Source organism: Typopeltis vanoorti, chromosome 22 (genome assembly GCF_054136105.1).
Source record: "Typopeltis vanoorti isolate ZY-2024b chromosome 22, IOZ_Tvanoo_1.0, whole genome shotgun sequence".
NCBI classification, from domain to species: domain Eukaryota; kingdom Metazoa; phylum Arthropoda; class Arachnida; order Uropygi; family Thelyphonidae; genus Typopeltis; species Typopeltis vanoorti.
Window position 1 is genome coordinate 98,636,434 of NC_143570.1, and position 218,369 is coordinate 98,854,802.

At 36.8% G+C, this 218,369-nt stretch overlaps 1 protein-coding gene across 1 annotated transcript; it reads right to left on the reverse strand.

Moving 5' to 3' along the window:
• Positions 1 to 25,494: 25,494 nt before the first annotated feature.
• Positions 25,495 to 193,014, reverse strand: LOC150094585 (zinc finger CCHC-type and RNA-binding motif-containing protein 1-like). The gene is made up of 5 exons (XM_090412108.1): positions 192,552 to 193,014; positions 159,529 to 159,748; positions 128,878 to 129,011; positions 57,064 to 57,142; positions 25,495 to 25,798 (listed from the first exon to the last, which is right to left on the reverse strand). The coding sequence occupies exons 1-5, from the start codon at positions 192,662 to 192,664 to the stop codon at positions 25,652 to 25,654; spliced, it is 693 nt and encodes a 230-aa protein (XP_090268234.1). The 5' UTR covers positions 192,665 to 193,014; the 3' UTR covers positions 25,495 to 25,651.
• Positions 193,015 to 218,369: the final 25,355 nt, after the last annotated feature.

The window sequence follows — 218,369 nt, forward strand, 5'->3', positions numbered from 1 at the left end:
TTATCTGACTTATTTTTAAATGTTCATCTGAAGATATCGAGAGTGCGCTTTGATTCGATTGCCAGGACAACTTCCTCCCGCCTTGTTTCTCTCATGCACGGATTCTACTCTCGTATCCGTCTGTAAATCTTGGTCTTTTCAGTCTAAAAAAAGTGCGGTTTGTTTCTTCTCTGCACGTGGTTGGTCCCTTAAACTACTATTAAAAACGCGTACACAAATAAAGTAGATTTTCGGTTTCTTGCGCCTGCCCTTTCTAAAGATAATTCTGCGAATATTATTCCGCCGAAGGTGCAACTACAGCGGAACTCGTTGGAGGACAACAAGCACTCGTTGCAAATACCGACCATCCCTTCTCTGACCGATTATTTCTTCCGTTCCTTACTTGCGAGCTCATCTTTTCATCGCGCGTGCGGCTCAAAAATTATCTTCATAAATTCGAATCCAACGCTAGCAAGTAATATTTTTGGTATTAATTCTTCTCTCTCTCTGTTCAAAGTGTAAGTACTGCGAGTTCACTAACCTTTCTTTCTTGTTTCCAATTACCGTACAAATGCGCACGAGACTCTTTACACTGCGCCTCATTATTTATTGTACACAACAGCAGAAAAGTCACCTTCTGTCTGCATGCGCTTGTTCGTAGTTGGAGAGTGGAAACTCGCATTTTGGCCATCTGAGAGTACTTTCCAGGATGTCGACCATCCGAATGAGGACCTCGTTGCTCGTGTTGCAAAAATAATCGACTGCTTTCTAGCAATCGATCGACTAACGCTGACTGCTGTTCGTTCTTTTCAGGGATTTCGTTAGCGAATTAACAAATTGCCAGTTTGATGCTTTTCAGATGCCCCCGTTATGATTCCTGGCGCCCCAGGACCCAACTGAAGCAGACGTGTAAAACTGCAGTTGCGTGTGGGTCGACCCGTTTTTAACTGCTTTGATGAGGAAGAATCCTGCAGCGTGACAAGATCGGGAGTGCCCGAGGAAGTGTTTTACTAATTCTCATCTGCGCGCTGCTGCTTTCTCCTCCGATTTTTGTGGATCGAATCACTTTCGCTCACACTTCGGTAGTTAGCGCTACCAAGTGTTATATGACGGATAAGTCGAAGACTGCGGAGAGGTGGGAAGAGGAGTAAAACCTCGAGTGCACGAGGTATACTCGGCCAATGAATGCAATTACCTGAAGATCAAATGCGGACGATGAATGCAATCTCTCAAGGTTGAAGCTCTGTGACGGGGAAAGTACTTGGTTGTTGCAGCGAACACGCGTATGAAAAATCACAGGACAATCTGCGGGGTCGGTTTAATTCCTTTCTGTTTTTTTTTTTATAATTATCATTTCGCTGTGTTTGCAGACAACTTTAGTTAATCCCAAGATTATTTGTCAGGAAAAGTTCAGAAACATTTTTCTCTAGATCCCCGTCATATTGCCTTTCACCAAATGGTCGCCTGATGACCTGGAGGTTGATAATCTTCCTCCGGAGATTTTCTTTTATTTTGAGCGCATAAAAGAAAATCTTCAGTCCATGTAACCGTTCGTCGGAGTGCGTCCGGAAAGAGAAAACTGTTCAGCCAACCCACCTAAGCCTTATTTCTGTTTGCTTTTTCCCCCCCGTAGCGGCTAATGTTTTAATGACCTTGTTAGCGAAATAAAAAAGAACAGAAAACTGGCGAGTTTCTAACGAAGGGCAAAATGAAAACATTTTTTTTTTTGTGGAAGGAATTTCGAAGTTGTGTTATGACGAATCCCTTTGCGATTCTCGTTACAGAAAAAGACTTCCCGTAAGCGGAACCGAATAAATAAATAAAAAAGCGACCGCCTTTTCCCAGTTGTGCGATGTTTGAACGGACAGGACGGCATAAAAGTGAACTCGGAATAAAAATCCCCTTCAAGTTTTGTATCGCATTAATCTTAATTCGCCCTCTCTTCCGGCTCCAAATAAACTATTACGGCGAATTATCCCCCAAGAAAAGTACCGCAAGTGCTCTTCGGGGAGGAAAAAATTCTTGTTGAAACTTTGCGTGTGCACGAGTTTAATAAAATGAACGAACTGGGCAGGGGATGACGTCACGAAGCTGCCGACTTTGTTTCTTCCTTATTTGACTTTATTCGCGTTTCTCTCGTGAATTTTTGCTGCTGTTGGAGCAGACCGGGGCCCCTGGGAGCCGCCGTCATTTCTGGCACCAACAGTAATTGCGATTGTAGAATTAGCGTTGTATTTTTTTTTTCGTTGAATGTATTTGCGCCACCAACTTCGAAATCAGACGTACACTCCGTCGCCAGAAAATTACAAATCGGAATCTCCGCATTGCGAACGACTTTCGCTCATGAACAACTTTTTGTGTCAGTTTTTTTGCGTGTGTGACTGTTCTGTCACGTTCTCTCATGCAAAAAGGAGGAATATCCTCCTCCTTGCGGGACGTTTTAATATTAACACCTTTTTGTGGGTTTCTCGTCAAGGCGGCAGAACTGCACTGTCGGTTTGCTAGCCGGAGTCGAGAAGCTTCGAGTATTAAAAGACGGAGAAAACTTCGCCGCTGCTGCTGTCAGAGACTGCCGCCAGATTGTAATTTTTATCGACGCTTGTCTGTTAAGACAGACGATGACTTGATCGGATTATCTTCCCGTGAGAAAATAATTGTCAAGCATTTCAAATTCCTTTTTTATCCATTTTCCTTAAAGGAAGTCCGAAATTTCTTTTGACGCACTCAAAAGAGAATTTCGTTGTCGACAGAATCTTTATTAAAACATTTTAAGTATGCTTGGTGGAACGCCCTGCGTTCAAATAATCTTCTCACTTTTCAGCTGCTTGCATGTTTTCGCAGCGCCGTCGTTCAAATATTGCACCGAGCAGAAGCGATAACAAGCCAGCGGTCGCCTTCGCAATGTTGCATCTGCTGTTTGAAAGAGAAGAATAACTTTCCATATTCGCTCATTCGAAGTCTTTTGGGCGCCCCCTAGTGTTGCTCTTTAGCTTGGTTTTTCTAAAGAATTCCATCCAGCACAATTGAACTAATGGGATCATCTTCTTCGATTAATTACGAAAGAGCTTCACACGGTCGCTGAACTCTTATTGATATTGCCGTACAGAATCGAATAGGTTCACGCAATTTATACCCGGAGGGTGAAGAACGCACAGAGAGCGAACGATAATGAAACAGGGCTATCCTCTGAGGTGAAGTCATTCGAGAAGCGTCGTCTTTGCACGAGCGTACTGCAGTCACTCGACGAAAACCGAAAGATGGAGATGACTAACTATGGCGAGTATTGATTCGGCCGCTGAGCGCCATTTTCGCAGAAAGTTCGATCAATCCCGGCTTCGCAGCATCCTGCTTATCACTAATAACCACTCGTTACACCGAAGGGTGAATTTCAGGAAGTGCAGCACACGGCTCCGGGAAATCGAGGAATCCCTCCGAAGCAGAGCGTGTCTGCACGAAAGGGATTCTACAAATGACGAGGCTGCGTCCTTCCTCGACGATTTTTATTTTTGGTTTTTGATGCGGCTGACTGCGCTGAATTCAAAAGAACCTCGCAAATGAGGAACGAAAACGCTGCCGCGATTGCGTTGAATCTTTTCAGTTGAGCTGATCATCGTTAGAATTAGCGGCGTGGTTGTTTTGAGAGGAGAATCGGGCAAGTTGATGTTTTCGCGGAATCTGTGTCGATCATCGAAGGGCTGACATTTCAACACGGGCATCTGATCGGTGCGAATGTGCTGAGAGGGTTCGTTCGGAAAAGTGTGGACCGAAAGGAACTTTTCGTTCAGTTTTTGCGAGGTCCTTTTAGCTCGCGAGCGAGGCTTCATTCATCACGCATGGAATTCATGGAGGGCAGCGATTATTCATCCGCCTTGTAACGAACCGTCTTTGCATGCACCTCTGCATGTCCGTGCAGTTTTCGGTTAAGTTCATGCGACTGTTATTCGTGACTGGCAAATGCAAAGAAGAAAAAAAACGAACTTTTGATCCTGCACGAAATGCATCTGTCGTGACATTTTAATGATGTAACATTGTTTATTAAAGTGGCCTCTCGTACTGGGTGTGTGTGTGTGAGCGCGAAAGGCATGCGTGGCTCGAATGTTTGGTACGTGATTGTACCAGTGCCTCGCAGCAGGCTTACACTCCCTGGTTTTTTTTTTCTTCTCTTAGCAGCATATTAGTAATGGGAACTTAACTATTCACAGCCATTCTTCGCAACAGGAATGTGCGTGGCGTTTTTACGCCCATGAAAACTTTGCAAACAAAATCTGGCTCAGATCAAACTTAAAGGTTGAATTACAGCCAGACGGTGTTATAAATCGACGAAAAGAAACGGAGGAATTCAACTCGTTTGAAGCTCAAAATGAATTTGTATTTCGTTCGCTTTCTTTTTTTTTGTCGCTTGAATTCCAGATCTTCCAGTGTGCGGTGCTGATTGGAACTGAATTTCTGTGTCTATCACGTGACGTCCAGGAGCCCAAAAAATAACCACAGTTCAGGGTACTCTTCGGATGCGTCAACGATTTTTAATCTGCCTGATTAAGACTGTCGCATGCACAACATCATCACCCTATCGGTGTTTCATCGATATAACTTTGGTCTGCGTCACGGTTCCAGTGAACACCAGAGAAAGATGGTGAGAATATCGGGCGACGACATCCTTTGAGCTGGAGAATTTAAATGCAAATCCTGGAGCTTGATGTTTATCCGAAGTGTCTTCTTCCTCGATTCAAAAGCGACACCCGTAAAAGACGAACTAGAAAAATGTCGTCTTGTTTGCTGCGTCACTTCAATGAAAACTGCGTTATCCACTGGAAATGTTTCATCAGGAAAACAGATTTTTTTTTTCTTTTCCTGTTATTGGAAACGTGAAAATGACCTGCACTTTTGGTTAGTCATGGCGTCAAACAGCGCTTGCCTTTTCTGTTCGGTAACGTGGTGCGGAAACTTATGAATGGTGGCAAACTTTTTTTCCCTTTTCTAGATGCGAACGTGTCCATCCCCTTTCAGCGTTCATCGCCGAAATATGGTCATCCAGTCGACTAACCGACCGCTTTACTCGAAATAGAGCCGTCTGGAAAGCAGGAGGTTTGTCGAATTTGGTCTTCTAGGTGAAAAGCCTCGCCATGGCTACCGAACTCCACCTCCGTAACGAAAAAAATTCCAATGTTGCTGCCATCTGGATTCAGCTCGGCAAGTCGTGTTGTCCATTGTAAACACGCGTTTGCAGGGTGCTCCTCTGTACGGCGTTTCTGTCCATCTCATGTAGTCGCCTATTGTATTGTAGTTTCTTCGATGAACGGTCCCTTCGGTGTTTCCTCTGCACATCGTCTGTGTCCGCCACTTCGTTTTTTCTTGGCGGCAATGGAATCGCTTTGCTAATCAGTGAAACACGTAAAGAAACGCAACGCACTTTTAAGCAGTGGTCGCGATGTCGTCGTCCTACTACAACACGAGCACCTTGAAGATGTAATATCACATGCGTTGCATGCAGTCATGTGTTATTACATCACAATTATAAATGATGTTGTGATGAGGCATCTTTTGGAATATATTTGTTCTCATTAAAATCAAAGCTAACTTTTCCTAGATGTTCCTTTCTAATAATACCCATATTGTCGCAAAACAGCACGAAAATGTAAGGTTTTTCATTCTTGCGTAGCTTGAAAATGAGGTTGTTGATGTGGATTATGCATTCCCATCCTTCGTCGATTCCAAAGCTCGTCGTCAAAAATGTTCTGAGATCAACATTTAATCATAACGTATTCAAAGGCACCGTTTCGAAACTGGATACAAGGACATATGTTTCGAATGACTGAAATTGGATTTTTTTTTTTTTTTTTTTACAAAATTCCAAACGGGGAGAGTTTGATTTTTCATTGGATTTTATACGAAGATCACGAGTCTCATCCAATCCGGTTGATGACATTTTTCTACTATTTCAGATTTGTGACTTCCTTCTTCTAAATCTGCGATTGGTGTGGCTTCGAGATTCCAGCAGATTTGAAATTAAATCCGCCTTTCGTTCAGGAACTCCAGACGAAACTCGGAAATGTTAATTTTAAACTCGTATGGAAGTTCTCGATATTTTGAAACTGTCTTCTTCAGTTTTAAACCAAAGACTACTTCGGATTCAATCCAAAGTAGTCTTTGGTTTCGTGGTCCTATCGTGACATTCAGGCTGTTCGATCCACACCTCGCATGAAAAGCAGTTTGCGCGAGGGATGAAGACCCGGCCCCTTTCCTGTTTGCTACTAATGATTATCCCGCTTTAAAAAGAACTCCGTAGCGCAAGTGTTCTCGGCGATTTTCGAGAACATTGTGGGTTCGAATCCCGTATAATACACGAAAAATCTTGTAAGAATGTTTTTGACCTACAAAACGGACCATAAGAACACGTGTAGTTGACGAACACAACACAGATACTGGCTTGGTACATCTAAGTCTTACTTGCGAAGGACAGTTGTAATTCCGAATGACATCAACAGCAAGAATTTGACTTGCATCATTCCGCAATTTGCAGACGAGGAAGGAACAAACTGAGGAAGTGCTGTTCTAGTGTTGGGCACGACATCGATTCGGTTTGGTTTGGATGAACGCTCGGAAACTTTTAAATTTTGTTTCTGCGCATTATGGAATATTCCAACGGTTATCTTTGAGCGTCAGCTTAGCTTGGGCGCTCGAGCGACTGGTTTTCTGTGTGCTGAGCTTCGAAATTAGCTTTAGCACGTGAATCTTAAGGAAAAGACAGTTCGTCTGTACTAATAGCCCGTGGGCGAGTTGGAGAGAGGAAAGGTTGTATTTAAACGTCCCCTAAGCAGTGGCTTTTCTTCTGCTAACTCAATTGATTTAAATTTCTCATCTTAGTCGTTCGTACAAGCTGCTTGTTGTTGTTTCTAATTCCTCCCTTCACTTTTTTTCGTCGCACCTGAAATGAATTTTCTGAAAAGCAAACCCTTCATCCCACGAGAGCGTTCTTTCTACCAAAGGAAGTTAAATAACCGAGCGAGTTGCTCTCATCGACCCTCTCACTTGAATCGCGATTTTCACATTTCTTTTCAGTCGCACTGAATTCCTGTTTGGAAATATTTGTTTCCTTCAGTGCAGCCAGTCAAGCGAGAGAATTTTCTTAAGTATCTGCATGCGTCGAGAGAACCTGATTAACAGCATCTCTTCATTCAGATGAATATTCCACCAGAATTTCTTTCTTTGGCTTCTTGCAACGGACAAACCGACCTTTAAAACGCACAAGTAAGAGACATCGGCGTCTTTCGATGGTCGCCATGTAACACGTGTGTAGAATGTTGTCCAATTAGCAAACAAAGGGCTGTCAGAGATTTCATTTAAAGTAATTAATTCTTTGGATAATTTAATCTGCATAACATGACATTGCACGCGCAGTTCTGTCTTAAAAATCAGAACAACGATTTTCAAAAAAATGTAATCTCGACCTTTTTCTGACAAGATGAAACAAGCGAACTCCGAAAACAACTACGGGATCATCCTGTTGCGTCGCATTTATTTGTCGTGTTCCGACGAATAAAAGTGCAAATAACACGAGATTAATTTACCCCCCCCCCGTGTTGTCCACATTTTAATCTGCCTGTTTTAGCGGAGGAGGAGGTTAAACATCTGTGCTGATATATTTCGGTGTCGTGGCGGTTTAAGTAATTCCGCCGTGCACTCATTTTTCTGCTAAATGAATCTTTCCCAAAATGACCATTTTGCTGAAGTGTAATCACCAGTGACATGCGGATAATTGCTTCTTTCTTTATCCGACCTTCCCCCGATGTCACCTGTACGTACCGTTCCATTGTCTTCATTAAGGGGATTAACGGCGACAAAGAGTGCCCCGTAATTGTGCCTTGAGTGCACCATCTGCGGACAGCCTTAACTCTCGTGATGTCAACAACATTTGATTGCGCCCCTGCAAAGAGTGGGTCGTTTTCTCTGCAAACACAACGTGATGTGCGGGGAAGGAGATTACAAGGGGCAGGCTAGCCTCGCTAATAGCCATTTCGCGTGTTGGAGTTGCCTCGCATCTATCACGCGGATCAGGTAAGATGAAGGCTTGGCATGCCGACCCGTTCTTTTGTAATAGCTCCAAATGCAAATCAAATTATCGAATCAAGCTAAAATTTAGCTCTCTCTCTCTCTCTCTCGGTCTTATTCTTACTTTCGTTGTGAGAGGAAGATTTTGTTTGAAGGTATCGTCTGCAAATGAGAAGAGTTCGTTCGTTTTTCATCATCCTCTTTGGGAGAGATCGCTTTAATTACGTCATAAATATTACAGCCGTAAAGAGAAGAGGTCATCAAGGTTAAGGGAAGAGTATTAATTTCTTGATTTCCCAGAGATAATGCGCACTCTTGCTGCTCTGAAATTAACAGCCAGTTAAAGTTAAGTACTTTGCTTTTGGATGATGTTAACCTCGCTCAAAAAATTTGGCTGCAATCCTAAGCTTTAGGAAAGGGAATTCTATCAACCTCTCTAACGCAAGATTTTCAAACCCCACACGAACCGATCTTTATGTGCCTGCGTGCGTCTTATCTCTTCACTGTTTTAAATAATCTGCAGTAAATTTTCTCCTTTCTGATAGGATCCAATACTGTTTTGCTGTCTGTAAACCAATCTCAGGAGGGTCAGATTTTTCCCCTCAAAATAAACGCAAGAAAACGCACAATTAACCGAGTAAACATGCGGTTCATTCCATCCGGATTCCGCTGGAACCAATTTCCTACTTTGATTTTTATAAGACTACATCACTGAGTATTAAGAATTCTCATTGTGTAACACAAGGTGGCGCTTTGCGATTCTCCTCTTCGAAGATTTCTTTTCTTTTTTTTGGGGGGGGGAGGTGATTTTTTTTTTATAATAAAATCTGATTTTATGTTATTTGGCGTTTTTGCTCTTCCTCAATTCTGTACTCGACTTTATTAGCTCAAGAATTGTTCTGATTCTCGAGTGGCAGAATTTAGTGAAAACATCCTTCCTCGCCTCGTGCTGCGCTACAAATAGGAGAGGAGAAAATGTTTCTTGACTTATTGTCAGTCAATCCAAAATTATCTTAAAACGTGACCGCACTTTCAGACAATTATGTGCCGTCGCCGTCACGTGTTCATTGTGGATCGGCATTTTTTACGACAGCTACGCAAACACGGTGTATTCTCGGTTCTATTTTGAGAAAATTATTCGTCGTTTTTATGTGAATTCGAAACAGCATTAATAGTAAAAATAGTAAGTTCAGATTTTTATTTTTAATCAGAAACTCGCGGCTGAGAGAAGTGCGAAAGCGCAAAACTCTCCTAACCAATCCTGCAGAATAATTTCTTAGGGCAGTCGAAGCCCATCTAAGTTTTGACGCGAAATTCTGAGTGGGGGTATTTTATGCGAAGCCCTGCGAATTTCTCTCGGAGATGCACTCTTAGAGCAGCTTCAACAAACACGAGAAGGTTCTTTCTCGCTTCATCTGGGTTGCAGAAAATAAAATCCGTGGCTTTCAATTTCCGAATCTTTTCCCAGTTGCATCCTTTAACAGACTTCACTGATAGATTTTAGTGCCGCCGCTGGGGGTTGGATAATTGCCGTAAAGACCGAACATGGAACCTTTTTTAATCCGCTTCAAGCTTGCAATAAACTTGAAGGTTGTCTTAGCAGCAAAATAATTTTTATTTTCTGTTTACAGATATTCACACCTGAATCGAACTCGCAGGCTGATAATTGAAGGCGGAGGCATATTCCGACTGGCGATCCATTTATTTCCGTCAGATTGTGTGGCAGAAAAGGATCTGCTGCTGATCTTCGTTATGATCGACTCCGTATAGTCAGGCCAGGGAAGATGCTCAATATGGTTTCGAATCTTGTCTAAGCAAGGCTGAAAAGTTTTTTCTTCCTGATTTTCCACCCCGTAAAACCGACAAAATTATCTTAAAAATTATGAATGCAACGCTGATGCTCAAGGTCATCAGCGGGCTGCGCGATTCCAAATGAATCGGTTAACCTCGTTGCAGGATGTGCAACACCTCTCCGTTAGCGCAGTTAGAAGAGCGAGATGGTGTTGCCCTTCTGTTCGGAGCCGATTGGCCTCGGTTGGTGAATTCCTTTTACACGGAGGTGAGAATTTTTCCTCCCGCTAATTTATTCACCAAGAACACGTGGTGCGATCAAAATTTAGTCGCCGTCGGAATTCAAACCGAAGTCACTCCGTCAGAAATGCGACCTATTGCAACTTGGGCGTCTTGGGCAACTTGGACCTATTGCAACAAGTCCTTTCGGCCCAGTCGGGATTTGTGTACGTTTAATGAGCAGTCTCAGTAAGGACAACATTGCATTGCCCAAAGTTTTTTTGGATGCGATGTTAGTGGAGCTCCACTAGCTGAATCAAAATTCCACCCATCCACTCCCTTTCCCCTTAACGCCACCTCAGCAATTTGATGTTCCCCCTTCGGAACATTGCCAAGTTAATGGAGTCTCACTTCTTCCCCGCTTGTTGAGGGCCTGAAGTGGCTTGAAATAGTTCCATGTTTGGTCTCTAAGGGGAGATTGGGGTTCCGGAGCAGGTAAACATTAAAAAAATACAAAAACAAAATTTTTAAAAAATAATAATAAAATCCTAAAAATCTCCTTGGCCCATTCACAGTACTACATGTACTGTGACTACACGTGCTTAACTTTCATGGGTAAAGTCACTTAAGACAGAATTATTTAATCGTTTTTTGTTGTTGTTGGGGAAATTTTAATAATCATTCGAACTTCCTAGTTTGATTTACTTCGTGAACGGCGTCGACTGTACTTCCTTTTTCACTCGTTTAATGTGAAATACGAAAGATGCGTCTCTCAAGGGGAACTCAGTTTATTTGGGGAGAATTTCGGTTCACGTTCTCTCTGATGAGAAGCCAAAAAGCATAGAAATGGGGGGGAAAGAAGGTTTATTTCTGTATTTAATTTTCGGATCAGATTATGTGAGATTTATTTCGTTCATGCAAACTATGAACGTGGCAAAATAGGCTTCGCATCACCACACGTGATCTTCGCCTTCCTCTCAACTTGCAAAATCGGGAGCAGCAGCTGCCTAACATCTTCAGACCCGCCGAAGAAGCTTTCTCTGCTTTCTTATTCGTTGCATCTTCCCCTGTTCCCTGGAACTCTTCCTCGCGAAGGAAGGGTTTCCCCAAGGGATCCAACCCCCAGCTTTTCAAGAAAAAGTTCAAGGATACTTTCTCTTCTTAACTGTTTAGCGAACACATCTGCACCAGTGTGTGACAGGCGTATGGTTTAAATAAAATGCAGGGGGGGGGGGGGGCAAGAGTCTGCCTTGTTTTAATTCGACACCCCAAGGATTCTCTTCCGTGTCCCTTTTGGCCACGCTACCGAAACAAGACGTGCGTGCAAACAGACTCTGTTATACGGAAAATTGGTCCCCCCTCCCTCACAGATTATGCGGGTGAGGGAAGGGGGAGGGACTAATTTAAGCAGATTCGGCACCAACTGTTTGATCCTTTCGCTGAAAAAGTTAAAATCGGCCACGATGATTCGTTCTTCTTTGTAAACGAATCCGATTTGATGCTCCTCGATCACAGAATCCTCATTTTTAATAAGAACGAGTCAATCGAGGAATTTTTTTCTTCCTGGTTCAGGGCAGTCGCTAGCAAATGAAGCGCTAAAAAAGCCAAGAGGATGTTAAAACATGGAGGGGGGGGGGTAAAAACGTTCATGATTTATGATACTTGGGAGATCGTTTGTTTTCCAAGACGTGGCTTCCACCGGAGAAAATAAACGATTAGCACCGAGGACTCTCACGTGGATATGAGTCCTTCCTGATGGCTGCTTTATTGTAATTCGTCATCAGATGCTTCTATTAATTATGGACCGTTTTTCTTTTTCCGACTAAAACTGCCGCTGCGTTGCTGCTTTGGCCTGTTGTCGCATTCGTGGGTTAATGCAGAGAGCTTTGTAGCATGGGGTGAAGAAGGTTAATTAAAGTTCGGAAGTACACGCGCTGCTTATCTGTCTGAAATATACTTTGACCTTCGCCTTATCGCTCAAAACTCCAAGAAAACAGAAACGTCACTTAAAACGCCTCACAAGAAAGGTTAATAAAACCGCACGACATCTGAAAAGTCGTTCTTTTGTGGTGGTTTTCGTGAAGTGCTTTCTCTCATGATCGTGCGGTTATCTCTCATTCCAGCTAGTTTTAACGACGGCGACTCCGCTATCGAACACTCAGGAACAAAAAAAAAAAAAAAAAAAAAAAAAAAAAAAAAAAAAAGAAACGAAGCAATAAAAGGATTTATCAAATAGCAGAAATGGTTTGCTGCGGTAAGGAAATATTTCCCCAAGTCAAGTTATGCGCGGGGACGGAAGAACGCATAAGAAACTTTCATAATAGCCACAACGCAGGCTGATCTTTTGATCCCACGACGCATCGTTCAGTTTTGCCGAGTGTCGGAAGAAGTTATTGCAAGTTAATCGTGAGTGACGCCGATTTCAATCTGGCCCACAGAACGCGAACTGACACTCATTAGTTTTGGCATTCGCTTGGAAACGACGGTGTCATTATAGATGGCTTCCGTGTGCGTGCATGCGCGCGCACAGTAGAAAAGTTATTTTCCCTTTCCCATTTAGAATGTTTCGGCCAATTGAATTTGTTGTTAATTATTGATAACAAATCGTTTTTAAATGCAACATAATTGCTGGTCTGGTCTGCAAGTGGATGGCGTATCCTTCTTTCCCCCAACGAACAGCTCCGGGTCCAATCCCGCCGTGGACGAGGATGTTTGTGATTGGCTTTAGGTGGGAGATGAACGTGATCGTCCGGTGGGACAACAACACCCTCTCCGTTTAGTGAGAGACCTTGAAATGTTCGCTCTTCTAAAGCAGGACTTTCGGATTACGTAAGTGAATCCAGAGCCCTCCCAAGTAAACCGATGACGGTTCACTTGGGTGGGAGTAATAAAAGTTACGGAAAACACCTCGTAAAGTTGAAAAGGAGCAGAGTGCGCAAGAGGGCTTTCGCACAAAATGTCTCGATGCCCAAATGATGTGCTCTTTCTGAGAAGCATCGGAGAGAATTGCGAAAATATCATCAGTAAGCGGAGATCATCTGATACACGCATCTGAATGATGATACCAGAGTGCGCGAAAAAAATATTCCCCGATAAGCGTTCCCTGTGTCTTCTCCGTTTATTTTGCTTCGCATGTGCGTTGTGGGATATCATACTATGGTGAAGTCTCGCGGTGAGAAGAGAGAGAAAGCGTGGGAAAATCTCCCGCCTGCTCCTACTTCTGATCAAATGCAGAAAATCTGCTCATTTCCCAAAATCAGCGCAATTGCACGTGGGCGGGAGAAAACGTTTAACAGCAGATTTGGAAAGCAATTTAATCCGAAACAGGCCAAATGATACACCGTTGATCCCAATTGGGTATCAACGGTGTAGCACTTGTGTGTATATTACGATCACGTGTGTGTATTTTAATCAAACTGGTTATTCCATTAAAGAACGCGAACCTGCATGATTTGGTGAATCTCACGCGTCTAGTCTTGCTCAACATGATTTCAGGCAGATCTCAGAGTGTTCTTATGTCACTCTCTAAGTTGATCGCAAGCATGGTTATCCAGGACCCAAGGTGCGTGGAATTCTGTCTTCAGAAGCGTTGATTTTACTTCTTAAGGTCATTTCAGTCCACCACTCGAGAGGATTCGAACAGTGGGGCACGCACCAGCACTTACTTTGAACAGCAGCTGCGCTCGTTCATACTTTGTTTCGAAGTAGCTGTTTTAGTTTCCGTGGCAACGATGAGAATCGTAAGAAATATTCGACCTCTTCGGGTTCGGCCGTGGACGATGCTGCATCCGAAAGTTATCACGGCTGCTTTGGCGTATCTGAGCTGAACAGCAGAACAGTTTTTCTTCAAGAAAGCAGACAAATCGGTTAGAGAACGAGTGCGTCGCGAGACGCAAGCGGACCGTGAAGTTGGATTAACAGCCTTATCATCATCACCAGCAGGTGTGTAAGAAATCGCGCTACTCGAACATAAGAGGCAACTGAAAGCAAGAAATGAAAATTAGATGGAGTCACGTAAACAAAAATGGATTAGCTATTGAATGACGAAATAAAAGTGACGATCTCCGCAAGGCAGCGCGTGCCTGTTTTATAGTTCAGTGGGATGACAGGAGTCACTATTAGTCTTCAATCCTTGCTGTTTCCCCAAAGAAAACGCATGAGAAGATTCCTTCTTCGTTTCTGTAATCACTACCCCCCCTAACCACGGTTCCCCCCTCTCCTGCGCCACAGCCTTTCTTGTGTGAAGGAAAAGCGAGGAGAGTGATGGGAAGAAATAAACCGTTTATTGTTCTTTGTCCCCTAAGACGGAAATGTGACATACGCCGTCCATTAGTTTCGCGGAGGCAAGTTAATTAGGCGTTGCTTAGCTTAAAACGTGCTCGAATGACATGCGGAAGTTCTTGAACAGAATTGAAAACCGTCGGTGCCAAAAACGCGTTCAACTTCATTTTAATTTTTTGATTTTGCAAGTTTCTGATAAAAGCGCATCGAACAAGCAGCTCGTTTTTATCACATTTAACCTCTTTCGACTGTTTTCCATTTACAAGGTGACTGAAGGGGGGGGGGGTCAACAACAGTAAATCTCCGATCAAGAATGTCCAGTGCTCGAGTCGATGGGTGTTTGTTTTGGTCGGCGGTTTGTTCAAAGCGCAGCCACTAGAGTTATCTTGCGAATATTACAGCATAGTTATTGCGCGAGGAAGCATGTACTGTATCACGTGATCATAGTTCGGCTATACTTGCATTTAATTCCGGCGATCTGTGATATTGGGAATCTACCGTTTTTGCGAACTCCGTATCCGTACGCAACAAGCTTTTATTGACTCTGCTCGACTCTACTAGAAGAGCACAACTTGAAAATTTTATTTATTATTTTTTGCCATGCTGTTTGATGTTCAGATGTTAAATTGTTGATATTGAGAGAATCAAAGCCGTTCAAGCTGAGAGTTTCCGAGCAGTTTTCTAAAGTACAGTACTGTTGTGTATCATTGTTGTTCTGTGATGGTTCACTTCTAGCATTCAAATTAGAGAAGCTCCACACAGTAAATCAGAAGAGATTCTTGCTGTTCTTCCAGCATCAGTTTCAAAAATCATAGAGAATTAGACCGTCCAGAACAGCAACGACTTTAGTGTTCAATGGAATCAACACTTAATCCACAATAAATGAAAAGCTCAATAAGTTCTCCATTATAAGTTTTCTCTGCTTCCCACTCAATATTCGTATAATTTAAGTCGCTCATAATAATTACTTGTTTACCACCCATCAGCGTAATTTGGCGATGCAGTTTACCCTCCTCACCAACTGAACCTTCAAGTATGTAGAATTAAACTGTTTGTACCATCTGGAGCAACCCCCCCCCCCACACACACACACATTATTTTCATCCTGTTACCCCACTTTGCCCTAGATGACCTCCAACTCACTGCTGCGTGGGAGATTATTGCTTTCATGCATTCTTGTCCTAACAACTCAAATCAGATATGATTAGTGCACACCTCCCACTTTCCTCTCGAATGTGTCCTGTCATTCCTAAAAACATTATACTCATGAGGGTAAAGTATTTGTATGAAGGTCCAGAAGATAATCCAATGTCGATCCATCCATAAGTTCATTGGACATCATCAGATGCTTATGGTCACTCCGCTCCCGGATGTGCCACACCAGTTCTCACAAGATGGTCTTGTGTGCTTTTCTGGAGACTAAAACTCTCCAGGGACTTTACCCCCTCTATTACTGTTTTGAGATGTCCTTGTTCCATTCTTTCAATGTGTCTGAAGTGTTTCAGCTTTCTTCTGTCTATACCATACCCTTAGGGAGGCTATCAATCCTTCCTAGCAACCGTCTATTTGTCCTGCTTTCAGTCTATGATATCCTCAACAGCCTTCTGCAACACCACATCGCAAAAACAGCCATCCTTTTCCTATCAGACATTTTTAGGTTCCAAGGCTCACATCCATAAGTCGCTGTTGGAAAAACAACTGCATCCAAAATCCTCAACTTTGTTCCTGTGATATAGGTCCATCGTTTCTTCATAGCTGATGCGTAACAGCCTTTCAGATCTATATAGCGCAGGATTTCATTGAATCTTGCAAAGGAACGTTCAGAGCATAGTCTGCCAGTCGTGTTTTGCCATATAATTAACCGATCTACCAGTGTGGCCAAAGTATCCTTAACATCAGGCAGAAGGAACTTTATACACTCCTGGATGTTCAAGAGGATGAAGTTGATCCTTAGGTAAATAGATGAAGGTAGCTTAGCTGAATGAGGGGATTGAATGTAGCAATGATATTATATTTGTAAAGAACTATATTTTCTGATGTACCTTGAATATAAGGAATGGAAATGATTTTGCTATCATCCTGTGCAGGGAGGAGTGGGGATTCATGCAGTATTTTATTGATTTTATAAAAAGGTTGCTGCCATCGGCTTACGAGTATTCAAGGGTTGTGTGATTTAAACAAGTATCCAGCTCTCTGTGAGTTTTGAGGATATCACCGTGTTGGGATTGCTTAGGTAAATACCTTCCCGTTTGTGTGGGTTTTCTATAAATAGAAAAGGATAATGAGCCATCAGGTAGTTGTCAATAGTGTGCCTAGGAAGGGGAGACCACTGTTACTTTTTCTATTGCGATATGTATTTTTGCAAGTTGGCTGTTTAAATGCACTAAAATGTATCTATATGTATGCCATAAGGACAAATTGCAAACGTATCACCCACACAGCACAGCCAAATTATTGGTTGATGTGTAGCTGTGTCGAGTACTTGGTTTTCAGAATGTTCCATGTAGAAATCTGGCTGTTTATATATTTCACTTTTCTACAAAAAATAGCCAGAATAAATAATGAATCTAATTCAAATACGTCAAAGGGGAAAATGTGGCTTAATAAGGTCAAAAGGATCCCTTGTCAGTGGTACTTTGATAAACAATGAAATATATCAAAGCAGATCGCGATGTCTCAATCTGTCAGGATTAGATTTATCAATGTTTTAAAGTGAAAAGGTTTTAATAAATGAGAAAGTGATTTCTCCCAATCCCATACTGCAAAGCGCGCACTCTTTCAAACGTGTATAATGCTGTGCATCATGGGAAGGGCCACTACCCAGACCAGTTTCAACCTTTAAGGAGGTGTCATCAATGAAGGTCAAAACTGGTATTAGGAAGGAATGACTGGGTAGTGGCAATTTCCATAATGCATATCATTATAAAGGATGCGTGCTTTGCATTATGGGATACTAAGGCAATTGATGTGAAGTTATTAGCCTCTATATACAAGTAGGAGAAAGGATTAAACCAAGAATATAATTTCTTGGCATCTTTAATTTATAGTATAACCAAGTAAGAAAAAAACTTTCAGTGGTTTGACTAATTTCTCTCTTATTCTATATATTCAGTTGATTACTAACTTGGCTTATTCTGTTGTCTTTCTATATTTAATTTCTCATCTTCATCAAGAGGAAAAACTTAAAGAACAATGCCTCCTCTGGGATACATAGACATTTTCATGTTTTTTTATTGCCGAATTTCATACCAAACTGGTTACAGCAATTATTCAGTTTAAGGAATCCTGCAGATTCTGCTATCATCAAATTCCTGCCATGTACCCTCAAGGGGTGTCCAGGATATGACAGTACTACATGAAAAAATTACATCATTACAAACTTCCTATCTACAATTTTCCTCCAAATCAGTCTGTTACTTGTCAAGACTCCAACATTATCAGATCTTATATTTCTATCGTCTAAGGCACTTTTTACTATATCAATCCAAATATACAGCAATCCCTCGATTAATGCTCATAATGCGTTCTTTAAAACAGGCGCATTAATCGAAAACGCACTAATCGAATATAATAACCTATGGAAAATGTATAATTCGTTCCCCAAATTTCTTTTTTGACCCTTAATTTTTTTATAAACGAATTAGGGTATGTCTCAGGGCCTAGTTAAAGGAAAACCATGAAGCTGAAAGACAATAAAGCATATTCAGAATATAAAAATATTATTCTACTTAACATAGAATTCAGCTAAGGTAGTTTGGTGGGCATTCTGTTTCTTTTTCTCATACAACTGACAGTATTGCCCTATTGCCTCTTCTTCAAATTTTACTGTTTCTCTCCTAATCAAGGTCAGTCTCTAAGTATTGCTGCTTAAGAACTTCGGTTGCACGAAAAATATTTCAATTTGTTTCTGCCAAATCTCTTTGGACTTGTCGGTGATTAAATTTTCTTCATATTCTTTGGGATCTTCCTACTGTGCATCTAAATTTAGCAGGTCGGAATCACTCAATTTCTCAGAATGAGATTTAATTGACTTAGATTCATTTGAAAAGCCTCTAAAATCATTTGCACAATGTGGAAGAATGTGCTTCCAAACTTCTCGCATATTGCTCGCAGTAATTTCATTCGACATTGCGACTTTATAACCAGGCTGAGATTTCTCTGATTTGGCCAGAAAATTCTTGGAAGGAGTTCACTTCCGAAAAGGCCTATTTCATCGACATTAAATATTTATTGGTCAAAATAGCCAGCCCCCTTCGCCCACAATTTTCTTCAAAGTCTCTGGATAACTTGCGGCCACTTCCTTATTCTGCACTTGCAGCTTCGCCTGTGATTAGAACATTATGTAAGCTACTTCTCTTTATGAAACGTTCAAACCACCCAGCACTAGAGTGGAATTCTTTTCTATCATTGATAGCTCCTTCTTTCTAGGATGCAAAGAGATATAATGCTTTTGATTTAATAAGGTAAGTGGGTCCGATTTTGGTTACAATCTTCGATCCATGTAGAAAGACGTCTCTCTAATTCAATCATTATTACTATTATTACGGGCAACTCCAATTATGATACTTTCATTTCGAGTGGTCTGCATGCATGATGAACTTGAAGCAACCTTACCTTTCTCTATGTATTCAGCAGTTTTGCTTAAAATTGCTCTTATAGTTGATTCCCCCATTTTTGTGTTCTTGTCCTATGTTTGCTCTGGACTCTCCTTGTTCATTTTTCTTTATTATTTCAAGTTCTTCTTCCAATCAGATTACTTTTCGGATCATTTTCACACTTCCACATTTTTGCTCACTAATTCTTTTACTCATGATGAAAGATTGGGAAAATACTTTAAAATAAAAAAAAGTAACGAAAACAATTGCAATGGAGGCACGAGATATGATCATCAAAATGCTATGTAATTAGCAGACGACATTAAGCGTTAAATTTGGAACATAGTGTAGATAGAAATAATGTAGTATTACATAAAAAATAACTTTGTAAAATGTTTTAAATCGGTAGCTAAATTATTTCATTCTGGTGAGTGATTTTTTGAAATAGTTAGCCATAAAAATGTATAGATAGAAAAATTTTAAAATCGGTAACATTTATTTTAAGATGTATATAGGCGCATTAATCGAATTTGGGTATAGAAAAAAAAAATACGCACTAATCGGGGGCGCCATTAATCGAGGGATTGCTGTATCTTGGTCTTCCTCTGGGTCTTTTTCCTGGCAACCTAGTAGAGAACACTTGTTTTGTTAGTCTTTCCTCGCCCATTCTGTTTAAATGATCATACCACCTGAGACTAGCTCTGCTAACAATGTCAAGTTCTTTCCTAATATACTCACTTTTTCTAATATGTGATTCTTTCTGCCATTGATGTCATGTGTTTAGTCCTCTAATCTTTCTCAGGACTCTCATATCTGCGGTCTCTAGTCTTTGGTCAAGTGTTTTACTTCTGACCCAGCTCTCAAATCCATAAGCTAAAACTGGTTTGAACCTCTTGTATACAGCTAATTTAGTGTTTTGACTAATTTCTCTCTTATTCCATAAATTTATTCAGTTGACTTCCTACCATACCAGCTTTGTTGATTCTGTTGTCTATTTCAATATTTAATTTACCATCTTCACTAAAAATCGCGCCTAAGTAGTTGAAATGGTTTACTTGTTCTATAGGTTCTCCATTCACAATGCAGTTGATATTTCAATGCTTCTGCCTATTTTGTTGTACCAAAATATAAAATGATGGTACAATATAGCAGAAAAAGGCATTTGACAAGTCTTTTCACGTCTTTAAACTATCTTCCTCTACCTCCTTCAATTCAAACAGCTGACTTGCAACTTAAATAGGCTATGTATTTCTTCATAGAATACCCTGTTCACGCTGCATAATTGTAGCATTTTGACCAGTTCTTCTCGTGACACCTTGTGATACCTTTTCCAGATGTCCAAAACTTAAACATAGACCCTTTTTGTATTCCCATGATTTGTCAGTCCCTGTTTGGCCGAGTCTAGCTTGTTCTTCTCAAGTTTCTCTGAATTAATTTTTCTTAGCCTGTTCACAAGTATCCTCGCATAAATCTTACCAGAAAAACATTTACAAGGGAAAACTTCCTCTGTAATTCTCATTGCTTTTTTTTCTCTTTTTCTGAATAGGTACTATGGCAGCTCTAGCCCAATTATCTGGAATTCAACCTTCTGACTAGGCCTTTAGAATTACACGGTGCAGCCACGAAAAACTTCTATACCTCCATGTTTGAGCATTTCTCGTTGATTATCACCTATTCCAGCTGCCTTTCCACATTTGGCTTGTTGATTCTCAAGTATTGATATGTCTACCTGACTGCATTCTTCTATATTTCTGCTACTGTTGAGTCACTTGTTTCATCTAGCAGTCTTTTAAAGTAATTACTGCAGATATCTAACATTTCTTTATGTTGAGTTTTTATGTTTCACCATCTCTAATATTCCTTTTGCTGTACTTGTTTCCAAGCTTTCTCAATAGTCTGATAATTATCTTCAATATTCTTAATCCAATGACTTTTGTTTTAGCTGTTTTTTTTCTACACATTACTTCTTCATTTTCTCACATTCATCACTGTATTCTCTCAGAATATGTAATGAATTGCTAGCTAGGAACTTTTGATATGCTTTTCCAGGACTTCTTTTTATTTCTTGCATCCATCTTGGAGTGTTGATTTTTATATCCTTGCAAACATTGTCATGCGCCTCTCTAGCTGAATTGATGTTTACTTCCACGTGTGTCACTCAGTCTCCAAGTTTTTGTTATATATATATAGTATTCAAACTACTACTTCTTGAATAATATTCGCATATTTGAGTATAAATTTACCTCTAGAAGATGCTTATCTTTAATTCTTCTTAACTTTTTTTACATACTCCTCCAGTATTGATATTCATTTTTATCCTGCTTGTAACTCATAAGTCATTATAAGAATATCTATGCTAGTCTTTGCCAGATTTCATGTTCTACATCTGCTGGCAGATTTTATGAAGTACACTAACAATAGGCTCCCCTCTCCAAGCAACAATAATTCGGATATTGTCATTTCCTGTTGTTGTTTTTTTCTATCTTAAAATAGATCTTTCTACTTGTGTGTGTGTGTGTGTATGTATATATATATATATATATATATATATATATATATATATATATATATATATATATATATCTATATAAACTGCTGAGAACAGTTAGCAAACCAATTTATCAATAATACAGAAATATAAGATGAGTAGAAAGGTTTATATGTTGAGGTTTTAAATCATGATTTAATTCATAGCACAAAATGGATCTTCACAGTAAGTTAACAGTGGAAATCGGTTGTCATTGTGTTGTCTGCTGTAATTTCAAACTGTTTTGCTCTGAAGCTGCTGATTAAAAACTAAGTAATTAAATATATTATTTATTTTCATTATTATTGCCTTATGTTGCAAATTAGACTGTGATTTAAAAAAAAAAAAAACTTGGCAAGAAATCTAAGTAAGAATATTATATTATACAGATACCTCTAGGAATTAGAGTACTTATCAGAGGAAGCTCATCTGCACCACGCCTTCCAGCAATCATCTCTTTGTATTCTCTTCCCCAACACCCTACTTATGGTTTCTAATTGTTGAATGCCACTCTAACATACTGATTAGCCTAATGTTTTGTGACAATTTTTTCCTTATGAGATAGGAAAACTACATTTTCTTCAGTAAACTCATTCTGGTGCCACCACCAATTTCTTAAAAATAAAATGGTAGGATTGAATAAAGAAATATATGAGTATTCTTCTTATGAGAATTTCAATTTTAGATTGACAAAGTTGAAAGAGAATATTCTAATCAACAAGCCATCTTTTACCTGGCTGTCATTTTCAAGTTGAGCACTTAATCAGAATGCAAAGTGCTACTATATCATCCTAACCAGAATGACTGCTGTTTCCTTCCCAAAATTTTGGGAAAGTCTAATCCTTTAGTAATTATAAACAATAACTTTTTTCATCATTTATATTTACTGTACTCTACCAAGTGGCTCATCTGTTTTGAAAGAACAGCTCACTGAAGATAACCTGTGGTTTCATATCAAAATATTTGATTATATACTTTATTAATAAACTTTGCTGTTGTATGTGTGTGTATACATATATAGATTAAGTGAGTTCAAAATTTATCCTCCCTAGTTTATTTTTCTTTAAAATAGTATTGTCACTAAATGATGTTAACAAAATCCACATACAGTAAACCACTGACCCTTCAATTATCTTGCCATACTAATAACTGAAGGAGTGGTTTTTTGAGGGTCAGATGAATGGTAATTTATATATATAAATTCTTAAAAGGGATCCAACTTGTGAACTTCAAAATTGTACTAACAATCTCCTGAGAACCACTATGGAATTTCCTAGAAACTTAAGCTTATTTATGGCTTGCATCAAATACATAAGGAAAACACTCACTCCACTAAGACCCTTGCAGATGGCATTGATTCTCCCACATACAAGCTTTCAAAACATTTGGCCAAGGTTTTAAAAAGTTTAACAGGCTCAATCATCTCTTCTCCTAAGAATTTGGAACACTTTGTTGCGATTGTTAAAGACATGCAATCTTCAAAAAGATGAAATTATGGCAAGTTTCAATGTTATTTCCCTCTTTACTAATGTGCCTACAGAAGAGGTTTTAATTATTTTAAAAGATATCAAAAAAAAAGTTTTCACTCTTGATGCACTGCATAAATTCTGGTTACTTTCTTGTTAAATATACTATTTAAAAACAGAACTTTAAAAAATTTCAGTTTGGCCATGGGCAACCCATTTTCTCTTATATCAGCAAATTTATATTTAGAAAACTGAGGAAAAAGCAATCAATTCCTTCCCATTAAAGCCAAGGTTATAGAAAAGGTATGTTGATATTTTCTTAATTTGGGGTCATGGACCAGTTTCTGAATCATCTCAACAATCGACATCCAAGAATACTCTGGATGTAAAACTCACTTGTGTGTCAGAAAAACTGAAGATCTCTATTTATAGAAAATCCTCACATACCAATAAATACCTTCATGTGCAGTCACATCATTATCTGCCCAAAAGTGTGGCACCATTTCTACTTCAAGTAAATGTGCTTGCTCCCTCCTCAGTGAAAAGATCACAGTTTCTTTTTACAACCTTTTAGAAAAACAGCTATCCTAAACACTGTTCATAAGCTACTTTTTAATCCACCTGCTCACCATACTGATGTAAAAGGCTTGGTATCTCTACTGAATATCAACTCTGTTTCATCAAAGTTAGCTAAAATTTTCAAAAAAATTAAAATCTACACTTCTTTTTACCTCCTCTGTCCACCAACCAAAACATGACAGCTCAAAGAATTCAGGAGCTTGTCTCTGGTGTAACTGCAACGTGCCCTATTTTGGTCAGACAGAGAAATCTATTGAGTTGTGCAAAGAGACTGTGTTGGCTCTAGTTCTACCATGTATAATCACATTCTGTTGTTCATCCAGTGATCTAGAACAAATCGGAAAACATTTTTAGATGCTACGATGAACTAGAGAGAAGAATTGTGGAATCAACAGAAATTGTCCTTAATCCTGTCCATCTTAATACTAACCTTAACTATAACCTATCTGATTATCCAACTTTGGCATACACAAGAACATGCCCAACAATACTATGGCATTTAGAATGGCTTCAAATGTCAGCAACATGTTTAAAAAATAATTTATAGCTGCCTCTTGTAATGTTTATTTTTGTATTTCTCTTTTCATGTTAGGCAGCCAATGAAGTTTTCTAAGATAACAGCTAGTGGTGCAATCAAATAATATAATAAATAGTATTTTTTTTTAATTTTGGTATCTCTCAGCTTCTAGTCATTAAATTCATTTAAACACACACACACAGGGTGATCTAAAAGTCATACACATGAAAGTTGAAGCTGAGATGCATCGAAGTGTTTCAATTCTAATCATTCATTTCACCTATAGAAGGCAACTTAGGACTACTAGCCACTAACAGCCATGTGTCAAATACTGGGCATCCGTTGCATAGTTTTGTTTATGAGGAAAGCAAAATGGTACTTTCCCAGGAGCAACGAATTATTCTGGAATGGCCTGTCAGTCTTATGCAAATATTGTGGAGGAGTTTTGTCAAAGTTGTTAAAAGTATCCTGACTGTTGTTCCTTAAAATTCGATGGGGAAATTATGCCAATTATGGGGAAACTAGATCAATTGCAACACTGTACCATAGTCACTTTAGCGTCAATCAAAATGGAAGGTCTTCCATTTTGATTGACGCTAAAGTGACTATGGTACAGTGTTGCAACATTCACCTTCAAACAGTCTTAGAAAACTCTTCGCACAGCAGTACTTGGAGAGCCACCAAACAAAGCTTTGTCCATATTGTGTTTACTAAGTTAAGGAATCGAAGCCAGTGGATAAGGAGAAAACGTGTGTGTACTGTAGATGGTTTCAGTCATTTCTTGAAGAAAACGAAGTTCCTGAGCTGGACAATGTTCTCTTCAGTGACGAAGTGTGGTTCCACTTAAGTGGATATGTCAAAATCTAAAATAACAGAATTTGGTCATTGGAAAATCCTTGTGTTTTCCATGAAACGATCTTGCATTCTCTGAAAATCTGAGTGTGGTGTGCAGTATTACAGCATCGCACTGTTGTACCCATTTTCTTTGAGATGGCATTGAACAATGCGCTGTACCAAGACATCACTCAGTTCATGGTTATCTTCGAGATTGAAGAACATGATTGCTATTTTCACCAGGACAGTACCACTTGCCATACATCAAATGAAATAATGCAATTTTTGCACATTTTTTGGTGACAGACTGATTTCTAAAGTACTTTGGCAAAGGTCGCCAGATTTGTCTTTACAGGGTTACCTGAAAGATAAGGTGTATAAAAATAATCCTCGTACAATTGGTGAACTGAGACAAACATCACTGAAGTAATCAGAGCAGCCAGTAATTCCATGCTTTGAAGAGTTGCCTCCAATTTGGTAAAAAGATCACTTGCCTGTGTTTAAGAACATTTGCTTTAGTAATATTTATTTCTGCCTTTGTCGCTACTGTTGTAAAATTTGAGTTTATTTTATGATATGGTTATATTTTAAGTCAGAGTTCAAAAGTAAAACAATTTTTGTATTCTTTAGATTTCTAGGGGAAAAAAAACACTTACAGCAAGAAAACAAGAGTTTTATTTTTTCCTTTACAAAAGATGTTTCACACTGTAGCTGGTATATCAATTCATTTAAACGGGGGAAAAAAAAAAATTCAGACAAAGTAATCAGGAAGAAATATTGACTGTACACATATATACAAATCTTACAAGACCTCTCAGTCATCATCCTCTATTTCCTCATCACTAAAGTATGAACTCTGTTTGATCTTGCGTTTCTTTGCAGCTGAGGCACTAGAAGTTGGATCATTATAGTCACCAGTAGCCACTTTAAATCTATATTCTTCTTCTTCCATTTTCTGTTGCTACAAATGTCATAACAAATGAAATATCAGAAATAGGCATTAAAAGGGTGAAAGATTGATGTGGCAAATAAAATTTGTACATTGATAGCAGAGATGCTATCCACTTTATATATATCAGATCCCACAAAAAGTTGCAAAACCTATAGAATATTAGTGTCATGGACAAGACAGTGAGGGAAGTTCTCAAAATAACAGAGGTGAAAGGATAGTATGGCATTTATATTGGCATTCATATTAATGCCAATCATAGAAAATAATTTCTATGATTGGCATTAATCAGAATGCCTTTGAAAAAGGCATTCTGATCAGTTGCTAATCCGCATATTGGTGCCACACTTTGGTGTGGCACCAATATGCGGATTAGCAACTGATCAGAATGCCTTTACACATTCTTTGCACCAATATGCCACACATATTGGTGCCACACATATTGGTGCTACCAATACTCTGGAAATTTCAAATTTCCAGCACTAGCAATCTACAGGTATCTTGAACAGAAAGGAGGGTGTTTTGGCAATGCTGAAGATAGCAAGATTTAATCTTCTCTGACTGAAGCATGAAGATCAGAGTTTAGATCTTAAATTCTAATGATTGTGCACAACAAGGTTTGTCAAATGACAAAGAGGAATAGAGCATATTGTCATCAGGAGGATAAGACTCGACTGTTCATCTTCTTCATGATAGTTTTTTTTTTGAAATGAGATGCTGGTCAAGTAGGAAAGATGATACAGGATAGGTGTTAATTCCAAAGCATAGTTGTTTTTATTTAAATACAAAGAGCCAACAGGCTTCATTTCGGGGATATTAGATCCCACATTGTTTTAAAACTGAATAAGAAACTCAAAGATTGGAATCGGAGAGTTTCATGCTGAATATAGTATAAAAAACTAGAAAAGTATCGGCGAATACTAGCATGAGCTGAATGTAAGTAGTTGAATCTTTGAATTGAACAAATGATTCCAATCTTTGAGTTTCTTATTTGGTTTTAAAACAATGTGGGATCTAATATCCCCTTAATTTAATTAATGTTTATATCGCCGAAATGAAGCCTGTTGGCCCTTTATATTTAAGTAACTTAATGGGTACACCTTTTGGACAACTCGTATAGCAGAATATATAAGTTCTTTTTGCATTAATAATTTGGTCTAGCTACTCACTGATGAAGCCTCAATAAAGGCTGAAACTGGTCTGGATAGTGACCTCCCTACCATAATGTAATAACAAAGAATAATGGTCAGAACTTTCCCCACCTTTGCAACGAGTTGCCCGTGTTTGTACTACGTTCTAGGACTACTTGCATTCAGCTCACGCTAGTATTCGCCGATACTTTTCTAGTTTTTTATACTATATTCAGCATGAAACTCTCTGATTCCAATCTTTGAGTTTCTTATTCGGTTTTAAAACAATGTGGGATCTAATATCCCCTTAATTTAATTAATAGTTGTTTTTATTTTTTAGCAAACACCTCAATTAGTTGTTGATGTTTAAACTATTCAAGATGAGGGATGTGCAGCAAGAAGTTCTTGGTAAAATGAGGGGTACTTTGTATTGAATGATGAAGAATGATAATGTCAGTGGGTCAGCCCTGGTGATGCCACTCTAAAATATTAACTGGATGTGAGAGGCTGAAACATGGATGGATAAAAACTAAACCCAATGGCCTTGACAAGGGACCAGAACGCTTGATTACTGTTTGAACAGAGATTTTCTTCAATTTTCTAGTTCAGATTTGGATGGACTAATGATTTTATGCTGCACTGTGGGTTTAGTATGATCCTGGAGTTTTGTTCTTGAACCACTTAATATGCAGAATTTTTTGGAGGAAGGCCATCATTTCAGTAACTTACTTCTGTTATTCAGTTTGAGCAGTTGGCTGGATTATAATACCCAAACTCACACCATAGTCCAATCATGGAAAGGAGTATCAGTTGTAAAAGTCAACCCATTCGGCATCTTCATAATGCTAAAGGATATGAGACTAAGGAAACCTGAATGAAGTTATGGTCTAAGTTACCAAGTAGTGAACTGGGAGGGAGAGGTTTAAGAAAAGGTAGCTGTAGCAAGTCTTTTTCACCAGACAGTTCATTAGATAATACTACATCATTATGAACTTCCTGTAAACAATTTTCATCTGCAAGATCACATATTTTGGTCTTCTAAAGTAGTGCTTCACAAACTTATGGATGTAAAGGCCTCCTTTGGAAAAATTAAAATATTTCATGGTCCCCATCGAAAAAAAAAAATCTAAATACAGACATGTGTTATTATAATATTTATATTCAATACAAAATATACACAGCAAATATTATTTTTGACATGGCACACTTTGTGTTAAAACATTTTAAATTTGTTTTCGTTATTTCACGGCTGTTCTAAAGCACTACTTACATTTCTTTTCCTACTATCGGGAAGGGGGAGACTTTGTTGCTGATTCTGCCACTGATGCCATCAGTTCATTCCCCTAATTATGATCAGAAATTTCATATCCATGGTTTCTCATCTTATTTCTATCCCTACTCTTAAGTGTATAAGTTAAAATCAGTTTGAATATTGTCTTGTATACAGTTAGTTTAGTGTGTGAATAATTTCTCTTATTCCATAAAAACATACTTGTTTGGAAAGAAGTCAACAGCCATCCCCATGGGCAAAGTGCATCATGTCATGTAACGAGTCACATGTTTGTAGCCAGTATAAATTAGAGGAATATAATCCTCCAAAGTCGGTGAAATGGTGGCAAGAAAGGAACTGACGGAGTCTGAAAGAAGTGTTGTGATAGAATGCCATGCTAAAGGCCTAGTGTTTGGCAAATTGGTCAAAAATTAGATCATCCCAGGTCAATAATCAGTGATACCATACTGAAATGGAAGTGCAAGGAGTCGACTGCAAGTACTCCCTGCAGCAGATGATCCACAAGCGCACTCAATGAACGTTACGATAGAGTGCTACAAAGAATGATATGCAAAAATGGCCATTCATTGGCTGACACATTGAATGCAGAGTTCTGGACATGGACTGGAACACAAATCTGCACAAAAATATTCAGTGCCTGAGGCTCACAACATGAGTTTCCATGGTAGAACCAACATGCAAAATTGTCTTCAGCAGTGCAAAGAGCATGTACAGTGGGATATAGAAACTTGAAAAGTTATGTTATGGAGCAATAAATCATGTTACAGTATGGTTCTGTTTTTCCTGGTTTGGCTTCAGACATCTGTTTGTGGTGCCATAAACACTCAACTCCAAGAGGTAACTGAACATTCTGACAATGCAATGCCTCCTACTTTGTGGTGTTTCTACAGAACTGATCACTATCTTTTTCAGCAGCACACTGTGCCATAAGGCTGCTGCTGTAACTGCTTGGTTTGTGGACATGAATGTCACCACACTTGACTGGCTTCTACAGAGCCCTGATCATCTGTGGGATGAACTGGAGCATTACCCCATTACATGGAAACTAGAAGAATGGTCCAAAATTCCTATTGATCGCTATCATATGCCTCACAGGATTGCTGCAGTCATTGCAGTGAAAGGAGGCACTACATCTTATTAAGCTAGATGCTGTGGCTGTTTGTTCCTCACACTATGGTATCTGTTGACTTCTTTCCAAGTAGTGTATTAATTTGACTACCTACCATACCAGTTTTCTATCTCTATTATTTGCCATCTTCAATAAAAATTGTGCCCAAGTAGCTAATTCATTTTATTTGTTCTAGAACTTCAGTTCGTGTTTTCAATGCTGATCTTCATATCAAATTTATAACACCAGTTATTCAATTTAATTATTAACATCTGACACTATGGAGTCAAAGGATGCATTGTGAGAAGTCCATGCAAAAAGAACGACAAACCATGCCTTAAGCCCATTCATAATTTCTGCTCAAACTACACTTTCAGGCATTCCACTCACAAATCGCTCTCCATGCAAAGAACCTACTTCTCACTCACCTGCTTAGACCCTCCTTATAGTTTCCAGGGGTGGCCTCTTGTTTTACTTCTGTTTCCCACTACTCTCTCAATAATTTCCTCCACATTAATATGGTAACAATCGCTCACTCACTTGCATGTCTCAATTATATCCTCTTTCCTTCTTCTATTCCCAAGGCTCTGCAAGTTGCATTCCCTCAATCTCTCCTCACATAAATCTGACATTGACTTAGCCTTCTCTGGATCCACTCATATATATCCTCATTCCCTTGAAAACCAGGCAACCAAATCTACCCAGACATGAAGGAACCATAACCTCTTTGCTTCTCTGTATGCCAAGATCCTCCTCATTATTGCCATAATTCATTGCGATGTTCTTCCAATTTTAGTAATGTTATCCATAAACTTCAAGTCCTTTATTATTGTGTGACTCCTCTAAAGAGTTCAAAGACTCATCGAGGGAGGGCATCCATACCATAACTTTCTGCCTTCACCACTCACAGTCCACCAGTCTCTTAATTATATATTCAGCATCCCACTCTTGCCTACCAAATTTCAAGCTGTTACACTTCACAACATTGAACTAATAGCTCCATTCACATAATCTACTGAGATACTCTTGTAAGGCTACATGTGTTCCTTCTTACAGTTCTTTCCAACTTTGCATCATTGGCAAACAGCTGCATAGCTCCAGTTAAGTCATTAACATACAAGTTAAAAAATAATTGCCTCAAAACAAAACCCTGTGGCACTCCACTACCGACACCACTCCTCCATGCATTTAGTTACAAAAATCCTGCCGATTTGCAATGGATTTACTTAACTGTATAACATCATCAGCCACTTTCTTTCATAATGTAATCCACAGAGATAAATAACAGTAGTATGGTATGCACTCTTTTCTCATAACTGATTTAGCATCAAACCTCCTGTACCTCCTTCAATTCAAACTGCTGACTTATGTGTATACTGCTCAATACAATGTCCCATTTACAGCATTTTGAAACAGCTTTTCTCTAAGTACCTTCTCATATGCCTCTACCCAAGCTACAAAACTTAAGTAGATATCCTGTTATATTCTCATGATTTTTCAACAATTTATCTTAAAGTGAAAACTTGATCATAACTTCTTGGTTTGGCAAGAACCCAGGCATCCAATGTGTAAATCTTACCTGGAACACTTAATAAGAAAATTCCTCTAATTCTTACATCGTTTTATTTTTCTTTCTACACATGGATACCACGAGAGCTCTACTCTAATCACATGGAATTCAACCTTCTGACCATGATTTTTAGATTATGCCATGAGCAACTGTAAAATTACCTCATATTTGAACATTTCTCATAGAATACCATCTACTCCAACTGCCTTTCCACATTTGAGATTTTTGATAGTTTTTCTACCTCTACTATTGATATGAACTCTTAACTATTTTCAGTCACTTCTTGTTTCATTTAGCAATCTTTCAAATCTCGATTCCTCTTCCAGTAGTCTTTCCTAAATTTCTAAGCTTTTTCAATCTTCCCATGACTTTTATTTAGATACTTTTACACACTGCTTTGATTCCTCCCCTCTATTCTCTTAAGAGCACATACTGATTCTTTACCTTTACTTTGCGTCCATTATGAAGTTCTGATTTTTCTATCCTATAACTTCACCACATGTCTCCCTTGATGAATCAAAACAAGTATGCTATGTTTTATTGATTTCTTACATGCTTTCATTTCAATTTTATCATGGTGATCACTTCCTATTTCCAATCCCTAGTACAGTTAGTAGTGGCAGCCAGTGAAAATTTTAAGTGGGGGTGTTGCATATATACAAAAAAAAAAAACATTTTTTTCCCTAATCAGTAACGAATTTATTACTAAACAAATTTACATATTAAAAATTGCTTTATTAAAAATATTTCATCCTCACCAATAATAAAAGTTTTGTATCAATAGCAATGACAAGTGCAAATGAATATCGCATTAGATCGCAGTGCATTTGTTTTGTGTAATGATAATTGAAAAAATATTCTTTTCGTATTTTCAACAGTGACACTTGTCATAATTCAGCCTTGTATCTATAATAAATATGTTATTTTAACAAAATAAAATAAGATTTACAAAAAATAGTTCACCAGGCACCAATAATAAACGTTTCATATCTCACAGAAATAAGGCGCGCAAGCATACTAAAAATACCCTTTGAGCAGTTACAGTTGGGAATGACGTAACGTGCAATGACAAGAGCAAACAAATCATGGCATTAGAAAATAGTATTGGTTTAGTTGTTTTTTCTTTGTTCAATAATTTCTAGATTGTAACTGAAAATAAATAAACCATCGTGTATTTATTTGCAGTGTTTTCTTTAAGTTTTATCACATTTTAGTGCATACTAGTAATGAATGTATCTCTCAGATACAAGCGACCTACACTGTAATTTTTTTGACTGCGACCTCCGTAGGGTTAATAAACCTCCTAGATGAGGTTTATTCAACAGTTGATGTAGAATCAACAAGAAATTGATGACATACAAAGTGTGAAAAGGAAATTCCCAGAATGCCCATATAAAAACTATATTTGCTTACCTGTAGACTAGTGGCTATCACCTTCAAAGTAATCCCCCCTGTGCAGCAATGTGGCTAGATGATGTTGCCATTGTTAAAAATTTTCTGGAATGCTTTTTATTACTGTCACCACATGACACTGGATGTCAGAGACTATGCAGCCATTCTTCAGTTTTGGGAACAGCCAAAAGTTGCAAGGGACTGTCCAGTGAATCCAATTTTGTGATCAATTTTCTAGCCAGAAATGTGCAGCGACATTGTTGTGATGGATGATCCAATGGATCAACAAAAGTTCAGGTCTCTTCTTATGAATGGCTTCATGTAAACCTTGCAGTACTTCTAAATAACAATGCGGAGGCTCACTCCTGTCATATCAAACTAATAGCTGCACTCTTTCTTAATTTTCATGTAGTCATTTAGTTCTTTTGTTGTCTCTCCCATCCCTCTTTACACCTCTTAGGTCACTCAAATATATGAGGGAAGTCCAGACAGTAAGTTCTGTTTTTAAATATTTTCACTGCAGTGCTGTGATCGCAATGGTGCGTATGGATGTTGAGTTTGTTGATTCCTTAGCAAGGTGTTGGTGCCATTTTCAGACATTCGCATCGTGTGTATACACTTCTTGGTGTGTGTTTATAATATCTAAGAAAATCGAATCGCTCGCCGCATGTGAAATTAGGTCAGTTATCCATTTCTTGAATGCGAGGAACGTTAAAGTAGCTGAAATTCATCAGCAAATTATTGAGGTTTATGGAGAACATGCAATGAGTGATTCAATGGTACGAAGATGAGTAAGACTTTTTAAAGAAGGAAGGACAGGTGTGCACGATGATGAACGGAGCAGGCAACCATCTTTAGTAACTGACAATTTGGTGCATTAATAAGAGTGGCCTTTAAACCTACAGAAATGATTAGACAATTCTTAAGATCTCCAAAAGATAACCATCCTTTCTTCAAATATGCTGGAGTTTACAACATACCCTGCTCGTGCGGCTTGAATTATATCATCCAGACTTCAAGGAGCCTTGAAATTAGGCAAAAAGAACACATTGGTGACATCGATAATAACAGATAAGAAAAATCGAGGTTAGCTTTTCACTTCTTAAGAATGACCATGTCATAGAGTGGGATAGAAGCACAATTCCTTATAGAGAGGAGGACTTCCGCTCCTGATTTATTAAAGAAGCCATAGCAGTTGCCCACTGTACACAAAACCTTAACAGGAACCAAGGACTAATCTTGCCTGTGATCTGGAAGACCCTTATTAGATCTCTTAACTCACCAGAACTGAATTACAGTGCCAACCATAGAACGTTCCTAAATAACAAGTGAGATCAGCACGCTCAATGCATGTTTTGTACATACTGTTCTTTTGTCTAATATAATTTGAATTGGTTGATTATAGTTTGTAACAGTTTTTTACTTTTTAGTGCCTTACATCAGTTATGTACCCTGAAGATGCCAACAGCCTTAGTTGGTTATTATATGTACTTGATCAATATAGTCCCATTAGAAGTCTTTTTATATAACTGTTATGGTCAAGAAAATTAACATTTTTTAACATAATACATCTCCTTTTTAGAAAATCTTATGCTTCATCAGAAAACTTCAGTTTTAGGGAAGATTCTCACCTCCTCCATCGCATTGTTAATTAGATGGAGAAGGTGAGAGAAGACGCACCTTGGATAATGTTGTATGTGGATGACATCGTACTGTGTGCAGAATCAAGAGAAGTGGCAGCTAAACTGGAAATATGGAGGAGAGTACGAGGCTGAGCAGAAGTAAGACAGAGTATATGTGTTGTAAAGTGGATGGCAGCCAAGAGACAGATCTCGAGCTGGAAGAAAATGTCATTAAGAAGGTTAGGGACTTTAGATACCTTCGATTCAACAGTGAAAGAGGATGGAGAGGCTGAGAAGGAAGTGGAATGCAGGATACAAGTGGATGAAGTGCTATGTGATAAGTAGGTGCTGATCAATCTAAAAGGCAAAATCTACAAGACAGTAGTGAGACCAGCTATGACATATGCTATGGAAACTGTGGCCCTGAGGAAAAATAACATCAGCAGGATGGAGGTAGCAGAGATGAGAATGCTTAGGTGGATGTGTGTGATGTAACTAGATAGGATCGTCTGAGAGATAACTATGTGAGGGGAATGGTGAAAGTTACGAACTTAGGAGTGAAGACACAGAAAGCAAGGTTGAGATGGTTTGGTCATGCGATGAGGAGGGAGGACGAGTATGTAGGAAGAAAGATCATGCAGATGGATGTGCAGGGGAGGAGGAAGAGTGAGTGACAAAAGAAGAGATATAAGGAGCTGGTGGAGGAGGATTTGAGGATGAAGAACTTGGATGTGGATACAGTCCAAGACAGTAAGATGTGGAAGAGACTCATTGAAAACAGCAACCCTACTTAAGTGGTATAAGCTGCAGAAGAAAGAATACTTTGCTGCAACAAGAGAAAAACAAAATAAAATTACTCTTTTAATACTTTCATCAAAGGCCATAAACATAAAGATATTCCAGCTTCAATTCTCAAGATTGTCTGTCCATCCCTTATGTTTCAGCAATCAATAAGCATATTGCTATGATACTTGGATCTCTTGAACTTCAGGGTCACATTCTGTCCTATTCAGCAACTTTCTTAATTTTGCTTTCTATCAAATACAAACTTTCCTCAATGGTATTCCTGATCCTTTATCTTACTTTGGCCAAACTGGTAAATATCTGAAGCTGCTCATCATAAGGACTAAAAAAAAATACATCGACATAATGAAATATAACAGTTTATATTAATATAAAAATTTGGACTTGTGCCTTCATAGAGAAAGTTCCGTGAACAAACACAAGTCATGCAAAAGAACAGGTGCTTATAGAACGAGTGTATCACTGGCTTCACATGCCCATTTAGGTTGGGTGTGCTGTCATGTGGCTTATGCAACCTGCCTACAAAATTCAAGTCAATTTGACCATATGATTACATTTTTATCAATGCATGAGTTTTGAGAGTGCTTAGCACATTGGTGCTCATCTTAACTTGTCCGATGCAATTAATTGTATGATAACTTTGAATACTTTAAATTATCAATTAATATAGTTTTAAAAAAAGGATAAAGGGTTCACAAGTTCTAATCTCCTTCAACTACAATCATATAATCCGTGAAAGCTCTAGCAGAAAATGGGGCATTCAGTAGATTGCCAACCCTGTTTCCCATTTAAATATGGGCAAAAAAAAGTTCTAAATTATTTATAGAAAATTACTTTGTACATCAGTTCACACTTCAGGCATGCAAAATAGATGAAACTCTGAAAACAAAAACAGTAACTCATGACAACGTTCAATTGGATTGGTTGATACAATAACCAATCACAGGCACTGATTTCTGGATGCTATTGTCTCAGCGTTCACCCTACCTCGCCATCTGGGTGGTTTAACATTCTACTGGAATGCTAAGAATTTGACCCTACACTGTCTGTTCAAAGGTGTATGTATTTGTGACCACACACCCAGACTATTAATGCGAATGTGATGTAATGTTTACATGTCGAAAAGTGTCCTCTTCATGAAGCATTATTATATTTTGTTTAATTTTTGGAATCATGTGAAGCCAAGAAACAATTAGGGGAGTCTTTTAACAGGAATAAATGCAAAAGTATAATATCGGCGATATTGCTATTTCATGGATGTGCACTGCACATCTAGCATATCCTGAATATTCACCCGTGATATACATTTTTACAAACCATGTTAGGACTTCAATATAATTTGCAATATCTAGTTGAACTGATAAATCTTTTGTCACTGTCCCATCTTTTTTTGTGCGAGTAATTTATACTGAATTTTTAATATTTCACATAGTGACATAAACGGGGAAAAGGACAGAGCATGCAGCAATAAAGAAATTGGATTACTTGAGAGAGAGAGCGAACCGTCTTAGGTAGCATGTGGTGAAGGGAACACAAGGATCAAGAGTTTTGAATTTGATCAGAGGATCTGATTGTGAATAAGATGTTATACTTGCTCCAGTGTGCTGGCAAGAGCGACTATGTAGTCCTGATTTGGAGGATGAATAGGCATGTAGAAGTATCAAAACAGAGAATTTATGAGGAATTATAAGTGTGAAACTATCATAGAATTAAAAACCAGCTTGCAACAGTGCGATGGAATGAAAGAATTTGAAGAAAGAGAGGTTGTTAATGAATGGAAGATACTTAAGAAAAGGTTTTTGACAGCAATGGTAGATTGTATACCTTGAACAAAGAAGATAAAGTAATTTGAAGTCGAATGATAAGAGAAATAAAAGGGGAATTGCAGAAGAAAAAGAGATTATGGAAGACATATAAAGAGAGAAGTGGAGAACAATTTCACGAGGAATATTGGGACCAGCTTGGTTGGCCGAGTGGTTAGCATATCCACTCTCCAGCCAAAAGGCGTTCGAATCCTGCCATGGGCATGGATGTTTGTGATTGTCTGTGGAAATACTAGTGGTGGTGGTAGATGGCATGGTGTAGTTGCAGTTAGTTGTAGATGGTGAAGAGTTGTTGAGTAGGTGCCCTCCCTTGATAAGTCTTTGGACTCCCTGCAGGTGTTACGTAATAATAATAAAATAATATAGGGCTCAGGCTAGGAAAGTGATCAGAATATGAGAATACTGCCAATGCAATCCAAGAGTTTTTTTGCTATGTGGTGAGTTGGAGGAAAAATGATAGTGGATGGAGACGAGAATCAGCTGACCAAATGATGTAGTTGAACTATTTAATGATCATTTTGGGTTAAAGCTGTATAACCGAGAAGAGACCTCCACATAGCCTTTCAAGGAATGCAGAGAATCGACCAGGGCTAAGGACCTAATGTCCAATCCTCACCTTTTCGTGGTGCACCCTGCTGGGTATCTACCTAGATACTGAATGAACGAGGATGGGCTGGCAATTTGGGATTTAGCCAACTAAATTGTATTCTTATTGGCTTAAACCAAAATTTCAAATGATAGTACAACATGACAGAATTTCATGCTGACTGGGGGCGTCACCCAGTTGAACAAGGCCCCCGTTGTTTTCACCAAGGAACGGGGGCAAACAGCGAAAAGTCAGCTACTATAACAAATCTGAAAACACACCCCAACTCTACATCACCAGAGTTAAAGATCAGTACTATCAACATAAGAAGCCTGAATGGCAAAGAAATGGAGCTAATTGAGTGCCAGATCAACATAATAGGGGTGACTGAAACAAAAACTGGTGAGATCTTTCTGAGCAATAAATACAAAATATTATATTCAGACAAGGAAAATAAGGAGTAGCCATAGTACTGAACACTAAATACAAGGCTAATCTTCTTGGATGGCAAGCAGTCTCAAGTAGAGTGATGTGGGCAAATATCAGAATGGGGAACTGGAAAATGAGACTTATTTGTGCGTATGGTCCCACAGAAAGTTCTACTAAGGTAGAAGTGGAGGAATTTTTTTAGGCTTTAGAGAAGGCAACTGACACAATGAAAAAGGAAAAGGTGATACTTGTTGGGGATCTAAATAGCAGAGTAGGAAATGATTGTCAAACATACAAAAATATTTTGGGAAAATTTGGAGAAAAGACCAAAGCTAATAATAATAATCGCAAATACCTGTTGGATTTCTGCTCAGGACATGGACTGGTTATTATTAACACCATGTTCCAACATAAAAATGTGCACAAATTCACATGGAGAGAAGAGGCAAGGAATAAGAAAAAGTCTCATTGACTATGTTATTGTTGATAGTGATGTTTTCTCCCTGGTGCAGGACATCAGAGTGTACAGGGGATTTGAAATTGGAAGTGATCACTATTTAGTCTTGAGCAGGATAAAATTGAATTTCATATTGAAAAGAATGACATGTAAGAAAGTTTTAAAGCTAATAAAAGTTGAGCGGCTCTGAGATGTGAACTGTAGACTAAATACACAAAGATTATTGAAGGAATAATGAAAGAGTTTGAGAACAGGAACCAAACCTTGGAGATTCAGTGGCAAGCCTTGAAGAAAACCCTGATTGATTCAGCCAGAGAGGCATGTGGTGAGGTTATCTGCAAGGGTAGAAAAATCAGAACTCCATGGTGGACACAGGAAATTAAAGAGGTAGTGAAGTAAAAGAAGAAAGCATATCAAAAATTCCTGGCAAATAAGTCAGCTTGAGCTCTTAGAGAATACAGAGACAAATGTAAGAAAGCTAAACACTGGGTAAAACAAGCTAAACAAAAGTAATGGGAGGACTTTCGAAAGAACATAGAAAATAAATATCAAGAAGGTGGTAAGATATTCTGGAGGTTGTTGAAGAAGCTTAGAAATGGAGGAAAGAGTGCTGTAAAAAGAGTTAGAGATGATAAAGGTGATATGAAAACGGGAGAAAAAGATATCCTTGAAGTATGGAGTAATTACTTCAAAAAATTGCTAAATGAAACAAGCAGTGATAGCATAGTGGTAAAAAAAACTCAACAAGAATACATATCCATACTTGAAGTAGAAAAAGCCATTAAAGGATTGACATGTTGAAAGGCAACAGGAATAGTAGATAATATTTGACCAGAAATGCTGAAGTATGGTGGTATAAAAGTTCACAGTGGCTGCACCGCTTAGTTCAGAAGGCCTGGACAGAGGGACAAATTCCCGATGATTGGAGTGGAGCTCTCATAGTACCCATATATAAAAAGGGGAATAAAACTGAATGTGAGAATTACAGAAGTATTTCCCTACTGAGTGTTCCTGGTAAGATTTATGCAAGTATACTTCAGAAGAATTGTGGAAGAAATGCTTGGTGAAGAACAACCTGGCCAAATAGAGTGTCAGGATCAGATCTTCACTTTACGACAAATAGTTGAAAAATCACGGGAATATAACAAAGATCTGTATTTAAGTTTTGTCGATCTGGAAAATCATATGGCAAGGTGCCAAGAGAGAAGCTATTCAATACGCTACAGTTATATGGTGTTAATGGGGCATTATATCATGCAATACTTAGTCTTTATTTGAGTTGTAAGTCAGCAGTTAGAATTAAAGAAAATACAGGGAGATGGTTTAATGTTAAATCTGGTGTGAGACAAGGATGTGCATTATCCCCTCTGTTATTCATTATCTATATGGATCACATTATGAAGGAAAGTGGTATTAAACATGATATCAAAATTGGAGATGTTAATCTTTATGCAGACGATGTTATACTTCTAAATAAATCTGCTACAAGTCTGCAAGATTCCCTGACTAAATTGAATAACTGTTGTAATAGATATGGTATGAAGGTCAGCATTAAGAAGACAAAGAGAATGAAAATATTAACTGTTTTGAAGAGAGAACTGGTGGAACAAGTAAAACATTTCAGCTACTTAAGCACGATTTTTAGTGAAGATGGTAAATTAAATATGGAAATAGACAACAGAATCAACATAGCTGGTACAGTAGGGAGTCAACTAAATAAATTTATATGGAATAAGAAAGAAATTAGTCAAAACACTAAATTAGTTGTATATAAGACCGTGTTCAAACCAGTTTTGACTTATGGATCTGAGAGCTGGGTCAGAAGTAAAACACTTGACCAAAGACTAGAGACTGCAGATATGAGAGGCGTGAACAGATGTAATCAATGGCAATACCATATTAAAAATAAGGAAATTAGGAAAGAACTTGACATTTTCAGCATCCAGGAATGCATTAACAGAGCCTATCTCGGGTGGCATGGTCACTCATCTGGGATAATAAGCATGTAGTTATTCCTTAATATACATCTTAACTTAATTACTTAATTCCTTCCATTATATGTACAAATTTGCAATGAATTTATTTTGTAACTGTAACTCATTATTTAACATTTCACAAACAAATACCTGTAAGCACCCTCCTTACACATACTAATTCCAATTGTACCTTTCCAAAACATTAACAAAATGTTCTTACATACAGTAGCCTTTTACCTACACCGTTCAATCAATTGCACAAAACTTCATATACGTCCTCATCATGGGTTATGATCGTTCCTTAGAAAATGTGGCAGGTCTCGCTCTGGGAATTGCAGACAAGGTCGGAGTTATTCTTCTGTCGGTACTGCTGCTGCGATTTCCCATCCGTAACTGGAAAGAAACTGCCAAAGTCTCCATTATGACTGCAAGTAGTAGCTCTCCTACATGTCCCTATATTCAAACAGAAGTTCCATTGATAAAGGAATGGGCAAGGAAAGATTAGCAAAACGAGTGTTCTCTGCCAGGTTTGCAGGAAAACGATCTAGAGGAAGACCAAGATATAGGTGGATTGGTACGGTACATAGTGCCTTAGATGATAGAAATATAAGATCTGATAATGTTGGGGTCTTGACAAGTAACAGACTGATTTGGAGGAAAATTGTAGATAGGAAGTTAGTAATGATGTAAATTTTTCATGTAGTACTATCATATCCTGTACACCCCCCTTGAGGGTACATGGCAGTAATTTGTTGATGATTTATTAGTGTTTCATCTTGGTACAGCAAGCTATATTCCTAAAGGATAATTAATTGTAAAATCTCTTGCAATTTGTTCAATTATTTAACTCATCGAGTTTGATTTTACAGAGGTTTCCAAACATACCAAAAATTTTTGTGTTAATTAAATAAATGTAATACATTTTCTGTAAAATCCATAAAATAGTTTCCATTAAGTTGTATGTAAAATGGAAAAGAGGGGATTAACAGATATTAGAAGGATGATTAAGCAAAAACAAACGTTTGCACAGTCGAGATCATAAAAATACGCACCCACAATAGAGACTCACAAGCGGAGGGAGCCGAAGTGACGTGGTCATGCTGGCAGGTAATCCTGGAAACTATAACCGAGTAACAAAGGATTAGAGAAGATATAAAAGAGGATTGAGATGGACCAGCAAGGCTCTCGATTTTTAGGACTTTTTGTTTGTTGCCTTTTGGAAACTTTTGGCAGAGTTCCAGGTGTGTAAAGGTGAGGCCGTTATCAATGGAACTTCTGCTTGAATACATGGACATGTAGGAGAGCTACTACTTGCAGTCATAATGGAGATTTTGGCGGTTTCTTTCCAGTTACGGATGGGAAATCGCAGCAGCAGTACCGACGGAAGAATCACTCCAACCTTGTCTGCAATTCCCAGAGCGAGACCTGCCACATTGTCTAAGCAACGATCGTAACCCATGATGTTTTGTGCAATCGATTGAATGGTGTAGGTAAAAGGCTACTGTATGTAAGCGCATTTTGTTAATGTTTTGGAAAGGTACAATTGGAATTAGTATGTGTAATGAGGGTGCTTACAGGTATTTGTTTGTGAAATGTTAAATAATGGGTTATGGTTACAAAAGGGTAAATTCATTGCAAATTTGTACATATAATGGAAGGAATTAAGTAATTAAGTTAAGATGTATATTAGGGAATAACTACATGCTTATTATCCCAGATGAGTCTTTGACTCCATGGTCTTGGGTAATAATAATAATTATAGATAGGTTAGCATTGTAATGGGAATATGTAATTGTTATGTGTAAAGTTACTAAATTGTATGTTACTTGTGTACTTGAATAAGCTGAGAGAGACTTCTTCTCCCCTTAGTGTGTATTGTACTTTTTTTTTACTAACCTAAAATAAAATGTTTTGTTTAACTACCTTGCCTGATCAATTGACAATGCACTATCGCTAAAAAAAAACTAGCAAACCTGCATGCATGCCTGTATTCCTTACCTTAATTCTCAAACTACATAAAATTCAATTAGAATGGCACAGTCATTAATGAAAATAAATTTTTCTGATTGATTAGTGCGAGAATTGGTAACCCGTATATCGTAGATAGACTGATAACTTAAAGTCTGTTTACTAGCAGTGGGAACAGGGAGATATATGTTAAGCAGCATAAAGTTAGGTGCTGGGAGCACAGCACATATAAGGTTAATAAAGGGCAGTTGAATTTAAGATACAAGACAATATCAGAATTAAAAATATAACGAAGGCACAGACAAAACAAATAAATTTTACAGAATGATAAAGTGTTAGAAGTGAAGGAAGAGGATGTATTCCAAATACTGCATACACTAAATGTTAATAAAAGCGGGCCTAGATGAAATTTCACCAATGTTTTATGGGAATGTTCTATGGAACTAACTGTGCCATTGACTGTTTAATGAAAGTATTGCAAGTGAAAAGAGAGTAAGATAATACCATTGCATAAGGGTGACAGTAGAATGGAGGTATCAAACTATAGGCCTGTTTGTATTTCTTCTGTTGCTAAGAGCTTGTATATATAATTGGGTAGATGAGAGCAATATTATTTATGCAGGCCAGCATAGATTTGTTAATAGATCACTAAAACAAGAGTGCCCTTTAACCATTTACAACAGAGTAACAAGAGCAATGGATGAGGGGGGTAAGGCATACACTGTCATTTTTCGGATTTTTCAAAGGCATGATAAGTTGATTTTAAAGTTGCAACATATGGGTTTTGATATCAGGTTAGTGGATTGAATTGGCTCTTTGGTAGATATATGGGGGAGCAGTATCAGGGAGCAGGAAGGTTACAATTGGAGTTCCACAGGATCCAGTACTGGGACCATTGCTACTTAATCTTTATGTCAATGATATTGTCACAGGACTACAGGGCAATGTTCAGTTCTTTGCAGATGATGTGAAGCATGAGAGGGTTATTAGTAATAGTGCTCATGTTTTGGCTCTTCAAGAGGATTTGAATAAGATAAAGAGGTAGGCAAATGAATGGGGATGTCAATTTAATGCAAGGTTTTAAAATTTGAGATTCACAGATGAGATGCTTCATACTCACTTTGTGAGATTATACTGGAAGAAATGGACGAAGCAAGGGATCTCATAGTGATTGTGGATAGAGATTTGAAGTTGTGAGGTCATGTTGCAAAGGTTGTGAAGATGTTTCAAAGAATTGCTGCAATGTTGAGGAAGACACTGACTGCACAAGATGTGTGGTGGTCCCATTGTATAAAGCTTTGATCACACCACATCTGGATTTCTGTGCTCAGATCTGGTCACTGGGATTTGAAGGAGATGATGTAACCTTGGAGAGGGTGCAGAGTTGGATAACAAAAATGATATCAGGACAGTACAATATTCATTATGAGGACAGAGAGGGTAGGATTGAGACATTTAAGCTACTAAAGAGTTATCAACATGTTAACACTGAGGAGATTTTTCATATGGCAGAATAAGGGAAGGAGCAAGGACAAGGTGACATCTCTGGAAGTTGCAAAATGGGGTGGTGAGTAAAAGGGTAAGTTTATTGCATGGAATGCATTGACTGAGAGGGTGGTGAATGTGCAGACAGTGGATGAGTTTAAAGAGTGGTATGATACACTTTGTGTGGATCTCCTATGAGGAGTGATTCTATGGAGGTCAGGGAAATAAAAACGATAATTTAAAGTTGATAGCAGTGTGGAAATTTCAGGAGAGAGCACTTAATAGAATCAAGAAGCTATAACGGTATATTAAAGATTATGAAAATATTATTATTAGAAGAGATCTTCAAGGAGTCAGGGACTCCATATATTACTCACACCACCTGTCATACCTTCTTTTGAATTTATTCACATTAGAGCCTCTGTGGCTCAGTCGGTTTCTGTGATGCCTTTTTGAACCCAGGCAAGACCTGTGTTAGAACCATAAGAACACAAGCTATTAACAGACATAATATACTGGCCTGATAGTGTCCGAGTTGCTTCAGCCAAAAATCCAAAACAACCAACAGAACCATTCACACTATCTCCAATCTCCTCTTATGATCTCCAAAGACATGCCATGCCAGTCCAGCACTGCTCTATGAGAAAGAAATCCAGCTCTCACCCCTTTCTTGACTGTATTCATTCTCATCTTCCATGGAAGTCCTCCCTCCATCTACTGGTATCCTGTATGACCCTTTGTCTCTATCAATGATCATATCATGTATCACCACTCGTTCTTCTGTTTACTGGCATCTGCAATCCATAAACTCTAATCTCTCTTTATATCCTAATATCATCTTTAACAACCTTATTTGTTCTCTCTCTCTCAACTGTATCTAGATAGATATCATCTTTAACAACCTTATTTGCTCTCTCTCTCAACTGTATCTAGATAGATAACTTAAGTAACCAGGAGACCGAATAACTTCCTTATTATTTGTCAGTTGTCATTTCAGCCAGTTGCATTACTGGCTTTTCATGGGCCCTGTGCAAGATATTATTCCCCCCTCCTTTTTGTTTCGAAAAAAAATAAAAAAACAAATACAATAAAAATAGACTGGTTAATTTAATCGGCTAACCAAAAACGGAATCGGCCCTCCATGGCAGCCAAATTTGAAAATGAAAATATAATACTGATTATTTTTTAATACCCCATTTCAGGACTCCCTTCATCCTTGGTACTGTGCCTGTGCACTCATTGCACCTGCCTAGGTATGGCACTGATTTCAGGATTGCAATTATCTTCTGAGTTTTATTTGCAATTTTTGCTATGACCATGGAATTTCAACTCCTTATCTACTAAAACTCCAAGATTCCTAGGCCAGTTTCTTTTAGCATAATCCTGCCAATATAATATGGCACTGGATATCTTATTATACTGAAGTACATTTCTTTACATTTACTAATAGTAAACTGACAGCCATTTTCATATGCCCACAATTCCAACCTATTAATGTAAAGATTGAATAACTATGGACAAGGACTAATCCTTGGGGTACACCAATGGTCATCTTATTATTATTATTATTAATCTTTGTACTGATTATGGGCAGTACTACCCTTATATCACATCCAGACATATCGTCCAAAGCCTTTACAAGTGTTTTATCCTATGCCTGTTCTAGTTATCATTGTAGTCATTCTCTGCTGGCAATGCTATGCTACCAGTGTGCCTTGTAGAGCCCTCAAGGAAAGAACCTTTATATCCTTCTGCATAAGCCCAAGCTGTTTTAAGTCCTTATAGCTATCTGCACTCCATATGCCATGTAAAGAGATGGTGGCGCTGGTAAACCTCGGAGTTGCCCCATGCTCTTCCCGTATCTTGATTATTCTTATAATAGTTTACCTTATTATTATGGCTATAGGATGCCCTGTTCCCACTACCTGGGCATCAACTACGGAAACATCACCATCTCTTTTAATCATTAAGTCTGGCTTACACAAACCCGCGGAGGTCCAATAATGTGGTTCCACTGCGGTCTTCCAACCTTTGTTCAGAATGGAGACCACGACGTCATGCCTCTGCATGTGGACCCCATTGGAAGCAACACTGGGCTATATGAGACAATGTCTCAATGTAGTGGCAGCCAGCCAGCCCTACAGTTTGAGTCGTCACTACCCCCATCAAGCTGTGCGGGCTTGAGTGGGCAGGGAATAGATCCTTGTCCTGATAAGGTCAAGATACTCAAACCCAGCGAGGAGTCTAGTGCTGTCCCTTACCCAATCATGCTAGGAAGGCACCAGATATGACTCTTTTAAAGGCGTACCATCTACAGAACAGTGCAGCAGAGATGCCCCTCTCTTGTGTTCTGCGGGTGCTGACTCAATTAAGATACCTTAATAATGTGACCAGCCTTTAGCCCGCCTAAAGTCTTCTTGTATTAATGGGCTATAGAAAGCCTCTCTGCAGATAGGGGAAGAAGATAGGTCTAACTTGGTGATTCTGGACAGCCATCTAAGTGATGGAACCCCGAGCCTGCTGTTCTTCACCCTCATGTGAAAATATGCAGTAGGGGTTCATAAGAAAGATTCCAGTAATTGGACCACATGTTTATTAAGATAAATAACAATAAAAAACCCAACAAGTTTCATAAGTCATTTGACTTGCATCTTCAGGGGTCAAAGGTGACTCAAAGTTTAAACACAAGAAATGAGAAATTACTCAAAATAGTTCATTCTATGCAGTTGTGGCCGTTCATTAAATTAAATATCCAAATGCAGATTCAGTGCAATGCTAAGTTTGAACAATGCTGGATGCTGTCGCAGACTGACTTAGGTATATTTTTTTTATCAGTGCTGACCAAACTTGGTGTAGAAGTTTAAATTTTCTTATGTAACAATTTTTTTCAATGTAAGACATGTTTGTTTTTTGCCAGAGTACATTTATGGTCGGTGGAAGTTGTATGGTATGCTAGGCCTGATTTGCATTCTCTTCTTTTTTGCACGTCTTTTTGATCTTCCTGTCTGGCCTACGTAGCAAATGCCACAGGAACAATGAATTTCATAAACACCTGGTTTTTTTAAAGGATGATGTGGAGGCTTTGGGGGATGTAGAAATCTTGAAATTTTTTCCAGAGGTAGAAAAGCAACTTTGATGTTATGTTTGTTTAGTAGTTGGCCATTTTGTCTGTAACATTCTTGATGTATGGAAGCGTGATTGCGTTCTTGAAATCTTGCTTTTGTGAGATGCTTGTAGGGGTGTGTTGAGGATTCTTTTTATTGTCTTGGGTTCATAACCATTTTTTTTGAGGATCTGTGTTAAATATTGAAATTCTTCACTTCTCTGCTGGAAATATTATAAGCTCTGTCCCTCAAGGTTTTAATTAAACTTATTTTTTGTGAGGAGGTGGTGGTGTGAGGCCACATTAAGAAATCTTCCTGTGTTGGTGGGTTTTCAATAGATGGAGAAGGATAATTTATTATCTTTGTCATTGACTTCTATTAGGATATCAAGAAAGGGAAGTTTTTTATGTTCTTCTTGTTCCAAAGTAAATTTTATGTTGTTGTGTTATATTATTCAGGTAATCTTTGAAAGCAGTTAGTTCTGTTGTTCCTGGCCATATGATGAAAATATCATCTACATAGTGTAGCCAAATTTTCTTGATATCCTAATAGAAGTCAATGAAAAAGATAATAAATTATCCTTCTCCATCTATAGAAAACCAACCAACACAGGAAAATTTCTTAATGCAGCCTCACACCACCACCCCTCACAAAAAAATAAGTTTCATTAAAACCTTGAGGGACAGAGCTTATAATATTTCTAGCACAGAAAAACAGGGAAGTGAAGAATTTCAATATTTAACACAGATCCTTAAAAAAAATGGTTATGAACCTAAGACAATAAAAAGAATTCTCAACATACCTCCTACAAGCAAGATTTCAAGAACGCAATCACGCTTCCATACATCAAGAATGTTACAGACAAAATGGCCAACTACTAAACAAACATAACATCAAAGTTGCTCTTCTACCTCTGGAAAATATTTCAAGATTTCTACATCCCCCAAACCTCCACATCATCCATTAAAAAACCAGGTGTTTATAAAATTCATTGTTCCTGTGGCATCTGCTATGTAGGCCAGACGGGGAAGATCAGGGGAAATTTGCATGAATGAACACCAAAAAAACATGCAAAAAAGAAGAGAACACAAATCAGGCCTAGCATACCATATAACTTCCACTGGCCATAATGTACTCTAGCAAAAAACAAACATGTCTTACATTGAAAGAAATTGTTACATAAGAAAATTTAAAGAAGCTGCAAACATGCTTAGAATTCCAATGCAATGAAACAAAAACCAGGGCCTAATTCTACACCAAATTTGATCAGCACTGATAAAAAATACACCCAAGTCAGACGTTGGACAACGTGAACAACAGAACGTGACAACATCCAGTTCAAACTTAGCATTGCATTGAATCTACATTTGGATATTTAATTTAATGAATGGCCACAACTGCATACAATGAACTATTTTGAGTAATTTCTCATTTCTTGTGTTTAAACTTTTAGTCACCCTTGACCCCTGAAGATGTAAGTCAAACGACTTACGAAACTTGTCGGTTTTATTATTATTTATCTTAATAAACATGTGGTCCAATTACCGGAATCTTTCTTATGAGCTGCTAAACCGCAGGAACCTACGCCTACAACTAAAATGCAATAGGGATGTCAGGTGGCAGTCAGAGCCATGATCTCATGGCTGAACGGATAGCCCTGTCCATTTAGGACAGTACTAAGATATATGTCCTGCCAAGCACCAATCTGTGGTAAAAGCGTGCTAAGAGATAGTGGGAAAGGAGAAACAGTCTTTGCTGGGGCTTGAGAGGAGCTTTCCTCAAAGAAGTGATCCCAGATTCTAGGATAGAAGGGACAGAAGACCTTCCCTTTGGGGTGAACATGATACCGAGGTATCTGCACTCTTCCAATGTGGTCAAAGAATGCAAAGGCCTCCCATGCAGGGAAAACTCTATAGTCTCGACCAGAGGGGACAAGAGCTAAAGAGCAGGACTTCTCTACATTAATAGAAAGGCCTCAAATAGAGAAAAAGTCAACTGTCCGGTCAAACAGTTCCTGCAAGCCTAACTTAGTAGAGGCTATGAGAATAAGATTGTCCACAAAGGCCATAGCATTAAAGGAAGCAGCGCCTAGAGAGTAGCCTATATGGCTAGGAAGAGAATGAATAAACTCATCTATGACACAGTTAAAGAAAAGGGAAGATAGATGATCACCCTGGTGAACACCCCGCACTGCGGGAATAGAAGTTGCACGGGACCCTGTAGTGATAGTGATGGAGCTACCCAAGTATAGCTCCATAACATAGGAAAGAGAGGGTTCTGGACATCCAGCAATAGGCAGCACTTGAAGGTCCACCGATGCCATATATAGAGGCTTAAGGCAGCATCGGGAATCAGAGGGAAGATATATATTCTCAGCATAGCCGTCCAAAGGGACAAAAGCTCTCTGTCTATAATCATGCTATATATATGTTTCTGAATTCGTTTAACTAAGATTTTATGATAGAGTCTAAGTATCACGGGGGGGAGATGGTAATAGGTCTAAAGTCTGGTGCATGGTTTGAAGTTTCTTTCTTCGGAATGAAGATAGCTCTTGAAGCACATAGGTATGGTGGTATTGCTTTACTGGAAAGAAGAATATAAGACTTATTATTGTTTATGTGACCATAGGTTTTTTAATTACTATATATGTTCATATAATAAAGCCTATCAGTTTCTTTTGGAAAGAAGAATGTCCAATAAGTCGAAGAATCTTCAGCGCACTTTCCGAAGCCTAGCCACAGGAAAGCCATCAGGTCCGGAGGCAGAGAAATTGGATAGAAGAGCTGCTTTGATCTCCTGGATGGAGACTGGCTGGTATATTTGAAGGGCAGGAATGGACCTCAATATCGTAGGTTGGTCATCATCAGGGAAGTGTGGAGGTGGAGCAGAAAAGCCCGTAACCAGGAGACCAAATAACTTCCTTATTATTTGTCAGTTGTCATTTCAGCCAGCGGCATTACTAGCTTTTCATGGGCCCTGTACAGCAAGATATTATTCCCCCTCCCCCCCCATTTTGGAAATAAAAATAATCGGTTAATTTTTAACTTTAACCAAAAACGGAATCAGCCCTCCAAGGCAGCCAAATTTGAAAATGAAAATATAATACTGATTATTTTTTAATACCTCATTTCAGGACCCCCCTCCATCCTTGGTCCTGTGCCTGTGCACTCATTGCACCTGCCTAGTTATGGCTGATTTCAGGATTGCAGTTATCTTTGCAATCTAGAATTTAACAAAATCATCATGCAAGTCTGCTAGAGGTAGAGGGGAAGCACCATCAAGGATGGTCTTGGCACATTGTCCTCTTCTTTTTATAGCGGGCCTGCATAGCTGCATAGGCCCTCTTCCTCTGCTTCCTATTTGACAAAGTCATTGTAGAATGAGACGTGGGCTGATGCTGATGAAGCATCAAGTGGTCGGAGAATTCAGCATGGAGGTAGTCATTTAACTGATCTGTGATATCCATTCCCAGAAGGTGAGTCTGGATGAGAAAGATCATCTAGAGATTCAGTCTGAGAATCAAAGCCTCTTCTTCAACAGCTGGATGGTGGTTGGAAGATGGAGAGGCAGGGACAGGAGATACAGAGATATTACCTGTCCTTACCTGTGGCAGATGAGATGCAAATTCTTGAACTAAGGCTTTATAACTGGCTTTCTATCTATGACACTTGATGGCATCCAAAGATCTTAATGGGAACACCCTAAATAAAGCCTCATTGATGTCCTTTATCCCTCGAGCTGTCAACTCGAGAAAGGATTAAGGATCGTTTCTTCTTCGGCAGCCAACGTGCTTTGATGCACTCAGCTCTTATTGCAGCGTTGGCTTCTGCTGGATGTTTTGAGGTACGATGCACGCCAAGGTCAACTGCATGCAGACTCATATCCCCCATATGTCAGTCAGCCATGCTCTTATCAAAACTAGAAGTTTATAATATCCTCCAATTTATGCAACAGCTTTCCATGATGAATCCTGTCAAAAGTTTCAGCAAAGTCCAAAAGTATCATGGAATATCCATTCTCCTCATCTAACTGAACCATCACCTTATTATAAAATGTGAGCAAGTTACTCAAGCATCACTCTCCCTTAGTAAACCTGACGGTTCATATTGTTCATACTGTTCATTGCAAAGTATAGATTTGTCACCCCGTTTCTGTATGCAATCTCTTATCAACTTCTCTAAAATCTTCAAAACCACTCCAGAGATACTGATAAGTTGATAGTTAGACATATCAGTCTTTGCACTACCCTTGTGGAATGTATATTCTACAAGGATTATTGTACATTCTTTCCACTTGATTCTTCCCTGTGCTGAGATTCAAAGCAGCTGGCTGAAGTCCTTATTACTGAATTCATAACCAGTTTATGCAATAGCTCTAGTATCTGCACCTCATACATCTGAGTTTTTTCCTCCAGTATAGTAGTTATTCTTGATGAGAGGCTTATACGCTGGTTAAACATGATAACTAATATTTAAGGAATTGACAGCGTATACTAGAAATATAAATTAAATAAACTTTAATATATACTTTCCGATATTTCGGCAAACGTCACGTTGCCATCTTCTTGGGAACTTACTACAAAGACACGTGCACACAAGTACTAATAACAGCAAATGAGACTGAAGCTAGGAAGCTAAACTTTTCCTAAAGTCCTGATGGTGCCCTCTGGCGGGCTATATTGGTAGTTCTTGGCCTTTGGGCTGAAGTTCTTCTGATAAAAGTTTCCCAAATTTGGGGCAGTCTCATGCATCCAAATTTGTTGAGGTTTGGCATGTTCCTAAGGGCCGAGGCTGATTCCATGAATAGTCTTTCATACTTGAACTTGCTGCGGTGTATTACTGTGGCTTTCTTCCATCTTATTCTGTGGCGAGTATCCAGAGCGTGGTCTGCAAGCCCAGAGTGGCTGTACTGGTGAAATTGGATGTAATCCTTGTGTTCTGAGATTCTGATATTTGCTGTCCTGCCTGTTTGGCCAAAGTAGGACAATTTACAGCTGCAAGGGACCTGGTATACACCAGGTAGGTCTTTAGTGGAGCGGATAAGGGATGCCAGTTTTCTATGTGGTCTGTAACAAGTGGCCAAGTCATGTTTTTTTAAGATTTTATTGATTTTTTCCGAGGTGCCTCGGATGTAGAGTAATCTTTTTTGTGAGGGGGGAGGGGGTGGTGGGTTGTGGATAACTGGGTTAAGTATTTTTTGGAGGGGGTAGCCATTGGCTGAGAAAGTGTCACGGATGTAATTTAGTTCAGTGGTTAGGGCTTGATCATTTGAACAGATTATTTTTGCCCTGTTGAATAATATCTTAATAACACCATATTGTTGTGAGGGGGGGTGATGGGATTGTTGGTGAATGTATCTGCCTGTTATCCACAGTTAGTTATCCACAACCAACCACCCCCTCCCCCTCACAAAAAAGATTACTCTATATCCATCACCATTCCCTACATCCGAGGCACCTTGGGAAAAATTAATAAAATCTTAAAAAAACATGACTTGGCCACTTGTTACAGAACACATAGAAAACTGGCATCCCTTATCCACTCCACTAAAGACCTACCTGGTGTATACCAGGTCCCTTGCAGCTGTAAATTGTCCTACTTAGCCAAACAGGCAGGACAGCAAATATCAGAATCTCGGAACACAAGGATTACATCCGATTTCACCAGTACAGCCACTCTGGGCTTGCAGACCATGCTCTGGATACTCGCCACAGAATAAGATGGAAGAAAGCCGCAGCAAGTTCAAGTATGAAAGACTATTCATGGAATCAGCCTCGGCCCTTAGGAACATGCCAAACCTCAACAAATTTGGATGCATGAGACTGCCCCAAATTTGGGAAACTTTTATCAGAAGAACTTCAGCCCAAAGGCTAAGAACTACCAATATAGCCTGCCAGGGGGCACCATCAGGACTTTAGGAAAACGTTAGCTTCCTAGCTTCAATCTCATTTGCTGTTATTAGTACTTGTGTGCACGTGTCTTTGTAGTAAGTTCCCAAGAAGATGGCAATGTGACGTTTGCCGAAATATCGGAAAGTATATATTAAAGTTTATTTAATTTATATTTCTAGTATACGCTGTCAATTCCTTAAATATTAGTTATCAGTATAGTAGTAGCATTTAGTAAAACCTGGTGTATGAGCTCAAGTCTTTCAGCAAAATGGGAACTTGTTAGATGAACCTGCATCTGCCACTCGCATATAGAAGAGTTAATTTTTTCTTTATTTACAACATGACAGAATTCTTTTGGGTTATCATTAGCTTGCAGAGCTAGTTTCTTTTCATATTCAAACTTAGCTTTCCATATGATAATTTCGTAACTGCTATCATCCTTATGCACATGGTATTCCTTTCACATCATCTTTTTCTGAAGAATCTCTGGCTTAATAAGATTGCACATTCATTTCACTCTCACTCTGAACTCTAGAAATATATTCTGATATTGCATCATTGATTTTCTTTCTAAATACTTCCCATGCACTGCTGATACCCTTTTCATCCAGCAATTGATACCATGGGATTGAAGCTAGAATTCTCCTCAGCTGGTCATAATCACCTGCTTTGTAGTTTAGCATATAGCCTTTTCTAAATGGAATATCCATATACTTAGCCACTTCCCAGGTCAGTACAGCATAATCACCGTCACCAACTGGAAACAAATTGTCACGTATTTTAATGAAATCCTCTCTGATACTATAATCAGAGAGGATTATAGTATCAGAGATATAACCTTCTAATACTCTTTAACCTCAAGTGCTTTCTGTCAAACAGTGCTTAAGGAAGTTATCTCATGACATTTCAATAAATTCGGCTTCATTCTTCTCATTGGATTTCACTGTACCCAATCAATGGTCAGATATCAGTCACCAATAATGATTAATCATTTAATAACCATCAGGTTTATTTGGCGATGTATTTCATCATCACCAGCAGATAATTCACTATATCTGTAGCAGGATGTTCCCATATATTTGATCTTGTTAGCCTCTGCCTCACAGCTTCAAACTTAATATTACATGGAAAACGATTACTAATAATATAATCATAGCTTTCTATCCTAAATGGACTCAAACATCTAATATCATTAGCATCACATCTCCTCCTCTCCTATCCTGTCTATTCCTCTTAAAAATACTGTGCCTTTTACACTATAACATATACATTAGCATTATATACATACATAGGAGTATACAAAGTTTGCCAAAAAAATGTATACACACTTTAACAGATGTCATCTATGGACTTTATTTGAAGTTGGATCGAATTACTGTAGCAATGTGTAGTATGTTCTCTCAAAAGATGTCATTACTCGCATGAATACTAGCATCAACACGTGACCGGTAGGACAGTCAAACAAAATGGCCAAGGCATGATTGTCGTTCAAGGAATGCAAGACCATTTTAAAGTGGTATTTCAAATTTGAGAATATTGTTGAAATTCAACGACAATGGAGGCATGAGTTTGCAACACAAACTCCAATACACCTGACAATTGCACGTATTGTTCGAGACCCATGGTACCGCGTGTGATGTGCACAAGAGAAGATCCGGGAGGCCTTGCACGGCAACAAGTCCGGCTTCCTCGGCTATGGTGTTGGAACAGTTTACATGCTCACCACAGAAATCTACCACACAATGTGCACGTGAGACAGGGGTTAGCAGTGCAAGCATACGGTGCATTCTTAAAGCAGCTAAATGGAAAGTTTACATCCCAAGATTATTACATGCAATGAATGAAGACGATCCTGATCAAAGAATGCAGTAATGTGAGTGGTTTCAACACATGGTTGATGAAGAGTTTGTAAGGAAGATGGTTTGGTCTGATGAACAATTTAAGCTTAATGGAACAGTGAATTGGCATAATTGTGTTTAGTGGGCTCTAGAAAATCCGGGCATTAATGTGGACAAGGCAGTCAATTTACTGGGGCTCAATGTCTGGTGTGGACTGTCATCTAGGGGATTTAATAGGACCATTCTTCTTTAAAGGTATTGTTACTGATCAAGTGTACCTAGACATGCTACACACATCCATTTTACCTGCCATTCCTGCACTTTATGGGAATGATCAATTTCTCTTCCAATAAGGTGGCACACTACCACTGAGATCTATGGAAAAGCCTAAATAGGATATGCACAGGACATGGTATCTGCGCAGACAGCTTACACAAGTGGGGAAGATCACCTACACCCCAATGCGACTGTGTGGCCATAAACCAAACCATCCGGCACATTGTAGAGGACTGCAGCATAAGAGCCTATCCTGGTGACCTGAGAGACTTTTTTGAGGCAGATCCTTCAGCTCTTGATTGGATCTGAACTAGACTTAAACTTTTATACTTTTTTAACCTGATATTTGTATATGTGCATTACTTGTATCATTTTTATTGTCTGCACAAATATGTATTTATATATTCTGATGGCATGTATCTTTATTATGCCATACGCTAAATAAATAAAACCACTGAGATGTGAGAGCTTACCTTGATGAGAGTTTGCAGATAATGGATAGGATGAAGAGGTGCAGCTGAGTTTCCCCGATATTCTCCTGATTTAACATCTTGGACTTCTACCTGTGTGGGAGTCTAAAGGATGTAGTGTATCACAGAAGACCAGTTACACTGGTGGCCCTTCAGAAAGAAATTGAAATGGAATGAGCAACAATCCCACTGGACACTTTGGCCAACATTGCACCCAAGCAGTAGTTTGGCGTAATAAGTGTCTGGGCACTAATGTAACCACTTTTAGCACCTCATGTAATTGTAGAAGTCAAAGGTAACTTGTATTCATCCCTTGATGTCTGTATAAATTTAGCTACAATTTTTATATAGGTTTTTCTTTTGCTGAAGTGTATATACATTTTTTTGGCAGACTCTGTATATTGCAATGAACTTCTACAATCATTGAGATCAGCATCCTCTCACTTGGTTAAGGATGAATCATTTATTCACTTCAAATATGACCACCACTATTCATGCAACATTTGTTATGTTAGTTAAATGAGGCATTCTGGAGAAATCTGCATGTTAGATATGAAAAAGTAAAAAAACTTGGATCTAGTTTAGTTTTTCACACAACCGATGAGGACTATCTGATATTTTGGAAAAAAAAAAAAAAAAATGTTATATACTGGGTAGCTTCCAAAATGCTACGCATTCCCACTCAATATAATAAAAACCAAGCATTATCTTTCGCCAAGTTCGGTCTTCATCCATCACAAATCTCACATTTACAGACCTTGGCTGCGATATATATCACATTGTAGAATGTGACAATACCATTAGTATATCCACTTTTGTATGTTAATTATTTTTTTTCTTCTATGGTATTCTTTACTGTAATAAACTTTATATCTGTAGTTGTTTACTCCTATGTAAAATAAACATGCTCTAGACAAAGTCATGTGGTCATTAATAACTTTGAAGATAATCTTTATGAAGATTATCTTCATAAAGAAGAAATTGAAGAATTCAATTTCTTGGTTATTTGAAGATAACCAAGAAATCTAAAAATTTCGAAAAAATTATTCAAATACAAACTGGAAAAATGAAATTCCTAACATCAGTGAAAGGAAAAATAAACAAAATGAGATCACATCAGAAATGAAATGAAGATATTAAAAAAAAGAGTTCAACGTATATACCCTAACTGATAAAACAGATTAATAGTGGAAAGGTGGAAAGAATGATTACAAAAGAAGTTCTAGTTTTACCATCCTAGAGGAAAGCATGCTTTGGTGGGGGAAGGGGGGGTTAACTGCTTATTCATGAATGGAGATGATTTAAAAGCAGTTCTATTTATTGAATTAAACTCACTACATTGCTTACACATACTGCCATTTCTAGATGTTATCTATTTGAGCTGGTCACACAATAAACATTCATACCTAATAAGTTCATTCGTTGGTAGTCATATCACTGCAATATGATCTAGTTTCAAAAACTAAATGTTAACTGTATTTCAAATAAATGAACTAAATAGTACATAAAAAAGCTTGTCATTTAAACATATTCACTAAGGTAGCATATGAATTTCATCATTATCACTAGTGTGAAACCACCACCCTGGTTACTGGCGGGCTAAAGCTGACTAGAATAATACAACAAGGTTTTTGAATTATATAACTTGTTGGCTAGCACTGGGTTGGTCAAAAAATAGCTTTGATACTAAATTTGAATAGTCTGAAATATTTTATTTTTTATGATTTTCAGGAATAAAAGCATAAATATATGCACAGTTATGACTCTTGCTACAAAAAACATTATAATGAACTCTTCTCATAAACCTACTGAAAAATCCTCAACAAGATCCTCTAATACATGATTAAAGAAAATTCCTTCACTATAACAAAGTATTTTTGTGATCCCTACAAGTGTGCAATAAGAACTGACTGTATTGTTTTTAATTTATCCTTTCACAATAAATGAGATATGCTAAAGTAGCACTAGCAAATCCATCAACCAAAATAAACTTATAAAAAATTATAAGGTTAATGACTCTGTGAAGACCTGAAAATAATGATACAATTAAAAACAAACCTGATATTTTATTGCAGCACTGAGACTTTCTAGAGAAGGATCCTCCTCCTCTTCAGCTGATTCGGCACTACTCTCATATCTGTATAAATGCAAGCATACTAAATTTTAATAAATTATAAGATACTACTCATTATGCATTTGTTTAAATGTAATTTAAAAAAAATAAAGTGTGCAGTTTAATATTTTAGGATCTAGTTTAGTCTGTATACAATAAGTACTCTCTGATATTAAGCATGAAAATAAGAATTTTCTAAATCAAACACATCCAGGCAAACTTTTATTGTCATTCAATTTTCTGTATATCTAATATCAAAAAATAAAATTGCAATACAGCAAAAACCTACACACACAATGGACAAAGGCAAATGCATGTATGTGAACTTTTGTCCTTAACAATGCTACTGCAAATTTATTCAGTCTTTCAGCACAAATTATACTAAAACAGGAAATAAATATGCAGTGTACCAAGAAACAGAAGTAAACACTGAATTATACATGTTTGTTCCCCAAAGCCAACATACAAGTTTTTGACTAAAGTAAAATTTTACATTAATATATTCATATATACAATTCAAAAGGGTCTTATGAAATGTTTATATTCAATGAAAAGCTATGCCATAAAATTTAAGAACACCTGCTCTGGTAAACTTTTTTTTTTTTTAATATCTATAACTTATGTTCTTGTTTTTTATAAAAAAATCTACAAAAGATACAAACTTGTATGGGGAAAAAAGAAAATCATTCCATATTTATGACTGCAAAAGCCATTAAAAAACAGTATCCATGCCTGATGTATTTATAATCAGTACTGAATATAAAATTATTCATTTAATATTAATATTATCTGCATATCAGAAAATGTAACGTTTAGATTATGCATGAGAGAATGATGTACATGGAATGCATTTCCGAAGAAGTGGTAAGAGCAGACCGTGAATGAATTGGTGTGACATGATAAATCATTATGGCAATTTTCACAATGATTCTTGTGATGATGAAAGCAATGCTTTGTTTTAATAACTGTGGCATACAAATCTAAAAAACTGCCATAACAATGCGAAGCACACAAACATGAAAATTTCTGGCAAATGTAAATACTATTTCAGAGAGAAGAAAATTGAAGAAATGATTAGCCATTTAGTAGACAGAAACACACTGCTAATAACAGTTCACTTTTGTCTTAAATTTATGTAGTATGATATGGATTTGGCACAGTGGTTGTCAACCAATGGTATAAGAATTCTCAAACCCTGTATATGCCTTTTACATGCAAAGTTTGAGAATTCTTAAAAATGATTAAAAGGGAGTTTATGTAAAAAAAAAAAAAGTTTTACATCTTAAATATTTTGGTAAAAAGAAATGAAATAAAATAAAATGAACAGAAATGAGTAAATTCAAGGCCTGTCTCTCTCTCAAGTATACATTCCAGGCTTAACACCATTAAAAAATGTAACAATATAAGAAATGTAGCACAACAGTACAGGATTAAGTCAAATACACCAAGATCCACTTCCCTTTAAGGCTCCCTACTTTTATGACCGGTATCATTTTTTTTTTCTTATGATGACAAAAAAAAGCCAAGATAACCCCAAAATTTCCTCCCATAAAAACTTCCACATCCATTTCATCAATACCAGTACATCAATTAAAACAATGATATGTACCATCAAACCTTGATCTGCTATTCCTAACTAAACCACTACCTCAGCTATCCCAACTACATCTTGCATGAAACCTTCCATACAAAGGTGAGAATTTGTGCTTTTGTCAAATCAGACATTCCTTGTGAAAAAGGTTATCAAACCTGGAATCTTTGTTTCTGACCTGCTCTGGCTGGTCAGAAACAATATTTGCTTACCTCAATTTATTGCTTGCATTCACTACTTTTACCACTCTCCTAATTCTGACAACCATGCTTCCCTCTTTGACCTTATCTCCAAAAGCTGATTTCATATAGTCTAATTAACCAAACTGCAAAATTATCTTCCTAGGTCATACACAAACTGGCTCTCCCACTCCTCTAACTTCAGAGATCAAGTAGGAAGTACAGACAAATCATTTGCTTTCAGTTATCATCTAATACAAATAGTTAACCTACAACAAGAATACCAAATAATTCTCATTATTCTTCCAATAGCCTCTCCAAATATACTGTAAACATCTGCTTTCCTCTTCTAAGCTCTGATCACAATTTTATCCATATCTCCTTTTCTACAGATCAATCTCCTCCCAGCTAATCTCAGCCTCATACCTGACAGGTACTTGAATGTTGCCAACTGGATGACCACCAGGATTTATTATTATTACGTGACACCTCCAGGGAGTCCAAAGACTCATCAAGGGAGGGCACCTACTCTACAACTCTGTCTTCACCAACTATACTAACGCCATCTACCGCCCACCACTTCCACAGACAATCAAAACATCCATGCCCACGGTGGGATTTGAACCCGCAGCCTTTTGGCTGCAGAGCAGATACGCTAACCACTAGGCTGGCATGATTTTTTTCTTTTTTATTCTCTTTTATTTCCATGCCTCTTTTCTGCGATCAGATAAAACACCTGCTCTGACCAACTCAATGAAATAATCCTTAGTGGAATGAGTATCGTCATTCCCACTCCACTACGAATAGCCAATTTTCTAAACAATGTGCCGTTGCAGTCCATGATAAAAATACAACATATATTTAATGGCTCCAGTCAAAAACTTCAGCTTTTCACTCAGACTACAGCCCAAAACAAGTGCAAACAAATCCAAAGCAGACTTTGTAAGGGCTCAAAAAAGCAATAAACTTGCCTCCTATTTAGCTGGCAGTCAAGCCTTCTGTTCCAAATCCACACTAAGGCTTTTGGCATAATGTCTGCTCTTCCTTGTTTCCATCTCTCTCAGATCCTCATGGTATCATAGTAACATCAACCAAAGATAAGGCAGACCTGGCATAGCTTTTCCTCTGACTTTTGAATAGATGAGCAAGGCAAATCACCTGCTATAATACCATGAACTGTTCAATGCATGTCCTTCTGATTTTTCACCAGAAGGACATCAGAAATAACCTCATTAATAATGATACAAGTTTTTAGTCTGAATGGTATCATATCCTTCCAGTGTGCTCAATTAGATTCTAACATTCTCATTCTATAGCAAACTCCCTTTTGCTAACCTTACCCACCTTTGGACACAGATCATGGAAAGATTTGGATAAATTACATGTGGTCAATCATGATATTTCCAAGGCACTTGAGGCAAATGTCTTGCATTGAGGGCTTCTGAATAAGCTACCATTTTATGGTCTTCCTCCTGCCCTTTGTGAATAGATTGCCAGCTTCTCCTCTCTGATAATTTATTTCATGTCATGGTGGATGCCTCTCTCTCATCACATTTTTTTTTAACAATGCTAGAGTATCTCAAGGTTTCTGTACTCTCACCCACACTCTTCTTGCTGCACATCAATAACCTCCTTTCCTTAACTTCAAATCTTATTTGTAGTTTTGCTGATGATGCTTACTCATTCCAGAAACTTTGCAGTACTCAAATGATTCAATCAATGAATGCATGATTCTCTTACATTTTGATAATGTTCAGATTTCCGTTCAAGATCGGTTTATCTCTTCTAAAGCATCTGAGCATAAACATATTACATCCACAGCATATTCAGCATCTAAAAACGTTTTTTGTTTTTTTTTTTCACTTAAAAACGCTATTAAAAGTGAAAAACACTATTTCGACTTTGCTCTTTCTTGACTCCTAATACTTCTCACATCTGATACACCCAAAACTTCCCTAAGATTTCTTGAGGGAAATTAAGCAATTTGCCTTATAGATAACCCCCCCCTCTCTCTCCCTGACTCCTTCCAGTACTTTCAACATAAGTGCTCTGTTTTCTTTCTCTGTTCTTTGGAAAAGTCTTCCCCATTAGCCGTGTGTTGGCATCCAATGCTTATGTTAAAGGTCTCAAGGCCTTTTGTGTGTGGTGGGTCAATATAAAAAAAAATTTTAAGACTTCCAGGCTCTATAAGTCTCTACTAAAGATGTAAATGAATTACTTGCATGAAAAGAAACCTATGATTAAGGAATTGATGGAAAGGATATGTAATCATCAGAGAAGAACAAAGTGAAAAACCTAATCTACCCCTACCCCTTTACATTATTATAACAACTTAGAGAGGCTTTTGGGAAGAGTAAAAAAAAAACAATTTTGAACTGAAATCAGAGGGCAACCATGGTCAGGAAAGGATAATCCAGATAAGATACCCTGAGATTCTTGAGCTAGTTTAGTCCTCAATATAATATTTTAAGAAAATAAAAAATTTCAAAGCAAAACTTCTAGGACTCGACACATGTATTATTTAACAATTGGTGATAAATCAAAAAACCAGTCATTTCAAACTAAGTTTCTGAATGGAATTAAAAGGTGACTGATATCATTCTTATAAGATAAACCTCTTGAACTGATTAAACAGGTTGGTTTTTTCATGTACTTCATAACATTATGATGTGTTCAAGAACCAATAGTAGGCAAATTGCAAACTAATGATTACAGCATGAATTAATGTGAAAGTGTGGAAATTTTAAAAACTATGAAAAGTAAGTCACTTTCTTCATGAACACTGATTAAAACAGGTTATGAAACAATCACTCTAGTTGAAATGCTCTTGTGAGCCACTTATAACAAAAAAAAAAAAAAAAAAAAAATACATCAAGATTCTTTAAAAGTATACCAGATATTTAAAGCAACAGATAGTGAAGTCATCATTATTAATATGGAAGCACTTTTATGAATTTAGCTTCATACACAAATGGATATTTCATTTAGTCTGGTGTTCAATAAATTACAAAGAAAAATCTTTGTTGGATTTATCTTGTTGGTGAATGTAAAAGGAACTAGGTGTTATTCTGCAAGTGAACAGTCAGATTTTTTTTTAAAAAATTTCGCATTAAACATTAAAAACCCATCTTTTTATCTTTAACATCAAAGCATCCTTTGCATTAAAACTTGTTAACCTTTTATGACACCCCCCCCTAGTAAATTTGTTTTAAAAATTGACAAATTGACTTCGATTTGAACAATGATTTGATCAACTTTTTCTGTCCCCATTACCAACTCAGGGATTTTCTGCACATGAAAGAATAAAGGAGTGATGTGATGAGAACTTTAAGAAAGCTGGTTTTGTGCCTGCATTTAGAAGCTGTCTTAGAAATTATGATAGCACTTACTGAAAACAACGGCATTGCTGAATGAATCAAAAATATTGGTTTTTTGCTAATTCAAAGGACCACATCATTATTATTATTGTTCCGGGAAACTCCAAGGAGTCGACAGACTCATCGAGGGAGGCCCTAACATCATGTCTAATCATGAAAGATGCTCAATTTTATCATCCTACACAAAGAAGATTTTTAATGAACATAAAGAAATATCATAAATATACTTTTATACAAATATAAAGATGCACTTCATTGTAATTCTGGTTTAAATTGTTGAAATTAAACTGAAATGGCTAGACAAATTTTACTAAGGTTTTCAAAATCCACTCACAGAGGAATTTATATGGACACAAACAGATAGGAAGTGACACTGATATTTATTCAATAAAACACATTTTTTTAATGACAAAATTAAATGACAAATTGTCCATAATGTATCAAAGAAAACCAGAATAGATTGCCTTTCTATTTTTATTTATAATAATGATAACAGCAAACTGCTGAAAGTAGCGATGAGAGAGAAACGAAGTGCTTAAGGTCACCAAAAAGTGACAACTAAGATAACATTAAAAAATAAGTAAATAAATAAATAAAAATAGCAAATATACAAAAGTTAAAGATTAGGTTTTGTATTAATCATTCATTCAGAGAGTACAGAAGATGCAAAAATTACAGTACAACTAGATACATCTTACAATGAAAATCTTGAGCTGTGTGAAAAATGTCTTATTTACACATAATGAAAGATATGAATATGGCTACTGTATAGAAGACATAAAACAGCAGAGAATTAATGACATTTTATCCAACCTGAGACAGAGGTAGGTCACTATGCAACCTACCTCTGTCCCAAGGTAACCACTACCTATAATAACTAAAACTTTCAGTTATGGTTATAACCAGTGGCGGCTGGTGACAATAGAAACAGTTGGGACCAGGGGCCAAAAACAACTTATTTTTTTTTTATATTTATATAGTGGGTTCTATTATTGATTTATAGTTATTATTTCTATTACAATAATGTTTAGTCAGAATCAACTGATGCACTGAGCTGTTCATTTTTTAAAATTGTTAGAACATAACATACGGGTTCAACGTATTAATAACACGAAAACTCAAAAGATTTACTGTGGGCATAGCTCAACGGACTAGAGCAAAAAAAAAAAAAAAAAAGAAGCTCAACAGACTAGAGCAATAACCCAGAAGACACTGGTTCAACTCCAGCTGACAGCCCTGCAAAATGTTTTCATTTTTCAAGTGTTAAAACAAAAAAGTTATTATTTCTATTATTTATTTTATAAATCAATGTCAAAACTTCCGAGAAATAACGAGAAACGTTTTTCCAATAAACTATCGATTTTGTTAATAGTTAAAATGTATTGTTTATGGATGTAATAAAAATTTAAACTTTAAAATAAATTATAACAAAAACGACAACAATAATTAAACATACTAAAAACAATAAAACAGATCAACGAGAATAAATAATAAGACAATGAAAGAATCGCCCGCTATTTATGTACAAACGCAGTGACGGGGCCAGACTAAACTGGCCCCTAAGATAAGCATTGCACCCGGTAAACAAACACGATCGCTAGTGCACTTGCCTCATACATGCCCTGTGTTCTACACGTATAAAATAGGGCCAGCCGTGGCTGGTCCCAGAGACTGTACTAAGTCGCATTATACAATATTGCCACAAAATACTACAGTAATTTTTTTATTAAACAATAAAACGTGTTGGAAATAGATAAAAATAATAATAATTACAACAAACATATTTTTTAAAACTACAATTATTGGGCTAGTTATACAAATATAGGTGGGGCCCGGCCCCTATAGATGAGCCGCCCCTGGTTTTAACTTATACCTAAAAAAATTGAATAAATGTGTGCGCGCGCATACACACACACACGTGATTTATACTGATTTTGCTCACTTCTGAAATAATTTATGCTTATAAGTAATAATTTCCATAACATAATTGGAAAAATGACAGGACACTGCACCCATGGACTGTACAAGACATGAGTTTGATTCTCATTGTAACAAGAGGAATCTTTATTTGGGATTTTCAGTCAAAAGTGAGTTAGTGGATATCATATGGAAGTACATGGACTTTTCTCAAAGAAACTCAAGTTTTTCATCCTACATGCAGGCAAACTGGGACACAGACTCCACACAATTTAGAGACAAAAAAATACTATTGGTCGGTAGTAGATGGTGCTATGCGTGTTGATGATAGTTAATGCTGGTGTGCATAGATGGAAGATTAAGTAGTGGAAATGGCAGGGTTTTGTGGAATGCCCTCCCATGATAAACTCATTGGAGGTGTTACATAATAATAAATCTTATCATATACGCAGATTAAAATAATATGCTCACACATTATCAAAATAATGCTTAAAAACTGACCACTAAATCAAGAAATCAAAAGACTAAGTGATGTTTTTCACAATAGATGGTGCAAGTAATCACTGAACAGTAAATAATTATTGTAAACACATCTAGTGAAGTTATTTTCATTATATTTTCATCATAAAGTGATTACCTTTATAACAAAACAATAAAAAATATTTCTGTATGGCTTCTAAATAACCAACAAATGCAAGAAAAGCCTTCCTACAAAGTGAAAACTAAAATTTGTGAAAGATATGAGTCAGGTCAGAGCACCAGCACAATTAAGCGTGCTCTTAACTTTAGTGAAAGCACATGGTGTATAGTTCACAATTAACATAGAATACACAAAATAATTCAATTTTGCATTCTGGATAATGCAAAATTGTATGACAATTCTGCATCATCCAGAATCCTAAGCTAAAAAATCTGGTATAGATGCTTAAAACATTATCACTCAATGTGTGGTATTCTTTCTTGACTATTATGTATATAAACTATTACACTTTTTTATAATGTTAGTCAAGTGGCTTTTAATTTATAGTCCTACATGTTTTGCCGATTTTTCTATCTGCATCTTCAGGGAATACAAATTAGTAAGCTATATGAAGGTAACAGACTAGGTTATAACTGATGGTTCTAATTCATACAAAAATTGGTATTGCGCGAGACAATGCGCGTCTCAGGAACGTGATTTATTTGTTATGACACATGATGTAATTGGCGTGAAAGTTCATTTCCTTGATGTTCAATGATCTGATTAAAGCTTTCCAAATTTCTGGTAGAGTTAGACCTTGATTCCTGTTTAGGTTTCCAGTTGTGCGGGCGACTGTAGCCGTTTCCTTGAAGGTTCTTGAATGGTAGTTATCTTCTATATAGGGCATAAGGCTCTTATCCCACTCAATGAGATGGTTGGTAGAGGCAAAGTGGCAAGAAAGGCCTGAAATGTCTTGTCTGTTGTTTCTGACATACCCTGTGTGTTCTTTCTTTCTCGTTTCGAAGCTTCTAGAGGTCTGACCAACGTAACTAATACCACATGAGCAAGGTATATTATATACTGCAGAGTACTTATAGAATGGATGAGGGTCTTTCGGTGATCTTAAAAATTTTCGAATAGTGTTGACCGGCTTGAATGCTACTCTGATATTATGTGGTTTTAGAAGGTTAGCCAATTTTTTGGAAATGCTGCTGACAAATGGAATAGTAATAGTACTGATGTATTGGAAGTCATCACGTTGTCTTTGTGGTATATCAGTAAAGAGAATGTTGTTGCAGAGTCTTTTTGGATAACCATTTAAAAATAGCTCTCTGGATATCGTAGTTAATTCCTTTTGTAGGTCATCTTGGTCTGTTGTGTATTGTATAGCTCTTTTCTTGAGTATATGGATAATACTAAGTTTCTGGGATATATGATGAGACGAGTTGAAATGGAGGTAACGTCTAGTATTCGTAGGTTTTCTATACACAGATAGGTTGATACCGTTATTGGTTTGTTTTTTTATTAGGATGTCTAGGAATGGCAGTTTTCCATCTTTTTCAATTTCTAATGTGAATTTGATGGTATGGTGGAAACTATTGATTTGGTTGAGGTAATCCATTAGTTCTTCTTTCGTATGATTCCAAATGAGAAAGATGTCATCAACATATCTGTACCAAGTTTTCAGTTTTGGGATGATTTGGGATAAGATTTTATCATCTAGATCTTCCATGAATAAGTCAGCACAAGGAGGAGAGAGGGGGGCTACCCATGGCTAATCCGGTGAGTTGTTTGTAAACAGTTTTTTGCCAAATGAAATAGTTAGAAGTTAAACAGTGATTGAACAAAGTCGTGATGTTTCTTGGGAACAAGTTGTCTAAGATGTTGATGACTTCAACAACTGGAATGTTTGTAAACAGAGATGTAATGTCTAGGCTTGCTGGTATATCATCTTCATAGATAGGGATGTTTTTTAATTTTTCTATAAAATGTTGTGAGTTTTTAATATAAGTATCCGAGATGTGAATGTGTTGTTGTAAAATCTTAGCAAGGTACTTGGACAGTTGGTAAGTAGGAGAATAGATTCCATCAACTATTGGACGTAATGGTATACCTTCTTTGTGGATTTTAGGAACGCCATACAATCTAAGAGTTAGTGGGTGCATTGACTTTAGCTTTCTTATTACTTCTATAGGCCAATTAGTCATTCCACGCAATAGTTCATTGGTGTCGTTATGGTTTTTTAGGGTAGAATCAGTACTGAGAACGTCATAGACAGACATGTCAGATAATAGATTTTTAATTTTTTCTTCATAATCTTTAGTATTTATGATGTTGTTTATTATGATGTTTTATGATGTTGTAATTGTAATAAAACAGAATGCACAATAATTCAATCTTGCATTCTGGATAATACAGAATTGTATGATAATTCTGCATTATCCAGAATGCAGAACAGAGAAAACACATCTAAAAATAATGATTATAAGCCAATATTTTGCCTTTGTCACAAAGGTATTCATGGACACAAAGAAAGACTAAGCATGTACATGCAGACACACCAGTTGGAAGACAAACACACTATTTCAAAGGGCCAGTTCCTACAGTCCTGTGTTGGTCTTCCTACTGGTGTGCTTACATGCATGTGCTTAGTATTTCTTTGTGTCCATGAAGATGCCTTGGTGAACAAGACAAAATATTGGCATATAATCTAATTAGCTAAATAAATTTAGTTGGTAACCATTACTTTTAGACATGTGTGTTTTCTCCATGAAACATCAACATGACTAAGCTGAAAAATTTTACATTGGTGACTACTTATGCATTCTCCCATATTTAATGTATTTATATCTGATAAAAATGGTAAGAATAGAAGAAAGCATGAATGACAAAGAAAAGCACGAGTGATTGTGAGAACAAAAGCAAGCGTGATCTCTGGTACAAAAGGTCTGGATAAGACTGGATGTTCAGTGGATACAAACAGAAGTGTGCAAAAGAATAAAATGAAAGATGGAAATGAAATGAGAAAAAGAGGCAAAAAGACACTCCATATATAGTGGCAAAAGTGGCACTCCATAATATATAGTGCCACTCAAAAGTGGCACTATACCATTATTAAAGGTGTGGTGGAAGAGAGGATACTCAAGATCTATTTTGCAGGAGGGAGGATAAATAGGGTGACTGATGCTTTGGATATGAGAAGTAAATGTGCAAGGGAGTTAGTAGTAGCTGTGAGTGGAAACAAATGATCAGATATCAGAAGATTATTGAGGTGAGTTAAGTGTTAGGAAGGATATTAGTGTGTTACATAGTATCACAATGATGAGTCGAGACGACAGGCAAAAATTGAATGCAGAGCTGCATGAAGAGAAAGGGTGTAGTTTGCCGATGTGTGAAATGCATTTGAGGATGGATGAAATTCTATATGAAATTCTATGAAAATGATGGATGCATTTAAATGGATTCTGCATGAATTGACTGGAGAGACTGTTACTAGAAGAAAGTGTAATGAATGATGTGAATACAGGATCAGAGAGAACATCAGAGGCGATATGAAAGAGCAGGATAGCAGAACAGGTGAAATGAACAGGTGAAATTGGGAATGAAAAGAAAAACAGTGTCAGAACAGGAATGAAGCTATAGGGAAATGGGGAGGGGGTGGATTGGTTAGTTTATTGATACAAAGACAGCAAAGGTTACAACAATATACAAGGTATTAATAAATAATCAGGAATAAATTAGTAAATAATACATATGAACAAAAATTAAGTTAAGCAATGCAGCATTAATGGTCCCCATTCCTCTTCTGAATCCTTTCTGTTGCTCACTCAATTCACCACTTATGGCTCTTTCAATTTGTTTGTTAACAATGGTTAAAATAATTTTAGATGCATGGGATATTTAATATCTATAGTGAGACAGTGATGAAAAAGATTGAAAAACAAAAAATAGGAATTAGTATCAATGGTATAAAATACAACAATCTTAGATATGCTGATGATACCATTCTAATAGCAGAAAACAGAAACAAATTAATCAAATTACTGCAGCTACTAATTGAAGAAGGTAAAGAATTTGGATTAAATATAAATGCAAAAAAGACCAAATTTATGAAAATCTTAAAAGATAGCAGATCCGAGCCAGAAATATTCATAAACAATATGAAAATTGAACATACAACAGAATGCAAATATTTAAGCACCTACTTTACTGCAGATGGAAAGCAAGATAAAGAAATAAAAATAAGAACAGCGATAGCTAAAGATGCATTCTGGAAAAATAAAGATCTACTCAGAAGTTCTGTGAGTATCGAGACAATAAGAACATTGGTGTGGCCAATTTTCACATATGGAAGTGAGACCTGGATATTCAAGAAGAGAGTAAGGTAACAGATAATGGCCTTTGAAATGTGGTGCTATAGGAGAGCTCTGAAAATCCCATGGACAGAACATGTGACTAATACAGATGTCCTACAGAGAAAGAGAACACAGAGATCTTTATTACAGGAAATGATCCAGAGAAAGATGAGATTGGCAGGACAAGTAGTGAGAAGTTCAGCAGGACAGAGGATACTAACAGTTTTAGAAGGAAAAATTATGGGAAAAGGATCAAGAGGCAAAAAACGAAGGACATGGCTTGAAGAGATATAAGATCATTGACAGGATCACATGGCTATGCAGAAACAAAAAGGAAAGCCACCAACAGAGAGAACTGGAAGGACATGGTGCAGCACCCTCTCACTGAGGAAGCTACATGAAGAAGAATACAGTATTTATATATAAATAAAATTTATAATCAGATATGTTTGTACAAATTAATTCTTTATAAAAAAAAATACAAAAAAGCATGATATTAACATAGTCATGGGTGATTTCAATGCTAAAGTTGGGAAAGGTAGAAGTGGAGATGTAGTTGGCGAACATAGACTAGGCACAAGAAATGAGAGAGGTGACCGTCTTTTTCAATTCTGCCAGGAAGAGGAGCTAATAATCACAAACACATGGTTTAAGCTACCACCTTGAAGAGTGTATACTTGGCGATCACCACAGGATAATAATGGGAATATAGTCAGAAACCAAATTGATTACTTACTAATTAATCAACGATTTCGAAGTTCTATAAAGAGTACAAAAACCTATCCTAGTGCAGATATTGCTTCTGATCATAACCTACTGGTGGCAGAGTTACAACTTAGACTGAAAACTATGCTTAAGAAACATCAACAAAAAAGGTTTGAATTGGGAAAATTAAAAAAACACAGAGATAAGAAGCAAATCGAGTCAAGATCTGAATCAAGAGCTAGCACTTATCAAGAATGATGACATCATGAGGGTTGATGAATCGTGGGACAAATTGAAATCTGTCTTCATAGAGAAATGTACCAATACCTTATGTCCTAATAGAGCAGTAAAAAAGAAAGAGTGGATGACTGATGAAATTCTTTCTCTCATGGATCAACTCAGATCATACCATTCAATCATAATCCAACAAAATATACAGAGGTTCAGAAAATTATTAAACACAAGATCAAAAAAGCAAAAGAAATCTGGATGAATGAAAAATGTAAAGAAATATTCTACAGGAAAAACATGACAATTTTAATCTACATAAAAAGATGAAAGAGACCTCAGGTATATATAAGAAAAAACAATTCTGTATCCTTTGAAACAAAAAGGGAGAAATTATATCCAAAAAGGATGACAAAATACAAGAATGGGTGAAATATATAGAAGAACTCTTTACTGATGACAGACAGAACCCAGAAAATACTTATGAACATATGGAAGGTCCATGCATTCTAAAATCAGAGGTAGAATGTGCATTGAACTCAGCTAAAAATGGTAAAGCCCTAGGACCAGATAGAATACCGGCAGAAATAGTAAAGTTATTAGAAGGTGACAACATTAACATATTAGTAAAGCTATTTAATAAGATCTACAATACAGGCATAATCCCTCAAGACTGGTTACAGCCGACCTTCATCATGCTACCTAAAAAAGTAAATGCGAAAACTTGTAATGACTATAGAATGATCAGCTTAATGAGTCACATTCTCAAAATGTTTCTGAAAATAATTCAAAAAAGAATATACAGAAAATGTGAAGACACCATCAGTGATACCCAATTCGGCTTTAGAAACGGCTTGGGAACAAGAGAGGCCCTTTTCTGTTCTCAGATCTTATTTCAAAAATGTATTGACCAAAACAAGGTAATATTCATTTGCTTCATCAACTTCGAGAAAGCATTTGATAAAGTCCAACATGCTAAAATGATTGTACTATTAAAAAGAATTGGATTAGATGGTAAAGACATCAGGATCATTGAAAACTTATATTGGAACCAAAAGGCATCTGTTCAAGTTGATGACATTATTACAGACTCCGTTAACATCAAACGAGGAGTAAGGCAAGGATGTGTGCTGTCACCTCTTCTTTTTAACATCTACTCAGAAGCCATATTTCAAAAAGTGGAAGGAAGAAAGGAAGGGATTAGTGTAAATGGTGAAATCATCAGTAACATCCGATATGATACAGCTCTTCTGGCTGACAATATTCAGGATCTTCAAAATCTTTTGGAGTTAATAAATGCAGAGAGTGAAAAAATGGGATTAAAAATAAATATCACCAAAACTAAATTCATGGTCATAAGTAAAAAAACCAATTCTTAATTTAGCACTTTCTTTAAATAGGAAACAAATAGAAAGGGTGGCAAAGTTTAAATATTTCGGATGCTGGTTAAATGAAGATTGCAATCCAGAAATGGAAATAAAAGTTAGAATTGAAATGGCAAGAAAAAATTTTCTCTTGATGAAATCAACACTGTGTAACCGCAGTTTAAACTTAGAGCACGCGTGGTTAAATGCTATGTATGGTCTGTACTGCTGTACGGTGCAGAAACTTGGACTTGAAGACAACATCAATAAAAAGACTTGAAGCCTTTGAGATGTGGTTATGCAGACGAATGTTAAAAATCCCATGGACAGCAAAAACGTCCAATCAGGAAGTACTGAAACAAATGGGGAAATCACGTGAACTTTTAGATACCATAAAAAGAAGGAAAACTGCATATCTTGGTCACCTACTTCGTAATGAAAAATATAAGATACTTCAATTGATTATAAAAGGGAAGATAAATGGAAGAAGAGGACAAGGAAGATGAAGAAAATCTTGGCTGGCAGATATCAGACAGTGGACTGGTATGAACTCTGAGAGACTGCTCAGAATAGCTGAGAATCGCTCAAAATTTTCCAAGGTGGTCGCAAACCTCCGATAGGAGATGGCACTCAAAGAAGAAGAAAAAAAAATTAAAAACATCATACAATTTGTCTGAGTCTGATAACATCTCCCTGAGTAGCTATATATGGCTTGGCTAGCTAGGTAAAAAATTTCATTTCTCTCTCATGGTAAGATGCATGTTGCTTTTCACACATAGGTGGGTTATCAGTCCTCAGTAAATAAGAATGTGTGAGATGACTGTGACCTATGCGGAACCTAGCAAGAGCAACTTCCTCTCTCCTGTTTCTGTGCTAGACCACCAATGCTTAATATTATGTAATTTGTTTGTAGTGCTTCCTGCCATTGATGACTGCAAATGGGCAATTAGCTTTGATCTCATAAACTGTCTGTAGTCTGTATATGGTACTGTGAAACAGTATGTGGAGAAAGCATGAGCTGATCTAGCAGCTGCAGTCTCATTTCCCTTAATTTCAATGCGGCTGGGAATCCAGCACAACTGAACATCTCAGAAAGCACTGGATGTGGATTATACACAGGAGAGGATATATAGCCTGTAAAGCACTCAATGAGTCTGTATAAATTACACATTTTCAGTAGTAGTTTTCTTTTATGTGCACAAGTGCAAGCTGAATGGCATGCAGCTCTGCTTATAATTACTGCAATCAAGAGGGATCTGGTTGGAGATACTAATGTCAGGAAACATAGAAGCACAGGTGTCAGTTCTTGAACCATCAGTATAGATCGACAAGAAATCAGTGTGGGCTGCTCTGTGTGCATTAAACAATTGCAGATAGACAGATGAAGTATGACACTTCTGTAGCTGACAAAGTGAGAGGTTGCAGGATTGAGTGCAAACCTGTCATTGAAGGATGCTATTATGATTATTGCAGGCAATGTTGTCAACATTCATGCCCACAGCTTGCATAGTCTCTTCAACATGCATACCAAAAGGATGTATGATATTCCGATTGTTGATATTGGGCTTCTCAACACAGAGAAAAGAGACTAGGCCACATAGGATGCCCTGGAAGAGATTTTATTTTTAGGGCATAATTAAGAGACAACTGTTTCTAAATAATAGAGATGGTTCATTTGCTACAACATAAAGACTTTGAGTGGACGATGTGCAAAAAAGCACTAATAGCTATCCATACATCCTGATGATGAATTGCAGGTTATTCTACCTTGCAAAACCATAATCCAGCTTTGAACATATATAAGTGCATGATAAAGATGAAGCAATGAAGATCGATCCACACCCCATTCAGTAGAGAACAGATTGCAAAGGAGATTCAAGCTCTCTTGCACTTTTCTGTCAAAGATAAATCCCAAGAAGTTGGCTTCGGTTGCTACAGGAACAGTTTGTCCCATTCTTAATTCAGGTTTTGGGTGAAGAGTGCATTTTCAACAGAAGTATACTAAGACACTTTTTTCCTACTGAAAACATGGACCCATTACTAAGAGCCCATAAAGAGATCCAATCAGTTGCTTGCTGAAGTTCACTTTCAATTACCCTCATGTTACAACAGTGACAGTAAATTGTGAAGTCATCAACATATAGAGCACCTGCTTACAGTGGGAGGAAGCTGTTCAGTGACTGAGTTAACTTTGTTAGCAAACAGTGTCATGCTTGATGATATAGCTGAGCTAGTTCACTTCCCACTCTGACTAGGAAGGTTTGCCTGGGCAGAAAGTTTTTAATAAATACCGGAAGGTGTCCTCTGAGACCTAGATTACAGAATATTTTAATATACCATATCCCCAGGCTATGTCATAAGCTTGTTCCATGTCAAAGAACACGGAAACCAGATGTTCTTGTTTCAGGAATGCATCTCTTATACAAGTTTCTAAATGGACCAAATGGTCTAAAGTTGAATGATGTCTACGAAAGCTAAACTGTGTATTGGAAAGAAGATCATTGCTTTCTAAACACCAGAGAAGTCTGGCATTACCATTTTCTAAAGGAGAGACAGAAGTATGGTGTAAGCAGTAATAAATGCATGCATGTGGGTGGCTTGGGAAGCATGAGTAGTAGTTCAGTCTGGGAAGATATATTGGGATAATGGATATAAGATAACTATACAGGTGTGAAGAAGTCACAGATGAGAGGTGGCATGGGTAAGAGGACTAGTTATTATTATTATTATTATTTCGGGCGACTCCAGGAGTCCTTAGACTCATCGAGGGAGGCCCTAAACATCATGTCCACACAACTATGCGATTACATTCTCACAGTATCTATCATACCTTGTCTTGAACTCGTTCACCGTCAGAGCACCCACAACAGACTCTGGCAGCTTATTCCACTCATTTACCACTTTAAAAGTAAAGAACCCAGCTCTAACACCCCTGCTAACCACACTCTTGCCCAGCTTCCATAGGTGTCCCCTAGTTCTCCCACCACCAGTCCTGATCTCAAAAATGTCCTCTGAATTAATCCTATAGAATCCCTTTAGCAATTTGAATGTCTCAATCATATCTCCCCTCCTCCGCCTATCAACTAGTTTCTGCAACCCACAAATCTTCAACCTGTTCTCATATGGTTCATTCCATAGACCTGTTATCATCTTAGTCACTCGCCTCTGGATCCTCTCCACCTCCTCCCCATCAAGAAGGAACCGAGGTGACCAAATCTGGGCACAGTAGTCGAGATGAGGTCTTATCAAGGCTCGGTACAGAGGTACAATAACTTGCTTGTCTCTGCTCGTCAAGGTATTTTTCAACAACCAAGTGAGTTGATGAGCTGATTTAGCTACTTTTGCAGTGTGCCCCCTAAACTTCATCTCCCTATTCACCAACACTCCCAAGTCCCTGGCCTCATCAATCTCTTGGAGTACAGTTCCACCAATGTGGTATACTGCTGCTAATCTTTTCACCCCAAAATGCATAACCTTACATTTTGTCACATTAAATTGACATCCATTCTCCTTAGCCCAGAACTCCAATCTATCTAAGTCATCCTGCAAGACTTTGACATCTTCTGCATTCACTATTGCCCTACCCAACTTTGCATCATCAGCGAACAAATGAATTGTTCCACTTAGATCCTTCCCTATATCGTTAATGAACAGATTATAGACCCAAGAAAGGAACTGCTATGCTTATTTATGAATGACAGAAATCTCAAAAATAAGGGAGAAGAAATTGTTGCATTGAATGAGTTTATCTGCCTCGAAACAGCTGGAATAAGTGAAACATGGTTGGATGAGAAAAATATCCTGACGGAAATAGAAATAGGATATGATATTCTTTTTGTGAGGAGAGGAAGAATAAGAAGGGTTGGAAATAATGTTGATAATAGTGTCTGCACAAACGTAACTTGTTTTTGATGACCTTCAAAACCACTGCCACTATTTTCACAAAGGGTTAGTGGACAGTAGAGTGTAAGTGGAGGTTGATAGGATGAGATATTTAGTTAGATGCTGACATAGTGAATGGTGGAGATAACGACTATACAGGCATATTACCATAGTGAGCAAGAGAAAGGAAATTGTTATGTGTTACTTTAATTAAGGTAATACTGATCGGAATGAAGAGATAGAATTAGGGAATAAGAAGAATAAATGTCTACATTCTTTCTTGAGAAACAACTAGGAAAACTATAGCATGCAAATAAGTTGAGTGGAAAGGAGATATATGCTGCTTGTATACTGAGATATTTAACAGCAGCAATGTCTGAATATATTCCAAGGATGGAAATGCTAAATAAGATGGGAGGAATGAAGATATTAAGCATGCACTCCCAAAAGTATGAGGGTGTGCTGAAAAGTTGTAATAATCATCATGAAGGAATCAAGGTAGAGCCATGTAACTTACACATTATTCTACATGTTCTCACAAAGTGTTATATGCTTGTTACAATGCTGATGCATTGTAACATGGATTGCAAAAGAAAAAGTCTTTCCCCTTGTTGCACAAACCAGTTCTCAGCTGCAGATATGACTTTATCATCTATGGTAAATTTTGTTCCTTTCAAGTGTTTCTTTAAATCTGGGAACAGGAAATAAGGCAGATGAGACTAGGATGGGTGAGGCAGACATTGAAAGTCCAACTCGTGTATTGTCTATTGGGTTTCATGAGTAGTGTGAGCAGCAACGCTCCTCCGCTCAGTTTCCCATGCCGTTTTTCCTTCAGTACCGCCTTCAATTCCTTCAGAGCTGTTGAATAAACAACTGCTGCTGTAACAGTTTCACCTTTTTTTGAGGTATTTAGTATAAGAATTACATCATCCATATCCCAAAAGACAATGGCAAGAATCCTCCCTGCTGAATTTTGGGTTCAGAACTTCTTTGGCAGTGGAGAACCTTTGTGTCTCGGCTCGATTGACTGTTGTTTGTTCTCTGGGTCATAGTGATGAAGCCATGTTTCATCAACAGTCACAATGTGAGCTAAATTTGCAACTGATTCTTAAAATTCTAGTAGCGAGGCTTATACGTTGGTCATACATAACTGGTAATTAGTTTACGAAATTAACAACGCATATAAAGTATATTAATTAAAGGTATTAATGAATAACTTCTATATTTCGGCAACGTCACGTTGCCATCTTCAGATTGGCAGTTGGGCTGAAGTTCTCATAATGTAAGTCTCCCAAATTTGGGGTAGTTTCATGCACCCAAATTCTCAGTGAATTCACCCGTTCCTAACCTCAACAAATTTGAGTGCATGAAACTACCCCAAATTTGGGAGACTTACATTATGAGAACTTCAGCCCAACTGCCAAGACAACCAAATTAGCCTGCCAGAGGACACCATTAGGACTTTAGGAACAATATTAGTTTCTTGCTTTCATCCTCATTTGCTTTAGTTAGTGCCTGCGTGCACATACCATATCTTTATGTTCCTGAAGATGGCAACGTGACATTGCCGAAATATAGAAGTTATTCATTAAAGTTACCTTTAATTAATATACTTTATATGCGTTGTTAATTCTGTAAACTAATTACCAGATTCTTAAAATTACCCAAAATCTCCTGAGATTATTATTATTATGTGACACCTTCAGGGAGTCCAAAGACTCATCGAGGGAGAGTGTACCAACAGCATCGAACGATTGAATCCCTTCCAACTACTAACCGTGCTCAAACTTGCTTAACTTTTTGCGAGCCACTAGTAGCAGAGGTTCTACCAATCAACCAACCTTTGCTGGCGATAATATCACACATTCTCTCTTTTGGTCGACACTCAAACATTTGGGGACCCACTTCACTGAGAGTTTCTGCATGTCCAGATGTTGGTGGATAATGACCCCAACTTGTTCCCTGGATATCCCCAGAGTCTTTGCAATGTTTTTGGCTAGTATTCGACTATCATCAAGGATCATGGCACAGAGTGCATCAATGCTTTCAGGTGTGATCACTGTGGTAGGTCTTCCTGACCTGGGGGCATCTGTTGTCTCAGGATGCCCAGTTTTAAACTTGGACACCCATCCAGCAACTGTTGGATATGCTGAGGCACATTCCCCTAAAGTCTCACACAAAGTTTGGTGAATCTCAGTTGCAGACTTTCTTGCAGCATAAAAAAGATGAGGGCCCATGCCTCTGTGTCTTCGAATTTCTTCAAAACCTCTGACATGTCTTCGTATATATCCTAAAAGAAAATAACAAATTAATTACAATTTGATGATACAAGGGAGTTAAAGGGTTTTAAGATATGTTCTTTCTTGTGGTTATATCAGTTGCTTTAATGTCATTTTTGTTCCAGGTGTTTATCAGAACTTTTCAGCCCCTATCTGTAATAATCATTTGCATGAGCAATACAAAGAGCAGCCAGTAAGGTATTTTGGTTGATAAAAACAGCAAAAGTGTAGTATGAGCAGAAATTAGCCAATCAAACCAAGAAAAATCCAAAAGAGTTCTTTTGATATGTGATAAATAGAACAAACGATAATTATGAGAGGATGTTAGTGAATGAAAATGGTAGACTGCTAACTACTGCAAAGGATACTGTTAATGTAATCAATGAGCAATTTATCAGGGTATTTCATTCTCATGAGTGCACACAGATTGAGGAGCTTCAGTGTAGAGGGGGCTGATAGTGAGCAAGAAGGAGATACATGGAGAATTAAGTAAACTTGTTAACTTCCCTACTGGCCAATGTGGATGAAATAGTGACACCAAATTGCACTTCTTATCCATGTTATTCAATGGGTTTGAGAGCTTCATATCCATATTTAGCTCGACGTCTATAGACGTCATGGCCGATTGGGGGGTTAATAAGGCAGTAGAACTTGATAATGTATCACCATAGGTCTTGAAGAAATGTTCAGACGAGTTAATAGCATTCCTGACATACCTGTTTAACACATATCTTGTAACAAAGGAAGTCACAAATGAGCAGAAAAAAGGTAAAACTGTTCCATTTCACAAGGTGACGAGGGGGAGGATTAGACAATCTACACATTACAAACTGATCTATGTGTCTGAGGATGTGGTGAGAGTATTGGAGAAGTTGGTGAGGGCTAGGATTTAGAGTTGGTTGATAAAAGCAGTATTCTCTGTGGTGATCAGCATGGGTTTAGTAAAGGTAGATCATGTTTTAGCAATCTACTTATGCACTACAACAAGAATATGATGATATACATGGATTTTTCAGTGCCCCTGGATAGATTGTGCACACACATGACAGTAACTAGTAACTAAACTGGAAAAGATTGGATTAGATAATAGATTTATTAGTTGGATAAGTGACTGGCTGTCAGACAGGTATTAGAGAGTTGTGTTTAAAGGGGGGGGGGGGGGGGTAGTATGCCAAAAGAGGAAGGGTACTAGCTATGTGCTGCAGAGATTTGTTTTTAAACCATTACTGTTTAACTTGTATGTTAATAATAATGGGACAAACTTGATGAGATATGCAGCTGTTTCCAGATGATGCAGAACTATAAGGAGTAAAGGAGATGTTGAGGCACTACAGAAGTATCTCAATAGACAACGCGAGTGAGCAAGTGAGCGGAGCTATCAGTATAATATTCCAGAGAAAAATCCTGGAATTTGGTAGGCAAGGATAGGATGCAGAATTATACAATTAAAGGAGGTGGAAGAGATGGGAGGTCTGGTAGTGGTCATAGACAAAGACTTGAAGTTTAAGGATTACATTGCTAAAATTGTGAGAACACCTCAATGGATGATTCAGAATTATCTTGATAACCTTTTATACTCATCATACAGAATGAAAGCAAGCCTATATATTTAGCCCATGCCAAAAGAAAGAGAGAGAAGTCAGCTGTCAAACAATTACAGGGCTTCACACATTCACCTATGCTCTTCCACTCATATATTCTCAATTTTGACAACAAGTCATGTCTATGTAAATCCTGTCATGTACATATTCTATTCATCTCCTATACTTTTTTCATAGCAAGACAGAGCCTATTTTCATAAACTGTCTGTTGAACAAGCTTCCATCATCCACTTTCCTATAAATATAAAATCATGAGTAGTTGTGGGGTACCATAAATTCACAGTCCAGTTCAAACCTAAAGAACCAACTTTTCATCACCTCCTTTCATTCCTTGTGTATTTTAAAACAGTTAATCTTACATTGTGTACCTCAAGGACAATTCTTCAGCTGTTCAAGTAAAACATCAACAGGTTCCACCTTAACTACTTGCTTGCACACAGCACTGACATGCTACAAGTTTTGCAACTTCTCATGTGTTTGGTTTAACACACACACACACACACACAGGCTGCTTTTTTACACAATTATAGCATCTTAATTACCATTTCCATGTTCAAATTTCTGTAGCTGCTGCTGATTCATGCTGAAGTTTCTGGGACAAAAAAAAAAAAAAAAAAAAAAAAAAAAAAAAAAACTACATGACAGTGGAATGCAAATAAATAATTTGCTGACTAAAATTAATTATTTATAAGCTGACATTTTGCCAATTCTAGCTACAATTATCAGAGGCACTACAACAATACATAGTCAGTGAAGACATCAAATGAAATAACCTCATGAACAAGGACAGTCACATGCATGGAGGACAACAGTGATGCACTTCATAATTCATAATTTCTTTTATTAATGCTGACAGGATGATAGGGTGGTGCACCAAAATCTATGCCAGATCACACACTCAGTTCTGTAGAATTTGTACTGCTTCCAAGAACAGTCTCTCTGATTTAAACTAACGTGTGATCTGATCTGTAGTCTGCTTTTGGTTGTCTGTACTGGATGCATTTTTGATGTTCCTTTTTTTCTGACCAGTGGCTAAGATAGTCCCAGTTTATCAGTTGAATACCAAAGAACCCATGATAGACTGGCAGTTTGGGGTTTAGCAGATCAAATTGTATTCTGTATTGGCTTAAATCAAAAGACAATGAAGATACAACAAGATGAAAAGCCATGCAAGCTGATGAATTGCCAGGTTAAAATAGGCCCATTGCTGTTTTTGTCAGGGAACTAGGTTGAACAGTGAAAAGTCAACTACCAGAACAAACTCCATCTCAACACCACCAGAATTCAATAAACATCAATTGAAAAGAAGTAGAACTGACAAAAGAATTAGAGAAGCACCACATTAACATAACTGGTGTTACTAAAACAAAAAAGACAAACAGGTGAGAATGTTCAAAATAACAACTCGAGGTGGTATATTCAGGCAATGAATCTTGTTCAATGACAGGGAAATTCAGATGTGTTTGTATACATATTATTCCAGTAAACGTTGTGAATTCCTTAAGTTATTTAGTAATCATGTGCAACCAACGTATAAGCCTTTCTACGAGAGATGTGTTTGTGTGCGGGGGGAAGGAGAGTCTAACAGAGGGTTCTACTAAGGAAGAAGTGGAGGAATTTTTCAAGTCATCAGAAAAGGCAGCTGATGTAACAAAACAGCTAAGCTTTGTTGAAGATCTGAATAGCAGAGTAATAAAAGAAACATGTAGAAATGTCAGGGGACATTCAGAGAAAAGGTCAAAGCTAACAATAATGGTAAATACCTACTGGATCTCTGTTCAAGACACAGACTATCATGTTTGGACTTAATGGATTTTTTACAACACTCAAAAAGAATTAAAATAGACTTTAATACTTCCTATATTTCATCCTAGTCACTAGGACATCTACGGGGATTACAAAAACAATTAATGTAACATATACACAAATAACAAACAATACTAAGCCCAACCACGTGGGTGACACTAAAGTCCTTATCTAGGTAGAGCGCCCTCTAAGGGCAGTAGTAGGTGGCCTGGAATGTAAGGTGGGAACTCTGGTGATGAGTGTTTCCCAAATCTTCGGAAGCTTAATGCAACCGTATTTATTGAGATTTGGTTGGTTTTTGAGAGCTGCTGCTGCTTCTAAGAAAAGTCTCTCTTTCTTGAATTTGCTGTGGTGGAGCATAGTGGTTTTCTTCCATCATACCCTGTGGGTGATGTCCAAAACATGGTCAGCCAAGCCTGAATGGCCATAGTTGTGTTTGAAGATGTAAGACTTGTGTTCCTCTAGACGGATGGATGCTGATCTGCTTGTCTGTCCAAAGTACACCAGCTTACAGGAACAGGGTACTTTGTAAACTCCAGGCAGAGAGAGAGGAGGGAGCTGATCTTTCGTAGAATGGATAAGGGTAGCAAGTTTGCGGTGGGGCTTATATGCTGTGTGTAGGTTGCACTGTTTTAGTATCTTGGCTATTTTTTCGGATGTGCCACGGATGTAGGGTATGGTGATGGCATTTTTAAAATCTTGTTGATGAGAAGGACGTGGAATGGGGGAGGAGTTGATTATTTTTTTGATACTGTGATTGCTGTAGCCATTGGAGAGGAAAGTGCTGTGTATGTGGTTAAGCTCAGTAGTGAGAACGGTTCCACTGGAACAAAGATTGTGGGCTCTCTTGGTAAGAGTTTTAATAATGCCATATTGTTGAGAGGGGTGGTGGTGGGAGAGTATGAATGTATCTACCTGTGTGTGTGGGTTTTCTGTATACAGTGAAGGTAAGTGTATCATTAGGCAGGCGTGTGACTAAGGTGTCTAGGAAGGGTAAACAATTGTTCTTTTCCTTTTCCATAGTGAACTGGATTCTTGGATGTAGACTATTGAGATGACTGAGGAAGGAGTCTAACGTGTCTGGGCCATGAGGCCAAATAGAGAACACATCATCTACATATCTTAGCCAGATAGAAGGTTTGAGTGGGGCTGAGTCTATGGCTCATTTTTCGAAATCTTCCATATAGAAATTGGCAAGGGGGGGTGAGAGAGGGGAACCCATGGCAGTTCCCTCTATCTGCTTGTAGATTTTGTTGTTCCAAGAGAAATACCCAGAGTTAATGGCAAAGGAAAAGAGATCTAAGATGTCAGAGGGAAAAACGTTTTCTAAGCGAGATAAGGTGTCAATTAAGGGAATATTGGTAAACAAAGAGGAGATATCAAAGCTTACCAATATGTCTGTCTTATTCAAGGTTAAATTTTCTGTGAGGGCTTTAAAGTGGGTAGAGTTTTTTATATAGGAAGGGGACCTTCCGGTGAGGGGGATCAGAGAGTTGGCCAGCTGTTTTGATAGTCTATAGCAAGGTGCATTGGTGGCATCTACTATAGGCCTGAGTGGGAATTGGATTGGTGGATTTTTGGTAAACCGTATATTCGGGGGGGACGGGAGCGGAAAGGTTTAAGCTTTTTTGTGACATCAGGGGGCCAGGAAGATACTTTTTTGAGTAAGATTTTTAGTTTCTTAACTTGTGTTTTTGTGGGGTCGTGTTCTAGGAGGATGTAGGTAGCGCAATCGCAGAAGATAATGTTCATACCAGTGAATACAATCGTAAAATGAACATTATCCTCCGCGATCGCGCTACCTACATCCCGCTAGAACACGACCCCACAAAAACACAAGTTAAGAAACTAAAAATCTTACTCAAAAAAGTATCTTCCTGGCCCCCTGACGTCACGAAAAAGCTTAAACCTTTCCGCTCCCGTCCCCCCCGAATATACGGTTTACCAAAAATCCACAAACCCAATTCCCCACTCAGGCCTATAGTAGATGCCACCAATGCACCTTGCTATAGACTATCAAAACAGCTGGCCAACTCTCTGATCCCCCTCACTGGAAGGTCCCCTTCCTATATAAAAAACTCTACTACTTTAAAGCCCTCACAGAAAATTTAACCTTGAATAAGACAGACATATTGGTAAGCTTTGATATCTCCTCTTTGTTTACCAATATTCCCTTAATTAACACCTTATCTCTCTTAAAAAACGTTTTTCCCACTGACATCTTAGATCTCTTTTCCTTTGCCATTAACTCTGGGTATTTCTCTTGGAACAACAAAATCTACAAGCAGATAGAGGGAACTGCCATGGGTTCCCCTCTCTCACCCCCCCTTGCCAATTTCTATATGGAAGATTTCGAAAAACGAGCCATAGACTCAGCCCCACTCAAACCTTCTATCTGGCTAAGATATGTAGATGATGTGTTCTCTATTTGGCCTCATGGCCCAGACACGTTAGACTCCTTCCTCAGTCATCTCAATAGTCTACATCCAAGAATCCAGTTCACTATGGAAAAGGAAAAGAACAATTGTTTACCCTTCCTAGACACCTTAGTCACACGCCTGCCTAATGATACACTTACCTTCACCGTATACAGAAAACCCACACACACAGGTAGATACATTCATAAACTCTCCCACCACCACCCTCCTCTCAACAATATGGCATTATTAAAACTCTTACCAAGAGAGCCCACAATCTTTGTTCCAGTGGAACCGTTCTCACTACTGAGCTTAACCACATACACAGCACTTTCCTCTCCAATGGCTACAGCGATCATAGTATCAAAAAAATAATCAACTCCTCCCCCATTCCACGTCCTTCTCATCAACAAGATTTTAAAAATGCCATCACCATACCCTACATCCGTGGCACATCCGAAAAAATAGCCAAGATACTAAAACAGTGCAACCTACACACAGCATATAAGCCCCACCGCAAACTTGCTACCCTTATCCATTCTACGAAAGATCAACTCCCTCCTCTCTCTCTCTCTGCCTGGAGTTTACAATGTACCCTGTTCCTGTAAGCTAGCGTACTTTGGACAGACAGGCAGATCAGCATCCATCTGTCTAGAGGAACACAAGTCTTACATCTTCAAACACAACTATGGCCATTCAGGCTTGGCTCACCATGTTTTGGACACCACCCACAGGGTATGATGGAAGAAAACCACCATGCTCCACCACAGCAAATTCAAGAAAGAGAGACTTTTCTTAGAAGCAGCAGCAGCTCTCAAAAACCAACCAAATCTCAATAAATATGGTTGCATTAAGCTTCCGAAGATTTGGGAAACACTCATCACCAGAGTTCCCACCTTACATTCCAGGCCACCTACTACTGCCCTTAGAGGGCGCTCTACCTAGATAGGACTTTAGTGTCACCCACGTGGTTGGGCTTAGTATTGTTTGTTATTTGTGTATATGTTACATTAATTGTTTTTGTAATCCCCGTAGATGTCCTAGTGACTAGGACGAAATATAGGAAGTATTAAAGTCTATTTTAATTCTTTTTGAGTGTTGTAAAAAATCCATTAAGCCTCCAAACATGATGTCCTCATAGCACTTAAACACACGTAGACACAGACTACATATTACCAACACCATGTTCCAACATAAATATGCACACAAATTTACATGGAAAGAAGATACAAGGAATAAGAAATGTCTTACTATGTTATATTGGACAGTGGCATGTTTACTCTTGTCCTAAATCAATATACAAGAAATTTAAAATAAAAATTGATAAAAATTCAGTTTTGAGTAGAATAAAACTGAATAGCATATTTAAATAGAAATATATGCAAGAAATTTTTAAAACAAACCAAAGTTGAGCAGCTTTCAGAGGCAAACTCTCCACTTAAGTATACAAATATCACTGGAGGAAAATGACAGTTTGAAAACAATAATCAAACCCAGAAAACACAGTGGCAAACTGAAAAAACAATGACTCATTCAGACATGGTAAAGTTGTCTGCAAGTATAGAAAAATTAGAACTTCATAGTGGACTTAAAAAGTTAAAGAGGTAGTCCTGAAAAAGAAGAAAGCATATCAAACATTTTTACCAGTAAATCAGCTAATGCTCTATGAGAGCATAAGTGTAAATGTAATTAAATAAAAGTATTGGGAAGAATGATTAAAATATAATAAATAAACATCACACAAGTGGCAAAATATTCTGGAGGCTAGTGAAATATAGTTCAGAAATGGAGCAGAGGGTATTGCCAAAGAAAGCAGAGATGATAATGGTGACATGAAAACTGAATATCCTAGATGTTTGAAGTACTTATTTTGAAAGACTGTTAAATAAAACAAGAAGTGACAGAACAGTAGAAAATAATCAAGAGGAATGCAATGAGGTATACATATCAGTGCTTGAAGTATTAAAGTACTGATATGTACTGAGAGCCGTAACAAAATGTGTAAAGGCAACTGGAGTAGATGCATGATATTCATCTAGAAGTGTTCAAGTGTGGAGGTATAAAAGTTTTACAGTAGCAGCACTGCATAATTCAGAAGTAATGGTGTGATGGTCCAATCAATGGGAGAAAAAGAAAGTTATGCAGGAAAATAAGAAACAACAAAGCATGGAAACAGGTAAGTCAGGAAATAATGGAAATCAAGTAAGTGATGTTGTTAATAAAAAGAAAGAAGTTATTTGGTATGGTGACTCTATAATAAAACACTATTTATGAGCTAGTTATAATGTCCAGTTTTTCTGGAGCAAAAATTAAGAATATAAAGGAAGCAATTCAAAAACAGAAAAGAAAAGTAAATGAAATCATAGTTGTAATAGGTACTAAGGACTTAACTGGTTCAGTATGAGAGAGGATATGAAACGGCTGTTGGAAGAGGTGAGAGCGAAGAGTGAGAAAGTGAAAATCGTCAGTATTTTACCTTGCTATGATGGCAAACGATTCAATGCACAGGCTGTATAAAAGAATGGATGTGAGTTTTTGGATGTGTGGAGTGTGTTTGAGGGAAGATTGGATTTATATAAGAGGGAGGCCTATATCTGAATGAGTTTGGTATCAGGAGTCTAGAAAAACTAATAACTGGCATCAGACCTAACACAGAGAGTCATGGATACTAAATTATAAAGGGAGGAATGGTGTGAATGTGAGTGTAAGAGCAACAATGTTATATAACTGTGTTAATGATAGGAATGAGCTTAGTCATGGAAATGTTGACAAGGAGAGAACGAATTCAGCTTTGTGTTCGTCTTGTTCGGACCCATCAAAAGTGTGTAAAGATATCTACATGTATAAGGCATTAGAGAAGAATAGAGATCTGCAAGTGTGTAAGGCAGACTGCAGACAACACTATCGTCATTGTCGTCCAGTAGCATCCTCTAGCAAGAGGGTTGCAGCAGATGAGCAGCTCTTCTCCATTTCTCTCTGTCTGTCGCTTCCATCATTCTTAAACCAGTCCATTCCACGATGTCATTAAACCACTCTCTAGTTGGTCTTCCACGTCTTCTCTTCCCCTCAACTTTCCCTTGTAATATAGTTCATGTCAGGTGTCCCGAAGAACCTCTCAGAAGATGTCCTGCAAATAATCTAGTCTTTCTTTGCATAATATTCTTTAACAGTGTTCTTTCCATCCCAACTCGTCTTAAAACCTCTTGATTTGATATTCTTTCTGTATAGCTAATCTTTTCCATCTTTCTATAACACCACATTTCCAATGCATTAATTCTTTCCATATCTCTCTTTCTTAGTGTCCATGACTCACTTCCATAATTTGCAATACTCCAAACTGTTGCTTTAACTATTTCAATTCTAACGCCTATTTTAGTGTTCTTGTTTATTAAAATTCTCTTCATTTCCATAAATGCCGATTTAGCTTTGCCTATTCTATTTCTAATGTCAAACTCTGAAGTTCCTTTCTCTGAGATCCAGCTACCTAAATATTGAAATCTTTCCACTTCTTCTAAAATCTTTCCTCTACATCTTATTTTTACATTATCTCCTATTTTTCTACCTATTATCATTATCTTGGTCTTTTTTTGTTAATTCTTAGTCCATACTCTTTACAAGAGTTTTCAATTCTTTGAATAACTTGTTGTAACCCATTTTCACTTTCTGCCATCACTACCACATCATCCGCATATCTTAAGTTATTAATGATTCTTCCGTTTATTTTTATTCCTTCTTCTACATCCTCAAGTGCCTCTCTAAACGTTTGTTCACTATAAAAGTTAAACAATAATGGTGATAACTTGCATCCTTGTCTGACTCCTCTCTCCACTGGAAATTCTCCTGTTTCCTCTCCATTTACACACACTGATGCTATTTGTGACCAATATAATCTCTTTAAAATTTCCAAATCATAAGAGTCAATATCAGTATTTTCTAGAATGTCAAAAAGCCTTTCATGTTTCACTGTATCGAATGCCTTTTCAAAATCTAGAAATCCCAAAAACAACTTTCCACCATGGTTTAGTGTTTTCTCCCCCAATAATTCTTAGACAAGTTATAGCCTCTCTAGTTCCTCTGTTGGTTCTGAATCCAAACTGTTCCTCGTTCATTTCTTTTTCTATTTTATTCCTAATTCTCTCTAAAATTATTTGCACCAGAATTTTTGCTGTGTGAGTTATAAGATTTATCGTTCTAAAATTGTTACAGTCTAAAACTCCAGTCTTTTTTGGAATGGGGATAAAAATTGATCTTCTAAACTCCTCTGGTAATTCTTGTCCTTCATAAATTCCGTTAATAATTTGCCATAACACTTCCATACCTTTTTCACCTATATTCCTTATAAGTTCTATCTGTATACCATCTATTCCAGAGGATTTTCCTTCTTTCATCTTTTGAATTGCTAGATTTAATTCCTCCCTCATGATGCACAGATAACACTATACAAAAGAAAAAACAGGTAGATTATTATGTCTGTACACGAATGCTAGAAGTATCAGAAAGAAAGGGATAGAGTTTGTTGCCTTAGTCAATATGTTGCAACCTCAGATTGTAGGTATTAGTGAGACCTGGCTATCAGAATCAGACCTACTAACTGGCATTGAGTGTCAAGGATAGAGTACTTTTAGGAAGGATAGAGAGGATAGGAGAAAAGGGGGGGGGGGGGTTCTTGCTGTTAATGATATCGGATGACTTGAATCCAGTTAGAGTTCAGACCTATGATTGTAACATTATTACAACTAACAATATTTCGTGGCAGTGAGTTTGAAGCTATCTGGTGTGAGGTGGAATCGAACAAGATCAATTACATACTGGGGTGTTGTTACAGACCTGGTGGATCAATCTAATGATGAAGAAATGCATCACCAAATAGAAAAGATGAGCACGAAAAGAGTAATCATAATGGGAGACTTGAATTATCCAAATATTGATTGGGTAGCAGTAGAATCTCATGAGAAGAATGAAAATGCATTTATTGAGCTGTTGTGGGACAACTTCCTCACATAGCATGTGACAGAAGGAACTAGAGGTCAAAGAGTGTTAGATTTTATTATAGTATCAGAGGACGTTTCAGTTAAAGATGTAACTATTCTGCTGGTTGGTGACAGTGATCATGTGGTACTCACTTGGGAAGTGACTAAGTTTATGAATATTACATTCAGAAAAGGTTACATGCTGAACTACAAAGCAAGAAATTATGACCAACTAAGCAGTATTCAGTGGAATGGGATCGGTTGCTGGATGGAAAGAACATCGACAGTACATGTGAAGCATTTAAACAATACTAAAATGATGCGATATCAGAATGTGTCCTGAGAGTTTGAAGAATAAATAGGGTAGGAGTCAAATGGATGTGTAATCGTATAAAGCAAGAAATTCATAAGAAAAGGATGATGTGAAAGGAATACTGTGTGCATACGAATGATGTCTGTTATGAACGTTATACGCAGCAGGCTATAATAGTCACAACTGTTGTATGGAAAGCAAAGTCTGAGTATGAAAAGAAACTATCCCTGCATGCTAAAGACAACCCACAAGAATTCTATTGATATGCTGCAAGTAAAAGAAAGAATGAATATGAAAGAATAACTCTTCTAAATCCAGATGGTGTGAGGGTTACAGATGCAGAAGAGGTTGTTTGGTGTCCATTTTGCTAAAAGTTATCAACCTGGTATATGCATCATTGAGCTCATTGCTACCTCTTTACTGGATAAAGATTGAATAAGAATTCAGCAATAGGGACTGATGGGATATCAGCACTATCAGTGTGATATCAGTGTGATAAAAGAGTGTTCAGCTGAAATGGCTATTCCTTTGACCAGGATGTTTAATATGAGTCTCAGAACAGGGAAGATTCCACAGGAACAAAAGAATGTGTTGTAATTCCATTGTACGAGGATGGTGAAAGACCCATGTATCTAACTATTAACCAAATAGTATCTCAGGAGTGGTGGTGAAGATTTTGGAAAAATTGGTTAGAGCTCGCATTCAGAAATGAGTTGACAGTGAATCTCTACTTTGCAATGAACAACATGGGTTTACTAAGGGAAGGTGATGTTTTAGCAACTTGCTCACATCCAATAACAAGGTCACCATTGAACTGGAAAAGAGGAATGGATAACATTCTAATGGACAACAGTCTACCATGCTGTATTCTGTCAAAAGCCTTAGCTTTTGACAGAATACAGCATGGTAGACTGTTGCATAAATTGGAGAAAATGAATTTGGGTTATAGAATATCATCATCATCATAATCAAATTCCTGACATGTACCCTCAAGGGGCGTACAGGATATGATAGTACCACATGAAACATTTACATCATTATTAACTTCCTATCTACAATTTTCCTCCAAATCAGTCTGTTACTCGTCAAGACTCCAACATTACCAGATCTTATATTTCTATCGTCTAAGGCACTTTGTACCGTATCAATCCACCTATATCTTGGTCTTCCTCTGGGTCGTTTTGCTGCCAACCTGGCAGAGAACACTTGTTTTTCTAATCTTTCTTCGCCCATTCTGCTCAAGTGACCATACCACCTGAGATTAGCTCTGCTAACGCATTCCTGGATGCTTACAATGTGAAGTTCTTTCCTAATATCCTCGTTTTTAATATGATATTGCCATTGATACCATCTGTTCATGCCTCTAATCTTTCTCAGGACTCTCATATCTGCAGTCTCTAGTCTTTCGTCAAGTGTTTTACTTCTGACCCAGCTCTTAGATCCATAAGTTAAAACTGGTTTCAACACTGTCTTGTATACAGCTAATTTAGCGTTCCGACTAATTTCTCTCTTATTCCATATGAATTTATTCAATTGACTTCCTACTGTACCAGCTTTGTTGATTCTGTTGTCTATTTCCATATTTAATTTACCATCTTCACTAAAAATCGTGCCTAAATAGCTGAAATGTTTTACTTGTTCCACAGGTTCTCCGTTCACAATGCAGTTGACATTTTCAACGATTCTACCTATTTTTATTGTCTTTGTCTTTTTATTGCTGACCTTCATATCATATCTATTACAACAGTTATTCAATTTAGTCAGGGAATCTTGCAAACTTGTAGCAGATTTATTTAGAAGTATAACATCGTCTGCATAAAGCAAAGAGCTGACATTAACATCTCCAATTCTGATATCGTGTTTAATACCACTTTCCTTCATAATGTGATCCATATAAATAATGAATAACAGAGGGGATAATGTACATCCTTGCCTCACACCAGATTTAACATTAAACCATCTTCATGTACTTCCTTCAATTCTAACTGCTGACTTAAGACTCAAATACAGATCCTTGTTATATTCCCATGCTTTCTCAAGTATTTGTTGCAAAGTGAATATCTGATTTGAAGAAAAGACATTAAGGACTGGACTCGCTTGAATTACCATAAATGTTCCAGAGCAGCAAAAGAAGAAAAAGGTTCCGTGACATGGTTGCCAACCTCCTTCTAGGGGATGACACTTGAAGAAGAAGATCTGATCCTGACAGCCTCTATTTGGCCTGAATCCAGCTTGTTTTTCACCAAGCTTTTCTTCCACAATTCTTCTCAACATAAATCTTGCCAGGAACACTCAGTAGGGAAATAGCTCTGTAATTCTCACATTCAGTTTTATATATGGCAGCAATCATCAGGAATTTCTCCCTCTGTCCAGGCCTTCTGAACTGTGCAGTGCAGCCACTGTAAGACTTTCATACCACCATACTTCAGCATTTCTGGTCGAATATCATCTACTCCTGTTGCCTTTTCACATTTCAAGCCTTTGATGCCTTTTTCTACTTCGTATTGATATGTATTTCTGACTGTATGCCTGTTGAGTGTTTTTTACCATGGTGCTATCACTGCTTGTTTTATTTAGCAATTTTTTGAAGTAATTACTTCATACTTCAAGGATATCTTTTTCTCCCGTTTTCATATCACCTTTATCATCTCTAACTCTTTTTACAGCACTTTTTCCTCCATTTCTAAGCTTCTTCAACAACCTCCTTCTTACCACCTTCTTGATATTTATTTTCTAAGTTCTTGCCAAAGTCCTCCCATGACTTTTGTTTAGCTTGTTTTACCCAGTGTTTAGCTTTCTTACATTTGTCTGTGTATTCTCTAAGAGTACAAGCTGACTTATTTGCAGGAACTTTTGATATGCTTTCTTCTTTTCCTTCACTGCCTCTTTTACTTCCTGTGTCCACCATGGAGTTCTGATTTTCCTATCCTTGCAGACAACCTCACCACATGCCTCTCTGGCTGAATCAATCAGGGTTTTCTTCAAGGCTTGCCACTGAATATCCAAGGTTTGGTTTCTGTTCAGAAACTCTTTCATTATTTCTTCAACAATCTTTGTGTATTTTAGTCTACAGTTCACATCTGAGAGCTGCTCAACTTTTATTCGTTTTAAAACTTTCTTACATGTTATTCTTTTCAATATGAAATTCAATGTTATCCTGCTCAAGACTAAATAGTTATCACTTCCAATTTCAAATTCTCTGTACACTCTGGTGTCCTGCACCAGGGAGAAAACATCACTATCAACAATAGCATAGTCAATGAAACTTTTCTTATTCCTTGCCTCTTCTCTCCATGTGCATTTGTGCACATTTTTATGTTGGAACATGGTGTTAGTAATAACCAGTCCATGTCCTGAGCAGAAATCCAACAGCAATTTGCAATTATTATTAGCTTTGGTCTTTTCTCCAAATTTTCCCAAAATATTTTTGTATGTCTGGCAATCATTTCCTACTCTGCTATTTAGATCCCCAACAAGGACCAACTTTTCCTTTTTCGTTGTGTCAGTTGCTTTCTCTAAAGCAGTGTTTCTCAAAGTGTGGTATGCGTACCTCCAGGAGTACGTGAAAGATCTTCAGGGGGTCCGTGGCAATTTTCTGCTGTGCATCATTAACGCATGGAATAAAATTTAATGCATCCGTGAAGTTCAAGATCGTAAAATGTTCCTATTGTATCACTGAATAAGGTACAGAGACATCTGCAGGCTATGTAATATGTTTCTCAACAAACAGTGCAATTAGAGACAACTGGGATAAAAACGGCACTAACTAATGAATCATCCCCTCCCACATAAAATGCTGTATAGTAGAACCATATATTGCACCGGCAAATATATGGTTTTGTTTGAGTGAATGTGTTAAAACTGAGAAATATATAGTGAATGTGTTTCAGATATTATATAAGGTATTCGGTTGAAGACAATTAGCATTTTGACTCAACTGTCGGCTTGCCTTTGTCATTTAGTACAGCACGATCTTTTATTAATACCGCACCAATCATATGAACATCTTCATAGCTGCTTTATCTCTACTAGTCTACCATAGCTGTTTGTTTTGAGCTCTGCTTTCTCTATCCATTTGTTGAACGACTGTTCGTTAAATACGGTAGTTTTTTTAGCTTTCAAATTCTTAAGTATCGATCATTGGTTAAAGACTGTTTTAAAATGTAGAAAAGAGAGGAACATAGCAGATACAAGTAGCTGTCAGCAACAAGAAAACATTGATATTTTATCTGGATCAAGTGAAATTGATAAGGGTGTGTCATCTGACATCTCTAAAGAACCAACTAGGGAGAAGATGAGAAAACTTCATAAGTATGATATAAATTACTGTAAATGTGGATTTTCATGGACGTGAAATGAAGGGAACCTATTCCATTATGTGTAATTTGTGGTGAAACTTTAAAAAATGAAAGCATGAAACCATCTAATTTAAATCGCCATTTTGAATCAAAACATAATGAATACAAGGACAAACCTGTCAAATTTTTTCAAAATAAACTAAAAAATTTAAAAGAATCTCAAAAAGTGATGTCGATCGTGTCAGGAGGCGAAAATATGAAGGCTTTAGAAGTTTCATATTGTGTGTCGCTATTAATAGCAAAAACTGGTGCAGCGGAAACAATTGGTGAAACTTTGGTCAAGCCTGCAACAAAAATAACAGCAGAAATTATGATCGAAGATAATGCAAGAAGATCTTTTGATCGGATTTGCCTTTCAAATAGTACTATTCATCGAAAAAATCACTGAATTGGCTGAAAATATAAAACAAACATTGTTATCCGATATATGTAAGAGTCGTTATTATGCGTTGCAGGTAGATGAATCCACCGACATTACAAATTTTGCAAATCTTCTAGTGTTCATTAGGTACGAAAAAAATCAAAAAATTCATGACGACCTTTTATATTGCCAACCTTGTCAGAACATACAACAGGAGAAAAAATATTCAACAGTATAAATACCTTTAAGCATCAAAACAAGCTTGATTGGAAAAGTTGTGATGGAATAAGCACGGACAGAGCAAAATCCATGGTCGGATCTAAAAAAAGGGCTTGTTTCAAGGATTCAAGCTATTGCACCAGATGCAAAGTCGACACACTGCTGCATACACAGGGAAGCTTTGGCTACACATATGATGTCTACAGACCTAAGAAAAGTTCTTGATGAAGCTGTAAAAATCATAAATTATATTAAAGGCCGTCCTCTAAATGCCAGACTTTTCTCTCAACTTTGCAAAGAAATGGCAAGCAACTATACACAACTTCTTTTCCATACCAATGTTCGTTTGCTTTCTCGTGGAAAAGTTCTTACGTTTATTTGAACTTTGGAATGAACTACAAGTTTTTCTTGATGAAAAGTCTGAATTGAAAAAACATTTACATAATTGGAAATGGCTCAGTCAATATCTTCCAGCATACCTGGCAGATATATTTACTGTATTAAATAGTCTTAATTTATCTTTACAAGGCAAGGAAATTTCTGTATTTCATGTCCAAGATAAAGTGAACGCCATGTTCACTTTATCTTGGCAAAATCGGTTATGGTAATGAAGAATTTGACACGTTTCCATCTCTTCATGAATTGCTTGCAAGTTCAAATGAACAAATTGATTATGATGATGTGAAAATTACTATCGTGCATCATTTACAAAGCTTACAAATGAATCTAGAAAAGTATTTCCCTGAATTTTACATTAATATTGAATGGATAAGATACCCTTTGAATATCAACAAATCTATCTTCTATTGACGATAGACCCCTTGGTCTATCATCAATAGAAGAACAACAACTTTTAGAACTAGCTTCTGATGGTTTTTCCCAAAAAATATATACAATGAGAATACGTTATCATCATTTTGGCTACAAATACAGAATGAATTTCCAGAATTAACAGATAAAGCTCTAAGGTTCATTTTTCTATTTCCAAGTTCATATCTGTGCGAAGTTGGATTTTTGGCCATTGTAGATATTAAGACGAAGAAGAGGAATCGCATTATACATGTCGAACCGCATCTGAGATTGAAATTAACTATAGACCAAATTTTGCTGAAATTTTATCTCACCGTAAGCAATTTCACTCCTCTCATTGATGATAAATTATTTCAAGTAAGTAAAAATTTACTGTATCTTTATAAAGTTTGATCTATTAAAAATAAATCATATTTTTTGTTTACATGTACATCAAAATACAAATAAAATATACATTTACAACGAATATTTTACTTATTTATTATTATTATTATTATTTTGATAAGGAGTACTTGGTAATAATGAAAATTTAAGAAGAGGTATGCAGATGTCTGAAGTTTGAGAAACACTGCTCTAAAGCATCAAAAAATTCCTCCACTTCTACCTTAGTAGAACCTTCTGTGGGACCATAGGCACAAATAAGTCTCATTGTCCAATTCCCCATTCTGATATTTGCCCACATCACTCTACTTGAGACTGCCTGCCATTCAAGAAGATTAGCCTTGTATTTTGTGTTGAATACTATGGCTACTCCTTATTTTCCTTGATTGTCATTGCCTGAATATAACATTTTGTATTTATTGCTCAGAAAGATCTCACCAGTTTTTGTCTTTTTTGTTTCAGTCACCCCTATTATGTTGATATGGTACTTATCTAATTCCTCAGCTAGCTCCATTTCTTTGCCATTCAGGCTTCTTATGTTGATAGTACCAATCTTTAAGTCTGGTGATGTAGAGTTGGGGTGTACTTTCAGATTTGTTCCAGTAGCTGACTTTCCGGTGTTCGCCCTGGTTCCCTGGCGAAAACAATGGGGCCCCTTGTTTAACCGGGTGACGCCCCAGCCAGCATGAAATTTTGTCATGTTGTACCATCATTTTGTATATTGGTTTAAGCCAATAAGAATACAATTTGGTCAGCTAAATCACAAATTGCCAGCCCATCCTCATTTGTTTAGTATTCAGATAGATACTCAACAGGGTGCACTACGAGAAGGTGAGGATTGGACATTAGGTCAGAAGCCCTGGTCGATTCTCCGCATTCCTTTAAAGGCTATGTGGAGGTCTCCTATCAGTTATACAGCTTTGACCCTTAAGAATATTAGAATGGATAAGAGAATGGCTGACTGACAGATATCAAAAAGTGGTATACAGGGGGATGTGAGTCTGCAAGATTTAACGTAACAAGTGATATATCACAAGGATCAGTGCTTGGTCCACTGTTATTCAATCTGTACATTAAGGATATTGTGAAGGATTTGACAAGCGATATACAGTACTTGCAGAATGATTTGAATAGGCTGGAATTATGGCCATGGGAAAATGAAAGTCATTAACTTTGGCATGATTAGATATCCAATGTCATATGATATTGGTGGGATTATGCTAGAAGAAACTGATGAGACTAGGGATCTTGGATAGTAGATAGGAAGTTGAAGTTCAAGGGCCATATCGCAAAGATTGCAAATACAACTCAAAAGATAACAGCAATGCCGAAATAAACATTCACATGTAAAGATAAGGATGTCATTTTGCCTCTTTACAAAGCCTTGATAAGACCTCATTTGGGCTATTGTGTGTAAGTCTAATGTCCTGGTTTCCTTTGTGATTCTGATATATTGGAGAGAGAGTACAAAGGAGTGTGTTAAAAATGATATCAGGATTGTGGAATACTGATCATGAAGACAGATTGAGAATTTGTAGACTGCAGACATTAACAAATAGGAGAAAAGGGGGGTGATATTATTGAGACTTACAAACTTCTGAAAGGGTCATACAGGATTTCAATTGATAGAATTTTTCAATTTATGGAGGACAAGAGTGCATCCTTGGAAGCTGAGAACGAAGGCCGCTAAGAAGGGGATGAGAGCTAGATTTTTCTCTCAGAGGGTGGTGCATGATTGGAATGGATTGTCATTGGATGTTGTGAATGAATTCAAGAATAAGTATGACAGCTGCTTCTATGTTATCTTCGACTATCTAAACGTAAGAAAATTGACATAAACTGGGTTTTATATTGGCCGAAGGATTTTAATTGATACTAAGTAAGAAATATCGACAAGTTTCGCCAACTTAGCTGTTTGGCTTCTTCAGGATGAATAAAAGAGATACAAATCAACTTAAACTGTTCATGAAGGAATGAACCGAATACAATTGTATTTTTTTACAAATACAGAAGAACACGTACATCAAACGCACGAGCGTGTATGATGTCAACTGTTGTTATGCAGGAACGTTCTGTAATTAGCAGTGAAATTTAACTCTGGAATGCTTATTGATCTTATGAGGGTCTTCCAAATATCAGCTAGAATTAATCCTTGGTTTCTATTGAGATTGTGTTTAGAACGAATGACTGTTACGGCTTCTTTAATGTACTTGGAGCAGAAATCTTCCTCTAAATAGGGCATGGAGCTTTTGTCCCATTCACAATCCAGGAATGGCAATCCACCATCGCCATTCCTTATACTGGGACAGTTTCTAAAAAGACTGCTACATTCCTCAAGCCACATGAAATACAAGTGACTTTTAAACCTTTAAAGACTATCTACCATTTTTTAAGATCTCCGAAAGACAGTCATGTCTTCTTCAAATATGCCGGTGTCTATAACATCCCCTGTTCATGTGGATTAAATTACATTGGTCAGACCTCAGGAAGTTTGGAAATCAGAAAAAAAGAACATGTAGGAGATGTAAAGAATAACAGAGAAGAAAATTCTGGGTTAGCCCTTCATTTCTCGAGGACAAACCATACCATCAAATGGGGAAAAAGCTCCATGCCCTATTTAGAGGAAGATTTCCGCTCATGATACATAAAAGAAGCATAACAGTCATCCGTTCTAAACACAACCTCAAGAAACCAAGGATTAATTCTAGCTGATATTTGGAAGACCCTCATAAGATCATTAAGCATGCCAGAGTTAAATTTTGCTGCTAATTACAGAACGTTCCTGCATAACAACAGTTGACGTCATACAGGCTCCATGCGTTTGATGTACGCGTTCTTCTGTATTTGTAAATAATAAAATTGTATTTGGTTCATTCCTTCATGAACTGTTTAAGTTGTTTTGTATCTCTTTAATTCACCCTGAAGATGCCAAACAGCTAAGTTGGCAAAACTTGTTGGTATTTCTGACTTAGTATCAATTAAAATTCTTCTGCCAATATAAAACCCAGTTTATGTCAATTTTCTTAAGTATGACAGCTGGTGTGTGTAGTATGTGGCCTCTCTCGATGAGTCTCTGACTCCCTGGAGATCCCTTTTGTCTTAATAATAATAATAATAAACAAAACAATGTGAGAATTAAATGAGTTTATAATGGCACTTGTGATAGTAAAGATGATTACACACAAGTTCACAAGAATAAAGATAAATTTTATTATTGCAAATACTTTGGCCAGAAATTAATGGGCCATCATCAGTATATCAGCATAATCAAAAGGTTAAGCAAGAACCAAGAATATTAATACCAGTAACAGCTGAGTCACATGCAAGAATGCCACCATACAGCCAAAGCTTAAAATGATTTGAAATACAAAAAATTAGCAAAATTTAGATAAATAAAATGACTGAATTACACATCATTACATAAAACAAAGGGGAAGGAAGCATGCTATTCCTTACCATTGCCATTTATGAGGATGAGACTCCTGTAAATCTTGGCCATAGGCAATCATTCTGATTTAAGTTTGAGTAATGTAGCAATGCTTCAACACTTTCCTAAATAACTGCTCAAACCTAAACCGGCACAAATGTAAAAGGTGAGTATTGGAACAAAGGATATCTTGATCAGTGCCCATTCCACACTGAGCAAGGCCAGATTTTTCAGATTTCTTCTTCTTTCTAGCATTTTTATCCTGCAGGTGCAGGGTCCGTTATTACATACTGTGACATTAAATAACCACAGCCAGCCAGTTGCCAAGCCTTGTGTCGGGAAGGGGGATGTATTTTATGTCTGTAGATATGTGAGTGTTCACGGGACCAGTTTGCCTGTGTTTGCCTGATGGGAAGATGTAAAACCTGATTTTCTAGGTGAAAAAACCCCCCTACCTCTGTATAAGACCAGCTAATTCACCTTCCTCACATCTTGGACGGGAATCAAATCCAGGTCTTTCCGACCAAAGGGCTTTCGTCTATACCAACTGAGCTACGGAAGCTCAATTTTTAGGTTTGTTGTTGATGTAAGATAGGTGTTCTTGTAGTTGCTTTTCAGCCAAAAGTCCTGTTTGTCCAAAGTATTATCAAGAGACAATATCCTCGATCTTAACTTTGGAATGTAGTTTTAGACATATCTAGACAGCTTCTTGAAAGATCCTATAATAAAAACAGATGCATCTTTAACCATAAGTTTGAATCATTTGCTCAAAAGCAAAACCCAACCAAGGTCAACCTGGGAACAAGCAGATGAGTTGTCAACATATCTGAACATTCCCTCACTTATGCAGAAACTTCAGTACCTGCCAAAGGACATGATTATGCCATAGTGCCTAAAAAAATCCAGACATGGATTTCTTGCAAAACACTCAGAGAAACTTAACCACTTTCTCAACTGATGATGATGCTAATGAACTATGACTAGAAGTCTACTCAGTACTACTCAAAGCCAAGCTTTCTCCCCATTATTCCTATTTCCACTAGTCATCATTTATAAGGATCACATTATGAAGAAAAGTGGCATTAAAACCTGATATCAAAATTGAATATGTTAATCTCAGTTCTTACTTTATGAAGCTGATGTTATCCTCCTAAATAAGTCCAGTACTAGTTTGCAGGATTCCCTAAATTGAATAACTGCTGTAGAATAGCATGAATATCAGCAAGTAAAATACTAAAACTATGAAAACAGGCAGAAACATAGAAAACTTAGATTGCATTCTAAATGGAGAATCTATAGAATAAGTACAACATTTCAACTATTATAGACAATTTTTTTTGTTAAGAAACCAAATTAAATATGAAAGACGATATAATTAGAAAAGCTAGGATCGGGAGTCAAACAAATTAATTTATATGGAATAATCTAACAGATAAGCTTAGGCGTTGATGGTTATTCATGACTTATTTTTCACGGTATTAACAACACCACAAACACTTTTATCAACAAGGATGTTTTATTAACGCTACTATTTCGCTGATTTTCAACTCAGCATCATCAGAGCACAACACACATGTAAACGCAACAGTGAGTGAGTGAAACAATATAATTGCAAAAGACAAAAGATCTAAAGTCCTATTTTTGGCGCCCTCTAATGGAAAAAAAAAAAAAAAAAGCAGCAGTTATCCAGGAGTTTTTCTTAGGATAACCGTCTCCCAAATTTTTGGCAAATTAATGCAACCATATTTGTTAAGGTTGGGAGAATTCTTCAAAGCCATTGCTGACTCAAAAAATAATCTTTCAGATCTATAACGACTCCTAAATAGCACATTCGTTTTCCTCCATCTAATCCTGTGTGAAGGAGTGTCCAAAGCGTGGTCTGCCAGTCCCGACTTGCCATAGTAATAGTAGCGAATGTATCTTTCATGTTCTTCCAGGTGGATGTTCACTGATCTTCCTGTTTGCCCATAATAGGCCAAGTCACAGTCACATGGAACTTCATACACTCCTGGGTGTGCTAAAGGGTGAAGTTTATCCTTTGGCGAGCGGATCAGAGTTGCCAGCTTGACATGAGGCTTGAAGGTGGTGCGAAGGCCATGTTTCAACAATACTTTGGCTATCTTTTCCGATGTACCTCTGATATAGGGAATAGAAATGGTCATGTTGTATTCTTGTGTATTATGGGGGGGGGGGCAGAGTAATGGGCCTATGTAGTATTTTTTCTATTTTGTAGGGATTGTAGCCGTTGGCTAAGAACGTATGGCGCAGGTACTGGAGTTCAGTGGTCAGAGCTGTATCGTTAGAACAAATGGCTCTGGCTCTGTGTGTAAGTGTTTTTAAAATGCCGTACTGTTGGACTGGATGATGATGTGATTGTTTATGTAGGTATCTTCCAGTGTGTGTAGGCTTCCTGTAAATAGAAAAAGATAGTGATCCATCTGAAAGGCGGGTGACTAATGTGTCAAGAAATGGTAAACAGTTATTTGATTCTTTTTCTACTGTGAAGTGAATTTTGGGGTGTTGGCTGTTTAGGTAGGTGACAAAAGCATCCAAAGTGTCTTGTCCATGGGACCAGATGGCAAACACATCATCTACATAGCGCAACGACACTAGTGGCTTGCATGTAGCTGTGGTAAGTACTTTGTTTTCAAAGTGTTCCATGTAAAAATTTGCTAACGGGGGGGAGAGGGGGGAACCCATAGCAGTACCATTAATCTGTTTGTAGAATTTTCCATTAGAGGGCGCCAAAAATAGGTCTTTAGATCTTTTGTCTTTTGCAATTATATTGTTTCACTCACTCACTGTCGAGTTTACATGTGTGTTGTGCTCTGATGATGCTGAGTTGAAAATCAGCGAAATATTAGCATTAATAAAACATCCTTGTTGATAAAAGTGTTTGTGGTGTTGTTAATACCGTGAAAAATAAGTCATGAATAACCATCAACGCCTAAGCTTATCTGTTAGATTAATGATTCTGCACGGAGAAGATATTGTTTACAAAGCGCGACGGTTCGGTAAATTGAAACTGAAATTGTCCAGAAAATTGAACCGGTTAGCCTTCCTTAAACGATGCCGCGACAACGATATTATTCCATCTTTTCTGAAATTCAAAAAAAAAGTTGCAATCGGCAAAGGCACATCGTATTTATCGACGGGCGAGTTTAGCGCTTCTTCGAGAACAAATCGCCGCTACTCGCATAGAGCTTAGTAAGCTAAACAGCTCTATTACAGCTCTACAACAAGAACTAATAAACGTGTTAAATCTTGAAATATGGACTGTCCTACAGCAGATCTCCGAAGTTGCAGCAAAAAAAAGAATTCACAAAAGTTAAAAGCAAGCACCTAAAGAAATTTGAACTACTACAACAGCGCCAACATACGAAGTCCCAACCGCAACTTCGACGAGACCACGTGGTCGTAAACCTATCATCGGAAACACTCACTGAAGAAGCCAAGAACACTCTCAGTCTAGGACATAACTTTGCCGTCGCGCCCAAACAAATTCCTAAACTCGAAATTATGATGAAAGTAGAACGGGGTATCCACGAACTTCCGCCAGCAATGGCCAATAACGTGCGACTAGACATACCAAGTATTATAAACAAAGCTAAGCCTCCAAAAAGTAATATACCACATAAGCAAATAACTGCCCTAAAAAAGTTATACAATAATAAAAATATTAATATTACAAAAGCCGATAAAGGAAATGCAACGGTTATCATGAATAAAGAAGAGTATAACAAAAAAATGCAAGATCTCATATGTGACAGTTCCACGTATCAAAGTATACATCGAGACCCTACAATGTCGCAAAAGAAAAAAGTCCGAAAATTACTAAATAAAGTGACATCATGGCCCAAAGAAATCATCAGGAAAATAAAACCAATTCATGTTAAAACACCCCGTATTTATGGATTACCAAAAATCCACAAAACTAATGTTCCCCTACGCCCCATAGTTGATAGCATAGATAGTCCCACATATAAACTGGCCTGGCATTTAGCTAAGTCGCTTGCCCCTCTTACTGGCAACTCCTCTACTTTTGTAAAAAATTCAATCCATTTCAAAACACTGGTTAAAAATCTAATCCTGAAAAATTCAGACATAATGGTTAGTTTCGATGTCACCTCCCTATTTACCAATGTACCACTTATAGACACTCTTGATTTAATCAAGTCTAAATTTCCCCCAGATATTTTTGAATTATTTCAATTTACCATGAATGCAGGTTACTTTACATGGGGGGTGAAATTCTACAAACAGATTAATGCTACTGCTATGGGTTCCCCCCTCTCCCCCCCATTAGCAAATTTTTACATGGAACACTTTGAAAACAAAGTACTTACCACAGCTACATACAAGCCACTAGTGTGGTTGCGCTATGTAGATGATGTGTTTGCCATCTGGCCCCATGGACAAGACACTTTGGATGCTTTTGTCACCTACCTAAACAGCCAACACCCCAAAATTCACTTCACAGTAGAAAAAGAATCAAATAACTGTTTACCATTTCTTGACACATTAGTCACCCGCCTTTCAGATGGATCACTATCTTTTTCTATTTACAGGAAGCCTACACACACAGGAAGATACCTACATAAACAATCACATCATCATCCAGTCCAACAGTACGGCATTTTAAAAACACTTACACACAGAGCCAGAGCCATTTGTTCTAACGATACAGCTCTGACCACTGAACTCCAGTACCTGCGCCATACGTTCTTAGCCAACGGCTACAATCCCTACAAAATAGAAAAAATACTACATAGGCCCATTACTCTGCCCCCCCCCCCATAATACACAAGAATACAACATGACCATTTCTATTCCCTATATCAGAGGTACATCGGAAAAGATAGCCAAAGTATTGTTGAAACATGGCCTTCGCACCACCTTCAAGCCTCATGTCAAGCTGGCAACTCTGATCCGCTCGCCAAAGGATAAACTTCACCCTTTAGCACACCCAGGAGTGTATGAAGTTCCATGTGACTGTGACTTGGCCTATTATGGGCAAACAGGAAGATCAGTGAACATCCGCCTGGAAGAACATGAAAGATACATTCGCTACTATTACTATGGCAAGTCGGGACTGGCAGACCACGCTTTGGACACTCCTTCACACAGGATTAGATGGAGGAAAACGAATGTGCTATTTAGGAGTCGTTATAGATCTGAAAGATTATTTTTTGAGTCAGCAATGGCTTTGAAGAATTCTCCCAACCTTAACAAATATGGTTGCATTAATTTGCCAAAAATTTGGGAGATGGTTATCCCTAAGAAAAACTCCTGGATAACTGCTTTTTTTTTTTTTTTTTTTCCATTAGAGGGCGCCAAAAATAGGACTTTAGATCTTTTGTCTTTTGCAATTATATTGTTTCACTCACTCACTGTCGCGTTTACATGTGTGTTGTGCTCTGATGATGCTGAGTTGAAAATCAGCGAAATATTAGCGTTAATAAAACATCCTTGTTGATAAAAGTGTTTGTGGTATTGTTATATGGAATAAGAGAGAAATCAGTCAGAAGAACACTTAACTAGCAGTGTACAAGATAGCGTTTAAACAAATTTTAACTTATGGATCTCAGATTTGGGTTAGAAATAAAACACTTGATTGTAGGCCACCAATATAAATTTTGAGAAAGATTAAGGGAGAGTAAGATAGGTGTTCTTGTAGTTGCTTTTCAGCCAAACGTCCTGTTTGTCCAAAGTATTCTGCAACTGATGCCAACAGATGGCATCAGTTGCAGAATCATATTAAAAATTAAGATTATTAGGAAAGAATTTGACATTCAGGAATTTGATGATGATGAATTATGTTGTTATTAAATAATGTATATCATATTGTACCATAATCTAGGTCACATCTGTGACTCTCTTTAATTCATATATTGAGCTTTGTATGCGTATTTGATTATTTTTATCCTTTTACTAAAAATTTAAGAATTAACAAAGCTAAGAGAGTTACAGACAAAATGGATTAAAATTATATGCCTTAAAAAGTACACTCTGCTGGATGGATAATAAAATTTGGGATATAGGATACATGCAAAAGAAAATGTCCATGTGGTTCAATTTCAAGCAAATATTAGTAATAATAATTAAATTAATAACATTAATATTAATAATTTACCAATTATTTCAGTAAAGATATAAATGAGAATTAACTCGCAAAATCATTTAACTATGCTTTAACAAACAACATCACACAACTCAAAGAATTTAGTAGCAAGGCTTATACGTTGGTTAGACATAACTGGTAATTAGTTTACGGAATTAACAACGCAAATGAAGTATATTAAAGGTAACTTTAATGAATCACTTCTATATTTCGGCAACGTCACATTGCCATCTTCAGGAACATAAAGATATGTACCAAAAAAAAAAAAAAAAAAAAAAAAAAAAAATGACCTTACTTCCTGTTACAGACCATACAAAAAGTTGGCATCCCTTATCTGCTCTACCAAAGACTAACCACTTTCCCTAGACCTACCTGGTGTATACCAGGTCCCTTGCAGCTGCAAATTGTCCTACTTTGGCCAAACAGGCAGAACAACAAATATCAGGATTTCAGAACACCAAGACTACATCCGGTTTCACCAGTACAGCCGCTCTGGGCTGGCAGACCATGCCTTAGATACCCACCATAAAATTCGTTGGAAGAAAACAAAAATAATTCATCGCAGCAAGTTTAAATACGAAAGATTATTCAAAGAATCTTCAGCAGCTCTAAAAAACGTTCCTAACCTCAACAAATTTGGGTGCATGAAACTGCCCCAAATTTGGGAGACTTTCATTATGAGAACTTCAGCCCAACTGCCAAGACTACCAAATTAGCCCGCAAGAGGGCACCATTAGGACTTTAGGAACAATATTAGTTTCTTGCTTTCTTCCTCATTTGCTTTGTGTTAGTTCCTGAGTGCACATACCATATCTTTATGTTCCTGAAGATGGCAATGTGACGTTGCCGAAATATAGAAGTGATTCATTAAAGTTACCTTTAATTAATATACTTCATTTGCGTTGTTAATTCCGTAAACTAATTACCATTCAACTCAAAGAAGATGTTTCCAACCAGGCCCAATCTAAAGTCAACAGCAAACCATGAATTTTGTCCCCATCCCAATATCCATATTAGAAATGAAAGATGCTCTCTCACATCTAAAGTAAAAGACACGTCAAGAAATTGACAAAATCAAACTCATAGACCTTTTAACACATTTTGAACAACTAAATCCTATACTTATGAACAAGATATTCTACAGCATTACTATTCCCAAACAACTGAAAACCACCTAATTGAAAAATGGGAAAAGAAATCATATTCATAACTACAGACCTATATAAATTAAGTGGACATTAAATCATTAAATCCAACATGATTTCAAAGCCGAATACAGAAACTATAAAAGTTTCATTCGAAAACTGACCAGAGAGCTTGCAGGGATACACTCACTGCCATACTACAGATTACCCTAGCCGAACCTTATAGGGGGTTGCAAGGTCAAAGCGCCCATATATTCGTCGCCTATTGGTTCATTGGCAAATATATGGGCACTTTGAGCATGCGTCTAGGGATCCCATTTTTTGAAAACAAAATACCGGGACACAATAAATTTTGTAGAATTAAGGGCTAAGAGAAATAAATTTTATTCGTTAACATTATGTATTTTAAAATAAAAAAATTAAATATTTATTTGAATTTGATTAATTAATGTAGATAACATAAATGTTTATACATACGTCAAATAAATAGAATTCTAATAACAACACTTAAACACACACAATACTTTAAACACTTAACACTTAAATCAAACATTAATAAGTATATGAAATATAAAGACATAGAATAAAGATATAAAATGTTAATATGTCAATAAAATTGGAACTACAATGCAAATACAATAAAATATAGATGCATAATATCTGAAATTATATGAAATATAAATTAATTTTATTTAATTTAAAAATTAAAAAAAATAAAAACAAATTTATAATTAATTTTTAAAATATACCTCCTCTCTTCCTTATTCTGCCTCTTCTTGTATGTTACAGCTGGTAGTTGCCTGTCCCATTTTACTGCTACTTGCAGAATCATTATTATATATGGTTGAAGAATGGATTTTGTGCAAGAGTTGTCGATTCTTTGATACTATATCGAAAAACTCTGAACATGACATGTAACATGTCATGTTCAGAGTTGGTTGAAAGAAAATGAACTATCGTGGCGCATTAATATTCAAAAACATGTCAACCAATGAGAAACATTTCGGGCCGTCAGATATCGTATGCTATGCGAACTAAGCTTGAGACAAAAGATTGCTAAAAATTTACAAACGACCAGACGAACGAAATAGATGCCGTGGTTGCGATTAGTTAAACATACAGTTGGGCGACTGTCTCCCTCATTCTGACATTCTTTTCTCCTGCTGAATGAAATGTATGGAACTAAATCGTTTTCCCAAAATTCTAACATTCTGGTAATTCACCGAACTACAAAATAAATATGTCTCTGCTTTTCGTTTGGTAAACATACATTTTTAAAAGCACCCAAAAATATTACAACTTGTACTTATTCTTATTAGAAATGTTAATATTTTTATATTCTAAAAAATCCAGGATATTTAGCACCCTGAACTAAACATATTGGGACGCTGGGACAGAAGTAATAAAACCGGGACTGTCCCAAGCAAACCAGGACAACGTGCGTCGCCTCTATAAGGTTCGGGTAGGGCAACTTGTAGTATAGCAGCAAGTGTATTCCAGCAAGCTCTCTGGTCAATTTTCGCACAAAACTTTTACAGTTTCTGTATTTTGCTTTGAAATGATGTTGGATGTAATATTCACTTAATTTTTATAATTCTGCATCACCAAAATGAAGCTTTTTGGCTCTTTATTTTAGTAAATACAGACCTATAGTTAATTTTCCTGTCATCTCGAAACTTCTTGAGTAGCCTTGAGTAAACTTCTTGAGAACCCTAGGGTACTCCTGCATTGGTGTAAATGACCTTCACAACTTGGTCACACAAAGTCAAATATATCAAAACATAGATGATACAACATTATTAACAGTCTGCACAGATATTAACACTGCTCTCTCCAAAGCACAACATAATCTACACAAAACAACTACCTACTTCTACCATAATTTAATTATAGGAAACAACACCGAAATGCAAATGCTAATCATAAATAATCCTAGAATCATACATCCTACACCACTGGTGATATACAGTGACACATTCCATTGCATTAACCACAGCAGCAGTCACTATTCTGAAATCACACCTGCAACACATACTAAATAAATTGGTCTATATGTAGAAAGCGACCTTAAATGGACTAAACATATAGAATACCTTCATAACAAGCTATGCACCCATTGGTGCAAAAGTCTTAAAAACAAAACATATGATGCCAACTAACATAAAAAAAATTCATGCATCAAGAAATTTGTGAAAATTACTAAGATTCAGAATAACTGTCAACACAAACTGCAAACATCACTTATCAAATTTAGAAAAACTTTCTACATGCACATTACACCAAAGAATTTCAACAGTACTTTAGAAGCCCAATATACACCAATCAAATCCTGATGGCAAAACAGAAAATCCTGATCATAGAGAGTATAAGACACTGTGTACTATTACTAAAACATTATTTCAATATTAACAACATCAAAGAAATATATTGCATAATATAACCAATCACAACCCTACACAGCTAGGTGCTATAACAACTTGCATAGCATGTTGTTATAGCATGCTATGCAAGTATCCTATATCCACATATCCCCACTACTCAACAACCTACCATACAATCTAAAACATCTCAGCAGTTACCAGGGGCGGCTCGTGCATAGGCACTGCAGAACTGCAGCACCCACAATTTTTCTCGATATATAAATATATTTATTAATTTATTTATATTTGCTTGTAATATTTAATTTTATCATCACCAATCCTATACAATTCTCAATTCAATACAAATCCTATACAATTTTGTATTAAAAATAATAAAAATCCATCTTGTAGCACAGGAAGGCAAAGGACGTTGGCAGCACTGTGTTTACCACAGTGTCATATTGCTACATGCGCAAGCACATGCACGTCACAGTGAGATGCGAGCTATTAGCGTAATGCAGCACTGTTCATCGCACAGTTCCACTGTTGTTTACATGCAGTTTGTGCCAGTAGTAGAGTGTTCATAGTGCTTATCGTGTTTATTCCGTCTCTTTAAATATTTCGACATTACAATTAAATCCTTTAATTGTAATATCCAAAAATTATAAATCTATTCTTTTAATTACAATTAAAGGAATGGATTTTATTTTTAAGTAATTTTGAATTACTAAACTGTATAATTTTATCGATAATAAAGAATATTTTTTCATGAAACAAAACAAGAAGAATATATTTTATTAATATATGTTTATATGAGAATATATTTAAGTAATTTTGAATTATACCAAAACTGTATAATTTTATCAATAATAAACAATATTTTTTCATGTTTAATTTTTTTTTAAATTTTTGCCATAACTTTGATATTTTATCCAAACATGTATACACTGTACTTACAATGCGTATATATATTTCGAAAGTTGCAGCACCCCCCACGATTTCAAGCCAAGAGCAACCACTGAAGATTAAACTATGAAGTTTTATCATAGTTTAATCTTCAGTGTTACAGAAGATTAAACTATGAACTGTGGAAATTGTATCAACACACAGTACTGTGCAAAAGTTGGCATTCATATCACATAAAACATAGTAACCACAGCAACAAATACTAACAAACAAACAAAAACACAACTTAAGTTTTATTAATCATTAATCTCACTGTTTTCAGAAAAGCTTCAAAGTCAGTGGGATTACTACATGTCATCATCTTTTCACTACTAATATTAGCACCCAACTCACTTCATAAATTTATCACTTCCTTTCCTTTACTTTATTGTATGCATAATTTACATACACACATTAATTTTTTTTTTTTTTAAATCACATAACATACAAGTATATTATATTATATACTAGTTTATACCTTCAGATCATACATTATTAGCATCATGCAATTGCATGTCATGTTGTAACACACTGTCCACTTTTAATACTATGTTCTAATTTTCATGGTATTTGGAACTCTATGTCAGCTGAAACAGCTAACAAAATTCTTGTAGAAAGGCTTATATGCTAGTTAAACATGATTATTAAATACTTAAGGAATTGACAGTGTATACTAGAATATAAATTAAATCAAAGTTTAATATATACTTTCTAATATTTCGGCAACGTCACATTTGCCATCTTCATGGGAACTTAAGATAAAGACACGTGCACACAAGTACTACACAACAGCAAATGAGAAACAAAGCAGGGAAGCTACCGTTTTCCTAAAGTCTTGATTGTGCCCTCTAGCGGACTATATTAGGTGTTCTTGGCCTTTGGGCTGAAGTTCTCCTGATGTATGTTTCCCAAATTTGGGACAGTCTCATGCATCCAAATTTGTTGAGGTTTGGCATGTTCCTAAGGGCTGAGGCTGATTCCATGAATAGTCTTTCATATTTAAACTTGCTGCGGTGTATTACTGTGGCTTTCTTCCACCTTATTCTGTGGCAAGTGTCCAGAGCATGGTCTGCAAGCCCAGAGTGGCTGTATTGGTGAAATCGGATGTAGTCCTTGTGTTCTGAGATTCTGATATTTGCTGTCCTGCCTGTTTGGCCAAAATAGGACATTTTCCAGCTGCAAGGGACCTGGTATACACCAGGTGGGTCTAGGGGAAGCAGTTGGTCTTTAGTGGAGTGGATAAGGGATGCCAATTTTCTATATGGTCTGTAACAAGAGGTCAAGTCATGTTTTCTTAAGATTTTGATAATTTTTTCTGAGGTGCCTCGGATGTAGGGAATGGTGATGGATTTAGAATAATCCTTGTTGTGAAGGGGGAGAAGGGTTGTGTTTTACTGGTTTCAAGATTTTTTGGATTTTTTTTTTTTTTTTGGGGGGGGAGGGGGTAGCCATTGGCTGAGAAAGTGTTGAGGATGCGATTTAGTTCAGTGGTTAGGGCATTGTCATTTGAACAGATTAGTTTAGCCCTGTTGAATAGTGTCTTAATAACTCCATATTGTTGTGAGGGGGGGGGGGGGGATTGTTGGTGAATGTATCTGCCTGTATGGGTGGGTTTTCTATAAACTGAGAAAACCAAGGTTCCATCAGGTTGGCGGGTGACTGGTGTGTCTAGGAAGGAGAGGCTATTGTTTTCCTCTTTTTCCAGGGTGAACTTGATTCTGAGGTGTTGGTTGTTTAAGTGTGTTAAGAAGGAGAGTATCAGAGCCATGTGGCCAAATAGCGAGCACATCATCAACATAGCAAAGCCATATGGCAGGTTTTTGTGGGGCAGAGTTTAAGGCTTTCTCTTCAAAAGTCTCCATAAAGAAGTTGGCCATGGGTGGGGAAAGTGGTGAACCCATGGCTGTCCCCCTCTATCTGTTTGTAGAATTTTTCCTGCCAAACAAAATAGCCTGAGTTCATTGTGAACTGAAATATCGGGAGGAAATTCAGCTTGGATTAGCTCCAAGGTTTCTTTGAGGGGGACATTTGTGAATGAGGAGGAGATATCAAAATTGACCATTATGTCAGTATGTTGGAGTGTAAGGTTTACTACACTGGCTTTGAAGTGGGCTGAGTTTTTTTATGTGTGATGGTGTGTTGCCAGTATAGTGTGCGAGTGCTTTGGCTAAATATTTAGCTAGTTTGTACGTGGGAGAATCAATGCCATCCACTATGGGACGTAATGGCAATTTTCTTTATGTATTTTTGGGAGCCCATATATATATGGGGGGGGGGGGGTGACCTAGGTGACCAAATCTGGGCACAGTAGTCGAGATGAGGTCTTATCAAGGCTCGGTACAGAGGAACAATAACTTGCTTGTCTCTGCTCGTCAAAGTATTTTTCAGCAACCAAGTGATTTGATGAGCTGATTTAGCTACTTTTGCAATGTGTCCCCTAAACTTCATCTCCCTATCCACCAACACTCCTAATTTGCCGCAGTGCATGAGACGTCATGTAGAATTGACCAAAGTTCATGATTTAGCATATTATAAAGCTCTTCCTCTAGTACTAAAATAGCTTTGTTCACGTCACCTAGGAACTATGTGTAGCATTAATTTGTTCCCATAGCAAAGCATAGCTCGCGCGGTTATAGATTCGGAGAGCTTTCTGTGAAAAGAAACGGTACTTAAATTTCACATAAGTTGGGATTACCTGATTATCCCAGCAGCAGTTTAGGAAGGTCAGACGATTCAGTTTTCTCGATAACTTCAGTTTCATGTTTCCGTATTGGCAGGCCTTGCATGCAATGGAATCTCCGTGGATGACAGTAATTCTTGTAGAAAGGCTTATGCTGGTTAAATATGATTATTAAATACTTAACGAATTGACAGCGTATACTAGAATATAAATTAAATCAAACTTTAATATATACTTTCCAATATTTCGGCAACATCACGTTTGCCATCTTCATGGGAACTTAATATACAGACACGCGCACACGAGTACTACACAACAGCAAATGAGAAATGAAGCGGGGAAGATACTATTTTCCTAAAAGCCTGATGGTGCCCCCTTGTAGGCTATATTAGGTGTTCTTGGCCTTTGGGCTAACAAAATATTAATAGTAATAAATCTGTAACAACTAAAATATAGATATTTCAACTGCTTCTATGGATGATAACCAAAGCTTTATCATCAGGGAAAAAAAGACACTGATAATGTTTGACTGATATATCTTAAAACATCTTTGATTAACTTCCTTTATCGCTAATTAAATATAATTTGTTGTAGAAAATGGACTAAACATGCAGCACTTCAGGGCTGAACCTTGTAAAAGCACATTAGAATATTACCCAAGACTACTGGGTAATATTCTAAAGGTATTCCAAGGTATTATTCCAATATATTACAAAGTTCAATAAATAAATAAAAATATAATCAGAAAATATAATATTCTAATTGTATACATGTAAATACAATAAATGATGTTAATGTATGATAACACATCATTTTTTAAACTTCAAAAAATTCACAATATGAAAGAAAAAGCTAAGCTATTTTTGGCAATGGAGCAGATCCTCTTTTAATAAGTAGGCTTAAACAATTCAATTGAATAAGGTGTAAATATAAGGATATGAATTAATATACCTGTGTATTGAAGGTAAGGATGGTGAAAACTTGACTAAAGACTTGATTAGAGCCAAGATGGTATGCAATTTAAACTGATGGGTACAGTGACAAGTACAGAAAATACATGGATAGAGAAGAATTTTAAAATCAATGATGAAAAAGTTAAAATCGAAAGATGAATTTGTAACTTTTTGATTTTGAAACAACTTGAGAATAAAAAACCTATTATATACAGAGCAAGCCAGCAAGAAACATGACAAGTGCTGCCCGTTTCATTATGTTAAAACATCCTCATATGAATAAAGCAGAAAACTGTGAGCCATCTGCATGACTTTTTTTCTATAAAGTGTTAGGAGGAGTTGAGTTGGCTCAAGTGTGTTCAGGAATTGAGCTGATCTGAGAGTACAGAGAAGTCATTTATTTTGTTTAAATGTCATGAAGGCTGATAGTAAATAGGGTCTTTATGTGTTTATGGTGCATATTGGATGGTTCTTACTGACGCTAGTGATTCAGAACAACATAATTTGGATTCATTTTCCTGGAAATTGATGATGATAACCTTTTTAGTTTCAGAATATGTTTAGAGTACATTGGCTGCAAGGATATTTCAATAGTAGGATTTTGATTGTTTCTGGTATGTTTTTGTTTGTGTTTTTTTTTTCTTTGTAATAGAAAGTAGATAGTCAGGTATGGGAATATTACAATTTTGAAAGTGTTCAATTAGGCGAGACTTGATTGAACAAATAGAAGTTCAACTGCCAGTTGAACTTGTACACCACATTATGGCATAGTAGCATGTTGGCCTGAGTTATTATGGTTCTATGTTTTAGTAAATCTTGTAGTTTGTTGCTTATAGTGAAGACAATTCTGTAATTTGAATATTCATTTTATGGCTTTGGAAATGCCATAGATGCTGTGAACATATGGGAATTTTAAAGTTATATGTGATGTTGATATATGGTTTTGGGAACAAGAAGACATGATTTTGGACTGAGTGAATAGCATAGTCTAAGTTGCCAGGGATACTGTCACGACTTCAAGATCTTTCAGATGAATATCTGTGAGTGTTAATGAATTGTTAATGACAGATTTTTTGACATGGTAAGGGTGACAGGAGATGAATAATTTTAAGATGATAATAATAAGATGAACAAATAATTTTGTTTGTAAGTTTATGGTAAACTTTGGTATTGATATGGTGATTGAATCTAATGAGGGTCATATTCGAGAAGTTTATGGTTTTATTTTCTTCGTATTCAACTGAGAATTTTAATCTGGGATTAAAGGAGTTGAATGAATGAGCTAACTGTTGTATGGCATCTGCATTACTAATACATAGTGCATCATAAATGTATCTACCAAAATAGTGATGTCAATCAGTAGAGAGGGGAATAAGCATTGTATTTCCATATGGGGAAGAAAAAGTTCAGCAAGCACAATGCTAATGTTCTGGCCCATTGGAAGATTCAAAAATTTGTTCATAAAATTGGTCATTGTATTTATAGTAATTTGCTGAGATTATTAATCTTATTAGAAAGAAGATGTCTGTAGGAGATAATTTTGTACATGCCAATAAGGTTGTCATTTATAAGAAGACTGTGGATGATATCAAAGGTTTTGGGCATATCAATGTTTGTATATATTGATGAAGCATCTAAAGAAGAAAGATCATTATTGAGAAATAGGGTACTTTGCTTGATATGTCGGAAGAGTTGATCAGTACTTTTCAGCATTAATTTTGAATATCTTAACAAAGGTTTTTAGTAGAAGCTCAATGAATTTAGATAAGGGAACTATTGTGGTATGCTTGTATGAAATTATGGAAAGTATGGGATAGCTAGATTTGTGTTATCTTCTTTGAAAACAGTTTTGTATGAAAAATATTTTTTTAGCAGTATATGAGGGTAGTTTCATAAGTTTCTCAGACTAACTTTTAGAGGTGATAGAAAGAAAACAATTTTTCACATCTTTGAATTAATATTTCTGTGCCCTTGAAAAAATAGTCTGTACTTTTGTCTGCAAAATGGCCTAAAACTGCATCTTTGACCTCACTGTCATCTGCAAATTTTCTTCCTCAAAAGTCTTTCTTCTGTTTCGAGAAGAGGTAGTAGTCACTGGATGCTGAATCTAGGCTGCAGGATGGGCGTTCAATCTCCTGGAAGAAGTCATAGTCCTTCAACTGCAGCCTTTGCAACAATAGCTATATGGACTGGAGCATTGTTGTGAAGCAGGCAAACACCATGACTCAGCATTCCTCATGTCTTCTCCTTTATGGCATGGTGCAGTTTGTGCAGGAGTGAAACATAATATTCAGCATTCACTGTGGTATTCCTTTCCTTGAAGACAATCAAGAGAATTTCCTGGCAATCCCAAAAGATTGTCGTCATGATCTCCTTGGTGGATTGAGTGACCTTGGCTTTTCTCAGTGGGGCTTTGCCTAGTTTGCACCACTCTATGGATTCCCTTTTGGAAAGAGGATCATAATAAAGGACCATGGTTTCATCCCCAGTGACAATGGATTCCAGCACTACTCTCTGATTCCCTTGGCAAAAACTTGTGGGAACAGATCACACAATGCTCCTTCTGAATCGAAGAGAGAAGTCAGGGCACCAACCTTGCACTGACTTTCGTCACGTGAAGCTTCTTGTGAATGATGTGAAAGACAGTTGTTATAGAAAGCCCCAACCTTGCTGAGATTTCTTTGAGCTGCCTGTCGTTGAGCAGTTCCTCAACAAGATACACATTTTCCTCAGTCATCACTTCCACAGGCTGACCATCATGAGGATCATCTTCGATGCTCTCTCTCTTCCTAGGCAAAACTGTTTAGTCCATTCCTTCAGTGTTTGTGGAATATAAAGGAGAAGCTTCCCCACAAACACCATCCAATTGCCATTTGATAGCACTTGGAAAAAGCTTTTCTTTGGTGAAAAACTTTATCACAGCTCAGTACTCAAATTTTTAACATTACAGCCACTTAGCATGCTGCATGTCAGCCAAACGAGTGTCTCCAGCTGAATGATGCAGGTAGAGAGTTGAAACTGGTACACTAAGTTCCCCATAAATGGTGCTATCTGTCATGCATAGTGTTTCAAAATTGGTGCAAATTTTGTATGTCAGACCAAAACCTTTTTTGGAACCTACCTCGTATTTATCTAATTTGTGTTCTTCCTTGAGTTGGTGTTTATAAACATTAAAAACACCAACTCAAAGTGTTTTATAATGTTAGGAGTGGTCTTCAGAGATTGTTTAGTAAGTGTTTGGATCATTGACAATGTCAAATATTTTAATATGGTAATCTGTTTTGTTTATTATTATAATCGACTACGTACCCTGTTCCAGGTCACATGTATTCCCTGATGGCCTGCTAGACTAGAGTCGTGAAAAGCATAGAGGATCCAAGGGATCATTTTTCTCAGGAGCTACAATTTTATCTTTCCAACGTCCTACAAGGTATTGTTTGGACAGTAAGAGCCCATCCGGATCAAGGTGTAAGGTGTGAAAGAAGGATTTCTCATCCTGTGACCTTTCCCCCCTCTTGACCATCATATAATTTTCCCCATGCAGGATCCCTTTTCTGCTCCTCTATGATATGGACTTTATCCCATGTCTGTTGTTCGAGAGGTGTGCCTTCCTTCTTACTCATGGTCACTGCCATATTCAGGGAAAGAGACCCCTCCTGTTCTGGACCTGTACTGTCTTGGTGAGTGGTACTAAGTGACCTAGATAGAAATCAGCTACTACATTAGTAGAACCGGGGATGTATTTTATTTCCAGATTAAACTCTTGGATTTCCAGGGCCCACCGAATGATCCCTTGGTTCTTGTCCTTCATAGATGATATGAAGGACAGAAGCTTGTGGTCAGATCTCAAAATTATTTGTTGGCCTAGTAACATGTACTTGAGTTTCCTCAAAGAGAAGACCATGGCCAGTGCTTCTCTCTCAATCACAGAGTAGTTGACCTCTGAAGGGGACAACCTACGGCTGATGAATGCAATGGGCCTGTATTGCTCTCCTTCCTTTTGCTCCACAACAGCAGCAATTGTGTCCATAGAGGCATCTGCTAACAGGTAGAACATCTGACCTAGCTTGAGGTAGGTCAGCACTGGTGACTGAGTCAAGGCACAGTTTAGGAGTAGGTGGGCTCGTTGCTGTTCCCCCCTCCACTCAAATTTCTTTCCTTTCTTTGTCAGTTTGATCAAGATCCATTAGACTTGAGCACTCAGGAATAAATCTCCTATAAAAGTTCACCATGCCTAAATATCGCCTAACCTGCTTTGTGGTGGAGGGAACTTTTGCATCTAATATTGTAGTTATATTTGTTTTGGTTGGATGCACACCACCATCATTCACCACATGACCTAAGTATTCTACCTCTCTGAGGAAGAACTGGTATTTTAAAAACTTTAAGGAAAGCTTGGCTTTGTCTAGCCTATCCATCACCTCTGTTAATAGCCTGCAATGCTCCTTAATGCAGGAAGAGTATACAAACAGATCGTCCTGGAAGCAGATCACCCCTTTCCCCCAACATTTCAGATAATACTGAGTTCATTAAGCACTGGAAATTCATTGCTGAGTTTCTAGCACCTTGAGGGAGTCAGCACATCTGATACTTTTGCCACCTTGTGGTGAAGGCAAAGTACTTTCTGTCCTCTTTCCTCAAGGGGATCTGAAAATATCCACAGTTTAAATCCAACTTTGAGAAGAGTCTAGCTCCTCCCAGGCCGATCAGTAGATCCTCTATTCTACAAATAAGGAAGTCTTGTTTGTAGAATAGAGGCTCTACTGATGGGCTTGGTGATTTGATTAATCTCCCTCAAATCAAAAACGAATCTCAATCCGCCACTTGGTTTTGCCACTAGGATGAAAGGACTATTCCATCTCGAGTTGGATCTTTCAATTATGCCAGCTCTCTCATATTCTGATAGCATCCTTCTTCCGTGTTTTAGGGGCATTTGATACTGCTTTACATGTATAGACAAATCAGACGTAACCTGAACTGAGTGTTGCACCTTATTGGTGCAAGAGAGAGAGCTGATCTCTTCCGTAAATACTCGTGGAAAGCGGTTGAACACATTCCAAAAAAATTCCTCTATGTGTTCCTTTTCTAAGGCAGATTTCGCGTGCTTAATGGCATCCTGGATCAGTTTCTCTCTCCACAGGTTCGCATTTCCTTCACACACACTTAATTCCACGCCCATAGCCTCATTCAATTTGCTGGCACCCTATCTCACGGTCGAGTCTGTGTTCCTTCCCACACAAGGACAGAGACATGGCTCCAAAGTCACATGCGAACTTGTTTTTCTCTAAGAAATCAAGACCCAGTATGACTTGATCACCAGTGTCCACCAATTCGGGAAGGACAAACATGTCATGCGTGGGAACAGGAAACAGGGTATACGGATTGCTACTTTGGCCCTCATAACAGAAGAGAGCTCGATCCGTGCTATCCACATGATCTTTATAGGGTCACATAATTTTGTGAAGATATCCGGAGTGGAGGTTCGGAAGGCCTTGACCAATTGCAAAGGAATCACCGATACATGGGCTCCTGTGTCCAGGAGAAACCTACATGGGATCCCTTGTACATAGCCCTCTACTAAGGATAAAGGTAGCCTCCCTCTGACCTCTGCCACAGAAACAGTTTGCATTCTATACCCTCTTAGACCAGGTAAGTGGGACATGTTCTTGCTAGGGTCACTGGGCTGCTTGAGAGTTACAGGAAAGGAGTTCATTAACTCTAATTCTCTTGCCAATTCAGCTGTATAAAGGGAGGAACTGTTCAATTCCTTCAACATTCTCTCCTTCTCCAGGGCTAGAACAAGACACCCATCAAGATCATCAGCCTCCTTCTCGAATATTATGTCTCTCAATTCATCTCGCAATCCTATCTTAAATTGTTGAAACATTACCCATCGAAAAGAGCTGAGGCCATTCAAAAGTGGTATGATAGTCGGAGCCCACAAGTTCAATCATTCAGTCAGAGAGATTTCTGGTCTGTCAGTGAGATCATCATGAAGTGGAAATGTGATGGAACCACCAAACCTCCCCCCCCCCCCCGCACAAACTGTTATGCCCAAGAAACTGACAAATCAAGATCGGTGAACTCTTAAGCATGTTATCACAGTAAATTGTCAATCAGCCTTAGTAAGCATTGCAAACGACTTCTGCATGAGCTCTGGAATGAATGACAGCAACAGAACTATTCACTGGGAGGTGTTGGCCCTTGGGTTTCATGGTTGTCCTGTGGCTCACAAGGCCTTGATTACACCTGCCAATGCCTGACATCATCTGGAAACAGTGCAAACATCATCATCATTGGACTGTGGAGCAGTGAATCATGGTACATGATCTAGCAATTTGATGGATGTGTCTGGACCTGGAGGATGCCTGGTGAATGATCCAGGCATCTGCCTGGAATGTCTTGTATTGACTGTGAAATGTGGCAGCAGTAGTATGAGGGTCTGGGGATATTTTTCTGGTTTGGATTGGACCTATTGACATTTGAAGATCCATACATGAATAATGTGAGATAAACTAGGAGACATCCATGGAAATTGAGTAAGAGTGTGGTTAGCAAGGCATGAGAACTATATTTTTTGCTTGAAAAGCAATGAATGAGTGGAATGGATTATAAGAGTCAGTTGTGTGTGTATGCTTTGTTGGGGAATGATTTCAAGGCAAAATATGACAAGTATTGCACTGTTATTGATGCTTAATACTCATGTAATGTAAATTAAAGATGCCAAGAAATTATATTCTTGGTTTCATCCTTTATTCAAGTTTAAGCAAACAAAGTCTGCACATCAAGCTACTATACATCAATTGCCTCAGTATCCTATAATGCAAAGGACATATCCTTATGGATGTGTATGATGCTATGCATTATGGAAAGGGCCATTACCCAGGCTGGTTTTGACCTTTATTATCATCATCAAATTCCTGACATATACATCAAGGGGTATATAGGAAATGATAGTACTACATGAAAAACTTAACATCATTACTAAATTCCTAGCTACCATTTTACTCCAAATCAATCTGTTACCTGTCAAGAATCCAACATGATCAGATCTTATATATCTTTCTTCTAAGGCATTTTTTACCGTATCGATCCACCTATATCTTGGTCATTCTCTGGGTCTCTTTCCTGACAAAGAACACTTGTTTTGCTAAATCTTTCCTCTCTCATTCTGTTTAAGTGACCATACTACCTGAGATTAGCTCTGCTAGCACATTCCTGGATACTAACAATGTCAAGTTGGTGTGGAATTTTCGATTAAGACAGGGTATATGTGGAATTACCGTGCTGGCAAGTATGACAAGCTTAGGAGATTGCTTGGTTCAGTGCCATGGCATGTAAAACTGCAAGGGCTGGATGTCGATAGAGCATGGGAAGTGATCAAGGAGCATTTACAGGAGGTTATGGCTGATTGTATACCTAGGGTCCGAATAGTAAAACAAGTAGAGTGTTGGATTCTGATTATGTAGAGATTAGAGTAATTATTATTTGCTTCAGAATCCAACATGATCTTCCATCACAAAGGCTAGACTTGTAAATATTATTTAATGTATATAACTTATTTTAAAACTTAATATTCATATAACTACCTTAATTTTGTCAAATATTTAATTGTTTAATCAAAGGAATGTGTTAATGATAATAAGATTCTGTATTAAATATTATTAAGCTATTTTATTTATTGTTATGTCAATATTGTAAGAACTTATATTTGTAATTTAACTACGCATTTATTGAAAAGCAAATATTCTAATTATTCCTGTTTTGTGAAAGCTTAATGTTAGGTAATAACTCAATGTAGTTGTATAGCCTAATGTAACATTCGCGAGAATGTTTACGTTTATCGGTTGTCATAGAGACGCGTGAAATAAACGAGCGCGAGTGGAAGGGAGCGTGGACTAAATAAAGAGGAGAAAATGTATACGTAGTAGGAGAGTCGGAACGGAATTTTGGGAAGTAAAAAGTAGCAAGGAGATAAACTAGAGAAGTAGAAGTAAATAAAAGGTTCTTAAGGGTAGGAGTTGAGTGGATATTTTTTTATAAGTGAGCAAGGACGAAACGAGCTTTATAGTTAGCTGAAAGTATAATCAGCAGTAATAATGAAAAGGAAATTAATACTACAATCGGATAAAATAAAAAGCTGGATGTTTAAGGAAGAATTCTGAATGAACCTGGCTATTCTAGAATTGTGGCTTATTTCCGATTTGCCCTAAAAAGAACCTCACGGTGTTTAATTAGTTTATGAGTGGTAACGACGATAGTTGAAGTACCCTGTAATTGAAGTCTAGAATTCTGAAGTGCGTTTGATAGTGCTTTAAGTATAACCGTGGATAAGTCTTGTAGATGTGTTTTTATTAGGTAAGATAAATAAGTTCCAAGGGTTTGCTCACAACATAATTGATGTACTAGGAACTATTTCCGGTAAGGTCTATCATAGTGTATTATTTCTATGCTTGAAGAATTGTGTGTTAATTACGCTATGCTTAACGCTACTTTAACTGTGGAAACTCTTGGTGAATGAGAGTTGGAGATAAGAATTGTTTGAAAGATATTTTCAGCTATTAGTGCTTGTAATATATAGCATGACTGAGAATTGTATGAAAACTGACTAGATTGGATGTTCCATTATATTAATTTAAGTGTAGAAACTTTGTAACCCAGAAGCTGAGAAAGTACATGTGAAGACTTGGAAGATTGTGCTATTGAGATTATCTAAACTTAATGTTTGACTTGTTTCTAGTATATAGAAATTAGAAGTATTTTATGTGTTATATGACCTATATTAAATGTTTCATTAATTAATCTAACTATTGTATTTGTCTGAATTTCTTTTTACTGCACCGTTCACAAAAATTCGAATCTAGCGGGAATCCCAGAAAGAGAATATATACTTCGGCCTGAGTGAATGAAAGACTGCTAACTAACTTTGAATTGATCGTACTATTTCATATAGACTTATCTAAGGATAGAGTGGCACAGTATAATAGAAATTTCTCTACCCTTGGATTAGTGATCAATTTACAATTAGTTGTGTTTATTTAGGTGAAAGTGACTTGTAACAAGATGGTGGATTCGAACACAACATGAAAATAGAAAAACACGACAAGGGGTTAAATGGATGAATAACACTATTAAGCTTGGGCTGCAAAAAAAGAAACAACTGTGGAGGGAATTTAAAGAGAAAGGCGACCTGAAGGCACACGAATGGTATAAAGCGCACACCAGAAGGGTAACGAGTGTGGTAAGAAAAGCAAAAGCGGATTATGAAAGGAAATTAGCTATGCAAGCTAAAGAGAATCCCAAACAGTTCTTTAAATATGCTGAAAGCAAAAAAAAAAAACTGTACACGGCAGAATGATTTTAAGGAATGCTGATGGAAAGGAGATCACTGAATCAGTCGATATAGTGGAATTACTGAGTGAGCACTTTGCAGGAGTATATCATCCAGGTGGTGACACTGAAAGAATGAAGGAACCATTAGTTTATATGGGAATTGTGATGAATGAAGTGGAGCTGAATAGTCTATTACAGAACCTTAATGTGAATACATCTGTGGGATTGGATGGTATACCAGAATGGGTCTTACGTGAAGCGGCTAAAGAATTATCAGTGCCCTTGACCATGTTGTTTAATCTGAGTCTCGGGTCTGGTTTAGTCCCGAAGGCGTGGAAAAAGGGGAAAATAGTTTCACTGCATAAAGGAGGATCGAAGACTACTGTTGCAAATTACCGACTGATCAGCATATCAGGAGTCATTGTCAAGGTCTTGGAGAAAGTAGTCAAGAGAAAAATACAGGAATGGATTGATGAAAATGAGACACTGTATGGGGGGGACAGCATGGCTTTGTGAAGGGTAGATCGTGCCTCAGTAACTTGCTCAAGTTTTATAACACAGTGACGGCTGAACTGGATAAGGGTAATGGGTTTACTGTGATACTGATGGACCTAGCTAAGGCCTTTGACTGGATACTACATGGAATTCTAATCCGTAAACTGCAACATATGGGAATGGATATAGGGTTGGTGAGATGGATAGGTGGGTGGTTAATGGAGAGATATCAGAGAGTAGTTTATTCAGGAGTAGAATCCAAAAGACGGTCTGTGACTAGTGGTGTGCTGCAGGGTTCTGTTCTTGGACCACTGCTGTTTAATTTGTTCATTAACGATAAAGGGAAGGATCTAAGAGAAATGATTCATTTGTTCGCTGATGATGCAAAGTTGGGTAGGGCAATAGTGAATGCAGAAGATGTCAAAATCTTGCAGGATGATTTGGATAGATTGGAGTTCTGGGATAAGGAGAATGGATGTCAATTTAATGTGACAAAATGTAAGGTTATGCATTTTGGGGTGAAAAGATTAGCAGAAGTATACCACATTGGTGGAACTGTACTCCAGGAAATTGATGAGGTCAGGGACTTGGGAGTGCTGGTCGATAGGGAGATGAAGTTAAGGGATCACATTGCAAAAGTGGCTAAATCAGCTCATCAAATCAGTTGGTTGCTGAAAAATACTTTGACGAGCAGAGACAAGCAAGTTATTGTTCCTCTGTACCGAGCCTTGATAAGACCTCATCTCGACTACTGTGCCCAGATTTGGTCATCTAGGTTTCTTCTTGATGGGGAGGAGAGAATCCAGAGGCGAGTGACCAAGATGATAGCAGGTCTATGGAATGAACCTTATGAGAGCAGGTTGAAGATTTGTGGGTTGCAGAAATTGGGTGATAGGCAGAAAAGGGGAGATATGATTGAGACATTCAAATTGCTGAAGGGTTTCTATAGGATTAATTCAGAGGATATTTTTGAGATTAGGACTGGTGGTGGGAGAACTAGGGGACATCTATGGAAACTGGGCAAGAGTGTGGTTAGCAAGGGTGTTAAAGCTGGGTTCTTTACTTTTAGAGTGGTAAATGAGTGGAATAAGCTGCCAGAGTCTGTTGTGGGTGCTATGACAGTGAATGAGTTCAAGGCAAGGTATGATAGATACTGTGAGAATTTCGAATAGTTGTGTGGACATGATGTTTAGGGCCTCCCTAGATGAGTCTAAGGACTCCCTGGAGTCGCCCGTAATAATAGTAATAAAGTTCTTTCCTAACACCTCATTTTTAATATGATATTGCCATTGATGCCATCTGTTCATGCCTCTAATTTTTCTCAGGATTCTAGTCATTGGTCAAATGTTTTATTTCTAACCCAGCTCTCAGATCTATAAGTTAAAATTGGTTTGAACACTGTCTTGTATACAGTAATTTAGTGTTTTGACTAATTTCTCTCTTATTCCATATAAATTTATTTATTTGACTTCCTACCATACCAGCTTTGTTGATTCAGTTGTCTATTTTCATATTTAATTTACCATCTTCATTAAAAATTGTGCCTAAGTAGCTGAAATGTTTAACTTGTTCTATAGATTCTCCATTCACAATGCAGTTGATATTTTCAATGCTTCTGCCTATTTTCGTTTTGTCTTGTTGTTGCTGACCTTCATACTAAATCTATTACAACCGTTATTCAATTTAGTCAGGGAATCTTGCAGACTTGTACTGCATTTGTTTAGAAGTATAACATCATTCGTATAAAGTAAACAACTGAGATTAAAATCTCCAACCTTGATATCAGGTTTAATATCACTTTCCTTCATAATGTGATCCATATAGTTAATGAATAACAGATAGGATAATGTACATTCTTGTCAGACACCAGAATTAACATTAAACCATCTTCCTGTACTTCCTTCAATCCTAACTGCTGACTTACAACTCAAATAAAGACTAAGTATTGCTCGATATAATGCCCCACTGACACCATACAACTGTAGCATTTTGAATAGCTTCTCTCTTGGCACCTTGTCATATACCATTTTCAGATCTATAAAACTTCAATACGGATCTATGTTATATTCCTATGATTGCCCAACTATTTGTTGTAAAGTGAAAATCTGACTGACCCTAAAGGATCACTACTAAACTCATTGCTCCTGACCTGAATCAATGCAGGACAGGATGCCCTATGGTGATTCCACACAGTGACAGGAAAAAACCTGAGTGGAACCTCTCTATTCCATGGGAAGTAAGCAAATCCACTAATGAAAAGCATTAATCAATGTCATTAGTTTGAGCCAGACCCAGAAGTGATAATATGGTTAAAGTAATGCAGAAGCCATATTTCCATATACAATAACCAAAAGGTGTCGCACATTATTATTAAAATATGATGGATTAGAGATAGATGTTAAAAGTTTTTTCACTTGGTTATGCTATAAGTTAAAGATGTTAAAAAAATTATATTATTCATTTCATCTTTTATCCAAATGTAAGGAAACAAAGTTTGTATGTGACTGGTGTGAAGTCATTAGCCTCTATATGCAAGCAGCCTAGTCGTGAAGTGACTTTGTGCACAAACTGTGGAGTCATTACCTTCTATTACTAGTAGCCCAGTCGTGAAGTGACTTTGTGCATAAACTTTGTTTGCTTACCCCTGGATAAAGGACGAAACCCAGAATATAATTTCTTGGCATCTTCAATTTATAGTATAACCAAGTAGAAAAACTTTCAACATCTATCTCTAATCCAGAGTATTTTAGTAATAAGGTTTGACACCTTTTGGTTACTTATACATGGAAATATGACTTCTGCATTACTTCAACCTTGTTATCACTTCTTTTTCTGGCTCCCACTGATGAGACCTCAATGAATGTTGAAACTGCTTGGGCAGTGGCTCTTCCCAATCATGCACAGCATCATACATATTCATAAGGATAGGTATGATGTTATACATTACAGGAAGATAGTGCTTTGCATGATGAAATACTAAGGCCATTGCTGTGGAGTCATTAGCATCTATATATAAGTAGCCTAGTTGTGAAGTGACTTCATGCACAAACTTTGTTTGTTACACTGCCAAGAAATTATATTCTTGGTTTCATCCTTTATTCAAAAGATGAAACCAAGAATATAATTTCTTGGCATCTTTAATTTATAGTATAACCAAGTGAAAAAACTTTCAACATTCATGTAATGGATTTCCCATAGTGAGTCTATGGACAACAGCGTTCCCATACATAATAGTAATACATATTGAAAACTTTGTAAAAATGCACTTAAATGGTGCAGAAGCAATGCATCGTGTCAAGCAAATTCCCATCTGAAACATAACATACACAAAACACAGCCCTGCATGAAGAAAATTTAGGTCAATAACTTAAATTCTAAATCAGAAATTTAGAATTTTTTACCTTATGGATAAAGAATATTTCAAACACAAAATGAGGAAAATAATAATTACTAAAGCAGATAAGTGAAATGCCACTGGGGTTCTAAACAAAACTGACTACACAGGTAAGCATACCTCTTTCCTATTAGATCAGTCTACTTACCTTCCTATACAATATGATCCCATAGGTTTCTTAACAAGGTCATTTCTTGGCCTGTGGAAGTGACTAACAAACTAAAACCTTTTAACTCTAGCCCCCCCCCCCTCCGAATATATGGACTACCAAAAATCCATAAACAGAATGTGGCATTATGTCCCATTGTGGATGGCAATGATTCCCTCACATACAAATTAGCCAAACATTTAGCCAAAGTGCTCACACAATATACTGACAACACACCTTCACACACAAAAAATTCAGCCCACTTTAAAGCCAGTATAGAAAATCTCTCATTCCAACACACTGACATAATGGTCAGTTTTGATGTCTTCTCTTTATTCACAAATGTCCCACTCAAAGATACCTTGCATCTCATCTAAACCAAATTTCCTCCCGATATCTCAGCCTTATTTCAGTTCACCATGAACTAGGGCTATTTCGTTTCGCAAGGAAAATTCTACAAACAGATGGAGGGGACAGCCATGGGTTGTCCACTATCTCCACCCCTGTTTAGCTTCTTTATAAAGACCTTTGAAGAAAAAGCCTTAAACTCGGCTCCACTTAAACCTACTGTTTGGCTAGGCTATGCAGATGATGTGTTCGCTATTTGGCTTCATGGCTTGGACACACTCCACAACTTCTTATCACACTTAAACAATCACACCCCAGGATCCAGTTTACCTTGGAAAAGGAAAACAATAACAATCTTCCTTTCTTAGACACTCTGATTACACACCAGCCTGATGGAACCCTGGCTTTCTCTGTTTACAGAAAACCAACACATACAGGTAGATACATTCGCCAGCAATCACCCCACACCCAACAATATGGGATTATAAAAACCCTATATAACAGGGAAAAATTAATCAGTTCAGATAACAATGTCCTAACTACTGAACTTAACCATATTCTTAACACCTTCGTAGCCAATGGCTACAATCCCCAAAAAATATTAAAACCAATTAACCTCAACCCACCTCCATAACAGAGATTACTCTAAATCTATCACCATTCCTTATATCTGGGATACTTCTCAAAAGCTTACAAAAATCCTAAAAAAAAATATGACCTGACAACTTGTTATAAACAATATAAAAAATTGGCATCTCTTATCCACTCCGCCAAAGACCGGCCACTTCCCCTACACCTACCTGGAGTACACAGGTCCCTTTTTAGTTGCAAACTGTCCTACTACGGCCAAACAGGCAGGACAGCTAATATCAGGATATCTGAACACAAGAACTATATCTGGTTCCACCAATACAGCCACTCAGGACTTGCTGATCATACGGCACAAAATACGCTAGAAGAAAGCTACTTTACTACACAGTAGCAAGTATAAATGTGAGAGATTATTCCTGAAATCAGCCTCAGCTCTAAAAAACTCCCCAAACCTCAACAAATTTGGATGCATGAGACTGCCCCAAATATGGGAAGTTTGCATCCTAAGAACATCAGTCCTACAGCCAAAACAAACCAATTTAGCCCACTGGGGGGGGGGGGGGGGCACCTTTAGGACTCTATGACCGACTTCGGTTGTTTTCTTCAGCCATATTTGTCTAGTGTTAGTGCATGCGTGCACATATCATTATTTTTATGTTCCCTGAAGATGGTAATGAAACATTATCAAAATATAGGAAGTATTAATTAAAGTTGTTTAATTAATATTTTAGTACACGTTGTCTTTCCCTAAAATCTGACAGTTATGTATTACCAACGTATAAGTTTATCTACAAGAAAGATATACATGGATTAATGTTAGAAGTAGCTTAGAAGACCATAATATAAGATCTGACAATATTGGAGTACTGACTGACTCCAATATTGTCCAATATTTCTCTAAGTTAACTAGCAGGTTAATTTAGAGAAAACCTGATGATAGGAAGCTAATAATTGCATAACCTTAATCATGCAGTATTATCATAGTATACTGTACATCTCCTGAGGGTACATATTAGGAATTAGAATATGACAATAAGAATAGACGTGTCTATCTACCATAGTCACTATCAAAATCTGGCAGCCTGATTGCTGATGCACAGTACCAGCAATCAGACTCACAGCTTGTCAGACATGCACACAAGCACAAAATTATTTATGCCATCATTCAACAGAAAATGAGCAGTAAAATATATGCTTTACAGTGCTACAGGAGTTTCCTCCAAAAGTTTCAAATAACACAAGGAATTTGCTAAATTTAACTTTACAAGGAAATAATTTTACATCTTTTTGAACAGTTTATGTTACAGATTCCCGTGATTTCCAGATGCTTGCAATGAGAGAAGATATGAAAGAGTTTAGTGGAAGTGAAAATGAAGAGCATGAGAGTAAAGATTGTGAGTCTGCTGCCTCGGTATGATAGGATATTACTAAAAAGAGGGCCATGATTGCCAACAAGTCAATGAGAAGATTGTGTAGGAGGAATGGTGTGCAGTTTTGCAGTTTATTGACGTATGGAATGAGTTTGATGGATGAAAGGACTTGTATATGCCTGATGGACTGCATTTAAATGGTTTTGGAGTTAGATGTTTGGAAAAAGTGTTGTTTAGTTAGTCTTGTAGGGAACACTTGTACATATAATCTATCCAAATATCATAATATGCATACGGAGACTAACCTGTAATCTGCATTCTCACTTCATTTTATTTACATTATAATGGTGTTTGTATTTCTAATGGAAGCCGGAAAGTATTGTAGAGAAGATTGAGAAAAGGACTCTGCAGCTGAGAAAATCAGCTTGACAAACTTTGGTAGTGATATTCACCAAAAATTGGTGAATATTGCAACTTTTGAAAAACAACTCAAATGTTGTTCCTCAAATGTTAAGATCTATTCCATGGGTTGAGTTGACAAACTGAATCCATGGAATAACTTTTGAGAAACACTGTTTTCAGTATGAGAAACACTGTAGAATAACATCTAGAGGTATCTAATACAAAAAGCTTTCCATCATCAAATACATGAGTAATGATTAAATTCTAGGGGCCATACACATACTATATTACATTTTATCCATGATTTCCTTTTTTTTGTCCGGTACTTATATAACTCTACCCAAATGTTATAATATGCATGTATGTGAACTAACTTGCAATCTACATATTCATTTCATTTTAGTAACATTACCATTCTATTTCCCCATATTAAAATAAGAATAAAATAACAAAAAAAAATAATATATTACTTACTCCTCTTCACTTTCTTCCTCTTTGCCTTCTGCATCTTGTTTTTGGAATTTTTTCTTTTTCTTTTCCTTCTTTTTAGGTGGGTCTCTATCCCCTAATGTATTTTTTGGACATTGATAACTCAAATGTCCAGTTTCCTAAAAATATTAAATAAAACACATTTTCTAATATGAACATCATGTTTTCTTTTTTTTCTTTTTTGAATACTCAGATAGGTATAATACTGTATTTTAAGTAAGTAGTCACAATTAATAAATGCACTCTCAAAACAACAAAAATTAAACATTTATTCTATTGACTTTGTTATAAACATTCACATACATAATTATACAAGAGAGAAAGAAAGAATGCATGATAATCTGATTGCACAAGAGTAGTGAAAAGGCTGATGTATTCAACTATCAACCAATAAGTATCTCAGGAATGGTAGTAATGATTTTGGGAAAGTTCATTATGGTTTGCATTCAGAAATGGGAATCTACTTTGCAATGAAGAGTATGGGTTTACAAAGAGAAGGTAATGTTTTATCAACTTGCTCATTCTATTATAATGTTACCACCGAGTTACACAAGGTGAGTAGATACACCATGACACTTTTGGATTTTGCTAAGGCTTTTCACAGAATACAGCATGGGAGACTGTTGCATAAATTCAGGAATATGGGACTGGATTATAAAATGTTAGCATGGATATCAAAGAGTGGTATATGGGGGATGTAAGCAAAAAATTTAAAGTAATCAGTGGTGTACCACAAGGATCTGTCCTTGGTTCACTGTTATCTGTACATTAATGTCATGGGGAAGGATTTGACATGCACCATACAGCTATTTGCTGATGATGCAAAGATAGGTAATCAGGACTGTGTCTGATATGCAGTACTTGTAGAATGATTTGAATAGGCTGGAATTGTGGGAATGGAAAAATGGATGCGAGTTCAATGTCAGCAAATGTAAAGTTGTGCACTGTGGTGTGATTAGATATCCAATGTCATATTATATCGATGGGATTATGCAAGACATAACTGATCAGGCTAGGGATCTTGGAGTGTTAGTAGACAGGAAGTTGAAGTTCAAGGGCCAAATAGCAAAGATTCAGAGAATAATTGCAATGCTGAAACAACTTATAAGATAAAGAAGTCATTTTGCCACTTTACAAGGCCTTGATAAGACCTCACTTGGACTTAAGACCTCACTTGGATTGTGCATAGATCTGGTTTTCATGGTGATTCTGATACAGTGGAGTGTGCAAAGGAATGTGTTGAAAATAACATTATGATTGTCAAATACTAATTATGAATACAGACTGAGAATTTGTAGACTGCAGACACTAGCAAACAGGAGAAAGAGGGGTGATATTAATGAGACTTACAAACATCTGAAAGGATCATACAGGATTTCAGTTGATGAAATTTTTCATTTTATGAAGGGTGGTAAAAGGATGAAAGGGCATCCTTGGAAACCGAGAATGAATATCATTAAGAAAGGGGTGAGATCTAGATTTTTTCTTTCATAGAGTAGTGCATGATTGGAATGGATTGCCATTGGATGTTGTGTGCAAGCATTGTGAATGAATTCAAGAACAGGTATGACTGGTGCATGTAAGTATGTGACCTCCCTCAATGAGTCCAACTCCTCTCATGATAATAATAATATATTACAAATTTTTCTCAAGAGAATTCAAAGAATCAGTTGAAATGATGAAACATCCTCTTATAGTGCAACAAAAAACATGGATGATTTTACATCAGGTTTGGTCTTCACTACATTCATGACATGAATGTAGTTACCTATACAGCAGTCCAGTAACCATCATAGCAAATGCACACTTTCCAGTGTTATTCATTTTCAAATATTTTCATTATATATGTTAACTTTTATTACCTGTTTTCTAGTTTATTCACATAATTATCCTGATGTGAAACAAAAGATTTTCATGAAACTAGTTGAGAAATCAATAAAAAAATAGTTACTTATTCTATGTGATTCTTTCTTTGTGGAATAATACTGAAAAAATATTCCTAGCAAATAAGTACTATTTCTTTTAAAAATAGGACTGATGTATTTTTCTAGTTCTTAAAACATGTTTTTAACATGTTTAAGTTCTCAATATGTTTTTAAAATGATATATAACAAAGTAATTTTTTTTTTCTGCTCTAGAATTTTAACCATATTTTCAAAATGGATCACACACACACACACACACACACACACACACACACACAGAGTAATCAAAATTAAAGTATCCCTGTTTAAGACCTTGTGGAACAGCACAACCAATGATTCAAATGCTGTGAAACTTCACAGGAATACATTGTGTGTCATGCAGAAGTGATATATGAGAAAAAAAGGGTATTTCCAAAATTCACCACTTGAGGGTGCGGTATGATGTACCAAATGTAGATGTAGTAATTTTTACATGTAAGAAGAAAAGTGACACAAGCATAAATAACACACTTTTATTCACTTCCATTATGCATTCACAAGCTGTACTGTTCAATATGCTGCCCTTCCCAGTATGCCACAAACTGCATTCTTTGCAGTGTGTTCAAAGACAGAATGCAGCTGGTTGGGACTGATGTTGTGCACATGCTGTGTTATGCTGTCTTTCAACACTGGAAAGTCATTAGGATAATCCCAATAAACCCTGTCTTTGAGGATATCCCTAGAACCAGGAGTTACAAGGGTCAGATCAGGTGAACAGGGCCATGCTGTGGGGAACACACGGCTGATCACTCTGGCTTCCCTGAAATGTTCTCAACGAACCTCCTGTAGGATTGATTGATGTGTGGAGGGACCCCATTCTGCATGAATATGACTGTTAATCTTTTGGCTGTTTCTCTCTCTCTCTTAGTTTTTCTTTTGTACACCTGAAGAAATCTTATGTAAGTAAGACAAAACACTGCATTTTTTAATTAAAGTAATGATTAGATCTTATACTGGTTTACTGGCTTACAAACTGTTATTTGTTATTTTATTTAAAGATATACTGGTAAGGTTCACACACACAATATACAGTCATACCCTGAAGTCACGCGGTAGGTGAGCCCAACAAAAAGCGTGTAAGTCGAATTCGCATAACTCAAGTATAATTTTGCATACAAACATACAAAATATTAGACAACTGGGACCAATTATGATTATATTTTTTAAGAAATATAATCGTAATTGTAGTTTTTTGTACTTAAAAAAAAGAAAGTTATTTCGATGTCAATGGTTTCATAAAATGTAATAGATTTTTGTCTGATGGCATAATGTCTTTTTCTTGTCACGCAAAATTTCTTCATAGCAAGCTAATAATTTTTTTATTCCTTGCCTTGTGGCTACAATTCATTCCTTGTTAGAATCTATGTCCTCCAAAATCTGTAAACCTTTCTTTTATGATTGTTCTTACTGTGGATTCCTGTAGATCAAACTTCTTTGCTAGCTCACAAATTTTCATTCTGCCTTCAAAATCCTTAATAATGTTGAGTTTTGTTTCCAAAGTCAATGTTTTTCTTTACTTGCTAGTTGTAGAAGAATCGGACTTGCTTCCTTTGGATGACATTATTATTTTTTATGTGATAAAATTTTTATCAAGAACATAACATTAAACAATCACAAGGTTTGTAGACTATAAAAATCGTGTACGAATGGAGACCGCACGAAATACATCAGTGCTTGTTCACAGCATGTGCGACACTGGCGAATGCAGCCGGCACTGGAAAGATACGACTAGTGGTGAGGTGTGAAGCAGGATGGGAATATGTACATATATGAAACTGCGTAACTCCCGATTCGTGTAAGTCGGGGTAGCGTGAGTCGGGGTGTGACTGTATATATATATATATATATATATATAGAGAGAGAGAGAGAGAGAGAGAGAGAGAGAGAAAGGTATACCATTTAATGCTAAGGTGGTGGAAAAATCTGTTATCCAGTGTGAGAGAGAGAGATCACTATCCTGGTTAGTGGAGGACTGAAAGAGCTTAAAATATTTCCATGTTTGATCTCTAGAGTAAGAGAACTGCTGGATTAGTTAATCCTCAGTTCACCAACAGTAAGTAAATAAATTATAAAAAAAAAAGTTTACTATATATCACCCAAAAAGTTTTTTAAAAAGTTTGCAGCCCTTTGTGGGTGGTATTTACATTATATATATATATATATATATATATATATTCATATTTATATATACTGACTATAACCGAGACTAGAATAACAATTAAATTTATTTAAAATGCAACATGTTTCATCGGATTGTCCGACTTCTTCAGGCATGGGAACATAGAAAGCAAGTAAACACTATAAGAAACATCATATCACTATAAAACGACTATTATAAAATCAGTTAGCTTTGAACTGTAGCTACAGTCTGTGTTGAAGTTCTATTGTTAAGTAGCTGCGTGCGTCTGATTTCACGCGTGTGCCAATATCGTAAAGCAGAGCTGAAAGAGTCTGGTAGATTATAGCTAAGGTTATTATTTATGTGATGAGGGTCCATAACAATTTCCTTAGACTCGACTATGCGTCGCTCCACCTCGTCACGACATATATGAAGGTTTGAGGTTGTTGTCCAGTTTATCTCATGTTGACGGCCTTCATCATTTCTGTTTACTGAAAACAGTACATGGCTTGACAGGGCACTTGCTCTAGTTCTTTTGTAGGCAATGTCTCTCTGGTGTTCTTCTAGACGTAAGAGGATGGATTTTTCAGTTTGGCTATAGTATTGCTTCCCGCAATACGTGATTTTGTACACTCCTGGGAACTGTAGATGGTTGTGAGCTTGTTTGTATTTGCTTAAATTCGATCTTAGTTTAGGAAGAGTAGAGAAACAGGTTTTTATGTTGAACTTTCTTAAAATTCTTCTTAGTTTCGTGGAGAGCAAGCTGATATATGGTAAGGAGATATAACCTTTTGGATTGTCTTGTGTTTCTGAGTTGTTTTGATGGCAGTGGTATAGATGCTTATTAACAGTTTTCGACGAGTAGCTATTACTTGTGAAGGTTCTTTGTAGATGTTGTAGTTCATTTTTTAGATCTTCATTATATGACAGTATAGATCTAGCACGATGTGCTAGGGTGGAGATGATACCCACTTTCTGTGCAGGATAGTGATGTGAGGAGACATGCAGGTATCTATCTGTGTGTGTAGATTTTCTAAAGATTGATATTTTAATAGAATCAGATGACTTAGTAAGTCTTACATCCAGAAAGGGAAGAGATCCATTTTCTTCAACCTCCATTGTTAATTTGATATCTTGGTGGAAGTTGTTTAAATGATTTAAAAAAGACTGAAGGTTATCGTGCCATGGTCCCAGATAAGAAATATGTCATCTACAAATCTTAGCCAAATTTTTGGTTTAAGAGAAGCTGAGGAGATTGCCTTTTGTTCGAAATCTTCAAAAAAGATGTTAGCTAATATAGGAGAGACAGGGGGCTTCCCATTGCCAATCCTTTATTTTGTTTGTAGATTTTCTTCTCATATTGAAAGTAGCCGGAGTGAACGCAATGTGATAGCATGGAAAACATCTTCATCTTTAAAAGGTTTTACAGGAAATTCTTCTTCATATATAAAAAACTCAACAGATTTCGTCTCGAAAATCAAAAATTTCAAACTCCAGCCTTCAGATATCATGGTGAGCTTTGACGTGGTGGCTCTCTTTACAAACGTACCAATTCAAGAGGTTCTCGATATTTTAAAGAACAAGATGTTTTCAAAAAAGAAGATTTCACAGCGGCTGGGATTCCCATGAGCTATAGGGTATTCCCACTTTATGTGACCGCTAATTCCTAAGTAGTATAGAAATATAGCAAATGTGAACAAAGTATTCTGGCAGACTACCCGCCGCCTTCGAGGGAGGAAATCATGCACAGCAAGGGCAATTAAGGCCTCTGATAGTGCACTTTTAACTGAGAAGGATATCCTCCACAGATAGAGGGAATACTTTGGGAGCCTTCTTAACCCGGGTAGCCCAGCAGTTGTGGACATCCAAGAGGTGCAGATCGGGGCAATGACTAGTCTCACAGCAGAAGAGGTCCATTTAGCAATAAAATCACTAAAATTGGTGATGATGAAATTCGGCCCAAAATGCTAAAAGCCTTAAATCGAGACGGTGTTCTCTGGCTGACTTGAGTGTGTCAGGCTACTTGGATATCTGGGCGAGCACCAAAGTAATGGCAGACAAGCATAATAATACCAATCTTCAAGAAGGGAGACCAGAAGGATTGCAGTAACTATCGTGGCATCTCTCTGCTCAGCCTGCCTGGGAAAGTGTATGCTAGGTGCTTAAAAACATGGTGCAGGAGCATAGTTGAGTCAAAGTTCCAGGAAGAACAATGTGGCTTTCGTCCTGGTAGAAGCACAACTGACCAAATCTTCACTTTAAGGCAAGTCTTCGAGAAATCTTGGGAATATGCCAAGAATGTCTACACATGTTTTGTGTACTTGGAGAAGGCATATGACCGGGTTCCTCAGGATAAGCTTTGGCAAGTAGTATGGAGTGGATGGCCAACTATTAGCTGCCATCAAGTCCCTGTATGAATGCCCAGAGTTTTGTGTCAGGGTAAACAGCACAAAGTCTGAACCTTTCACAGTCTCCGTTGACCTCCGCCAAGGGTGTGCACCATGCACATGTGCTGCACCATGTGTTCTGTCACCTCTCCTTTTCATAATATTTATGGACTGGATTGATAGGCACAGCCAAGGCAGTGAGTGTGTCAGAATTGGAAGATGTAGCATTGGACGTCTGCTTTTTGCAGATGATAAGTTTGTAGCTGTTTGTGCAGATGCCGGAATGAAAATCAGTGTGGCCAAAACTGAAACATTTGTGGTCTCAAGACAACCATCCCAGTGCACTCGACATGTGAGTGGAGTCCCACTGAGGCAGGTGGAGAAGTTTAAATACCTTGGGTCCATATTCACGAGTAATGGAAAATAGGACGTAGAGCTAGATACTTGAATTGGCTCAGCAAGCTCAAGTTCATTAGTATTGAAGCAGGAGTTAAGCCAGAAGGCAAAGCTGACTGTCTTCGATACAGTCTTTGTCCCCATCCTCACCTATGGTCATGAGAGTTGGGTAATGACCAAAAGAATGCGGACACGAATCCAAGCAGCTGAAATGAGGTTCCTTTGAGGGGTTGTGGAGCTGACAAGACTCGACAGAGTCGGAAGCTCTGCAATTCAGGAAACCCTCAATACTCAACCGCTGCTTCTCCATGTTGAGAGATCACAGTTATGTTGGTACGGGAACCTGGTCAGAATGCCACAAGAGAGGCTCCCTCGGCAGGCCCTCTTTGCCAAGCCAGAGGGTGGGAGGCCACGGGGAAGGCCAAGGACTCACTGGATAGATTATATCCAAAACCTTGAGTGGACACGTTTGGGAATCCCACCAGAACACCTGAGCTTGGTGGCAGAGGATTGTGACCATTGGAAGTTCCTCTTGCAGCTGTTGCCCCCACAACCCAATTAGGAAAGGTGGGCCTTGAAGATGTATGTATGTGTGTATGTATTAACAAAAGATTTTTGGAAAATTTTCTAGTATTTTTTTTTCCCTTTTTCTTTTGGGGCTCTGCAATTCAGGAAACCCTCAATACTCAACCGCTGCTTCTCCATGTTGAGAGATCACAGTTACGTTGGTACGGGCACCTGGTCAGAATGCCACAAGAGAGGCTCCCTCGGCAGGCCCTCTTTGCCAAACCAGAGGGTGGGAGGCCACGGGGAAGGCCAAGGACTCACTGGATAGATTATATCCAAAACCTTGAGTGGACACGTTTGGGAATCCCACCAGAACACCTGAGCTTGGTGGCAGAGGATTGTGACCATTGGAAGTTCCTCTTGCAGCTGTTGCCCCCACAACCCAATTAGGAAAGGTGGGCCTTGAAGATGTATGTGTGTGTGTATGTATTAACAAAAGATTTTTGGAAAATTTTCTAGTATTTTTTTTCCCCTTTTTCTTTTGGCGGGTCAGGGCCCCTTGGGCCCCTCCTTGGTTGCGCCACTGGTGATAGCTAATTTTAGAGCGCCAGTATTGGATTACTGCGCTATGTGAATCAGGCAAATTGTAGCATAGATTGTTGTTCAAGTGTGAAGGGTCCAGAACTATTTCTTTTGATTCTATAATACATCTTTCAAATTCATCCTTACATATATATAAATTGGCTGTGTGGTCCCAATCAACTTGGTGTTGCCGTTCTTCGAGGTTAGAGTTTGCGGAGAAGAGCACATGACTGGAAAGGGCGCTCGCTCGTGTTCTACTGTAGGAGATGGCATGTCTATGTTCCTCAAGATGAAGTGAAACAGATTTATCTGTCTGGCCTCACTTCGTCTTGAGGAGTAGTAGGCTATATAGCCATAAAGATAATAGTTTACTTAGAGGAGTAACATGGGAATTTTCCCAGAAATAATACCTATAGATATTTGCCATTTATCAATGCATCTTTAAGTGTCCCACCACCATATCTCATTTCTCAAACTCACTGTTTATTTTCAGTGGTAAAAGGATAGGAATCGGTAACACTTGTGGCATTAAGTATAATTTAATTTAAGTCTCAGCTCTCGTAGAGTTCCAAGGGAGTAGAAAGACGGCAAAATAATTCCTTTGCATAAGGGAGGTTCTAAGACTACAGTAGCAAATTATAGACCAATCAGTATCTCAGGTGTGATGGTAAAAATAGAAAACATTTACAAAAAAAAGAAAAAAAAAAGAGAATTCAAGAATGGGTACATAAAAATATGATACTGTATGAGGGTCAACATGGCTTTGTGCACGGTCATTCATGCTTTAGTAATTTACTAACTTTTTTATAATACAGTAACAGTTGAGTTGGATAAAGGAAATGGCTACATAATGATTTTCCTGGATTTTGCATAGGCATTTAACAGAATACCACATGGAACTCTGTAACACAAATCAGAACAAATGGGAACAGATATGACACTGGTTAAGTGGATAAGAGGACAGCTGCTGGACAGATATCAGAGACGAAAACAGGTGACTAGTGGTGTGCCACAAGGTTGTGCTGGAACCACTGATGTCTACTTTGTATATAAATGATATATGAAACAACCCGAAGGGAAATATTCAGTTGTTTGCTGATTATGTGAAATTAAGTAGAGTAATAGTTAATCAAGGTGATGGGGAGAGCCTGAAAGATGATTTAAAATAGGCTGTCAGTATGGGCAAAAGTTAATGGGTGTCAGTTTAATGTCAAGAAATGTAAAAGTTATGCATTTTGGGATAAATAGCTTATGTGTCATCTTTTTTCCTGGAGTACATTACCATCAATGTGATACACTCCAGGAAAAAAGATGACAGAGATTTAGGAGTGGTGGTAGACAGAGAGTTAAAGTTTAGAGGACATATTGCTAAGGCTATTGAAGAACACATTAACAAGTAGAGATAAGGAAGTTGTCATCCCTCTTTATAAGGCTTTGATATGCCCACATCTGGAATGTTGTGCTCAAGTCTGGTTCCCTGGGTTTCTTGGGGATGAGGAAGCAGTGGAGGGGATTCAGAGGCGAGTGGCCTGTGGAATGTTCCCTATGAGGACATATTGAAGTTGTGTGGATTGCAGAAGTTGGTTAATAGGAGAAAAAGAGGGGATATGATAGAAACATGTAAGTTGCTTAAAGGGTTTTATAGGAAAATGCAGGGGAAAATGTTTCAGCACTTAGTCAGAGGGACCAGAACAAGGAGTCATCCCTGGAAGATGAATAAAGGCATGGTTAGTAGGGGTGTGAGAACTAGATATTTTTTGCTTGGAAAGTGGTGAATGAGTGAAATGGGTTGCCAGAGTCAGTTGTGAGTACTTTGTCTGTTAATCGGTTCAAAGAGAAGTGTGATAGCTTGTGTGGATAGACTGGGTCTCCCGTGATGAGTCCTCGGACTCCATGGAGGTGCCTATATAATAATCATATATATGAAAGACAACAGTAGCTGCTATTGTGGAAAAGCCAAAATTAAACTAAATTAAACAATTAAAGCAGACAGGAAGAGGAGGTGTTTTATCTTAGAATGGGTAGTTCACAATGCTGAGTGACAAAAGGAGGGATTGATAACAGGTGATTTATATGTTAACTGAAAACCTCGAAACAAACTTAACTGCTTACTTGACTCCCTCAATCTCACCATAACTGAATTCTCTGCTTCTATATGCCACAAACCAATCAAGATTGGCAGCCACCTCCATTACAACTCATACCATCCCCTCTGCTTAAAAATAAAATAATTATAATAATAAATGTTTCAAATTCCTACAAATACACCAAGTCACATATATGACCTCCCACAAAATAACACTACTTAATATTTTCTAAGGAAAGGTTACCCCTCAAAACTATACATCATCATACACTTAATATACTGAAATAACATCAATAATTTCCACCCCCCAGTCTTCCCATACACTCAGTCTTAAGTCCATTGGAACACGTGCAGTTGTCACCCAACATCCCTTCACAGTACACCTTGAAACCCACAGAACAAGTTTCTTTTCCTCCTCCTTCATCCCTGCTACTGCTGTATTGTGGAACAGTATCCCCCTTGATGTGTTTCCCAAGGAATACAATATACAGGCTTTTAAATCAAATGTAAACAAGTTTCTTCTTTCCCAACCCACTACCCATACACGGTACTAATGTACTATAGGTTAATAACTAACCTCTTGTGTATGGGCTCAACATAAAAAATAAATAAAAATCCAAAAGTTTTCTCTTTACATACAACAGTTAAGAAGTATCCTCAATACTTTCCATAATACTGAATACTCCATTCATTTTTGCCAAGAAATATGAAAGGTATACCTAATAACAAGTAGATCCCAACTAATCTTGATGGAAACCACACCTATTATAACATCAACATCACTTAAGAAATGGTTAGAGATCCACAATATGGTGTTTTTGAAACTGCATTCTTGTATATGGACACAATTCATTATCACCTGTAGATAATTTTCATTATGTAAAATCTATGGAGATATAAACACGTTAGAATGTTGACCCACGGTGTATATAATTTTGTTTCAACTTAATTTGCCATTAAATGAAACTAAAATTGAAATTTTAATAGTGATCCCGCATCATCACTTCACATGCAGAATTACTAGTATCAGTTCAAAATTCCTTTTGCCAAATTTTGCAAATAAAATGATCCAAATGAAACCAAAACTAAAATATGTGGACATATTCTAATGTACATTCTAATCCCAAATATTATTAAATTCTATCCATACAAAGCAGAATTATTGTAGAACAACTAAATCAATATAAAATTGATTTAATTGAAATGGTAAGACAAATTTTTATGATGATTCCAAATATCAAATTTCAACAAAATAAAATCCATCTAACCAGAATTCAGAAATAATTTGTATATAATCAGATGAAGGTTAAAATGAATCTGCATTTCACAAAAATGCCTACATATGCATTTTTGTGAAATGCAGCTAAAACTTGCCAGAAGGTTATTAACTATGATGCCATAGCTAATGATGATATATGCATTGACTTTATAAAAGGAATGTACTCAAAGTACATACATTCCTTTTATAATTTTCATATAATTATACTATTAAATAATCTTTGTACGTGAGTTTTTTCCGTTATTAATTTTGTATCGATATGTCTACTCACGGTATACCTCTTTTATAAGGCACAGAATACTTCACGAGCTGTGAACTGCATTATCCTCAGACTATCACAAATGCAGAAAGCAAAAAGATTCTTACCCCTAAATCAAGATACACTACAGAGCTACCAAGCTCAAGTAAATGAAACCAGTTACCTACCAAAAACTGAAACAGTTAACTGGCTTATGGACACACCCTAACCCTAAATTCCTAGTGGAACCCTTGACAATAAAGAAAAGAACCAAAGTCCACAAGCATCAGGCATTTCCCATTTATTCCTCCTTTGGAACTCTGACATCAGCATTCAACCCTCTTTCAAAACAGCAAAACCATTACCCCCCCCCCATTGCTAACTTTTAATTTTATTATTATTATTATTATTACCCAAAACCCCATGGAGTCAAAGACTCATCTGGGAGGTCCTTTTATCATACACACAGCTCATTATACCGTGCTTTAAACACACTCAAATTCTCTGAAGACCAGTGGCGGCCAGTGAAAATTTTAAATGGCGGTGCTGCATATACAAAATAAAAATAAAAAAAAATTTTAATCTTCTTCTTCTTCCTAACATGGAATTTAGGCCATGTGGCCTGTTCCGGTCTCATGTCATCTCTTTCTTGGTCTTCCAATTCTTTTTTTTCCACTTATTTTATATCTGTATAATATTTTTGGTAGTCTGCTGTTGTCCATTCGATTTAAATGTTCTAGCCATTTTTGTTTATACTGTCTTATGTAGTAATTAATTGGTTTTATTTTCAGGGATTGTAAGATTTCTTCATTTGTTTTGTGGTCCCACTTGGTATATCCAGCTGTTTTTCTGAGGAACTTCATTTCTGCTGTTTGAATTCGTTTTTCATCTTTCCTTTTCATGGTCCATGTTTCGCTTCCGTAGAGTTGGTTTTGACAAGACTATATAGTCTGATTGTAGTGTGTTTTTGTACCGGGAATGGCTTAAATATATTATTTATTATGCCATTTACTTTGACAAAGTTTGATATTTTAGTGTCTATGTCTTTTCCTTCTTCATATGATAGATCACATCCCAAGTATCTGAAAGTGTTTACTTGTTCTAGTATTTTATTATCTATCACTATTTTACTTCTTAATGGATTTTCTCCTTTGAATGCCATTATTTTTGTTTTTTCTTTGGATATTGTCATATTATATTGCTTTGAGATATCATTTAATGATTTTAATGATCTTTGTAAGTCATCTTCTGATGTAGCTAATACTATGTGATCATCTGCAAATAGTAGTGTATCTATCTTCATTTGTGGGGTCATTTGTATACCAAATGGGTTATGCTGTTTCCAGATTGTTAATATTTCATTTATATATATATTGAAAAGCAGAGGTAAGAGGGTACATCCTTGTCGTACTCCTCTTGATATATCTTTCCATTCTGAGGTGTATTCTAATTTAACTGCTATTTTATTTCCTGTATATATTTCTTGAATAGATTGTAAAAGTTGGTTTGGTATGTTTAAATCGGTTAATATTTTAAACAATTTTTGTCTACTAATTTTGTCAAAGGCTTTTTCATAATCAATAAAGGCCACGTGTGTTTCTTTTTGAAATTCTCTTCTCTTTTCTATTAGTAATTTTAAAGTAAAAATTGGATTTATGCATCGGCCTTTTCGGAAACCATTTTGTTCTTCTAGTAAGTTGTTTTCTACAATGCTGCTTAGTTTCTCTTTTAATATTCCTACATATATTTTATATCCTGTATTCAGCAGGCTAATTCCCCTATAATTATTGCAATTGTCTTTATTTCCTTTTTTATAGATTGGGATAACCAGTGCTTTTTTCCAAGAGTTAGGGGTTTTTCCAGACATCCAAACCATATTAAAAAATTTCATAAGTCTTTCATTAAATTTTTCACCTGCATTTTTGTATAGTTCTATATTTATATTGTCTTCTCCTGGCGTTTTCCTATTTTTCATCTTCTTTATTATATTTTTCAGTTCTAACATTGTGATATTTTCTATTAGGTCATTCTTTGTCTTATAAAATTTTAATTCATTGTTCTCATCTGCCCAGAGATTTTGGAAATAGGTCACCCATTTTTCTAAATCTAATTTATTGTTTGTATTTTTATGTTTTCTTTTATTTCTTTATTCATGTATTTTATTACTTTATAGGTTTTGGGTTGTGGCTTAAATAAATCCTTTTTCTAATTCTGTTACGAAATTGTTCCATCTTTCTCTATGTTTTTTCCTTACTTCTCGTTTTGCAATTGCACTATTTCTTTTATACTCTATTTCTGCTTCTATTGTTTTGGAATTTAGCCATTTCTTGTAACTGTCCTTTTTGGTTTTTATTATATTTTCTATTTCTTTGTTCCAGTCTTGTAGTCCTCTTTTTCTAATCCATTTGTGCTTTATTCCTAAGGTTTCTGTTGCTGCTTTTGTGAGAATTTGTTTCAAATTTTCCCATTCATCTTCTATGTCACTTGATTCATGTGTGGTTTCTGTTTTTAAGTTTGTGCATTTTTGATATTGTAGTCTAACTTGAGGATCCTGTAATGAAGAAATTTTGTAGCTTGGCTGGTAAGAATTTTCAATTCTAGGTGTTTTTAGCCACTTTGGTTTAAAAGGAATTTTTGCTGATACCATATAATGATCAGAGTTTAATTCAAAGCCTCGATATGCTCTTACATCTAAAATTAACTCCGCTAATTTAAAATTTGTGATAACGTAGTCAATTACTGATTTGCATCCTCTGGCTGACCAAGTATATTTATGTATTTCCTTGTGTTTAAACATTGAATTCATTATTCTCATATTATTATAAATGACAAAATCGCGCAATCTGCGACCATTTTGATTACATGTATCTTCGCCAAATTTACCTATGTTTGTTTTGTATTTTTTGTTTCCTATTCTGGCATTTAAGTCTCCTGCTAGCAGAAAATAGTCAGTTTTGTTTGTTTTATCTATGGCATTCTGTAATTCTTTATAAAATATATTACTGTCTTCTTCTTTTCCCTCTTCTGGTGTTATGTGGCCTCTTAATGTCTTGAGTCTAATTTCTATTAGTCTTTCATTCAAATAGTTGTAATATACAATATTGTTCTTTAGGGATTTATGTACCATAATCATTATACCTGCTTTTGCTCTTTCTTCTTTTTTTACCCTACTGTAGATTTGTATATAGTTGTTTCTTTTGTACCTTTTTGTTTTTTTCTTTGTTTCTGTTACTATACATATCTTTATGTTAGCTTGGTTTAGTTGTTTATCAAGTTCTTCTTCTTTGCGTGCAATGCTTCTCACATTCCATGTTGCAATCTTCATTATGTGTTCCTTTTTCCAATTTCGTTTACCATTTCCTGGGTTGTGGTCTTTTCCCTGACAGTCCGTCCGGCTTATCTTTGCATGAAACTTGAAAGTATTTTGAATTTCCCCAGGGCAGGTTACTAACCAGTCGCTTGGTAAGTCCAGTGGTAGGGCTGCTACCTAACGCTCCTGGACAGGCAGATCTAACAGCATTTACTCTGTTAGGGTGTTCAGGTTATACCGCCCATACTCATCGCCAGTGCCTCGTTTGTACTTTTAGAACAGGATGGACCACGGGAAGGTGAAGTTGACATTTGAGTGGGAGAGGTTATGTATTGCGCTTCACCACCCCTTCCACTCCAAAATTTTTTAATTAAAAATTTTTAATAAAATAAATAATTATTTTTTTCCTAATCAGTAACCAATTTATTAATAAATAAATTTACATATTAAAAAATTGCTTTATTAAAAATATTTCACCCTCGCCACGAACAAACACCAATAATAAAAGTTTCGTATCTCACAGAAATAATGCGTGTAAGCAAACGATACACTGCCCAACCGAGCAGTGTCGGAATGACTTGTAACGTGCAATCACAAGCGCAATTATCTGCATTTGGCCAAACGCGATAATTCTGACACTGCATTAGATCGCAGTGTATTTTTTTCGTATAACGATGATTGAAAAAATATAATTCTTTTCATATTTTCAACAGTGACATTCATCATAATTCAGCCTTGTATCTATAATAAATAAATAATTATATGTTATTTTAACAGAATAAAACAAGATTTGCAAAAAATAGTTCACCCTCACCCCGAACATGCATTAATAATAAAAGTTTCATATCTCACAGAAATAATGCATGCAAGTATACGATACACTGCCCAACCAAGAAGTGTCGGAATGACTTGTAATGTGCAATCACAAGCGCAAACGAATATCGGCGAGTCTGGCTGCGATTGGTCGAACATGATAATTCCAACAATGCGTTAGATCGCAATGTATTTGTTTCGTAATCTAAAGTGTTAATTGAACAATTGCAATTATTAACTATTCAATCACTGTCAAAACATAAGCTGTAACCTTTAACATGTTGTATTTCATTTATATAATGTTGTAAGCACTGTTATTTAGAAACACAAACAAAATTTAAATTTTTCATTTTTTCCTTGGGGTTACTGCAGTGTCGTAGCGCTTATGTACGGGCCGCCACTGCCGCAGACACCACACTCTCAGGCAAAGGCATTCCAATCAAAATCAAAAAAAAAAAAAAAAAAAACTGCCTCTCACTCCCCTACTCAAACCCTCTTTATACAGTTTCCAGGGATGACCTCTGGTTCTCCCCTGATCTCCCACTATTTTCTGTAGAACCTCTCCACATTGATCCTATAACAACCCCTTACTAACTTATAGGTCTCTACCATATCTTTCCTCTTCCTCCTGTTCACCAGACTCTGCAAGTTGCATCTTCTCAATCTTTCTCCATACTCGACATTGAATATTTATTTTGAACAACTGCTCTAAATTCCTCTCTTTTAAAACCCAAAGTCTGGCTTAGATACATTGACAATGTTTTCGCTATCTGGACCCATGGCCGACAGACATTAGACACTTTTCTCAGCCATCTAAACAAACAACACAAACGCATACAATTCACAATTGAGATTATGAAAAGCAGAACATACTTTGTTTCTAGATACACTTGTCACATGTCTTCCTTCTGGAAGTCTTTCCTTCACTGTTTACTGGAAACCGACACATACTGGCCAATATATACACATAAACTCCTACTATCACCCAACATAAAAACTAGATGTCATTAATACTCTAAAAAAAACAGGGCTTTGAAGATTTGCTCCAATAAACAAGCGCTTAAAGATGAATTTAAAGTTATCAAAAAATGGTTATAGCCAAAATACTATCAACAAAATCCTCACTTAAAAACAAAGATAAACTAGACTACAATAAAACTGTAACCATTCCATACATTAAAGGGACATCAGATAAAATAAACAGAATACTACAGAAATACAACCTTAAAGCCACCTTTAAACCTCCTGCAAAATTAAATAGCTTACTCAAGTCATACAAAGACCCACTCCCTCCACCGGCTCACCCTGGAATATACCGCATTTATTGCACCTGTAATCTACCCTATATAGGGGAAACAGGATGCACAATTCCTATCAGACAAAAAGAACATAAACGACACATTAAATATAATAACTATGATGAAGCTGGTCTTTCTGATCATGCCCTGAACACTTTACACAGAATTGATTGGAAAAGCACCTGTTGTTTACATCACACCAAACCATGGTAAACATAAATTTAAGGAAGCCTGTGAGATTCTTATCAACCACCCTAATCTTAATAATGGTATAAAAATCCCAAGAATATGGAAGGCACGTATTCTACCCACTTAACCTTTCTCCCTAAGAGTTAACTATAAATAGGACCATAGACAATCCAAGATCTTAAATCTAATATAACAATTGTCATGTTAAATTAGGACATCATTGTTACTGTAATAAAACTATCTATATGAACGAATGTTTCTCTGGTGTTATCTTAAATAGAATATAGCTTTGATGTAGTTTTTTTTTTTAATGTAACTTATTTTATTTTATTTATTTTCACTAGAGGTCATGCCAGTAGAATAACCATTGATCAAATCATTGTCTCTTTAGCATACTGTGTGAAATGTAATTCAGCTTGTCTTTGTATATATGTGTACACTCCAGAGGATGACCTTAATATGAAGCTCGAAACGTCGGGAAATTAAAACAGTTATTTATAACATGGTTATAGAGTCCATAATTTGTCTAAAATGAAAGTTTTTGGAGAGGTATTCCCACACTAAATCATACCTCAATAAATGTTAAAATCGGTCTAGGTAATGATCCTTCACATAATGCATAGCATTATACTTGTCCATAAGGATACGTGCTTTGCATTATGGGATACTAAGGCAAATGATGTGAAGTCATAAGCCTCCATATACGAGTTGCTCTGTTGTAAAGTTACTTCATGTGCAAGTTACTTCTCCTAAGCTTACACTTAGAAGATTGCTTGGATCAGTGCCATAGCATGTAAAACTACAAGAGCTGGATGGTGATAGTGCATAAGAAGTGGTAAAGGAGTTTGAGGGAAGTATTAGCAGACTGCATACCTAATGTCAGGAGAGTAAATCAAGTGGGAATTAAATGAATGAATATCACCATTAAGCTGGAGCTGAAAAAAAAGAAACAATTGTGGAGAGAATTTAAGAAAAAAGGTGACCTGCAGGCACATGAACAGTACAAGGCACAGGCCAGAAGGGTAACTATTGTGGTAAGAAAGGCAAAAGCAGATTATGAAAGGAAGTTAGCGATGCAGGCTACAGAGAATCCCAAACAGCTCTTTCAATATGCTGCAAGTAAAAGAAAGAGTGTATATGGCAGAATGATTTTAATGAATGCCAATAGTAGGGAGGTAACTGAATCAGTCAAAGTAGTAGAATTACTAAGTGAACACTTTGCAAGAGTATATCATCCAGGTGGTGATGTTGCAGGAATGAGAGAGAGAGCCAAAGGCTTATGCAGGAACTGAGGTAAATGAAATGGAGGTACATAGTAGAACCTTAATATGAATACAGCTGTGAGATTGGATGGTATATAGGTTGAATTTTACATGAAGTGGTGAGGGAACTGTCAGTGCCCTTGACCCATATTTTTTAATCTAAGTCTCAGCTCTTGGTTAGTCCCGATAGGATGGAAAGAGGAGAAAATAGCTCCATTGCATAAAGGAGGTTCCAAGACTGACATATCAAAATTACTGACCAATCAGCATATCAGAAGTTGTTTTTAAAGTATTGGAGAAGTTGGTCAATACCAAAATACAGGAATGGATACACGGAAATGAGATATTGTATGGGGGGGGGGTTTGCACGGTTTTATGAAGGGTAGGTCATGCATCGATAACTTGCTCACGTTTTATAATACAGTGACAGCTAAGATGGATAAAAATAATGGGTTGGCAGTGATACTGCTAGACTTTGCAAAGGACTTTGACAGAGTATCACATGGAATTCTAATCACTAAAGTGCAGCACATGGGGATGGATATAGGGTTGTTGATGAAGATATATCAACAAGTAGTTTATTCAGGAGTAGAGTCCAAAAGAAGGTCTGTGACTAGTGGCATGCTGCAGGGTTCTGTTATTGGACTGTTACTGTTTAATTTGTTCATTAACGATATAGGAAAGGATCTGAGAGGAACTTTTCAATTATTTCCCGATGATGCAAAATTGGGTAGAGCAACAGTTAATACAGATGATGTCAGAATTTTGCAGGACGATTTGGATAGATTGGCAGATTGGCAAAGGAGAATGGATGTCAGTTTAATGTGGCAAAGTGTAAGGTTATGCATTTTGGGTGGAAAAGATTACAAGGTGTATACCACACTAGGAAACTGATGAAGCCAGAGACTTGGGAATGTTAGTGGATAGGAAGTTAAAGTTTAGGGGGCACATAGCAAAAGTGGCTAATACAGCTCATCAGATCATTTGGTTACTGAAGAATACCTTGATGAGCAGAGACAAACAAGTTATCGTTTCCTCTTTATCGAACCTTTGTAAAACCCCATCGTGACTAAAGTGCACAGATCTGGGTGCCAGGTTCTCTTGATGATGAGAGGTGGAGAGGATCCAGAGGGGTGACGAAGATGGTAGCAGGCCTATGGAATGAACCTTACGAGAACAGGTTGAAGATTTATGGCTTACAGAAACTGGTTGATAGACAGAAAAGGAGTGATATGATTGAGACATACAAATTACTGAAGGGTTTTACAAAATAAATTCAGAGGAAATTTTTCAGAACAGGTATGTTCACGGGAGAACTAGGGGGGGGCATCCATGAAAATTGAGTAAGAGTGTGCTTAGCGAGGGTGTTAGAACTAGGTTTTTTGCTTGAGAAACAGTGAATGAGTGAAACAGGTTGCCAAAGTTTGTCGTGAGTGCCATGACTGTGAATGATTTCAAAGCAAAGTAATAAATACTGCACAAATGTTGGATGGTTTTTGACATGATGTTTAGGGACTCCCTCGATGAGTCTAAGATCTCCTTGGAGTTTCCCATAATAATAATAATTACCAGCTGTATATTAAAGGATTAAACCAGGAATATAATTTCTTGGTATCTTTAATTTATAGTATAACCATATGGAAAAACTTTCAACATCTACCTCTAATCCAGAGTATTTTAGTAATGAAGTGTGGCAACTTTTGTCTACTTATGTATGGAAATATGACTTCTACATTACTTCAATCTTGGTATCACTTCTGGGTCTGGCTCCCACTGATGAGACCTCAATATGAGTGGCTCTTCTTAGTGGTTTGGTGGGCCTGCAGCTGGGTAGAGTCACCACTGAGGGTTCTGCTCAGTGAAGGGTAGGCCTGTCACTGAGTAGAGCAACTGCTGAGTAATGAATTAAATGATCCTTTGGGTCACTCACTGTTGGATGATCTGAGGAATCGCAAGAGTTTTTGGAGAGGTATCCCCACACTAAAACATACCTCAATAAATGTCGAAACCAGTCTGGGTAGTGATCCTCCACATAAAGCATAACATTATACATGTCTGTAAGGATATGTGCTTTGCATTATGGGATGAAGTCATTAGCCTCTACATACAAGTTGCCCTGTCATGAAGTTACTTCATGTGCAAACTTTGTCTGCTTACATTTTGATAAAGGATCAAACCAAAAATATAATTTCTTGATATCTTTAATTTATTAATAATAATTATTTACAAAAAAAGGGTGAAAAGGAGAATATTACAAACTATAGTCCCATTAGTTTCTTACTAGCAGTATACAAAACATATACGAAAGAAATAACAGAATAATGCAACAGCTTGAGCATATTCAATCAGTAAAGCAGGCAGGGTTTACCTGTGATTACAGTACCATTGATCATATCCATACTACTAGGAAATTATAGAAAAGACAAATGAATATAATAAACTTCTCTGTTTAGCCATTGTGGGCTCTAATAAAGCATTTGACTCCATCAAAACTTCAGATTCTAGAATCATGTTAAAATAGAGAATAGAAGATAAGTATTATTTCTGGGAAAATTCCCATGTTACTCCTCTTAAAAACTATTTTTTTACGACTATTATAGCCTGTTTTTGTTTAGGAGTGTCCCTTATTTTAAATACATTGGCTTTTTTACTGAAGATATTTTTAGGGCATTATAAGTGTATTTTAAAGGAAAATATAGCAGAATAATTGAGGAAGAAAAGTTTGTACACACTTTGTTTAGATGCTAGGATGATTTCATTCTCCATATTTCTGCTGTTATGCTGTTAAAAAGGGGGAAGAGAACATGGGGGAGTGTTTGATGCAAGGCAGAAAAAATAATTTTGAAAACCCGGGTTTTTCTAAAATAATATATATATATATATATATATTATCATACTTAAGGGTGCTTTTTTGGGGAAGGGAAGGGTTTTTATGGGAAAACTGGGGGTGTGGGAGAGCATCACACCCCGTTAATGCTCTCCCCTGCCCCATTAACGGGGTGTGAGCCTGCCCCCGCCTCCACCCCAGTTGAAAATTTCGGTTGTGTGACCATCATCGGAACATTTTCGGGATGAGTGTAGGGCTATGTCACAACCGCATGTTGTATCTGCCAAAAAATGGCATTTGTTGCCGCTTATTGGTTGGAGGCGTGACCTGATACGTAAGTTGTGGAGTTTCCAACATTCGGAAATTAGGTAGGGTCGGTGGACGTTGATCGAGTGTTTGTCACATTTTATGGCTATTGTTTCGGATATTCTAAGCATTGTTTCGTTGTTTTGTTTGTCTATTATTATGGCCTTGACGATTTGTGGGATATGTTTCAGTTCAAGGGCGTGAGCTGCTATTTCTGTCTTCCCTGTACTCTGTATTCTATTTTTCTTTTTGATGTTGCGTTGTTTTTTTGTGTTTAAATGTTCCGGAATAGGTTACAGTAACAGAAGTGTTCTTTTAGTCTAGTCCATAAAGACCTAATGGTAGAGCCTGTGTAGATGATGTCACAGTCTTTTTGCCAAGGAAATTTGTAGACTACATTGTGGTGTTCAAATATTTCTTTGTGTGCGAGCAATTTAGTGGGTTTTAGAGAGTTGTTAATTTTTGGTTCGTGGTGAATACTAGCTTATAGTCCGTGTGTTTGAAAATGTATTTGCAGGCTTTGTATGTGTTTTGGATGTATGGCAGTTTGATGATCATACATGTTGGGATGGTTCTATTGTTGTTATTACGGGTTTTTGCCGTACTGTTTGCATAATTTATTAGTTGTGTGGGATACCAATTTTTAAAAATCTGTATTAAATTCTTTAATTCCGTGTTAAAATAATTACAGTTATAATAAGCCAAAAGGCTATTTTACCAGCGACATAAGTTAAGTTTAAAGGGAGATGGTAAATCCCGTTTTATTTTCACGCCGATAGTTTTTTCGGCATGAAACTCTATGGATTCGATGGATTTTGATCCGAGTTTCATACCCGGCTATTAAATAAAACGGGATTTACCATCTCCCTTTTAAACATAATTACAGTTAGTTCAGAATTTGTAAGCATTTATAAATTGTGATAGGATGACTGATTTTTTTTTAACGGAATATGGGTGGTATGAACTGAAATGGGGGTAGTTTCTGATATGTGTGGGTTTGTGGTATATTTTCGTGGCAATTTTGTTGTTAGTTCTGATTAATGTCAGGTTTAAGAAATTGATGGATTTGTTCCGTTCAGTTTCCATGGTGAATTTTAGTCTGTTGCTGTAATTGCTGAGGGATGTTTGTAAGTCGGTGATGTGTGTGGGTTTACCAATGCATAGAATATCGTCCATGTATCTGCCATAAAAGGTGATGCCGGGGGGGAGTAGGAGTGATTCTATGTGTGCCAGGAAAAATTCTACTAGTTGTCAACTGATGTTTTGGCCCATAGGGAAACCGAAAATTTGAACATATATGTTCTTGTTGAACTTAAAGAAGTTGGCTGATATTGTGAGTTTCATCAGGTTAATGATGTCATTAGGTGTTAATTTTGTGCGTGTGTGCAGGGTGTGGTCCACTGTGAGTAGTGTGTGTACGATATCTAATGTTCAGTTGACATCCATGTTAGTGTATAATGAAGTAACATCCAATGAGGTGAGGACATCATCTCGGGATGAAGTAATGTTACTTATTTTCTGGAATAGGTCATCTGTATTTTTAATCATAGAGTTAGACATTGTAAGTAATGGTTTGATGAATTTGGCAACAAATTTTGAGAAGTGTGCTGTGGTGATGTTCTTGTAGGAGACTATAGGCCAAATTCTTTGTGGGTTTTCATGTTCCCGAACATATAAGGGGTGCGTGTGGTGCAGGTTGTGTTTTTCTAGCCCTACACTCATCCCGAAAATATTCGATGATGGTCACATGACCGAAATGGCTTGCACCCCGTTAATGCTCTCCCCTGCCCCACTTTTCCCATAAAAACCCTTCCCCTTCCCCAAAAAAGCGCCTTTAATAAGTATAATAATAATATATATATATATATATATATATAACAGCAGAAATATGGAGAATGAAGTCATCCTAGCATCTAAACAAGGTATGTACAAAATTTTCTTCCTCAATTATTCTGTATTTTCTTTTAAAATATACTTATAATGCCCTAAAAATTTCTTGAGTAAAAATTTTTTGACTAATGTATTTAAAATAAGGGACACTCCTAAACAAAAACAGGCTATAATAGCCATAAAAATAATAGAGAATAGAAGAAATATACATAAAAAACTTAAAATACTGTCTTTATTAAACTGCACAAGAAAAGTGAAACTTTTCCAATACACAGAGAAATAAGGCAGGGAGTTAAAATATTGCCAAAACTCTTAGATTTGCTTTACAGGAAGTTTTTCACTGAACTGGAAGAGTGGAGGAATTAAAATTAACAGAAAGATTCTGACTCATCTATGTTTTGCTGATGATATAGTTCTCTTGGCAGAATACCTAGAAATGAAATTAAGGGAATTAGCTCAAGTGTGCAGTCAAACTTGGTTGAAGATAAATTTAAACAAAACGAAAGTAATGATGAATGACAATATAACACCAAGAAGAATTATACTGGAAGATCAAGAAGTGGAGAGGGTAGATCATATGTTTGTCTGGGACAAATAAAAATTCAAGATGGATAAATAGAAGAAATAAAAAGAATACAACTAAGTTGGATGGCTTTGGAGAGGATGAAATATATCTTCAAAGGTTATACCTTTGAAGATATAAGGTTATACCTTCCTCTTCAAACTAATTGGAATTAGTTTGAAGAGGAAGGCTTTCAATCAATGTGTCTTACCCTGTAATTACATATGGTAGTGAAATTTAATCCAAAATATAATTCACAAATGGAAAGTTACTCAGAGAAGAATGGAAAAGAATATGCTCAGTGTGACACTTAAAGACTGGATACCCTCCATTAGATATGATCAAGAACTAGTGTACAGAACATTATCAGTTACATTATGCATTCAAATTGGAGATGAGGTGGACACATCACTAAATTATTAACAGAATAGAGACCAATAGATGGCAGTAGGCTAAGGAGAAGACCAAGGAAGAGACAGTGAGAAAAAACTGTTAGGACTGCTAGAATGCAATAAACAAGAAAAGCTGAAAATAGAATGAAATGGGGAAAAAATGGAAGAGACCTTTACCTAGCAGTGGACTGATTCAGATTGAAGAAGAAAGTATTTTGTCTAGTGTTACATGGACATTGTCGGGGAGAGAAGAGAAGATTCATTTATTACATTCAAACATAAATCACAGGATGTGAGTCATGGTGTTTCGTAGCTCATGTCTTGGTCACAGATGAATTAACAGGTGAATGCGCTATTGGAGTTCAAGATTACAATCTTGAAATTACGTCCACAACTAATGGTTATAACAAAACTACCATGCAGAACATTATCAACAGTTATCATCTCTCAACCAGATCACAATCTGATGTAAAAAGAATTTCCATACCCTACCTTAAAGGCACATCAAAACAAATAGCATAAACTTTTCTACCATCTACCGAGGACAAAATATAACCTTCTGTTGGATGTCTATCAAGTGTCCTGTTCATGTCAACTTTGTTATTTTGGACTGCTAAAATTAGAATATAAGAACATCAGAACTACATTACATTTTTAGAATTGGAGAAGTTTGGCCTTGCTTACTACGCCATACCTTACTGTATACCAAGTTCTTTAGAATCAAACCATGATTCTTCATTTCAGGATTTAAATTTGATCATTTGTTCAAATTTGATTCCATCATTCTTGAAACTTGTGAAACTTTACATAGTCCAAACTATAACTACTCTGATGCATGATGGTCTCAAAGTTCTGGCCTTGAGTAGTTTGGTGTGATATCATAGCCAAAATCTTAGTCAGTGTAGGTAAGAACCTACCAGTTCATGTAATATTATTGTTGGATGCAACTAATATGACCTGCACCTGACAAACTGAAGTTTTGTCAGGTGTCTATTGGAATAGCATTAGGACTCCATGCAAGCCAGAAATTTATCCGCATAATTTTTCCTCAAGTGATGTCACAACCAGTTTACTACAGTAAAAGTTGTTGTGCTGAAAGAGAAATGGGTTGTTCCTTAAACAAAATACTTCAAACAATATGGATAGCACTGCATTATCCAGAAGTGTTGCATATTCAGCTATTCATCATTCTAGGCACAACATGATAGAGGGGAAAGAAACAGAAGCAAAAAAAGATCATAATAGATACTAGGAAAAACATCTCCAGATCATTTACATCTTCTATTGCGAAATTTCATAGCTGGGATTATTCTGTCCTATTCTACACTTGCTCATCCAATAAGAAAAGAGTACAGCATGATTCATGATTGCAAACTTCTAATCCTCTATAGACAACTGAAATAAATATATCATTGATCAAATGAATGAAAACAATGATTTTTTTAAACTCTAGTTTTATAGTCTGATCTAGAGTGACATGATTTTTGCTTGAATTATGTGTAGCTGTCCTTCAGAGAAAAACTGGAACTGTGTAGCTCTTTACATAGCGTCCTACCTGAACTGAAATTCTTTGAACTAGTTTCCAATGTGGGCTGTCAAGATCTTATCACTCATTCCTTTCAGTCCCCTCATGTTAACTTACTGGGCAGACACAGATTTTCTGATTGATAATGTGTTCTCATATATATATATATATATATATATATATATATATATATTCTTCTCTACATGTACTGACAGTATACAGATGTATAGTCCATTCTTAAAGATATATCTGTTTGCCTTGATATAGCAATATAAGCTAAGCTTGGCGACAGGAACACATATACATACCATTATATACATACATACCAAGAACTGTACTTCTGTTCTTGGACCACTGCTGTTTAACCTGTTCATTAACGATATAGGGAAGGATCTAAGTGGAACAATTCATTTGTTCGCTGATGATGCAAAGTTGGGTAGGGCAATAGTGAATGCAGAAGATGTCAAAGTCTTGCAGGATGACTTCGATAGATTGGAGTTCTGGGATAAGGAGAATGGATGTCAATTTAATGTGACAAAATGTAAGGTTATGCATTTTGGGGTGAAAAGATTAGCAGCAGTATACCACATTGGTGGAACTGTACTCCAAGAGATTGGTGAGGCCAGGGACTTGGGAGTGTTGGTGGATAGGGAGATGAAATTTAGGGGGCACATTGCAAAAGTAGCTAAATCAGCTCAACAACTCACTTGGTTGTTGAAAAATACCTTGACGAGCAGAAACAAGCAAGTTATTGTACCTCTGTACCGAGCCTTGATAAGACCTCATCTCAACTACTGTGCCCAGATTTGGTCACCTAGGTTCCTTCTTGATGGGGAGGAGGTGGAGAGGATCCAGAGGCGAGTGACTAAGATGATGACAGGTCTATGGAATGAACCATATGAGAACAGGTTGAAGATTTGTGGGTTGCAGAAACTGGTTGATAGGCAGAAAAGGGGAGATATGATTGAGACATTCAAATTCTAAAGGGATTCTATAGGATTAATTCAGAGGATATTTTTGAGATCAGGACTGGTGGTGAGAGAACTAGGGGACACCTATGAAAGCTGGGCAAGAGTGTGGTTAGCAGGAGTGTTAGAGCTGGGTTCTTTACTTTTAGAGTAGTAAATGAGTGGAATAAGCTACCAGAGTCTGTTGTGGGTGCTATGACGGTGAACGAGTTCAAGGCAAGGTATGATAGATACTGTGAGAATGTAATCGCGTAGTTGTGTGGACATGATGTTTAGGGCCTCCCTCGATGAGTCTAAGGACTCCTGGAGTCGCCCAAAATAATAATAATAATAATAAATTATATTTCAATCTAAAAAAAGGGAGGGTCTCAAGAAAATTCATCTATTTGTCCATTTAAATGATTTTTTTGATATGATAGCACATCTCCAGATCATTTACATCTTCTATTGCCAAATTTCATTGCTGGGATTATTCTGTCCTATTCTACACTTGCTCATCCAATAAGAAAAGAGTACAGCATGATTCATGATTGCAAACTTCTAATCCTCTATAGACAACTGAAATAAATATATCATTGACCAAATGAATGAAAACAATGATTTTTTAAACTCTAGTTTTATAGTCTGATCTAGAGTGACATGATTTTTGCTTGAATTATGTGTAGCTGTCCTTCAGAGAAAAACTGGAACTGTGTAGCTCTTTACATAGCGTCCTACCTGAACTGAAATTCTTTGAACTAGTTTCCAATGTGGGCTGTCAAGATCTTATCACTCATTCCTTTCAGTCCCCTCATGTTAACTTCCTGGGCAGACACAGATTTTCTGATTGATAATGTGTTCCCATATATATATATATATATATATTCTTCTCTACATGTACTGACAGTATACAGATGTATAGTCCATTCTATTATTGTACAAATATTCCTATTATTGTACAAATTATTCTTTGCATAATTTAAATCTTGTATTAACACTGATGGCAAAATTAATTAATCATACTGAAATAAATGTTCTGTTCATTATAATAAACTAATACATTTTGGAAAATTATGAAGACAACTTGTTGTTAGATTGACCATAGATTTTTAATTCATACATATGTTCGTACAATATTGCCTACCGGTTTCGCTAGTAACTGACTAGCATTTTCAAGGCTTGCACAGTACAAAAAAATGATAAATGCAAAAAAAGGTTTAAGAATACAAAAAAACGTTAGTACCTGTTAGGTAGCTAAGGTAACACGTTCGCGTGACATTTCTACTCAGTATCATGAACACACGTTACATGCAAACGCGTAATATGATTATTCGCATACTGTAGTTCTTGTTGAACTGAGGGAATTAATTAGATTTTTCCAAGTATCGTTCAGTGTGGCCCCTTGATTTCTGTTTAGGTTGCTGCCTGTACATAGCACTACTGCTGCTTCTTTAAATAATCGATGTCTGTAATCTTCGTCTACGTAGGGCATAGAGCTGTATACAGCTCTATTATACATAGAGCTGTATACAGCTCTATGCCCTACGTAGACGAAGATTACAGCTCTATTATACATAGAGCTGTATACAGCTCTATGCCCTACGTAGATGAAGATTACAGACAGCGATTATTTAAAGAAGCAGCAGTAGTACTACGTACAGGCAGCAACCTAAACAGAAATCAAGGGGCCATACCGAACGATACTTGGAGAAATCTAATTAATTCCCTCAGTTCAACAGAAAACTACAGTACGCGAATAATCATATTACGTGTTTACATGTAACGCGTGTTCACGATACTGAGTAGAAATGTCATGCGAACGTGTTACCTTAGCTACCTAACAGGTACTAACGTTTTTTTTGTATTCTTAAACCTTTTTTGCATTTATCATTTTTTGTACTGTGCAAGCCTTGAAAAAGCTAGTCAGTTACTAGCGAAACCGGTAGGCAATATTGTACGAACATACGTACGAATTAAAAATCTATGGTCAGTCTAACAATAAGTCTTATATTTTGTAACATTTTATGACAAAAACATATATGGAGACAATTCTCGTGTTTCAGTAAAACTTTAGTTTAATATAAACCAAAATCCACACTCGACGTTTCGACCTTTATATCAAGGTCATCTTCTGGAACATATATACCATATACAGAGAAACAAGCTGCACTACAATCTACATGGTTTGCTAAAGTTACTTATGTGAATAATGTGAATTAATCACATAAGTAACTTTTTTTTTTGGCCAGTAACTTTAGTTACTGGCCAAAAAAAAAAAAAAAACCTTACTACATCAACACTAGTCCTATTATTATTATCTATTGGTTATAACATTACATTGGGCTGAGCAGCAACAAGTCTATATATATACGTGGGCTGTTCAATAAGTAATAAGACTAATTTTACTGTGGCGAAACCCCTCATCACAATATTAATTTCTGTGGAATAAAAAAATATTAACAAAAGAGGTTGATAGATGGCATATATGGGCTGATGTCCCAGAGTGTCACGTGACTAAATGCAAGTGCTCATCGGCGCACCTACGAGGCGCGACCAGTCTTCGAAATGGAAGCGTCCTTGGAACAGCGTTATGCGATTAAATTTTGTGTGCGTTTGCAAAAATCGGTATCGGACACTTTTAACATGATACGCAAAGCTTTCCATGATGAAGCAATGTCGAGGGCAAATGTTTTTCGCTGGCATAAAACTTTTAAGGAAGGAAGGCAAAATGTGGAAGATCTTGAACGTTAGGGAAGACCTTCAATGTCCATCACAGAGACAATGATCAACACAGCATCGATTATCATCAAGAATGTCAAAAGGAAGCGTCCATTGCTGAAGAATGGCTTCTTATTGCACCACGATAATGCAAGGCCACATGTTGCTGGTTGTGTAGTGGACGTTTTCCCTACCACACCCTCCATACAGTCCTGATCTCGCACCGTGCGATTTCTGGCTGTTTCCTCAGCTCAAGAAACCACTAAGAGGCCGCCATTTCGAAAGCAACAAAGCATGTGTAAAAACTGCGGAGGCGGTTTTGAAAGAACTCTCAAAAAATGGACTCTCACGTGTTTAAGAAGTGGACGCAACGTTGGGACAAATGCATCGCGTCTCACAGTAGTTACTTCAAAAAAGACCATGTAAATGATGACGATTAAAGGTAATCTGTTTTCTGTATAAATATAGTCTTATTACTTATTGAACAGCCTACGTATATTAACAACATGATTATATATATAAATTCCAACTAGTTAGTATGGAATGGTTTTCAATAGCCGAAGGTTGCCTAGAGTCCTGAATTATGCTAGATACTAAATATTACGTAGGCTGAATATGTGCCACCCAGATTCTTGGAATTTTCATGCCACCATTATTGTTGATATTTGGGTGGTTTATAAGAATTTAACAAACCATGTAGATTGTAGTGCAGCTTGTTTCTCTGTACATAGTATATATGCTCCAGAAGATGACCTTGATATAAAGGGCGAAACGTCAAGTGTGGATTTTGGTTTATATTAAACTAAAGTTTTACTCAAACACGATAGTTGTCTCCATAATTTTCCAAAATGTAATGTATTCTGATCACCGTGTAAGCCTCAAAGAAAAAATAATAAACTAATATTTCTTTTTATTGTGATAAGACTATTAACAGAACCACTGCAATAATTATATCTACAAAATTTTTTTGTGTGTGAACATTCAGTTTCATCTGGCAACTTTTTATTAATACAAAACTGTAAAATAAAGCTATACCCACCCCACATTCATAACATCTAGACTTGTCCTTGTATATCTTACGCCGAATAAATTCCACAGCTCGCCCATTATCTTTTGCAAGATTGCATTTTAAAGTACGTCCAAAAAGTTGCTGTTTATCAAGTGCTCGAACACATCGGTGAGCAGAATCTCTTTCAAGAAAGAGCACAAAAGCTACACCTTTACTCTGTCGTGTTTCTTTATCTCTCAAGACAGTAATTCTAAAAAAAAAAATTTTTAAATATTAATTAAACAAATAGCTTTAATCAATAACAACTGAAATTTCTTTTATTTTAAACAGAAGAAAGTTATAAACAAATTAATTTAGGGAAAAATTGTGACATTGCATCGATTAAGAAATAACTCCTTTATAGATATCGATACTGTCTTTGAGTGATGACAAAAATCACCATGAAATTAATTTTGCTCCTCAATGATTGTTTAACATGTATACCTAAACAAGAACAAATTATCTTGTGGTTTACTTGCATCTGGGGTATAATATAAAATTATCTTATACTTTCTGTCTGTAACTATATGTCAGGCAAGTGCATCACAAATTGCAGTATATGTGCTTATATTTTATACAAAGTTAAGCAGGGAGGAGAGAATGATGTGCTTTTGAACAGCCGAAGATCCCAACATGCAGAAAAAAGCAGTGTGAAGATGGCCATTCCAAAGAATAGTATATGAAATAGGAAACAATTCAATGAAGTATGAAGCTGAACTGAGTATGAATGTTGACTGGTAGCTACTCATACTTTCACATGCATAGAGAAAGTATAAGAATGATGGTGGCCATTTTGGTGGAACAGCACCTATGAAAATACATCAGCCGTCACTTATTGTGATCACTTTGGGACAGTCGCTTTTCGATAAAAATAACCGGCTGATAACATTAAGCAAATGACATAAAAAATTGTATCATTTATTTCAATTTATTACTATGAACATTATTTAACTTAATTCATTGTTATAAACAACTTTTTAATAAGCAACAACATAAAATTTATTTTAAAAACTTATCTAGTATTGTCTGTCATGTGTTTGAGTATAGTAGTTCATGAATAAATTGCTCATACTAATAATGCCTTTCGAAGTTTGTTGCTCTATGTTGTACGCCGCAATGAAGTATTCATAGAGCTTTTTGCAGCTGGGCATTGGTTGGAGGAGCTTCTAAAATTTGTTCTTCTATACTTGTATTAGGTTCACTTTCTTCTACTAGTTTCAAGTTCTCATCAGAAGCAGCTTGACATATTTCCAACACTGTTATTGTAGTCAACACTTCAACATTGTTATGAATATCCAACCAATTTTCAAATTCTTCTTTTGACATACTGTCTGGGGTTTTATCAAAAATTTCATTTGTAAGATATGCAAATTCTTCAGAAGGACTTCCAGAGTTTGTTTTAAAAAATCTACCTTTATGGAAGCAGTTTACAATAGTCTTCTCTGAAAATTGCTTCCATGACATTGCTACCAAATGCAATGCATCAAGAAGGGAAATCTTTTTTGCAATTGCACTTGCATCAGATTGGTCTTTTATATCAAGTTCAGCTAAAATTCTCACGTGAACTCCCTGCGATAATAAGCTTTAAAAGTTCGTATGATGCCTTGGTCACATGGTTGAATTAATGATGTAGTGTTTGAAGGCAAGATCACTTTGATGTTCTTTAACGATAAACTGTTTGTGTGTGCGTGCAGAGCGAAGTTGTCTGCTAACAAGACAATTTTTTGCTTTAATTTCTATCCTACTTAACCAATTGCTGAAAATGGCATTAGTCATCCAAGAATTTGCACTAGAACAGTTACCAACAACAATAATAAGCTTTAAAAGTTCGTATGATGCCTTGGTCACATGGTTGAATTAATGATGTAGTGTTTGAAGGCAAGATCACTTTGATGTTCTTTAACGATAAACTGTTTGTGTGTGCGTGCAGAGCGAAGTTGTCTGCTAACAAGACAATTTTTTGCTTTAATTTCTATCCTACTTAACCAATTGCTGAAAATGGCATTAGTCATCCAAGAATTTGCACTAGAACAGTTACCAACAAGAAAACTTTTGAGACCTTTAAAACACTGAGGATTTTTACTTTTCCCAATCACTAGGGACCCTCGTTTCTCACCTTTCATATTAGCACAAGAAGGAAGTCACTCGCTCTTTTAAAGATTTAAATCCTTTAGTACTTTCATTTTAAAACAAATAAGTATGCTCAGGCATTGCACAAAAATAGAGTCTTTTGTCTGTGTTGTAAATATTCTCAGGAGAATATTCAGCAATAATTTGTGGCCACTCAATCTTAATCCACACATCAGCCGATAAAAAATCTGCTGATAAAAAATCAGCACTTTTTTCTTCATCTATGAATATGTTTGTACACAATATTCTCTCACTTTTACCACCTGTTGAACCATCCATCAGTTGTGGTGAAAGTTTCTTTGCCCATTGTTTTTGAAATTTCTTCTGCTTTTTGATGCATGAAAGGCTCATTAATCTTTTCACGAACATTACTAAACCAAATTTTTAATGCTCATTCAACTTGAATATCCTTACCAGATTGGGATCTCTTTTGATCCACATTCTCATTAGTAACAGCTGCCAAATGTTCTTTGTCAAATTTTCTCCTGATTAACCCTTAAAGTTCTTAATTCTGAGATGCAAAAGGCTAAACATTCGAGGATTTTGATAACAATAACCAAAACTTTGATTATAATAGACAAATTATTTTTAATTCATTTTAAATGGTGTGTTTTGGGATCAACTGATAATGTTATCTGTGATCACAATAAGCAGATTCTACTATACCCACAAATGAGGTACTTGAAAATAAGGTGCCTATGAGAAAGGAGATAGAGTAAATCTGTGAAGGAAGGATCATTAAACAAAACCCCTTTTTCTAGACAGTATCAAGCATTTTATTGAGGTTTTGAGGTACCATTCCAAATGTGAGAACATTATTCAAAGGTTGGGGATCAAAGATGGTTGTTGGAAGTTTTTCCACTTGGTTATACTACAAATTAAAGACAGAATACTATCTTTAATTTTACTATTAAACCAAGAATTCATGGTTTTCACCTGTTGCATGGATGATGAGAAAAACTGGGACATTTATACTGTTGATACATCTTTTGTTTTTTACTTCTGTAATCAAGTAATGTACCTACAATATTAGTATTGATTGGGACCTTGTGAGGCCCCTGAAAAATTTTGGAGTCCTTGCCTTGTCATGTGACAGCCATTATCAGGGCCAGAAGGGATCCAACATACTAGATAGCTATCTCTAATTCAATGTACACACACCTTCAAAGGGGTGTACACAATATGATGGTTAGTACTATATGATTAAGTTTATATTATTGTTAACTTCTTGTCAACAACATTCCTCCAAAATAGATTTTGCATAATTCTAACCACAAAAGACTGCAAAACCTACAGTACTCTAATACCATAGGTGAAATAAACCTATTATTTGTGTGGTCTCCAATATTGTGAGATCTTACATTTTAATAATCTAAGGTACTTTCAAGTGGATAAAACCACCTAGATTCTAGTCTACCTGTTAATCTTCGGCCTGCCATCTTTGCATCAAACACCTGTTTGCTCACCTTTCCACTTCAGATTAACTCCTCATGCATTCTTGAATGCAAATGATGATAAGCTTGTTTCTAAGGTATTCATTTACATGATTCTGCAAATGATGATATTATTCACATGCATAATTCTTCTCGGATCTCTCATATCTATGGTCTCTAGTCTTGAATCAACTGTATTATATCTGACCCAACTCTCAGATCCATAAGTTAAAACTGGTTTGAACCCTTCATTATATACTGCTAGTTCAGCCTTTGGGTAATTTATCTCGTATTCTATATCATTTTATTCAGATAGTTCACAACCTACTAGTTTGGCTTATTTATTATCTATTCCATATATAATTTGCCACTCTTGCTAAAATTTGAGCATAAATAGCTGAACCATTTTACTTTTTTTCTATAGCTTTCCACTGAGAATTCAGTTGTTTTTCATATTCCTGCCTATTTTCATAGTTTTTCTGTCTTTTTATTGCTAATTTTCATGCCAAAGTTTTTACAGCAGATATTCAACTGAATTAAAAATCCATGAACTGGATTTATTTAGGAATATAACATCATCTGTATAAAGTAAAGACAGAGATTAACATCTCCAATTTGGATAATAGGACTAATGTTAATTTTCTTCATAATGTGATCCATGCACCTATCTCGCACCTGATTTTATAGCAGATCACCTTCCTACATCCATTCTAATTCTAACTGTTGACTTATAACTTAAATATAACTTACAACTTCTGTTGGGGACTACCAAATCTACAAAATTTAAATACAGATACTTGTTATATTTCCATGATTTCTTAACTATTTGTCTAAATGAAAATCTGATCCTGACAAGTTCCATTTGGCCCAAACCTAGCTTCTTCCCCAAGTTTCTTTGCATCATTAAGCTATGAGCATGATGATTAAGCTATGAGCAAGGATTTCTTTTGAAAACAATGCTGTGACTCTCAAAGATAATGCCAACCTGTATACTAAATTTAAAGAAACCATCACATTTCCAGGTGCACATAGCATTTATGTCAATGGAAGCCATGCACTCATATATACTATGAGCCATCAAATGGGATTTTACTCTCAATATTTGCAACATCTCTGATCTTCAAGAGACAATATCCTTGAACTTAAACACTGACCCTCTCGACATAGTTTTAGACATATCTAACCAGTCTCTGCCAGTCTGGTTGGCCAAGTGGTTAGCATATCCACTTTCCAGCCAAGAGGCTGCAGGTTCGAATCCCACCTAGGCATGGATGTTTGTGATTGTCTTCCACCTTCATACATTCACATTCATACAAGTGAATAAACACTCTCCCAAGATGGACTGGGTCACCATGGAGAAGCAGATACAACCTTTCTGCATTGGAAGAGGCCTTCACCCTGTAGTGGGTGGAAAATAGGCTGATCATCATCATTAACCAGTCTCTGCAATGATTTTATAATATAAATATATGTGTTCTCAAGGCACAAGTTTGACTCACTTGCTCAAAAGCAAAAACCAGTCAAGGTCAACCTGGCAACAAACACGAATGGTCAATATATCAGTATATTCTCTCACTTTCAGAACCTTCAGTACTCTCCAGAGGACATGATTTTGCTATAGCATCTAAAAAATGCCATACCTACTGTAGATTTCCTGCATAACATTCAAAGGAAATTACCAACTCCCTCATGTGATGATGCTATAAAATTTAACTAGAAGTCTCCTCAGTGCAACTCTGAGCCAAACTTTTACCTCCCCTCCATCCAAACTTGTCTTCAGCTAAAATCAACTAAGGCCCTCAAATCCTTGAGATGTAATAACCAGTTCACCATTACAAAAGCAGATAAAGGAAAAGCTGTAGTAGTAAGCCATGGACACTACTGAGTAACACAAAAAAATGTATCTTCTATTACAAGATCAAAACACTTAACACAAAACATTCAGAACCCAACCAATAGCCAAATCAACAAATTTAATTCTTTACTCCATAAAGTGATCAGCTGGGATGAAGACACCATCAAAAACTGAAGACCCATTTTGGAAGAATCCCACATTTCTATGGCTTACCAAAAATCCTCAAGGAAGGAGTCCCACTCAGACACATACATGACTGCACAGACATCCACCTTTTGCCTAGCCAAATTCCCAGCTCATCTTTTAAGCTCCTGTACAGGTCACACACGAGCCTCCGAGAAACATTCATCAGAATTTCTGACAAAAATTTAAAAAAAAAAAAAAACCTAACCCTTCAGACATCGTGATCAGTTTCGACATCCAATCCTTATTTACCAGTGTATCTATGGCCGACACTCACCAACTATTATCTGAGCAGTTTCCTCCAGATATAGTCTGTTTAACCACACTCAGGATACATTTGCAGAAACAAACTCTACAAGATAGAGGAACTGCAATAAGCAGCCCCTTATCATCTGCACTAGCCAATTACTTAGAACATCTTGAAAACTCCCTATTCTCAATACAACCTCAACCTTCCTTATGAGTATACTACGTGGATGATGTGTTTGCCATTTGGCTAGAATCAGGAGCATCTCTACCAACTTTCTTAACCATAATCAACAGCCAACACCCACACATCAACTCCACCATAATAAATGAAAAAGATCATACTTACAACATCTTTCACTGTAAATCTACCTTCACAGGTTGCTACAAGATTCATCCCGTCATCCATCTCAGGAAACAGGCATCTTCAAATCCTTGTGCAATAGATGTTATCACTCGTGTTATCTGCTCCAATTTTGAGGATCTCCAACAAGGAACTGGACAGCATCTAATGCATCATACCATAGATTGGCTTCACCTCAAAGAAGTTTAAATGCATATGGTTATGTCCTATGTTCTTACCTATCAACAAAATCTCCTGCTAACAATCCACAAAAGATAAAAAGCTCTCCCTCTCTTCCCCCCCCCCCTGGTGTTTAGCAGGGTTCAATACGACTGACTGTTCTCATCCTTTGGATAAACAGGACATTCAGTCAAACAATGACTACAAGAACCACTAATGTCCATTCTGTGCTGGCCTTGCACAGCACAGAAAGGACATTAACCACAATATCCTTTGCAATATTAGCCTTTTACATTGGTGCCAGTTTAAGTTTAAGCAGTTATTTAAAATGAGTGCTGAAGTGCTTCTACATTGTCTGAACATAAATTGAAAAGACTGTTCATCCATTGCCAAGATTGGCGAGAGTCTCATCCTTATAAATGGCAAGCTATAGCATGATTCCCTTCCTCTTCTCCACCCTTTTTATTCATATATATATATATATAGAGAGAGAGAGAGAGAGAGAGAGAGAGAGATTTAACCAGATAAGATATAGACTGGAAGATGGGCAACAAAAATACCATTTACATTAAAGATACCAAGAAATTATATATTTGGTTTAATTCATTATCCAAGTGTAAGCAAACAAAGCTTATGCCTAAAGTATCTTCAGTCCTGAAGATACTTCAGGCACAAGCTTTGTTTGCTTATACTTGGATAATGGATTAAACCAAGTACAGTTGGGTCTCTTTTTATGCGATAGATATGTTTCACAGAAAACCGCATTTAATAATAATCACACAAAAAAACACCTAACTTGCAATAAAAAATTAGGGATACGTTCCATACTTTTTTTAAAACCGCATAAAACCGAAGCAATGAATAAAAATAAACCTAAAATCACATAAAAAAGTTTATAAAAATTCAAGAAAATAAGAATGCCTAAGTTTGTTTTAAAGCTTTATTCATTTAATTTTATTGAAAAGTATCAATGTGTTTTACATTTTGTCATCAGAATTATCGTCGCTATTAGACAATATTCGGCAACATCTGCAAACTGGTGCGAAATCACTTTCATCACCAGAAGAGATAGTCAGCACATCAGATCTGTATGGTAAAGGCAATGGTTCTTCACAAACAAAATTAGCTTCACCCTCATTCTATGCTGATTTTTTTTCTTCTGACAATGTAATCAGTGATTAAACTTTGCGATGATGATTTTACTAATTTTTTATACAGCTCGCGATATCCAGACATGGTTCTTCAGCTCACGTTGGAATTTAAAGGCTCATTTAGAATTTGTGTCATTAACAAGAAAATGATTTTTCAATTTATTGTACAGTTCAAGACCTTCAACAATTATATTTGCAGTGAGGGGGACAGGTTTTTCTTCCGCTTCACTATCGTTTTCTGGATCTTCAACGATATATCTAAAGTTAATCGATATCCAATAATATCATCATCACTTAAGGCATTATCAACAAGCAATTAGTCAACATCATTCTGGCTAAATGTATCAAAACTTTCTCCACCAATTTCCTGTGCCAAAGTAATGATTTCAGCTGATAATGTAGACTGCATGGTTGCACTGTTTGCAACACATCCAGGCCAAGCTGCTTTCCAGCAGGCATTTAAAGTTTGTAGTCTTATTTCAGCAATAGCAGATGCAACATGATTTAAGCAGTCCAAAATAGAAATTTTTTTCCAAACGTCAGTTACTGTTAATGATTCATTTTCTAGTTTATCCAATATAAATTGAAAAGTGTGCTTAATGTAATATTTTTTAAAAGTAGCAATTATGCCTTGATCTAATGGCTGAATAATGCTTGTTGTGGGTGGAAAAAACACTACCTGCACATTTGGATGTTCTAAATGCGCACGACTTGGTGCATTGTCAACAATTAATAAAACTTTAAAATCAAGAGCTTTTTGCTTCATATATGTTTCCACTTCTGGTACAATGCAATTATTGAACTATTCAGTAAATATAGCAGTTGTTACCCAGGCTTTTGTATTAGCCATCCAATGTACCAGTAGCTGTTTTAGATCTTTGCTTTTTAGAGCAAGTGGTCTTAGAGATCGATTTACTAGGAGGGGTTTCAACATTCGATTTCTTGATGCATTGCTACAACGTAACAATGTTACTCGATCTTTGCTTGCTTTAAACCCACTTGCTTTTTTCTCAGACTTTGCGATGTAAGTTCGACTAGGCATTTTCTGCCAAAATAATCCTGTTTCGTCAGCGTTAAATACTTGATCAAATCCACCATCGTCAATAATTTTGGCTAACTTCTCTTGAAAATTTTTGGCTGCTTCATCATCTGCTGCTGCAACCTCGCCTGTAATCTTCACATTATTATTATTATTATTATTATTATTATTTGACACCTCCAGGGAGTCCAAAGACTCATCGAGGGAGAGTGTGCCAATAGCATCGAACGATTGGTCCCCTTCCAAATACTAACTGCTCTCAAACTTACTTAACTGAGCCATTAGTAGCAGAGGCGCTCTACCAATCGACCAACTTTTGCCAGCTTATGAAGTGCATTCCTTTTTAAAAACCCGGTTAACCATCCTTTGCTAGCCAAAAATTCTTTATCAGCCTGGGTAGCGGAAGTAGACGGCTCCAATTGCTTCATCTGTTCATAAAACCAAAGGGCTTTTTGTTTAATTAAATAACCCCTTATAGGAATTCTTCTTCTTTGAGTTAATTCTTCAATTCAAATTATGAGCGCTCGTTCCGTTTTTTCTAATAAAGCATCTCATGAGTACAATGATAATTTGGCACTTAGTTTTGTGCCAGAAATGACAGATTTTCTTATTGCGACTTCATTCTTTTTAATTGCTCTTATAATAGATTCGCCTAAATTAAAATGTTTACCAATCGTCATAGATCCCTCTCCTTTTTCTAAGCGATCTAAAATTGCAATTTTCATTTCCAAAGACATTGCTTTTCTTTCTCCACTGGGCCAAATTAAATCTTTAAAATAAAAATTAGCAAAATTTAGGCTTTCGATAATGAAAAAACAAACACTTACTCACATGCAAAATTAAACTTCACAGACACTCACTGCTTACACATTGCGCCAGAATGTGCTGCAACATGCTGTTCATTATGTACAACAGTGCATAAGTTTTGAAGTTATGCACTGCATAACTTCGAATCCGCATAAAAAAAGATACGCATAAAAAGAGACCTGAGTATATATAATTTCTTGGTATCTTTAATTTATAGTATAACCAAGTTAAAAACTTTCAACTATATCATTTACACATTATAAGAATATATGTTACAGAGAAAAAAAGGATTGTCCTTTTGGATGTACAATAGAAAGAAGGCAAAAAGATACATGAGTGGTAGAGAGGATTTGTCTTTTTAGTAAAAGGGTCAACATTACAGTTTGGTATCACTGTTAGCTATCTTTCAGTCGAAGTGTATCATCGTCGGAAACCCAGAACAGGATACCAGTTGGATTCAACTCTTCTATGAATTTTGCTACAGTTGTTTCTTGTTTCTTTGTAATAATCAAATTCCAGTGAAAGAATGCTTTGTAGTTTCCAACATAGGCTACACATGAGGGTTGTTCCGATTCAGTGATGAATGGGTACTGGTTATTTCTTGTGTGCTTAAGGTAGAAGCTGTAGATGACGGCCTTAACACAGATGATGAGGAAATTGCATATTCTGTGTCTGTTCTCTTCTGTATGAAGTAAATTCCAGTAGGCTGTATGTGTAGTTAAGGTGCTAGAGGCAGTAGTGAGGGCATAGGTGATCATCGCTTTGTTTGCAGGACAGGTTAGAGATGTGTGTTCCAAGGGGTACCTGAAGCTTCACAGAAGAGACACAGATCCGATTCTCTAAGCTGAAATTTGTAGAGCCTTGGTAGAAGTTGGCAAGATGTTATGCCATAGCCTCTGCTGTATGTCAGAATCTGGTTTCGCACACGTCAATTTATATGGAAGATCCCATTGAAAATTGGATGGCATGTGTTGTAGATGAAAGAGATAAGGATAAATATACAAAGGGTGGAGGCACTGACATGAGGAAGTGGTATATTTTCTTGTAGTTGGAAAGAAGAATTGGATGTGACACTTCAGATGATACAAGATGAAAGTTGGGCTCCCCACAGTTTCCAGAAGGAATGTGGATTCCCTGAGGTGTAGCAATATCTGGAAAGGCCTTTATAATAGCAACTTGCATCTGTTGATATTTCTTTTCAGTTTCTGGGTTTTTCAGTGGTAGATATATGAATGTTTTTCACTTTAGAGTCTGAATCAGGAGGTCACCTATGATTCTTATTCCTGCCCAGTTCCATGTAGGGAAAAGAAAGGGCTGACTAGTTATGAGACTTGTTATGCTTCTGTTCAAAAACAGTGGTTCTGTAAGTACAGCTGACTCCGTTGATCCTGTCAGTGTGTGATGAAGATCTGTATTTTTCCAATGCTGTAGAGCATCACTGTAAAAATTAGGTAGTTCAGGAGTTGATGGCACAGGACTGGACATTTGGAGGATTGTAGAAAGTGCAAGTCCTCTGGCCTTGCACTTTCATTGGGCGTTTGGTGGATGATTCCATAATGTAATCGAAGGTGGTTACATAAGTATGATTGGACTGAAGTGTCTTTAGGAGAAAGATTAGCCTGAAAGATTTAATCTTGTTTTCAAGGGAAATCAGGCCTTGACCTCTTTTATTGAGTGGCTTGCAGAGTAAGTTGTTCAGCTAGTATTGTTCCAGAAGAAACATTTGATTGCCTTTTGAATGTGATGGAGAAAGTCTTCAGCGAGTGTCAGTACTTTGGGGGTATGCCACAACACACTTGCAGCCATCTGGTTGATTATTGGGACTCTTCCTCTAAGTGAAGACATTGTGCTGTTCCATTTTCCTAGCACCTGTTTAAATCATTTATGAAGATGTGTCCAGTTCAGTGTATGATATATTTTGGTGTTACCAAGGTGTACACCGAAATATGTTTTTCCTTCATTTGACCAGGTACATTCAATCGGAGAATCAGTTCTAGCTTTCGATCTGCCTGACCACATGCCAGTGGTTTTTGCAGAGTTTAGTTTGGCTCCTTAGGTGTGTGCATATAATCTGTGTGCTTCATCAGTTACTCTCATTTCTTTGTCATTACGGATTGTTACGGTGATGTCATCAGCATATGCTGATAGGCTTATTTTTAGATATGGTTCTATTGGAGATCATGGATTTGTGTACTCTTTTTAAAAAAGGTTCCATGGTAGTGTGTATAATTGTCCAGAGAGGGGATATCCTTGGTTGATCCCTCAAGAATATGGCAAAGTGTGGGTTAGCCTGTTGTTGATTTTTAAACAGAAGAGTGCATGTCTGTATAGTAATTGGACTGTTTCAATAATGAGAGGACCACAGTCGAATACCTTTAGGACTTCATAAAGGTACTCATGCTCTACTCTGTCGAAAGCCTTCTCCTGATCAAGGATGATTAGTGCTAGGTTTTCATTTTGGCTGTTTGCAATGTGGATGAGATCTCTTATTAGTGGAGGTTATCATGTATTGATCTTCCTGGAACAGAATAAGTTTGATGTTGGCCAATAACTTCAGGCAATGTTGGCTTTAGTCGGTTTGCAATAACTTTGGAAATGATTTCGCAATCTGTATTGATTAGAGAGATTGGATGCCAGTTTCAGATGTCTGTGTAGTCTCCCTTCTTTGGTATCAATCATACTTCTGAGGTTGTGATGGATTGTGGGAGGTTATTGAAGTAGGTTTCTTGCACTTTGAGAATTCCAGCATTTGAAGGATGGGAGAAAAGGTCTAATGACAGTAACAAATCTTAGAAAAATTATTTTACGATTTGAAAATATCAGATCTTTAGCAGTGAGGCAAGGACAAAGGCACAAGCAGATTATTTCTCAACAAGTTGACAAAGTTGCAACTGCCATCGTAACACAGAATGAATAACGCACAAGGATTCCAGCAGTGCTTGGGCAATATCAAAGCAACTGGCCATGCCATACTCAACTGTGTGGAAAATCCTGCATCAAATGCCAAGGTTTTTCCCCTACAAGATCTCCCATACTCAAGCTTTGCTTCATTGGATGTGGAAACTAGACTATAGTTTGCCCTGACATTCTTAGCTCAAATGGAGGCGGATGATGCATGGCCGTGGAAGATCTAATGGAGTAATGAGACACATTTTTATCTGAACAGTAGTATTAAACACAACTGCTGTATTTGGGTTGTGAATAACCCTCATGTTCCATCAGACCCCTTTACACTCACCAAAAGTCACAGTGTGGTGTGGTTTCACTGCATCCTTTATTATCGGTCCATACTTTTTCGAAGAACTTTGCCTGAGAGGACCAGGGACTTGTACTGCCTTTGCAGTTAGATACTGAGTGATGCTGCACAACTTTGTTCTGCAACTGCAGCAGTGAAGATACCTTGACTCTACCACATTCATGCAGGATGGAGCACCACCTCACAAAGGACTACAGGTACAACAAATGCTACAAAAACACTTCACAGAACACAGAGTGATTAGTCCTGCATTTCCCACAGAATGGCTACCTCGTTTGCCTGATCTTGATCCTTGAATTTGGTTGCTGTTCCATCTGAAAAGTGTATTGTATGAAGGACATGTTCCTGATTTAGCAACCTTGAAAGACAGAATAATGCAGAATGTGAGGCAAATCTATGCAGATCTCATGTTCTGCTGTAGAAAATGTCATTCACAGAAGGTAGTTCTTAAAACATATGAAATGAAAAAAGGGCATATTGAACCACATCTGTAAGTTATATGAACACAAAATTGATTTGTTGCATCTCTTCCAACACCAAGCAGAAGTTGGCTTCCTTCTTAACAAAAGAGCTAGAGGGCGACTGTTAGGATACAAACCAGTCAATGAACGAATCATAGTAGCAAGATTTCAAGCAAAACCATTTAATATATCAACAGTCCAGATATATGCACCCACATCTGACAGCAATCAAGATTCTTTTCTCACATTTTAAGGATCAGAAACCTTCCAACAGCCTTTAAGAGAGCCAAAATAATAGCCATATTAAAACCCAACACGCCTCAAAATCAAGTAGAGAGCTATTGCCCAATTGCACTCCTCAGTTGCTGTTATAAGCTCCTCGAGAGACTCCTTAACAGAATTGGGCCAAAAATATCTGAAGTTATCCCTGTTGAGCAAGCAGGCTTTAGGACTCAACATAGTTGTACAGACCAAGTACTAAGCCTTACTACTCATATCGAAGCAGGCTTCCAGAGATGTTTGAAAACCTCTGTTGTGTTTGTTGCCTTACTGCTGCATACGACACAGTATGGAAAGAGGGGATGCAATACAAGCTGATACAAGTCATACCATGCCAATCGATCATAAGACATTGGCAACATGCTTTCTGACAGGTTCATTTTGTTTCCCAGTACCATGTGGTACTGGGAAACAAAATGAGCAAACTGAGAAAGTTGAACAATGGACTCCCACAGGGCTCAGTATTAGCACGAATTTTATTCAACTTATATACATCTGATCTACTGACAACTAGATCAAAAAAATTTGCTTATGCTGATGACAGCCCTCACCATCCAACACAAGAGCATTGAAGTAACAGAAGATATTCTCACAAACGACCTTAGAACCATTGGGGAATACTTTCATAAATGGAGACTAACACCAAATCTCAATAAGACCGAGGCTAGCTCTTTTCATCTAAACACCAAATTGGAAACTTTAGGTCAGCTTTAACAACACAATGCTGCAGCACCAAGATTTCCCTAAATATCTGGGCGTTACCCTGGACAGAACACTATCTTTCAAAAGACATCTGGAGAATCTCTCTTTAAAGATCAGAACCCGTAATAACATCATACAAAAACTGTGTGGTTCTACATGGGGTTCTTCTGCTATTACACTGCGATACTCCACGTTGGCCTTAGTCTACTCTGCAGCAGAATATTGTTCACCAGTATGGCTAAACAGTCCTCATATCAAGAAAATTGACACACAAATAAATGCAGCGATGAGGACAATAACAGGCTGTGTCAAATCCACCTCCCTCTACTGACTTCCAACTTTGAGCAATATTGCACAACCGAACTTATGCAGACAAAATGCTCTAGTAAAAGAATACAAAAAAATAAACAGCAATCCCCTGTTGCCGATACATGAAGATCTCCCATATATAAACATGAATCGCCTTAAATCCCGATGGTCTCCACTAATACTGGCTGAAGAACTAGTCAATAGCAATTTCAATATTAATTCAAAATGGCTAGAAACTTGGAAAGAAAAATTGCCACCAGACTTAAAAAAGTATATCCTTCTCAACCAAAATCCGAAAGGGATTGAGCTTCCACGTCATCTATAGAAAAGCCTAAATAGGATACGCACAAGACATGGTATCTGTGCAGAGAGCTTATACAAGTGGGGAAGATCACCTACATCCCAATGTGACTGTGGGGCCATAAATCAAACCATCCAGCACATCGTGAAGAACTGCAGCATAAGAGCCTACCCTGGTGACCTGAGACTTTTTTTGATGCAGATCCTTCAGCTCTTGATTGGCTATCTGAACTAGACTTAAAATTTTAGACTTTTTTTTTACCTGATATTTGTATACGTGCATTACTTGTTTCATTTTTATTGTCTGCACAAATATGTATTTATATATTCTGATGTCATGTGTCTTTATTATGCCATACGCTAAATAAATAAATAAACATCTGTCAGCACAGATGAGGATATTTACTTATTTTACAAAGATCTGACAGGGACAATAGAAATAATACCAAGGAGATTGGAATGCCAAAGTCGGAATAGGAAAAATTAGGGAAAGTCATGGGAAAATATGGTTTCGGAGAAAGAAATGAATGAGGTGGAAAAAACGTTAGAATTTGGATCACAAGATGATGATCTGTAACACAAGATTCCAACAAAAGGACTGCAGAAAATGGATGTGCCGATCAAACGATGGGAAAACCAAGAAAATCTGTTGGCCTCTGCCAAGGGTGTGTTCTGTCATCCCTCCTTTTCATAATATTTATGGACTGGATTGATAGGCAGTGAGTGTGTCAGAATTGGAATATGTAGCATTGGACATCTGCTTTTTGCAGATGACCTAGTTCTGCTTAGCTCTTCCACAGATGACCTCCAGCGGACCCTGGATAGATTTGTAGCTGTTTGCGCAGAAGTCGGAATAAAGATCAGTGTGGCCAAAACTGAAACATTTGTGGTCTCAAGATCCCAGTGCACTCGATATGTGAGTGGAGTCCCACTGAGGCAGGTGGAGAAGTTTAAATACCTTGGGCCCATATTCACGAGTGATGGAAAATGGGACGAGGAGCTAGATACTCAGATTAGTTCAGCAAGCACATATTGCGAGAGCTTGGCCGTTTGGTAGTATTGAAGCAGGATTTAAGTCAGAAGGCAAAGCTGGCTGTCTTCAATACAGTCTATGTCCCCATCATGAGTTGCGGGGCTGACAAGACTCGACAGTCAGAAGCTCTGCAATTCAGGAAACCCTCAATACGCAACCACTGCTTCTCCGTGTTGAGAGATTACAGTTACGTTGGTACGGGCATCTGGTCAGAATGCCACAAGAGGGGCTCCCCCAGCAGGCCCTCTTTGCCAAGCCAGAGGGTGGGAGGCCATGTGGAAGGCCAAGGACTCACTGTATAGATTATATCCAAAACCTTGGGTGGACACATTTGGGACTCCCACCAGAACACCTGAGCTTGGTGGCGGAGGATCGTGACCACTGGAAGTTCCTCTTGCAGCTGCTGCTCCCACAACCCAGTTAGGAAAGGTGGACCTTCAAGATGAATGAATAAATATAAACCCCATCATTAGAAACGAAGAGATGCAGCAAGAATAAGTGAAGAAGAAATAGGAAGAAGGTACAGAACAGTGTCAGAAGAGAAAAAAGTGTAGACAAAGAAAAAAATTCAGTTCTAAGAGTGAAAGGAGGCGATAGAAGATGTGGTATGAAGAAACAGTACCAGAAGAAGAGAAGATCAAGAAGTGGATTAGACAAGAAACACTGAAGTTAGTACAGGAGAAAAGAATGTTGAAGATAAGAAGGGATACATCAGAACAAATAGAGGAGCAATATAGAAGAAAGTGTAATGAGATGCAAAAAGCAGTCAGAATGGATAAGATGAAATGGTTAGAGAACAGCACTATGGAGAGCATAAAACTAGGGAGGTGTACAAAATAATTAGAACCATTAATAGAAGGTGGCAACCAAAACAGACCACAATTAAAGATGAAAAAGGCAAAGTATTGCTGAGTAAAGATAAAATTGTATAGCGGTGGACAAGATACTGTAGTGAGCTATATGAAGAAAAACTAGATTTAGATAGCGTTGGGAAACTGACTGAAAAATTGAAGCAGATATCACTACCATGTAATGAGTATGATATGGACATTTTAAGAGGAGAGGTAGAAAAAGCAATAGGATGGCTAAAACACAACAAGAGTCCTGGTAATGATAACATCACTGGAGAAATGATTAAATATGGTGGTTGAAAGTATGGGTACTGAAATGCACCAACTATGTAATATGGTATGGAAAGAAGGGAAAATGCCAGAGGAGTGGGTGAAATCGATATTAGTGACATTATACAAGAAAGGAAATAAGCTAGAATGTAAAAATTATAGAACAATTGCCTTGACAAGTCATCTTGGTAAGGGGATGATGATGATCCGTGTGTAGATGCTTAAGTTTTGGAGGCTTAATGGATTGTATACAGCACTCAGAAAGGATTAAAACAGAATTTAATTCTTCCTATATTTCGTCTCAGTCAATGAGACATCTTCAGGGATTACAAAAAAACTAATGTAACATACATACAAATAACAAACAATACTAAGCCCAACCACGTGGGTGACACTAAGTCCTATCTAGGTGTTACAGGAATATTCTAAGAACAGGATGGGTACAGAAGTCACAAATGAAGAGTTCTATCGGAAGATACAACCAAAGGAGAATCTAATGCAGAAGATTATAAAATGGAAGCTGTAATTATTTGAACACATCTGCAGAATGAGTGAAGACGGAAGATAAAGACATTCATGTTTGGTATTATGGATGGTGTGAACAAAAGAGGTAGACCTTACAAAGAATGGATAGATGACATAAAGGACTGGTGTAGAATGGGTGTACAGAAACTGCAACACTGTGCACTGGACAAAGAATGGTGGAAAAAGATAGTGAAGGAGGCATCGGACACCAACGGGCAGTGAGCCCATGGTTCGTGATGATGATCTCTTCTAGCCATTACTGTTTAATTAATCCCATGCGCTTATAGTGTCAAATGTCCCCTGGTGGCAGAAATTTGTACTATTTTTTTTATCTTCTGTAAATAAAAACCCCATGTTCCAGAGTGTATTTACACTAAGTTTAGTTTAATTTCATCCAATGCATTTTTTGCTACAGGATTCTGAACATCTCTTTAATTATACGTACACACACAGACATATATATACCGTATTTTTCGATAGATAACACACGCATTTTCTATACAAAAAAGTCTAAATTTGTTAAAAATGAACATGCACGGTATACATTAGAAAGGTATGAGAGGTAAATCAAATGTAATAACAAAACTAAGGTAGAAGTATTACTTAATATTTATTGAACATTACACTATTCAAATCCCAAAAATTCTTCATCAGACTCAATATCGAAAGAATCAATTGCATTAAAAATTTCGTTTGGTATTTTTTCAGCTTTTGGAACAGTCTTTCTTTTGAAAATTACCATCGGTCGCAGTTTGGAACCATTTGCAGTTACACAGAGAATCACAGTAAAGTTAGACCTTTCTGCCCTGTTGTAGGAACTGAAACCTCTTTTGCTCCCTTCAGATTCACAGTTGTAGAACTACGCATGTCAAAACTTACGGGAACCTCATCCATATTCCCAAAGTGACAAGCATCAACCCCCACACAAGTTTTCTCTCAGAAACAAATGAAATTTAGCTACTTTCGCTTCCCAGTTGCACAGCAAATTTGGTCCAACACTAGTGGAGGAGTGAACACTTAAATTGTTTCTCTTCATAAATCCAAAAACCCAAGATGGGTAGGCCTTGAAATCCTTTATATTATCGTTTTGCACAATTCTTTTCAATTCCTGCAACACACGGACAGTAGATATTCTCATACCATTAGCGCTTTCACTAACAACCCAATCAAAGTTTTTTTTCTATGGTTGGCCACAAGCACCTTCTAAACCTCATTGCACGTTTACTCGTATGTAAAACATTTCAGGACTGTTTCAGCCTTTCGCCATTCACGAACATTACTTTCTTCAACACTGAACAATCTACCAGCTTCACGATTCCCTTTTTCCTTTGCTACTTCTACCACTTTAAGCTTGAACTGCGCTGTGTAAGATTTTCTCAGAGAAGTACTTCTGTCTTCCATGTCGACCACTGCTAATAGCAACGCACGTGTTTTTAAAGAATTTCTCCATTCTCTGTCTGTTACTTCCTAACTCTCCCGCTAGTTGGCGCATGTGCATTATCTATACAGCAAAAGGAGTGATGAAAATGTTGGGGGTGCGCGTTATACATTAGGTGTGCGTTATCTATTGAAAAATACGATATACACATATATAAAATTTGATATCTTTTTTAGTCTGATTTTTGTTAATTTACTGTATTTCAAAGTTAATTATTTTAATTTCAGCTTTAATTACAATCTCATTTTATTTTGCAATGACCTGTGTGGTGGCACTCCAACATGTGACAACTCTGTAAGAAGGATTAGCGTGTTTTGTTCTAGCTTAAAATTGTGATGATGCTCTAATGATAGCTAGTTAATTTCAGGCTGAAATACTTGCAATAACAATATTAAAATATTAGTCATTAAAAACTCAATTTTTCTTAACCTTTTCTCAAGTATACTTGTATAAATTTTACCTTGAACACTCAGTAGCAAAATTCTTCTGTAATTCTCACATTCTCTTTTATTTTCCCTTACATAATGGCACTAGAGAGAGCGCTATTCCAGTTATTTAGTATTTGACATTCTGACCACGCATTTTGAATTATGCATTCCACTACACAACTTTTATACTTCCATATTTGAGCATTTCTAGTTGAATATCATATACTAAAACTGCCTTTCCACATTCCAAGTTTCTGATGGCTTTTCTACTACAAGTATAGTGTATGTACTTCTGACTGCATTCTTCTTGAATGCTTTCTATCACTACTGTGATTTGTTATAATTTTAAACAGCACTTCCATTTAATAATTGTCTGAAGTACACACAAGTTTGGATTTTTCTATTCTTGCAACCAACTTCACCAAATGCCTCTCTAAATGAATCAATCAAAGAAAAAAAAAATGAAGAGTTTGAAATAATGTTTGTATATTTAAGTCTGAAAAGGTGCTCATCTTTCATTTTTTAAAAACGAATAAAAAAAAAATTTACACATTTTCTTTTCGATATATTCATTTCTCTTACTCAAAACTAAATTGTCTTGCTTAATGCTATGCATTATGGGAAGAATCACTACCCAGACCAATTTCAACCTTTATTGAGGTCTCATCAATGGAAGCCAGAACCAGAAGTGATATGAAGGTTAAAGTCACATTTCCATATACAAGTAGACAAAAGGTGTCACACCTTATTACTAAAATACTCTGGATTAGAGACGGATGGTTGAAGTTTTTTCACTTTTTTATGCTATAAATTAAAGATGCCAAGATTATACCCTTGATTTAGTCTTTTATCCAAGTGTAAGTAAACAAAGTTTTCACCTGAAGTAACTTCAGGACTAAGCAACTTGTATATAGAGCATCATTTAATCCAGAGTATTTCAGTAATAAGCTGATACCTTTTGGTTACTTGTATATGGAAATATGACTTCTGCATTACTTCAACCTTGGTCTCCCACTGTTGAGACCTCCATAAAGGTTGAAACCGGTCTGGGTAGTGACCCTTCCCATAATGCACAGCATCGGGGCTGTTTCTACAGTTTGCGGGGCCCTGTGCGAAATGGAAAAGCGGGGCTCCTGAAAGTTAGTAACATTTATGGAAATTTTAAATGGAAGAATATCTTGTTAATTAATTAAATCAAATATGAAAAATAGTTATGCACATAAATAAACAAGTATGCTCTTTAGCATCAATTTAAGTAAAGGTATAATAAATTTAGTTTAATCCTTTATCCAAGTGTGAACAAACAAAGTTTGCGCCTGAAAGTATCTTCAGGACTGGGTTAAGGTGGTACAACACCAAGGCAACTCGTTGCAAAGGTGGAGCAAGCTACCAACACTCCTATCTCAGTATCTCCCATAATGCAAAACACATCTCCTTGCGGATATGTCTAATGTTATGCATTAAGGGAAGGGCCACTACCCAGACTAGTTTCGACCTTTATTGAGGTCTCTTCAGTGGGAGCCAGGCCCAAGTGGAGATACCAGCCAGAAGCATTAGCAAGGTCATCTCTACCTATAGGAGTTGCCCTAAAGAAATTGCAAAAAAATTCATTTTTTTTGCAATTTCATGCTCTATACATATTATTGCTAGTGACAACAAACATTCTTGAAACATAGAAGATCGCAAATAGGTTTTTATTAATTTTAATTTGGAAAATGACCTTTCTGCTGATGCGACCATAACTGGACTGGTCAATAATATTTTAAATGTCATAGTAATATTTGATAAATATCCAACAAATTATTTGCAATTATGAATTTTAAAATATTAATGGGTGCATCTTCTGGAACAATATTTCTAAAAATAATTAATTCATTGTAAAATTCAGATGCACCAATATCTGTATTTAATTTTTGATACAGCTGTTTGCAGCAAAATTTTAATTCATTTTTCTTATTAATTTCATATCATAAAGAAATCCAAATGATTTTTGGTGAATTTCATACAATTCAAGTCTTTTTTTGACAGATTGTGGAGCAGTATCTAAAATTACAAAAAGAAAATGTATCCTAAAAATATCTTTGTTATCACCTATGTGTAATTCATCAGGTGTTTCATAATCAAAAAATACTTTTCTTTGACATAATCGACTTTCTTTAAATTTAATTTCTTTTTCTATTACATATATAACAGTTCTTTAGCAATCTCAAAACAGCTATCAAATCCTGATATTCTCTGCTCTTCAAAGTACTGCAGTAACGCTTTAATATGCTTAGTTGCTACGTCTATGGGAATTTTTGCATTTTGTAATACTTTACTTACTAAATTAACTTTTGACAAAAGCTCATACCAAATTACAATGCTTAGTATTAACTCAAATGACTTAGTATGGCTTAGTATAAACTCAAATGACTTAGTATAAACTCAAATTTTAAATGGAAGAATATCTTGTTAATTAATTAATTAAATCTATGAATCTTAAATCAAATGAATCTATTTGTTCGTATATTGAAACCACTTCTACTTTCATAGTATTATCTGATGCAGTTTTAAATAATTCTTTTAGTGCATTTAAAAATTCTGGGAAAATGTATAACTCTAACTGATTCTATTCTACATTCCCATCTTGTATCACATTTTGGAGATATCACATTTTGGGTTTTGGAGATAATTGTTTAACAAATTTCTTTAATTTTTGTTAAAAATTTCTTTAACAAATTTCTGTCCCAACGTGAAGTTGAGGTAGCAAATAATGTATATATTTTTTGTATAACATTAAAAAATTTTATTGCTATAATTGATGATTTTACGACATCCCCTAAAATCAAATTTAAATTATGACAGGCGCAAGGAGTATAAATTGCCTTTTGGTTTTCATTTAAAATGTAAGCATGGAATCCCTTATAAACTCCTTTCATATTCGCTCCGTTATCATACCCTTGCCCTCTACAATCTGACAATTTAAGATTTAATTTAGTCAAAAGTGATTTTATATTTTCATATGTACCTTTTACCAGTAGTGTCATCAGTTGTTAAAAACATCAAGAAGTGTTCACGAATTTCAATATCTGCTTCAAATATATGTAAACATCTAAAAATTACCGAAATTTGCTCCTGATGACTAACATCAGGAGGACAATCGAGAATTATTGAATAGTACTTTGCCTGTCGTATCATATTTACAATATTTTGTTGAATTCTGGTTCCCATATCAATTCATTTTGCACAATGGGTGATAGATACGAATTTTGTTTCTCACCTATATTTTTTTTTTTCCGAACATCAGATTAAATGATCTTTTAAAAGTGGATCAAATTCTGCAATTAATTCTATGATTCCAAAAAAATTACCATTATGGGCTGTGTACAAAGTATCAAAATTACCTCTGAAAGCTAAATTATGTTCGGATAAATAAAGAATTGCTGTTACTATTCATCTTAAAACATTTTTAACTGTTCTACTTCAAATTTTATGGCATTTCGATTTGCCTGATCAATTGTATTGTGATTTTTTAAATTACATTTCATTTGTGTCCATGAATACATGCATTTCGTGTGCACTGGATTTTGTTCGTGCGACTCTAATCTTTCACTTACATGTCACCAGTCAGAAAAGCCATTATTAGATAAAAAAATTATCATCAGAAGAAAATAATTTTGCAACAAAAACAAAAAATAGAGTTGGAAGAGTTTGAATATACAAGCCATCTTCTGTTTTGCTTCCCTCCATTTGCAATTGTCCTAACATAATGAGCTGTGGAAAAACACCTCTTGTCGTCATCTTTTGGAAAATCATTTTCAGTCGGAGGAGACACTGGACTACGTTGTACAATTCGTGTTAGTGTTGCGCTGTTCAAAATTTTGGGCCATGTTGCTGGATCATCAATAGTAAATAGTTCACCTTCCTCTGGTGTCTCAGTTTTAGGATCTTCAATACTCATTGTTTGACCAAACGCCTCATGTTCTCCGCTTCCTTTGAGTATTTCGGAACTCTCATTATTGATTAATGTTGAAGCCGAAGAACTGTTTGTAGTTATTTCAGAACTCCTGTTATCAACTGATATACCTGAACAAATATATGAGTTCAACTTCATAAATTTAAACAGTGAATTTCTTTGATGTTCCTCATTTTTCTTGTTTTCGCTTTCGTTTTTCATGCCACTTGGGTATTTTCTTCCATAATAATCACTCTCACGACTAGTCATACTCTAGAATTAAATATGATAGATTTAATTATAAACCAAGTTAATAAATTAAAACAAAATTACTTACCTGATAAATAAAATATATCTAAAATAGATAATATTAGAAAATAAATAAATCTTATATAGATTGAAAACTCCTATTTAAGAAAAATTCTGATGTCAGATAACCTAAAACCAGTTTACAAAATATATTTTTAAGATGTTTTGCAAGTAATGTCACTTAAAAAAATTGCCATGACAGTACGTGTATATGCTTACTTGTTCATAAAATCATAAACTAAAATCAAAAAACTCCTTAAAATGATTAAAAACACCTGTTTTAAAATGCACTTTTCCCTATTTAACACTATGTTGTATGATAATATTATATATCTTAGAGTAGTTTCAAATACTACTGCTACGATCTTATTTCGCTTACTATAACAACAATAGTTGGTTGTAAAATTATATACATATATTTTTCTATATAATAATATTTTTTATATAATAATTACAATATTAATTTATATAATAATTTTAAAAAAATTAATTGACTTTCTTTTTTCAATTTGTTGCGCTTTGCGGGGCCCTGTGCCACCACACAGTTCGCACACCCATGAATACAGTCTTGCATTATACATGTCCGTAAGGATATTGCTTTGCATTATGGGATACTAAGGCAAGTGATGTGAAGCCATTAGCCTCTATATATGAGTTGCCCAGTGCTGAAAATACTTCAGGCACAAACTTTGTTTGCTTACACTTGGATAAAGAATTAAACCAAAGAATATAATTTCTTGGCATCTTTAATTTAGAGTATAACCAAGTGACAAAATTTCTAACAAAATAGCATAGTAAATAGGTCTTGTATGTGTGTCCTCTCTCCATGTGAATTTAGATATCTTTATATCGGAACATGGCAATAGAAATGCCTGTATTATTCTAAACATGAGTACTACACATAAATCTTGATAAACGGTGGGGGGGGGGGGATAATGTATGCCAAAGTATTACAATATGTGATTTTGTGCACAACATAAGTATAATAACATCATTATGTAATAAAAGAAACAAACAAATCTCATCTCATCTTCCTTTTACCCTCTTTTACCTTGTGGTGTCGAGGATTGATTAATCATTGGACCTCAAACAGTTCACAAGATAAGGTGGTCAGCCCTATGCCCCGGTGTATCCTATGACCTGTAGTGGTGAGTTCTCAAGGACAGTTTGCCTGCTTTGCAGAATGAAAACCCTAGGATAACCTAGGGGGAAACCCTACTGTCCACGCCCAAGACCAGCTAACTTGGCTATGGCTGAGGAAGATCCTTTAGCTCCTCATGTCACCAACAGGAATCGAACCTAGAACACTCCTTCACAGGCATATGGTTGTGAAGTGCACAGCCACTAGACTAGGCTGTGTGGACAAAAAAAAAAAAAATAAATAAATAATGATATTAAAATCAAATAAATACAACTAAAATCTGTGGAGGTTTCGCCATTTATGATATCAATGGAATAACGAACAAGTATGGGCTGGCAATTTCGGTCTTAGCCAACCAAACTGTACTCTCTACTGGCTTAAACCACAAATGCATATGATGGTACAACATAAGATTTCATGCCAGCTGGGGCATTGCCCAGTTAAACTAGCCCCCCCCCACACACACACACTGTTTTCATCAGAGAACCAGTGTGAACAGTGAAAAATCAGCTACACTACCAGAACAAACTCAAACTCAACATCTAGAAGAAGAGAAGAAGAAACAAAACATCACAAGAACTGAAGATAGAAATCATATATAAGGAGTATTAATGAAAAGGAAATCGAACTAGCAGAAGAAATGGAAACGTACCATGTGGACATACCTGTCATTACAGAGATAAAGAAGACAAAAACAGGTGAGATCTTATTAAATAAAGAGTATAGGATGTTATTTTCAGGCAGCAATGATCAAGGAAAGGAAGGAGTAGCAAAAGAATTCAACACCAAACATGAAGATAAACTTCTTGATTGGAAGGCAATTTCACATCAAGTTATGTGGGCAAACTTCAAAATGGGGACATGGACAATGAAATTTATTTGTGTCTATGGTCCCACAAAAGATTCTTCACGGAAGAAGTGGAGAAGTTTCTTTTGAGATATTAAAACAGGCAGCTGACCTAAAGAAAATGGAAAAAGTAGGCCTTGTTGGAGATCTGAACAGGAGAGTAGGAAATGAATCCCACCAGTCATATAGGGACATTTTGGGAAAATCTGGAGAAAAGGGCAGAGCTAATAATAATGGTAAGTATTTCATGAACTTCTGCTCAGAACACGGACTAGTCATTACTAACACCATGTTTCAACATTAAGATGTGGACAAGTGGAGAGAAGACGCAAGAAATAAGAAAAGCCTCAATGACTACGTCATCGTTGATAGTGATATCATAAGGTTGGTTCAGGCTACAAGACTGTATAGGGAATTCGAAATTGAAAGTGACCATTACTTAGTACTACGCAGAATAAAAATGGATATCATTTTGAAAAGTACAGTATGTAAGACAGTTTTAAAAAGAATTAAAGTTGAGCAGATTTCACAGGTAAATTGTAAACTCAACTATGCAAACATTATTGAAACAAATTTGCAGCAGTTTGAAAGCAAGAACCAAACCCTGGAGTCTCATTGGCAAACTCTGAAGACGACACTGATTAATTCAGCTAGGAAGGTACGTGGTGAAGTTGTCTGCAAGGATAGAAAAATAAGAACACCATGGATGGACACAAGAAGTTAAAAAAGCAGTTCTGGAAAAGAAGAAAGCATAACAAAAGTTCAAAAGCAAATCAGTCAGCAGAGCTCTAAAAGAACACAGAAAATATAAGAGCTAAGCTGTGTGTAAAAGTAGCAAAAAAAAATCTTGGGAAAACTTTGGTAAGAATATGGAAGAAAAATATCAGGAAGGTGGCAAAATGTTCTAGAGGCTATTGAAGAAGCATAGAAATGGAGGAAAGAGTAAAAGGAATCAAAGATGATAAAGGTGATACAAAAACTGAAGATAACGATATCCTAGATGTCTGGAGTAATTACTTTGAAACACTGATAAATGAACCAGGCAGTAACGGTACCATACTAGAAAATTTTCAATTAGAATGCAAACAGGAGTACATATCAATACTTGAGGTTGAAAAAGCCATCAAAAACTTGCTTAAGTATGGAGATATAAGTTTTGCAGTGACTACACTGCATAATTCAGAAGGCCTGGTCAGAAGGTCAAATTCCAGATGATTGGAGTAGAGCTCTCATAGTACCCCATCTATAAAACAGGGAATAAAACTGAATGTGAGAATTACGGAAGACTTTCTCTACTAAGTGTTCCAGGTAAGATTTATGCAAACATTCTTGAAAACAGGTTGAAAAAGATTGTGGAAGAAAAACTTGGAGAAGAACAAGCAGGGTTCAGGCCAAATACAGGCTGTCAAGGTCAAATTTTCACTTTGTCTTAAAGTGAAAATTAAGAAATTGTAAGAATACGACAATCATCTGTACTTAAGTTTTATAGATCTGGAAAACACATATGACAAGGTGCCTAGAGAAAAGCACTTCAATACATTACATGGGGTGAATGGAACATAGCTGGTCCGGTTAGCCAAATTCATAGTGTATCTGCTCTCCAGCCAAAATGTTGTGGGTTTGAATTCCGACATGGGCATGGATGTTTGTGATTGTCTCTGGAAATATCAGTGGTGGTTGGAGGTAGATGGCGTCAGTGTAGTTGCAGTCATTTTATGATTGAATGGTGGAGACAGAGTTGTAGAGCAGGTGCAGTCCCTCAATGAGTCCCTGGACTCCTTGGAGGTGTCAAATAATAATAATGATGATATTTAAGTTGTCAATCAGCAGTTAGAATTGAAGGAAATACAGGAAGATGGTTTGATGTAAAATCAGGGGTAAGACAAGGATGCACATTATCTCCATTTTTATTCATCATCTATATGGATAACATTATGAAAGAAAGTGCCATTAGGCATGATATTATTATTATTATAATTATTATTACATAACACCTCCAGGGAGTCCAAAGACTCATCGAGTACTATGGTGTACATTCCTTAAGAATATGTGGTGATATGTCATCCATTCCCACAGCCTTATTAACATCTAACCCAATCAACACTTGATACACCTCTGATTCTTTCACTTCCAATTCTCTTAATAGTTACCTTCCTTCTATATATGGTACCACATCATTTACACCAATATGATATATGCTGATAAAGTGCTTCATCAATAACTCCAGTATGTCCTTTGAAACTGCCAGGGGCAAATTCTCCATGCTTGCTGCGCAAGCTCATTAATTGAGAAAGAAGTAATATTTATTTGTCAATAAATGCATGCAATTATTAGCATTCCATTTAGGCTTTTATTTCTGTAGACAGAAGATGTCTTAAGCTTATGCATCAATAATTGAGCTTTGCGTTGTGTATCGAAGGCCGATGCTTGCTCATCTAGTCAAAGTTACCTTGGCTTGCTCGGCTGTAGGAGCTTCCAAGTCCTCGCTGCAGCACTGTGATTTCATGCGCACCCGCATAGCCATTTCAGCTCACTTCACATTGTCTTAAACACAAGGCCATACGCAGTCAAAGTAGCTCTAGCCAGTGAGCTTCAGCCAGCCTTTACAAGTGTGCATGTTGCTTGGGAAAATTAAGCTACAACCAACTTTTTATGAAGATGTTATTGACCAGTTCATAAAGAAGAACTGTAGGGTAGAATTTGTATTCAGGTAGCTAAATTGAAAAAGATAAAATATCATTTCTAAAATAAATATCGTATTTGAATGATTAAATGTACATAAATTTCTAAATATATAGTTTTAAATGATCAGCAATTCATTATTCCGCTAGGCAGACTTCAATGACACCTCTCACTCCCTGAATGATAACGAGTGTGAATTTCAAGACCAGCATTCGCCTCTGGAAACTGCTAATCTGCTGCAATGCTATCCACCAGTTTCAACCTGCCATAATTATTCTTTCTCTTGCTTGCCTGTAGCACAACTGGAAGAACGACGGTATATTGTGCCATTCGATTGGAAAAGGCCTATGTTTGATTCTTGTCGTGATGAGAGGAATCTTTAAATGGATTTTTTTTCAACTGAAAGTGAGTTAGCCGATCTCACATGAAGGTAGCAGGGGTTTTTCTCCTGGAAACTCGGGTTTTTCATCTCACATACAGATAAGGCCTGGAGAACACACAATTTACAGACAAAAAACTAGTGGTAGTGATGGACAGTAGATGGCACTGGTGTAGGTGATGATGGTAGTGGTGGTTCACTGTAGTTGGTGGATTAAGTAGTGGAAACTTAATCCACCAACTACAGTGAACCGCCAATTGGAAAGAGAAGGCAGGGTAGACCTCAAAAAAAAAAAAGCATATTAGATGGATAATGAGAACAGAACAGACCAATATGGTCTACACTGGTAATTAGTATTATGATGATGATATATATACAGTACTCACACACAGGAAGTTACAGCAAAGACTGACAGAACCTGTCATTCCTTTTTGAACAACTGAATGTTGCAGATCTTGGAACATAAACATACATGGGACAAAAGAGAAGGCATAGTTGAACTGATGGTTTGCAGTTGGACTACCAATGGATGTTGAATGGCTTTCTCTCATATTTTGATAGACTTAGAGGAAAGGAGAGACTGATAGGTGCCAAGTCAGCAGTAGAGCATCTATAGAAATACAAAACAGGAATAAGGCAAAAACAAAATGTAGTAAGCCTGTGGAGGTGGGTGAATTAACCAAAGGCTCATTTAAAGCATCAAGATTTTTTTAAAACTGGTATACCTTGTTAGTGAGCATATTGGAAAACAGTATTCTGAGATTAGGCAGATTTAGTAACTATATAGGAGAGCACAGGACCACAAAGTTTTTGGATGCAGAGTACGAGGGTGGTCTGAAAAGTTCTTGGCCTAACAATGAAAAAACGAATTTATAATTTAAAAATTATTTTTATTTTTCAACATAATCTCCCTTAAGACAAATACGTTTATTCCAGAAATGCTCCAGTGCCATTATCCCATCTCTGTAGTGGTTCTCGGTAAGATCTGCAAAATACTCCTCTACAGCTGCAATCACCTCTTGATTCGAAGAAAAACGCTGCCCAGCGAGGAAGAGTTTTAGTTTTGGATAGAGACAGAAGTCAGAGGGAGATAGTCAAATCTGGGAAATAGGATGGATGTTCCAGCAATTCATAGTGCAGATCCCTTAATTTTCCCATTGCCAAAACACCTTTGTGGGCAGGTGCATTGTCCTGATGAAAGATGATTTTTTTCTTCTGCAAACTGGGTCTTTTCTCACGAATTTTTTCGTCTAGTCTGGTTAAAAGATTGGAATAATATTCCCCAGTTATTGTTTTACCCTTTTCATGATAATTAATAAACAAAATGCCTTTAGCATCCCAAAACACTGATGCCATGACCTTTCCTGCTGATGGAACTGACTTTATCTTTCGCGCTGAATAACCGCCTTCTATCCATTGTTTTGACTGCTGTTTGGATTCTGGTACGTAATGGTGAATCCAAGTCTCATCCATAGTAATAAATCGACACACAAAATCAGTTTTATTCTTGTTAAAATGCTCCAAGCACTGTTCAGAGATTTTAATGCGACTGCGTTTTTGATCTGCTGTGAGCAAGCACGCTACCCATCATGCACAAAAATTTTCATTTGCAATTCTTTATGCAAAACATATTCTACACATTCTTTTGAAATGCCTATAATCTCAGCAATTTCACGCACTTTGACTCAGAGGTCCAATACCATATTGTGCAGTTAATCAATGATTTCTGGTGTTGTTACACTTTTTGGATGTCCTGCACGTGGATCATCTTCAAGACTGGTACGGCCACGTTTAAACTCGGCAGTCCATTTCTTAATCGTCAAAAATGAAGGAGAAGAGTGGCCATAAACTTTTAAGAACTTCGAATGAATTTCTTTTGGCGTTAAACCTTCTTTTACAAAGAATTTTATAACTGCACGATACTCGATTTTATCCATTTCAAGGGATACATATAACATTTTTGCTTCAGACAAAAATGTTATATGTATAAAACCAACTACTTGATAGAATGACTTGCAATTTCACATAGATGCTTATGACTGATGTACCAACTTAGGGAACAAAATTGTGCCAGTAGTATTGCCATCTATGGTCAAGGCTGAGAACTTTTCAGACTACCCTCGTGGGCTATACATATGACGTGTCCAAGTAAGGTTAGGGATCTGGAAAATAGAAATGTGGTCTTATTGTGGGAGCTGGTGGTCATCAACTGTAAAGAGAGATGAGATGATATCTTTTTTATTGGAAGAGAGAGAAATGACACTTTAAAGATGACCGTGTTGTCCTCAACTGCTGAAGAATGTATTCAGTTCAGAAAGAAATACCATGAAAGATTTTGAAGCTTAAAATGTTTGAACAATGCAAGGCTTGTCAACTTAAGCAGAATGAATGGTTGTAGAAAAACTATGGTTAGAATAAGGGGTCAGCGAGAGAGCATTTATGCATGAGGAGGATGAGAGCAAGTGAACGAACATAACCCTGTGGCTCTCCTATATTAGTAGGAGAAACTGTCCTGTGTATCATGCTATGTACATCCAGAAGATGCTAGCTAGACACCATACAATGGTAGTTTGCTGTGTAGAACTCTTTGCACGATCAGGTTTTGCAAAGACCATTGGAAATGTGGAGGTACAAATGCACTTGTTTTTGCAACTTCTCCATAACATATGTCCAAAGGTAGTTGATGTAAGTAACATCTGCTGTGCACTGAAAGAAGCAAAACCATATTACAGGTTGGATGACGATTAATTGTTGTATTTCCAGGTAACAAAAAAAAAATGTTAGACTAATTTATCATTATTTTAGAAAGAACTGAAGTGAACTCATTTCCCTCTCTTTGGAAAAGGCTGCATGTTTTCATGTTGTACAAGAGCTAACAAAGTACATGTGAACCAGCTCCCAAGACCCAAGTTTTAAATAGAGATAGGAAGACCCCAATCAGGATGAGAATACTTTTGTGATATCTAAGATATTCAAAATCCTTGTCTTTCTGACAAAAGACCAGAAAAGAACTGCAATGCACTACTTTTAATATAAGTTTAGAATCTACACAGGAACTGCAGAATCGGTTTTTTCAAGGCAATGCTACTGGTGGCATTTGGAACGTGAAAGAAACTGCATAAATCATAAATAGGGATCAGGGTGCAAAACTGCTATTTGTGTAAGAAGCAAGTTTTCTTCATTTGGCTTTTCCAAGTTGATTTGGATTTCGTGATGACTTTTGTAGATGTGAGCTTTGGTGCAACTATTTGGTCCAACAGTTTGCACCACTGTTAGACAGGAAGCTTACAGTGTGAGTTACCTAGAAAAGCAATGACATTCATGCATACTTAAAATGAGAACAGCATAAATTTCAGGATTGTTGGGAGAGTAACAAAAGTAATCCAGTTTACTGGTGGATCAAATGATTTGTGTGTTCAGTCACTACTTATATGAAATTCTCTTGTATCTATTTAGGCTTGGTGTTAGAACTGGAAAAGGGAAGAGAACTAAATTAAGGTTTCAGAGTTAGAATTTCAAAGCAGTCTGAATGGTTTTCAGAATTGGGAGAGTGACAGAAATAACTAATGAATGCAATATAATGGAATAAAAAAAATGTAAGTCAAAATAAATTTAAATAAATTTTTATAAAATGGAGGTGGGGGGGATTCAACATTTGGTATTCACTGGCATGGGATATCATAATGCACAAAAAACACCTTGTAGCAGAAGGAATCATAGAGTGTGCCTTAAAGTTAAGATAAGTAGTGGTTGTTGTAGACGAAAGTTGAGATTTAGTTAAGAACAGGAGATGCCTATAAATAAGTGCACATCATCTATACTTACATGAATGTCACATAATTTCTGTTTTAGGTTTCGTGGAGGGTTGGTATTTTAAGCTTTTCATAACTAAAATGTTACTGGGGTTTGTTTTGTTGCTTTTTTTTTTTTTTTTGTGGTGTTGGAGAAAAGTTGAGGAATGTGTGAGGTGACAAAGATGCAAACATAACCACCCACACTCAGAAGGAGAGAGCACTCAATTTCCTGGATGTAATGTTATCTCAAGAGTATCCAAATACCTCTACTTAGCATCTTTCACTGGTTGGAGAATACAAGGTGGTGGTATTTACAGGTTGAGGCACCAGTTGGGAGTTCCTAATGCACTGCCATCCGGGTTGCAAAAAAGTATGCTAGGTATACTCTTGAAAATGCAAAACCAAGATGGCATCAACTACTTCAGGCAGATGACATGCACTTAACCAGGAAAGGAAGGTCGTCTACTACGCTGTAAGTTCAATTGGCATTTTCTAAAACTAGTAAGGTGTCCTTTTTCAACATGAACACTTATTCTTTTAATGAAAACAAGTCGTACTGCAAGAAGAAAAAATGGGTTTTCCAAAACGCATTGTGTGTCATATTTTGTTTAAACTAATTAACGGCGGTGCTTAAATTGTCACATTCAATTTTCAAACCAAAATATTTGATAATGCAGAGTTAACACGTCTCACAAAAATAAATACCTACTTAACAACTTTTCCATATTTTTCGAAAATCTTATGAAGATCATTATTCGTCAACGAGAACGGCAAATTTCCTACATACACTGTACTTTTACTAGGCGCAAGTCCTCCGCTCATATTCAATCCACAAATGATGTATCACTTTAATTTAGATGAAGCATTAACTGACGGTTAAAGCATCGCATACAAGGGTATTATGTATTTTATAATACTAAAAAAACAAATGGTTGTATATTTAGCTTATTCATTTTTCTTTGACAAGACTAACAGCTACTCGTCAGTTAAAGATAGAGACATTTTTTCAGTGATTTATAAAGGCGGCGCTCTCCGTTAAGGGTAACAGAAACTTGGAATAATTTCAAAAGAACATGCAATTTTACACCATTAATTATTGAAGTAATACATTTTCCAAAATTAGCATAACATGAAGATCAGTCAAGCTTAAAATTTCATGAATAAACCGCACGTTGCCGACATTTGAAACAACTGACGTCTGGTGGTATTATGCGAACATTGTATTTATTTGATTATTATTAGTTTTTATTTTTATGATATATTTGTCCGATACGCTAAAGGTCAGTGCCGTGTATGGGGTGCAGGAGAAGAATGATAAAGAAAAATTTACTAACACTTTTTATTTAAGAGTTGAAGGTTATAATTCTTGGGAAAAACTTTATGAGAAAGGCTGTTCTAAACATCAGAGATGGTGTGGGAATAAATCAGGAGGGGGAGAGCGGGTTCAATATGTTTGCAGAAATAGTCACTGAAAAGAGACATTGGGCAGCTGCTGCTCGTCATTTAACACGCCAAGCTGAAAGTGGAATGTTGATGGTTGACAGTTCCCTAGAGCATCTATATGGAAGTACCTGTACACGGCTAAAACAGCCGGTCTGCGGGATGGAAGTTAAAGTGAAGATGTGGGAGAATAGCCATCTCTGAGTCGAACTGCTTTACTTTATTATTATTATTCGTTACACCTCCAAGGAGTCCGAAGACTCATCGCGGGAGGATTCCTCTCCACCTCTACTACTAATCATACTTTGAAGAGCATTCAGAAATTTTACAGAAATTTTACGAACCCCAACACGTGAATAGTATCTGGGGACAAATTAGGGACTTGTATAGATTTAGTAACAGGATGGATGGATGAAAGAAAACATCTTGGGCGAAAAAGAATGCCTTGGTTTTTAGCGGCTGGGGATTACCAGCTATTCATGTAATGTTTATGCCAAGAAAAGCTGGATGTAAATTTCAATCCAAGGAGAGAGAGAGAGAGATGCAATCTTGTCTTTTGATTTGATAGTCATGAGTTAAGGGAATGAACTGAGATCTGTTTTTCAAGTGGAAAATTCATTGCGTTTTGAAAATGCTGATAGTGATCAGATTACCCTCACCCAATTGAAAGATTGTATGGAGATCAGTGTTTAAGGCATTGGTTGCAGATAACTTTAAAACACTTGAGGTGTGTGAGCACTATAGTTGGTTGAAAGAGTAGAGGAATAAATGAATCATCAGAAGATATTGAAATAAATCAGGGCATCAGACGGGGATGTAGCTTAATATATATATATTAAACAGTTAACGACAATCAAACAAAGTATTCAGTTAACCTGAAAAACTGTTATCAATACAATGCTGTATGCAGATGATCAGATTATATTACAAGACAATGAAAATGATATTTAAAAATCAGTTTACGAATTAAACAAAATAACCGAAAATACAATTTAAAATTTCACAAAATAAAACAAAAGTCGATATCATGTTAGAACAAAAGTAGGTATAGAAAATAAAATAATCGAAAAGTTGACAAAGTTTAATTATTTAGGCTGCATAATAACATATCTAAAAGATAAAGATATAGATGAAAAAATAAAGATATTTCAAAAAATCTATGGAACAATTAAAAGGACACTGAATGAAAAAATGAGACGAGAAACTCAACTAAAATTTTTAAATAATGACCACTCCCACTATTATATGGTTCGGACACGTGGACTGTTAAAAAGAAAGATGAAAGTAAAATAAGCTGCAGAGATGAGATTTTTAAGAGCAATTAAAGGATGCAAAAAATTGGTAGGAATTTGCCTGTTACAGCTGCACTGGAAAGACCAGTGCAACGATGTTGCGCATGGGTCCAATGGCCGTTGATGCCCGATGCCTGTTTCGCCATCCTTTGCCACTTCTCTCTGTCCACTTTCACATCATCTACCACTCTCGCCTTGGCCATCCCGTTCTCTTTATACCGCCCATTGAACCCAACATCAAGATTTTCACCTCTCTATTGTTATCCATTCTGCAGATATGTCCAAAAAACTTTAGTTTCCTTTGAATTATTTTCTGCATTAGATTTTCTTTGCCATTTACTTTGTGACATGGTTCTTCATTTGCTGATATTTGTACCAATCCATTTCGAATAATCTTTCTGTAACAAGTTTTTTTGAAAGCCATTATTATTCTCACAGTCTTTGATAATTACCCACGACTCACAACATAGAGAGCACTTTTGAATATGCATGTTTCCAGCAGTCTCAACTTTATGGGACAGCTCACCAATTTACTTTTCCATACCTTGTCCATTGCCTGTAGGTTTACTTTAGCTTTTGTTTCTGGAACCTTATTTCTTTCTTATACTCTAAATCATGCATCATTTTGCTCTGGTATGTGAAATTCTTAACCTCTTCCAACTCTTTTGATTTATGGATGTGCATTCCCAACCTATATCTCTTTCCTTCTTTATTTAACTTCAGCACTGAAAATATGTGATGATTTCGGGAAATGTTTAAAACAAGCAGAGGTACTAGACTGGGAGACCCAATATCACCAAGCATTTTCATCGCAAATTTAGAAAACGCAATGGACAAACTGAAGGAAGACGCAAAAGAAATATCTATACATGGAATGAGATTAACAATCTGAGATTTGCAGACGACACTGTTATTATTGAAGAAGACGAAAGAGAACTACAAAAAACACTGAAACTGTTAAATGAGGAAGGGAAGAGATTTGGACTTGTTATGAACTTGGAAAAAACAAAGACAATGGTATTTGGTGAGAAGAACATGAAACAAAAGATACAAGTGGATGGAATTGATATAGAAAATGTAGAATAATTCACATATTCGGCAAGTAAAATGACATATGACTTGGACTGTGAAAAGAAATAAAGATCGGTATTGCAAAGGGAAGAACAAATCTGAAGGCAATGGCGAACATCTGGAAAAATAAAGTGATCAGCCTGTAAGCAAAACAGTACTGGAAACATGCATCTTTAGCGGTGTACTGTATGGATCTGAAATGTGTGTAATATATAAGGAATCAAGAAAAAGAATTTTGGCATTTGAAAGAATTTGTTACAGGAAGATTCTAAGAATAGGATGGATACAAAAATCACCAATGAAGAGCTCTATCAGAAGATACAACCAATTCAAAATCTAATGCAGAAGTTTATAAAACGGAAGCTGCAATTATTTGGACACATCTGTAGAATGAGTGAGGACCGAAAGATAAACAGAAGAGGTAGACCATACAGAGAATGGATAGACGATATAAAAGACTGGTGTGGAATGGGTGTACAAAAACTGTGACACTGTGCACTGGACAAAGAAAGGTGGAAGAAGATAGTGAAGTAGGCATCGGACATCAACGGACAGTGAGCCCAAGGTTCGTGATGATGATGATGACTGTTCTTCCGAGTTCCTCTTCATCTTCTTCAATAATAATTGTCATCTGCTTATCTCAAGTTTTGTCTTAGTGAATTGAAATTCCCCTTATGTTATCCTCCATGATATTCGTGTTCTTTCTAAAAGCAGGATGGAGATGTTTGGGGATATTGGATCTCCATGTTTCGTGCCTGTTGTTTTCTGGAATCACCTTCCGATTTCTCCATAGTATCACACAGAAGCCTCTGTATTATAATTGATGTTCTGCAAGAGATAGTCAACGTTCTTGTCCACTTGATAAGATTCAAGTCAGTCCTAATCACTTTCTGATTTAAACTGTCAAATGTTTACAATGCCTGAAATGTTTATACTGTGTGAAAGATAACAAAACAGGTATAAACAGTTTTATTTATAGGTAGAGTTTTGTCCACAATTAATCTTAACATTGGTATTTGGTGCACAGTATTTCTGTCTGTTGTAAATCCTGCTTGCTCATCTTCCAGATTTTCTTCCATTAGTTCCTTATTCATTCCGTTAATATCACCATAAGTGCTTATCCCGCATGATTCGTTACATCTATTCTTCTGTAATTTTTGCAGCACAGGTAACAGCAGAAGTGAATAATCATCTTCCAGAACCAGTTTCCTGTTTCAAACGTATAGATATACTTATATATAGTTGACTATTATGGATCTCAGGTAGAGATCCATAATAACCAACCTCCTGGATCGCTACGATATTTAACAGGACAGAACATATGGGAACAAGAACAAACCATCCTATGCTGTTGAATTTGCCACACAAACACGACAGTATGGTGTGAATGAGTGCAGATGTGTAAATGGATAATAGTGATAACTCGGTGCGCGATCATTCCGTGTGATATCTGAAGCTGATATAGTAATCAGTCGATCTGCATATCCCTACAAGATAGCAGCGTTGAATAATGGGACATATATGTTAGTTGTCCAGCATTATTTCGAGTGGAAATTAATTCATCTAGCCATTTAAAATATCATGTGAAATAGTATGCATGACCAGATGGAACTTAAAATTCCCAATAAATGACTGTTATATAAACCGAGGTAAGGCAAAATAAACACATTATGTGTTTATTTTGCCTTATATATTCACTGGACTACATTTAGTGTATATATTCACTGGACTACAGTAAATGTCACTTTGGGACAGGGATGTTTTGAATTTCAAAATTCAAAAAATTCACAAGACTACTGATAGTTGCACTATGTAGTAAATGCTTCACAGGTAAATTATCAAAATTAGGGCTGTTTGTATGCAATATGTCAATATTCAGTTATGTGCTATGTTCATTGGACTACTGGTGTAAATGTCACATTGTGACAGAGATGTTTTGAATTTTGAACACAAGACTAGTGAGAGTTGCACTATGTAGTAAATGCTTCACAAGTAAATCATCAAAATTAGGGCTGTTTGAATGCAATATGTCCAATTATTTTAAGAAGTATGAACTTTGATGTCAATTACCTTTATTTAAATTTATTTCTTAATGAACATTCATAACTTCTAAAATCAGACATAGAGCCTGTGTACCTCGGTGAAAGTGCTGTTTATACTCCTCAGCTCTAAACCGCCCATAGAAAGAGCATGACGACATCAATTCTAGTAGCCGATAGAGGAACTTTCTCAAAGCCTTTTTCGACAGATTCCCTAGTTAACCACGCTACCGGCCAAGACGTCTATAGATGTCAAGGTTATCATGGATGCGAAGTACATATTAAAATTGTAATACCATTCATATTACATTGAAATATATGATGGATACAAAGCATATGAGGATGCATATTTGATCCAATAATGGCTAGAAAGGTGGTTAATCGATCTCGCGCACGGATTTTTTTTCTCCCCGAAACTAGAATTTCTTCCCGTAAACTAAAGAAATAAAATATAACGCAACATTAAAAAATAATGTAAAATAAAATATAACCCTAACACAATATATTATTATTATTATTATTAAAAGGCCAGGGTAGCTCATAGCTCAGTGGAAGTGACGCTTGCGTCCTCTGCACTTGTTCGACGGGTTCCCGATTTAGTCAATCTCTGGCACAGGCAAGCGGAAACTCGGGTTTTTCGTCCCGTAAACTCAAGAAAATCGATCGTAGTACTCACATTATTTCAGACAGTAACATATCTAGTTAGGGTTAGGTACCAAGAAATGGTAGCACTTGTTTTCCAGCCTCTTTATCGGTGGCTGCTATAATCAGTGATAGATATTGGCCAGCTATCTCTGATTGGCTACCGGTGGAGATTGAACTGCCCACTCAGTCTCCAAAAGCTAGATAGGATATAAAGGCCTCGCCTACTCCCAAGGGAAAAAAGGAATTCGCTGATTTATTTTATATATATTATTATTAAGGGTATTTACTAAGATTATCAGACATTTTATATTAGAATTTTACTGACTAGAAACACCGAGATAAGACAAAAACTTTAATTAAACACAACTAGTTTCAGGTGTTCTTCAGGTGTACATACACGATTTCTTCAGGTGTACATACTATCACAAAAAAAAAATGGAAAGTTAGCAAGATAAAAAATTAACTAATATAAATAATCAAGTTTGAACTGGCATCTGTGTGGCAGGTCTAGCGTGAGACGTCAATGAGTGGGAACTATCTCGAGAACGCCAAAACTGAATTACTACTCTGTGTGAATCAGGTAAGCTATAACTTAAATTACTGTTCATGTGTGAGGGTCCAGAACTATTTCTTTCGATTCTAAGATGCGTCTTTCTAGTTCATCGGGGCATTTATGTATATTTGTAGTAAGATTCCAATCTATCTAGTGTTGACACTCTACAGATATCGCCCGATGAGCCAGAGTGGTGATAACTGCTAGTTTCTGCAGAGGGAAATGATGAGAGGAAGCATGTCCGTATGAGCTGTTTTTCGAAAATTGGCAAATTTGAGACAATTAGGCATCCTAGTAATCTTTACATCTAAAAAGTAGTGGACACCGTTCACCTTAAGTTCCGATGTGAATTTGATGTTTTGGTGGCGATTGTTCATATGATCTAGGAAGGTTTGTAAATTTGTAAAGGAGAGATACCTGGTGTGTCTTGGAAATTCCGAGGTTGACTTGAGAAGGTTATTGGTCAGGTTGTGAAGTTCTCTCGTAGGGTCACTTCGTCAGGCAAGATCTCTAATTTCAGAAGATCTTCAAATCGAACTTAACCACCTCAAAAGTATTTTCTTAAACAACGGCTACTCACCTCGAAGTATTTCTCACCGTCTAGCCCCACGTCTCCAACCTTGGCATAACTCGAACCCTATTGCACATATTCAATTACCGTACGTACATTCTCTATCGCCCAAATTAGCAAAAGTTATGAAGAAATTTAATATTAGAACTTAGTTCACTACCAATACCAAAACTTCTTTCTTTTCTGAGTCAACCCAAGCCAAAACATCACTAACTTCAGTTCCCATGACTATATAAAATCATCTCTAATTGCAGGAAGCCGTATTCTGGGCAAACCGATAAGTCTATCTCACTATCTCACTACGACTCGAAGAGCATCAACGTGATATCTCTACACCTTGCAAGCGCCCTCTGGTCATGTCATTTTCTCTGCCAACTCTAATTCAGAAGAGCATCAACACCAGATAGACTGGAATCTTACTACAATTATCCATAAATGCCCTGAACGACGCATCTTTGAATCGAAATAATTCTGGACCCCTCACACACAAACAGTAATTTAATTTATAGCTTACCTAATTCACGGAGCAGTAATTCAGTTTTGGCATTCTCGAGATAGTTCGCCTCATGATAGACCTGCTACGTTAAACTTGATTGTTGTTAACTTGTTTATTTATATATTAGTTCATTTTTTATCTTGCTAACTTTCCAGTTTTTTTGTGATGGTATGTACAACTGAAGAAGTCGGCATTGGACGAAACTAGTTGTGTACTAATTAAAGTTTTTGTCTTATCTCAGTGTTTCTAGTCAGTAAAATTAAAATTTAAAAAAATGTATATAGTTAGGGCTATATACGAGATGGCGGCACTTATTAGCCGTCTCTTTCCTGCCTGCCGCTTAATTAGTGATAGCTTGGGTCAGCAATCTCTGACTGGCTAACAGTGAACATCTCTATACAGGAATAAAAGGCGTTAGCTGATTTTTTTTTTTTTTATAATCAGACATAAATTAAAGAAATGAAAATTGTCTTCACCAGACCAAGGAAAGGTTGATTAGTTTTATGAGGGAAAAATGTAATTTTCTAGCTAACATTAATGGAACATTCAAATTAATGCAATTTTTCTGCATATTTTAAAACTTAATTAAAAAGTATCAGAGCGACATTTAAAGAAATATTTTTAATCAAATTTAAAATATTTTGAAAAAATATTTTACTCCCACAAAGGGAGTAGGCAGAGCACCTTTAGCCCTTACTTTTATGGGCAGCTTGTTTACATCCATTAAGCCTTTAACATTCTTAGGATGTTTTAAAATCTCTAAAAATTTCGAACTCATACAATACATATTTTTCTTGTCATTGCAAAAAATAAAATAAAATGCTTGCTAATGCCTTTTTCTCCCCAAAGGAAGTAAACACAAATCACCCATAACTTTTTAAGACTAGTGGGCCACTAACTTACATTGTTAACCAGTCAGAGAATAGCTGGCCCAACACTTATTAGTGATTTTAATTGGCATCATGGGAAGAGAATATGGTAGGCAACTGTTGCCATCTCATGGTCCCTAAGCCTATATATTATATTATTGTCTCAAAAACTGATTTCTACGTTTGATTTTTTCGAATTTACGGAATGAAAAACCCGCTTGCTCGACCAAGGGATCAACTAATTCAGTAACCAGTCGTAGAAAGGCTTTGAAAAAGTTCTAGATCCGACTAGATTCGATTCTCGAATGGTCTTTCTTTGAATGGCCTACCGATATGGATGCAAACACCGTGCTTTTACTACACATACAGAAATTCTATCACATTATCATTCAAAAGTAAAATCATAAGGGATTTTTCAATTAAATTTCATCCTAGTTGTAATCTGAACGATTTGATGTCAGGTGTCGATGGTGAGGCAGATGAAGAGTTTGTCCATGGACCAGAAAGGGGTTCATGATTTTAGACGAATACTAGGTGGATTTATGAGTCTGGTGCAGGTTGCTAATTACTTTATTAAATATACTTTAATCGAGGCTTGTTTTCTCCGTATATTTGGTGGAGCAATGTTAGATAGGACAGGCAACCAGGAAGTGCTTCTCAGTGTCCCACTAATTGTGCGCATGGCAGAGTTTAGCTGGGTATCTATAATGTTAGTGTGCACACTTCTTTCCCAGACAGGGGCACAGTATTCTGCTGCAGAGAATGCGAGGGCTAGTGTAGACGACCTTAAGACATTAGCACCACAACCCCAGGTTGTTCCAGCAAGCAGTGATATTATTTCTCGTTTCAACTTTGTTGGACAGGTTGGTGATGTGTCTTTTATAGGTTAGACTTTGTCCAGGCCAGTAGCACACTCAAGATTTAATCGGGGGGGAGGGGGAGTTTAGACGATTTGAGAATACACACTTTGCATCGCATACAACCTATGACTGAGCAACTGCAATGATCGCTAATTCATAAGTAGTATAGAAATAGATGACATAGCATAAATATAACATAAATAAAAAAAAAATAAATTTTAATTAGGAAAAGATTTTTGGAGAATTTTCTAGTGTTTTTTTTTCGTTTTCTTTGGGGGGGGGGGCTAGGGAGCTTGGTCCCCCCTCTGGTTGCACCACTGGTCCAGGTTCACTCCAATGTATTTCAGGTCAGGCTCATGTTCTACCATTTTGTCACAAAATGAGAGGTCGAAGTGTTGATTTGCCTCTGCGTTGTTCAGGTGGAATGCTCTGCCCAATTGTAGTTGGGTTTGGCTTCAGGTACCATTTCTTGAAATACACCTCCAGGATGTTCAGGTCTGTGTTCAAGGTTGTTTCTAGGTTGGCAAAGGAGGTAGACTGGTGTAGGATAGCTAGATCATCGGCATATACATATTTGCTTGAGCTGGTATGTGGTAAGTCAGACATGTAGATGTTAAACAGTAAAGGGGATAAGAGCCCTGTGGAAGAATCTCGGCCTGCTCTTTTTTCCCACCCAGATCTTTCTGTTGGAAAGAATGGATTCAAAAAGCCAGAAAGTGGTTTTGCACCTTATATTGCTTAGCTTTAGGAGGCAGCCTCAGATCCAGATTGTGTCATAAGCTGATGTTAGATCGATGAAAGTGACTCCAGATTTTAAGTTTTTTCTGGAAACCTGATTCAATCTGTGTTGTCAGGGCCAGGACCTGGTCACAGCAATTTCTTACCGGCCTTAAGCCAGCTTGTTCAGGAGTGCTCTTTCGATGAGTGTAGAAATTCTTTTAAGGAGAATTTGTTCAAAGAGCTTAAAGGTGGCAAAAGCAAGGAGATAGATCGTTGACTTTTTGCACTGCTTGGATCTTTCCCTGGTTTGGGCACAGCAATCATGGGCAGCCAGCCATGTTTGAACTCATTGGCCGAGATGTTTTAGAAACTCTGGGAGGATACCATCCATCCAAGAAACTAATGCCTGTGGTATACCCTTTTTTTTTCACCTTTTTGGCAAGAGGAAAAAAATACTAATGAGAACATTTATCTGTATGTGTAGATATTTTTCCTCCAGATGAAAGTAATTTATGTTGAAGACTATCTCTGCAGCAGTGGTGTAGCTAGAGCTTTTGCCGCCGGGGGCGGTCCCTGAGTTTGCCGCCCCTCTCAATACACATACACACCAAAAATACTACAAAAAGTCAAAACGACGTGTAGGGGAATAAATTAAAACACTATGTTTATTTTTGAAGTAAAACTTTAATTTCAACATTCCAAAATATTATTTTTCTTGCTTTTCTGTTAGCAAAATCGTCGATAACAATGGCAAAGTTTATTTCATAGTAATGTAGGTAATTCTTAATCTATTTTATTTAGAAAAACTCCTCTCACAACTAGCAACGCTTACAGCAATTGTGAGGAAAATTCGCTGTTGTATTACAATATCTGGAAATGATTTCTCGAGACTGCATTTTAGAATTAACTGCAAAAGTTCAAAAAGGTTCAAAGTGAGGCCGGGGCAGACTACCCCCCCCTCTAGCTATGCCTCTGCTCTGCAGTGTATATATATAGCAAATCTCTACAAAAAAAAAAAAAAAGCAACTTATGTTCTTAAGGGATACCATCGGCTCCTGAGAGAGTAAATAAATGTAATTCCTTTTCATTCCTGAGGGAGTAAGTAAACTTGTAGCTTTACCCTTTTGAAAATTAAAAGAAGAAATTTCATTCCTCATTAATGCAGAGGTAGGTGTATTTAAATAGGATGTTAGATGGGGATAGATGTACCAGTTAGTGACTGTAACTAATCCTATAATGATATTTCCTCTGCAGAAGTTAACACAAGGCTATAATATATATAAGCCCATATGAGAAAAAAAAAAGGGAGAAAGTTTATCTTTGGAATAATGAATAAAGGAAGCTATTATCAACATTAGCTTGTCTTAATATTTCTAAAGAAGACTCATCCCCCCCCCCTGCCAGGTGTAATCAGCTAATACCTTTTATTCAAGGCCTTTTAATCCTGTCTAGCATTTGGTGACTGGGTGGGCAGTTCAATCTCCACCAGTAGCCAATCAGTGATAACTGGCCCAAGACTATCACTAATTATAAGCAGCAACGGATGAAGAGACTGGCAAACAAGTTCTGCCATCTCTTGGTACCTAACTAACAGGATGTTATCAGAAATAGCGTGGGTTCTACAGTTGATTTTCTCTAGTTTCCAGGAGAGAAATAAAACAGTCTTTTGCATACCACCGATCGACTAACTTGGGAAAGTCAAAAAAAAAAAGGCTTGATAAAGTTCCTTGTCAGTCACTTGAACTTGTCTATTGTCTTCAGGCAGCCTAGTACAGAGGATGTGCATATATAAGGTATTATTAGACATCTGGTTCTTTATGGTAGAGGTGGTGGGGTTCTTTTATGTGTAACAGCCATTAGTTATGAAGCCACTATCAAATTTTTGAGTTCTGCTTTCAATAATGAATCCTTTTAGAAAATTGCCCTAGTTTTGCATGTCAGAATTTTGATTATGTTGCTACTGCTAAGCTAGGTGGTGGGAAATGTCTTAGAGGAAACACCCATTAGCATTAGATTTTCTGTGAATGCTAAAAGCAATTTAGAGACTAAGGTGCCAAAACGTTTAAGCTTTGGTTTGTTTTTGGCCACTAAGGTGAACTGATGAATTTATTATTATTATTATTATTATTATTCATGACGTGACACCTCCAAGGAGGCCGAAGACTCATCGCGGGAGGACACCTACAATTTAAGCTTCTTGGCTGTCAAAGTTCTGTTCGAAATGTATTCAAATTATTCTGACTACAGGCTATAATGGCAAACATTATTTATTGTAGTGAGAGAAACAAATTTTGAGTATTTCAAAAATGAGATATTAATGAAGTAAAAGTAAAGTTAATCACAATTGGTTCTGTACTTTATCTAGTATAGCTTTGGATGTTTTTATGAAAGTTAAGAATAGGCTGTGTGTGTCAAAGTTCCAGTTAAGTATTTGGATAATTCATACACATACATGGCTGTTAATATTATTCATTCTATGCCACAAAACATGTTCTTTATGACTTTTGTTAAGTGTATGTGTCAAGGGAAGGGTGGGGATAAAGCTTACATTATTTCTAGGTCATGTGACTTTTTTTAAATGTACTTTTCTGATTAATCAAACTGATGCCATGATTTAAAAGTTTAAACATTCTTTATTCAATTCTTATATAAGATCTTCTGGAGCTTATTCTTCTTTATTCCCTATTTTGTTTTAGGTAGTTTTACCTTGCTGTGCATCTCAGCCACTTTAAACCTATTACTGTACAAGCATATTTACTGGCACCAGCAGCAGTCAAATGGATCTTTTCTCTTTCAATTGCAAATATAAATTCTAACAGAAATTCTTTGTGACAGTGGTAGAACCCTAAGCTAAGCAAAAGAATCAAACCTATTACAATTTTGTAGTAAATAGGTTTATCATAATATGATTATTATATGTGCCAGAGGACCTGTGTACTAATCTTATTTTATGTCACTCCCATCCAAGAAAGTACTATAAGTGATTTCCATAACGATTCGCAGAATTGTCACCAGTAGCGTTCGATGTTTATGTTTGTAAGCAAAATAAGTGATTCTAGCTCAAATGGAGCTGTAGCAATTGTATACCCAACGACACAGTCGAAGACTGTGACTCATCAGCATACACCACTGTTCAATCACAGCAAAGGAGTTTGGCAGACAATGTTCTAACATACACTTTTTGTATAAAATCTCGCATAAGTTGTAAACTTATAGTATATTAGTACACTATGACATGGATAAGGTTTTTTATTTTATTTTATTTTACATAATCCAGAAATCCTGCTGCAGAGACCAAACATGGAACTTTTTTGAAACACTTCAGGCCTTCAATTAATGGAGCAGTAATCTTACATCAGGTGATGAAATTTATCTCCCCTAAACACATTTATAAACACCTACATCCACAGTGTGATCCAAACCTGTGGGTAAACTTTTTTTGTTTTTTTTTCAAAAAATGGCATGGTGTGAGCAGTGCTGTCACATGAGAAGTCAAATGAATGCCACAACTCACTTTTTGCAGCCTCTTGCTTTTACAAGTCCTTACACCTCAAAACATCTTAACATTTTATAAGTTAAGGGGATAAAAATCCCTTCTTGTTTTTCAGCCAGTAAGCGAAACTAAGATCGAACACTACGATCTGTAACATTTCATGCCGACGAACTGTCAGCGTATCCAAGCGTAAGTGACCACTTGGTAGTGCCACACCACGGCAACTCGTTGCAAAGGTGAAGCAAGCTTCCTCACTGTTCTTGATCTTGATATTTTCTCATAATGTAAAACACAGCTCTTAAGAGATGTAGTACTGTTTTACATTATGAGGAGAGGTCACTACCCAGACCGGTTTCAACCTTTTTTGAGGTCTCATCAGTGAGTAGCTAGACCTAGTTAATATCAGATATCAGAGTTTAAGTGAAGAAAACTTACATACTTTTGCTATACGATTGACCGAAAGGTGTGTCACTATATTACATTATATAACATAGTATATAACTAAGATGAAAAGCCAAAAGGCTATTTTTTTCTGGCGAGGTTGATATAAGTTAAGGGGATAAAAATCCCTTCTTGTTTTTCAGCCAGTAAGCGAAACTAAGATCGAACACTACGATCTGTAACGTTTCATGCCGACGAACTGTCAGCGTATCCAAGCGTAAGTGACCACTTGGTAGTGCCACACCACGGCAACTCGTTGCAAAGGTGAAGCAAGCTTCCTCACTGTTCTTGATATTTTCTCATAATGTAAAACACAGCTCTTAAGAGATGTAGTACTGTTTTACATTATGAGGAGAGGTCACTACCCAGACCGGTTTCAACCTTTTTTGAGGTCTCATCAGTGAGTAGCTAGACCTAGTTAATATCAGAGTTTAAGTGAAGAAAACTTACATACTTTTGCTATACGATTGACCGAAAGGTGTGTCACTATATTACATTATATAACATAGTATATAACTAAGATGAAAAGCCAAAAGGCTATTTTTTTCTGGCGAGGTTGATATAAGTTAAGGGGATAAACTCTGATATTAACTAGGTCTAGCTACTCACTGATGAGACCTCAAAAAAGGTTGAAACCGGTCTGGGTAGTGACCTCTCCTCATAATGTAAAACAGTACTACATCTCTTAAGAGCTGTGTTTTACATTATGAGAAAATATCAAGAACAGTGAGGAAGCTTGCTTCACCTTTGCAACGAGTTGCCGTGGTGTGGCACTACCAAGTGGTCACTTACGCTTGGATACGCTGACAGTTCGTCGGCATGAAACGTTACAGATCGTAGTGTTCGATCTTAGTTTCGCTTACTGGCTGAAAAACAAGAAGGGATTTTTATCCCCTTAACTTATATCAACCTTGCCAGAAAAAAATAGCCTTTTGGCTTTTCATCTTAGTTATATATACTATGTTATATAATGTAATATAGTGACACACCTTTCGGTCAATCGTATAGCAAAAGTATGTAAGTTTTCTTCACTTAAACTCTGATATTAACTAGGTCTAGCTACTCACTGATGAGACCTCAAAAAAGGTTGAAACCGGTCTGGGTAGTGACCTCTCCTCATAATGTAAAACAGTACTACATCTCTTAAGAGCTGTGTTTTACATTATGAGAAAATATCAAGAACAGTGAGGAAGCTTGCTTCACCTTTGCAACGAGTTGCCGTGGTGTGGCACTACCAAGTGGTCACTTACGCTTGGATACGCTGACAGTTCGTCGGCATGAAACGTTACAGATCGCAGTGTTCGATCTTAGTTTCGCTTACTGGCTGAAAAACAAGAAGGGATTTTTATCCCCTTAACTTATATCAACCTCGCCAGAAAAAAATAGCCTTTTGGCTTTTCATCTTAGTTATATACTATCTTAACATTTTAGTTAACAATAAGATCTGGATACAAATTCCTTGTAAAAGAGCGAATTCCCTCTCTGCAGTCACTTCTTCCATGCGAATCCCATCCAAGAAAATCTGTACTCTTATTATACATTTAGTTTGTGGGTGAGCTAAAAGTCAGATAATCTGGGATCATTGCCCTAGAGACCAAAATGATACTTTTACAAGCCACTTCAGGTAGCCAGTAAGCAGTGGTGGTCTCACAACAAGCAGGAAAAACCATCTATTTTCCCTGCTTGAATCTCACTATACATCCAAGTACAGTGAGATTCAACATACAGGCTACTGGATGGAGAGTAGCCTATACACTTTGGGATAAAACAAAGCCAGCTTTATATATAAATATCAATAAAGAAAAAAGATACCGACAAGTTTTTTTTTTTTTTTTTCTGGTCATTTATAAATTCTTATTTCATCCAGTTTCCCATAATATAATTGTTTTGAAGTGTGAATATGGAATTTTTGTCCAAATTCACACAAAATTTGTGCATCCTACCCTCAAAAACATGACAAATACAGTAAAGAAAATCTTAAACAATTTCCATCAATGGCCTGTGAAGCATTACACAGTCATCATCATACTTTTCATGGATTTAGACCTACAATGGTCTATTCTGGCCTCAGAAGTCATTGTTGAATCTCTTTAGAGATGTCCTGGTTTTCTTTTCCTAATAGTTTGTAATTTAACATTTGTTATGGTAATATTTTGTTTTCATTTTTTTCAACATATTCTATCCATTTAAGTTTATATTTCTTTATTTTTTCTATTACTAATTCCTCGTTTAGTTCTTTCATAATTTCATTTCTTTTGTGATCGAATAATATACTTTGCAGTTTTTCTCATAAACTTTATTTCAGCTACGTAAATATAAAGAGCCAATAGGCTTCATTTCGGCGATATAAACATTATTTAAATTAAGGGGATATTAAATCCCATATTGTTTTAAAACTGAATAAGAAACTCAAAGATTGGAATCAGAGAGTTTCATGCCGAATATAGTAATAGTAAACTATAAAAGTATCGGCGATTACTAGCGTGAGCTAATGCAAGTAGTCCTAGTACATAGTACAATACCGGGCAACTCTCTGATTCCAATCTTTGAGTTTCTTATTCGGTTTTAAAACAATGTGGGATTTAATATCCCCTTAATTTAAATAATGTTTATATCGCTGAAATGAAGCCTACTGGCTCTTTATATTTAAGTAACTTAATGGGTGCACCTGTTTGACAACTCGTATAACAGAGTATATAAGTTCTTTTCGCTATACCCTTTGGTATAAATTTGGTCTAGCTTCTCACTGATGAAGCCTCTAAAAAGGCTGAAACCGGTCTGGGTAGTGACCTCCCACCATAATGTAATAACAGCATACATTTCCTAGGAAATGTGTTTTTACATTATGGAAAATACCAAGAATAGCGATCAGAACTTTACCACCTTTGTTGGGAGTTGCTCGGTATTGTACTACGTACTAGGACTACTTGCATTAACTCACACTAGTAATTGCCAATACTTTTATAGTTTACTATTACTATATTCGGCATGAAACTCTCTGATTCCAATCTTTGAGTTTCTTATTCAGTTTTAAAACAATGTGGGATTTAATATCCCCTTAATTTAAATAATTCATTTCAGCTGTTATTAATCTTTGTCTTTTTTGTTTTATTGTCCAGATTTCATTTCCATACAATAGGACTGGTAGGACTAATGTATTTTACTGCTTAACCATTTATGATATGATTATTTTTTTCACTTTGATTGTATCATCTCATATCTTCAGTTGTTTCTTTTTATTGAATTTTTTGGTCTTTCCTAAGCTTTCATTTGCTGCTGTATTTAGTATCATTTTTATATTAAGCCATTCTATTTCTATTTCTATAAACTCTCAAAAAAAAAAAAAGATATTAAAACATCAGATAGATGAGCACATCTATATAAATCAAAATGATCACCTTGAAGAAGTAGAGAACTTTGTATACCTTGGATCACACATCTCTGATTCCTTAACAGACATTAAAACAAGAAAATAAAGAGCACTGCAGTTCCACAGAAGTCTTAGTAAAGTATGGAAGTCGAGCCTCATCTCAAAAGATACGAAGATTTGTCTTTACAAGTGCACCAGCCAGTCTATCTTTCTGTATGGCTCCCAGACCTGGAACATCTCAACAAAAGCAGCAATCAATATTATAAATAGCTTTGGAACTACTTGTCTAAGAAATATCCTGGATTACTCCTGGGAAGACCACATTCCCAACTCTACTATATTAGATGAAACCCAGCAAGATCCTCTAGTCAGCACTGCTCAAAGAAACCAAATAAAATGGCTTGGCCACCAACTTAGACATCCATCCTCTGTACCCTTTGCTGCTCTGGTCCTCTACACCCCTACAGATAGAAAAAGAAAAAGAGGCAGACCACAAACAACATATTGGAAATACATCAGCAATATTCTCCCCGTTTTCCCCCCTACTCTCTGCATCAGAGATCCATCAATTAGCATATGACAGAGAAGCCTGGTTTTCCTTCACGTCATAACAACCTCCAAGTCCTATCTTAGTGTACACAGACTACTTATTTGTTTTGATTGGTTTTCCTATTTATAATTGTAAAATTATAAATAAATGATGATGATGATTTCTATTTATTCATTTTGTTTAATTTTATCTAAATATTGGTTAATTCTTTGTTCATACAGTCACTGTATATTTGTGTCATTTAATAACCTAGTTTTATAAAAAGAATGTTTTAAATTTTCTTTCTGTTTGTTATTTATAGTGTTAAATAACACTAAATAAAATTAAGATTACCATCTTAATATCAAGATGACTTAATATTAATATAAATATATATTAAGATGGTAATCTTAATTTTATTTTAATGAGGAAATAATCGCTACTTATTTCATATCTTCTGTGGACTAACATCTACAGAAAACTGATGTCTTTTCATTTAAAATAAAGTAATCTAATATTGATTTCTGTCCTCTTGCTGCCCAAGCATATTTATGTATGTCTTCATGCTTATAGAAAAAATTCATTATTTTAAGATTATAAATTACAAAGTCAATAATTTTTTTTTACCATTCCTGTTTAGAATATTATTATTATTAAGAGAGACCTCCAGGGAGTCAAGAGACTCATCAGAGAATATGTTTTCCATGTATTCCTATCCTATAGCATTATATGGTGGCAATGAATATATCTTAAAAGAGGTATACCGTGAGTAGAAATATTGATACAAAATTAATAACGGAAAAAACTCGCGTACAAAGATAGATGTGTGTCACATCTATCTTTGTACGTGATGTGTGTCATAGGCATTTTCAGTACATTCAGCTCATATTAAACAATAACTGACAATTCCAAAAAGCACCACCTAAGTAGCTGGTGTAAGATAACTAAAAAGTTCAATAAATTTCCTTTAAAAAAAAAAAATCAATACAATAAAAAGTTAGGAAAGATTAGCTGATTTGTAAAGTACTATCTTCCATGAAGGGGATAGATGTAAGACGTCGGATCTGTTTAAGTTAGGAGAATGAAGCAAAGTTTTACATGGTTCTTTATAAAGGTGTTCCATAAGAAACTGACTTTTGTGAAGAACTCTTGTCTTTCTCCAATGAACTCTGTGTCTAGTGAAGATGGCATATTCTGCAAGTCCAGACTTTTCAGGTTTAAAGTATTCAATATAGGATTGGTGTTCTTCTAGCCGAATAGAGGCAGATCTTCCCGTTTGTCCGAAATAAGATAATCCACAAGAGCACGGAATCTGGTAGACACCTGGATGATTAAGATGTGAAAGCTTGTCCTTAGGAGAAGTGAGAAAGGTGGAGATATTTCTAAACGGTCGAAAGGCAACAAAAATATTCAGTGGTTTTAAAACTTTTGCCATACGTTCACTGATGCCTTGTACATAAGGGATAGTAATGCGTGTTATATCTTCTGTGTTTGAAGAGGAAGACATATTAAAACTACTCCAAGTTCTTTTAATGAAGCAATTCTTATAACCATTAGATAGAAAGGAAGAAGTTATATATTGTAGTTCTTTCTGTAAAAGATCGTCTGAAGAACAAAAGGAGTGGGCCCGATGAACCAGTGTTTTAATAGTTCCTGCCTTATGACTGGGAAGGTGATGAGATCCCGCATGGATATAATGGCCTGTACGAGTCTTCTTTCTATAAACTGAGAAATCTAGGGTACCATCTGGTTGGCAAAGAATTAGAAGATCTAAAAAGGCTAACTGCTTATTTGATTCTACTTCTAGGGTAAACTTGATCCCAGGATGAAATGCGTTTAACTTAGTGAGAAATTGTTGAAGTTCATCCGAAGAGCCATTCCATACAGCAAAAATGTCATCGACATATCTGAACCAATGTTGTCAAAGATACGTTATCCAAAATATTTCATAAAGAAATTGGAGATAGCAGGAGAAAGAGGATTACCCATCGCTGTTCCTTCAATTTGTTGATACAACTTATTTTTAAAGGAAAATAACCAGAATTTATTACAAAATCAAATACGTTTACAATGTCTGAAGGAAATTCCTGTTGTAGTAATTCAATGCTTTCCAAAAGAGGCATATTTGTAAATAAAGAAACAACTTCTAAACTGATCATGATATCAGAAATTTTATTTTTTAAATCCAAAGTATTTTTTATATCAATTCTTCTAGTTGAAGAGAAGAGTAAATTTGATAAAAATTTTGAGATTTTGTAAGTGGGGCAACCTATACAATCTACGACTGGTCTTAACGGAATGACTGGTTTATGAACTTTTGGAAGACCATACAATCTAGGTGGACTACCGAAGAAGGTTTTAAGTTTTTTCTTTTGATCTTCATTCCAAGTAGATACATTATCTATAAGAGAATTAAGTCTCTTCAATTGACTCCGGGTAGGATCCGATGTAAGAGGCCTATAAGTTGAACAGTCGCGAAGTAAGAGACATTTTTCTCTCATATTCCTTCCTATCTTGAATCACTACAGCCTTCCCCTTATCAGCTTTCGTAATAATTAAATTATTGTTATTCTTCAGTGATTTCAATGCTTTAAACTCAGAGTAAGAAAGATTAGGACAGAGGCTTGGCATGAAAGAGAATTTGTGCACATTCAAAAAGTAATCTGTTGGCTGTTCTTTGGGATAAGGATCGAATACCCCTGTCTATGTTATGAAAAAAATCCATAAGTGGCACCTTATTCGGCGAAATCATGTCATTTTGATAAAACAAAACGTTCACAGTCTGTTAGCGGATGTCCGGAAACATTTATAACTACTTTATTATTATTATTACAGGTATCTCCATGTAGTCAGTAGACTCATCGCAGGAGACCCAAACTAGCAAAACAATATCTGTCATATCTCTTCTTGAATTCATTTACAGATGAAGAACTCACAACTAAGTCAGGCAATGAATTCCACTTATTCACCACCCTCCAGACAAAAAACCTCATACTGACACCCTTGTTATCCACACTCTTCTTTAATTTCCAGGGATGACCTCTTGTTCTTCCATCACTATCACACAGCTGAAACATTTCCCCCGCATCAATCCTATAAAAACCTTTCAGTAATTTAAATGTTTCTATCATATCCCCTCTTCTCTGCCTATCAACCAATCTCTGCAATCCACAAGCTCTCAATCTATCAATGTAGGGAGCATTTTTTACATTACTCACCAACTTGGTCACTCTTCTCTGAACCGTCTCCACAGCCTCCTCATCTCCAAGGAATCCAGGTGACCAGACCTGAGCACAGTAATCCAAATGTGGAAGTATCAATGCTTTATAAAGGAGAATAATAACCTCTTTATCTCTGGATGTCAGTTTGTTCCTCAACAACCAAGTAATCCTATGTGCAATCTTGGACACCTTAGCAATGTGTCCTCTGAACTTCATCTCCATTTCTACCAATACCCCCCTAAGTCCCTAGCCTCATCAATCTCTTGGAGTACTGTTCCATCAATGTAGTACACAGCTGGTAATCTTTTAATCCCAAAATGCATGACTTTACACTTTTCCACATTGAACTGACATCCATTATCTTTTGCCCATTCTACCAGCTTATTTAAATCATCCTGCAAACTTTCAACATCAGCTTGATTTTTAATTGCACTACCCAACTTTGCATCATCAGCAAACAACTGAATATCTCCCTGTAAGCCATTTCCTATATCGTTTATATACAAATTAAACAACAATGGCCCAAGCACAGAGCCCTGAGGCACATATTATCTATATCAATACTATTATTACTGGATCTAAGTATGCTGAGCAGTGATTCAAATTTGCGTTTTAGCTTGTCACGAGAATCATTAAAGACCTTTAGGTAAGAACTTGAAGATATGCACATTACAGTATTAAAAGTTTCAAACGTTAAAAAAAATTCCAGAGTGTTTTTTATGTCCATAATTTCTCTATTTAAGAGGGCAAAAGATTTTTTAGCTTCATGTAGCTGATTATTTAAAAGAGACTTACTAGCTTTGAAGTAGATCCGATGAGCTTTTGGGGACCTAAAAACTTCTTTTATTTTACAACAGGTTGGAATAACCTGCGCCATCTTACATCGTTTAAGGAATATTAATCTGTTAATGCATTTGGCCTTCTTTACCAATACTTTACCATATCTAGCAGATTGTTTGGAAATAGACTCTCCGTGAAGTCTAGCAATAAATTTTAAAAGAGGTATACTGTGAGTAGACATATCTTTTTTTTGAGTCAATTGAAGAGACTTAATTCTCTTATAGATAATGTTATCTACATGGAATGAAGATCAAAAGAAAAAACTTAAAACCTTCTTCGGTCGTCCACCTAGATTGTATAGTCTTCCAAAAGTTCATAAACCAGGCATTCCGTTAGTTGCCCCACTTACAAAATCTCAAAATTTTTATCAAATTTACTCTTCTCTTCAACTAGAAGAACTGACACTTATATAAAAAATACTTGGGATTTAAAAAATAAAATTTCAGATCTTCATTTGGATGTTTCTGATATCATGATCAGTTTAGAATGATAACTAATATTTAAGGAATTGACAGCGTATACTAGAAATATAGAATTAAATAAACTTTAATTTATACTTTCCGATATTTCGGCGAACGTCACATTGCCATCTTCTTGGGAACTTACTACTAAGACACGTGCACACAAGTACTAATAACAGCAAATGAGACTAAAGCTAGGAAGCTAGCGTTTTTCTAAAGTCCTGATGGTGCCCCCTGGTGGGCTATATTGGTAGTTCTTGGCCTTTGGGCTGAAGTTCTTCTGATAAACGTTTCCCAAATTTGGGGCAGTCTCATGCATCCAAATTTGTTGAGGTTTGGCATGTTCCTAAGGGCTGAGGCTGATTCCATGAATAGTCTTTCATATTTGAACTTGCTGCGGTGTATTACTGTGGCTTTCTTCCATCTTATTCTGTGGCGAGTGTCCAGAGCGTGGTCTGCAAGCCCAGAGTGGCTGTATTGGTGAAATCGGATGTAATCCTTGTGTTCTGAGATTCTGATATTTGCTGTCCTGCCTGTTTGGCCAAAGTAGGACAGTTTACAGCTGCAAGGGACCTGGTATACACCAGGTAGGTCTAGGGGAAGTGGTTGGTCTTTGGTGGAGCGGATAAGGGATGCCAATTTTCTATGTGGTCTGTAACAAGTGGTCAAGTCATGTTTTTTTAAGATTTTTTTGATTTTTTCCGAGGTGCCTCGGATGTAGGGAATGGTGATGGATTTAGAGTAATCTTTATTGTGAAGGGGAGGGGGTGGTGGGTTGTGGATAACTGGGTTAAGTATTTTTTGGATTTTTTGGAGTGGGTAGCCGTTGGCTGAGAAAGTGTCACGGATGTGATTTAGTTCAGTGGTTAGGGCTTGATCATTAGAACAGATTATTTTTGCCCTGTTGAATAATGTTTTAATAACTCCATATTGTTGTGAGGGGGGGTGGTGGGATTGTTGGTGAATGTATCTGCCTGTATGGGTGGGTTTTCTATAAACTGAGAAAACCAAGGTTCCATCAGGTTGGCAGGTGACTAGTGTGTCTAGGAAGGGGAGGTTATTGTTTTCCTCTTTTTCCAGGGTGAATTTGATTCTAGGGTGTTGGTTGTATAAGTGTGTTAGGAAGGAGAGGAGTGAATCCGGGCCATGTGGCCAAATAGCGAAGACATCATCAACGTAGCGAGGCCATATGGTAGGTTTTTGTGGGGCTGAGTTTAAGGCTTTCTCTTCAAACATCTCCATGAAGAAGTTGGCCAAGGGTGGGGAAAGTGGTGAACCCATGGCTGTCCCCTCTATCTGTTTGTAGAATTTTTCCTGCCAAACGAAATAGCCTGAGTTCATTGTAAACTGAAATAGGGCTGAGATATCGGGAGGAAATTTAGCTTGGATTAGCTCTAAGGTTTCTTTGAGGGGGACATTCGTGAATAGGGAGGAGACATCAAAACTGACCATTATGTCATTATGTTGGAGTGTAAGGTTTTCTATACTGGCTTTGAAGCGGGCTGAGTTTTTTTATGTGTGATGGTGTATTGCCAGTATAGTGTGAGAGCACTTTGGCTAAATGCTTGGCTAGTTTGTAAGTGGGGGAATCAATGCCATCCACTATGGGACGTAATGGCACATTTTCTTTGTGTATTTTTGGGAGCCCATATATGCGGGGTGGTCTAGAGTTATAGGGTTTTAGTCTGTTGGTAATCTCCACAGGCCAAGAAGTGACCTTCTTAAGGAGCCTATGGAGTTTTCTAATTTGTGAGTTGGTGGGATTGTAATCAATGGGGAGGTAAGTGGAACGATCTAATAATAAAGCCTTGAGCTTACCTGTGTAGTCTTTAAGATTGAGTACCACAGTGGCGTTCCCCTTATCCGCTTTGGTGATCACTATTTTTTTGTTTCTCTTCAATTCTTGTAGTGCCTTGTATTCACTAATGGATATGTTGGATTTTGGAGGTTTTGCTTTATTGAGAACACAGGCTACATCCAATCTAATATCATTGGCGATGTGGTTTGGAAGTTGGCGAATCCCGCGTTCAATTTGGATCATTAATTCCTCGGCCGGTAATTTCTTAGGAGCAATGGCGAAGTTGTGACCACGTGACAGAGCGTGGAGTGCTTCTGGCTTTAAGGTAGCTGACGAAAGGTTAACAACAGTGTTGGTTTGTAGTTTAGGTTTGGACGCCGAGTTCTTTATTAATTTATCAAACTTGTTGATATGTCGGCTCCGTACTCGTTCAAATTCTTTTTTAGCTGCCGTACACGAGACGTCATGTAGGATCGACCAAAGCTCGTGATTCAGCGTAAGTGAAAGCTCATTTTCTAGCGTTGAAATAGCTCTGTTTATGTCGGCTAGGGAACTGCGTGTAGCGGTAATTTGCTCCCGAAGTAATGCCTGGCTAGCGCGGTTGTAAATATGGAGAGCTTTCTGTGAGATGAAGCGGTGTTTAAATTTCACACAGTTCGGGATGACATGATTATCCCGGCAGCGTTTTAGGAATGCCAGACGGTTAAGTTGTCTGGATAATTTCAGCTTCAGTTTGCCGTAATGGCGGGCCTTGCGTGCGAAGAGATCTCCGTGGATGATCATTATTCTTGTTGAGAGGCTTATATGCTGGTTAAACATGATAACTAATATTTAAGGAATTGACAGCGTATACTAGAAATATAGAATTAAATAAACTTTAATTTATACTTTCCGATATTTCGGCGAACGTCACATTGCCATCTTCTTGGGAACTTGTCAATTCCTTAAATATTAGTTATCATGTTTAACCAGCGTATAAGCCTCTCAACAAGAATAATGATCAGTTTAGAAGTTGTTTCTTTATTTACAAATATGCCTCTTTCAGAAAGCATTGAATTACTACAACAGGAATTTCCTTCAGACATTGTAAACGTATTTGATTTTGTAATAAATTCTGGTTATTTTCCTTTAAAAATAAGTTGTATCAACAAATTGAAGGAACAGCGATGGGTAATCCTCTTTCTCCTGCTATCTCCAATTTCTTTATGAAATATTTTGAACAACGTATCTTTGACAACATTGGTTCAGATATGTCGATGACATTTTTGCTGTATGGAATGGCTCTTCGGATGAACTTCAACAATTTCTCACTAAGTTAAACGCATTTCATCCTGGGATCAAGTTTACCCTAGAAGTAGAATCAAATAAGCAGTTAGCCTTTTTTTTTTTTAGATCTTCTAATTCTTTGCCAACCAGATGGTAACCTAGATTTCTCAGTTTATAGAAAGAAGACTCGTACAGGCCATTATATCCATGCGGGATCTCATCACCATCCCAGTCAAAAGGCAGGAACTATTAAAACACTGGTTCATCGGGCCCACTCCTTTTGTTCTTCAGACGATCTTTTACAGAAAGAACTACAATATATAACTTCTTCCTTTCTATCTAATGGTTATAAGAATTGCTTCATTAAAAGAACTTGGAGTAGTTTTAATATGTCTTCCTCTTCAAACACAGAAGATATAACGCGCATTACTATCCCTTATGTACAAGGCATCAGTGAACGTATAGCAAAAGTTTTAAAACCACTGAATATTTTTGTTGCCTTTCGACCGTTTAGAAATATCTCCACCTTTCTCACTTCTCCTAAGGACAAGC

What these genes read in the sequence shown, in the direction of transcription:
- LOC150094585 (XM_090412108.1), bottom strand. Translation starts at nt 192,664, where the DNA reads ATGAGCGGAGGACTTGCGCCTAGTAAAAGTACAGTGTATGTAGGAAAT. An exon ending in AAATATGGAAAAGTTGTTAA is followed by an intron (nt 159,749 to 192,551) that starts GTAGGTATTTAT and finishes TTTTTTTTTTAG; the next exon opens with AATTACTGTCTTGAGAGATA. An exon ending in GTGCTGCAATAAAATATCAG is followed by an intron (nt 25,799 to 57,063) that starts GTTTGTTTTTAA and finishes TGACATTTGTAG; the next exon opens with CAACAGAAAATGGAAGAAGA.